Source organism: Carettochelys insculpta, chromosome 4 (genome assembly GCF_033958435.1).
Source record: "Carettochelys insculpta isolate YL-2023 chromosome 4, ASM3395843v1, whole genome shotgun sequence".
Classification (NCBI taxonomy): domain Eukaryota; kingdom Metazoa; phylum Chordata; order Testudines; family Carettochelyidae; genus Carettochelys; species Carettochelys insculpta.
In genome coordinates, this window is record NC_134140.1 from 129,241,018 (window position 1) to 129,529,375 (window position 288,358).

The following is a 288,358-nucleotide window of genomic DNA, read 5'->3' on the forward strand; positions in this document are numbered from 1 at the left end:
TGTAAGAGGCACATACATTTTACACTAAGGATACCCGTCTACATGAAGGGGACCCCAAGACCTTCCTTATTATGAAGAGACCCATCTAGTAAGAGAAGACTCAGTTATTGGAAATATAGGTGGTTGTGTTTGTGATGACTGAGAGAAGCGCGTGGTGAATTTCCTTTCTGGTGTGAAGACCGCAAACACTTCAAAAGCCCTAGATAGACTTATGCACAGTGTTAGGTAGGAACTGGTGGTCATAGTTCATGTAGATATAAGTTGAACGTCTCTCATCCAGCACTCTCAGGACCTGACCAGTGCCAGACAAGGCAATTTGCCAGACTATGGCTACGTCTACACGTGCCCCAAACTTCGAAATGGCCATGCAAATGGCCATTTCGAAGTTTACTAATGAAGCGCTGAAATGCATATTCAGCGCTTCATTAGCATGCGGGCGGCAGCGGTGCTTCAAAATTGACGTGCCTTGCCGCTGCGCGGCGCATCCAGATGGGGCTCCTTTTCGAAAGGATGCCACCTACTTCGAAGTCCCCTTATTCCCATGAGCTGATGGGAATAAGGGGACTTCGAAGTAGGCAGGGCCCTTTCGAAAAGGAGCCCCGTCTGGACGCGCTGCGCAGCGGCAAGGCGCGTCAATTTCGAAGTGCCACTGCCACCCGCATGCTAATGAAGCGCTGAATATGCATTTCAGTGCTTCATTAGTAAACTTCGAAATGGCCATTTGCATGGCCATTTCGAAGTTTGGGGCACGTGTAGACACGGCCTATGTGAGGTCAATATTATCTAGTAGCATTACCAACACTTCCACTGCTTACTGGGCTCTTAGAAGATATCTAGGGGTAAATGACAGCTAAATAACAGCACTGAACACTGAGAGCCTGGACTCGTGGCTGGAAGCAAACTTTATGGGACCATGGGAAACTTGGCCACACCCATGATAAGTGGTAGTCCTGCTAACTAAATCATGCTAGATTATGGATGTGGCCAAATGAGAGATTCCCAGATTCACCCTGTACCAGAGGCATAAGAGAAAGTAGGAGAGAGGTCCCAAAGGGCAAATTTTAGGTTGCAATGTAAGAGATCAAAGTCCAGAATCATCTCAGTAGCATTCTCTGAAGTGCTTCCTGGTCCAAAGACAGAGCCAGTTAGATGGGCAGAATGATGGTATAGAGGGAGTTTGAAAACATCAAGAAGTCCTGCGGCACCTTATAGCCTAACAGATTTTTTGGAGCATAAGCTTTCATGGGCAAAGACCCATTTCAGTGTTTTTTTTAGGAACTGGGGAAGCTTCTGGGAAGACAGTCTGTGCAGGAAGGATGAGTTCCACCTAAACCACACTGGAACCAGATTGCTGGCATGTGACTTTTACAAGGTTGTAAAGAAGATTTTAAACAATGATCTGAGGGAAGGCAGAAAGGTGCAGATGAGTGCATAGTTCTGACTGATATCCCTCCTAGTAAAGAGGAAAGTCAAATGAAAAAAGAAATCCATTTGTTTACATCACGTGAAGGCTGAATAGTAATTATTCATACAATTTATAATGCTTTCAGACAAACACTAGAAGTCTAAATGTTAAGTTGGGTAAACCTGAGTGCCTGATATGGAATGAGGATATTTGCACAACAGGCATTATAGAAACTTGGGCGAACAATGATAATTAACGCGACAGAGTATCACAGGGTCGCAATAGTCACGGAGAGGGAGCCATGCTAGTGTATATACTATCAAAACAAAAAGCAGTCAAGTAGCACTTTACAGACTAGCAAAATAATTTATTAGGTGAGCTTTCATGGGACAGACCCAATTCTTCAGACCATAGCCAGACCAGAACAGACTCAATATTTAAGGCACAGAAAACCAAAAACAGTAATCCAGGAGGACAAATCAGAAAAAAATGATCAAGGTGAGCAAATCAGAGAGTGGAGAGGTGGGGAGAATATATAGGAATAAAAGTGAGTTGGGGAAGGGCACTAAAGTTGGGGAGGGGCGGGTCAGCAACATTCAACATGTGGTCCATCAGGATAATGCTCCATTCCCATTGGGTGCTGCTGGGAAAGGGGAAGTGTGCCTGTAGACAGTCAATGTAAACTAAATGTCCCATGGCATGACAGCGGATGACCCTGATGGGTCACATGCCGAAGGTTGGTGACCTCTGGCACAGAGTTAAATATAGTGAAAATCTTAAATGAATCAAACTGCACCATAGAATCTTTAGGCTTAGAAATGCCATGCTTGAATAACAAGAGTACAGCAGTAGGAGTATACTGCCAACCATCTTTATGTGATGGTGAGCGCTGCCTCTCTAAATGAACGAAGCATTGCACAAACCAGAAAACACAGCAATAGCAGGGGCGGAAGTGGGGGCATGAGTGTCAACCAACCTCATATTGGCTGGGTACAGCCGCAGAATACCACTCATAACTGCTTCTTTAAGCAGATGCTTCTGGAGCCCACCAGAGACAGGAAGTTCTTGATTTGGTCCAAAGTGAAGCACAAGATCTGGGCCAATAGGTGGCTATGGCTCAACTGCTTGGTAATAGCGACCGTGATGTAATTTATACTGAACATCCATAAGGAAGTAAAATGACGAACAACCCTGCCAGAGTAACATTTAACTTTGAAAAGGGGACCGGTGCAAAAATGAAGAAGCTTGTTAAACAAAACATGGATTTTTTTTAATTCACCATAATAGAGGCTCATATGAAATGTATACCCCCAAATTTGAAAAAAGGACCGAAAATTACACCAGTAGCTAAACAAAGCATTAAAGAGGCAGAGAGAGTGAAAAAGGCATCCTTCAAAAATGCAAAGTCAAATCCTACTGTGTTAAACAGAGGAGCATGAACTATGGAAATTCAAGTCTAAAAGAAAGCTATGCAGGCCAAAATATAATTTGAAAAGCAACTAGCAAAAGACTCACAACCTAGAAGCAAATATTTTTAAATGTGAAGCTGAAGCAGGAACCCTGGCAAACCCCAGACCACTGTCGAGAAGTTGAACAAATTCATCATCTCCATCTCCACTGCAGAAGATGTGTGGGACAGTCCCATGCCTGAACAGTTGTTTGTTGGGATTTTGTTTTCCAGAAAAAGTGGGGTCCAATTTAGCTGCTACCACTCAAAGACTGTGGAGTCAGCGTGGGTAATTCTTTGAAGATATCCAGTCAACATTCAATGGTGGTGAGACAAGCGGACACAACGATAAGAGAGGAATCGATAAGATCATAAATAGAAAATATCATAATGCCACTATAGGAAGCCACGCGCCCACACCTTTTATGCTACATTCTGTTCTGCTCACTCCATCGCAAAGAAAGCTGTATTAGAATTGAGCAAAAAGGTTTAGAGGTTTGAAAGAGTTTACGTGTGAGGAGAAATTAGAGAGACTTGGACTGCTCAGCCTGGAAAAGTGATGACTAAAGGTGATATGACAGAGGCCTATAAAATCATAAGTGGTGTTGAGAAAGTGAATAGGGGAAAAGTTCCTTATGTCTTCTCATAACGGAAAACCCAGGGTCATCCAATCATACTAGTAGACAGCAGGTTTAGCACTGAGTTGTACTTCTTCACACAATGCACAATCAACCTGTGAAGCCGGGGGATATTGTGAAGGTCGTCATTGCAACTGGGTTCAAAAAAGAATTAAATGAGTTCCTGGAGGGACAGGTCCACCCAGGGCGATTAGCCGAGAAGGTCAGGAAGGCAAGCCCCTGCTTTGGGTTCCCTAAATCTCTGACAGAGGCTGGGACTGCAAGACAAGGGATGGATCACTTGATAACTGCCCGGTTTTCGTTCCTTCCTCTCTGAAGCATCTGGCACTAACCACTGTTGGGTGACAGGAGATTGGACTAGAAGGATCATTGTTCTGACCTAATCTGATTAGGGCCTTATCAAATTCATGGTCCATTTAAAATGATTTCATAGTCCAAGGGCTTCTAAATTGTTCTGCCCCTACTTGTAACTACTCACAGGTGGACTCAAACCTGGGTGCTCTGGATCTGAGGGCTGGAGCCTCTACAGCTAGTGCTAAAATTCAGCTGGCTCTTAGCAAAGGCCCTAGAAGAGGTTCATTCTTTCCCTCTGTAAGTGGTCTAAATGCCACTGCATGGGACAGGGAACCACGTCTAGGCGTTGGGGTTACAGTTGCATTTTGAAATTTCATGCTGTTGTAATCACGAAGATCCCACCTTACCCAGCAGTGGGTCTGATCTCCCTCACTTTCTTCCCCGAGAGTGTCTGTGCAGGAGAAGAGGAAGTCTTCCCTCCCCAGCCTGGCCAGGACTCACAGCTAGGAGACCCCAGCTGGGACATTCCCAGCAGCACAGGGGAGGTCAGATTGCATGGGGCAGGGCTTATTTCATAGTCTGGGACATGTTTTCAGGGCCCTAAATACAGCCATAACATTCTTATGTTGTTAACCTCTCCATTGTCTACAAATCCAGACAAATCAACTCTGAATCTGGGCTAGAGGTCCTTTGGTTATTGAAATCCTAAGGGTTTTACTAGACAAACATCAGCTTTCATATGAAAACTTCATATTCTATCGGACTCTAGGAGTTACGGTATCAAGCCACCTATATACATGTGATTTATGAGGCAGACCCCATAGCAAGGTGGCAGCTTCTGTGGCGCTTTATTCAAATTCACTGACACAAGCAGGTTTAGGGAGTGGTGGTGGAGAAAGGAGCTCGAGATGATTGCTGCGGATCTCATCATCACGGGTTGTCATGTACAAAGGCTGGGAGGAGTAAGCCCAGCTGCTCAGGCAGGGGCAGGGCTGCTGCTCCACACATATTCAGGTTAGCCCAGCTTTGGCTGTTTTAGTGCTTCATTGCAAGAGCAGCAGAGCTAGAGAATGACCCACTGGGATCATTCTCTGCTGTCAGGAAACAAAGCTGATGTGTGTCAACACCCACATTGCTTAAATCACACTTGAAACAACTGCTCTTTCCAACTCTTCAATTTTTGGGGGAATGGCAATACCTCAAGGTGGCCCTCTATTCTTCCACGTAGTCCTGCTTGTCCACATGTCTTTTCTTTCACTACAGTGGGCTTTGGGGTAGGTTACCAGGTGGGAGCCATAGACACTGTTGCACACAAATGTTGATTCCTCAGCAGGGTTGCAATTGTGCTTTTTAATTCTAGGACCTTTTCCTCAGCACATCTTTTAAGGAGCTGCTGGTCCACCACTTATGCAGATATAAACCAATGCTGACTTGTACATCTTTAGCAGGAGTTACAAACACTGTGAACTTTTTAAGGCCCACCAGCAGCTTGGCCAGAAGGTACTTGAGCTAGACTATTAGAAACTCACTGGTCATGCCAGTACAACTACTTCCAAAAACTGCATGCAAGATATGGAACAGTACTGGAAACACTGGAAGCCATTTCAGTTGAGGGTGCTGATGATGTTGGCCCATCAACTGTTGCCCCAAATAGCTTGATGGAAAGGCTGCAGACCTATTCCTTTCTGCTGAGGCTCTTTGGTTTTGGCAAGAATATTCAAGATGTTGAATAGAGCTTCAGAATTACCACAAAATGAAAATTAGAATCTACTGAGTGCCATGGAATTAGAAGCACGCAATGTTGCTGCTCCTCAAGAAATGAGAACACCTGAAAGCAAATGGGAGGAGCTAGGTGATGAAGCTAAAAGCATTGCCAGTAAATTTGAAATTGCTATTCAAGGTCAGGCAGTCACAGCTGCTGAGCATAATAACACAACAATGAGAAAAAGACCTAAAAATTAACCCCCAGTTTGGCCTTTTACTCTGGGTCAGCCCTCTGCATATGATGTTCCCAAGTGCACTCAAGAATCTATAAAATCTGATTTCTACTGTCCTTTTTCTGGACAGAATTCTTCTGAAGCAGGATAGATCATTCGCCTCCAATTTGTTTGTATTAACTGCTTGTGACTCAAAGAGCGGGAAATATTTTCTTGATCCAGCCTACTGATGCAGAGGCTGGAGCTTGTATGAAGCAAGGTGGGAGACAACTGGCGGTGTGAAATGGTGGAAGCTGCTTTCTTGAGTTTCTCTGGTGAGGTGCTGAAAGCCAGGAGAACAGAATATTGGGTTTAACAAAGACAAAAGGGAAGACAGTAGAAATGAGAGGCCAGATTCCCAGCTGGTGATTTCAGTGGTTAGGCTGACATTTCAGGAGAGAATCTGGCCCACTACTAGAGTGACCATCCATCCCGTATTAGGTGGGATGGTCCTATATTTAGGACACCAAAAAGTCATCCCTACTTGTTTTTTAAAAGGGACTAATTGTCCAGATGTGGGGCCTCCCCCCACTGACATTTTCACTTCTCTAAGCCTTCAGGAAATGGGGGAGCATGGGTGGCTGCTGCATCCCTGACACTTCCCCAGGGTTCTCAGATACTGTTGGCAGCTGCCGCTTCCCTGGGGCTCCTGGGAAGTGCTGGGGGATTCTGTTTCCCTGGGCTCCAGGGGAGGGCCAGCAGCTGCCACCTCCTTCCCAGCTCCCCAGGGCTTAGTGGAGCCGGGAGGAGTCGCCCCTACCCCCATATCTCCCTGTCCCATATTTGAGACAGGGATATATGGTCGCCCTGCCCACTACATCCTCCAGCTGCCCCTTTTCAGATGGGCCTAAATAGATACCTTAGGAGCACGCAGTTCTTTTGAGGTTAAATGTCGAGGTGTGTTCGACGTGCTCTTCCACACTTCATTTAGGAATCAAAGGTAGAATTTTCCTCATAATCCTTGGCTTTCTGTTCCTCAGAGAGGAAAACAGCATAACATTACTTTTTCTAAATTACTTATCCCAGTCCAATCCATCATCTTGTTCATCTAGTCTCTCTAATCCATCAAATTGCTAACGTGCCTGTGACTTTGGCATTGAAAATGGTAAGGTTTATATTTTATTCCAGTATCATACACACCTTCCCTCATTCGAGATGACACAACCAATGTTCATCATGAACTTGAGAGAGTCCAAATTAGAGAGTGAGGCTTCCTTGTGTTTCAAGGATGACTGTCAAAGTATGGATGTTTTCCTTTGTAGATATGGATCCATCACAGGAATTTAATAATGGTCTTGTCTACCAGCAGTATGGCTCTCCCCATCCCTTGAGATTTATGTTAAGTTAGAGCACTTCTTGCTTAGAAGCTGGTCTTGCTTGAATGGTATTGAGTGCTAGCAAGGAAGAAAGATGAATGACAGTGGTTAAATTGGCAATAAACAGCTGGAGATATATCGACACAAGTGTTGGAAAGTTCTTTCTGAAACCTTGGGAGCCAGTTATTTTCTTAAACATGAACCACTAAAACAACTGATAGATCCTAAATAGTGGTATCCATTTCCAAAGCAGTGTTAACACTATAGTTCTCAGAGTAGACTGTCTTCTCAGATGGGCTTTCCTATACCGTGTCAACACATAGCATTTGAGAAGAAATGTCTTGGTTAATTTTCAAACGTAAAAGCAATGACCTCTATTTGTGCTAAACTGATCTTGTAATGAATTCTCCAATGTATTCTAAGTTAGATACAAAATGAGTTAGATTGTTCATTATTGTTGGATGTCTCATTATACAAGAACACTAATATAAAAATAATAAAACTGAAAAGCAGCAAATTTAAAACCCAGGAAGTGATTTACCATGCCAAAATCATCAGCCTGTGAAATTCATTGCCACAGGATATTCTTGAAGCCATGGAGTTTAGCAGGATTTGGAAACTGACGTTAGGGGTCATGAACTTGCAGATTTACACTGCTATGGATGTTTTAATCCTGTAAAGAACATTAAGCGCTTTTTTTTAAACCCCAAAATTTAGGTTTTGTGACAATATTTTAAGTAACAACTAAGGCCATTTTTTTTATTGGCTGGAATCTTTACCCAAGATCGCTTGGGTCATTAACTCAATGAAGTGTTCCTGTATTATGGGAGACAGTGACCAATAATGAACAATCTAACTCTTTACCTTGGTTTGAGGTGCTGTTGTCCTCTCTGACATGTGGATTGTGAGTTCTGAGGCTCAGACTGTCCCCTCATTGCCCCTTGAACAGTCTCTGGAATAGTGGTGCCTCTGTCCATGACAGGTAGCACTGAGTCACTTCCCTAGTAGTTTCTGTTCCTACTGATAATAATCCAAAACTTTGGCTTCAGGTGGTGTTTCAAGAAAAGAAAAAGCTCACCAACTGTCTCCGCTATGTGACCTTGCTTGGGGATGGGTGCGAAAGTTATGTCTTGGGAGACCCCGGTTTTCCTGATTCCTCGAAATGTGGTTTGAGAGGCAGTATTGTCTAGTAGGTAGGGCACTTGATCACTACTTGGGAACAGAGCTCTGTTCCCAGCTTTCTCATTGGTCTGCTCTGCAATCTCTCATGAATCACTTTACTTCTCTCAGTATCTCTATTTTAACATTTTATCTGTTTTGCTTATTTAAAGGTGGTGGGTAAGCTCTTCAGAACAGGCATGGGCTCTTACTATGTGTTTGTTCAGCCCTTGACACAATGTGACCCACTCTTGGTGTGGGCTTCTAGTGAAATTCAAATAAAATATGTTTCTAATAATTTACTACTTTGCTATGGTACTGGGCAATTGGTACCAAATAAGGGGACAGTTGTTCGTAATATCAGGGCTAGAAATAGCAGATTATTCACCAAGCTCCAGTCCTGAGATATTGGACTCCAGGACCATGATCTCATTATAGACCTAGTTTAAGCTGTGCTAAACTATTTTAGGGCATATTCATTGTTCTTTTCCTTCACTCTTTGAAGAAATATAGCCAATCAAACTCATGCATAAAAATACATGACAGTGGCAAATATTGCTATCCACAGATATCATACATAATCCAATATGCTACATACGGTTTTTGATTATTCATGGGAATTTATAATGCAGTAAAACATATTGGCTACATCTACACTAGCCCAAATCTTCGAATACATATTCAGCACCTCATTAGCATGTGGGAGGCCGCAGCTCTTTGAAATTGCCACGTCTCACTGCTGCGCAGCTCATCCAGACGGGGCTCCTTTTCGAAAGGACCCAGGGAACTTTGAAATCCCCTTATTTAGACCTTCAGTGGCTCAGACCTCCTGCCAAGTCACACAATCAAAAATGTATAAACCTTTTCCAGGATGGAAAGAATCCAACGCGCTGCCTGTCCTCACCAGGGTCTTTAGCTCTGCACTCAGGCACCTAGACAAGTCTTGTCTCCTCAGGGCATAGGACACTTTCTAATGGCTGGTGGGGGAATCTGAGCTCAGCCACTACTCTGGTTCCCAATGGGGGGCACCATAAACAGCAATCATGTCCTGCTTCCCCCAGACTGCCACTGCGATTCCCTGGGCTTTTTCCTATGTTGTTCTGTATTCCTCACCCTGATTTTAGGACTGAAATTCTCAGGTCCTTCTCTGCACACACACACACACACACAAATGCCTGCTTACAAGCTTGAGGTTGTATTAGCACTTTGGGGACTCCAGCAATGGCTCATGAAGGGACAGGTGCGCCCTGTCACAAAAAAAGGCTACCATATAAAACCAACACAAAGCCCAGGCCCTCCTTCATACCAGGATCCCTGTGCCTGAATAAATATTTAAATCTAACTGCCATTAAATTTTTCTGCATGTTTTACTACTTTAATTAAAAAGTGAGAGGAAGGTTAATGCATAAATGTGCTTGTATTTCAGCTATGCTAGAAGGCTCCGCTCCAGTAAAGCGCACATGTAAAACTTTCAATATATGACCTATGTATGAAAGTCAATGAGACTACTGACGGCCTGAAAAATAGTCATGGGCTTAAGTGCTTTCTAGATCAATGCATAGATTAAGATGACATGTCTCACAATGTGTTTTTTAAAAGAATAATCTGAAAGCTTTTAAATTAGCAACATGCGTACAGATGACAAAATAATCCAGATTCTTCAGCAACTGTGCAGAGTGTGTGTGTGTGTGTGCGCGCGCGTGCGCGCGCATATAGAATAAGAACATAAGAATGGCCATAGTGGGTCAGGCCAAAGGGTCATCTAGCCCAGTGTCCTGTCTTCTGACAGAGGCCAATGCCTGATGCCCCATAGGTAATCACCAAAAGCAATCCCTCTCCTGACAGCCATTTCCAATCTCTGACCAACAGAGGGTAGGGATGCCATTCCTATGCATCCTGGTTAATAGCCATGGATGGACCTAACCACCATGAATTTATCTAGCTCTTTTTGAACCCTGTTAAAGTCTTGGTTTTCACAACCTCCTCTGGCAAGGCGTTCCACAGGTTAACTATGCGCTGAGTGAAGAAAAACTTCCTTTATTAGTTTTACCCCTGCTGCCCATTAAGTTCATTTGGTGACTCCCTAGTTCTTTTGTTATGGGAACAATAACTTTTCCTGATGCACTTTTCCCACATCAGTCATATCTGTTGTAGTCTCCTTTCTTCGAAGCTGAAAAGTCCCAGTCTTTTTAATATTTCTTCATATGGCACCTGATCCAAACTGCAGCTCATGGTTGTTGCCCTTTTCTGGACCTTGTCCATTGCCAATATATATGTTTTGAGATGAGGCAACCATACTGCAAGTAGTGCTTTTTTTCTAGGTGGCAGAACTCAAGCTCCAGACTGCCCCACCCAATGGCTTAACCCCCCCGCCACTCATGTGGCCTCAAGCCACCCCCCCCCACTTGAGGTTCAACCCTCCCCGTGTAGCTCCAAACTACCCTCCCACCCCCCGCCCCCGTGGCCTCAAACAGCACCCAGGCTTAACACCCTCCCACCTGTATCACCCCTTCCACCCTAGGCTTAACCCCCTACTCTCCCATGTGGCCCCAAACTGCCCATAGGCTTAATCCCACCCCCCCCATGTGGCCCCTCCCACACCTAATCTTAACGCCCCACCAACCTGCACAGCTCCAAACTGCCCCCGCAAACCCAGGCATCACTTACCCGCTGGCACATGAACTCCACCTGCTGCTGTTGCTGCTTTCCAGCCAAGCCCTCCGGCAGCACATCAGGGGCCGCTCTCAGCACCCTCAAACACAAGCACTAAGTTTAATAGCCAGATCCCTTCTGCATGGCAAGCAGGGCAGGGAGCCTGAAATGTGAGCATCGGGAGCTGCAAATGGCTCCTTTAGGAATCACTTGCGGCTTAGAGCCAGCCCCACCCAGACGGCTTCCAATATGGAGGCACTGGGTTAAAAAAGTGGCAGAATGCAGTTCAGCTTTGTTCTGCTAGAAAAAAAACCCTTTCTGCATGCAATAGTCAAGATGTGGGCATACCATGGACTTATATAAAGGCAATAAGATATTCTCTGTCTTATTCTCTATCCCTTTTTAACGATTCCTAGCATTCAGTTTGCCTTTTCTGCTTCTGCAGCACACTGAGTGGATGTTTTCAGAGAACTATCCACAATGACGCCAAGATCTCTTTCTAGAGGGTTATAGCTAAATTAGTCCTCATCATTTTGTATGTATAGTTTTGTGTGTGTGTATCTATGATGCAATGCTAAACTGTGTATGTCAGAAGGATTCATTCTCCTTATAAACTCAATACATCACTTGGCCCCTGCTATAATTTGGGTTTATATGGAAATAGTTATTGTATCCAATGCAGCCATCAAGTGGCTAACTGGCCCCAAAATACTTTTCCTTTTCAACTGCATGCAGATTGACAGGAACAGTAAATGAGAAGGATCTCACAGCGTGACCAAAGCAGTTTAGAGCACAGTCCATTAACCGTAAAGCAATTTATACCCAAGCATTATGACTAGACGAGATAGGCGTTGAGAAGTGACATGGAAACCTTTTACACACTACAGTTGCATAGATTCAGCCGTTTCAAGGATTTTCTTCCCTCCAAACCAGGAAGGAATGCGTCAGAAGGGCTGATGGTTCTGGCTACATTTATATCACATCAGGGTCCTATCCCACCCCACCTTTGTTATTGTTTTGGTTTTCGCTTTTCATCAGCTGGATACGTAGAGACTGTCAGTTAAGGAGGCTGTAGATGGATATGTACACTAAGGCTTTGTCTTCGAGATAAATTTGAATTTAATTCAACTAGCTAAATTTTAACCACATGACCATGTTCACTGTGAAGCCCATTAGCTTGATTTTGGGTGCACTAAGCTTGAGATTACAAAATTGCAGTTACCTGAGGGGTATAGCGGCAAGCTCGAAGCTGAAGTTCGATTAAAGGCTTGTGTGGAAATGCCACATCTTAAAATGGAATTTATTCGCCTCCAGAGATGTTTCATTTGTAAGCCATAATGCCCCTCTCAGTGCTCCGCTCTGGCCCCTGCTCTCCAGTAACAGGAAGAGCCTGGATTTCCAAGCAGGACCAGCAAGCCTTTAGCTGTGGGCTCGTGTTAGTTTGTGACAGCTTGCGCAATGGCGTCTTTCTTTCTATGCTATGAGTGGGGGTGCATGCATCTACCCATTCAACTAGCCCTTGGAAGACGTTTGCAACTGTCTGTACGCTTGGTAATTTTTCTGCTCTGCCTGGCAACAGCCCGTGCCCTGTCGTACCAGGCGTCAACAAGGCTGTGCTGGGCGTCGTACTTGCATAACAGAAACTTCTTTTCAGCAGTTTAAATTTGTGTATGACCACTCTCCCCCGCCCCCCCACAGGTGCCACACAGTCTGAGTCGTCTCCGCACTCAGGCACATCATGTGGGTAGCCCCCCAATCCAACCCAATAAAAGGCAGTGCCAGCTGTTCAGTATTGGCAATGCTGCCAGTCATGAGGGAAAGAGAGGGTTTTGCTGCTGCCATGGGGAAATCTCCCCCGGTGTTTAAGATACTGGGGGCTTTGGGGAAGGAACAGCTCAACTGGTCATCCAGCTACACTCCACCCCTCCCTTGACTCATACCTGGGCTCACTGCTGCCACTGGGGAAAAGGAGGACCCCCGCAGGCTGTGCCTCTGCATGTGTAATTTGGAGTCCTGAAGAGCTTCTTCCAGACTCCGAACCACATGCCAATATGCTAATGAGGCATGGCAAAGTTGCATCTGTGCCTCGCTGGCATTTTCTGGGTAGCTCATTAGCATGCTGCTCCTGGAAGAAGCAGCCCATGTAGACACAGCCTAAATATATGAAGACAGTAACCGTAGTAATCTATAGGGTGGCTTCCCCAGCCTGCCTCTGAGCACCAGCGTCAGTGTGTGGAGGTCAGGGAAATGGACAGAAATATTGTTAGAAACAACTACATATAAACACAGCTTAAGACAAGGGTGGCTGTGTGGTCTTAATCTCAGTGCTCTCAAGCCCATCCTGATGCATTATTGCTTTGTACCCTATGCATCTCCAAGAACTGGAGGGGACCTCATGAGGTCATCTAGTCCAGTCCCCTGCCCTCTTGGCAAGAGCACATCTCAGCCCTGACATCTATTTGCCCCAATCGGCCTTCTCAAGAGTTGAACTTACAACCCTTGGTTTAGCAGGCTACTGCCCAAACCACTGAGCTGTCCCTTCCCCTTGTTCAGCTTTGCTTCACTCACTTCTTTCATGGAGGATTCATGCTTCAGGGAGCTGGGGGAAATGACTGCTTCACTATGATGGGAAAGCTGTGACTTCCTGTAATGTGTTCACTTGAAAGAGGAAAAATCTGCCCAAGCGCTTGCATGCCTGTCAACACTATACCACTCATAAATGCTCTTATGAATAGGAGCTGCCAAGGAAAATCCAAACTTATGTGGAGAGCTAGGAAAGGGTTAAGCTAACCTATCTCTGAAGGAAGAGGGCTTGGGGGAAGGGCACAAAAAACCAATAGGAGCCAGTGAAAAAATTCATATCTGAAATTAAATCACAGCAGCATCGACTTTGTTAGAAAAAAGAGCTAGAGAAGTGATGGGCGCTCTCTCCACGGATGCTAGGAAAGAAATGAACTCTTTTCCAGAATTGAGCTACTGGGCTCATCGGAATGTGAGCATAGGGAAACATTTAAGTAGTTGGATATGTTTTATTGTTTTCATTGTTGGAGTGGGGATAGAAATCATGTCTAAGCTGGTTATTTGTTCTTTTTGTTCATTCCTGTAACCAAAAATCTGACCCAGGGAAAAATCCCTGTGTTTTGCTTCAATTCATGTTTCATTTTGTTTTTTTTTTTAACACCAAGCCATTTACAATGCTTGCAAAGATAGTCTTGTTTTAAAAATGTGTTTTCCCCTTTGTCAACAAGTACTGGTTGATTCTTTGTGTCCTACAGGGGCTTGAAACTATGTGCCTGTCTGCAGACATGTTACCAGAGAGCTCACAGCTCCCTGAATGGTTGTTTTGTGGGGTGTTCTTACTTCTTTCCAGCTCCTTGGGAAAAGGAGTTCGGGGGGTTTGCCCTCAGGGAAGAGATTCCAAGTGATTTCTTTCCTAGAAAGGGATTTTGTACACTTGGTGGTGGCAGCTCCTGGTTGATTTTAGGGAAAACTGAAAGCAGGAAGACTTTTCTGTCTCTGGGAACTGCAGGGAGAGGGTCTATCAGTATTTTATTTGGCTAATTGTCCCCCATTACCTGCACTCAAAGTGCCAGGGTGGAGACTCAGCCATGACAAATGCTCATGAATTTCATTGTCTCAACACCCCTGTAAAGTAGGAAACTACTATCCTTTTCACCCACGGGGAACTGAGGCACAGGGTAGACTGAGCTACTTATCCAAAGTCTCACATCAGAACTGTGGCATATACAGGAGCACAGATGAAGTCTCCTGAGACCCAGTACAGTGCTCTTGCCACTGCAACAGCCATCCTACTGCAAATGCAGCTGGCTGTTCTTACAAAAACACACAGCTTCTCTGAAGGCTATGGTTCCTTTGCTGACAAGGAAGTGTTCACTCACCATGTTTGACCCCAGTCCGGAATTGCTGCATCATGGCCTGGACGGTGTCAAATACGAAACAAACTACATGGACAGAGATAGTCACTTTATTTTCTAAGTACAGGGGAAGGCCAAATCAGTCCTGATTGAGAGCCTGAAAGATGCTACACTCCTATCAATATGTTCAGACAAAGTTTATGGGATCCAAAAATCCTTAAGGGGGTTAATATTCTCTTGCAGCACTGCGAGAATTATAGGTCTGCCCAGAAATATAAGAGCAAACCCAGCTATCAGAATCCCTCCTGACAATCTGGGTGGTATGATAGTCATGGCTTGATACTGTTCACCGGTGCTTCTTGAACTGTGACTTTTCCTAAGTGAGAACTCAAATTTTTACTTGCAAATATTCCTGTTCAGTGCTGGAGTGCAGAAAAAAATATCAATTTGCTTTCAGCCAATCACACTCCAGAAAGCTCTTCTCCTGATAATATAATGCTCCTTCCGCTGGAGCCTCTTGCCTGCTGAAATCTAGACAGCACAGTTAGGGGAGAGCTCCACGTCCCAGCAGGCTGATGTTTTTACACAGATGCTTTCTGATAATGCTTGTCTGTCCTTAAATTACAGCTCGATCCAGCCAGCTGATGAAAGGAGGGTGGGAAGCCAAAGCACTCAGGGGTCAGTGTTCACTCACAGAGTGGCTTTGGCAGAGTGCGGGGAAATGTACGCAGAGCTCAGCAGCAGGTGCACACCTGTATGGGGATGAATTTAGCAGTGGAGAAGAGCGGCAGGAAGAAGGGCAGGGGCAAAAGGACAAGAGACGGTGAGTTTCAGAGCAATCCAGTGAGTGGAAGTGAGGTACATGCAAGCTGTTCGGCTACCTGCCCTGCTGAGTGAAGTCCTGAACACTGCTGGAAAAGCTTCTCCCATCCTATAAGACAGGGCTGTTAAGAGGATGCTGACACACCTGCCTGCAATAGCCACACCCTTCAGTTTAAGTAACAGCATGTAACCAAATCCACATTCAGAAGATGTACAAGGATCACACCACTGTGGGGTTCCAGCCCTGCAACATGGAGCCTTAAATGATCAGAGCTGGCTGATCACTCAGGAGAAAAGCCACAGTGACTCCACTGGTCAGTGGCGTCACCCTGGAGTTGTATGGCTGTAAGGGAAACCAGTGCTCGTTGTCTCTGCAGCTCGTCTTGTGCTTTGTTCTGTGTTTTTACAGCTTGACGAAGACATTAAATTTCATCAACATTTGGTGCCTTCCCAATCCATAGGCACCACTGGGTATGACCCTGCACTTCGTCATTGTAAGAGTCTTTGAACGCAGCTTTGTGGTCCAGCTAAAAAAGCAGTGATTTTTTTTCCCTTTTACTGTGGGCCAAATTGTGAGACTAGTGTTAGGAAAATATGAACTGTGATATAGTGGGGAATTACCCCCTGCAGCATTTCGAGAGGGTGAGGCGCCAGCTGCCCCCCACCATCCCTGGCCAGCTTGCAGCAGATCCAATGGCATTTGGCCCTGGTCTCCAGCTGCGCCCCCCCACACACTGGTCTACAGTCTGTATCTGGGGGATGGGATGAAGCTCTGCAGCCCAGGTCTCCAGATGCACTCCCAGCCTCTACCTGGTCAGAGATGAGGCAAGCCTCTGAGGGACAAGCCTGGACCTCCAGCTGCACCTGCTCCCCCTCCCCTTCCAGTGCCCCAGCCCCCAGCCTGTTGCCGGGCCAGTGGGACAAGTCTCTGGGGGCTAGCCCTGGCCTCCACCAAGCCTGCAGATGGTGGAAGGTATGAGGGATCTGTGGGGGTGGTGGGGAAGAGAACTGGGCTGCATCTCCCAGGCCATGGGGTTGGTACCCAGGACGTCCAGGGGGCTCTTGTCTCCCCCCAGCAGAACTGTTTCATCCTGGGTGGACACCTCTTACCAGGTCTGCTGGCCTGCCATGTGGCGCTCTGTCTCCAGCTAACCACATTTCTGGTGGGGTGGCTGCCCCCAGTAGTCACACCTCAGTATTACTGCCCCCTCACAGATAACTGTGCAGTCTTGCATCCCTCCTCATGGTGTCCCCTCCCTTTCCATGCTCCTGAAGACCATCCCAGGGCACAACCAAGCATCATTTGTTTTATGATAAAAGGAAGCTGCATACCAAATTCAGGGGCCCTAGCACCTATGGGTTAAAAGGAGGGGGACTTGACCAAATGGGCTCAGCGGCACAGCTGGATGGCTTCCCAGCCCCTCTAAACCATATCAAGCCCAGGAAAAAACTGCCTCTTGTCCTGCTTGAACTTAGACACTTTGACAACCTGTCGGGTAAAGTCTTGTGCTTGCCAGAGACATGTTACAAGTTATATTTTTCAATTGAGCAAGGTGACAATTTCCAGGGGTGACCGTTATGCATGAAAATATTACAGTTTTACCACCCCAGTTATTGCTAATTGCAGGTAATTTAGCCTAACAGAGTGAATGCTGGAGTTCAGTTGCTCATGCTTTTTAACATTCAGGGAATGGTTCAATGGTTGGTGCATTGGCCTTGTAAACCCAGGGTTGAGCTCAGCCCTTGGGGTGGGGGAGCAGGTTACATTTAAAGAGATGAGTCTGGGATGGTAAGAAGCCCTGCTGTGAGAGCAGAGGGCTGGACTTGGTGACCTCACAACAGCCTTTGCAGCTCTCTGATATGTGATCAAAACCAAATCCTTAGTTATATAATTGTGAATTCAGAACCCTCTGCAGCAGTTCAAGTCCAAAGAGCTGTTAAGTTCAGACTTATTTGCATGTCTCAAAATAGGCTCATATTTAACAAATATTCAGGGCTGAATACAGTAGCAAATGGCGTAAGCAGGTGATTGTTGAATTTATGTATTTAGTAGTCACGTTGCCATTCAGTTTTAAGACTAAACCATTGTTTGTAGATAACTAATTCAATAACTAAGAGAGAGGGCCTCGACAATGGGGTTTTGGGGTTCTTTTTCATCATGGCTTTCAATTAAAAAAATTCAGAATAAATTATTACAATCCAAAAAATTCACAAGTAGAGCCAGTAAAATCAGGTGGAGCTCAGCAAAGGCTCTTACTATCTTTCATATGTTTACAACAGCCACTTAAGAGGCTTACCAGCTGAGTTCAATGCTTATGCGTAATCTTGCACCAGTAAGGTGCTGGCTGCAGGGCTTTGGTATGCTGGTCAAGGCATTAGCATCTGACCAGGCTTGTCGTTGTAGCCTGTCTCACAACCTTGGCTGCCCAATACAGGCTGGCTTCAGAGCATGCTGCAGAAGAAACTCAGGGAAGTATCCCAGAGTGCTCAGTAGGGGGGTGTAAGGGACACTTGTGGCACACGTGGTAATTGCTCTTTGGGAAAATGTATATGTTCAATGAGATGCTGATTAGATGTCTGCCTAGTACTGGCTTTTGATGTGAAGCTGTGAAGGCTCATCAGCACTTTACAGGACCCTGTGGAAGGGCATAATTTTAGGACAGCCCAGGCCTAACTGCAAAGGCTGAACTCGTAATCTTTACCTCTGCAGTACTGCAGGGTGCATCCAGCAGTGACTACTGAAGTTTACAGCTACAGCTTCCACCTTATATTAAAGCCCCCACTGTACAAACTGAACACCTCACTGTCACTAACAAATATAGCCCCACAAGCATGCTGTGAAGCAGGGACTTATAATCCCAATTTTAAAGGCGAAGACATGAGCGGCACAGAGACATTATGGATGAGCTTCACTAGGTAGCCAGAAATGCCAAGCCAACTCTTTCACCACCTGTCTCCTGCACCTTGGTGCGTCTCCATTCATAAAACCGCTGTTCACCTGCTATCTAAAGTTCCCATTAATTTCTACCAGTAGATGTGCGCAAAGGCTCCTCAGTTCGACACTGGTGAGCTGTTTGGTGCCCCAGTGATGCCTGAACTCTGGGGGCTTAACAAATGAGGTGTATCTCACATGGGGGAAGAAGAGAGGGGGCCTGATCCAGCAGGCAGACACCACATGAGAGCAAGTTTATTGGATTAGGCCCAGGTCCAGACTGTGGTGCAGTCACTCTCTTTCTACCCTGTTGAAGCTGTTCCAATGTGTACTTAAACATCCAGAGATCACAGGTGAGAGACCCATCCTAGAACAGCCAGTAGGTCAGGGATTAGTGTGCTCACTTGGGAGGTGAGAGTCTTGAATCCAAGTTGCTGCTCTGACTCATCGAGTGCTCACCTGGGCTGCGAGTGACCCAGCTCAAATCGGGCTATTGTTTATCGTGGGTCCAAGTCCACTATTTTAACCCTGAATCGCCCTCTCTCCATAGAAAATGACCTGGGCCAATGATTCTTCCTCAGTGCAGTATAGTATTGACCCAGTGATGGACCAGATGCAGTGAATAGTGGTCGACTGTTGTTGAAGCAAAAGACTTCTCTGTGGTTAGGCGGCTAACATTCAGCTGTAGTGAATTCAATAAGGCAACAGATGAGCCAAACTGGACACTAGTAAAACCAGGTCCAGCAAGGCTGCTTGATGCAGCTAACTCTAGTATTTTATACCCTTCCTCAAACAAGTCCAGTGCCAGAGGCAATTAGTTACAGAAACATAAATCATGTTCAGAGAGAAAACTGTTACCAGCAAGGAGGAAGAGGTGTCAGGGAGCAGAAGCCCCACATCCAAACAGTTCCTTAACATGCTCCATAGTACTCACCCTCCCTGCCATGCCCAAACAGGTGAGGAAAAGTTCAAGCTCTTGTGTACATGAAGAAATAAGAAATGTGAAATGGCTTCTATATAAGATGGCTTCCACACTGTGTCTCAGTGCATGGGAGGCTTTTCATCTATTTTTTCAAATCTCTGAAAATAGCTATTAAAAATGCCAGAATGCTCACTAGAGTGAGTAACACAGTGCACGACTGAGTCTGGAGCTTAGTGCTTGCTCCATTTCCAAAGAAACAGACATTACGTCAGTATGCCAAGTTGTCTGGTTGAGGTCCGGCGGGACCATCGACCACCCTGGCCTCTAGTCGAAGGGGGATCGTGTTTGCTATCTGTGGGTTCCAGTGAATGGCCCAATTGACTTGATAGCAATGACTGACTCATTTATCCTGCTCCATAACAGGGAAAGATCTCCTTGGAGCATATCCAATTTGAAATCTTAAGTATTACCGAAGGATAGGAAGGTCGAGTGTTCAGGAATTAATTTGGTAGGCAGCAAAGTGATGGAAAGGCAGCCCTTCTGACAGCTCATTGTCCTCTGACACTAAAAGCAATTCAGTATTACATGCTACCTAGCAAATCGTCTGCTCAATGTTAAACAACACGCTGGCTGTTATTTGGGAACCTGTTTTCATCGTTCTTGGGTTGGTTTTATGATACTGAGAGAGAGAGGTTGAAAGAGAGAATAGTTTTATTGCCCACCAACAGAAGTGGGGCCAAGACAAGCTACTGAACTCTTCAGAACTTCTGTGTAGTTCAAGCTTGTCTTCCACTACCAGATGTTTGTCCAGCAGAAGACAGTGGAAGTCTCACATTTAAATCCCTAACTTTATCAGCTTGGGAAAGCTTGTGCACCCACAGCACAGGGCATTCTGACTTGCATGTAACTCAACTGTACTTTTTAAAAAAATGTTAGCAATGGCCACTGGACCTGCATTCACTTTCGCTTTTGGGCAACTTTTTCTTTAAATAGCAAGTATATAGAGGAACCACCTCCAGTCTCTGTTATGTTGTTACACTCGGTTATTCCCAGTAAACGTGTTTGGTTTAGGGAAGCACCAAATTGCACTTATAAATCTTGACCTGTCAGCTGAAAAACCTGGGGATTATAACATCAACTAGACTCCAATCATAACCCTTGTGCATTGAAAGTATTAAAAAGGGAGAAGTGCCAGAACGATGAAACCCACAAATGCACTTGGCAAAATTTCTTGTGGAGGGGCTTGATCCAGTGCTTGAGTGGTGCACACTCAGAAGCCATCCCTGGCCAGCTGAGAATTGTTTTGGCAGGAGGGGTGTGTGTGTAGGGGGTGGAGTAAGTTTAGATGGGCTGTCGAAGGGGTAGAGGCTGGTACACAAGTGTTTTCTACATTGTCTCAGCTGGTGTATGGCTTAGGTTGTGCCCATGGTGCAAACAAAAAATAAAATGGCGTCAGTGAGTCTCAGAACCCAGATTCACATGACGGGGCTAAAAGCGGCAGATGTTGAGAATCAGACTGGTGTTTGGGCTCTGAAACGCCGCATACAGGGGATAGGTCTCCAGACTGCGCCTCCACTCTACACTGCTACTTTTAGCCCTGTAGCACAAACCCATCTCCTCTGATCCCAGGTACTGAGGCTTGCTGCCATGATCTTTCTACCTGCTCTGCAGACATACCCTTATAGACAAGACCTAGCTGTTGTAAGACCAAGTCAACTTACACAGGGGCTGGTACCTGTCGGCCTATAGTGTCAAGACCTCACTCCCTTCTGTGCTGAGCAGATCTTGGGACTAGAGAACATATGGCCCTATCTCTTTTGTGATGTTCCCTTGGTCTCTCCAGGACTGTTGTCTATCTCAAAGTAGCCCAGGAGGTTGGCTGTGTTTTTGAATTGTTTTAAATAAAATAAGTTCAAATTCACATTTTTTGAGAAGTCCAAAAACTGGATAAGGAAATAAATCTGCCTCTGCTTAAGCTTAAGCCAAAAACCAAACCCACAGTAGAGTGGCATTTATGTTAAAGTTTTTTATTGCTACGTGCTCCCCAATAACAACAAACAGTATCAGTAGTGTACACTTTAATGAAGGAGAAATTAGCTTGGTAAAAGAAAAAGGTACCAGGAATATCTACATCCATATTGCATATATGTGCAAGACAGAGAAAGAATTTGGTTTCTGGGGAATTCCAAGGAAGCAAACATATCCTAATGGTCTGTTTGAGGCTCAGGGATTGTCTGTACGCAATCTATATAATGCTAATTTCTTTAGACCTTCAAAAGCCTTGCATAGAAGTAGCAGCAATTCTTTACAGGCATCAAGTGAACACTTCAGTGGATTAGATTACACACATCATAATGCAAGACAGACCTTGCATAGTGTGAGCCTATTATCTTCTGAGGGTTACTTTACCTATATTCTAGTTTACACTAGGGTCTCCTGAAAGAGATTTGCATTCTACCATCATTTCAGCAACCCTGCAAAATGACTGTATACATTTTTGTTTCCAGAATGTGATCCACAGAGTCCTCAGATATTTCATAGCGTTCTTAGTACTACAAACTCACTGTTTTACTAAACAGTTGTGCTAAGGCAGAACAAATCTTTCTTTGTGCAGAAAAACAAAAATTGCACATCAAACTTGAGTAAACTATGTGAAAACCTAAAGATGCTTGCAATAGAAAAAAACATTGCCATCAATTTTTTAAAAAGAAATCAGACCAACAATTCTACAGTAGTTAGCTTAAATTTCTGTTCTACGCATATGACGTACCATGTACATGTACCTAATTACATCTCCCTATTTCATCCTGGCAAAAAAGTCACTGCTATTAGTGTAAATACTTAGTACATAAAATACTATCAAGAGTTCAACTTTTAATAAATATCTTTAGTTCTCAATCCTATATACAAGTACTTTACAGCAACACACAGGAGAGAGCATGACTGGATGAACTGAGAAAGATGGTTATTGACATAAATTACTAGCAAATTATTGCAGTCAGATGCATTGTGGTTATGGAGATTTGAGGTGAACCATGCTGAAAAATAAATATCTCTCACCCTTACACCCATGCTTTAAACAGGAAAAACATCCATTTTAAGTCTTGCCACAGCTACTTCTTGTTAATGCCTATTCTAGCTCTTAATGCTCTTTCAGCTTCAGAAACAAACAGCTCATCCAGAGAACACAACTCACATTTGTCATGTGAACAGTACAGTACTTATATACACAGTTACTTTTCTCACGTACTGCGCTAGTCTGCCCCTCTTCGGCAACAGGAGAATGCAAAGAAGGCACTGCTGGTTGTAGACCTAAGCAATGCCGGCTAAGTATAGCGTAGGGGTATTAGCGTTGATTTCACTAGCACAGTTGCTGAACAGACATTTTATTTGGTAGACGACAAGTAGGGTTGGGTCAGTAAGATGGCAGTTCCACCCCCACCCCCAAAAAAAATCACATTGGTGATATTACAAACAAATCTTCCCAAGGTCAGTAGCTGTAATCCATATTAAAATGGAGCTTCTCTCTTTATTAAAATGCTGCTTTGAAAATCAACTCCCGGAATGTAAGGAAGGCAGTACTCAATGGCAGGCACCTAGGAAATGTCCAGAAATGTAACATAGGTAAACAATCGCTTGACAGCACAACACTTTTAAAAATAATACTGAATTTTCTGCAATATACAGTATATACACACACACACACACACAAAACAGCTGAAATGTTGCTCATACAATATTGGTTTATATAGATAAATTAGCAATACAAGTCTTATGGACTCTGTTGTTCCACTGCAAAAATGTTCTTGTAGAAGTGTAAACTTTTGATACTGGTTGTGGTAGTGTGTTTTTTCCCGCCCTACATGTGATCTTAAAAAATACAAGTAATTAGCTGATGTGCAAAGTAGGCTGTAGACACTTTTCTTGTACTAGAGAATGACCACCATGCTAGACAACTTTCTTTCGCTGATGTGATGATTCTTTGGTGCTTTCTTCCGAGGCATTCAAGCTCACCAGAAGAACAAAGTGTAGGAGGATGGCAGCAACTAGAAAGTGAACCAGCACTTACTCTTTTTTTATTTACAACTAGAATGAGCTGATGATCTGTCATGAGTCGTGCTTTTAGAAAGCAGCATGCACCATGGTGTCCTGAACAAAAGATTTCAGTTACTATTCTCCTCTTCTCCTTCGCTTTCATCTTTCTACTGTGGGTGAGCTCAAAGCACGTCTCTGTTCAACATGCTTCTCGTTTCTCCTTGAGGTTCTAGCTGAAGAAAGAGCACTTGCAGATGTGTTGTTGACTGCTACCATGGGAACCAGGGCTGCCAGAGCTGATGCATTATGGGGACTGAGCCTGCCCATCTTGGCAGATGACTGATTTGGCATCTGGACTGGCACAGAAGTCTGACTTCCTGCTTGGTAAGCTCTCTTCTGAGGTAACTCACCACCTTTGGACTTGCTATTTGATGTCGACACACGTACATCTGTGCCCTCTTGCACAGGAGGCCTCCTGCCTACAGAACTTCTGCCCTCATCAGCAGCCTCTGCATGCTGAGGTATTAAAGATGTCGGCAAGGGCAAGACCCTAGGTAGGCCGCTGGGGTGGAACATCACTTCCTCTTTGGTTTCAGCAGCTTCAGGAAGGTAAGGAGGTGGGAGGGTGGGGCTGCGCTCGCTGCAAGATTCGCAGCACAGCTTGTGATAGCCAGGGATGGAGCAATAGCGAGCAAGCACTTCCATCTGGCAGAATATTGACTTGTCTCCCAGGCAGGGCTCATCTGCAAAACAAGCACAAAGGGGGTTGTACACCTGGGGAAAGCAAACAGGCTGGCACTTCGAAAGTTTAGAGGCCCAAGTGACTGATGACCAGGTGCCAAACCTGAGATACTGGAAAGAGACCTGATTTTTCAGACAGTGTTCAGCACCTGTCTTCTGAGAATCAGGCCCTTTATGGGGTCTCTGGTCCTGCACCAATTATTTCACCATTTCTTGTTCAGTATATAGATTGTTGTCTTCTTTTGGTTAAATGGTAAAAATTCTCCTTTTCCTATTTTGTTATTCGTTTCAGGGTCACTAGGGTGGGAGTATGTGAGAAAGCAACTGGTTCTTTAAAGAATCTTTATTGCTACTAGAAGGTACTTTTAGCAGAGGCTAACAATTACCATAGAAGTTACTGGGGATGCTAAGATCGGTGAAAAGGCACCAGTGTCCCAGTAAATATGGAAATTAACTAAACCTAGAAATAAGCCAGAGGTTATTTGGAGACCATGGAAGGAGAAAGCTGATGGCAGACAACTTTCGTTATGAAATATGGGGGGAGAGAAAAAAATGCTACACGTTTTCATGCTGTAGTGCTACAGAATGGTTAGTTTTCAGTGAAGAGAACCACCTGAAACTACATGGTAACAGTTTAATGCTCCAAAAGGGGTGACTGCTCCAATTTAAATCATGGTGGAATGACCTGATATTTACCTAAAAAGTACCTAATGCTTTAGGATGCTCAAATGCTTGCAAGCCATAATTAAGCGAAGAGCAAGTGACGTGAAAATTGAAACAAAAAATAATTACAGAGCAGTCTGAATATAAAAGCTTACAGAACATCCTATAATAACTGGAGTGCACAAAAACATAGCAATATACTTATTTCCAAACCCTATTTAGAACCACACTGGAAAGCAGAGATTCTATTTGAATACATGACCCTCAGAAATAATGAGAACCACCTACCATTATGATTAAATGAAAATTAATAGACATTGGGCACTTGATTCTATTTTGACCCCTTGAAAGGCTTCGCTCTAGTAAAAATCATGGCCCAAATCTTTGAACTGGGCATACAGGGAGAATATGTTCCCAGGCACTCAGAAGAATGTCGAATAAGAAGGGTCAATAATAGAATCAATGCCACATACTGCCCTATTGCAACAGAAGGGCATGATTCGGATGCATGTATTTATGTTTGCCTCACCACTGTACAATATCCTCCTATAGCTCTGTGCTCATGGTACATCTGTTATTTAAAACTGTAGTATTACCATACAGGTTTCCTTGCCCGTTGTTTTAATAGATGTTTTGTCTTAATGCATTTTCCATCTATTTTGCCTAAAGCCTCATCGTACACATTTATAAACTCCTGGGCTATGGTTACACTACAGTCATCTATGTCAGGGACTTTTATCCCTTGGGCATTATCGTCCCCGTGGGCCAGGGGAAACAAGCCTTTGGCCATTAAACATCAATGCAGGTACAGGTAGAATCTAAAGATACATAGGCTGCCATTTAGCAGCCCCCTGCAACGGTCACTCTGTGTCAACTGGTTTGCCCGGTAACGTGAACTCATGAATAATTCATGATCATGGATTTGAATTCCAGGCTCCTGATTGGGCACAGGTGGGCAGTTTCTGGAAACTTCCCCAGCCCGGAGGACCTGTTTGAGAACAGGTGCTCAGAACTTTCATATGATAATTACCTCATGAATGATGCATGAACTCTGTCTATATAAGTCAGGCTGGTCCTGGCATTCAGGGCCCTTGGGTACTGAGGGCAAGGATTCTGCAGACCCTATACGGGAGAGCGTGGCCAACAGGAGTCCGCTGATCCCGAGGCCAGCTCAAGAAGCGAGCAAAGAGCTGAAATCACAGCGGTGTCTGCCCCTTGGGCGGCGTTGCCTAGAGCTGAACACCGCAGCGCAGCCTGCCTCAAGAGCAGCTGAGCTGTGAAGCGGCATCATCGTGCCAGTGCGCCTCACTGCTCGCTAGCTCACGCTTGCATCTAGGAGCGGCAAGCAGACTCTTCGGCCAGGCCGCTGGGTGGCGAACTGGCCCCCCACTCCAGTGGGAGGTACTGCATATCCGGGGGCGCAAGCAAGGGTCTGCCAACACCACCGTCGTCGCTCCGGCCTTAACATCGCCCACGCCGCTCTATACATCGAGACATTCCACCTGACACATCACTACTGGATTGGACTCACACACCGGACTGGACATCGAGAAACGTATAATTCCGCTCAGGCCCATGGCATAAGCCCGGTGCCTCGTTATAGATACAGACATACTACATAGTAACAGAGAGTAAGCCGTGCTAGTCTATACACTATCAAAACAAAAAGCAGTCAAGTAGCACTTTAAAGACTAGCAAAATAGACATACTACACAAATCTTAAGGAAAACCCACAGACCTAGGGTGCTGGGACCCCTCGTAGGGGGGTGAGGGTCATACCCTCACTGTACCCTCTTCTGACGGGGGTGGGGAGGGTAGTGCCTGGGGGCTCAACCCCATAGGGCCGGGCCTTAACACCCATATTCAAGTAGCCAACTGGGCACACACTTAATTAATAGTTAATTGTTAGCCTAAGTAATTAGTATTAGTAGTATAGAGTTTTTAGATAATAGTAATTGAATATTTACCATTCGTTGCAGTATTATACCTGTTAAATTGTATAGGGGTGGAGGCATTACCTCCCTTTACCTTCCCTTACTTACCTACATCCTCCCATAGCCAGGTAGTCTGGCCTTGCCAATTACTGGCCTCCTGGCTTCCCACTCAACCCTGGAGTGAGTGTAAGGGCTCCTGGGCAATTAGGCTGGGCTTTTGGCGGAGAGCTGCGGCCTCCCCAGCACCAGCCGCATTTTGGGCCAGAGTAGCGACCCGGCCCCAGGTAGGAGGCGAGGAGTAGCGCCCTCACCCCACCTCTTAAGGGAAACAATACGGGACTTCAAGGACCTACTCCCACTTCACCAACTCATCTCTAACTAATTCACCTTTTGCCTTCTGGAACAATAAACTTTTCAATACGGGTCTCTTGCAATGGAGTTAATGTTATTTGTAAGTGCTTAGCTACTTCAAACAATATATAGTTACATAGTTATAGTTGATGTTAGATACATAATTGGTTACAGTTAGTATTTGTTAGTGTTTGTTGTCCTTAAATAAATTGTTATCTTGTTGCACCTTTAAATTAGTACCCAGCCTCTGTTTTCCCGGGCCAGCCACTGCCTGCCAGGGGACTCAGGTGGAGTCCACGTGCACAACCCCAGTCTCCTCACTTCGGCGGGAGCGGGGCAGGTCTTGCCTAACGTCCATCCTTGAGGGTAGTTTCCTGGGAACCCCTTTGGTAGGACAGGGTCTCGCCTTTCGGTCGGCTACCCAGGGCCGGACGGGAGCTGCCCAGACAGGTGGAGAGGCACCTAGTTCTGACAATCTATAGACAGAAATCACTGTCGGAAAAGATTTCCTCACAAAACTTCTGTCAACAGAGTGTGGCCACACACAAAAGCCAATCGGGAGAGCGCTCGGCTCTGTCTACAAAATAGCCGGACTGCCTTCTGGTCTCTTGACAAATCAGGCACTTGGAAACACATCAGATAGGTCTGCCCATTGTTCTGGTTGTCTTCTCTGTTGAGAGAAGCCCCCCTGCCCGCCCCCCCCAGCATCCACACAGCTCTTTTTCAACAAAAGCGCTCCTCCTCATCTGGGAGAGGCAGAAGGTTGTCAGTGGGCATGCCAGGTTTTGTCGAGACGCAGGCGACAAATCCTATTCTGTGTCTGGGCGTTCCACTAGTTTTGTCAACAAAACTGGGGTTTTGATGGCAAAACTTGCTAGTGTAACCATAACCCCAGGGACTAATACACACCTCATGTACTCAGGCACTTCAGCAATGGGTGTGTTTTATAAAGTTATAAAATAAAAACAAACAATTTGTAGTGGGGGTGAATTTCAGCCCTGCACTGATGGTCACCACAAGGGCCATCCATCACTTAAGTCCCATGGAAACTTTGTGCTTGGGATCTATACAGAAGTGAACTCCATCTGGGATTCAGTTCTGCCAAACAGCAAACTCCTATTCATCCATGAGGATATAATACTGCAGGGGAGGTTCAGTAATTTATAAGGCTGTGACAATTAACTCTCCAGTAGAACAAATTTAATGATGGAGATGAACCATGACATTACAAATAAGTAATCCTCTAGCATGGAATCTTTACTGCCTAGAAATGTTCTACCCTCATATTACTGGTCAGGGGATTTAACTCAGAAGTTCCTATGGCTTCACCTTACATAATATTTTGAGAAGGAATATTTGGATCATATGACTTTCTTGGTCTGGTATCTCCTCTGGGATTTTGTGGACTAGGTTGGGGAAAATGTAGGTGTCGATCCTCTTTCTGCTGCCATTGGTTACAATGTTGGCTGTATATGAAATAGAGGGCTAGGCTGTTCAAAAGAAGTGAGCTGCCCAGATCTCACTGCTACCTTCCATACTTTAGCACTTCTGAAAATCCCAGCCTCCATTACAGAAATGTGTACGCACAAATCCAAGCAAGCCCTCCCCCCATGGTAACACATTAATATCAGCCTCCCCTGAGAATAAAAAGCTTTCTCCCTCCACTTTGAATGTCTAACTTGCACTCAAATCATTTGAGGCAGAAGCTCAGGCCCTGACTCCACACTTACCCACCTGGTTAAGAAGTGACGAGGATTACTCTTGAGCAAAGCTGAGCACGTGCAAATAATCTGCAGGATCAACACTTCAGTCTCTTATTGTGGAAGTCTAGTCTTTAAGGCAGAAAAGGTCCCTTCACAAGGAAACAGCTTTCCCTTGATGCAGAAGAATTTTAATGTTGTTTCTCTGCACAATAGCTAAAGCTCTGCTTCCCCCTAGCGTTTACAGCAGGATTCTTTCTGGGTTAGCAGCAGCGATAAAGCTTCTGTAAATAGAACTTAAGTCATTTCAAACAGTCCTTATGCACCCTCAGAGAGGAGCCTGATTTTCAGAAGTACTGAACGCCTGTAACTGCCTTTGAAGTTAACAGGAGATGAGAGTGAGGAACAGCTTTGAAAATGAGACCAAACTTGTTTAGATGCCTACAGGTGGATTTCAGACACAGGTTACTGAAGATCTCAGCCATGTTTTCCACATGGTCAGTGTCATGCTTCAGCTGTTCTTATGTAAATTATATGTGCAAAATTAAAAGGTGAAAGCAGGATCCCTTTCAGTGGGAAGAAAATTCCAGTTTAAAACAAAAGATGTATTTTGTAGCATGGCAGTCCAAAAGTACAGCATGCTTATCTGTGTGTAGCATCACAACACTGCAGCAAGCTTGGTATTCACAAAATTATTAGCATCTGCTTAAACTGCATCTTGTCTCTCAGATGGCCCAGAAAACAAAGCTGTTGGTACACGATAGCCCAGAAAACAAAGCTGTTAAAAGCTAAAATTAAAGTTCTATAGCAGGGTCGGATTAACCATTAGGCTAATAAGGACACAATCTTAGGTCCTCCTATTATTTAGGCCTGACTGGTCTGGCAGGGTTGGGGCTGGGGAGGGAGGGGAGCAAACTTGCTCATGTAGCCCTGCTGGAGGCCTCTGCCAGCAGGAAAGGCCAAGCAGCCCCCTGTGGCTGGGAAGGAGATCAGCTGTCTGCCAGCAGCAGCCTGTTGCTTCTGTTCCCTTCAGTCTCTCTCCCTGGCCAAGCTGCAGGAGCACTGTGGTGACTGGTCACTAAATGTCCAGTTACTATGGGAACTGTGCCAGCTGGAGCAGGTTCTGTTTCCCCCTACCCCCAGTTTCTCCAGAGCTTGTCCAGCTGCCACGGAGGCACGAGGCTCCCTGGTAGTGCCTGGGGTCCTCCCAGACCAATGCTGTCTGGCAGCTCCAGGAGGCTGCCTCCTGGGCTTAGGGCCTGTGGCATGTGTGTGTGTGTGGGGGGGGGGGGTTGAAGGGGGGTAATGGTGCAAGGCAAAGAAGCAGCATGTACGAGAGCAGAGCTAGCAGCCTCCTAGACTGCAGTCAGAGTGAGATGGGTATGTGGTGGAGAGTGCAGAGTTTGAGGGAAACACCCGCAGTGAGTGGACCTGACAGCCACCAGGGGCAAAATGTGTGGGGCAGGGGCCGGGCTCCAAGCCCCTTGAAGGGGTGGAGCCTTGGGCAGAAGGGGTGTGGCCAAGGGCAGTCAGCCCTTAGCACTGCCTGGAGCTCAGCGCTGCCCCCCTGCTGTGCCCTCAGAAGCTGCACTGAGCAGCAGAGTGACGCTCCTGCAGCATTTCCAAGGGGTCCAGGGCTCCCAGGTGCTGCCCCTGCTGCAGTGAACAAAGCTGTGGTGTGTGGGAGCTCCAGGCCACCTCGAAATGCTAGGTCCCTATGCAGTTGCCTGCCAGGTCTTTCCCCTTCCTGTCAGCGGGCTCGCCTACAGCAGGGCTTGGCTTTGCAGCGTGGACCAGGTGGGGAGCTGAGAGGAGAAGCACAGGGTTTAAAAGTGAGCAGGATGGGGAATTTCACAATGGTCCTCCTCACAGGTGAGCACACCACTGCCTAGAAGAAAAGAGGTATAAGGGAAGGAGAGTCACATCCATCAGTTGTGACTGGGCCATGTGAACTGCCTGTAGCAAGAGCAGAATAAACTTATTTTTCATAAATACTGTGAAAAGATAGATGGGTAGGTAGGTAGGTAGGTAGATAGATGTTTGACTTCTTTTTTTTTTTTTTTTTTTTTTTTGCAATGTGTAATTCACACTTAAGCCAATCAGAACCAGCTCTGCTTTGAAGTAGTAGTTGTTCCAGTTATTCAAGGAGTTTACTTACCATTACAGGGAGCGAGCTTACAAACCCTCGTGGATTCAGGTTTTTCTCCATCACACTGGTCCCCAGCACGGCACGTAACCTGCCTGGACTCAGTTCCTTCCCCGCAGGTCACAGAACACTTCAGAACAGAAACATGTATTTCACTTTCCCAGAAACAGGCAGTAGCAACCTGGTATGTCACAAAGCCTACGCAGCCTGATAGAAATGACCTTCAGGGTGTGCTGTAAATTCTCTCCTTTGATAGGGTGGTTTTGTAGGCTGCCTCAGGGGGCATAAATTAGGCTGCAAGACCCTGCTGTGATGCTCAGTGTGGGTAGCGCACAAAGCAAGCCTTTCCCAGGCATCTGTCTCCAGCAGAAATGTAACTTCTGTTCTTACAAAGTATGAAGGGAATATTAATGCTGTGACATGAGCAGAGATAAAAAAAATCACCAAAACAAATCAAAACCCTGCAAAAAATTCCCATAGCTTTGCTGCAGGTACCAACAAAAGACGTTGGTGAACATTTTTTGCCTATGGGAATTTTTTTTTTTTTACTTAGTTTTGCAGAATTGGACACTGCGATTTCCGGGGTGTATCAGAGCGCTTTCCCCAGAATCACAGAGATGTCACAGCCTGTGGTTGCTTTAATTCTTTGAAATTCAAAAAAGTTGCAGCCAGAGAGCCCTTAACTCCAAAGCAGTTTTGACACTACAGGCAGGTGGTGCTGACAAAGGTAAAGCTGTTATTGCTGAGAAAAGCTCTGTCAGCTACAAAGCTGTAGAATCTGTAGTAGAATGCGGCTTGCCCACCTCAGCCCAGGGCCCGGCTTTCCACTGTGCAGGGCAGGGTGTCCTGTTGCATGGCTGGCGGCTCCCAGGACGATCCCCACTGCAGTACTTGATGTGGACTGAGCGGTTTGTGCCATCGTGACGAGGCTGAATGCAGCGCACAGCCCGGATCTGGTAACCGGAGCCTCCGCAGGTTTTTGTGCAGTGTTCCCATTCATCTGCTATCCAGCTGGGAGGGTTGAAAATGAAAATGCCCATCACACACTTAATCTATTTATCTATCCCACTGGACAGTAGCTGATTAGGGACCGTTTAAATTCTGCTTGGTTTGATGTGCAAGTCATCTTGACTCAAGGGCTTATCTTGGAATACTAAAGCATCCCGTAAGGAAAATCCAATGGAATCTCACAGAGAGCGAGAATTTTTACAGAAAGTTGTTAAAAACCCAACCTTTAGAATTCTACAGCAGACGCTTACCTCTCTTCCACATCCCGCTGCTTCCCACAGGGCGCTTCATTTTTAAATTGGTTTTGCCCCTGCTAAATTCAATGGGGGTTTTACATTAGGGTTTACACACATCCATGGTTGTGCTCTGAGCAACAGAGAAGTGAGGGCTGTCAAGATTACTTTCATTTTTTCAAGTGCTCATGAAAGAAATGAAACTGGCAGCCATAGAGAGAGCATGTATCTTGCCTACGTACAGAGGATGCAATCCATCCATTGTCAGCCATCCACTACAATTAAATCCCAGTTTAGCTTCAGGAGTGCACCTCTAAATGGAAGAGGGCTGTTTAAAAATGTGGTGCCTAGTCATCCTTTGGCCTCCGTCCTGAATGTGCTGTCAAGAGTGCCAGGTATCTATTAAGAACTGAAATGATACAACCATCGCATTCTTTTCAGACAGGCGCAAAACTGCCATGAGATGGGAACAACGTCCTGTATTTAACAGCAATGCCCTGAGCCAGGCTTGGTGTGGCTTCCAACTCCATTGTTTATTTTTCAACCCACAGAATTGCAGAAATTTAGGGCTGGAAGGGACCCTGATAGGTCATCCGGTCCACTCCTCTTCACTGAAGCAGGACTAAGCATTATCTCAATCTCACCAACAGGTGTTCGTCTAACCATTACCTACAAACCTCCAATGATGAAGATCCAATAAGCTCCCTAAATAATTTGTTCCAGAACTTAACTAACAGAACTTAACTTGCAACACCTCCCAGCTTGATATCATCTGTAATCTTTATAAGTATACTCCTATGCCATTATCAAAGTCATTTGAGCACACTGAACAGAACCAGAGCACCCTGTGTAACCCCACTCAATATGATGTTTCAGCTTCACTGTGAACCACAGATAACTACCTTCTGAGTGCAGTTTTCCATTCATTTGTGCACCCACCTTGAAAGAAGGTCTGCCCAGGCTATATTTCTCTAGTTTGCTTGTGAGATGGTCATAGCAGAAAATATCAAGAGGCTTTCTAAATTCGAGATCTGTCACAACTACTGTCTTCCTCCCATCCACAAGGCTCGTTACCTTGTCAAAGTAGTATATTACATTAGTTTCACATGATTTGTTCTTGAGAAATCCTTGTTGACTGTTACTTATCACATTAGTTTCTTTTAAGTTCTTGTAAATTGATTGCTTGATTATTTGCTCCATTTTCTTTACCAGTACTGAAGTTAAACCGACTGGTCTATAATTCCCTGGGTTTTCCTTATTCCCCTCCCCCCCACGCCGCCTTTTTTTATTTTTCTTTTACAAATAGGCACTATATTTCCCCCTTTATTAGTAGTCTGAGATCTCTTCTGTCCCACAAGTGCTAGTGGTCCAGAAATCTCTTCAGGCAGTTCCTTAAGTAGTCTAATACATATTTTGTCAGATCTTGACAAACTGGAGCCATCTAGTAGTGTAGTAAGCCTTTTCCACTCCAACATTTTGGAGCATAGGCTATTGACAATCTAAGTAAATCTTCTATTTTGGCCTCAAATACTCAAAACAACTGCCAACTCTCTTGAACTTTTTTTCCCTTAGACTTGTATCTCGTGAGATCTTACCTACCAATTTTCCAAGTTTACTGAAATCTGCCTTCTTGACTTCATGAAAGCTATTCACCACTTTCCTCTCCTATGATTCCTTACAGGCACGACTTCTGTCACTTGAGACTCACATCTTGTTCACCAATACTTACAGTGGCTGTGTGCATTCCTGCAGATTGCACATTCGACGAATAGGCTTTGGTTTTTTGCTGGCTTCGCAGAAGTTGCGATGAACCATTTTGTTATCACTTTTCCTGCGGCACCCATATTTTGTGTATTGGAAACCTTGAAAATATTTCAGAAAGTAATTTTGTGTGAAAATTCGTAAAAATGTCCTGGCCCTTCTAAAATACTTTTGTTTAAATGAGGCGTTTGTGAATTAGTTTATGATTATCTATATGACAGTTAGACTATATTTGAATACTATTGCTGTTCATTAAAAATGTCAAGCACAAAATGGTTTGGGGATAGAAAATTCTGAAGTATGTGAAGTAACTCTACAGTATATTATATCATGATTTTAATGGCACTGTTGCTGTTTTTAATAGATTTAAGGCCAGAAGAAACCATTATAATAATCAAAATCCAACCACCTGGGGATCGCTCAAGCAATACAATTTTACCCAAGGGGAACAGAAAAGAGAAATGAGTTACCCAGATTCACACAGCAAGTGAGTGGCTGATCTGCAAGCAGTACCCATGTTTCTTAGTCTCAGTCTCAGTCTGGGGACCTATCCATTAGGAAACACCGCCTATGCACGTTCTGTTTGGAGTAATTCAAGTTACGGTGGCACTATGATAATTCCCTTTCTAACTGTAAAGAGTACTGCACATGTCACCGAAAGTTCATACCACAGAGAAAAAACACAATACATGAAGATCTAAGTTTCGAAAAGTGACTAGCTGATTTTGGAATCCAGCAGTTTTTTGCTGCCCAATTTGGACACCTTCATGAGATAGGAGACATTTTATAGTATCTCATCTTGGGCAACCCAGAAACCACAGCACCAGATGCGTAAAGAACACCTTTGAAAATGCAGGCCCACGGTTTCGCAGCCACTCATTGCACCCCTATCTTCCATCGTTTTTCTTCCTCCTCTTTTACCATAACCACTAGATGGTGCTTCATCTCTCTTTACCTCCAGCACAAGGTTTGGAGCACTGGGACCAGCTCTTCAAAGCCCACTCAAAAGTATCTATTTCATCCTGAAGAACGTTGTTACTGTTGATGGTGGGAACTGAATCCTCATGAATGATGTATTTGTAAGTCAAGCTAGATCTTGTGTCGTTCTCCTGCGGAATGACCTATCAAAGATCCAATACAAATGGAGCGCACATTTACTCTTTTCCCTGTCACAGATGTTTTGTGCTGGATGTCAACAAAACTCTTCTATGAACTTCTTTCTCTTACTGCTAGTGTGGACTTCAGCCCATCAGTCCTCTCTTGCTCAAAAAACCCTCCCAAACCAAAAAAAACCCCAAACCCTTTATATACATATTTTCCCATCAAGAATACACATTTATCTCAGTATAACATTTAACATTTTTTTAATAAAAATAAAGTAGCTTGGTCACACAAATGTAACAATAAAAACAACTCATTAGCATAACCTACCAATACAACAACAGCATCATGCAAGGGTCCATCGGTATGAAGAGTTTCTATGTCGTCTTCTATGTTGTACTCCCACTCCACACCAAGATCAATGAAGGACCGTGACCTGGCTTCTTCCCCTTTCCCATTCAGAATATAGTGTCCTGTAGCCTGGTTCTTAATGGCTTAAAGGGAGCGAAAACAATAATTGTGCTTCTTGTTATATAATCTGTAGTCATTGGAGTTAGCATGACATTTGACAAGTAGCATGACACAAATCTCTTTTTGCTTACTATCTCAAATGTTGTGTTTCACAGGGTGTCCTCAGGAACTGAGGAGATTTTGCTATTACTAATCCAAAAAAATACTCCATTTCTCCTGTCTCTTCCATTCCAGATGCAGAGTTTTCCCTTTAACACCCTTGAACCATCTCTCTTTAGTATGCCTCCTACTACAACCTAAAGCATAGAACGTTTTGGCAAAAAAACTCACAAAAAATCTGTGCTTGGGGAATGGATGATACTCCTTCCAAGGATATAAAGCAAGTCGTCTTTGACAAGTGCTGCAGCTCCACCAACTCAGGGCCTGCGGGCTGCAATTCCTACATTTAAGCCCAGCCTGGCACCAGAGGACCATCTGAGGAGAGGGGTACTGACAACGTCTATGTTGCCAATACCATGTGGCTCAGATACATGTAGATATACATATGAAAGATACACACATTTTCTTTTACACGAGATTAATTCAGCTTCATGATCAAAGCACGGAGCCAAGCCAAAACTTTCTAATGGTCAATTCTATTAATTTTCATAGAAAGTTTTGTAGGTGGCCTAAAGTATTGTGGGTATTGTAGGGTATGCCAGCCGAATGGAATAGTTACACAGTAATAGTATGCATCTTTATATTGGCTAGATTGTGAAACCCCCAGGTTTTGCAGCTCAGAGATTACTACGGGTTGAACCTCTCTAGTCCAGCACTCTCTGGTCCCACAGCATCCATCATCCAGAATGATTTTAGTTAGCTGGATAGTCACTTACTATGGGCGTGGCCAAGTTTTCCATAGTCCCATAAAGTTTGTTTAGAGGCACCAGGCCTGGCTCTCAGTGTTCTGTGCTGTTATTTAATTTACTCAAATGTTTCCTAAGAGCCCAATGCGCAGTGGAAGTGTTGTGCTAGACAACATTGGCCACCAGTAGTTCAGTTAATTATCTGGTTTGGCACTGGTCAGGTCCCAAGGGTGCCAGACTTTTTTTCCTTTTAATACTTTCTGAAAAAAGCGATTTCCTTTTGTATACTTATATCCTACCCATACTTGCTGACTTTGCAAATACTCTCCATCTACTTGTAGGATTCAAGGATTAGAAAACAGGTGCAACAAATGAACAATGTAAGAGAGAAAAGAAGACACAACAAAAATGTCTAGTAGAATAACAACAAACAGCTAAGATGCTCATGCACTTTGGGAGACACATGTTGCTAGTTTCCTGTAGTGAGACAGGAAAGAAATCACAACAATGTGGCTATTACTGTTACCCTGGAAGTGTAAAGTTTACAAATCATTAATGTAAAAATTATTTTTAAAAACAATCACCAAGAGAAAAAGAGAAATCATTCTTCTAAACACACAACAAAACTATAATATAAAACTAGAGCAATCTTGTAAACTATGACTACAGTAAATAATATGCAAAGGCATGTATTTATTAGCTCTATGAAGCCTACTTATTATCAAAGCAGACTAGCTTTGCATTGAAAAGGTGCATGGTCAGGTTACATGTGAACCAAAATGGAGGTTTTCTACAAATAACCTTCCACAAGCCCTAAAACCAACAGAAATATTTCCTGATTTTTGCTTTATTTTAGTGGAATTTCTTTTTTAACAAATAAAATCTTCCCTGCAGCGTTTGCAACACAGATGCTCCAGCAACATTTTAGGAAACAATCCAGAAACCACTGGAATCAATAGAAAATTCTACCACTGACCTCCCTGGGCCTTTGGAGCAGGTCCCTAGAACGTAAGAAATGTGGAAGTGATGAGACTACTGTGACTAGAAAGAAGAGTGAAACTGGTTTTCTCTTTCATTGTCTGGGAGAAACTATTTTTTTTTTGCATTTACAAATTAAAAAGATTTTTTAGCTTCTTTCCATGTCAATGATATAAGGTATTGCTTACAATTTACCATACGTAAGAAATTGAAGTATACTAAATAATGTAGTAATAGCATATATACTTTTTAATTGGACAGTGTTCCTTTAAGTTGACTAAATCTACTTTCAGCATGATCAGCAATAGCTCCTTCTTAAAGTCCTGATCAGCGTCAGTTTGAGTTTCTAGAAAATTCAGATGAGAAACCAGCGTATTTACTTACTTTGTAAAGTCGGATTCAGCCTTGTGAATGCAGTTTTAAATACACAAGGAAATCAGCTAAGCCTTTCGCTTGTAATGTCTTACAGTAAAATAAATACAATTATGTTGATAGTTATCTCATTTCTCAGGTCCTCCAGCACATGCCTGATTGACTGAGGTTAGCTTTCATGCACAAGGGCCAAGCCTGAGGCAAGAGACACTTACCAAGAATGTGAGGGGAAGCCTCATCTTCTCGGATAAACACATGTCTAGCACCAGGGGGGATATCAAACATCTTAAGGTACCCTTTGGCATGTGTAGTGGTCATTGGAGAAAGCAAAGAAGAAAACAAAAGTAATAGCAATGGTTAGTAGCGCACTACCTTATCCAGCTTCTAGTTGCAGAAGAGGGTATCCATGAACCTACAGGCAGTTTCAGATAGGTTTGTAATGGATGTGATTAGGCTGTTTTGCACTTTTTTTCTCTCTTAGGGGGAAAAAAAGACATTACAAACCTATTAACCACTTACTTTGTTATGTTTACTCCATAACAATTCAGGCAAAATTTTGTTTCCTATGTTTCTTAGAATTTAAAGAGTTCTTTCCGAAAGCTTTTCTCTGTCATCTTTCAGCCCTACAATTTAATGGGCTATGGGGTATTCAAATCTCAAAGCGTCTGGCCACTTGCCACGCAAAAGTGCACCAGAGAGGTGTGACTTGTAAAGTGCTCTCACTGCCCCACTGCAGAGCCTGCTAGCACACTCTAAAGGTGTCGAAAGGTGTCTACTTCATGTTACCATAGCTCTGTTTCAAACAGGAAGAGAGACAGAATTTAAACTTTATGAGATATGCATAAATTAAAGTACATTAATCCCACTGTAGACATTCTCATACAGAAGCAAAGTGGCCTTAGTTCAATTTAAAAAACAAGCGAACAGTAACACCTTAAGTTAAACGGGGGCAACTCCTCCCTTACAGGGACGACACCTGATACGTAGAGTTAAAAATTCTCCAGAATGACCATTCATGCGCTGTGCTATAACCAGTGCCTTTTTTGTAAAAAAAACAAACAAACAAAGAAAAAATGAGGCACCAGTATTCAGCCAATACCATGGCTGGGGCTGCTGATGAGGTAAAATAAAAGCACTGGCTATAACTGCTAATTACCCTACACTACCCCCAGAACAATGGTTTAGGACAGTTGTTGAGCAGCACAATAATATTCTCAGCTTCCCACACGGGGAAGAAAAATAACAAGAGTTAAGGACAATTTTTCTCTGTCCACGGCCACCAAGTTATGTTGTCGCAGGGTTCAAATGAGAACATGTTTATAAGAACTGAATGTAGACACATTTTATCACGTTTACCAATGTCAGCATGGAAATGTTTTAATACACAGCATTTTCATTTTTCTTTGCTCATACTTTGACTGAGGGTCTGTACATGTTTATATGGTGCATTTGTCTTGACGTATGTGCATTTAACTGAGAAAATCTTCTTAGCATTAATATACTGCATATCACTCAAAGGTGTCCATGCTTATAAAATATGATATAGAAATAAATACCTGTTGCTCACTGATCTGCTGTGCTTCCAAATAAACTCTATGAACTCCAGTCCTAATATAGGATTCATTGTAAACAGATGGATCGAGATTTGATTTCTTATTTGCACTTAGCACATAAACACTTAACAATGCAAATTTAACTATGGGGACTTTTGAACCAAAGTTCTACCTGTACTCTTGGCTGCTGTATCTGCAGCATACTACTGAAACGTGGAAAACTGATGAAGAAAATTAAGAGCTTTGAATAGATAAATTAACACTAGGGGGTGACGGATGACTGGTCTATACCAGTCTGCGCAGATGGGGCACACCAAGCCTTTTATTGATGAGTGATCAAACATAGGAAACAAACGTTTTGCCTGTTCTTGCAATACCTGTAAGTGAGTAGCTGGAAGTGAGAACTGTAGCAAGCATACTGCAGTTGTCATGGATGCCCGTCTTTCTGCAACCAGGTGAAACTTACCCAAAATATTTTTAGACTCCCTTGTTTCAGAGAGGGAAATATTGCGAGCTCCTTTGGGCAACGTGAATGCTCCTCTTGTCTTCCCTTAAATAGAATGTCTTTAATTAGTGTTCTGGAAACTGAGTCTTGTGGTTTCATTGACTATAATGTCAGCCAGCTGTGTTTTACACATGTAGCCTATAAATTACATGGTTACAATATGTGCTGAAGTTCAAAATGCATTCTAAAATATTGTTAGAAATATCCAGCAAATTTTAATAGTCAATGAAAGGAAGACTAAGTGTGAATGAAAAATCAGGTAGGTGATTTTAAGTCAGATACTTGCAGATTTCATTTTCCAGAAACTTGAACTCTCTTTGGCACCTCTTGCTTAAGTGTTTTCCTGTTGGAAGAGTTTGATTAGTCTTTTAATGACTATCTTTCCAAAGTTACTGCAAAGCAATAGATGTTATGCTAGTACTAATACATCTGTTTGGTACTGAATGATTAATGGCTGCCTTTTCCAAACAGCCCCAAAACAATATCAATCATACCCCCAGACTTTTGAGTTGCAGATATTTGGAAGACAGTTGATGCTTTCTTACAGTGATACCCACATAATCTATCTTGCCTTGATTTATCCCTTTATGAATCTTGATTCAGCAAAAGATGTAGAGCAAACAATCTCATTTTTATATGGCATGAGTTTTGCAAGGAGTTTATAAACTGAATCTTTTGTTTTTAAAATAACATCTTTTCTTTCAACTTGTCTGGAGAACATGTAGCAGTGAAAATATTAAAAATAAATGGCAATATGCTGCAATGGAATCCTTGTCACATTTTACTGCAATATATGGTACCTTAATTTCATCTAACTTTAATTGGGTGTGACTATCAGAGGAGGACTGAATTTTGGCTCATCTTTATTAAGGGAAGCGTGTTAAGTATAATATTCCATTAACTCAAGAGCTAAACTGACACAGTTGAAATTTCTACGGTAGGCCAGGGGATTTGAAGCTGTCATTAACATGAATGGAAAATGCATGGCAAGGTCCTAAAACTTCTCTGTAAAATCTCAGCCTTGACCTCTTTTCCATTCAGCCAACTGATCCTTATCATACATGCACTCCACTTCATCTTAAGCAGCTGCCTTTAAACAATGTGCAAAAAGATGAAGATTCCATTAAAAACTACTTGCAAACTGAAGTCAGAATTACGCCAAATACTCTGCTTCACACACAAAAATGGATATGGGAATTGTGGTTGTGTTCATTTTTTTCCCCTTGGTCAAGACACCATAATTCAGGAGTTTACACAAAGCCAACTTGACACCAAACACACATGTACTGACAGACATCTAGATGTTTATATATGCTTTTTGCCCATCGATTTAAATTTCAGTAGAGAAGCTTGTAAAAAAAAATACACGCCCGCCCTATTTTTTAAATATTTTAGAAATCTTTTTAAAGTATTTTTTTAAAGTTTTTCTTTAGAGCGGCTAGAGGGAAATGTGTATAATGCACAATGTTGTGAAAGAAAGCAGGAAACAAGTGCAAATGCCACACTGAATGAAATAAATTAATCGTTGAACAGTGTTTTATGCTGGGATGAATGCTCAGACTTGGCTTGCTAAAACATATGTTGTGTTAAGCTCCCAGTCCGTTGCCACTTTATTTAGCTGGGCCTGCTTCTCACATACACTACTGACAGGGGGCTGGAAAAATTTGTCTAGTGGAGATGCTGAGAGCCATTGAACCAAAACGTAAGCCCTCTGTATGGGGGATATCACTTGAAATCAGGAGGCGTGGCAGTTCCCAAAGGCCCCCTAGTTACAGCATCTATGTACACAAAGACCTCTAAGAGGGTAAATTAAGAGTAGCCATGCTAGTTTGTATCCTCAAAAGCAACAAGAAGTCCTGTGGCACCTTATAGACCAATAGAATTTTTTGGATCATAAGCTTTCATGGGTAAAGACTCACTTTGTCAATCTGACAAAGCAGGAAAGCTTATGCTCCAAAAATTCTGATAGTCTACAAGGTGACACAGGACTTCTTGCTGTTTTAAGAGGGTAAAGAGGTGCTGAATCAGAGAGAATTATAACGTCCTTTTTATGCTGCCAGGCAGTGTAGAGGGGCATTCATGTAACTGAGAATTACACTGGTGGTAATGATACAGGATCTGGTCTGCTAGCCAGAAATGAAAAGGAAAGAAAAAAAATATATAGGCACAGGGACTGGCTCTTGTTTTCATGTTTCACTATTAGCCTTAAAGGTCACTTCTGTTTAGTAAAGATCATATCTTTACCAGATCACAGCCATCTGATGACTGAATGAGAACTGAATATGCTCTACACAGGGATATTAGATATTCTGTTTTAGTCAACTTGTCTTAACAGGTCTTTCAAAATACAGAAATAATTAACATTTAATATTTTTAAAATATAGGCATTTTGCACTCAAAGATCTAAGTATTTCTGCATATCGTTTTGCGAAGTTATGTGAGCAGGTGAAGGTGCACTCTTTTTAGCAGTCTATATTAATAAACACAATGACATAGGAAATAGTTGGGTGCACTGAAGTGCTCATCCTACCAGACTTTTTGGGAGTTCGGGTAAAAGTCCCTTTGACAGTTCGGCAATGAGAGTTATCTCCGCCACAGACCCCGCACTTATCTTCAACTTTGTTGGAACCAATTTCCTTGTCACAGCCCACTTTCTGCAGAGAGAACAGTAAGAGGAGTGTTGAGTTTTTCTTCCCTGTTAATATTACTGTGGAATTGAAAGTTCACCCAACAATTAATGTTATTAAATATAAAAATACTTGAAAGACTGCAATCAAATAGTATGGTCAAAACTATGAACTGATTCCTGTATTAAACCTATTACTAAACTACACTTAGGAACTGTAAATAAAGGGACCAGCAACAGAGAAATTCAGGAAGAATTTCTTATCACTTAGAATCATAGAAATGCAGGTCTGGGGAAAGGACTCTCAAGAGGTCATCAAGTCCAGCCCTCCGCACTGTGACATGACCAAGTAAACCTAAATTGTCCTTAATAGATGGTTAATAGACTCACAGAATACTAGAACTTGTAGGGACCCCGAGAAGCCATCAAGTGTAGTCCCCTGCCCTCACAGCGGAACCAAGCACCATTGAGACCAGGGGTCAGCAACCTTTCTAAGGCAGAGTGCAAAAATCTGACCTTTTGGCCTCTATGTGCAGTCCAAGCGCTGGTGATACTTTTGAAAGTCACTGATAGTTCTACTTACAACAGCTTCATTAATACATAAGCTAAGATGCAGAGCTTTACTGTTTAGGTGGTGGTTGGGAGTCTTTTGTTAATCCACAGGCAACATGGCTTTGATCAAGCTCCTAGCTGCATGGAAGAGAAGGGGCAGAGCTTAGCTTCCACTTCACATGCCGATGACAATTGGCTCGTGTGCCACTCATGGCACCCAGTTGCTGACACCTGGTTTAGACCATACCTGACCATGTTTGTCTAACCAGCTCTTACCTATCTCCAATGATGGAAATCGCACAAATTCCACAGGCAATTTATTCCAGTATTTAAACTCCCTGACAGCTAGGATGTTTTTCCTACTGTCCATTCTAAATCTCCCTTGCTGTAACGTAAGCCCATTGCTTTTTCTCCCGCCTCCTTGTAACAGCCTTTTAGGTACTTGAAAAAGGTTATGTCTTCTCTCAGTCTTCTTTTTTCCAAACTAAACAAAACACAGTTATTTCATTCTTCCCTCACAGGTCATATTTTCCAGGCCTTTAATCATTTTTGTTGCTCATGTCTTTGGTCCAACATGGTCTTAGAAACCTACAGTGATAGGGATTCCACAACCTCCCTTGGAAACCTATTCCAGAGCTCAAATACCCTTAGAGTTAGAAAGGTTTTCTTAATATCTAACCTAACCCTTTCTTGTTGCAGATTAAGCCCATTACTTCTTGTCCTACCTTCAGCAGCCCTGGGAAACAATTAATCATTGTCCTCCTCATCAGAGGCCTTAACATATCTGAAGCAGACTAGGATCAATTGAGCTGTTAATACACACACAATTTGTCAAAAAAGCAGAAGGAACAACTAGCTTAAGAAGAATTATTTAGACAATCACAAGAGTTGTAAAAAACAAACCTGTAGCATAGCTATGATTTTGATTAAAATTGGGGCAGGAGAGATCCTGGAAAATATTTCATATTCACAAAATTCATCTCAGACGCTACCGTCTTTGACCAGATCTAACTATGACTATCTGACCCTGCTGCATGATTAGCCTAATGACCAGATGTAAATTTCACTCACCACACACTCTCCACGCACGCAAATGCTGTATGGATCTTTATAAGAACAGCGAGTCCCATCATGCGCCAGCTGTTTCATATATGCAACATTTCCAGTTTCTTTGGATTGGCAGTATAAGTGGCATCTTTTGTTGGCTGAACAACAAGAAAAGAGCGTTAACTGTGCATTTCTCAGCTACCCAAATATGGCTTAAAAAACAAGGCCCCACAATGTTGCAAATCAGTAACAGGAATATTAAAGGGTATAAATAAAAAGATGCCTTAAGCGGACAGCCGTGACACCTTTTGCTTGAATTCAGATGGTTTTTGCTCAATTGCTCACTGGATGTCCACAGGTGAATATTATTGGCTTCCATATGTGTGATGCCCTAGTCTTGTGAGAGGCTACGCACCCTCAGTTCTCATGAAATCGACTCCTTGTGAAAAGATTTGAGAGGCCTGGGCTTGTACCCCCCTCAAAAGCAGCTATCTGCATTGCTCCCCTAAAATCTTGGGTTACGGTTACACTAGAAGCATCTGTCAACAGGTGTTTCTGTCAGAAGAGATTGTCAGACAAAATGTCTCTCGACAGAATGTGGCCAGACACCAAAGGGGACTGAAAGAAAGATCCATTCTGTTGACAGAGAGTGGCCAGACTGCTCGGCCCTCTCTGGACAGAATGGTGGACTGGAAACTAAGCAAACAGGGCTGCCTGGTGAATTTTAAGCCCTGTCTGTTGACAGAAGGCCTCCCCAAAGCATGTACACAGCTCTTTTGTTGACAGAACCTGTCGACGAAGGCGCTTTCTCTCATCTGGGAGAGGCAGAAGGTTGCTGGTAAAAGTGCCGACTTTTGTTGACAAAACACATTTGGTGTGTGGACACTCCACCAGCTTTGTTGACAAAAAATGGGGCTTTGGTGACAAAACTCTCTAGTGTTAGCAACAGCCATAGACTCCTAGGGCCGGAAGAGACCTGAGGAGGTCATCGACTCCAGCCCCCTGCCCAAAGCTGGACCAACCCTAACTAAATCATCCCAGCCAGGACTTTGTCAAGCTGGGATGTAAAAACTTCTAGGGATGGAGATTTCACCACCTCTCTCGTTATTTTATCCAGTGCTTCACCACCCTCCTTGTGAAATACTTTTTCCTAATATCCAACCTAAACCTCCTCTGAAAGCCAGGCTCAGTGTGGGATATTGCTGAGTGGCCTAATAATGTAGGCCAGGATTTTCAAAAGAGCCTATGGGAATTAGGCTTTCAAACCCACCAACGTACAGTAAGAGTAGGCACCTAACCCCCTCAGGCTGCCTTGAAAATCCCAGCCCTAACCTTACTTCTAGATAGCTCCATTTACGTTCACATTAAAAGTCCTCTAAATCTGTACTCGATGAGAAAAAGCCTACAGAACTCAGAACAAGATAACCAGCAATGCCGACAGCAACCCAGAGAGTTCTGTGGTCTGACAAGCCTGTGTTTATATTTGCCTCTCCCCTAGTTCATTAAAATTAGCCCAAAGGGAATGATTAACTGGTGTTAATAATAGACAAGGTCTGCTAAACACCAGCTGGTGCAGATGGGAGTATTAGAAAAAAAAACAGGAAAAATACTAAACAGATTTTAAGGCAATGCCATCTGGACGGCACACTTGTCACTGTCAGCTGCAGTGGGCAAGAGCAGCAGCAATGACTAGGAAATAGCGTGTCCCTCTCAAGAGCGGCACTCCAGTGTGAGGCGAGCCTTCCGGCACCTTGGCAAAGCCTCGTCACACGCCCTTACCCAGTCCAGGCTTCACTCTGCCCTGTGCTGAGCACCGTGGATTCACACTGGCTCCCACAGCAGGAGCTCAGAGCCTTCAAGCACTCTGCAGAATCATAGCCAGACCCCAGGAAAGGGTGTGGGCATAGGATAGACTTGGAGGTAACAGCAGCATCCCTATGATTGCACCCACTTTATTCTGGTCCATCCCTTTTCCTGCTTCTTATTTTCGCCTACTTGCATGTTAACTCTTATTATTTCTGGCTCGGCAGCGTCTCAAAGACACCTTCAAATCCCCATGTGCTGCACTGCAGAGCAAGATCCCCCCAGGCAATCTTTTTTTGACAACGATGTTTAAATGGGAAAGCGTAACACACATACAGTCAGGGTGCTCGTACGGCAGCCAGTGGTGCTTGCTCTTCTGATATTCGAAATGGGAATTACGCTGCTGACACTGCTGCGCTCGGAAGTCCTCAAAGTGCTTTGGACATTCTTCCATATTGCAAAGCTGGTACTCAAAACTGACACTGGCGCAATCTTGGCCACCATTGACAGGCCTAAGAGGGAAAGAAGCAGGCGCAGGAGGTGAGCTTGCAAAAAAAGGTGGTAGAACACGGAAACTGCAAAGCAGCATCTGTCTGTGTAACCAGACATGCAGATACCCCGTGTCCATGCCCATGCGCATGCCCAGAGGGCAGTTTCTGCAGCTGCAGTGGTGTGTGAGCACTGATAATTGTTAATGTGTAGTCAGATAGTATAATTGGAACACCTGCAAATTCTTGCATTTGTTGTCACCTAACAATAAGTCTTGCAGGTTGCAGTTTCCATACTCCACATCTGTGCCACACCTTTAGAGTTCCCAATATCATATAGGTGTTCTGTCAGAGATTGGGTTCGGGAGGTTTTTCACAGAATGTCCCACTTACCCAGCCCCTGCAGAGAGTCAGTTGACGGAAGAAAAAGTCCCTTTGTCTGTACGTGGCATGCGGTAGCTTTTTAGCCTGTCTCTGGTGCTCCTGGAAACTACTGGAATAGCAGTAGAGCCTCTGTGCACCCTCTGTACAAAGCTTACAACATTGGCTCTGAGTAATCTAATCTCAAACCTCGTAGCCACAACCTTGTCACTCCCTCTGCCCTCCCCACAGATGCTGAATCCACTGTCTTGCGTGAAGAACTGGCATGGAGCCCAGCTGCACTGAGTTCAGGTGTATGGTGTCCCTGTATGTCCGATCTGCTGCTATTCCAGTGGTTTGCATGGGCACAAGAGAGAAACGTACAGTAAAATCATTGCCCCCTAGCTGCACTGCAGGACTGTGGCCATCCCATTGCTCAGGTGTGAAATCTCACTCACACTTGCCTCCTGCACCTGGAACTCTGGACCAGCAGGAAATGCCAGCTCATCAGAGACTTCCAGACTTACATTGGATTGTTGCATTGGCGTGTTCTGAAGCGAACGCCAGTGCCACAGGTCCGTGAACAGGAGCCAAACTTGGTCCAGGATCCCCAGTTGCCATCCTGTTTCAGCTGATTAGCATTCTTCCACATGCAGTGTCCTTTATAGCACCACTGAGGACAGCCAGGGACAAAATAAAGAAGTCACATTTCAGTAATTTTACAAACAATGCGGATACAAGCACCCGGCTGGATTTCACTGTAACCATCACCCATAATAAGGGACAGCTGGTAGATGAATTGCCCTAGCCAAAGGCAAGGCCCCTTCCCTTGTGCTGTGACCCACAACACAATTATGCAGTGCAGGGCAGTCTGAGTGCCCTGTATACCTACTTCCTCCCTGGTTGCAGCACATAAAGCTGGATACAACCCAGCCTTTACTTAACCCAATAGGAATCGCTGTTCCTTTTTGGCTCAATCCCATCCTGACTCCACTCAGCATCAGAATTTTGTTTCAAATTACAGAGCCAAGGACCAGTGTAGAACATTTTTGCTCTAACTGTAGTGTTTCTAACATCCATCAGCACTGAGATAAAGGGTTAGTCATCTAGCAGTGCACTTTTTACTGTTGGGTCTGGCATGTTTGGATGGCATAAACAGCTTCTCTGTATCTCAGAGCACACAGAATTTGCTAAGCAAACATTTATCTGAGCGTAAGCATCTAATTAAAAAGGAGAGTAAAAAGCAGGGACCCACTGCTGGAGATATTAAAAGAAAAACAGTCAGTCCCAGGCAGTAGCACTCCATTAGCCACAGGATGTCTGGACCACAAGCACCAAGCGCATAAGAGTGACTATTTCAATCCCACAGTCAGAGCAAAGTCTGCCACTGTGGCTTCTCACAGCTAATTCCTGGGTAGTTTTCAGATGAAACAAGACCCCAAAATGTAACGCAAAGCCCTCAAGAAAACTCTGATGCAAGATGAGCCCTAAGACTCAGCTTCAATCTTCTGGCTCCTAACGCCGTTTTATAAAGCACACTGTGCTCTAAATGGATCCTAAACTGAGCCTTGAATAGTGCATATTGTAGTACAGCTCCTCCTTTTTCATGATTTATTATCCTCATTCCTCCCACTGAAGACAAGAACTTCCGGGATTAAGCCCCCAAGTGAAATCTGTTCCTTATATTGTCAAATTAAACAATACCAAAAACATCATGTACTCACTTTCCCAGGGGCGCATTCTGTGCCATCCAGTGGAGGCCCTTTCTTAGTCTTACAGAAGTATGGATTATCTGGATGGCTGCACCACAGCTGCTTGCATGGGTCAAAGGTTCGAAACTGAAATGTATTCAGAAGCCCAAGGCATTCATTAAATGAAATTAACAATCATGTTCTTGATACTGTCCATATCAGCAAACTGGGACAACATTTGCTATCATCACATCTATTAAACCATTTCACTGGTTAAAACTAAATTGACTAGAATACTACCACTATTTAACCTCAGCACTCTGACATCCCTCCATGAGAATTATTATCAATTTTTGTAAATACATGCACTATGGGCTCCTACATTTTCATGAAACCTCTTGTATGGTCCATGAGCTTGCACACGTTTTCCTGGCACTTCACACTTTCATGCTGTTTCAATACACTCTGCCTCTTGCAACACTCAAAAAATGGCTACTGAAACAGTTCAAAAGCAACTAGATAACATGATTTTAATCTTTAGCACAAACACTCTGGACGTACCGCTGTGCACATTTTGTAGCCAACCCCAAAATCAAAGCGGCATTGCTCGTCCATGGAGTAATTGATTCCTGGTAGTTCGGGAAGTTTGGGCCAATCATGTTCAAAGGGGTCATCAAGGAGACAGTCATAGGAGCTGTTGGAAGAGAAGCACAGAAAGCCCATAAGAATATGCAGTGATGTTTTTCCACCAACATAGTTACTCTCAGGCTGTCTCTACACTACAAAAATAACTTCGAAGTTCAACTTCGAAGCAAGCAACTTTGAAGTACAACGTCTACACACACCCTACTTCGAAGTTCAACTTTGAAGTCGGGCACTATTCCATTCCCGGGAATGGAGTAGGGACTTTGAAGTTGGGCTTCCTACTTCAAAGTCAACTTTGAAGTCAGGGAAAATGTGTGTAGACTCTCTGCTGGCTACTTCAATGTAGTGCCTAATTTTCAAGTTAGTTCTTAGTGTAGACGCACCCTCAGAAGCGTAGCTGTGTTAGTCTGTGGCTTCACAAAAAACAAGCAGACTTGGAGCACCTTAAAGATGAACAAATTTACTTACTGGGTAATGAGCTTTTGGGGCCAAGACTGACTTTTTACCCACAAATGCTCATTATCTAATAAAATGCTGCTGACTTTGCTTTTCTTAAAACACGTCAAGATGGAAGTGATGGGACTCCCACAAAGAAGATTTGGAAAGTGATTTCTGGTGAGAGATTGTACCTCAAAATGCAACCGTTGGTTTGGTTGCTGGTGTTCTGTTAAAGTGCAGGCGTATTCATTTGGGGCAGTGCCTTTTAAGACTGAATTCCTATTTAAGTTTACAAATCAGGAGCATGAATTCATCCCAGATCCACTGATACACAAATGTAGGCCTGTGACCCTCTCTTCAGCACAGAAAGGATCAGAAGTGCAGAAAATGTTCTGAATTGAGGACAAAAGTCAGCAGAGAGGACGCAGGATGATTGTTCAACAGCCATGCCGCCACTACCCATGTGCTCCCAGGCCCTCTAGGCCATGTACAAAGGGGGTGAATGCCCCCCGGAGGGGAAGATGGCATTGCTGTATGCATATCAGCTGCACAGAGTGCCTCCATCCTTCCATTAGCCTGACAGAGCTCTCCAAAACCTCTTGTGCTTGCAAAAAGGAGCTTTGACAGCTCACAGAGGTTGGGGGATCAGCAGAAGGAACCGTGTGAGCGGATACCCCAAAGTGCTATTTCATGTGCAATGACAGACACTGGCAGGTTCTTACTGTATGTATCTTTTGAGTTCCTGGCCACTGCATCGGGACCAATGGTAGCGATGAAAGGCAGCCTGCACCAAAGGAGCCATGACACTCCCCATAGCGGTCTCATCCCCACATCTGTTTCCTTGCCCATCGTGCTCCATTCCCAGCCTGAAACAAAGAGCTGCAGTCAGATGCAACGAAACCCGTGTTATTCTTACCAAAAAACGGGAGGGCACAAACAATTCCCATTTTGCATGCCATTTTGTGAAAAAGGGATTGAGTTTTTGCATCGTACAAATACCATTAAATGGGTTCTTACTATCGATGACAAAATAAACCTGGATGGAAATTAAAGAGCTCCCGAAAGATTATTTCTTAAATGAGTCTCCTCATTGATGTTATTTTTAATTAACTGAACAGGGCTTATTTATACTTGAAAGTTAATTCAGATTAAAGCAGAACATATAGTTCTCAGTAACCTGTGTGTGGACACACTTATTCCAGAATAAGCATATTTTGTTCCAGTTTAGGTAACCCACAATAGAATAGTTAATTCTCAATAACTCTGGTTATAGCCACACAGCCAAGTTACTTCGAGATAACAGCTATAATTTTGACATAACTTTGCTGTCATCTACACTACAGGTGCGTTATTTCGAAATCTCTAAACCTCACTGCTATTTCAAAATTGTTATTCCGGAATAGCTAGTTTTGAAATAGGACTGCTGTGTAGCCTCTATGTGCTGACAAGCCCTACACTTAGGATGATCCATGCTTATATTGTTTGTATATAAGTAAATAGTGATATACCTCCATTTAACACAAACAGAAGCCCACTTGTTCACAAATTTGTATGTCCACTTTTGCACACTCATTTACCATATGAATGAGGAACCTGGAATCTTAATCTTAAAAACCAGATCCTCAGTGACATTAATTCACCTAGGTAGCTAAAGGAAATACTTCACTGAATAAACCATTCCAGACTTAATTCTCTGAAACGTGACACATCTTGTTCCCAAGTCTTCCATTTTCGATTTAGCTGTAAAAATCCACACGAATTTTGCAAGATAGGATTTTCCCCCCATATTAACTTTCATTGTTTCAAGCTCCTGTGTCTGCCAAAGGAATAAGAAGTATAAAGAGAATTGCCATGTACGTAGCCTCTAAGGAGAATACAATTGTTTTGTGCAAGCAGGAGAATGAACTCCATGCTTTCTGTTGCTAGGTTGTAATAGTAAGACTTACACATGACCAGTTTCATGGGCAACTACAAAAGCGGAAGAAAACCCATCCTCGTGATTGAGAGTGCAGCTTCTTACGGGGTGACACATCCCAGTGACAGGAGCATATCCTGTTGAGAACAATACAGTTTGGGTTTGTTTCCTGTAATTTTTTTATTATTATTATTACTATTATTATTTGTAACCCACAAGATTTACTGTTTTTGCCTATAAAATCCTCTTGCTTCTCTTCTGCAAGATGAGTCTGCAAACGCCTGCCTCTATCTGAGTGGGAGAGGAGGTTGACGAACATCATCTGGAATGCAATGGTCTTGGATTCCATCATAGTTATTGTCTTAATGTCCTATTTCTCCATCCACTTCAAAGCAGTTTTTCCTCATTAAAATGATTACCAAGTAGATTAAAGAGCTGTGACAAGCATAAAAGCCTCAGACAGTTTATTAAGGGTCTACATTGTTTTGACACTTACAGTTTTACCACCAAAATGCATGAAACACGGTTCCAATCTAACTGGAAGAAAAACCTTTCAATAATAGTTGATTTTTTTTTTAAATTTCTTTGTTTGTTTTTGTGTCATGCCAGTATTAGTAAGGATTTTGGTAAGTATCCTTTTTTGTGTTGTCTCTCTTCTCTTCAGCAACATCAGAAGTCTTCCTATTAGGACAAGTGTATGTACTTAGAGCAGTATTTTTCAAAAGCACCTACTAGTTTTGGGTCTCACAGCTGAGATTCTTTAGTCTTGGCTGGGAGAAGTGGTGAGCACGCCACTCCAACTAAGGAGAAGAGCAGATGTTCAGCCCCTTTGAAAATAAAGCCCAGAGTGTCTCAAGATGGACATTCCAAAACTTGGCACATTCTTCATGAACAGCTACTGGAATCAGAAGTGTATTTTAACTCACCTGGGCATGTGCGAGCTGATAATATGAATTTCACAAAGGAATGAATGGCCACTACAGCTGTCAGTTATATAAATCACATGAAGTTGTTGCTCCATGACTAGTTAACAAATGTAACTAAAACTGCATCTCCAAAGAGAAAGCTGCACTATTAAACTGAGGAGCAATTTTAAACAGATTTAGTGGAATGGATGCAAACCCCGTTATGCAAAATCTTATTTCTATTTAAGGCCATGTCTACACGTGCCCCAAACTTCGAAATGGCCATGCAAATGGCCATTTCGAAGTTTACTAATGAAGCGCTGAAATGCATATTCAGCGCTTCATTAGCATGCGGGCGGCAGCAGCACTTCGAAATTGACGCGGATTGCCGGCGCGCGTCTCGTCCAGACGGGGCTTCTTTTTGAAAAGGACCCTGCCTACTTCGAAGTCCCCTTATTCCCATGAGCTCGAAAAGGAGCCCCGTCTGGACGAGACGCGCGCCGGCAATCCGCGTCAATTTCGAAGTGCCGCTGCCGCCTGCATCCTAATGAAGCGCTGAATATGCATTTCAGCGCTTCATTAGTAAACTTCGAAATGGCCATTTGCGTGGCCATTTCGAAGTTTGGGGCACGTGTAGATGTAGCCTAAGTGTGGTTTGTCGCCATGTGGCTTAAGTCAGTGTTTATGTTAAACTGGAATACGAATGTCTTACTGGGGTTTGCACTGTTTGAACTAAATGAGTTCAAACCCCAATTTAAATTAAACAAATGTCAATTTCTCACCCAATAGGGCAACGGGGCAATTGTTCCACAGCCCAGCAATTTAAAGTGGCCCAGGATGAGAGCTCTCCTGGCTGATGCAGCAGCAGTGCCTTGAGCCTGTTAAGGCTGTTGCTGGAGCACCACTGTGCTCCAGGCAGGACCGGGGGTTGAGTGCTGCAGTTTGCAAGGTGCTGAGGACTGGGTGCCTTCAGCACGCGGCCTTTTGGAAGCATGGAGCCCCCCCACCACACACACACCTTGCTCAGGGGCCTGGCATGTCTGTCAGCTCCCCTGCACATGCACAAGGCCTAACATCAGTCAGAGCACGTCTACATTACCCGGAAGATCAACCACATCAGGGTCGATCTTCCGGGGTTTAATTTTGTGCACCGGGTAGGGATGTGCAAAACTGAACTATTAGGAGTAACAGTCAACCCCTGTACTCCTCACTCTCACAAGGAGTAAGGGAGGTGGATGGGAGATTTTCTCCCATCCACCTCCCTGTGTGTGGATGGCTAGGTAAATCGGCTGCAGATAAGTCAATTCTAGCTATGCAATTGCTGTAGCTAGAACTGTGTATCTGCAATCAACTTAACTCTTTAGTGTAGAGCAAGCCTCAGTTAAGTGAGTCAAACAACTGGAGAACAGAAACACTGCCAGGTGACTTAAGAACAGTAGGTAACTGAGGTGATGCACACTGCGTACCTGATTGCAAAATTCACAATATTACCATTCAAACAGTCTGCAAAGCAAGAATTGGAGCTCACTGGGAATTCGCCAATGGAACATTCTTCTGACAGACAAGGTCAAACAGGTGAAATGGAAACATTCTGTGGAGGTAGTTGTGACAAAACCCAGGCTGGTTCTGTTGTTACCCTGCCTGAAAGACCCTGATTTCCAGCCAGCTTCTCTGCCTGGCTCCTCAGCAGCTCACTGAGGCTCTGGTTCTTTGGACAGGCAGGAACCTGGAAGCACCAAGGCTGCCCGAATCAGAGCCAAGTCCCGGAGCATTTCAAAATGTGCGGTTTTCTTTCCACAGCTGAATGAAGCCAAATTTTGAGTCATTAACATCCTCCATGATATGGAATTACCCCTCTTTGCACTGCTCTTTCAGGCGTTACAAAATGAAAAATACAATGAAATAGCACCAGCAAGCAGCGTACTTGAAAATTTCAAAATCTGTCTGCAGACAATTTTTTTAAAGGAAGAATTCACTGCCAGCTACTCTGTGGCTTCCAAGCCACTCGCCAGCATAGACTGTTCTGAGGAGATGTCCCATCCCAGGAAAGGCATTAGAGAGAATGTGCCTCTGGAATACAGCAGACTGCTCCTCTCCTTTGCTGGTGTGTTGCTCCATAGGCCAGCACAACACAATGACCCCGCCCCTGTCATCTCCACACCCTTTTTGAGCACTTCAGTTCCTCGGTGGAAAGCAGAAAAAAGCAGAACACGTATGCCCCATAGCACAAGAACTGCTACTGTGAGCGGTCCTTGAGCAGCAAGCCAAGGGGATGAGAAACTTCTTGCCTGCCTCATGCAGCCAGCCCAGGACCACTCATATTCTGACCATGAATGAATTTATTCTGCTACATACTCTTCACCCTGCTCTAGTGCAGACTACAGGTGCAAGAGGTGGGTCTACACAGCAAAGTTGTCTTGGAATAATGGCTGCTGTTCCAAAATAACTGTGTGACCATCTACACAATGCAACTGGTACTTCCAAATAATTTCAAAATAGACAGATTCTTTTAAATTTTGTAAACCTCATTCTATGAGGAATAGCACCTATTCTTACATAGGTATTTTGGAATAGGGGCTGTACAGACAGGGAGGTTACATCTACACTTAGAGGAATGCAAATGAGGGAAATTGAAAATGCAAATGAGGCACTGATCTATGTAGCTTGTGCTTCATTTGTATAATCTCTTTTCAAAACAGATGCTTTCAAAAGAAAGAAAGCAGTGTAGATGGGGCTATTTTGAAAATAAACCCCATCTTCAAAAGAACCTCTCTTCCTATTTTGTTTCAAAAGAAGAACGCAAGTGTAGACGTAGCTGGAATATGGGGTATTTCGAAATACGCTATTCCAGAACAGCTTATTCTGAAATAAAGCTGCTGTGTAGACACAGTTTTTCAGATTACAGCCCCGGGGAGCAGTGCTTCCAGAGGCTATAATCCAAAATAGGCTCTTTTGTGTGTGGATACACTATTTCAGAGTAAGTTTTGCTTATTTTGGGGGCATCTCTGTAGTATGGACATGTTATTTTGGAATAGTAACTCTGGAATAAATTATTCTGGAATAACTCTGTATTGTAAACACACCCAATGACTGCTTTTGCTGGATAGAAAGCTCAAGAAAAGATTCTGCATTATAAATACATTATGGATTGAGGGAAGAAGAGAGAAATTCACCACAGTTATACACGGTAACACATTTTCAGGCCTTCTTATAGAGACTTGTAGTTACTGGCAGTCATGTGGATTAAATCCTATACCATAATTTTATTGCCCATTACCTCAACAGTTAGCTCCTAGCATAAAAATGCTAACCTGCACATGCATTAACACAGTGATAGGTTGCCAAGAAAGAGGCTTCTACAGTAAAAGACGTGACAACAAAAACCAAAGCTAACTGCAAAGCATGTTGAGATTTGTTTTTCACATCAAAGAAATGGATTGCTGCTTACTAGAAATTGAAAACTTGTTGGAAAGTAACTTTATGACCCAGTTTGGCTAAAATGACAAGGGCTATCGTTCCTCATTTTTCAGGACACAGACTGCTGCAATGAAACCGGGAAGTAATTTCTCCCCAGGGTACAGTAACATACACCCAGCAGTTTGAGGGTTTTACACCGTCACCTGAAGAATTTATCTTTGGCATTATTGGAGACTGGATGAACAACTGGCTGGCTCCACAACAGTGTATGCTCACACTTACATATGTGCTTTTCTGTACAGGGATTGATTTGGTGTATCATTGCTTTGATGAATCATGACCCACAATCCCCAATTTTTAAACTCAATTAATACAATTTTCAAATCTTTCCCCTTTCTTTCAGGCATTATTAAAGCACAAATAATTCTGCAACGGACTGGGGGCTTTACCTTGCATACCGGCAGGCCCAAAATCTTGCCTGGTTAAAAAAATGGCGTGATCATGGTGTTCAGAATGACTGGGATCTGACTTCTGTTGCTGGTATGCCCAGCGGCAAACATTCTCCAGGCTTCTTGATGGATTTCCCCTTTCAATCAAGCTGATGGACTAGAAAAGAGCAATAAATTAGAATCAAGAGCTTAGTTGTGTGTTCCCTGACTTTAGAGTTAGGGCATTTAAAACAATTATTTTCTCCTAAGGTTTGCATCCCAGGTGAGTTGGTGAACACCAAGTGAGGGTGCAAATCAGTACACTAGCTTGTTATTCACTATCTGAGAAACTGGACACTGCTACAGTACACTTGAATTTCTGTAGTGTATCAAAGCACTCCTGGGGGCTTTTAGTGTGCTATGGCATGGTCCAGCCACCAGAGGTGGAAAAAGTATCCAAAAAGTTACCTGAGTAAAAGTGCAGCTGCTGGGGGGCGCGGTGCAGAGTGGGGGAAATGTACTTAAGTACAAGTCACTGGTGTCCTTCTGGAAAACTACTTGAGTAAAAGCATACAATGTACACACACATCGCATCTTTATTGTGCTCAAGAACCCAGAAGTGAACGTAGCTGCACTTTTACTCACGTAACTTTTTGGCTACTTTTTCCACCTCTGCCAGCCACCAAAGCAGTATGCGGCAAACTTGTGCATTGTAGATTCACAGCCTGGCATTGCTTCGACAAGCCCTCATGGAGCTCCTCTCCAAGCACCGAGGAATCACTCCTTGCCAGCTCAGGCCAGCCCTTGGCACCATCCTCTTGCTCCACAACTTGTGCATGACATTCCCCATGGGCTTGATTCATCACTGTTGGTCCTCTTGTGCAGTCATTAACCCCTGAGCAAGTGGGTGCAAAAAAAGCCACCCCATCATAACATAGCCGTTTTACAAGGACTCTGCACAAGTGTTAATGGCTAGGCAGACGGCAAGGTCCGTGGGGAACCAGGAGAGCCAGAGAGAATCATTAAGGTGTTTCTCCCTGTGTGCCTGTGTGGCTTCTGCTACTCTACATATACAAGCTCCGTGTGTTCCAAGTAATAATATTTTACCATTAAACATTAAAATGCCCTTTTCACCTACTTAAGTTTAATGGCCTATTCAAATGGAAGGATGTGAACATAACCAAACATACAGCAGACCAGGATGTTTCCTCTGGGCCTTTGAATAATGTCACGAACATTTATTACGAAGCCCTGTAAGTGTTTTTAAGAGGAAAATCAATGCAACGTATATCAAGATTACTCAGGGCAGAGCACTGGGGGTGCTCAGCATGACCCTGTGGGGAGACCTAATACTATTCTTGGAAAAAGGAAATAACTTCCTCGCTACCAGCCTGGCAGGGATATGCTGGCATGCCCTAATGGGCAAAGAGCACATGGCTTTCTTTGACAACAACTGGCTGGATTCATTCAGATCTTCTGCTGTCAGAAACTCGCAAGTGTTTTGGGTCAAGTGTGTCTGCTGTCGTCAAACAACCCCAGCCTCGCATCTGGTCATCTCCCTAAGGCTTCCTATAGGCCTGTTCTGGCCCCAGCTCTGCATCTGGGTCTCTCAGCAGTTTAATTCCCTCTCTGGAGGTTTATTGCTCTCTGATTATAAGCCACTTCTCCCAGGGACCCGGGACTACACACTACTCTGGATCCCAGCCAAGGGACCCTAAGAAGAGCAGCCATATGCCACTCCCTGCAGCCTCTCTGACTGGCTAGCCCTTTGCAGACTCTCCCATCTCTCAAGGCTGCTCAAAGGACTTTGCTCCACTGCTCCTTTTCCTGAGACGGGTGTGACAGGTCTCTGAGGCCTCCAGCAGTGGGCCTCTGAGACTGCTCCACCCAATCACACTCAGGCTGAGGGCTCTGATGGATCAAAGCTTGTTGATGTGAGGAGGTGTGGAGCCGGGGGGGGCGGGCGCATGGCAATGGTTTGCGTCAAAGGGGATCTTCTGCCCACCCATAAAAGGAATGGGACACAGAATACGTGGATTAGAAGAATCTCAGAAGCAGCCGGGCCCCTGTGAAGACTGTTTTCTCCAGGGGGTGTAATTTCCTCAGTCACAACTGCCACCCACATATTAAGGAGGATACAGACTGAAAACACCGGCACCACGTAGGCCAAATCAAGCCCAGCATATGCAGTGTGAAGCACAATTTAAACAAACCGGATTGGTGTGCTAGGGGAAGGTTATAGTGCACAAAGAGCCTTTGGCTGGCCTATAGTGACCCAGCTTGGTAGAGTCTAAAAGTTACTATTGTCTTCCAGCTACTGGTTTTTGATGAGAGATGAGTCAGGAAGGGGCACCAAGGAGAGCCGGTGCTGTTGTATGCGGCCTCTCAGAAGATTCTTGGGAGGACGTGGAGGAGTCTGGAACCGCATTCACCAGATTTGGGCTGAGCCTCAGGCAAACAGGTGAGCAGCTCTCAGAAGCTGCCCAGTGACTGCGTGCAGTGCAGGACCTCAGGCTCAGCCACGGCCAGTGCAATAGCATCCACCAGCTCCAAATTAACTGACAGAGAAATATAATTGTTAAGAAGCTTAATGACGCAAAATGCATTCAAAAGCCTTTTCACCTTTGCATATCCAAGCATGATCATTCGCACCAGCACCACATTTATGTGGACGCCAAGGGATTCATCGTGATAAATTTCGTTCACCTAAGAATGAGAGAAAAATTTTTAAACAAGCTAAAACAAATTGTACAGAGAGAATATTAAAGTGCACATATAATTATATACCTCAGATGCTTGTACAGTATAGCTGTACTTTGTTCAGAAGGAAATCGAAGTCTGAAAGTGTTTCCATGCACAGTACAATTCCAGTTGTAAAAAACCTCCCCACAAACGTCCTCATCAAAACCAAATGATGTCAATGAACGCCGAAAGGGACTGTAATGGACTTTGGATCATGCTCACAGTGAAACTGTTCTTTGGGGAAAAAAATGACTCTACTAAGTTCCAAACTTGCTAACTTTTAAGCACGTGCTTAACTTTACTCATGAGAGCAGCCCCATTGTAGACCTACAATTAGTTATGTGAGGAAAGTTAGGCACGTGCTTTAATGTTTGCAGGGTTGGAGACTAGCAGAGAGTAGAACAGAGGATCATTTTTACTTTATTTATTTAAATTTAAACCCAGTGAGAAATTTTAAGAAGTAAAGATTTCAATAATATAAAACAATTACAATCCACAGTCATAAAAACTGTTCAACTGGCTCATCACCTTCCTGTAAAAAAACAACAAAAAAATCCATATCCTTACCTTATCTTCCACAACCACTTGGTTCTCAAGCAACTTCGGGAATAGACTGTATATAATTTATATGGCACAAAACATTCCTAGGGATATTTATTATTATTTCCCGGGGCTTTCCATCATTGTTAGAGTGGCTCTTGGGGCAGCAGAAGACTTTTTCCCCCCACCCAGTCCACAATGGGCTTGCAAGCATGCCATCTCACCCCAGATACTGCAGGTGAGTTCTGGCACCTGTCCCCAGTTGCTTTGTCTAGTCTAGAGACTGCCTAACATTAATTATTTCAAATGCTTAGGGTTATTATGTGATTTTGGATAAAGCTTGTATGTTTTCTGCTTATTTTAAAAAATACAACTGTATTAAAATTCTATGCCCAAAGGGCCAAACCCTGCAAACCTCACTCAGCAAATCCTGCTGATGTCTGTGTGAAGTTTTGCCTCAGGAAATACTTCTGGATTTAGATATCTACTTCTGTCTGGGGAAAGACATGGATGTTTAGGCAGCAACCCGATATATATTCAGGCATGTGCTTAGTTTTAAGGGTCTGAGTTCACTGACCTCAAACTTAGCTTAAGTTCAATGGGAAAAGGACTTCCAAATCCCCCATGTGGCTTTGCAATTCTCAGCTGGAAGTTTTGAAGTCAACACTATGGCCATAAGAGAGAGACATAAGCACTGTATTCCAGCAGGCGTCTCGCTGAAACCCTCACATATACATTTCACCAAGTCAATGTGTGCCATCTAAAAATCTTTTAACTGTATGAAAAGACACAACTTCTACACATTTTGGAAGAGGACTTCCTATTCAAAAACAGCTTCCAGCAATCTACATGAAGACCCTCCTAAAAGAGAATCTCATAATACCACAAGACTCCAGTTACACAGGACAGTAAAAAGTACACAGGGAAGAAGAAGTCGTTGTACTGCTCTTGAGTACCCTTTGCAACACAATTTAGAAACCTGAACAAAATGCCGTTTTTTGCCCTTGTATGACTCTAGAAGGCACTGGGCTCAAAGGCAGAATTTCACCCTAGGTACTTCTTTAGAAGAAATTAACACCCTTGTCCCAAGGTTAAAGGTAAAAAGAGGGCAAAAATTTGAGGTTGTGGTATGAAAGGGATCAATAATTATACAGAGGGCTCAGAATCTTTTTTCTGAACCAAAGGTATGTCTGGGATGGTGGCAGAAGACAGTCAAGGAACATCTTCCCACACAGGTAAAAATTATGGGTTAGAACATCTGCAGATCATAAATAAAGTTACTCATCCTCCTCAAATGAAATAATATGTTATGGAGTAATTGATGCAAAATAAACAGCAGTGGTTAGAAGGAGATTTGGATATTTGTACATAATTATGGAGTTATTTTTTAGTCAGGGTAGGAAGAGACATACCTTGCATGAGAGGAGGGAGGGAGTGCCGTTCAGCTTTGTCTAGTCTGCAGGACCGGACTGAAATATATACTTTATGATTCTAAAAAGCAAGATCTTTCAGGATCAGTGTAGAATGAATTGTTAGCCACACACGTAATTCACACTGCCTGCCTTGTGAAGCAGCTACTGAGAGGTTAAACACTATATCTCTCTCTCCTGACAATGTGCATTATCACACACCACAATTGATTTTTGTAGTAAAATGAAGAAAATGTCCTAGTTTCACAATCACTGACAAATGCACCAGCTGAGGAACACTCAAGGAGCCAATTAACAAAAAGGGACACATGGCCTTATGCCTCCCTTTGCTGTCTTCGTGCTGGTGAAAGGTTCTGGATTGACTTGGAGATGCAAGACCAAGATGTTAATCTACAACGTAGACTTAGCACGGCCCGTGGCAATGCAAGGTCTCTTCCACATGTCCCATTAATGTACTGTAGGCAGTGTGGGTTACAGTACATTAATCTTACCTGAAGACGCATCTGAAAGGCTGAGGCATATGTTTGAGTGCCTGATCTATCTGCAGAGATGGTCAAGAAGAGGAGTAATTAATGCCAAGTATGGCAGTGGTGTTGATCACGTAAATCCAGTTCTCTAGAAAATGTATTTTTCTTACAGGCCACCAAACACCCCTGGCACTTTCTAACATCACTGTCAGAGGGTGTGAGATAGACTACAAACCTACAGATCAAAGGCTCCTGTGCCCCAGCAAACATTCCTGGATGAAACAAAAAAGCAGTTCTGTAGCCATCTCTGTCTAAGGGAATACTTCCAACACACCAATAAACATCAAGCTGCCCTGCTAAATTCGCCCCCATCTACACCAAAAAAAAGAGAAGAATTCTAAGTGGACTCCTCCCCTAACGGTCGTTGTGACAGTCTGGATTTCTATATTCAATGCTTGCGCAACCGTGCACAGTCTGATGTGCACAAACACCACCAAGGGACACACAATCTCAGCCGTATTGAATGCAACACTGTCCAGAGTCTCAAAACAAAACTCTGATGTTATAAACAAGCTGGCTGACAAACGGGGTGCTGCAGTCATCATGAATAAGTCAGACTATGAACAGGAGATGGCTAGACAACTCTCCAACATCACCTTTAACTGAGCTCTTTCCTCTGATCTCACTTTAGAATACCAAAAGAAACTATATCATCTTAAGGAACCTCTTGCTTCCCCTTGAGACCAAATTCACAAAGAGTATCAGAGAGGTAGCCGTGTTAGTCTGTATCTTTGAGAAGAACAAGAAGTCCTGTGGCACCTTATAGACTGACAGATATTTTGGAGCATAAGCTTTCATGGGCAAAGACCCGCTTCATCAGATGCGTGAGTGGGGGCGGGGTGTTGTCCAGAGGAGTATTTAAAGAGTGGGGTCCCAGTAAAAGGGAGGGCCAAAGCAGATAAGGTCTATTCAGCTAGGTGGAAATGGCCCATTATCAGTAGTATGTATCAAAAGAGGAAAAAACAACTGAGATCAGACAAGCCCATTGTCAGAATCTAATGGGGAGATATTAAGACCCAGGGCGGAGAATCTGTTTTTGTAAGGGGCGAGCCACTCCCAGTCTCTGTTTAATCCTTGGTTGATGGAGTCCAGTTTGGCCAGCGTAAATTGCCGTGGGGCATTGCCGGCACATGATGGCATATATTATATTAGTAGATGTGCAGGTAAAGGAGCCCCTGATGGTATGGTTGATGTGAGGTCCTGTGATGATATCACTGGTGTAGATATGTGAACAGAGTTGGCAGCAAGGTTTGTTGCAGGGCTTGGTTCCAGGTTTAGAGTTCCTGTGTTGTGATATATAGTTGCTGATGAGAATTTTTTTGAGGTTGGCAGGCTGTCTGTCGGCGAGGACAGGCCTGCCTCTCAAGGTCTGTGAGAGTGAAGGATCGTTGTCCAGGATGGGTTGCAGATCACTGATGATGTGTTGGAGAGGCCATAGTTAGGGGCTGTATGTCATGGCCTCTGGGTACCCATCTGGCTCTGTCAATCTGTTTCCTCACTTCCTTAGGAGGGTATTATAGTTTGAAGAAAGCTTGGTAAAGGTCTTGTAGATGTTTGTCTCTGTCGGATTTGCTCTGATCCATCAGACAGTGCACGGATGCCGTTTGGAGCAATGGAGGGTGACATAGGCTGACACCCACTATCGGCTAATAGGAGAATGTGGCCTCCTGGCCCATTGTTAACCCTGACACTGAAACGCTCAACAGATCTCTTGCTGCCACAGGCGTCTCTGGTGCAGTCAGTCCCAAGATGGCCTGTTAGGCTCTGGACTCACTGGCACCTCCCTTGGTGCCAGGGTCAATAATACCCACTTCTGTGGTGCCACAGGAGAGGAGTGCTTAAGTCCTGGCTGTCCTCAACTCTTATCCCCATGCCTAAATCCCCTAAATAAGTGCTGGTGACCTTCACACCCTGGTCATCTGCCTTATGCCCCATCTGAGGTACTGAGGGTGAGTGGTACTCCTAATGGATAGCAAGGCACTAGGTGCTGAGTCTGACCAGGCAAGCTCTAATGGAGGTCTTGGGTCCACCTCCATAAGCAGAACTTTGGCCTGGGTTCTCTGTCTTTCTTCAACTGAAGTTTGAAGTCCTTGCAGATCTGGCAACAATCCTGAATAGGAACTTCCCCTAAACACTTCATGCAGCTTCAGCCTAAGTTGCTTACAGGCAGCAGCCTAGGGAAAGAGATGCAGTGGTTGAAGCATGTTGAAGAGGCATCTCTTGGTACTGAGTAACCATAAACCTCCACAACTGGGTCCAAAAAAGAACACTCTCGCTAACTACATTATTAACTAAGTGCTAACCCTGTACACCTAGAAAACTAGTTTACAACAAACAAACAAAGAGCACTTGATAAGGCACGACAAACAATTCCAAGACAATCACTGGTGGTAAGAAAGTACTGAGGGAGCTCAGAGTGACTAGGTCTTTTAAACCAGAGTGCAGCTTACATGGAAAGACCCCTGTAGAGGCTCAGGCTGCCCTGACAGATACCACTAAGGGGAAAATTTCAGCAACTGCATGTAGGGTGTGTGCACACAGCTGAGAGGAATGCACGTCTGCAATCACTTGAAGAAGGCTGCATTAACACAACACCATAGCAACACAAAAGGGAAACTTAACAAATATCACATACAGAGCACACTAGGATCCAGGCTTGGGAATCAAAAGGCATTCTCTCACCCACATCCCTCTCCATCAAAGAAAGGACTCTGAATTCCCCCCTAACAGCGCTCTGCTTTCTAGCTGCCTAGCCATCAATGCTATTAAGGAAACCCAAGGTTAATGACTTTCAGTTCGTGAACTGCTGAGGTAATTAGCATTTCCTTTGTATCCTTAGATGCCTTTGAGATAAAACACTGATGTTCTTACACAGAAAGGTACAGTTATTCATTAACAGGGTTAACTGAAGACTAGTTGGTGATTCATAAATTGATTGATACCATCATTTATCTGCCTCAGTACAGCTCATGGCACTTTGCCATTTTTAAGAGGGTTTGACTTAACATTCCTCTCCCACCATCCCTTCCTGACAGCCGTTAATCACTGAATTAATACAAAAGGCCAAAGGTGACCCTTGGTTACACCCATTCAAGGTCACTGGCTTCCAGGAGTATGACTGGATGAAACTGCTGGCAGAAATAGGCCCACAGATTTTCAACCCAAGAGCTTCCACAGTTGTGGTAGCTCATGTAACATACATGGGTGAAAAAAAAGTGTGAAATGGCCCTTGGACTCACACGTCCATAACCATTCTGGTCCAGCACTTGAACAGAACAACTCTGCCCATATTTAGAAAGCTAGCTCCAAACCTAGAGAGCCACACAATATAAGCCAGTACACTAGTCAAGCCCCCTGCATCATCAGAAGGGATGAAGTTATGATTATGATGATTGATAAAATTTTGCACCTATTAAGCAGTGTGGAGATTAGCCCTGAATTTTGAAGGGGAATTTCAAAATCTCCCCTGCGACAACTTTAAAGTGCTGGCTTGTGTGTAGCTGCGTGTCAGCTGCGGGTACTTTGAAGGGCCTGTGCTACTCCGAAGTCCCTTTACTCCTCAAAATTCGAAGTACCCACAGCTGACCTGCAACCACACGCAAGCCAGCATTTCGAAGTTTCACACTTCATTAGTCAAAATCACCCACGCAACGACTTTGAAGTACTGCATATGCACCACAGCACTTCATTAGTAATCTCCTGACACCCTTATTACCATGCCCCCTTTGAAGTTCGAGGCTAGTTGATGCAGCCAAAGACATTCCACTTGCTTGTAAGTCTGCTCCCATGAGAGGATCAGAGTAAGATACGCCCCGGCAATGATCAAAATGTGGAACTATGAGAAGCAAATACAAGAGATATTTTTCAAAAACATTTCATAATATGTATCCATACCAAAAACCCAGCAGAGACACCGTATTTCCAGGACCATTAGCTAAGGGACCCTAGTAACTAAATGTTGAGTGTAAAAAAAAAAAAAAGATTTTTGGGCTATTAAAAATTACAGAAAGCTACACTGGTGCCTTATGTGCATTATTTTCAACACTAGACTATATCATAAGGAAAGTTTTTACTGCAATTTTCAGTTTAACCAGCAAGTTGAATAAAAGGTTCTTATGGTACTTCTGTATCTTCACATTTCAAAATCTTGACTCTGAAGACAAGACTATTTCACAACTATGTACTGCATCATAATAAAAAAAAAGTCTCGAACTTTTAGATTATTTACATAAAACTTTAACATAATGGTAAACATTTTACTTTAGACGTATTCTGTACTAAAAGTTTATTACCAGCAGACAGAGCAATCTACATTTTAGAAAACATGAAACTTGAAACTGTTTTGGGATATTAAATCTATTTTCAAAATATGTTGGTTTTAAAACTAAAAAAGCCAATCAAAATTCTGAGGGCATTTCAAATTAAGGTTTGTTATGGAAAACAATAGAGCAGAGATGATTTTCGGGACTTCATCTGCGCCAATAATGCACTGCTATGATTGCTGCTGTGAGCAAAGAAAGAATAACAAAAAGAGATCCCTTCAAACATTTCATATTTAATAATGAACTTCACAATATCATCTAACTGGCAGCTGAAATTAAGATGCAGTAGAGATGCTGAGGTTTAAACATGCAACACACCATGTTGCTTGTTTCAAGAATCCACATCTGATAACATAACCAGAATAAAATTTAATCACCCATCAGGTAATTTCACATTAAGACTCCCTGAAATACTTGATGGCAGAAAAAGAAGCCCAGGCAAGTACTATACATTCTGCTAAATTAAGGAAACTTTGTTACTCACTGGACTAATGCACTAGTGTTTAATCTCAGGAGACCAAAATCCTAACTTGGTCATACAGTTTGCAAATTCTTCCCAGTTCTTGCAGCGCATTTTTCTGCATCACAAAGTACCTACGTTCTTCAGCATGACTGGACTCACTCCTCATGAGAAGTCTGGGATTGCAATTTCAGAATAGTTTCAGCTCTGAATAACTGAGGTACCTTGGCAGAGCTGTGAGGAAAAGCTTGGCTTGTATGTGCCTGCCTTATGTCTGGCTTTACCCATTCACTACCACTAACCCTTACTTTCTCAGCCAGCACATTTATACAGAATTCCATATAAAACAAAGAGCCTCGGATGGACTACTGCCATTTAACTCAGGAGCAAGTGGGTAAGAGAATATCTGGAGAACACTTGTGCACTATGCTGGGATGCTGAATTAAAGAGGGAAAGGTAGAACTCAAATCGTTTATTGGGCAGAGGCTACAAGTACTGGGCAGTAACTAAGGGTGAGATGCCTTAGGTTGGGGAACCCCTTCTGCCTCCTAAGCGTCACTGGTAAACTGTTCGCTCGCGTCATCCTTGGCAAACTCCAGAAGATTGCTGAGAGGGTGTACCCCGAATCGCAGTGCGGATTCCGCGCAGAGAGGTCTACCGTTGACATGGTCTTCTCTCTAAGGCAGCTGCAGGAGAAGTGCAGGGAGCAGAGAAAGCCACTCTACATAGCCTTCATCAACCTGACCAAGGCCTTTGACTTGATCAGCAGGGATGGTCTGTTCAAACTGCTCCACAAGACAGGCTGTCCTCCACAGTTACTCAAGATGATCCAGTCGTTCCATGAAGACATGAGAGGAACCATCCAATATGACGGCGCATTATCGGATGCTTTCAGAATCAGGAGTGGCGTCAAACAAGGATGCGTGCTTGCTCCGACATTGTTCGGGATCTTCTTCGCACTCCTCCTGAAGCATGCCTTTGGATCTTCAACAGAGGGCATCTTGCTGCACGCAAGATCTGATGGGAAACTGTTTAACCTTGCAAGGCTGAAAGCTAAGTCTAAGGTGCGAGAAGTCGTCATCAGAGACATGCTGTTCGCAGACGATGCTGCTGTAGTGTCTCACACAGAAGACCAGCTTCATAAACTACTGGATCAGTTCTCCAAAGCGTGCAAGGACTTTGGGCTTACCATCAGCCTAAAGAAGACCAATGTACTCGGTCAGGATGTTGCTGAATCCCCATCAATCAGCATTGACAACTATACGTTAGAGGTCGTCCACAAGTTCGTTTACCTCAGGTCCACCATCACTGACACCCTGTCGTTGGACACTGAGCTAAACAGGAGGATCGCAAAAGCGGCCACAACTCTGTCCAGACTCAGCAAGAGAGTGTGGAATAACAACAAGCTGTACACTCACACCAAAATGCAAGTCTACAGAGCCTGCATCCTCAGCACCCTCATTTATGGCAGCGAGACTTGGACCCTGTATGCCCGCCAGGAAAAGAGGCTGAACGTCTTCCACTTGCGCTGCCTCAGGCGCATCCTTGGAATATCATGGAAGGACAGAGTGACCAACACCGCCGTCCTTGAGCAAGCTGGAATCCCAACCATGCACACCCTCCTCAGGCAGCGTCGACTCCGCTGGCTTGGCCACGTCCACAGGATGAATGATGGAAGGATTCCAAAAGACATCCTGTATGATGAGCTAGCATCTGGCAAAAGACCTCCCGGACGCCCCCAGTTGCGCTACAAAGATGTCTGCAAGAGAGACTTCAGAGAGGTAGACATCGAGCTGGACAACTGGGAAGAACTAGCAGATGACAGCAGCAGATGGAGGCAGGGGTTACACAAGGGCCTTCAGAAGGGCGAGATGAAGATCAGACAGCTAGCAGAGGAGAAGCGAGCGCACAGAAAGCACAATAAGGACTTGCCAGACACCCACTACATCTGCAAGAGATGCAGCAAGGACTGTCACTCTCGTGTGGGTCTTTATAGTCACAATAGACGCTGTAAATGAAGTCCTCAATTGAAACTTTAAAGGGCGCGATCCATAGTCTATGCAGACTGAAGGATGCCTACTGCCTACTCTGCAAGAATTACTAGCACCAAAAGAACACAGGCTACACTATCTCAGTCCAGATTGAGTTACATGGGTTCCTGCTATATTTTGCTATTCCGCAGAACACAAGGTAGTCACAGTTTCCCCGACCACTGGTACGTGTGTACAAACTTAGAGAGCTAACTGACCTACCTGACAAATAAAAAGGGCAGAAAAGTTACAAGTATGAATGCCTGTCTCACTACAAAGCAGGCACATTGCAGAAATCAAATACGTCTGATAATCCAAATATTACTTACTCTTTAAAATCTAGGTATTGAAATGGGGGAAACTGTCCCATGAGGTTTCACAAGGCTTAAATAACCTTTTAGGCCTGATTTTAAGGATGTCTATATTATCTCTCTGTTTTTCAAAAAAGAGCATATTAAATTGAAGTCTCAGAGGGGTACCCATGTTAGACTGTAACCGTAACAATGAGTCCTGTGGCATCTTAAAGACTAACAGGTTTATTTGGGCCTAAGCTTTCATGGATAAAAACACTTTGTCACATACACTGAGTGGAAGTCACACAAGTGGGGATGTATTTATGTAGTAGTACCAGTGTTAAAAAGGCCAATTCACACAAACCAGACATCAAGAAAGATAACATACAAAACCAGTGGGGGGGACACTTTAATCTCCTTAAGTATCAGAGGGGTAGCCGTGTTAGTCTGGATCTGTAGAGCAACGAAGGGTCCTGTGGCACCTTATAGACTAACAGAAAAGTTTAGAGCATGAGCTTTCATGAGTTAACTCACTTCTTCAGATGCTGGTCCTGGAAATCTGCAAGGCCAGGTATAAATAGGCCAGAGCAAGGCTGGGGATAACGAGGTTAGCTCAGTCAGGCAGGCTGAGTTGTATTGTCATCAGTAGATCTGGAGGTGTGAACTCCAAGAGAGGGGAAGCTGCTTTTGTATTTAGCCAGCCATTCACAGTCTTTGTTTAATCCTGAGCTGAGGGTATTGAATTTGCAGATGAATTGTAGCTCAGCAATTTCTCTTTGGAGTCTGTTCTTGAAATTTCTTTGCTGCAGGATAGCTACTTTTAAATCTGCTACTGTGTGTCCTGGGAGATTGAAGTGCTCTCCTATGGGTTTTTGTATATTGCCATATACAGCACATCTGGCAGCTGAGCTCTGCAACTTTATACTCACACACAACTATTTCAGATTCGGTGACAATATATACCTTCAAATCAGCGGCACAGCTATGGGTACCCGCATGGCCCCTCAATATGCCAATATTTTCATGGCTGACCTAGAACAACGCTTCCTCAACTCTCGTCCACTAACACCCCGGCTCTATTTACGCTACATTGACGACATCTTCATCATCTGGACCCATGGGAAGGAGACTCTGGAGGAATTCCACCGGGACTTCAACAACTTCCACCCCAACATCAAGCTCAGCCTGGACCAATCTACACAGGAGATCCACTTCCTTGACACTACCGTGCTTATACACAATGGACACATCAGTACCACCCTGTACCGTAAACCCACTGACCACTACTTCTACCTCCATGCCTCCAGCTTCCATCCCAGACACACCACACGATCCATTGTTTACAGCCAAGCACTTAGATATAACCGCATTTGTTCCAACCCCCCGACAGAGACAAACACCTACAGGATCTGCACCAAGCATTCCTGAGACTGCAATACCCACCTGAGGAAGTGAAAAAACAAATCAACAGAGCCAGACGTGTGCCACGAAGCCTCCTACTACAGGACAAGCCCAAGAGAGAAACCAACAGAACACCACTAGCCATCACCTACAGTCCTCAGCTAAAACCTCTACAGCGCATCATCAGGGATCTACAACCCATCCTGGACAATGATCCCCCACTTTCACAGGCCTTGGGAGGCAGACCAGTCCTTGCCCACAGACAACCTGCCAACCTAAAACAAATCCTAACAAGCAACTGTACACCGCACCACAGTCACTCTATCTCAGGGACCCATCCATGCAACAACCTCGTTGCCAGCTCTGCCCACATATACACACCAGCAACATCATTACAGGACCTAACCGGATCAGCCACACCATTGTGGGCTCATTCAGCTGCACATCTACCAATGTAATTTATGCCATCATGTGCCAGCAATGCCCCTCTGCCATATACATCGGACAAACTGGACAGTCCCTACGTAAAAGAATAAATGCACACAAATCAGACATCAGAAATGGCAATATACAAAAACCCATAGGAGAGCACTTCAATCTCCCAGGACACACAGTAGCAGATTTAAAAGTAGCTATCCTGCAGCAAAGAAATTTCAAGAACAGACTCCAAAGAGAAATTGCTGAGCTACAATTCATCTGCAAATTCAATACCCTCAGCTCAGGATTAAACAAAGACTGTGAATGGCTGGCTAAATACAAAAGCAGCTTCCCCTCTCTTGGAGTTCACACCTCCAGATCTACTGATGACAATACAACTCAGCCTGCCTGACTGAGCTAACCTCGTTATCCCCAGCCTTGCTCTGGCCTATTTATACCTGGCCTTGCAGATTTCCAGGACCAGCATCTGAAGAAGTGAGTTAACTCATGAAAGCTCATGCTCTAAACTTTTCTGTTAGTCTATAAGGTGCCACAGGACCCTTCGTTTAATCTCCTTGACACTCAGTAACAGATTTAAAAACCAAAACACCCTTCAAAACGAGACTGCAGAGCTGCATTTCATTTGCAAAATTAACACGATCAGATTAGGATGGAACAAGGATTTAGAATGGTAATCTCACTACAAAGGCAATTTTCCCTCTCAACCGCTGGGAGAGAACCACATCCACCCTCAATGAATTGGCCTCGTTAACACTGGTCCTACACTTGATGAGCAACTCCTTTTTTTTTTTTTTTTTTTTTGCTATACTGGGGGCGGGGTGTTGTGATTTCCACTCCATACATGTGACAAGATGTTTTTTATTAAATTCAAGACTGTCTCTTTGTTCCTTTTCCGCTGTAACACTAAACACTGTGGTGAAACTTGACAGTGAAGAAAGGAATCATTACTAAAGGCAAAATTACAAGACAAACCTCTCAGGATGGATTTACACAACACTGAGCTGTAACCAGTTCTTACTAAAGTCAATGATCAAACTCACTCTGACTTTGTGAGGAACAGAGGTGACCGACACTGAACATTTTTGACAATCCCCACTCTAGAGATGAAATAGTTAGGCAGCAGATTCAATTTTACTTAGCACAAAAAAGTCCTCGCTAACATGTCTATGTAACAATTACCAACACAGTTATTCAGTAGAAAGGACCTACTCTGAAAGCAGCAAAGCTAATAAGGACCCACATTTGATAATGACCACTAAAATGGAAACAAATTCACACTGCTGACTAAGGAATTGCAAGTGTAAAAATGGTATTGAAATGTGGTAAATCCAGACAAGTCAAAATCTACTTGAAGGTTACTCATTACAATTTGGAACCCTGCATGTATATTTTTTCTGAGTGAGTTACTTTAATACAGAGAAACCTGCCCTACATAACTATCCACAGGAGTAGCAAGAGGAGGCCTCTAATTACCTAAGAGAAGAGGCTTCTAATTACAGATCAAACAAAACTATTGAAAACCTTAAGTTAATTCAAAATGCTTCCTTAAGATAACTATATTTGCCTCTTGTTGGACACGATCATTAAAAAAGGTTTCACTGTTCTGTATTTGATTAACTACAACATGAAGTCTTACTCATTTCAGAATCTAAAATATGCCTGATGCCTTGAAGATCTCTTTCCTGTTACTGGGTTCTTCCCTGTGTTGTATGAGAGAGTTCAGCAATACAAACATGAGCTCCCTGCTTCAAAATATACTATATATCAAAGCAGAATTAATTGTGAAGTATCTGGTGGCACTGACCAAAGCACAAAGTCCTGTCATACCGTATTAAACAAGTGAGAACAGCTAGTATGGAACAGGCTTCTCCCTTTTTCAAAAAGTACCACAGAGCTGTCAAAGAGTTAATTTGGCCACTTCCTAGAGTATGTGCAACATCATGACGTCCATGAAGTTCAATCAGCTTCAATCGGTTGGCAGAACATCTACTAGAAGCCGTCAAACCATATATCCTTCAGCACAGCTTCAAGTCACCTTGCTTTTCACGCCAGGCTCATGTTTATATGCAGCAGTCCCCCAGCAGGTGCTGTGCAAAGCCTGGATGCAATGGGCCTTGAATAACCACCTACTGCATGAGTGCCCTAGGAGGGAAGATGTGTAACAAGCTGTTTCTCCACACTCCAAAAAAACAAGGCAGTACAACACCATGAACTCTCTGAGGGACAACAGGAGCAGTAAATTCACTCATGTCCTCTGGAAAAAGAGCCAATAGGGTTTTATTTTCTTTTAAAGGTAATGTACTCCGATGGTATGGAAGATAGAAATGATCCTGTATAAGTCTATGCAATATCTTGCACAGCAACTTGGAATTCTAGGTGCTACAGCAATATAAGGAATAAATGAACAAACATCAAATAAATACTTTAAGGCTAATATTACATTTCAGAGGAAACAATGTGGACCTGGAATAGCTACTCACTATGTTCATAAGGGTGAGGAGGTAGTTTTGAACATGTTCTTTGCCATGGAATCGGACTACAGAGTCGTCCACTCCGAGAAGCACTTCAATGTTGTAATCATTGTCTCCTGCATGCCTGCGCCGTCTCAGCGTTTCATTTAGCTGCTGCTCTGCGTTGCTGTACATGAAATCCAGACCATCCAGGCTGCTGAGAAGAGACCCTATAGAAGAACAATCAGTTTTAAAATTCTTTCCTTTACAAGCATCCTCCCACAACATGGATGTACACAAATGCCACATCTCTGATTAGACTAGGAAGGTGTACTTTCCAGCTCAGGTAGAGGTATGCTATTTTTACTGCAGTAGCTTGATCAAAGCTAGCACAGGTATGTCTACTCATGCTGGAAATTATACCTCCAATTCCAGTGTCTCCTAAACCCCAGGGGAGACGGATCAGTGGGCAAGGGAATCGGTGAAGTGGTCAAAGGTACATGACAAAAATCATCTGTTGTGCGGTTCTGCAGTTTATCACCTAAATCTCACCTCCTCCATCACCCCGGTATCTGAGTGTGTGGTGGACGAGAAAGGACATTCAGGCCAAATGCTTTTTAAAAGTTTGTAACGTGGAATATTTCTTCCAAAACATGAAAGCAACTGTTAGCACACGTGATGGTGCTGAAGTGGTTGCAAGGGTTTTGTTGGTTTTGGTCAGGGGTCATTGGTGCAACTCGCTGGCAGCTTCCTCAAAAATTAATCACTCCGTTTTGTATTTCCTTACACACACATGCCCCAAAGCATGAGACTGAACCTGCCACAGGAGCAGCACTGACTATTACCTGTCCTGAATTTCAGAACTATAAAACTAGAGCATGGGGAAAGAAGGGAACATTTCTCTACCAAGTTTTTGTGGTTTTCCCTTTTCAAAGGGCAGCTCTTTGAAACTGCCCAGAAGAACAGAGCACTGAAAGTATTTCTGCAAAGAAGGGATTCATGGGCAGAGTTCAGGGGACGCAGACAGAAATGCAGGTGTTTACTATATGGGCAGAACCACCACACATGCTATTAAGTGCATATGCAACTATGCATGTGGGAACAGATGATCAAACGCACCCAGCACCAGTAGCATCCAACATGAGAGCTGCTTCCAAAGCACGGGCTCTTTTGAAAATCCAACCCAGTAACAATTTTTTTTTTAAAAAGCCAAGGAGTATGAAGACAATAGCACTCAAGACCTCTACAAATGCTGGCCACATAATCTAGTATCCAATGATGGATGACTGGGACATTTCTAAAAGGTTAAAAAACACTGACGCTACTTTTTGTAGAGAAGTTATATTTGCCAAGGTTTAATCTTTTTAATGCTATTGTTTAAGGTACCTACTTGTGTGTTAGCCTTCCAAAAAGAACAAAAGCTTCTACTTGATTTCTGAAGGAAGTCTTGGTCTGAGCCCAGGTTTACAAACTCCTATTGACTCAGGTCTTACAGAGGACATTATACAGCTTACCAGGGCTTGCAGCTGCTCCAGCTAATGTCTGAAATCAACCCAACCGTATTAAATACCCCAATGGTACTAAATTGCAGCAAGGGAGGTTCAGGTTGGATATTAGGGAAAATGTCCTAACTGTCAGGGTGGTTGAGCACTGGAATAAATTGCCAAGGGTTTTTGTAGAATCCCCATCATTGGAGATATTTAAGAACAATTTGGATAAATATCTAACAGAGATAATATAGATGGTGCTTAGTCCTGCTGTGAGGGGAGCGGACTAGACTTCATGACCTCTTGAGGTCCCTTCCAGTTCTAGGATTCTATGATTTCTGCCCCTGCTTTATCGTAAAAAGAAAAACACCTGATTTTAGAAACTTGCAGGAAGAATATGGCTTGGCCAGCAACAAAAAACATCAATTGTTTGTCATATGGCTCCAACAAAATCAACCCCAACAAATCGCTAAGTAAGAAACAGAACTATAGCAACTTATCTGACCTCTTACAGTGCAAGTTCTGAACCAAGTCTTGCAGTTCATACTCGAGATGGTTCCTTACTCTGTGGCTCTGCAGAATATCTCTCCTGCCCTCATCCCTGCATATATGCATCGCCAAAAATCAGAGCCCCTATGCTCTGGAGACTGCAGGGAAGGACTACTTCCAGAGTGGATGGAGAGAAGGGAAGGGTCATGTCCCCTCAATTCTGGCCTGAATATGCCAGGCAAAGCAGAAGAGCCCTGGTTGCACTACCCCAGAAATGGTAAAGCTAGCAAGACATACCTGAGTGGAAGGGAGCAGAAAAAAAGATTGTTTCCCTCCCCGCATTAGGCAAAAAAGCTGGCCTCTCATGTACTATTCAGGCAAGGCTTCCAGTGAAGATGATGGGAGGTGTGCCTGAGTAAGGACTGTGGGATTCAGACTGCTGTTGCTAAATGTGCTGGACAACTAATGCAATTCGTCTTGAGCAGATTCAACTACTGGCTCATTAGCTAGGAATTCTCTCCCTCCTTAGCATCACTGTGGTTCAAACAACACATATATAAAAACTTTCCTCACACTAAACAGCAAAGTTTCCCCTGGGCTGTTTTCAGAAGCTGTAAACCAGCCCTGTGGGCAAGAGACCAGACCTGCAAACAGCTTTACAATTCAACCTCAGGGCCGTTCACACTTAAGAATGAGAACACTGTGATAGCACACAAGTGAGAAATTCATACACGAGCGCCAGTTCTAAAAATTGCTTCTGCTGGCAAAGCTGCCAGTGAAAGGTCCAATGGAAACATACTCATCGTGTCATCATACCATCACGCTGCCTGTATGAATGGAATAGTCGGAATAATCATTTCAGAAAGAAAGAACTTTCTGCCGTGTGCTGCAACCTTCGGTTTGGCCACCACTTCCCTCCTTAAATAGGTGGTTTGGTGGTTAGCAGAAGGAAGAGAATCCCTTTTGTGTGTGTATGCGAGCAAACGGGCTGCTTCCCCACACCCTCCTAACAGGCAGCTACCCTCTGTACAGTGGATAACCAGTACTTGCCATTATTGTCCCCATGGAGAATTTTCTTCCAACCTTCTCCAAAGCAAGAACAAATACCTCCCAGTCTAGAGAGATGTACAGACATCGTCTTTGACAAAAACTGCAGAAGTGACTAATGATTTTGGGTTCCCAATTTGAGACACTTACAGGGCCCGATTCTCACAAAATGCTGAGCCTGCTACTTTCTGCAACAAAACAGCGTACACTGTCTTTCTACAAGCCTCCCTGCGCTTTTTTTTTTTTTTTTTTTTTTTTGGTTTGTTTTTGTCCTATCCAAGTATTTTTTCAGTTTTTCCATCTGCTTCATTTCTGTCTCTTGATTCCCTCTCAGGTCAAGTCTACATTGCCTGGAAAGTTGATCTGCTCAGGATCAATCTTCCAGGGTTTGATTTCATGCGCCTGGTAGGGACATGAGAAATTGACCTCTCAGGAGAGATTGGCAGTCAACCCCTGTAGTCCTTGATATTGCAAGAAGTAAAGGAGGTTGATGGAAGAAACTCTCTCGTCAACCTTCCTCAGTGAGGATGGCCAAGTAAGTCAATTGCACATAAGCCAATTCTATCTATGGTGCAAGTTGACTGATTTGTGTAATGGATGTTTGTGGGGTTTGGAAGAATTCTGGAGTCACCCTTTTAGGCATTGCACGTGCAGTCTGACTTGTTTGAATAAAAATGTGATTGTAGACATATGCCCAAGCAGCAACATTGTCTTGTTGCAACATATACATGTTGTCATTATTAGTTTGGTTAGGGCATAAAAACATGGTTGAGGAAGCTTTGCTCTGGCTTTTATGCAGTTGAGATGACCCCCATAAATTTTAGCTGTTGGGTTGGGGTGAGATGAGAATTTTGGTAATTTATCTGGAAATCTAAAGTAGTGAGTAATCTGACTGTGATGTTACTGGCTTTTATTGCCTCCTTGGCTACGTCTACATGTGAAGCCAACATCGAAATAGCTTATTTCGATGTAGCAACGCTATTTCGATGAGTAACATCTACACGTCCTCCAGGGCTGGTAATGTCGATGTTCAACTTCGACGTTGCGCGGCACCACATTGAAATAGGCGCTGCGAGGGAACGTCTACACGCCAAAGTAGTACACATCGAAATAAGGGTGCCAGGCACAGCTGCAGACAGGGTCACAGGGCGGACTCAACAGCAAGCTGCTCCCTTAAAGGGCCCCTCCCAGACACACTTGCACTAAACAACACAAAATACACAGAGCCTACAACTGGTTGCAGACCCTGTGCCTGCAGCATGGATCCCCCGCTGCAGCAGCAGCAGCCAGAAGCCCTGGGCTAAGGGCTGCTGCACACGGTGACCATAGAGCCCCGCAGGGGCTGGAGAGAGAGCGTCTCTCAACCCCTCAGCTGATGGCCGCCATGGCGGACCCCGCTATTTCGAAGTTGCGGGACGCGCAACGACTACACGGTCCCTACTTCGACGTTGAACGTCGAAGTAGGGCGCTATTCCTATCCCCTCATGGGGTTAGCAACTTTGACGTCTCGCCGCCTAACGTCGAAGTTAACTTTGAAATAGCGCCCGGCGCGTGTAGCCGTGACGGGCGCTATTTCGAAGTTAGTGCCGCTACTTTGAAGTAGCGTGCACGTGTAGACACGGCTCTTTAGGGATGATGGTTTTGTTAGGGAATCATCCAGGGACAGAAAAATTCTGACCCTGCATTTGTAGAGATGGGCTGCAGCAAGCAGTAAGACTTTTGAGATGACTTTTGGTTCTGTGGCTAGACCAAAGGACAGTACCCAGTTTTGGTAGTGTCGACTGCCTAGTTCGAAATGTAGAAAACTCCTTTGGGCCAGGTGGATCACAATATGAAATATGCATCCTGAAGGTTGAGGTACAACAGCCTATCTCCCTTTTGTAAAGCTGGAATTACAGTTGCCAATATTACCATTTTGAAGTGTTGCTTGTTGCAGAAATTGTTTGAGCTGGTGCAAGTACAGAACAGATCTTCAGACCCCACTTTTCCTTGGTGCGAGAAAGTAGTGGGAATAGAACCCTGTTCCACTATGTTGGGAAGGTGCTTTCTCTACTTAGTCTCATTGTAACAGGTGATCTACCTTCTGTTGTAAGAGTCCTTGACGTGGGACAGGGAAGGGGGATGAGTAGGTGTGGTAGAAGTAAAAGGGTGTATCCTTTGTGGATTATTTCCAGGACCCATCTGTTTGTGGTGATATTTCCACAATTGGGGTAGTATGCTAATAGGCGGTACCTGAGTGTGTTCTGGAGCACTGGGATGACGGAAGAGGTGTCAAACCCTCGACCAATGTTTCAAAATGACTGTTGTGAAGTTGATGGTTGAGACAATGATTGCTGGTTATGAATAGGGATGTTAAAGAGCAAGTAATCTGGTAAACAACTAGCTACCGAAATTTCTGTCAGTTACTTGGTCAACCGTCTCCCTCTCCTCCACTGCACTGCATTTACAAGGCTGAGCTGGCACACAGGCTAGCACAGCTTCTGTCCCCACTGTGGGGATTTAAATGCAGAGTGGCAGAAGCGGGAGGCGGGACAGAAGCTGCGCCAGTGAGGCAGCATTTGAATCCGGAGGAGCCTGGCATGTTGCTTGGAGTCGGCCCCAAAGGGATTTAGGGCCAGATTCAAAATAAAAGATTTGGTTTTAAGGGTAATACAGAGAGAGACCTGAACGAAATAACAACGGGAAAAGCCAAGGTAGATAAATTGCAAAGGAAACTTCTCCAGAGGTTAGTTAAGGAGTTGAGGTTGTGGAGCTGTTGTGTTCTGATTTAAGCCTAAGGCAGTAGAGAAGGAACTGAGGAATGGCTTCCAGTGCATGACAGTTAATTGCTCATATGCATGCACCACCCCTACACTATTGCTGCTACAAATCCCTGACTATACTTCCCAGGCACAGACACACACAATGCAGAGCACCCACAGGGCACTCCTTGAAGAAGAGCATGAATAATTCAAAGCCATGGAGAGCAAGTGAGTAGGAATCTAGGTCTGAGGGAAGGAGGAAAGTTAGGTCAGTTTTCTGGTTTCATGAGGGAGTAACGCTGGAGCTCTGTGGCATGTGAAGTTTGATTACTCTATGCCTGTCTTAAGGAAGGTGTGGTTGGAGTGCAATTGAGTGTGGATGGAAATTATAAAACAGAAATTATCCTGAGCAGGGAAAATGGCAGCTGAGCTGAGTGCTGGCCTCGACTCCAGCACTGAACAGCATTTCAGAAAACGTCTCCTCTGTTGCCTATTTGGCACCTTTCCCGCCTAAAGCCCTAAAGCTGATTGTTGAAAAGGAGTTAGCCACAAATTTCAGATTTTCTAACTGGTGGCTGAAGTCACTGGGTCAGTTGTAAACCCAGGATTTCTCCTGGGCAGCAGATTGTACTCCATTTGCAAATTTAGGAGAATAAAATATCCATTTGTAACTTTAAGGGGGAAAAAAGGACTAATCCTTTCTCTGAAAACAGAACTTGTTCATCATCAGAATCTAAGGATGCTTCACAGTCTCATTATCATAAGATAAGTAAGGATAATGGGAATCTCAATTTCGAGAAGAGCTTAATCAGTTATTAGAATTTTAGTACATAACATACATAACAGCAGTTCAAAGAAAAGATTCAGGCCAATTCATGATGTCACTTCTAAATCACCACTAAGTAATTGCTATGTTTTTCTTCTTGTTACCCTTAAGTGATTAGGAGTTTCCATGATCATTTTCTGCCTGTTATGGTTCTGTGAAACTTTAGATTTTTTTTTTTTTAATTTCATGTCACCAGCAGGAGAGGGGCAGGGGGAAGAAAGGAGGGACTGCATGGCATTTCCATTAAAGTTATCCTCTGCTTTCTTCGTGGTGTGAATTCTAGAATGTTTAATGCTAGCTTAGGACCTATCCACACAAATTCTTTTTTGTCGGCAGTCTGAGCGTCTGAATTTGTTCTTAGGGAAAAGCAAAAGAGAGGAACTCACTGAAGGCAGAAAAACGAGTTGCAAGTTACTCCAGCCATCAAATGCTAGGAAAAAGATGAGGGGAAGGGAGATGACTCATTTAGGAAAGGTACACGTCAGTGCCAGTGCTTATGATATTACATCCTGCAGATACTATATTAACACTCCTTGCAGATACACCAGACGTCGGCATGCTTTGAGCATTCAGCATGGCACAAGGCCAATGGCCAAGTGCATTCATCAAGTTCAACAGTGAATGTTCCTAGAAAAATCGCATTTTATTTTTATAACATCTTTTTCTGTGTCATACACTTAGATACCTACATCATCATGAGTCATCATGGAAAAAGACACCTAAAATATACCGTACCTATTAATGCTTCAAGGAAAGACATTGGATTAGAGTCTTTTAATCTCCAATTTCTATGCTCATTGATAAATTGGGTTTTCTTCTTTATATAATGTTCGTTTTCAAATGAGACCTAATTTTCAGAAGATGGTCTGCACTCTGTTTCCAGATGACTCTAGGGGAAACAGCACCGATGGGAGAAACAAACAAACTTTGAGTATCGGGTCAAAGTGGATATGGTAAAAGGCAGCAAAATGATTCAGGATGATTAGAGAAATCAGGTGGACAAGTCCTTCTAGATTAGTGAGGCTATGGAATCAGATCAGTTAGCTACAGACTTACTATCAACCACACACATTTTATCTGCCCCACATTACACCTATTCCTAGTTTTTCTACAGTCCTTATCCCAACTACCTTCCTGCATCGATTAGATAAAAAACCTCAAACAGAAACAATTGAGCTAAATGGAGACTCAGAAAAAGGTGAAACACAAGTATTCCAGATTTCATTTATGTTAAACATGGGGTCAGCTTTTCTGAAGTGCTCCACTCCCACCATTTAACCCTGATTCTCACATAAAGGTACCACACCACAAGTTTTCAAGAGCTCTGCTCCCCGCTACTCCCATAGAGAACAAACATGAGAATCTGAAGGGATTGAGCCGATGTAAAAAATATCAATTCATGTGCCGGAATAAATCTGTGAAATGACAGTATTTTTTATGAGACTTATATAGACCCTTGAATCTCAAGGAAGGCAAGAGATGATGATGATGATGATGATGATGATGATAATAATTTGGGCCTTATCTTGATCCCCTGGTGAACTGCAGGGAAACTTGTGCTCCTACACCTTTTAGGTGCTTTCAAAAATCTTCTCTAGGAGTTAAGCTTTCTCCTGTTGTACTTTCCTGGTGATTTGTATATTACTAAAATGTACCATAATGAGTCTGTAACAGCGTTTCCACTGTTGGCTGCTTAATTAAAATGTATTCATTTATTGATAACTGTTAGAGCACTGATAATGCAATAGGTATCAGAGGGGTAGCCGTGTTAGTCTGTATCCACAAAAACTATGAGAAGTCCTGTGGCACCTAAAAGACTAAGAGATTTATCAGAGCATAAGCTTTGTCAGATGCTTAAGGGTGTGAGCCGCTTCGTCAGACACAATAGTGTCTTTCATAGATCTGACATTACTTCTTTCATACCACTGGTGTTTCCCCTCAGAAACATGCAGGTGAAAGCCAGTTCGTTGCTGGACATGTTATTTTCCTTAATGGCCTGTGTTTACATGTTAATTGTTGTTGTTTTTCACTAAACTACTGACAACCTGATGTGGAAGTGGGGCTTTTTTGGTTTGTTTTACGAACAAAGAAAAAGGGCTTGTTCTGGAATTCCAGCCACCTAAGGAAGAGATATCAAAAGAGTGTGGTATGAATTCATCATGAGATATTGTTACACACGAAAGGCATGAAGGTACAAGCCAAGAACCAAAGGGGCAACACATGATATGATATCACCACACATAAAACCCATCTAGTAAAAAGACTAGTTAGAGCTTAAACGATTTGGAGATTTTTCTTTATAAAAATATATTGCAGATCTCTCCAGTTCTTTCCTCTCTCGAAAGACAGGGAGAGCAACTTAGCTGAGTACAACGTGGCTGACAGAGAGGAAGCAGCACTCTCTCCACCTCCAGAAATGTGCCACAGACTGACTTTGTGAGGGCCATTATAGGCATGGCGGGGTGTGCGGGGGGGCAAAAGAAGCTCTGAAGCCAGTGCCAGGCACGACTGCACTAACCTGTACTTTTTGTAAGCCTGGCCCAGAGCTCCAAGAAAAACTGCTACTGACTTCAATGGACTCCCCTTCTGAAAATCTCAGAAAGGTGGAATTTTCAAAAGTGCCTACACAGCTTGTTTTAGGAGCTGGGCACCCTACTCACCAAGATGCTTTTAAAAATCCTGCCCCAAATGAGTATGTGTTTCTATCCATTAGTCACAGTGTCAAAAACTGCTAGTAAATTCTAGCATTCAGCCAAAGCCAGAGACATCATGGAGGTTCCAGTTTCCTGCATACCAGTTTTTCGTTGTCCCTCTCAGAACTCCATAAATTGGGAGGTCTGTTGTTTTTGAAATGCTTTAAAAAAAGAATATTTTTCCCTACCAGAGACTTTTGTCTGAGTGGCAGATAAGGTATTTCAGAGTCACCAAGAGGATAAGCAAAAGCTAACACTGAAACTTAAAATGCTGTGGGGCCATATTTTAAAAAACAGAAAACGCTCAGCTGTTGCAGACACCTTTTCTCAGCCAAGTTTTTGCATTCCTAAGAACTCAAGTTTGGGTGCGCAAATTGAATTTATGCCCACATTCCCAAGCTGTTAAGACAAACGAATTGCAGGTTTTGCATAGGAATATGCAGATTTGTCTACAAAAGAAATGTGTTTCAGGCAAAGCCGCCTCAAACAAACCAGTGAAAAAAACTGTTACTTGCTATTAAAAGGCCAGGAGGAAGACCCTTAGAAAATTTATCTGTGGATGTTTAACCTTGTAGGACCTCCCGTGCTTTTCATTCATTTCTATTTAAATTATATTAATTGCTATGAAAATCAAACAGCAGAAAACGTCATGCAGAGCTTACTCAGAAGACTATTTCGGGAGTCTTGCCTGAGTAAGAACAGCAGAATTTGGCTTCGTATTTTTTAGATAAAAGTGGATAATTGTTTTGACTGAGGTACCCTAATTTGTTCAAGAATACAGACTAAAGCTTTTAAAAGTTAATCAGAGTGCTACCTTTTCTCCAGGGCTTTTATTAAAATAATGATATAGATAAAAGTTGTATCTATCTACTCTCATAGAATCCCTTGCAGAAAGCACATTTTTTTATTTAAGGAGAAGTATTAAAATTGTCTGCCTGCATCCTTTAAGTAGTATATGTCAAAGAGCAATTTAGAGTTAAGCGGTTGCTCATAAACCCCAAAATGAAATGTATTTACATGTATCTCACTAAAAATCTGAACTTACTGAAACGCAAAAGTAAACAGAGCCAAAATGTAATGTGTGTTGACAGAAAGGAACCTACACTCAAGAGCAGCCAAAATAAATAAATAAATGAATACATTAATTTAGGAGCAGCTTGTCACATATATGGAAATAGCTCATAAATATTTAAAACCTAAACAAACACAGGTATCACTTTACAGTCTAAATAAAAGTGGTTAAAATATGAACTGAAACCATTTTACAGTTGATGTAATTTGAAAACATAAAAAATGGAAATCAATAACGTTCCTTAAAACTTTACTAGAAAACGGGACAAAACAAGAAAAACCAAAGAGAGATTTCCATATACTAGAATGCTATTCGTTATGAAACATTGTAAAACAGCGTGAGCCAATGCTTTTTGTGCATTAGGAAGTCTTACTGAATACAGTAGCGTCTCAACATTTTTGAGGGCTCAGTGTTGCAAACCCCTGTGAATGTTAAATTTTGCAAATGTGGGGAAGCTGCAGCTGCCAGCGTTCCCTGGCTGGAGCCCTGGCTGCGGGAGCTCCTGCCCTGAGTCCCAACCCGGGACCCTGGCCTCCGGCACTCCCCGCCCCAGGGAAGGGCAGGCCTCAGGCGCTCCGGGGTGGCCACCAGCATTCCCCACCCCAGAGCCCCAGGGAAGCAGCAGCTGCCAGTGCTCCCTGCCCTGGAGCCCCAGACTTGCGAATAATTGAAGTCTGCGAATGTGAGAACTTTACTGTACACTTAAGGACCTCTAAGGAGGATGCAGCAAATGTAGCCCAGAGACGCTTATTGATGTAGAATCACAATGTGAGATAATATTATTTTAATGTATCTTTGAGGTTGTTTTGTTGAAAAAACTCTTGGAGTATCCACGTTACAAATGTGTTCTCTCGACTGTAAATCGACAGCATTTCTGTCAACAGCGTTCTGCACTTCCCCCAGGAGGCACAACGCTTTTCTTGACAGAAACTGTTGACAGAAAGCCAGTGTGGATGCCCCGTGGAGCCTTCTGTCAATAGGGCTTCCAGGACACCAGGCAGCCCTGTCTGCTGTGCTTCTGGTTGGCCATTCTGTTGAGACAGCAGCCGGCCACTCTGGCTGCTCTCTGTTGACAGAGCAGATCGATAGAGTGATCCGCTTTTGTGTCTGGCCACAATCTGTCAACAGAAGTTTTGTAGGAATCTCTCTTCCAACAGTAACTTCTGTCGACAGATCGCTGTAGTTTAGACGTAGCCTCTGTGGGACTGGATAAATCAGTCTCTCTCTATAACTCATTTCATCATCTCTAAAACTCTGATATTAAGACTTTCTTACACTCTTTGGCTACGTCTGCACTAGAAGCATCTGTCGACAGAAGTTACTCTCACAAGAGATGTTCTGACAAAACTTCTGTCGACAGATCACATCTATATACAAAAGTGGATTGACCTTTTGATCTGCTCTGTCCATAAAAGCCTCACCCTCTCACCAGCGCGTCTACACAGGTCTTTTTTTGGTTAACAGTTTCTGTCGACAAAATGCATTTTGTGTGTAGACACTCCATGAGTTTGGTCTGCAAAACTCTCGAGTGTAGATGCAACTTTTGATTACTGAGACTGGCAGTTCCTCAGAGAAGGGTCTTGTAGCTTACTCTGCATGTATCATACCTAGAATAGTGATGTGCTAAAACACGGACTCAAGCAATAACACACATAGCAAGTCATTTCTCATTCCAGAGGTAAGGACATTATACAGTATTAGAGATGGTTAGCATGTTAGTGTGTGCATGTACATACACTGAAAGAGAAATCAGTGGGAGGCTAGAAGGAGCCATCAATAATGATGTCTACTGTTATAAGAACTGATGGATGGGATGTAGAGTCACTTGGATCTTGTTACATACACAAGACAAGGCAAAAGTAGCAGGTCTTTGAGGTATGGAGCACCCAGCTCCCTACTTACTCCACTCTACCGAAGGTGTAAGGGTAATATTTAGTGATATGGTGGAGAAAGGAGAACAGCAGATCAGAGTGGTGAGGCTTGAACTCACATTTGTACATCTAATCTTTTCAAATTAGAGATTACAGAGAGTGAACAGAGAAAACCAGAGTCCACAATACAGTTTTAGTTTCCTTTATCATGTACATAAAGGAACAATCATATATTAGACCAAAGATGATGGGTCTGATGCAGTAGCTGTTATAAAACCTGGGACAAAACACACAGTAAGAACACAATGAAGAAAACATGTTGATTGAATGCTGGAAGAAAGACAGAAGAGAGCAGTGAAAGTGAGCAAGTTCATCACAATATAGAGCAGGATACCTGAGTTTGTTAGGAAGAATTTGCTAGGGAGGTCCGACTGCATCTAGTAGTCTGAGAAACAAAAAAATGATGTCTGAGAGGCCTGGACACACAACTCCACTTTGGCAGTATAATAAAAACAGATTGGGAATTCAAGGGAAAGAGGAATTTTCCTGAAGATAACTCCAGATAAACTTAAGATCATATTGCAGCTCTTTCATCTTATCTGGAGAATTAGTTAGCTAGTTACTGCTTAGAAACTTATCTCTGTTGTTAGCCGGGCTCCAGTAGACCTGCTGCAGTTGTCAAATTTCAAAGCTGACTTATATACGTGATTAAAAGAGAGCCTGAAGTGAGGTTTGCGGAAGTAAAAGGCCAGTGGGCCATCTAAACAGAAGTATTAAGTAGATGTAAAAGGGGTGTTTGGGGCCACCATGCAACACCAGTCACCACACGCTCTCCGTGACTTGTACTGACACAAGTCATCGCACGCTGTCCAGGACTGGCATTAATACAAGTTGCAAAAAAGTATCTGCTGTTTGGGGCCACCTTGCAACACCAGCGCCAGCGCGCACTCAACCGCTGGTGTTGGGGGCTGCCCAGGGACAGCCCCCGCTCAGAAGACCAGGGACAGCCCACCTGCCTCGCCTGGCCATTGTTTAAAGCAGCGGGGTTCTGAGACTTGTATTCACGGTACTCAAAGGATTCGATGTTTTCATCAATGGGCACCGGTTCCCCGATGTCCAGCATGTCACTTCTGACACTAGTCGTTGCCATTGTGCTCCGTTGTCATGCAAAAGCAGCATTCTCTACTATGCTAGCACGCTGTTCCCATAGTTCAGACTGTGACAGTATGGCACCAAACACGGGGATGTTGTTGAAGGGACTGTTGGGCCCTAGGATTAGACCTTTCACATGGTGCGCAGAATGAAGGGTTTTGAATCCAGCACCTGCTATCTGGCTGTTGGTATTGGGTAGTGTCGCTGTTCTGGCGGGGGCGATGGGGCCAGCCGCCTCGGCAGAGCGTGTGAGCTGCTTCAGGAACTCAAGGCTCTTTTCTCTGAGCGCCTTTTCCAGGGGAACCGGGAGTGCTGTAGCCTTCTTCGCTGTTCCAGCAATTGTGACCGTGGCTCTTTTCACCCTTACCACGTCAACAACCTGATTGACCTCAGATGCTGTAGTGGCGCCAGCCTTGGCAATGTTTCCGACAACATCAGCCACGTTTTTGATTGTGTCCTTGTTCACGCTGACGAAGTTACTGGCTGAACCGAGGGCATGCGAAACACCAGTCAGGCTTGGTATCCAGTCAAAGAGCCCGCTGCCAATCACATAGCGCTGCTGCCTCTTGGCAAATTGGTGGGCGTTTCCTGCGAAGATGAACATGTTTACAGGCTCCATATGTGGAAGCATATAGTAAAAGTTTCCCCATGCAGGTTCAATTGCTTACAATCCTGGTCTGTTAGCCACACGTGCATGCGCTGTACATTACCGGCCTGTGACACCGGCAGAAAGACCAGGTTGTTGGGGCTCTCAACAATTTTGTAGACCGGCAACATGTTTGGGAAGAAACTGTATACAACTGGAAGCTGGCTTCCATTCAGGAAAGAGCCGTTGCTGATGTCGCAGTTGACCAGGATGCTGTTGATGGTCAGGATGTCGACCAGGTTTTCACCCTCATGGTAACCGCTGCTCAGTGTTTGTGGGTTGAAGCTGAGCACAGTCCTTATTGATGACAAAGCCATATCAACCTGGTAGGTCGGTCTTGTGATCTCTATGAAGGCGCGCAGCGTTGAGGTGTTGGCCCCAACGGTTGTGTAGTGAGTTTGGGCGCCAGCATTCCAGTCACCGTTGGCCTACAGCTGCCTCTGAACCTCTGTGTTGATCTGTGTGATTTCAAACGAACCCTCTGGCAGCGTGACGGTCTTCCACGTCATGCCATTATTGGGGCTGTACATGAAGATGTTGTTTGCTGCCGAGATGTTGGGGATGCTGTTGTATGTTTTGAGGTTCACCAGCACCAGTTCGTACTTCCACTTGGGGCCAAGGTACAGCAGCGGGGAGAAGAACGTGGTCCAGTCGGTGGTATCTGAGAAGACTACTATGCTGAGGTTCTCCCTTGGCAGTGACAGGTCCCGAATTCCCTCGAGCAATTGCTCCATCCGCTCCATGTTGATGACTGTGTTCACAGAAGCCATTGTGCTATGCGACCAGCATGCTTCTGTTCAACTGGATAGCCATCTCTTTGGGGATCGTGCCAGTGCGCATGAGCTCATCTAGGACCGCAGAGATCTCGCTGTCCAGGCCTGTGTTGCCGGCCTGTTTGGAGGCCACCAGCAGCTGCAGATGCTCAACCAAGGCATCTGGTCGTTATAGAACTGGATTACACCGCCTGCTCGGATAAGCTTGTGCTTCTTGCTTTTCCGCCCATGAACCGGCAGGCTGGCCAGTTCAACCAGCTTCTTGAAGGTGTCGACCGCCTGTGGCATGTACTGCTTTGTCTTGACATAGCGTTTTGTCAGAAGGCTGTGTAGTGACTCGTCTACGGGGGCTTCGAGCATGAGATTGCCACCGTGGAACACCCTCACTTTGCCAGCCATCAGCGCCACTGGATCAATGGTGAGGTCGCCGAACTGGTTGCCTTGTAGTTTTAGCACTGGCGCGGGCAACCCCATGCCTTTGTGGGCGAGCTTGTGGCCCTCCGACAACAGGCGGAGTTGCTCCCTGTGTTTCCTCAGGCCCTCAATTTCAGCGGTCAGCGCTTCCTTCTCGTCCTGTGTGGCAGCCGCTCTCTTCCTCGCACCTAGAGTATACCAATTGCAATACAAAGCTTCTTCCATGATCTCTTTCACGTGGGTTAGGTCTGACAGGTCGAGCCGACTTGGTGGTATGAAGTTGTGTCGCTGAATGAGGTCGGTGTCGAGACCCTGGTCTGGGTCCACAACCAGGGCTGGATTGGCTGGTGGCGCTGGAAGTGCTTTAGCTGGAACTGCGGCCATGGCCGCATCCTCTCCAAATAACGCAGCCATTGGATTGTAGCTAGCCTCAGCTGCGATCTGTGCCGGCAGACGTTCCAAGGCGGCTGTGACTTTCTCGAGCTCCTTGGCCTGGGCCTCTGCTTGTTTTGTTACCTCCGTGGTGATGGGCTTGAAAAGCTTTGCCGCCTCCTCCTGCAAAGACACCTCACCTAGCTTTTCATCCTCAAACCGCTGCCGTAGGTGAGCCCTGCATGCTAGGTAATCCTGGGTCAGCGCATTGTGTTTATCTCTGCTTGTCACCTCAGTCCAGATGGTGTGTGTACGCGATTTTCATAGTGTCTTCAAATCTTTGATGTCAGGGTGTAGAACTGATTGAACCCACATCAATACTTGCCATCGTATGCTTTGCTCGTCAGGTCTACGCCGCAGAAACCATATGGCTGGGCCCAACACTCGCCGCAGAATGCGCGGAACTCGTCGAATGGCATATCACCCCCACAAAGGTATCGTGAATCGCCCGCATGTTCTTGGCATCCTGGCTGAAGAGAATAAGCATGTTGGTGTTGTCGTGAATGGCTTGCTTGGGGATTCTGAAATAGTTCTGGGTCAGATAGAAGCAATCAACCCCACCACGGAGCCCCTGGCAGAAATACTTCTCAGTGGGGGTTTGCTTTTCTAGCATCACATCATCAAAAACCATGATGCTTCGCTCCTTCTTGTCCAGACTCTCCACTGGAATGATGTCATCCGACGATGAATGGAATGACGCGACCCCCCTGCTACCGGAGACTTGTTCAAGCACTGCAAACCAGTCGCGCAAGAACTGGTACTTTTCCTGCCCCAGCGACTTCCAATATAGGTGGAGGCGATCGAAGTTGAGGTACCCCTCCTTCATAATCAGATTGAGAAGCAAGTTGGTCTTCCCTCATCCCGACAGGCCGCAAATGACACAGCGTATGCTGCTGGGGAGCAGCCAGCGGTGGTGGGGCTTGCCTTTAACCTCTAGGTCGAAGTTGGTGATCTCTATTAGAGTCGTGTATTTAGAGACAATTAGCTTATTCTAAAATGTATTGCCTGCGCTGCAAGAAGCACACAGAAACTCTAAACGAGAAGACTGCGGTGCTGCGCAACGAATGGCCGGCCAAGAAGGGAACCTGCGCCATTTGTGGGGCTAAGAAGAGCCAGATTGTTGCTTTGAGCTCCAGGGCTTCGAAGACGGGGGGGTTCATTGCTCAACAGTGCGCTAAATGCTCTGCCACTACCAGAGATGCACATGCGCCTACCTAGTGGCGTTCCGTCCGAGGATGTTCCGGGAGGCACTTTCCAGAACACGGGCACATACTCCTACTGCGGGCCATTCACCAAGCTGGACGAGCGCCTCTCGCAGGGCTATAAGGGTGTGAACACCTTGGATAGAGCATGCCTTAATCACGACGTCGCATACGCGTTCCACAAGGACACCGCAGGACGCAACCATGCTGATGACATCCTCGCCACGTCACTGTCAAGGATTGCTCTCTCTGATGATGCCCCCCAGTACGAGAAAGACGCTTGGACTGTAGTGGCCACCATGTCAGCAAAGAGCTGCCTGGGAATGGGTGTGGGCCGGCGACGCACGGGAAAAGGCGTGATTCTTGGCCCAAACAGCCCCTTCAAGGACATCCCAGTTCTGGGTGCCATACTGTAATAATTAGCGGCACATTTTTGTGCACTTGGTGTAACAATGGACTCTGCGCCAGGCATTCCACTCGTCTATGAGGAGCTCGTCAGTGAAGAGCTTGTGAAGGCCATGTGGCTAGCGGTGTGGGACTTCCAGACTTTCGCCGCCCGGGACGGGGTTCCGGGGTCCCTGAGGGGCTTCGGCAAAATGGCTAACCGTGACCTTGAAACTTGGTTCACACGCCCCGGTGCATTACGGGCGTTTGCTGCGGGGTGCCTGAAGGGACCAACAGACATCTGGGCAATGACTGGCCAGCTTCCCGAGGACACTAGGGATGCGTGCTGGAGACTGATTGCTTTCCTGGAAGGTATCCTAGATGGACGATTCGAACGATAAGCTAGCATCTATATATTATAGCCCCAGGGGTTACTGGCACGGACTCGCAGCCATCAAAAAGCTAGAGACCGCGGCTAAGGTTACCGAGAATCATGCTCGCGACTGGCTCAAACGCCAGGCCGGATGGCAGATCTATCTTCCCCAACCGCGTCACATACTGCAGCCTATGTTTGATGAAGACCGCCCGAATGCAGTCCACCAGGCTGACTCGCTTTTCTTGCCCCATGATCGTGTGGGGCGCCGCACCTACAAGTATGCGTTGACGGTTGTCGATGTTGCTAGTCGCTACAAGGCAGCCGAGCCATTGACGGACAAAAGTGCCAGTGAGGTTGCCGCGGCTCTGGGCCGCATCTACAGGCGTGGCCCTCTGACATGGCCAAATATGCTGCAGGTAGACCCTGGACGCGAGTTCATGGGTTCCCTCTCACAGCTACTGGCCAAACATAACGTTCATGTGTGGCGCGGCGAAGCAGGGAATCACCACCAGCAGGGCATTGTAGAACGGTTCAACCGCACTCTCGCCAAGTGCCTGTTTGGGGCGCAATACACCCAGGAGTTGTTGCTTGCTGCTCGTGGGTCATCTGAGTGCTTGGCTGAGTGGGTGCGGGCACTGCCTGAGGTTGTGGCAGTGCTGAACGATGAGCCGACACGGCTGACCGGCAAGAAGCCAGTTGACGCAATCAAAGTGTCTTCAGTTGCGCAAAAGCTCTCCCTACCAGTTGGCTGCACTGTCGGCCTCGAGGAGCCTTTGCTCCCATCCGATACGCTCATTCGCTATCTGTACGCACCCGGCGAACGAGAAGGTGGGCGCTGGTGTGCCGCTGATCCTGTATGGTCGCTTACGGTGCATGCTGGCAGCAACGCTGTGTGGCAGACTGGTCAGCCCGCGCTATATTACCTCACAGACAGGCCCGTTCGTGGTTTTGTGTGTGAGGAGCTGTTGAACTTTCCTTATGGCACCGACCTGCCACCTGATCGGATTCTAATTCGGCGAGGAGCTCATTGAGACACTCCTCTCCTAGTGCCGCGGCTTCCCGTGCTGTGAGGTAGTGCCCATATGCCCGCGTTCTTATGCCGTCTGCCACAATCCACTTTTTCGTGTCCAGGGGGCTCAGGCTAGTTTTGTTCTGCTTGTATACTCCCATCTGGTGCCCACAGCTGCGTATTACCACTTGTTTGTGCTTCAACTCCTTTCGTTTGTCCAAACACTGCTTGTACTTCTCATGTCGCAGATCCTTTTTCACAACCGTTTGCGTGATGCCTTTTGCTTTCCTGATCTCTGACGCGTCCGCCTTAAGAATTGAGTACATCTTAGGTCGCAGTCCCACGAACTCTGCAATGGGGAGGCCGGCACATTTGCCCTTGAAATTTCGGACGACCTTTTTGTTTTGCGTGCTGTAGCACGGATGGTCCTTGGGATAGTCACTGAAGTCATAGAGGACTTCCCAGGCTTTCATGTCGGCGTAGGCATCCTCCGTCTCCAGCAGCATCAGCAGGCTGTCAGTGTCTGTGTACAAGAGCTGGGCCTTATCACTGTAATGTGCCTTGATCTGGTTGTACCAGAAGTCGTACATCAGGTGCTTGGAGAGGGCGAGCACTGCCTGCCTGACATATACCAGCCGATTTAGCTTCAGACTGCTCTTGGCGCTGTATATGGCCACCAGATCCCCATTGACGATCTTGTGTGACAAGTACGCAGGATCGGCAACCAGCCAGCACATACTATCCTCCTCGGCACTGCGGACAAGGTCCACCCAGATTCGCTTGAGCAGATTCTCCATCGTCTTGCCAAATACCGAGTTGTTCATGAGCTTGAAGAAGTCCTTTTCAAACTCTGACATTGCCTTGGCCCACAGATTGGCGTTCAGCTGAATGTACGGGGCCATCCATGCTTCTTGTCTGAACTTGAGGGCCCGATGGATCTTAGTCACATGCATGCCCAGTGACTGGTACAACTTGAAGATGCGGTAGTGGACCATGTATCACGCCTTTTTAGACAGGTTTGGGACCAACTTCGTACACTCGGTGAACTTGCCCCCCAACTCATTCACCAAGTTGCGCTGGTAGTCACTCATCCACACTTCTGGAACAGACATGGCCTCCAGCGCTAGTGGATAGTCGCTGTAGCTATCATGCAGACGCTCAGTATAGTCTAGGTCAATTTCTAGGGTGTAGCCTTCTGGCACATCGTCTGTTGTTGATAATACCCGGTCTATGCTCGTGTCAACCCACTGGCAGCTGCTGCATCATCGCCCAGCCATACAGGTTATTGGCATCTAGGTATGTGATCCAGCTGTTGGGCTTTGTGCCATCATAATCCGGGCATTGTGGGTTGTTTGCCTTGGCATAGCGTTTCGACACCATTGATATGCCTCCACGCAGGCCTTTTTCCACAAAGAGGTGCTGGTCGATGTCGGTCAGTAGTTCGAGCTGAACCTTTGTCTTTTTCAGGAGGGCATCCCAAGACATTCCAGGTGTGCCAGGTCGAGGCCGTAGTGCTCCATAGATGTGTTCCTGAACTTCTCAAAGACGTTGGTGAGGAGCAGCATGTCAGTCCGAAGGTATAGGTCATGGTAGTCACCTAGCATCTTACACCCGAATTTCTCCCAGACTCACTGTGCGTGCTCATAATCCTTGTCACTGATATGATCCCTCAAGAGGCTGCTATAGAACACCTCCTTCGAAGGTAGCTGCAGCTCTTTGAATCGCTCATAGTTGTTGATGTACTCGTGCGGGTACACTCCTTTGCATAGTAATAGGTATGCCTGATCGAGGGCCGCAGCTGCTCCAGCAACTGTGTGACGAAATCTAGCAGCTAGCATGACCCAGGACGCTCGCTTCGTAAAGTCCGCTTTACAGTCCTTGCATTGGCCTGATGTTACTACTTTGTCACCTTCACGGGCTATGGCCACATCTTTAAGCTCTACTGTCTTGTCACAGGTACCACAGGGTGCTGTCCAGAGTTCTGAAGTGTTGCTCAGTAGCTTGTCCAGAGAGCTGTTCGTGAACTGTAGACTGTCGATAAACTGTAGCTGGCCAACACCAAAGGTCATGTACCTTTCCATGTTGTTCGGGATGCAGCTGATTTTCTGGTCCTCGGCTGCTGTGGCTGTCCCTAGTGCCGACATAATCAAGTGCCCATCATAGTCTCTGAGGTTATGGAAGACCACTGGCACCTTCATCTTGTCCGGATATATACGCAGCTTGAGGTTGCATGCCCTGTGGGCTGCCCCGTGATACTTCCCCATGATGTGACAGTGGTCATGCACCTTGTCGTCACGTAGCGCCTCGCCACAGATGTGGCTCTCTACTGCACCAGCAAAGGCTTTACGATCGTCACCACTCATCAGCATGTCTGTTGGGCGGCTGAAGACCTCTCGGATCTCTTCCAGTTCAGTTTGGAGGTTCTCCAGGAAGTGTTCCACAGCATTCTCACTACGGTACAGGACTGGATCCTTGGCCTTGCCATCGCTACGGACCACCACATAACAGTAGCTGCATGGGACCTGCTTCGCAACCAGACAAGTGTGGCTTTTCTCTGGGTCATCTGCGTAGCCTTCCATGGGGATGTTCAGTGCCTCGAAGTCAGCGTAGATGATGAACGGCGCGCGCATGTGCTTGTGGTAGTTTTGGAACTTCAGGATGTTGTCTTTACCTTCCTCCAGCATGACAATGCGCTGCGGCTTCTTGCCGATGCCTACACAGTTGGGGATGTGTGCCTCCAACAAGTCTCTGGATGAGTATACGTGAAGGCAGCAACAGCACGGATGCTTGCACTCATTATGCTTGTTGTTATGGTGCACCATGCGAGCCAGGTCCTTAATCCAGATGTAGTGTTTCTTTCCAGGATCCTTTGAGTCAGCCAGCAGCAATAGGTCTATTTGGTGGCCTACCTGTTGTGACACATGGAGAGGACACAACCCATCCTTCCAGCCGAAGACGTTAACAGAGAGCTTAGGGTTATGATATTCGAACTTGTCAACGTCGGTGACCTTCACCAGAAAGTCAATCTCTGTGAAGTTGACTTCGCCCAGATGAGCTCGGTAGCTCGCTGGATGGTCCGGGTGTTGCCCATGTGCTACTGGATATAACGCCGAGAGGATGGCCCACTTGAAGCAGCGGTTGTCGATGTTGTGTCATTAACAACTGTTCACAGTGGAATATATGCCGGCATCTTGATGTAGCTCCGCCCATGGAATGGACGGTACTGCGCAATTCCCAGGTCTAGGCGAGCCTTCATTCATGAACTCTTCTAGGCCCTTGATAACATCGGCTCTAGCCTCGTTGAGCTTCTGTGCAATCTCGCCCGGGTTTAGAATCGGCGCAGCCTTGCTTCGGAAGAAGGCCGTAGTCATTATCGTGTTGGGCACGGTGTTCACGTCATACACCTGTGCAACATTGGCTGACAGTTTCTCCAGCTCGGCCATCAGAACCAGAGTGAACTTCACACCTCCCAGTCGGCCGAGCTCTTTTTCTACCAGTGCTGTGGTGTTTGATGTCATGGCAGTTGTGAAAGCTAGAGTGTCGGCCTCGAGGTGATGGCCTACTTGCACAAAAGCACTGTAGTCTCTCACTGCGCCAGCCTCCTTCAGCAGTATGAATTGTGGCGAAACTGTCAAATTCTGATAGGACACCACAGGTAGCAGCTCTCTTTGGTTCACCCGCAGCTTGAGCCTGGTTACAGCATGCAGCGGGTCAAATTCCTGCAACACTGTCTTCCGCTTTTCCAGCTTGCGCTTGCGCATTGGAGAAACCGGTTGAGGAAGCAGCAGCTGAAGCAACCGTTTCTTCACTGCTTCCGGAATAGGCTCATCCAGAATGTTCTGTGTCCAGAGAGTCGATGAATCTTGACACTCGGTGAGTAGTTGCTCAAGATATTCATCCATAGTAACCATGTTGTGCGATGGGTATACCAATTCTGAGACCTGCCTCTAAATGGGTGGCCGGACCTCCTTGAGCTGGGCTAGGACCACAGCAAATTTTATTTGAGCACGGCGCCCAGTGTACAGCAGCTTTTGCTGGATGCACTCGGCACCACAAGGGTTACACAGCCGACTCTCGCTCTAAGTCCCTACACCGCACTTTTGACACGGTACAGGTTCGATAGAGCCCTTCCTCAGCCGGGTGTGATGCTGTTTACAGTGCTCGAAGATGCAGCTCTTGCCACATTAATTGTGGCTGCTGATAAGTAACCAGCAACACCGATTGCATCCTTGGGGCATTGCGATGTACTATGAGTACTGCCTATGTGAAGCTTGGGTATGCCCGGAATGAGAAAAATTTCTAAAAGGTAGGTTGCAGCCAAGAGCCCTCAGGGCCGGCGAGGGGGGTGGGTCGTCCCTGGTTGTCTGAGCGGGGGCTCTCCCTGTGCAGCCCCCAACACCAGCGGTTGAGAGCGTGCCGGTGCTGGTGTTGCAGTGGGGGGTGGCCCAACACCAGCGGTTGAGTGCGCACCGGTGCTGGTGTTGCAAGGTGGCCCCAAACAGCAGATACTTTTTTGCGACTTGTATTAATGCAAGTCCTGGAGAGCATGTGACGACTTGTGTCAACACAAGTCGCGGAGAGCGCATGGTGACTGGTGTTGCAAGGTGGCCCCAAACACCCCTTTTACATCTACTTATTATGTTACTCTACAACAGTGAAGTTTACTCTGAAAATTACTAACTACAACATGTGAAAATGGATCCTTCTTCCCCAAGAGATTTGCTCCCTGTTTATGTTCCCTATTACTGTAGACTTCAGTAACTGTTAAGAGGTTACTATTTTATACCCCCATACAGGTCTGCAGAGCCAATATAACTCAACTAATGCTATTTTTCTCTGTGATCAGCAAAATTGTTTAATACCTTTCATGACATAGCCAGTTGGTAATAACTCTGCAACCCCAATTAATGTAATATTGCCACAGGTATAACTGAAGGCATGACAGTGCATAAACCTTTGATTGCTAGTAACGATGGAAAAAGTGCAGCTTGAATTTCAGGTCTCATGTTGCATTTGTAGACCTGGTAGTTAGAAGAATATTAAAGTGTGATGTTAATATGTTAATAATTAAATCAATGAGAAACAACTAACACGGCAACTCTCAAAGCCACTTTCACAGTTTTTTTTTTCCTTTTTTTTTTTTTTTTCCAGAACAGAACTTTTGGAGAGTAAAGGCACTTTGAAGTAGCACAGGCAATTCGAAGTGTCCGCAGCTACACAGCACGCCAGCACTTTGAAGATTGACACTTCTAAGTTGCCATGGGGAGAATTAGCCTAATGAAGTGCTGCATGTTCATCGCAGCACTTCATTAGTATTCTTCGATCAGGCTAATTACCATGTGCAGGGGAAGCCATACAGTCTTGTATGACCTTCTCATTAACAAAATAAGGAAACACAACCTGGATGGAGCTTTTAGGTGGGTACATAACTGGTTGATAACCATTCCCAAAGAGTAGTTATGAATGGTCACAATCAGGCTGGAATGGAGTTTTTCAGGGACTGGTTCTGTTCAAAATCTCCACCAGTGATTTAGAAAATGGCAGAGGGAGTACACTTATAAAGTTGTTGGATCATACCAAGCTGAGAAGGGTTGCACGTGGTTTGGAGGATAAGATGAAAATTCAAAAGGATCAAGACAAACTATCGAAATGGTCTTTGGTAAACAGGATGACATTCAATAAGGACAAGTGCAAAGTATCAGAGAGGTAGCCATGTTAGTCTGTATCTTCGAGAACAACAAGAAGTCCTGTGGCACCTTATAGACTAACAGATATTTTGGAGCATAAGCTTTCGTGGGCGAAGACCTGCTTTGTCAGATGAATGAGTGGGGGTGGGGGAGGTTCAGAGGAGGATTTAAAGAGGGGTATCTCAGTAAAAGGGAGGGCCAGAGCTGATAAGGTCTATTCAGTCAGGGTGGAAACAGCCCATTATTGGCAGTTAATGTGGAGTAGCAAACATCAAGGGAGGAGAAAACAAGTCAGTTTGCTTGGGGGATGTGGCCCATTGTCAGAGGCTAATGTGGAGGTGTGAACATCAAGAGCAGAGAAACTGCTTTTGTAATGGGCCAACCACTCCCAGTCTCCGTTCAATCCTTGGTTGATGGAGTCAGATTTGCAAATGAATTGCAGCTCTGAAATTTCTCTCTCCGTTTTATTTTTGTTTTTGGACTGCCACATTTAAATCTGTCACTGAGTGTCCAGGGAGACTGAAGTGTTCTCCTACAGGCTTTTGTACGTTACCGTTCCTGATGTCTGATTTATGTCCATTTATTCTTCCACATAGAGACTGTCCAGTTTGGCCAATGTAAATTGCAGTGGGGCCCTGCTGGCACATGATGTCATAAATTATATTAGGAGATGTGCTGGTGAAAGACCCCCTGATGGCATGTTTGATGGTAGGTCCTATGATGATATCGCAGTTGTAGATATGTCAGCAGAGTTGGCAGCAAAGTTTGTTGCAGGGATTGGTTCCAGGTTTAGAGTTACTGTGTTGTGGTCTGTAGCTGCTGGTGAGAATTTTTTTGAGGTTGGCAGGCTGTCTGTAGGCGAGGACAGGCCTGCCTCCCAAGGTCAGTGAGAGTGAAGGAACGTTTTCCACAATGGGTTGCAGACAACTGATGATGTGCTGGAGAGGCTTAACTGCAAAGTACTGCACTTAGGAAGACACCATCTATTACACACATACAAAATGGAATACAAAAGGACTCCCTAGGAAGAAATACCGAGGAAGAGATCCCTGGGCCACTGTGGACCACATGACAACTATCAATCAACAGTGCAACACTTGCAAAAAAAGAAAAGAAAAAAGCAAACAAACAGTGTCCTGGGATGTATTAGCAGAAGTGTCCTAGCAAGACACAAGGAGCAATTCTGCTCTGCACTGATTAGGTCTCAACTGGAGCACGGAGTCCAGTTCTGGGTGCCACATTTCAGGAAAGGTGTGGACAAACTAAAGAAAGTCCAGAGGACAGCAACACAAATGATTAAAGGTCTAGAAAACACGGCCTATGAGGGAAGACTGCATGAACTGGGTTTGTTTAGTCTGAAAAGGAGAAGACAGATGGGACAGGATAACACTTTTCAAGTATCTAAAAGATTGTTACCAGAAGGCAGGAGATAAATTCTTCCCCTTAACCCCCTAAAGATAGGACAAGAAGCAATGGGTTTAAATTGAAGAAAGGGAGGTTTATGTTGCATGTTAGGAAAAACTTCCTAACTGTCCGGGTGGTTAAGCACGGGAATTAATTGCATAAGGAGCTTGAAGAATCCCCATCATTTGAGATTTTTAAGAGTAGCTTAGACAAATACCTGTTACAGATGGCCTGGCCTGGGGGGTGCTTGGTCCTGCCTGGAGTGTTGGGGACTGGACTTGATGACCTCTCGAGACTTCTTCCAGTTCTATGATTATCCAGAGTGGATGGCTAAAGTTATGCCCCATGACCTACGTTTACTCACCTAAAAAGCTGATTTGCATCTTTAAAAGTGCAGCTCACCCACAGCTTCCACTGGCGAGTTAAGCACACTTGAAAAAAAAAAAAAGTCAGTGCGGTCATTATGATGACTAAATATGGACTTGGGGACTTCACTTTAACGAGCAATGATTGATCAGTTCACCCATGTATTTATGGTTAAATTCTGAATGTTGCTTTTCCTTACTCTACTCAGACTGGCAATACAAGAAGCCAAAAAAAAAAAAAAGAAAAAACCAAAACCCCAGCATACCCATAATTACAGATAGGGGATGCACCAGAACGCACGCGTAGGAAAGAGACGGCATTTATACTTAATGTGCAAAGTTACTTGTTACATCCTCCCATGGTGATGCTAGAGTCAAACAAGTCATAGTAAAAGACATTTTAGATTTGCCTATAACATAGAAATGCCCATATTCTAGCATGATTCTCTAAACTGTGTGACAGACTCTTGGAAGTGTGAAAGCCAAAGGGAAGCACAATAGGCAAAGATCAAAGCTAAAAGTGGAAACTTCATGTAAGATTTGTGGGTGGGAGGATTATGAGGCACAATAGCCTGGTAAATCAGTGGATATAAAAGTCACTAAATAAATTTGCAGCCTTTACCATCTAAATGCAGTGTGGGTCTGGTTAATGTAGACCTAGCAGGAGGAGTGTGCGTGAGACATGCCAACATTAAAGACAGGAGCTGTTTTTAGAAAAGAATGAAGCACAGACTATGTGGCAGATATGCGCCAAAGAATGCCTATGAGATCATTTCTCAAAAGACCTTCCTTCCATCCCCCTGACATGATATAAACCCGGTTTGTTATTTATGCCTGCTGGAAACGTCTTCAGGACATTTTATAGCTGTAAGTAAAAACAGCTGTCACCACCGTCAACCTGCAACCAGAAATACAATCAAGATTCACTTAAGGCACTTTTCGGGTTCTCTCTCTCTCTCTTAAAAACACACAATGCTCTAGATGAATTCTGAATTAAAATACCAGTAGTCTCAGCTACTTCGGGTTTAGTTAATAGCAGTCAGAAGCATGACAAATGAGAAATGGGATTTAAAAAGCTTGCTTGCCTGTATGTCGTCATCTTTTATTCCAAGTGTACAGGCCTCTTCTCTGGCAGCCGGGTGGAGACTCCAAAATCACAAGAGTACAATAAGCAAACCCTTCTGAGCCAACACTTCAGAAAAAAGGGAAGTAATGGACAGTAAAAGTGAAACCGTCCATTCCCCACCTGGTGGAAAAGTGTGTACGATATATACAAAGCCTACGGCTGTGCTAGCCAGTTTTGTTGAAGAAAACTGAGTTTTGCTGACAAAACTCGCCCCACGTCCGCACACAAAATGTGTTCTGTTGACAGTCTGTCGACAAAACTCGACGCTTCCGCTGACAACTTTCTGCCTCTCCCAGATGAGGAAGAGCGTCTTTGTCAGCAGATTCTGTCAATAAAAAAGCTGCGTGGACACTCTGGGGGGCATTCTGCCGATAGACGAGGAGTCCAGAACACTGGGCAGCCCTGTCCGCTGTGCTTCTGGTTGGCTGTTTTGTCAGGAGAGCGGCCAGGAAGTGCAGCCACGCTGTTGACAGAGTGCTCTTTCGATCTGCTTTAGTGTATGGCCACTCTCTGACAACAGGCGTTTTGTTGGAAAATCTCTTCCGACCGAAATGTCTGTCAGCTGATGCTTCTAGGGTAGCCAAAGCCCAAGCGTCTGTACCACCAAGTCCAAAGCTTCTACTTGACCGATTGTGTCTGCTGATGGTGAATGACCATCTCCGCCGACAACAAGATCCTTGCACACCCCTCCATCCCCACAAAAAGCAGCTTTGTAACAGGAATCTTTCCACACAGGACCATTCTCTCCTCCTGCTTTTAGACACCAAGCTTCACTACAAAAGGGCAGCTTCGCTCATAGACATCCACCACAACTGTGCTTTGGCTTACTGGCAAGCACCTGTTGGTTTCATGTGTCGGAAGAGAGACTTTCTCTGATGTAAAGAAGTTGAGTCTCCCTTTGAATGGCAGGGATTTACATGTAAGTGAAAGATGTATTCGCCATCAAGACAAATGTAATTTGTTATTCCCATGTACAATACAGAATCCAGTAATAGGAGAAGGACTGTTGTTGGTTTTTTATTTATTTTACAAGATGACTTTTGCTTGGAATAGGTGAAAGGACCCCAGGATAGAGCACACAGCATCAGCATCACACTGTGACTCACAATAGCACTGATTTCACTGTGACAGAACAGAGCCTACAAGGACCAGACTGTTTCACTTGGGTAGCTAGATATCCTGTAGAAACTTGGAGATGACATGTTCAACTTGCAGTGGTAACACTAAGACAGTGGACACAGATGGCAAACAAGACAGAACCGAATACAAAACACTTTCTTTGACTGGTGCCATCAATTCCTGTTCTAACCCTTGTATAGTAAATTGGTATAATAGTTAATCTCTTGATTAGATTTTAATGACCCCAAACAATAAATGTAATGGCTTTATCAGCTTAGAGCAATGAACTGGATTTATTACATTTAGTAACTAGTACATTGTACGCAGTAGGGGACAACAACATTTAACAGCTGGCCAGGTCCAGGCTCCTAAATTTCATATGCCCAAAATGAAAGAGATTACTTAAAATTTCTTTGTATTTTTCAAGTGATAGAACTACAAAATATTCACCACGTTGTGTTGTGAAATCTCATCAGAGGAACTTACACAAATCCAAGCTTTGGGTTTGTTACTTATAGGCTGTGTCTACAGTAGCCCCCAACTTCAAAGGGGGCAGGGTAATTAGGGTTTTGGCAGATTACTAATGAAGTGCTGTGGTGCACAGGCAGCACTTCATTAGTCAAAATCTCCCCTGCGGCAACTTCCAAGTGTGAACATTTTGAGGAATAACTGGACTTCGGAGTAGCACGGGCACGTTGAAGTACCCACGGCTGACCTGCGGCTACACGCAAGCCGGCACTTCGAAGTTTCACACTTCAAAGTTGCCACGGGGGGAGATTTAGCCAAACGAACTGCTGCATATGCACCACAGCACTTCTTTAGTAACCTCCCAGCACCCTAATTACCATGCCCCCTTCGAAGCTGCGGGGCTAGTCTAGACACAGACACAGACATCAAAGCACTGAATTTGCAAGGTCTTGGTTCTCCAAATCTTGGAGTGCTCTACATGTCCGACTACTCTCTCAGCAGGTCACACACTAACACAGTAAAGGTCAGCGTGGCAGTACTGTGGAGGCTTGCAGGCTGTACATTATTTTCTGTGTGTGCATATGAACATTTTTTTTCTTCATACAACACTATAACTATCATTTAGAAGTTAATAAATTACATTATACTTTAGCACAACTTCCAATAATTAAAAGAACAGTTGCACACAATCACTGCACGTGTAAAACAAGCTGCTGTTGGCACAGTTGCTCTTTGTGTTTAAATAATTCCTAGCCCTTTGCTTGGTTGGTAACCCCACATGGACCTATAATAAGAACATAAGAATAAAACAAGAGGAAAAATAACAATAAACCCCCACATGCTGCACACCAATCAGGGGAGTGCATGGCCAAAAGGACATTTACATGCACAGTTATCTGATGTGTACAGGTATGCACAAAATCATGAGTCAGTAATGTTTTGTGTGTCTTGATCCGTGTTGTAACTTGTAACAAACTGTGTTGGAGTGTGCGTTGGATGTGCTAATCTGTTTTCACAGTACAAAGAGGTTAACTTTGAATACAAAAGTGTTTGAATATTGAAAACAGAGGGGGAAGTGCACAACTTTAGAAGTGAGACACCCTCACAGGAATTCTGAGAAGCTATCATTAACAATAAGAATATATATAAGAATATATATAAGAATATAAGAATGGCCATACTGGGTCAGAACAAAGGTCCATCAGCCCAGCATCCCATCTGCCGACGGTGGCCAATGCCAGGTGCCCCAGAGAAGGAGAACAGAAGACAATGATCAAGTGATTTATCTCCTGCCATCCATCTCCTGCCCTTGTTATGAAGGCTAGGGCACCATACTTTATCCCTGGCTAATAGCCATTTATGGACTTAACCTGCAAAAATTTATCAAGCTCTTTTTTAAACCCTAATAGAGTCCTGGCCTTCACAGCCTCCTCGGGCAAGGAGTTCCACAGGTTGACTGTGCGCTGTGTGAAGAAAAATTTCCTTTTATTAGTTTTGAACCTACTACCCATCAATTTCATTTGGTGTCCCCTAGTTCTTGTATTATGGGAAAAGGTAAATAATTTTTCTATATTCACTTTCTCCACACCATTCATGATTTTATATACCTCTATCATATCGCCCCTCAATCGCCTCTTTTCCAAACTGAAAAGTCCCAGTCTCTCTAGCCTCTCCCCATATGGGACCCTTTCCAAGCCCCTAATCATCTTAGTTGCCCTTTTCTGAACCTTTTCTAATGCCAATATATCTTTTTTGAGGTGAGGAGACCACATCTGCACGCAGTACTCGAGATGTGGGCGTACCATAGTTTTATATAGGGGAAGTATGATATCTTTTGTCTTATTATCGATCCCTTTTTTAATAATTCCTAACATCCTATTTGCCTTACTAACTGCCGCTGCACACTGCGTGGATGTCTTCAGAGAACTATCCACTATAACTCCAAGATCCCTTTCCTGATCTGTCGTAGCTAAATTTGACCCCATCATGTAGTACGTGTAATTTGGGTTATTTTTTCCAACATGCATTACCTTACACTTACCCACATTAAATTTCATTTGCCATTTTGCTGCCCAATCACTCAGTTTGCTGAGATCTTTTTGTAGTTCTTCACAATCCCTTTTGCTTTTGACTGTCCTGAACAACTTGGTGTCATCTGCAAACTTTGCCACCTCACTGCTTACCTCATTTTCTAGATCATTGATGAACAAGTTGAACAGGATTGGTCCCAGGACTGAGCCCTGGGGAACACCACTAGTTACCCCCCTCCATTGTGAAAATTTACCATTTATTCCAACCCTTTGTTTTCTGTCTTTTAACCAATTCCCGATCCATGAAAGGACCTTTCCTCCTATCCCATGACCACCTAATTTACATAAAAGCCTTTGGTGTGGGACCGTGTCAAAGGCTTTCTGGAAATCTAGGTATATTATGTCCACTGGGTGCCCCTTGTCCGCATGTTTATTAACCCCTTCAAAGAATTCTAATAGATTAGACAGACACGACTTCCCTCTGCAGAAACCATGCTGACTTTTGCCCAACAATTCGTGCTCTTCTATGTGCCTTGCAATTTTACTCTTTACTAGTGTTTCTACTAATTTGCCTGGTACTGATGTTAAACTTATCGGTCTATAATTGCCAGGATCTCCTCTAGAGCCTTTTTTAAATATTGGTGTTATATTGGCCGTCTTCCAGTCATTTGGTACCAAAGTGGATTTAAAGGATAGGTTACAAACCACTGTTAATAACTCCGCAATTTCACATTTGAGTTCTTTCAGAACCCTTGGGTGAATGCCATCTGGTCCTGGAGACTTGTTACTATTCAGCTTATCAATTAATTCCAAAACCTCCTCTAATGTCACTTCAATCTGAGTGAGTTCCTCAGATTTGTTGCCTAAAAAGGCTGGCTCAGATTTAGGAACCTCTGTAACTTCTTCAGCCGTGAAGACTGAAGCAAAGAAATCATTTAATCGCTCTGCAATGGCACTGTCTTCCTTGATCGCTCCTTTTATATCTTTATCATCCAAGGGCCCCACTGCTTTTTTAGCAGGCTTCCTGCTTCTAATGTATTTAAAAAATATTTTACTATTGTTTTTTGAATTTTTGGCTAGCTGTTCCTCAAACTCTTTTTTGGCTTTTCTTACTACATTATGACAGTTAATTTGGGAGTGTTTATGTTCCTTTCTATTTTCCTCACTAGGATTTGACTTCCACTTTTTAAAAGCTGCCCTTTTCTCTCTCACTGCCTTTTTAACATGGCTGTTTAGACATGGTGGTTCTTTGTTAGGTCTCTTACTGTGTTTTTTTATTTGGGGTATACATTTTAGTTGGGCCTCTAGTATGGTGTCTTTAAACAGTTTCCATGCAGCTTCCAGGGATTTTAGTTTAATTACTCTACCTTTTAGTTTCTGTTTAACTAGCTTCCTCATTTTAGTGTAATTCCCCTTTTTGAAATTAAATGCCAGAGTGTTTGACCGCTGCGGTGTTCTTCCCAACACAGGAATATTAAAAGTTATTATATTGTGGTCACTATTTCCAAGCGGTCCAGTAACAGTTACCTCTTGGACCAGATCCTGCGTTCCAGTCAAGACTAGATCGAGAATCGACTCTCCCCTTGTGGGTTCCTGTACTAGCTGCTCCAAGAAGCAGTCATTTAAGGCATCAAGAAATTTAATCTCTGAATCCCGTCCTGAGGTGACATGCACCCAATCAATATGGGGATAATTGAAATCTCCTATTATTACTGTGTTTTTTATTTTGATAGCCTCTCTAATCTCCCTCATCATTTCAGCATCACTATCACTGTCCTGGTTAGGTGGTCGGTAATATATTCCTAATGCCATATTCATATTAGAGGAATGAATTGTTATCCATAATGATTCTATGGAACATTTTGATTCCTTTAGGATTTTTACTTCATTTGATTCTATATTATCCTTCACATATAGTACCACTCCGCCACCCGCACGACCTGTTCTGTCTTTCCGATATAATTTATATCCCGGTATGATAGTGTCCCACTGATTGTCCTCATTCCACCATGTTTCTGAGATGCCTATTATGTCAACTTCCTCCTTTGATATGAGGTACTCCAGTTCACCCATCTTATTAGACAGACTCCTAGCATTAGTGTAAAAGCACTTTAAAAAACTACCACTATTTATATGTCCGCCTTTCACAGACGCGTTGGATTTTTTTATGCACGATTGTTTCACATCTGATCTTGCCCATATATTATTTCCCACGTTCCCTATCTGACTAACTTCTAGGGAATCCCTGTCTATGGAGCCTCGTGTAAGAGAAGTCTCCGTCCGATCCAGGTGCTCCCCCGCACCAATCGGCTTTCCCCCACCTCTTAGTTTAAAAACTGCTCTATGACCTTTTTCATGTTTAATGCCAGCAGTCTGGATCCACCTTGATTTAGGTGGAGCCCATCATTCCTGTATAGGCTCCCCCTACCCCAAAAGTGTCCCCAGTTCCTAATAAATCTAAACCCCTCTTCCCTACACCATCGTCTCATCCACGCATTGAGACTCTGAAGTTCTGCCTGTCTATCTGGCCCTGCGCGTGGAACTGGAAGCATTTCAGAGAATGCCACCAAAGATGTTCTGGATTTCAGTCTCTTTCCTAGTAACCTAAATTTGGCCTCCAGAACATCTCTTCTACCCTTCCCTATGTCATTGGTACCAACATGTACCACGACGACCGGCTCCTCCCCAGCACTGCCCATAAGTCTGTCTAGATGCCTCGAGAGATCCGCAACCTTCGCACCAGGCAGGCAAGTCACCATACGGTTCTCCCGGTCATCACAAACCCAACTATCTATATTTCTAATGATCGAATCCCCCACTACTAAAACCTGCTTCTTCCTAACAGCTGGCGCTCCCTCCCCCGGAGAAGTATCCTCGGCACGAGAGGATACAACATCACCCTCTGGAAGGAGGGTCCCAACTACGGGATGGTTTCCCTCTGCTCCCCTTGACTGCTCTCCTTCCCTGAGCCTTTCATCCTCCGTAACAGCCTCAGGACTGTCAGATTGGAGGTGGGACAGCCCTACTATGTCCCGGAAAGTCTCATCCACAAACACCTCTGCCTTCCTTAGCTCCTCCAGTTCAGCCACCCTGGCCTCCAAAGCACGCACTCGGTCTCTGAGGGCCAGGAGCTCCTTGCATCGCGCGCACACATACGCCACCCGCCCACAGGGTAGGTAGTCATACATACTGCACTCGACACAATAAACAGGATAGCCCCCACTCTGCTGCTGGGCTTCTGCCTCCATTTCCTACTCTAGTTATATATGAGGGTTAATTAAATGTTTCAGATAGAGGTTGTTATAAAGGATTTAGTTTAAGGGCAACAGAAGTCACTGGCTCCCTCCAAGCTCCCCCTCTCAACTCCCCTCTCCAAACTCCCTCCTGTTAGCACGCACCCTGTTCGCCAGCACCCGGTCGCAAAGCTCCCTGGTCGCTTACTAGTGATGGAATGTACAATGATGGAAGTACTCCTAGCTTCCTGTATCACTGAAGCCATTTAAACCTTTATTTTGTTTAAAAAGATTATATTTGAACAAAGACATAGGAGGGATTGGATGTACATTTTAATAATAGAAGAGGTTTCTAAAAAGGACAGTGCATCTCCTAGTGTTGGCTCCCTTTAAGACTGACACATTTTTAAGAGCTGGTGCACTACAAATGTAATTCATGAAATCTACCGTGTTCACATCTGTTCACTATTTTGGGTGCTCTTCATTTTTGTACTCCTATCTTGAGATATCCAGTCCCAGGGACTCTGGGATCTCAAGTTGGCCACTCAAACTCTCAAGCACAGGACATCAGCCTCTACTTCTGAAAGTCTGGTTTCATGACAATAATTGTGTCTTCAACAACAAGCAAATGGGATGGCAGCCAGTACAAATCATTGTTCCTTAACTTTAAAGTTGCTGCCTGGGTCTATATGGAGCTGCTCTCGAGGCAGCTCCATGCTAATGAGCAGCCTCGCAATTGCAAATGGCTGCTCATTAGCATATTCCCATGGCTCATAAGCATAGCGATGCAAGATCTTGCTCTCGGGAGACGGGGGTGCTGGCAGTAAACAGTCCGTGTGGATGTGCCTCTGCTGGCAAAAAGCCCATCTGTTGCCAGCCCCTTATGCTGTAACCATTGTCTGGGGGAGCTACTCTTCAGCACCCAATACTCTCTCTGCTAGCTGTTAAAAATGCAGATAAACAAGATCTCAAATATCAGAAAAGACAAATTTGTACAACCAATTAGCTATTTACCTTAAATTGGCTGGAAGACCTGCTATTCCTCTGGTGCACCGATCTGGGCCATGAATAGCCCAACATATGTCAAGGTTTACTACAAGGTTTATTATCTGGTTCATCAGCTTGATATCAGCATTTCTTTTATGGTCACACTTGTTTGTTCTTAAGCACCTGTGTCCTGGCAGATGATGGGTGTCTCAGCCCAATCCAAGTTGCTATTAAATCCAAGTCAGTATTAAACTTCTGTTTGCTAGGTGGTTGTTTTAAGGAAACTACCATCAAATGTCTTTACACTAAACAAGTGGTTTCCACTTTTTTTTTTTTTCCAAAAAGGACACTTCTTTCATTAGCTGTATGCCTCAGAGAATTCTCCAAGCAGGTTACATGTAGCATCTCTGAAGCAATGACATTTGGCTTTTTTCCATTCAACGGTTTAAACCTATCTCCAAAAAGTCAGTCCTTTGACTATGAGGTACGATTAGTGTCCCTTGAGATCTAAACTTCACTCACTGATTCCACACCCTCCCCTAGATGGATATATATAGCTGCACATCTTGCACACCTGGAAGAGACAATTAACACCACACTATTCAGTTACTGGATGTACCCTGCCCAAGGTGCTTTATAATCATAATAGTGGAAGGACACAATGGCTAAGTCAAAATGTTCCAAAATATGTCAAAATGGATATTTTGACATATCTTATCTTGAAATAACAAAACCACATGCAAAATGCATTCCGAAACAGCACCCAGCTCCTTGGCATGGAGCTGCTGGGAAAGCGACTCTGGGTAGACCCAGCCCAAATGGTTATATTCTCAGATATGACAGAGGTAGTGAGCACGTGTAATACAAGAAAATTCCCTATCGGAGAATAACTGAAATGCTAAGCAGCACTGAAAAGTGGATAACTCTCAGTGACAAGAGAAAGGAGAAAGCTAAAGTTAGGAAATGAGACTTTGTAAATGTTAAGCTTAAAAAAAATCTTAGCATGGATGTTCCTTGTGTTTCTGACTTGTACATCATTTTCTCCAGCAGGTGTATTTCTTGTTTTCCTGCACTCTTTGCAAGTCTTCAGTCATTTGCTTTGCTCAAATGAGGTGACTGATATATTTATGTAAAATTGTTTAAAGTGCCACGAAAGGAGTTTGTTTCTGAACATGTGGAACCGGTTACTACAATATTAAACTTATTACAGTAGTATGGGATGGAAGGACTATCTTTATCTGTGCTACTTAACCACAGTCATTATCTTTACAGAGGCTCACTGTCTACTGTCAAAGGCAATTACTTCCTAATAATCTCTTTATCTGACCTAAGCTTCTAAGAGGCTGCATAGCCAGCTAAACTGTCCAGATGTAACAGCAAGTCATCAAGATAAAATGCAACTAGACTAGACTTTTAAACTTTTAGAACAGGGAGAATTATTTGGACAAAAGCAGAAGAGTAATAAATAAGGCAAAAGGCTGTTTAGGTCTTGTTCTGCAAGAACTTGTGGTTTGGTACTCACCTTTCAGGAGTTTTGTAGTGTATAATTTTGATATTTAGCTTTCCCTTTAGAAATAAACACCTTAAAATTTGTAGCTGTATCCACAAATGGTGTATATTTACTTCAAAGGAAATTCACAGATCTAAAGCAGCTTAGGATCTGGCTTCTGATGTGCAATTAGTGCACCATTAGTGCAGGAAAGACTGAGGTCCTTTTATAGCACAGTTTATACAATAACCTTCCAGATTTGGAGAAACAGAAGCAATAGTTTTCCCCAATGTACTTTTGTTGTGGCAGCATCGGGGTATATACTTCTGTCACAGATTGATCCAAAATCCTGCACTTTGCTACCTAGCTGGACAGAGGAGTTGTGAAAAGCTGAAGATGACATGACCAAGTTTTCCCATTGATATAATAGTGAATAGTAAAAACACCTAAACAGAATCCAAGGGGCGGGGTGGGGAGGGGGTTCGATGGGAAATGTCAAATTGTGAAAAAGTGAAACAAGGCACTGTACAGGAAAATCTACATTTCTGAGAATTGCAAAACACAAGGACATTTAACTCAACCACATATGGGAAACCCAGTACAGTACCTGTGTATTGAGAGGAAAGAAACATACATGAACATACTTAGTCATTTATACTATTTTTGCTGAAACAGACTAACATGGCTACCCTTCTGAAACCTTGAGCCAGACAAGCTCTGAAAAGACAGTTACAGCAATTCAGAAAACGCTAGGCTTTAAACATGTGAGTATAGTTAATATTGGTTGTTCTATATGTCTTCATTTCTTACAAGGCTTCCCCCGATGGCTGTTGTTGAACAAAGAATCTAGATCCTTTGCCAGTTAAATCAATGTCAGAACTGCTACTGACTTCTCAGAGCACAGGTTCAGACCCACATTTTGTCCTAAATTTTCAAAATGATTTAGGTTCCTAACTCCATTGAACTCAGTGGAGCCTAAACACCTTTGAAGACCTGGGCCTTTCATCTTAATCGTATCCTAAGAAAGAGATCCGGTTTAGGTCTTGTCTACATAACCAAGTTCTGTTACCGAAAACCGCCTGTTGGTGACAAAACAATGAGCATGTACACAGTGCCATGGGACTTTGGTAGGAAAAAATGTCCAATTTCTGCAACAAAAACATTTCCACCTTTATGAGACACTTTTTTCTTTCCCGCTCCCTTTATTGTTAACAAAGATTTAGTGTAGACATTGCTGTTTATTTTATCAATAGAACTGGCTTCCACCAGTATCCCACAATGCTCTGCTTTGATCACTCACTCAGAGTTTTGATCTCTGCTGCCCTACAGGCATGTGCCTCTCCCCTTTCAAAGCTCAGGGAAGCATCTGACAGCTGGGTGAGCTGCTCCATTTGGGGGACAAAGACCAAATCATTGGAATGCTCCTGTTTTGCCCTATATTAGGAACACAGCAGCAGGCAGACTGCTTTCTTGGTGTGTGTGGTGGGGGAGGGAGGAGCCGGCTGCATTGCTTTGACATTCCTAAGCACGGAGAGCTCACAGAGCTACTCACGATGCCACTCTTGGCAGCTGAGCTGGCTGTGAAAGAATTTGGAGGGAATCCCAAGATTCACAGCAATCAACTCGGTCTTCCTACAACACTGCACTGTGGTATGCATACTCACAGTGCGCTGCTCACACTGTCTAGCATAGTGCCCCTAAAGTGGATGTGATTTGTTGATAGAAGGAGCAAATGTGAACAGCCTCTGGCTATTCTTGTTTTGTCAAGCTTGTCAGCCTGAGAATCAACAAGGAGTATGAGAATAAAAGGGGACATTCCACCAGGAATACATACATAATAGTGAGGCTCACAGCTCTAATTGCAGTGAAGAAACTCAGATGCCTCTCTTGCAGGAACAGTATGACACACAGGAAGAATTCTGAGACCAATGACTGATGCATCTGCTTGGACGGACAGGCCACATGCAGGACATAAAAAAAAAAAGAACTTAACCTGAGAAAAACTCTGACACTCCATGCTAGTGAGACACAATTATTATCACACACTGAAAACAAGAAGAAATATTTTATAGGCCCAAAATTAACAGGAACTTGCTTAGGAACATGTCTTGCTGCATACACACAATGCCAGTTACCATTTTTTTCCCCTCTACGTGGACACCTGCTTCTAGGAAGCAGCAGAAAAATTAAAGCAATTAGAAAGGAAAGAATGTAGCACGTTATGGCAGTCCATTGGCCTTAAAACATAGCAATGACGGCCTCAGACTTTAGTTACTACTATCCATGATTTTGGCCGACATGTTTCCTGTCATGCCATCAGAAAACGGGAAAAAACATCAGTCAAGAAGTGAGTGCTAAAAGTTCTGCAGACATCGAAGAAAAGAACCCGCCTTAAGCATTCTCCAGATCTGTTTTTATTCTCACAGATTTGTTCATTCATCTATTGAATAACTATGATGGGCAGTGACTGGGTAAGCTTCCCTGCAATGCTCTGATAATGTGCATCAGTCCTATGCTGAGAGATTCCTCCCTAGCGGTAAGAGAGGAACTTACTCTTCAAGGGCCATCCTGGGCCTCCCTTCTGACCTTGCGGTAATTGGTTACCATCATAACAGGTTTTCTGGCCAAGACCTGCCTACTATCCAGCCATGCACAGTTGTGATTACATGGCAGTCTACCTACATTATTCAAGAAAGAACCCCTGGTTCTCCAAGCAAAGTCTCTATGTATACGGCAAACAACTGTAGTGGATGCATTGCAGGTGCATGCTGCCGTGATACATTTTATTTCTTACGTTACAGACTGAACCCCAATGTTCGTATTATCTTGAATAATAATATCACTACAGAAAGTATTTATAGAAGTGAGGGAGCTTCAAGAATTAGCATTTTCACTGGTAATACATATGGCAGTGATGGTTATTCACAATGACATGTCACAAACGCTCCTGAAACACAGCAAGTTCAGTATACCGGTCGTTCAGTCAAAGCTATTTCTAATAGTGAATTTTCTGTTTAGATAGTATTTTTTTCACAAATAACTAGTTGAATGTAGAGTTCACAGTCTAATCTGAGCCACATCTGCCTTACTACAGGATTTAATGTAACCAGTGAAGTCTGTTCAAACTGCTCCACAAGATAGGCTGTCCTCCACGGTTACTCAAGATGATCCAGTCGTTCCACGGAGACATGAGAGGAACCATCCAGTATGACGGCGCATTATCGGATGCTTTCAGAATCAGGAGCGGCATCAAACAAAGATGCGTGCTTGCTCCAACATTGTTCGGGATCTTCTTCGCACTCCTCCTGAAGCATGCCTTTGGATCTTCAACAGAGGGCATCTTGCTGCACGCAAGATCTGATGGGAAACTGTTTAACCTTGCAAGGCTGAAAGCTAAGTCTAAGGTGCGAGAAGTCCTCATCAGAGACATGCTGTTCGCAGACGATGCTGCTGTAGTGTCTCACACAGAAGACCAGCTTCAAAAACTGCTGGATCAGTTCTCCAAAGCATGCAAGGACTTTGGGCTTACCATCAGCCTAAAGAAGACCAACGTACTCAGTCAGGATGTTGCTGAATCCCCATCAATCAGCATTGACAACTATACATTAGAGGTTGTCCACGAGTTCATTTACCTCAGGTCCACCATCACTGACACCCTGTCGTTGGACACTGAGCTAAATAGGAGGATCACAAAAGCAGCCACAACTCTATCCAGACTCAGCAAGAGAGTGTGGAATAACAACAAGCTGTACACTCACACCAAAATGCAAGTCTACAGAGCCTGCGTCCTCAGCACCCTCCTTTATGGCAGCAAGACTTGGACCCTGTATGCCCATCAGGAAAAGAGGCTGAACGTCTTCCACTTGCACTGCCTCAGGCGCATCCTTGGAATATCATGGAAGGACAGAGTGACCAACACAGCCATCCTCGAGCAAGCTGGAATCCCAACCATGCACACCCTCCTCAGGCAGCGTCGACTCCGCTGGCTTGGCCATGTCCACAGGATGAACGATGGAAGGATTCCAAAAGACATCCTGTATGGTGAGCTAGCCTCTGGCAAAAGACCTCTCGGACGCCCCCAGTTGCGCTACAAAGATGTCTGCAAGAGAGACCTCAGAGAGGTAGACATCGAGCTGGACAACTGGGAAGAACTAGCAGACGACCGCAGCAGATGGAGGCAGGGGTTCCACAAGGGCCTTCAGAAGGGCGAGATGAGGATCAGACAGCTAGCAGAGGAGAAGCGAGTGCACAGAAAGCACAATAAGGACTTGCCAGACACCCACCACATCTGCAAGAGATGCAGCAAGGACTGTCACTCTCGTGTGGGTCTTCATAGTCACAGTAGACGCTGTAAATGAAGTCCTCAATTGAAACTTTAAAGGACACGATCCATAGTCTATGCAGACTGAATGATGCCTACTGAAGTTCCATTTCTTAGCAAAATTCTGTTTTAAAAAATGCAAAAAACCACACAGCCTTGGTTGACAGACCTGTCCTTTCCTACCGACAGCCACCCAACCTCAAGAAAATACTCACCAACAGCCACACACCACACCACAGAAACACTAACCCAGGAACCTATCCCTGCAACAAACCCCATTGCCAACTCTGTCCACATATCTATACAAGTGACACCATCACTGGTCTCAACCACATAAGCCACTCACTCCATCAGGGGCTCGTACACTTGCACATCCACTAACGTGATATATGCAATCATGTTCCAGCAATGCCCCTTGCTGTACATTGGACAAATGGATATAAACCTGATATCAGGAACTGGAGTACACATAAACTTACAGTGGAACACTTTCATCTCCCATGACATTCAATAAAGAATTTGAAAGTAGCCATTCTGCTACAAAAGGATTTTACCACAAGATTACACAGAGACACATCTGAATTGGAATTCATTTTCAATTTTTACACATTTAACCTGGGACTTAACAGAGACCTGAATTGTCTTATGCCTTACAAAGGCAATTTCCCCACCTTTGACATTCACAGGAATGGCCCCCATCCCACTTGATTTATTTCTTCCACTGGTCCTATTAATGACAGCTGACTCTCCCCTCACTTTTTCCCCTTCTCCTCCTCTTTCCTTCTCCCCTTCCCTGCTATATAAACCCTGGATTCTTCTTATCTGCTCCAAGCTGTAGAAGTGGGTCTTACCCAGAAAAGTTCATTATGTAATACATTGCTTAGTCTTTAAGATGCGTAAGGTGCTACAGGACTGCTTTTTTTTTTTTTTTTTTACTTTAATTTGCTTCATCTATTGGTCCTAGTACTGACAAATAGCCCTTTTCCCCCTATTCTTCCTCTGCCCCTCATGTATAAGCCCTACATTTTAATTGTTTATTCCAATAATCCAAAGAAGTGGATTTTACCCACAAAAGCTCATTCCCTAATGAATCTGTTAGTCTTTAAGGTGCTACAGGACTGCTTGTTATTAGAGAAGAAAACATTTAACTTAAACAAGTTATCAACAATCATTCTACAGTACTACTATATTGTCTCGTCATAAAGGTTTCCATACAAGTCATTCCTGAACCTTTTTAATGGGACCTTCATCTGATCACCAATATACTTGTAAAAAAATGCCACTGCTTCATTACAGCCACCGTGAGTGAAAAATAAGATGAGTATAAGAAAGTAGCTAATCTAAGAAAGTTCTGTCTGTGAAGGAGTTAAAATAAAGATCCATTTATCATTCCACTTGAAATATTCAATAGCACATTAGTATTAAAAAAAGAAAATACAAAAGAAAATAAATCTTGTAAGACACACCAAGGCTGTATCTGCACTGGCACAAAACTTCGAAATGGCCATGCAAATGGCCAAACTGAAGATTACTAATGAGGCACTGAAATGCATATTCAGTGCCTCATCAGCATGCCATCAGCCACGGCTCTTCGAAATTGCCACTTTTCACTTCTGCGTGGCTCATCCAGATGGGGGTCCTTTTCGAAAGGACCCTGCCAACTTTGAAATCTCCTTATTCCTATTGGCTGTATATATATACATCAGCTGATAGAAATAAGGGGATTTCGAAGTTGGCAGAGTCCTTTTGAAAAGGATCCCCGTCTGGACGAGACATGAGGGAGCAAAAAGCGGCAATTTCGAAGAGCCGCGGCTGGTGGCATGCTAATGAGGCACTGAATATGCATGTCAGCACCTCATTAGTAATCTTCAATTTGACCATTTGCATGGCCCTTTCGAAGTTTTGTGCCAGTGCAGATGTAACCCAAAGTCAGTCATGAAATTCTGCCACGGAATGTTCCTTAAAGGGTTTTATTAAAAACCCATCATGTCCAATATTTTTTCACTTTCTCCTTGTATTTCACTTAATGACAAATTATTTTGGGGAAAAAAGTTGTGTGGAAAGTAACTTTGTTCAAAAAATCCAGGATGTATTTTTGGAATTCAGACCTTGGTGCATGTTACCTCATTAAGCGTGATTTGCTACTTTATTACCAATCACATTTCCATCACAAAAATACACTTCCAAAGTAGATTTCACATAAACTGGTATTTTCACTCCATGACTCCAAGCACGGATTCCTAGCACGGCCATGGGGATAGCCTAAAGCCAAAAAAAGTGAATAAAATAAGAGTCCTGTTTTGCCCTGATTGGAATGAAATGTTTCAATTTTATTTTTAAAAAGTGTTGGTCTGCCCAATCAACAACATTTTCTAAAAGTTCTTTTGTGAAGAATTTTTAACATTTTGTTCTTAATTGAAGTGAAAATTAATTCAAGCCTCCACACAGCTCAAATCTACATAAAATGGCAGAAAAACAAAATTACGAAAAATATAATCAAATTTACACAAACTCAGAGGCATATTAATAAAGCAAAATAATGAATGAGGAAACAGAATAAATGTGTATTGTAATCTGGGTTAAAACATGAAAGCATATCTGTAATGTATCATCACAGAAGAAACCATCTGTCTAGATTGCAGAGTCATGGAACTGACAGAAACTATAGTAAAGAATAGAATTATCAGACATGTAGATGAACATATTTAGTCAACACAGTTTTTGTAAATGGAAATCGTGCCTCACCAAGCTACTAGAGTTCTTTGAAGGGGTCAACAAATATGTGAACAAGGGGATTTTCAGAAAGTCCTGCAAAGGGTCTTAACCAAAGCAAAATGTCTTAGGATAAAAGACAGGATCCTCTTGTGGATCAGTAACTGGTCAAAAGATAGCAAAGAGTATAAATAGTGAGCTTTTAGGTGGAGAGAGGTAAACAGTGGTTTTTTCAGGGGTCTGTATTGGTACCAATGATGTTCAATATATTCAGAAATGATCTGGAGAGGGGCAAACAGTGAGGTGGCAAAATTTCCAAATGATACAAAATTACACAATACAATTGAGTCCCAGGCAAAGTGCAAAGAGTTACAAAAGGATCTCACAAAACTGGTTGACTGGGCAATAAAATATCACATGAAATTCAATGTTGATAAATGCAAAGTTATACACATTGGAAAACATAATTTCAACTATACATATAAAATGATGGGATCTAAATTAGCTTTTACTGCTCAATAAAGAGATCTTGTGGTCATTGTAGATAGATATGTTGCCTCTGTATAAATCTATGATATGCCCACATCTTGAATACTGCATGTAGACTTAGTTGTCCTGCCTTCAGAAAAAAATATTTTAGAGTTGAAATGGTGCAGGAAATGGTAACAAAAATTATTAGGGGTATGGAACTGTGGCCATATGAGAAGCAATTAAGAAAAAGTAGGGGGAGGAATAGCTCAGTGGTTTGAGTATTGGCCTGCTACACCCAGGGTTGTAAGCTCAATTCTTGAGGAAGCCATTTAGGGATAGGGACAAATAAAAGTCAGGAATGGTGCTTGGTCTTGCCAAGAGGGCAGAGGATTGGACTAGATGACCTCCAAAAGGTCCCTTCCAGTCCTAGGAGATGTGTATCTCTATTACACTTATTATTTTATTTATCAACTTGGAAAAGAGACAACAAAAGGAAGGAGGGAGGAATAAGCTAGAGGGCTATAAAATCATGATAGGTGTGGAGACAGTAAATAATGAAATGTTAATGTGCCTCCTCATAACACAAGAACCAAATGACATTAATGGACTCCAGGTTTAAAACAAGCAGAAGGAAGTATTTCTTCCCACAACACACAGTCAGCCCATGGAACTCCTTGCAAGAAGATGTTGTGAAGGCCAAGACTATAACATGTTCACAATGAATTAAGGAAGCGCCTAGAGGATAGTTTCCATCAATGGCTACTAGCCAGAATGAGCAGGGATACATCTCTAGCCTCTGGTTGCCAGAAACTGGGAATAGGTGACTGGGGATGGATCACTGCATGATCATATGTTCTGTTCGTTCTCTCTGAAGCAGCTGGCATTGGCCACTGTTGGAAGACAGGATGCTGGGCTAAACAGACCACTGGACTGACACATTACAGCTTATAACAACTCCACAGGGAGCAAAAGTGTAAACAAATTAATTCTCTACAAGTCTAAGTACTTTCTGGGAAGTCACGGTGTGGCCGGGGGCGGGGTCAAGATAATACACTAAAGGCTCAACATCCCATGACTCACAGTGCATACAGAAGGAATTACTTAAAATATAGGTTCATTACAAAGTGTTTATTTTCTCATCCATGATGGGCCTTTACACAAGAAAAACACTTTCTGCCAACTCACCAAATTCCTACAAGTGAGTCAACCTTGACTGAGCCCTGAATAGACGTGTTATGAATATAAATCAGTGTTTCACACAAGAGATTTTGATGAAACCAGTTCCCCATCCCCCCCACCAAATGCACAACATACAGTAATAAGTTCTCCTATTTCAACGTCCACATTTTGCCCTGAAAGATGGAACCATTATGGCTTGCTTGACAAAACAATGCAAAAGCAGACAGACAATCTATTTTATATGCCTGTATTACAGCCAGGTTGGCCAAATTTACAGACCCTCCAAGTGCATATGACAATATTCAGAAGTTCAAGCCCTGGAAGGTGAACCCCAGCTTTTGAGACCTTGATTCCACTGGAGGTATCTGGCAGGCCTTGGGGCTTCAGCCTCATTCTGGCTGAAACCTCATGTCCTGGAAGGTACTCCACCACCCATTGCAAAGCAGAGGTCCTGAGCTCCCCTAAATCTGGCAAGTGGAGGGGTTTGGGGGGGCTCTGGAAGCTGCACTTTGTAAAAGAACCACATGGAGCACAAAAGCCATAATTTGTCCACCCCATTATGGTCTGTATGTTGTCTCTTTAGGGCTACGTCTACACGTGAAGCCTACATCGAAGTAGCTTATTTCGATGTGGCAACATCGAAATAGGCTATTTCGATGAATAACGTCTACACGTCCTCCAGGGCTGGCAACGTCGATGTTCAACATCGATGTTGTGCAGCACCACATCGAAATAGGCGCTGCGAGGGAACGTCTACACGCCAAAGTAGTACACATCGAAATAAGGGTGCCAGGCACAGCTGCAGACAGGGTCATAGGGTGGACTCAACAGCAAGCCGCTCCCTTAAAGGGCCCCTCCCAGACACAGTTGCACTAAACAACACAAGATCCACAGAGCCGACAACTGGTTGCAGACCCTGTGCATGCAGCATGGATCCCCAGCTGCAGCAGCAGCAGCCAGAAGCCCTGGGCTAAGGGCTGCTGCACACGGTGACCATAGAGCCCTGCAGGGGCTGGAGAGAGAGCGTCTCTCAACCCCTCAGCTGATGGCCGCCATGGCGGACCCCACTATTTCGATGTTGCGGGACGCGCAACGACTACACGGTCCCTACTTCGACGTTCAACTTCGAAGTAGGGCGCTATTCCCATCCCCTCATGGGGTTAGCAGCTTCGACGTCTCGCCGCCTAACGTCGATGTTAACATCGAAATAGCGCTCAACACGTGTAGCCATGACGGGCGCTATTTCAAAGTTAGTGCCACTACTTCGAAGTAGCGTGCACGTGTAGACATGGCTTAGGAGGCATAAACTGCAGCTTCTCAGCTGCAAAGAAATCTGTTGAGAACATTTCTTTTAATACTGCATGCAAGGATAGATCCTTTGCCCCAGTATAAGTTTTCTCCTCTTTCACTCGTCAACTATTTTCCAACAATTTAATTTTAAGCACATTCAAAATTGCCTATTTTAAACCAACTGGTGTATTCAACCTAACGGCTGGAAATCCTGCCAAAGCATGTGACTATCTGCTGTCCAAGTGGAATTTTGCTCATTTATGGACAACAATTTTAAAATGTTACTTGCCTTACAAGACTCTGTAATAGCTCTTGCTCACTATGAGGAATTTCTCTATTCGAAGACGAGTGCCAACTTGCCCTATTTGGCCAGGGAGGTCCCATTCTTGAGACTCTCTCTTGATTTGCTGTATGGTGTGTTTTAATGAGACCTCTAATCTGGTGGAAAGCTGACAACTAAAAAATCAAAACAAAATAGCATATCCTGGGAAGGAGGAGACGGCAGGAAATTTCCATGGAACATACAGTGGACACATTTATAAATACAACAGGTATCCTCCCACTTACCCACCCCCTCCCGCCTCCAGCGATGAAAAGGAACATTAATGCCAGAGGGAAACCCCCTCTAAAACACACACACTTGGGGGGATGAGGGGAATGTTGGCAAGCATACTAGAGAAACATGGGTTTTATTTTTTCAAAATGTTCATTAAAAAGCTGACCTCAGGAACCAAATATACAGTAGCTTTAAAAAAAACAAAAAAAAACAAAACAAAACAAAAAAACAAAGGCAGCCACGGAAGGAAATCCTTTAGTGAGTGTGAACCGTAAAACTTACAACTATATGTTTTCTAAAAGACATAGTATAATAATTATTTTGGCACTATTCCCTGGCCCCCATTATATAGAAGATTAGATCACATAATCACAGTAGTCCCTTTTCACCTTGGAATCTAGGAATATTAAAATTTAGAGATCACCTACCACTCAAAAAACTGCAGGTCCAATTTGTGCATCATTTTAACAACCACCATCTAATCTTCTGGCTTTTTGTTACATTATTATGTGAAGTATTAGACATCTTGAAGAGTTTGTTATATTATTGTTAACTGACAATTTATTATTGATGAAAGTTTGTCACCAGTAAACTCCAGAACAAAATTATAGAGAAAAAATATTAATTGGACATTATTTATTTGCATTACAGTAACACTTATAGCCCCAATAGGTGATCAAAGCTTATTACTGTTCTGGAAGCCTTGGGGTCCCAAACTGAAGAACTTACATGCTTGCATAAGGCTGACAGAGCAGGGTCTTCAGCAGGATGGAATGAACCTATGACCTTAGGGGCTACGGTCATGTACTCTACTGCATGAGCTAAAAGCCACGTCTGTCTCAGCCAAGGCTGCAGAGCAGAGACTTCACTCCCCCTTGTCAGTGGTCTCAGTGCCCTGGTGTTACACTTGGTTAATGAAAGATGAAACAGGTGAAAGAAACAAATAAGAAAGTGAGGAAGAGGTTACTGTGAAGTGAGCAAGACTGGCAAAGCCAAGTGTAGTCAGAGCTTGCTGCATTCCTAGCTGCATTACATACTCTAGAGCAGTGGTATCCAAAAGAAATGCAATGTTCATTGCGTCATCCCCCACCCTTGAAGCCAGGCCCCCACCCCACCCCCTCAGAGCCCCACTGTGCAAACGGCTGGTGACTCACCAGACTGCTGGCACCACCACTGGAGCTGACCCCACACGAGCTACTCCTGGAGACACGCCGCGAGTGGCTGCTAGAGCTGCAGGAGGAGCCGCCTCTGCCGCTGCCACCAGGCGCCTGTTCCACCAAGTGGTGGGGTGTGTGCGCGGAGCAGGAAGTGGGCACTCCACATATGCGGCTCTGATGAGCCACTTCACCACACCACCATGTCCAGTTTGCCACATGGGGCAAACAGAAAGCGTTGGACACTGTGGTTCTAGAGTGAGTCCTACATAGTCGTCTACCAGCTTTTTCAGCAACAATGCAAGGAAAAATCAAACTACAAATGCAGCCTCGGCTCAGCTGTCTAGAAAACAGTAAAACAGGATGTGCCACATACAGGCTCTGACTTTGGGAACAGGTCTCCCAAGCTAGAATGAACCTGGGAGTGGTGAGGATGGGAGTACTTAGTCTCTTATGGACACTGTCAAATAGCTTTAAAACTGGCTAGGACCGTACGTAATGAGAAATGGCAATGAACTGACACATCAGTATAAGAGTAGTATTGGCTGGGGGTAGCAGAGTGATAAAAGTTGGATCTTCTTTAATATCCATGTGATCTGTAGTCTCTGTGTACCCCTCATGCTTAAGTAAAGAGCAATAATGTGTTAGAACGTTGTGCAAAATCTGTTTGTGTAAGATCAGCCATATTGAGTCAAACCAAGGATCTATCTAGCACATTATTTTGTCTTCTGACAGTGGTTAATGCCAAGTGCCCCAGAGGGAATGAACAGAACACGTAATCATGAAGGCCGTTTCTACACAGGTCACTTTCTTCGAAAGTGGCATGGTAATACATGGCCCAAAATATGCTAATGAGGCACAGATGCAAATTCCCTGCACCTCATTAGCATGTGGTCACGTGATTTGGAGTCCAGAAGACCATTCTTCCGGACTCCAAAATGCTGTGTAGAAGCGCGGCCCTGGGGGAGCTTCCAGAAGGAAGTCCTTCTTCCGGAGGCCCCTTCTTCCAGAAAATTTTTGGGAACGGGACTCCGGAAGAAGGACTTCTGGAATGAAGACCCCCCAGGGGCCGCACTTCTAAATGGAGTGTTGTGTCTTTCCCAAGCTGAAAAGTCCCAATCTTACTAATCTTTCCTCATGTGTCAGCTGTTCCATACGCTTCATCATTGTGGTTGCTCCCTTGCAAAATTTTTCCAATTCAAATATATCATTTTTGAGATGAGGCAACCACAGCTGCACACAGTATACAAGATGTGGGCACATACCATGGATATATAAAGAGGCTATGTGATATTTTCTGTCTTATATCTCTTTCCTTATGATTTCCAACATGCTCTTTGCTTTTTCAATTCCCATCATTTTATACATATAGTTTGGAATAGGTTTTCCAATATACACTACTTCGCATTTACCAACATTGACTTTCATCTGTCATTTTGTTGCCCAGTCACCCAGTTTTGTGAAATCCTTTTGAAGCTCCTTGCAGTGTGTATCTGACTTAACTATCTTGAGTAATTATATATCATGTGCAATTTTTGCCAGCTCACTTATGACTTTTTTCTCCAGATCATTTATGAATACACTGAACACTACCGGTCCCAGTTTAGATCCATGGGGAACACCACTAGCTAACTCTCTCCATTCAGAAAACTGAAAGATGCTATGTCCTATACTGACCAGGTATCTCCTGTAGAGGTAACCCAGCAGTGCTCACACCTTCGGGTGCAATTCTAGAGAATGGCATGTGTCCATGGCTGGGAAGTCTGAGGTTCTAGAAGCTGGGCAGGTGACAGCATGGGCTAAGCCCTCTGGAAGGGCAGCTAGACAGAGGAGCTGAACCCTGAGAGCATGCTGAGGCAGAGACAGCGCCTGTGTTTTGTTCAGACTCCAGCAGCTTAAAACGTATGAGATTCAGTGGCTGGGTTCCCTTGCAGTTGTCTGGGAGCAGGGGGAGCCCGCCTGGACCTATGACAAGGGCAGAGATAATGTTAGTATAACTGAAAGACTGTAATACATTGGAAGCATTTGAAAAGACAAGTGAGGACTGAGAAATAAAGAGACATGAGAGAAACTTGACAAAGGGGCAGGAAATAAAATGACATTTGTGCTAGAAAAATATAGGCTAATATATCAGCAGAAATATAATTTGAAGCATTTGTACTCAATGCTTTCACTCAAAGGGTGAAAGAAACCAAGAGGTGAGAGTGGAAAAAAAAATTTCCTAGTCCACAAAATAATTACTATAAGTTTTTAAGAATTTAGAAAACCAATTTCCTTCAAAACCTTTAAATAGATTTTGGACAGCAGCTGGATTACAGCATCGATAGCTTTGTTCAGCACCTTTAATGATAGACTGAAATGATCTCTAGTGCCTCATTGCTAACTATAATAGAGTGCGTTAAGAAATGTTTCTGATGAATACACAAACAGAATATTCCTCACTCAGCCATTCATGATTCACTTGTAGTTCAAGGCTATAGGATGTGGAAGATTTCAACATCAGTGACTTCTGTTAACATCTTTGAACTCATCACTGAAGCTACAAAACTGAGGGTTGACCGTGGGCAAGACACCTTGAGTCTGTTCTGGGATGGCTACGATCTGAAGAAGTGGGTCTGTCCCACGAAAGCTCATCACCTAATAAATTACTTTGTTAGTCTTTAAAGTGCTACTTGACTGCTTTTTTGTTTTCATGTAATACCCTGTGACTCTCTTTCCCCTCCTTCCCTTTCCCTGTCTTGGCTATTTCAATGGGAAGGTCCTTGTGACAGACTGTTTCTCAGTTTGGGTTGCTACAACCCTCACCCAGCACAATAAGGCCATACATCTGGTTTGAGGCCTGTAGGTGATACTGCAATACCAACAACGTTTATTTAAATAAGGCTACATCTACACTAGCCCAAAACTTCGAAATGGCCGTGCAAATGGCCATTTCGAAGTTTACTGATGAAGCACTGAAATACATATTCAGCGCCTCATTAGCACGCGGGCGGCCGCGGCACTTCGAAACTGACGCGGCTCGCCGCCACGTGGCTCATCCCGATGGGGCTCCTTTTAGAAAGGACCCCGCCTACTTCGAAGTCCCCTTATTCCCATCAGCTCATAGTTTTCAGCACTCCCAACTTCAAGCTCAGGTCCTAGGCCCGATTCACCAGCAAATTAAAACCCCAGCCTCATTTTAATTTCATCTGGATTTGAACATCTGTCCAATTTCACCAAAGCAAGCTGCAAAAAATTTGAATAATGGAATAGCGAGAGCCATTGGCCCACTACAAGGGCTGGCAACCTGTGGCTCTGGAACCGCGTGCAGCTCTCGGGCTGCTTCCTTACAGGAAGCCATTTTGGGGTGGAGAATGAATTTTTGAAAAATGTAAAAGCCCAGTGGTGCACAGCAGAACTCAGGCAGGCTGCCCACTGTGGCCCCACCACTGCTCCCAGTTCCCAGACAATTGGAACTACAAGAGTGGTGTTTGCTGGAATGGGCAGTGCATAGGGCAGGCAGAGACGTGTCCACAGCCAGCTGCTTCCTGGAATGTTATGGGACCTCAGCAGCCTGATCACTGCTGAGCCATTGGCCAGGAGCCTCCTGTGACAAACAACTTCTGGACTGAGGCTGTACCTTCCACGCTTTCCCACCCCCATCCACCCGCCCTGGGTCACAATTCCTTGCTGCATCCAAATTCCATCCAAGAGCCCACATTCCTCACCCCCTCCTGCACCCCAATACCCTGCACCAGCCCAGAGCTCTGCATGCAATACAGCTCTCAAAATACTTTGGACAAAGACAAACACACACACACGCACACACACAAAAGCCTTTTCTTCTTTGAAAGGTTGCTGACGTCTGGGCTAGAAGAAAAGCCAATTTAATTTGACCAAAGTGATGGAAGTAATCAAAGGAGGAAAAAGTGGGGGGAAAAAAATGTCTGCACCAGAGAATACTTGGTGGGGGCAGGGAGAGCCCTCACATAGGTGCTAGTCATGATATATAATAAGCTTCCCTCCCACTCTGTCTCACTCATACCCACCCAATCTAAGCCAAATTTTGTTTTTAAGAATTCCATTGGCATAAATCTAAAGGAAAACCTCCAGCTATGAACTACGACTGAGGGCTGCTGAATTCTAGTCCCTGGTTTTTTCCTACAACTGGAATGTTAACTGTAAGTGAGCATTCCAAGACCAACAAAAGTCTCCAAAGCCCAGTGGTTTCCCAATCATGTATTCACCATGCTATCATCCAAGATAATGGCAAAAATATGTAAAAAGCCCTTTGTCTTGACACTGCATATGACGAAAAAGTCAGTGCTCCAACAAAACATGCTGTTCTATTTAAATATAGTCTTGGTTTGAACAAATAAAGAAACAACAGACCCAGTAAAATGACTAAGCAATAAGTAGATTAGACATTTTATCTGAAAAATACACACTGAGATTCACTTTCTGGTCTCAAGTTTAACAGTGTACACATAAAGTAACTCTATTAACTCTAATTAATCACACAGCAAGGTGCAGGAAATTACTCACTGGCTCTTAAAAGATGCCCTTTCCTTCATTTTCTCAACAATGTGATGAACTTTCCATGGGTTTCCTCATTTCATTGCGTTTCATTGAATGAAAAACTGGCTGGAATCTTCTGTCCTCTGAATGGAAAGGTGACATTTTTTTCCAAAGATCTGCACTAATTTCTTCTAGAGTGAACTCCTTCATGGCGCAATACTTTTAAACAAACAACTACCTGATTTCTGGTATCTCAGTGGTGAAAATATTAATAAACAAAAATCAGCTCCAACTGCTCTTCACACATAGAGACCCAATATGAAACTATTATGGTAGAGGATTTTGGAGTGCATAGTACATGGGATGTACACAATTTATAACTATGTCAATAGGTACTCGTCACTGGCTTTGTTTCCCTCCAGAGGAAACCATATTGCTATTATTATACGAATTACAGCAGCATTTAGTGACTGCAATCTGGGCCAGTAAAAGACAAGACTGGGTTTAGTCATAGTAGGGCAATTTTAGCCCTGGTGCGACTCTACTGGCACAAAACTACAGCACACTCTCAAAGTTTGATGTATTACAGTATTTGAAAAAACTCAGCAGAGGGAAGCAATAAAAATGGTTGGGTACAGAAGTAAAACCCCAATGGAATCAAACCCGATCCTTTAGAAATTCTTGCAACGGACTGCAGGTTTGTCCTTACAGCATCCATCAGAGATTCCAAACACAGCAGCAAAGTACCATTAGCCTAGAGCTGAGATTTTCAACCAGTGTGCTGCAAGAACTATCCAAATGTGCCATGAAATGTCTTCAATTTCCCCTTGTCGCGGCTCTTTGCAGAGCTAATCTGGAGGGGAAATGGACCAACCCCAATCCAGCTGGGGCTCAGGCTGCTGGTGTGTGTGGTCGATCAATCCCCTCTGCATCCCCCATGGTGGCTCTATGCTCTCTGGAGCCACCTCCCAACCTTGTGAGTAACAACATAAGAAGAGCCATACTGGGTCAGATTATAGGTCCATCCAGCCCAGTATCCTGTCCTCCGACAGTGGCCCAGAGGGAATGAACAGAACAGGTCATCATCCAGTGATCAATTAATTCCCTGTCGCCCATTTCCAGCCTCTTTCAAACAGAGGCTAAGGACACCGTCCACACCCATCCTGGCTAATAGCCACTGATGGACCTATCCCCCATGAATTTATCTTGTTCTTTTTTAAACTTTACTAGAGTCTTGGCCTCCACAACATTCTCCAGCAAGGAGTTCCACAGGTTAACTTTGCCTTGTGTGAAAAAATATTTCCTATTGTTTGTTTTAAACCTGCTGCCTAGTAATTTCATTTGGTGACCCCTAGTTCTTGTGTTGTGAGGAGTAAATAACAATTCCTTATCTATTTTCTCCACATAAGTCATGATTTTATATACCTCTCTCATATCCTCCCTTAATCGTCTTTTTTACAAATTAAAAAGTCCCAGTTTCATTAATCTCTCCTCATATGGCAGAACAACAAGAAGTCTTGTGGCACCTTATAGACTAACCAATATTTTGGAGCATAAGCTTTCATGGGCAAAGACCTGCTTTGCCCACGAAAGCTTATGCTCTAAAATAGCTGTTAGCCTACAAAGTGCCATAAGACTTCTTGTTCTCGAAGCTACAGACTAACACGGCTACCTCTCTGACACTTGTCCTTATATGGCGGACGCGCCATACCCCTAATCATTTTTGTTGCCCTTTTCTGAACCTTTTCCAATTCTAATATATCTTTTTTGAGATAGGGTGTCCACATCTGTACACAGAATTCCAGATGTGGACGTACCATGGATTTATATACGGTAATATGACATTTTAGCTGCGTCTACACGTGCACGCTACTTCGAAGTAGCGGCACCAACTTCGAAATAGCACCCGTCGCGTCTACACGCGTCGGGCGCTATTTCGAAGTTAACTTCGACGTTAGGCGGCGAGACGTCGAAGTCGCTAACCTCATGAGGAGATAGGAATAGCGCCCTACTTCGACGTTCAACGTCGAAGTAGGGACTGTGTAGACGATCCGCGTCCCGCAACGTCGAAATTGCTGGGTCCTCCATGGCGGCCATCAGCTGGGGGGTTGAGAGATGCTCTCTATCCAGCCCCTGCGGGGCTCTATGGTCACCGTGGGCAGCAGCCCTTAGCCCAGGGCTTCTGGCTGCTTCTGCGGCAGCTGGGGATCTATGCTGCAGGCACAGGGTCTGCAACCAGTTGTCAGCTCTGTGGATCTTGTGTTGTTTAGTGCAACTGTGTCTGGGAGGGGCCCTTTAAGGGAGCGGCTGGCTGTTGAGTCCGCCCTGTGACCCTGTCTGCAGCTGTGCCTGGCATCCCTATTTCGATGTGTGCTACTTTGACGTGTAGACGTTCCCTCGCTGCGCCTATTTCGATGTTGGGCTGAGCAACGTCGAAGTTGAACATCGACGTTGCCGGCCCTGGAGGACGTGTAGACGTTATTCATCGAAATAGACTATTTCGATGTTGGCTGCACGTGTAGACGTAGCCTTTCTGTCTTATCTATTCCTTTGTTAATCATTGCCATCATTTTGTTAGTTTTTTTTTTTACTGCCACTGCACACTGAGTAGATGTCTTCAGAGAACTATCCACAATGACTCCAAGATCTCTTTCTTGAGTGGTAACAGCTAAATCAGACCCCATCATTTTATATGTATAGTTGGGATTATATTTTCCGAAGTGCATTACTTTGCATTTATCAACATTGAATTTAATCTGCCATTTTGTTGCCCAATCACACAATTTATTAAGATCCTTTTATAGCTCTTCACAGTCTGCTTGGGACTTAACTATTTGGAATTGGCTGAGTAATTGAACATTTCAGAGGTTACTCGATTTTTCAACATCTCATCTAATCCTTGTTTAGTTTGTTGTAGGCACTACTATGTTGCAAACCTCTCTAGAGCCGTGTCTACACGTGCACGCTAGTTTGAAGTAGCGGCACTAACTTCGAAATAGCGCCTGTCACGGCTACACATGTTGGGCGCTATTTCGATGTTAACATCAACGTTAGGCGGCGAGACGTCGAAGCCGCTAACCCCATGAGGGGATGGGAATAGCGCCCTACTTTGAAGTTGAACGTCGAAGTAGGGCACGTGTAGACGAGCCGTGTCCCGCAACATCGAAATAGTGGGGTCCGTCATGGCGGCCATCAGCTGAGGGGTTGAGAGACGCTCTCTCTCCAGCCCCTGCGGGGCTCTATGGTCACCGTGTGCAGCAGCCCTTAGCCCAGGGCTTCTGGCTGCTGCTGCTGCAGCTGGGGATCCATGCTGCATGCACAGGGACTGCAACCAGCTGTCGGCTCTGTGGATCTTGTGTTGTTTAGTGCAACTGTGTCTGGGAGGGGCCCTTTAAGGGAGCGGCTTGCTGTTGAGTCCACCCTATGACCCTGTCTGCAGCTGTTCCTGGCACCCTTATTTCGATGTGTGCTACTTTGGCGTGTAGACGTTCCCTCACAGCACCTATTTCGATGTGGTGCTGCGCAACGTCAACGTTGCATGTCGACGTTGCCAGCCCTGGAGGACGTGTAGATGTTATTAATCGAAATAGCCTATTTCGATGTCGCTACATCGAAATAAGCTACTTCGATGTAGGCTTCACGTGTAGACGTAGTTTAGGAGAGTAAACTTAATAAATGGAAGTAAACGTGACATGAGATTAAGCTGAAAAAAGTGGGCGTGCTGTGAAATTGTTTGTCTCACTGAAGCATGCCGTGTACCTGCAAAGGTTGGGAACCACTGGCCTAGAGCAGGGGTCAGCAACATTTTCAAGGTGGAATGCCAAAATTTGACCTCAGATCTTGATACGATCCGAGTGCTGGTGATACTTTTTAAAGTCACTAATAGTCCTAATTACAACAGCATCATTAAAAATAAATTAAGATGCAGAGCTTGACTGTTTAGGTGGTGGTTGTAGCATTAGTTGGTCTTTTGTTAATCCACAGGTGGCACGCCTTTGAGCAAGCTTCGGACCTTGCCACCTGTGCTGGGGATTGCTGACCCCTGGCCTAGAGCAACAAGGTGGAATCAGGAGTCCTTCAAACTGCAGACAAACCACTTTACAGCATGATATGAATACCCATGAACAGGTCTCAGATTCTATGAGCAAGGTGGCAAAGAATCTTCAGAAAGTTGGTGAGGTTATGGGAAATCATATGGGATCTTACGGAACAGCACCCATGACATACCAGGGTACAGTCCGGACCAGTGGAGGCTGTGTCACCCCTGTCCTGCAATCCCTTACAATGCCTTGATGAAGAAGCTCCCACCTGGGCCTCTCAGTCTCCCAGCATGCAAACCACATCCTGAGTGTCTGTCTGTGACTGCATCCTGCCAACCACACATGGGTTACATTCCATCTCTCACCAGTCTTGGTTATATTACAAGAGGATCCCAACACATACCCGACCTCAGATTCCCCTCCCAAGAAACAGATGTCCTGTTCTGCTCAACCCTCTCCCGGATGGCACAAATATTTTAAGTCTGTTGTTCCTGTAAGGGAATAATATGACAGATTAGTACCTCGCTTATTCAGACACATGTAGTTACACACACTGGTTTAGCTGAGACAGTAAAATAAGTTTATATGCAAAGAGTAAGATTTTAAGTGATTACAGGTAATGAAGCATAAAATGGTTATAAGCAGGGCCTTTTTTGTAAAAATGAGGTGCCAGTACTCAGCCTGCTCCCTACTCCCTCCCCGCAAGCCAATCCCATGGCTGGGGCTACCGAGGTGCCTATACTCAGTGCCAGAAAGTACTGCCACACAAAAAAGCACTGATTATAAGAAAAATAAAAATAAAATGTTTACCAGTGCCTAACAAACTTTGCAGGATTCAAGCAAAGTTTTGCACTCCTACCACTTCCAACCAAATTACTAACCAAATTCTCGGGTCATATTCCCTCCACCGGAGTCCAACAATTGCTCCCTTTCTCCTACAGATGCAATAAATGTGATAGGCAGAGGAGAGGGCCCCCTGGGGCATTTGTCACTCATATGTATAATTTCAGCCCCCTCCCTTTGAAAAACATTTCTAGTTGAGGACAAAGAACCCATATGGAAGAATGCTCCCTGATAACTTTTTCTTACTGAATACACTTTGTTTGTTTGTTTACCTCCCTGTTTGATGACTCTGTTTACTACCCACAGGCAAATTAAGAAAACTAGACATTCCTTTGTTGAGGACAGACTTTCTGACAGTTTTATCTGGGAACATGTGTTACCACACACACTCACACACAGAGACACAAACGCGGGATTCTTACAACTTCACATGCTGCAAGTGCTTTGGAGGATAGGGTTATAATTCAAAATCATCAGGACAAACTAGAGAAATGGTTTGACGTGAGAAGAATAAAGTTCAATAAGGGCAAATGCAAAGTATCACTTGGGAAAGAATTAGTTCCACGCATACAAAATGGTAAGTGACTGTCTAGGAAGGAGTACCATAGTAAGGGATTTAGGGGTCATACCGGATCACAAGCTAAATAGGAGTCAACAGTGTGACACTGTTGCAAAAAATAAAATGTCATTCTGGGATGCATTAACAGTAATCTCATAGACAGGAAAGGAGAATTCTTCTGCTGTACCGGACTATAGTATTCAGTTTGGGGCACCGCATTTCAAAAAAGATGTGAAGGTCCAGAGAAGAGCAACAAAAATGATTAAAGGTCAAGAAAACATGACCTATGAAGGATGATTGAAAGGATTTGACTTGTTTAGTTTGGAAAAGAGAAGAATGAGAAGGGAAATTGAACAGCCTTCAAATACCTAAAAGGTTGTTATACGGAGGAGGGAGAGAAATTATTCTCCTCAACCTCTGTGAGTAGGACAAGCAGCAATGGGCTTAAACTGCAGCAAGGAAGATATGGGTTGAACATTAGGGAAAACTTCATGCGAGGGTAGTTAAGCACCAGAATAAATTGCTTAGGAAGGTTATGGAATCTCCATCATTGGAGACATTTAAGAGAAGGTTAGATAAACGTCTGTCAAGGATGGTCTAGATAGTGCTTGATCCTGCTGTGACAGGGGGGCAGAACTGGACTGGACTGGACTTGATGACCTCTTGAGGTCCCTTCCAGTTCTAACATTCTATGTTTCTATGTTGCCTTACATATTTGATCAAGGCAACACTGACCAGCAAATTATGACTTTTTAAATGACATCTTACAAGATATACTTTGTTACAATGTTTATTACAATAATGTGCACGGCATGGATGCAGGGTATATTCTGTTCCAGCAACTTCTTAGATCCTTTGGTTTATATTCTGGTACCCTCAGCACAGGTGCATTAGAAAGAGAGGCAAACGAGGCAGGCCATCTCTCCCAGCTGACTCACCAAGGAGGTGAACATAATCAAGCTCCCCCTGCTAGTGCGGAAGGTTATTCAATATTGCTAGCAGCACTGTTTCTTTTCCAGATGAGAGTGGGTGTAGCCGTTTTCTGATCTGCCTATGGTCTGAGACTCCTGTGCTGGGCATAGCGATGGCCAGACACATTCAGTACAAGTGATGCAAGGAGGCATTTCACAGCACACACACACCCTCCCCGCAGCATCCAGAGAGCCTTATCCCATTCCACGTTATAGCGAGAAAATATCTCCAGTGCCAAAGAACCCCAACTCTCACTCAAAGTGACCAGGATTTGAGTTCCTAAGTCACCAAGTGTTTTTGAAAATTCTACACATAATCCCTCCAGGCCCTGCAGTCACCTCTTCTGTCTCCCCAGTAGAGCTGAACCTCAAAAGAAGCAAAACTGACTTTGCCATCCTATGGAAGACCATGTGACTGTCTCTGCACAGGCTACTGGTTGGCATACCAATTATCAGACATACCAAGGCAACACACTACACAATGACTGTGTTGCATGTATTCATACATATGGCCAAAGCCTGCAGCCCTTCTTAAGCGAAACTTTCACTAAAGTCAAAAGGGTTATGTCTGTGTCAGGATATTAGATGGTTGCCTGGCTCTACTCAGACTAAATGTGACCCTGTTTTACCTGCGGTTTTTCCAACTGTATTATTCCCAGTATAGCCCAATGTAACTACAAGAAGCAACAGAACCAGTATGCCTCTAACATATATAAGTGAACTATGCTTGATCTGATTGCAACCCAAAATACAAGGTTAAAGGACTCAACATTTCCCCAGACAAGCTCCCCTGTGATTAAAGGGCCCTTCTTGTCCAACATTACTGTTCTGAGGAAAAGTGAAGAACTGAGTTTCCCTTCCTAGAGAAAGGGGAAAAAAAGACTGGACATGGAACAGGCAAACGTTGCAAAGAGGAAAATGATTAACATGTTCTCCTTCAGAGTGGTTTCTCTCCAACAGCAAAGAAACTGGCTCCCTGTCTAGGAACTTAGCTTTTCTTCCCAAAGAAAGCCAATCGCTGCCTCAGTGTCCCTACATTTGGGCCAGTGGGAAATAAGAGTCACTTTCCACCCAGGGACTTTAAAATAGATCAATGAGCAAACAGCTCACCCTGAGATAAGCAAAACTGAACAGGTTTGCACAGCTTCACGTGGCAATTTATACAAATTTTGAATGGGCTAATTTGCATGGTTCTGGAAGAGATTTTACATGTCCTCAAAGTTATTTTGTTTATAAAAAAGAGAACAGAAGGCACCTATCTCTGGAGGTAACAGGCACTGGCTAAGAACAATGGTTAAGAATTGTAATAACATTTTAATACTAGTTAGAAGAGATGAGACCGGACTACATGGTTTCCCATCTTGTCACTATGAACACCTTTCCTTAGGTTAATGGGTATTCAGTAGAGACGGCTCTCTTCTTCTTCTCCCTCACTTTACAAGGATATGAGCATGCCTTCAGCTTGAGAGACTTCATTCATTCAAGTCCCAAAGTCACCTACATGCCACAAAAAATATTAATGGGTTGGTGCTTCTATTGTTGAAAACTGACATCAGGACTAAAGAACCATCAAATTAGAGATTATAAAAGTGATTTACATTAACAGAATGACTTTCAGAATATTTTGAACTGGCTCTTCTTTGGGCCTTTGTTAGATATGGTGTCTGAGACTTGTACCTTGATGGGATGTGACATGTGAACAGATGTGACAGGGTTTCCAAACGCAGATATGTGAAAAAGGTGGAATGCCTGTGAGGTGTAGAGATAGAGAGTGGTATGCAGAGTCATCACAGATATCCTCTGGTCAAGTGTTGTCTACATGTAACCACGGAGTTTAATATTTCTCATGGTGATTCAGAGGGAAAACTTATCATACTCAAACAACCAGAGAATCTCAGATTCAAACATTTATAAATCAGTCACGGCCATATGGTATAGTCAAATTATGGCATATGAGTAAGATTTCATTCTTTGGAGCTGAAAAAAAAACCCTGCAGCCATTATTCACTTTATGATATGAAGAAATAGTTAATGATAAACAGCAAAAGAAAAAAAAAAGACATAGGATGGCTGCCCCTTTCAGGAAAATGGGGCCAGCCCTGCCTGGCTGTGATTAACTGCATCCCAGCATGAAGAGACTGGACTAATGGGGTGTGATGCTAATACCTGAGTTTCATGATAAAAAGGTTTATGGGAGCATATCCAGGGGAAGCCATGATAGCAAGACAGGGAGGTACTTAAGCTCCTGTGGGAATCCCTGAAACCAAACTATTAAGAAACCAGAGATTTCTGGGAGAAACTGCTGGCATTCCTGGAAAGGAAAGCCACAGGAAACCTGCTAGGGAGAAAACAAAATTGTCTCCAGGAAGAAGGCTCTGGGAGCAATGCTCAGTTAAAGAAGCAAGGAAGAACTCTGCAGGCCCACAGCAGCAGGGACAAAGTTCAGGAAACTTTGGTGAAATAGAGGTTATGATAAGGACTCCAGGGAAGGCACTTTGAGAGTCTGAAACAGATCTAGATGGATGTAAAAGGCAGCCCAGAAGTGGCAAGAGCTGATCCCTGGAGGCGAGTTGACAGACAATCCAAGAGAAACAGAGGCATGGTTTGTCTGTGTGTTTTGTTTGCCATTTAGGTGGACTTTTAGTTTTCTCGAAAAGGGAATGAACTTTCAGTGGGTATGTCCACACAGTCTAGGGCAGCAAGCCTCCAAGCTTGGGTGGACAAACTCTTAAGATCTGGGTTTGCATCAGCACTCAAAAATAGCTACACAGTGTTTTGAATTTGCAGCTAAAACTGAAGCTTCCAATCTGAAGCCTAGGGACAGGGTATTACCAGCATGCCCTGCACAGAGGGCTAAGTCTCCCAGAAGAGGACAGCTATGGAACCACCTCGGCCAACAAAAGGGACCTCTAGAGCAGGAAGAATTTCTGCAGCATTGCATTCTGGCACAAAGGTTCTCCAGTGGCGAGTCACCCCAGAACTCTGATTGGCAGATCACTTAAATTAGCAGGAAATAAAAGTTCTAATGAAAAGTTCAAAGCCACTTTTGGAACAGATTCTCTTTGTGAGAGGGAACGACAACAGAACTCTTTGCATGATTCAAATCAAAGGCCAACCCCTGCACTATTTAGCCAACAGGAGAGCTCCCCTGATAGAGAAGTGTGATCCTACAATAATAGGAATTGATACTAAACAACACCAAAGTAAACACTGAATTAAGAAATACTTATTACGTTTGATTTTCAAGTCGATTATTGTATTGTTGTTCTGAAATATTAATGCTGGAAACAAAACACCAAAACCAAATAACTTAATCTTATACTTAATTATTTATGGATCAGTCACTCTTAAAAAAACAAAACAAAGAAAAACAAAACACTTACAGCAAATGAAGTTAAAACTGAGTGTTCACACAAGAAATTCAGGATGGAATCCTAAATTGTACAACACCAAAATTCATCAATTTTTATTTCAGTCAAGTTACCTTTTTCCCCACTTGCAATGTAAAAATCACTGTCTTATATAAGTTGATAAAAATTAATTCTCTATAAAGCAAACAGAAGAGATGCTGTTGTGAAAAAACAAAAAAACAGAGCCAGGAGAAAACCAAAAATAAAGTAGCAGAGATTTAAAAACTTCATCCAAATAGCAAATGAAGATCTAATTCTGTACAGTTAGCAGAAATCTACTTCCACATTTAAGGCTACGTCTACACTACCACTTAGGCTGATATAACTTATGTCCCTCAAGGGTATGAATAAGTCATCCCCCTAATGACATAAATTACACTGACCTAAGCACTGGGGTGGGTAGCATTATCGGAAGCGGAATATTTAAGGTGATGAGAGTGCTTACAAAAGCTTACACTAGACAAGAGCTTACAGCTGCATTAGGTTTGCTGTGCCACTGTAAGCTCTAAGAGCAGACACCAGTGCAAGGATTTAATATCCTTGAGAACTGTACAAAGAAAGTTTGGAAATCCATTCTCTCAGACAGGAATGACTAGCAGGTCCCAATGCAGTGTTGCTGAAATGCTGGCCATGTTCAGTGCAACAGGAGCCGAGAAAATCCCATCCCTACTACATAGCCCATGTATTTTTTACCACACATAAAATACTGATGGGAAGAATTCATGGCTATTCTCAGGCTCCTAGATTTTCATATGATCATATGAAGATCCACAGTAAAGAAGGAATAAAAACTACTTCAGGTGAAACAGAGTAATATAAATGTCTGCCTGGAAGAGACCTTGATAGGTCATCTAGTTCAGCCTCCTACACTGAGACAAGACCAAGTACACCAGATCATCCCTGATAGGTGTTTGTCTAACCTGGTCTTAAAGACCTTCAGTAATGGTAATTCAACAGCCTCCAGCATTTAAATAATCCTTTTAGTTAGAATGTTCTTCCTAACAGCTAACTTAAATCTCCCTTGTTACAAATTAAGCTGATTACTCTGGAACAAGTCACATTAAACAATCTTGAGTCTTGAATCTCCAAGACTGAAAATCTTTTTACAGGCCTAAGATGACAGAATTATACACGATAACCTGACTTGGCTTGATACTTATTCCTGACTTGTGGCTCTGAGCTCGAGTCTGTCTCCAGCTTCTGATCTCCTGGGTCCTGCCCAGTCGACTCCTGATTGTGGATGCCAACTCCAATCACAGGATTTGGCTGCCCGTGATTCACACCTGTCTACTACAGGCCCCCTAGCCAGGCAGAAGAGGTGGATGAGGCTTTCTTTAAACAGCTAACAAAATCATCCAGGGCCCAGAATTTGGTGGTGATGGGGGACTTCAACTATCCAGGTATATGTTGGGAAACTAATACAGCGGGGGACAGACTGTCCAATAAATTCTTGGATTGCATTGCAGACAACTTTTTATTCCAAAAGGTTGAAAAAGCTACCAGAGGGGAAGCTGTTGTAGATTTAATTTTAACAAATAGGGAGGAAATTATTGAGAATCTGAAAGTGGAAGGATGCTTGGGTGAAAGTGATCATGAAATCATAGAGTTCACAATTCTAAGGAAGAGTAGAAGGGAAAACAGTACAATAGAGATAATGGATTTCAGGAAGGCACATTTTGGTAAACTCAGACAGCTGGTAGGTGAGGTCCCATGGGAAGCTAAACTGAGGGGAAAAACGGCTGAGGAGAGTTGGCAGTTCTTCAAAGGGACATTATTAAGGGCCCAAAAGCAAGCTATCCCGCTGCGTACGAAAGACAGAAAACATGGCAAAAGACTGCCTTGACTTAACCAGGAGATCTTGCATGATCTCAAAATAAAAAAGGAATCTTATAAGAAATGGAAACTAGGACAAATTACAAAGGACGAATATAGGCAAACAACACAAGCATGCAGGAGCAAGATTAGAAAGGCTAAGGCACAAAATGAGCTCAAACTAGCTACAAGCATAAAGGGAAACAAGAAGGCTTTTTACAAATACATTGGTAACAAGAGGAAGACTAAGGAGAGGGTACGGCCATTGGTCAGTGAGGAGGGAGGAACAGTAACAGGGAATTTGGAAATGGCAGAGATGTTTAATGTTTTCTTTGTTTCGGTCTTCACTGAGAAATCTGAAGGAATGCCTGACATAGAGAATGCTAGTGAAAAAGTGGTAGGCTTAGAAGTTGAAATAAGAAAAGAACAAATTAAAATTTACTTAGAAAAATTAGATGTCTGCAAATCACCAGGGCCTGATGAAATGCATCCTAGAACCCTCAAGGAGCTGATAGAAGAGGTATCTGAGCCTTTAGCAATCATTTTTGGTAAATCGTGGGAGATGGGAGAGATTCCAGAAGACTGGAAAAGGGCAAATATAGTACCCATTTATAAAAAGGGGAACAAGAATAACCCAGGAAACTACAGGCCAGTCAGCTTAACTTCTGGGCCAGGAAAGATAATGGAGCAGGTCATTAAAGAAATCATCTGCAAGCATTTGGAAGGTGGTAAGGTGCTAGGGAACAGCCAGCATGGCTTTGTTAAAAACAGATCATGTCAAACCAATCTAATAGCTTTCTTTGATAGAATAACGAGTCTTGTGGATAAGGGAGAAGCGGTGGATGTGGTATGCCTAGACTTCAGTAAAGTATTTGACATGGTCTCACATAATATACTTATCAATAAACTATGCAAATACAACTTAGATGGGGCTACTATAAGGTGGGTGAACAACTGGCTGGATAACCATACCCAGAGAGTAGTTATTAACGGTTTTCAATCCGGCTGGAAAAGTATAACTAGTGGGGTTCCGCAGGGGTCTGTTTTAGGACGGGTTCTGTTCAATATCTTCATTAATGATTTAGATATTGACATAGAAAGTACACTTATTAAGTTTGCAGATAATACCAAGCTGGGAGGGGTTGCAACTTCTTTGGAGGATAGGGTCATAATTCAAAAGGATCTGGATAAACTGGAGAAATGGGCTGAGGTAAACAGGATGAAGTTTAATAAGGACAAATGCAAAGTGCTCCACTTAGGAAGAAACAATCAGTGTCACACATACAGAATGGGAAAGGACTGCCTAGGAATGAGTACAGCAGGAAGGGATCTGGGGGTTATAGTGGACCACAAGCTAAATATGAGTCAACAGTGTGATGCTGTTGCGAAAAAGGCAAACATGATTCTAGGATGCATTAACAGGTGTGTTGTGAACAAGACACGAGAAGTCATTCTCCCGCTCTACTCTGCGCTGGTTAGGCTGCAGCTAGAGTATTGTGTCCAGTTCTGGGCACCGCAGTTCAGGAAGGATGTGGAAAAATTGGACAGGGTCCAGAGGAGAGCAACAAGAATGATCAAAGGTCTAGAGAACATGACCTATGAAGAAAGCCTGAAAGAATTGGGCTTGTTTAGTTTGGAAAAGAGAAGATTGAGGGGGGACATGATAGCAGTTTTCAGGTATTTAAAAGGGTGTCATAAGGCAGAGGGAGGGAACTTGTTCTTCCTTGCCTCTGAGGATAGAACAAGAGGCAATGGACTGAAATTGCAGCAGGGGAGGTTCAGGTTGGACATTAGGAAAAAGTTCCTAACTGTCAGGGTGATCAAACACTGGAACGAATTGCCAAGGGAGGTGGTAGAATCTCCATCACTGGAGCTATTTAAGAAGAGGTTAGATAGATGGCTTTCAGGGATGGTCTAGAAAATGCTTGGTTCTGCCATGAGGGCAGGGGGCTGGACTTGATGGCCTCTCGAGGTCCCTTCCAGTCCTACTCTTCTATGATTCTATGAAACCAGTTATCTTTTCACTTTTATTGTTTTTTTGGATGACAAAGAGAAGAGAGACTATGGAACCAATTCTGATCTCAGTTTTGCATTGTTGTGAGTGGAGCTGACCTGAGTGGAATTACTCCCAGTTTCCAATGCTAAAAGGTAAGAACCAGGCCCATACTGTTTAATGTGCAGTTCTGTGCTCAAAAATAAACACAGCTTTTATGAAGTTCTCTCTCTTTCAGTGACTTCCAGACACCGTCTGCATCTCTTTGACTTGCAGAAACTGAGAGCTTTTTCCGAGGGACGGCCCTGCAAACTCACCCTGGATTTTTTCTGGTTCAAGCAGCATTAGCACTAACGAGTCTGAAATCTGAACTGGGCTAACAATTCTGTTGACGATGTAGAAAGCAGGACAGAATCCTGCTCACTCTCTCATTGCTGTGCTGGCTCCAAAGAGCTAATAGGAGCAAAAAGTAATGAAAACCTATTTTAGCCAGTAGAATAAGCAGCTCAGATTTTGAACATACGCAAGGAATGGATTCACTAAGTTAAGAAATTTTCATTTGTAGACAGTCACTTTTCTAGTCAGAACCACTCTTGAAGCTTTCAATGGAACAGAAAAGTACCACCAAAAAAGGGAACAGAATTGTGCTACCTAGAAGTGAACCCAGTTAACTCAGGGCAGAAGAGAAGCCAAACACTTCCATAAAGGATAATACTGATGAGGTTCTTTGTTGTACTTTGAAAATTTGGAGAATAATTACTTGGAGAAGTCTTATAATGAGATGAAACAAAACAAAAAAAGCAGTCAAGTAGCACTTTAAAGACTAACAAAATAATTAGGTGAGCTTTTGTGGGACAGACCCACTTCTTCAGACCATAGCCATACCAGAACAGACTCAATATTTAAGGAATAGAGAACCAAAAACAGTAATCAAAGTTGACAAATCAGAAAAAAATTATCAAGGTGAGCAAATCAGAGAGCAGAGGGGCGGGCGGGGGGGAGTCAAGAATTAGATTAAGCCAAGTTTGAGATGAAACAGTGCACACAATGTTTATAAAATAAGGGTACATCTACACTTACTGGGAAATTGACCTGGTCAGGGTTAACTTTCCAGGGTTCAATTTCACGCTCCTAATAGGAACACATGAAATCAAAATATTGGGTTGACAGTCAACTCCTGTACTCCTCATCCTTGCAAGGAGTCAGGGAAGTCAATGGGACAGTTTCTCCTGTCGAACTCACTCAGTGAGGCCAGCCAGATAAGCCGATCTGTCGATCAGCCAGATATGTCGATTCCAGCTACGCAATTTAAGGTCTAGTGTAGACCTGCCCTAAATAAGGACAGGCAAATCGCTGGAAGAGGGAGTGAGTGAAGAGTAAGGTAGGTTACTGGAGGCCATGTAACTGGCAGAACAAACAACACTGAACCATTTTCTCTTGATTTAAATAGGCCTTCAGACCTGTAGCCCAAGAGTACTTAGCTTATTTAGGGTGTGATCCTACAAATCAATGCCCAGAGGAGCAGTCCCATTGAAGCATATGGCTGGGGGAGGGGCACTGTTCATCTGCAAAAAGCCCATTTCCCAGTAATACAGGTATTCATGGTGTAGCACTGAGGCCTCAGTTCTGCTCCTACCATAAGTATAGGTGTGTGCCCACACAGTTCAATGGGAAAAATATCGGCCTTTTTGTTTGACACGCACCATGTAACTACAGGATGCTAAGAAAGAGACTAATAATAAAACAACTATCTATACTGTTAACCGCATTTTGCTTTTCTAAAGTTAAACTGACTTTTATCAATATCTTCTTGTTGGTTTCGAAGCTCAATTCAGAAGCTTCAACCTCGTCCTTTTTTTAAGAAGAAAAAGGATCTGATTCATTGTGTCATACTTTGGAGATCAATGATGATTTCTTTAGCTAGTGAGTGCCAGTCTCCTGCTTCTGCAGTGAAGGAGCTACGGCATGAGACAGAGAACAAATAATGAGTTTGAGACAGGGCTTCACATCTGAAGAACAATTCTGAACCAACATGAGTGGCAAAGAGTCGAGAATGAAAGTGGTTTGCTTTGTAAGTATACCATGCTTTCTGGGTGAGGTAATACAAATTCTGGAAAGCCAGTTCATGCTAATTAAGATAAAGATGACCAATTACCTGATGAAGAATGATGGCTTCATTCTACTTTAAATTATTTAATGAAAAAATACCAAACAAGTTATTATCTCACAAGAGGATAAACTCTAAGAACATTATAGATATGTGGCAGCAAAAACGCTAAAAGGACATAATCACAAACAGATATTTGACCCGCAACATATCTAGAATTTCCTTTACCACCAGTGATTAAAACTGAGCTCCCCCATCTCCGGGGGATGGGGAGAAAGAGTCAGAGGAAAGCGTGTGCCTGCACATTTCAGAACTTGTAAGAGATTCCTAAAAATGATGTAGATGTTTCCAAACAAAAAACTGATTGCAAGTCCAGATGTGTTTCACTGTCATATTTTTCCAAGAAGCTTGACACATTTCAGTTTTTAAAAACGAATATAAATAATGATTCTGCTATGCCAGCAGAAATCAGACACATGTTTGACCAAATACCAAACAGCATATCTGTAGAGATAAGAGTTTTTCAGCCTTTGTTTAGCTAAGCTAGCACATAAGCAATCCTCCAACTACATTTAATGGAACTATAAGGAGTTTCCAGGGAATTTAAATGCCATTCTAATTAAATATTAGCCTGTTTTAAGTGATTTATTCTACCCCCTTCTCTCCATTAAAAAAAACATTTTTAACTAAACATAAACAAAATTAGTTCCAATAATTAATGTGTTGGGTACTATCAACTTGGATTCACAGAAGCATTGGAAGCAATGCAAGTTTATGTTACCATGATACTTGTCGTGTAGTCTTGCCAGGGTAAACTTTGCAATATGATTAGGACATGGACAGAGGCTCTTATATGAGTCAAAATCCATCTGAGTGGGAGCAACTGAGGATTCAAGTTAAAAAAACAAAAAGCAAATAGAAATATAGACACTTGAGTGGCTGTGTGTAAGAAAGAGAGGGAGATGGAACAGGACTGAGTTATGTGGGACACCACATATAAGGTCTTTTGAGGACAAACTGTCCATCATAATTGCGAATGAATTCTCATGGCAGAGTATTTTTGAATGCTCACAAACCGTGGCTCGGATAACTGGGTTTCAGTTTCCATCATCATCTTTTACAAAGACAACAAGACTTTACAATGAAAACTAGCAGAATCTCCACTACAGTGCCAATATACAGTAAACTCTGTCATACCCAGCATTCTATCATCCGGAACGCACAAGTAACTGGCATTTTAACCACAAGTCATATCACATTTAATTACTTCATCTACTGGTGCCTAAAGAGAGCTCACGTTAAAGAAAATTTTAGTTAAGTTTCATATAACCACAGTACATGTATAGTGAAAGTTAAAATAAATAAAGTACAAATATCGTTTAAGTTAAAGATCAAGTAAATTTTAGCTATGTTTTCCATAAGTACACTATAGTGAAAATAAATTCAAATAAATACAGCAAATACGATATGGCTGGGTCTACACGTGCCCCTTCCTTTTGAAAGGGGCACGTTAATGAGCAGGTTCAAAAGATACTAATGAGGTGCTGCAATGAATATGCAGCACCTCATTAGCATAATGGCAGCTGCGGTGATTCAAAAGTGCAGCTTTTTGAATCATGCGTCGCCCATGGATATGGGTCCTTCTGAAAGGATCCCCCCAGTTTTTGAAAGCCTTCTTCCTATCTGGTGATTGGAAGAAGGGCTTTCGAAAACTGGGGGGGTCCTTTCGGAAGGTCCTGTCTCCACGGGCGGCGCATGATTCGAAAAACCGCACTTTCGAATCACTGCGGCCACCATTATGCTAATGAGGTGCTGCATATTCATTGCAGTGCCTCATTAGCATCTTTCAAACCTGCTAATTAACATGCCTCTTTCGAAAGGAAGGGGCACGTGTAGACACAGGGTATAAGTTTATAATGTACAATATTACTGCTGTTGGTACGTAAAGTACTCTGCGTACATTTTTGTTCGTTTCTTAATATCTAATCTTGTTTTTCTTTAGTGTAATGCATTGCTAAGTATACCTCTCTATTATCCAGAATATTTGAATATCCGGCAACCTCCTGATCCCGGGACTGTCAGATATGAAAGAGTTTACCGTAATATTCTAAATGAAAGATGTGTCATTCATGCTGCATTATCATTTTCTTACTTAATCAATTACACTGCTTATTTCAAGTCTACAAAGTGCATAGCTTCTAAAGTTGAATAAAAGTAACAAATTTGCTTTAAAATTAGTCTAAGTTTGAATGTAGCAACTGGATCAAGCACACAGCAGGTAAACAAAAAAGAGAAAACAATCTGCAGCAGAAAGAAAAAATATATAAACAAATGCTGCAGACATAGTGCACATGGCTCTATGTGTACCTGATCCTTCAACAAAAACTGATTCAACAAGGTTAAAGGTAAGACGCTGACATGTAAGCCAGCCTACTAAATTCTGCAAAGATGGCAAAACCAGTAAATATAAGAATTATCAAGCCAGAAGTGTATTTCAGTACCCAAACAGTAGCACAACTTCAATTAAGGGGTTTTGAAGCTGGAGCATCAAGAAAACCCTAAAAATGTTACGAATTTTGAAGTGATGAAGTTTAAAACATTTCAGAATAGATTTAGACAAAGACCTAACTTGGTCTAAGATATAAAACCATAAAGAACTATTTAGTTGGACAAAGCAACAGCATTCCCATACTGGGGTCATGCAATGATGGCATAATTATAGTGAGTAAATAACTAGGACAATTCACTATATGGGAGCCCCTGTAAGTCCAACAATAGAAAATAGTTCCATACTGTGACATGCTGCACATCCCCATTCCCAGAGCCGAGAATGTCATATTTATGACGTTCAACTCCAATGATGGCACTGGGCATGAAAGACCAAGGGCCTCAGACTCATTGCTTAATAGGAAACATGTAACCATAACATGAGCCTTTGTAGACTCATCTTGGCCAATTCCTTCGGTGCTAGAGAAAATCTTTAAGACGTTAGGAGTAGGACAAAATTATATCTAAGATTAAAATTGTTCTGAACAGGTATCACAAGATATCTGAGTGCAAAAATGGCATGTGTACTTGTAAGACTAACATGTAATAATCCTATTCTGCTCAAGTAATTAAACCCTGAATTAGGAGCTGATATTCCAAAAAAGAGATTTTCAAACCAAAGTAATCTCTTCTACTCTGGTCCCTTTTGCTGTAGGAAGCAAGGCAGAATCCTTAAAGCACAATGCCTCAAACTATAGCAACCAGAAACACCCTTTTTGTAGATGAACTCAGTGAGTCAGAGATCAAACTGATAGACAAAAAAAAAGAAAAGACTTTTTTTTAAAAAAAGAAACAAAATATCATTCACCTCATTGGAAAGGTAAATTGTGAAACAGTTTGAAAGAGAGATGACAAAATGCTTCAAGGAATCATGAGATTCACGAGTCAAACAAAGTAATCAAAACCAGCACAAAGGCATGAATTAATAAAAGGCAACAAAGTGTTACCTTCACAACTTTCCTCTATAAACTAAAAGCACATTGTCAAAGAACAGCTTACACTAAGGATGTTAAATTTCATCTTATTGGTTAACTGGTTAAACATTAGGTTAAATGTGTTGTTATGCCCTTCCAGCATGACTGCGAACCATTAATAACCACTCTTTGAGAATGGTTATCCAGCTAGTTATGGACCCACCTTATAGTAGCCCCATCTATGTTGCATTTCCCTAGTTTTTTTTAAGAAGGGCACACAAGACCATATCATATGTTTTACTGAAGTCTAAGTACACACTGTCTGTCACTTCCCTTATATCCAGAAGACTTGCTATCCTGTCAAAGAAAGGTATCAGATTGGTTTCACTTGATTTGTTCTTTACAGATCTATGCTGTTACCTATCATCTTACCATCCAGATGTTTGCAGATGAACTCCTTAATTATTTGCTCCATTATCTTTCCTGGCACAGAAGTTAAGCTCACTGGCCTCTCGTTCCCTGGGTTGTTTTTATTACACTTTTATAGATAGGCACTATATTTGCCCTTTTCCAGTCTTGTGGAATCTCTCCTGACTTCCATGACTGTTCAAATATGATCACTAACGGCTCAGATACCTCCTCTATCAGCTCGAGTATCCTAGGATGCACTTCATCAGGCTCTGGTCTTCCTGAGTGCATCACCTGAGATATCAGACCTGATGTTTTACCTTTCCTGAGGTGGCATTACACTATACTCCCAATCTTAGAGCAGGACCCTAAGCTACAATGACTGGTGTATTCCTAACTCTGCTTACCCAGAAAGTAAGTCTGGGGACCTGCGGCTCTTTCCTTTGGGAGTTTGCAGCCAGCGGTATGCCAGGACCAGACAGCCTTCTTAAAACAAAGTATTGGTTATTTTGCAGTAAGAACAAAGCATTAGAGATAAAACCACTCTAAAGCAACAGTCTACACGCATATCTATCTTACCTAACGGCTGTTGCCTCCTAATGGTAATCTAGTCAGGCCTACCTATCTTCTTCAAGCACCCTGAGTGCGTGTCCGTGACTTAGTCTCATTTCCCAGAACAACTTTCATGCCTCTTAGGAGAGACAACCCCATTCTGAACTTGCTAAAGTTCTTTGGAATTTTTTGTGTGTGTGTGTGTGTGTGTGTGTGTGTGTGTGTAACCCACATGCCTAAGAGGGAGCTATCTCTTTAAGTGCCCCACTGAGGAGAGGTAAGAGTGAGTTGTGTCTAGGTCAGGGGTGGGCAATACTTCTTCATGGGGGGCACTCCAACATTTTGGTAAGTAGTCAGGACCACACTTTTCTAAGGAGGAGGTAGGTGTGGGGTCTGGGGGATGGAAGTTGGATGCAGAAGGGAGCTTGGTGTATAGAACTGAGGTGCAGCCTGGGATGTGGGGTTTGAGAGGGAGTTTGGTTGAACGAAGGAGTTGTGACCTGGGGTGGAGTTTGGGGCACAGGGTTCAGGAGGGAGAACGGGGGCAGGACAGGATTCAGGACTAGGGAAGGGGCATAGGAGTAGGTACAAGTTCTGAGAAGGACGTATGATCTGGGGTTGTGGGGTGTGCACAGAGGATTTGTGTGTGACCTGGCGCAGGGGATTGGGATGCAGGGTCCATGAGGGAGAGCGGCAGCAGGAGAGGATTCAGGCCAGGGGAAGGGGTGTAGGCACGGGTGAAAAGTCTGGGAGGGAGTTGGGGTACGGTGCCAGAAGCAGGCTCTGAGGCTTACCTAAGCAGTTCCTGGGCAGCAGCGTTCTCAGGCTGACTTCCCTGCCTCCCAGCAGCCCCAGGCCACTGGCTCTACGCTGGGGAAAGGGCTTCACTTGATGTCTCCCCCCTGCCCCAGCAAAAACTCTCAGCTTCTATTTCCCTGTTTCATACACTGCCTCCACCCCCAGAAAAACATCTCATCCCCCATTGGCTGGTTTCTGGACAATCGGAGCGGAGAAATTTTGGTGGAGGGCGGGGGCAGGGGTTGGAACTGGCCAATGGGAGCTGAGAGATTTTGCTGGCGGCAGAGGCAGCAGCTGACGCTCCCCCACCCCACCGACTAGGGGCCAGCCGCCAGCCAGATTACAAGGCGTGGTGGGCCAGATCCAGCCTGTGAGCCACGTCTTCCCTGCCAGTCTAGGTCTCTGCTGCTACGCAGATTTAGCACTTCACATACAGAAGCTTCTGCGAGTGCATGTGGTAGCTTTGGATCTCCTCCCTGTTGCTGGGGTGAGACACCATGAGGGCAAGCGGCCAGGGTAGCTGGGCGGGAGAAGCTGAGCCAGGAGCCGGAAGCAGGCTCTTGGCCCTAACTCTGAGGTATTTTGCAGCGGGGTTTAATTTCAAAAAAAAGTTTTTACTCTTAACTGACTGGTTAATCGGTTACCTGGCTGGCTAGCAGGGACTCCAGCAGAGGTGTGTACGTGGAGGTTCCAAGGGACGATTCCTACGGGTTGGCGGAGTGAAGATGTTTCGGATACAGCAGGCAACAGATTTGGTGATAAATTTTTTATGAGCTGCGTGTTTTCCTCCTCCATAGGATATTTTTTAAAGCAAAAAGTTTTAAAAGGAAACTCCGAGAGAGCCTACTAGCTTGCAACGTTAGCTCAGTCCTGAGCAGGGGTTCGTATGCAAACTGCAGCATCCCAGCAGCAGCCCTGACTCACAAACTGCATCAGAGGGACATGTCTGAGTCGCCGTTTCTCTCCCCTCCTTGTGCCCACCCAGCTCTTTGTGGCAGAGGAATAATGCATATCTAGGCTGAACCAGCAGGAAATTGTTCCCCTTGTTCTGGCTCAGATGGGCGCCCGCCTTAGGGGAGTATAGGGACATGCAAACCCCGTTTGCTCCTATGTGACTATGCAATCTAAAGCATAATCCAGTCCAGCAGAAGCAGTAACAGCAGACAGCCCTGTTCAGCTCTTCCCTACCTTCTCACATCCTTATCCTTCAAGGCCATGGATGGTGGGCAAGACTGTTGCACCCCAGCACAAGGGAAACCCCAGCTGGCTGTTTAATTCAGTGCTGGCAGTGCCAAGGAGGTAGACAGACTGGAGATCTGGTCCAAGGACTATCCCTTATTTTCCCATAGGAAATAGCATATCCAAAGGAAGATTTTTTTTTTCCAGTCACAAAGGCCTCCAGACTGGGCTGCGGTTTACATGGGAAACATTCACATAAATAAGAGTGTAAAACCACGAAAGGACAAGAAAGATAAACACAACCAGACACCCAATCAGAAAGTCCTCTCGCAGCTCTCCAAAAACTCTCCCAGGGAATTTTTTTATATGCACTGTTGATCATCTTACAGAAAGGAAAACAAGCAAAAAAAGCCACCTCACAGTTGTTTAATTTCAAAAAATGAAGTGGTTAATCTTCTGCCAGTCTGTTTGGAAAAAAAAAAGGTAAAAGCCACAAACCTCTCCATAACTCAACAGGGAGCAGCTAGTGTCTTCCTGATCGCTTCAAATTTGACAAAGACAGACATGAAGTTATCACATTTCAGCTTTCCTTCTGCATGTTGAAGTAAGCAAAATGGCCCTGACACCCGTGAAGCTGCAAAACCTACTCCCTGAGACAATGAGTCTCTCCTCCCCTCCGACTGTAGACTCAAAAGCCTTCTAATAATCCTCTGAATGCTCATGGTCTCGACATGATTAGCCCTCATTACTAGAACACTTGAAAGAATTATCCAGTAAGACATGCTGACAAAAATCAGTGTTTTCAAAGCAAACAACAGCTGGATCATGCTGTTATGCTGTCGTGTCTCACCATTGTATTTCAGAAAGATTTATGCACTTCTGTAACCTACCAGATGGCACTGCAGAAAAAGCCCACTGGGTGCAAAATAAACTGTACAGATGACGTTCTCCCATTAAGCCATTTCCATATGGATTCCTACCGGCTGGCATTGCCCAATACTGTGATAGCTCACGTAAGACAAGCAAGATACACTTACCACTATTTGTTATCAATACACAGCTTACAAAGCAAATGGAAATGTCACAATAAATCCAGGAGATAGCTTTGTGAAAATATGCGGATTACGGTAAGCAGTATCGTACAATTCTGTGTGGCCTATCCAGCAATCAAAACTAGATTAGAGCTTCAGGGCCAGTCCTTTAAAACCCCTGAATTGCTCACCTGCCAAGCATGAATAAATCTGAAGAACTGAGGTACAAAGCTGCAAAAGACTATAGGGAAAAACAGAACAAAAATGATTTTTCTAACGACAGATGTTAAATGCAGATTTTTGAAAATACACGTGAAAAGTAAAGTGTCCACTAGAACGTGGTGACTTTATAAATCTCTCTCATCTATATTGTTAGTTGCATTGTGAAGTTATGTAGACAATAGCGCTGCATTGTGGGGAAAAAAAAATGCTACTCACAACTCCAAGAGTTAAACTCCATGCTACAGCAAACCCTCGATTTAATGGACCCTGATATAATGGGCTTTGGAAACAACGGATGCTGTCTGTCAGCCCGTCCCCGTATCCCCCTCCAAATAAATGCTGGAGACTCATCAGAGCCACCACCGGGGCTGTAGGAACTGCCAGAGTGTCTGGGGCCGCTGGGGCTAGTCGGGGAGGGGGGGGTGCTGTGGTGGGGCACAGGAGCTCTCCTCCCCCAGCCTGGCCGCCACTGCCTGCAATGGCGCTGAGCAGCAGCCATGGGGTCAGGGGCTGCTGCCCACTGGTGGGCTGGGGGCAGCTATGCTCTAGCTTCGCATGGGCATCTCAGAGCCGGGGGCTGGAGGAGCCGCAGCACTGAGAGCTGCAGAAGGTGGAAGGAGCCACCTGGCATTCAGCTCCCCTCCTGGTAATGAGGAGAGGGAGATGGAGGTGTGAGGGGAAGAATGGGGCAGGAGGTGGGAAGGGAAGTAGGGAACAGGAAAGAGTGATGGGCTGGGAAGGTCCATGCATCATCATACAGTATAACCATTCAACTATAACGAACTTTTGGCACGAATGGACCCCTTTTCCCCCTATTAGTCCATTAAATTGAGTGTTTACTGTATTGTCGTTTCTATCAGGACTTCATGCCAGGACAAACAGCTACACCTTGTATAAATTTTCCACAAAAATTCTGCTTACATGAAAACACCTGAACTGTAAAGTAGAGAGTTTGACCAGAAGATTGTTTTGTCTGTCTGGTATACATGTATGAAGGGCATGTATAGTACTGCATTTTAAATATTAACGCATATGATGCCTTGTAAAGGTATGAACAATTAGCCTTCATCCACAGTCTCTCTGAGGCTTATTACCCTATGTATCGGTTCGTTGGTTTAAAAGCATTTGTTTTATAAAGAGGTTTTTCTGCTCTTTTAATTTTGTTTTCCCAGAGAGGCTCCACATTGGCACATGGTTTGGTTTTCAGCAAAGTCCTGCTTTTTGTCTTGAGGTGACTGAGCCAAATAGGAGGTCAAATGACTGGCCTGAGGTTAAGGAGTGAATCATTCCTTTGAGCCTGACTGGAAGCCAGACTCCCCCTGACTCCCAGGCCTTTTGGTCTCACAGTTACTACTTTATCACCCAGCAAACTTCAAAGCATCTTCCACCTATAAAGCTCAGAGAAGAGAGGAGATTTTCTGACTTACAAAATGAGGTGCTGATTTCTGTCCAGAACCTTTTAATCTGCCAGTATACTTGCATTAATATCATCCCTCCACAAATGGCACATTAAAATAAAGTAGCAATTCTGCCTCTCTCTCTGTGTACATATTTACACAATTAGAGTTGCATAGCACTGTTAACCAGAATTGTTCAAAAATTGTAGCTAGACACCCCCAAACATAAGAGATTGGCTTAAAAAAAAGTCAGGAGATTTTTAAAACATAACCAAATTATTTGCTTCCTGGTGTCTGAACAGTCAAGGTATGCGTAGGCCACATTTTCAAGCCTCTCTTTATAATTACAAGGACAACAGAGAGCATTGTAGTTCTGGCAAACGCTTGCTAGAAGACAGTTTCAATCATAGGTTCTGCTACCTCACTGCAACTGGGGTGCACATCACCACAAAAGAAACTGGAATGACGTAGAGCATTGAGCTCTACTCCCTTGCACAGAATAGAGAAGGGGTGTGCTAGATATCGCCTGCAAATCAAATCCAGCCCACGCGCCGCCCAGGCAGAGAGCAGCCTGACAGTGCTTTAAGCATCTTCCTGCCCCTTGTACCTAGTCTGCTCGAGACTCTGGGACGGAAGCAGAGGCTTGGCACATTGCTCCCTCCCTCTTTCAAAATACCTCAGCTCCCCTCGGTCAGTTTACAGATTCTGCCCTGTGACCCCACATAATCCTAACCCTGTTCCCCCTCTAATCCATACACCACATAACCCAAACCCTTTACCCCTCCTCTTGCACCCATACCACCACCCAGACCCTGCGCCCAAATCCCCTGCTCTAGGTTACAAACCAAACCTCTGCACCTGAGTCCCCAGGCCATACCCACAGCTCCTTCACCAAACACCCTCCCACACCCCACACCTCCTCCTGCAACCTAATCCCTCACCCTTGGGCTCCCTGCTGGGCCCAGCGTCTATCCCAGACGCCACACCTCGTCCAGTAATATCACAGAAGAATGCAGCCCTTGACCAATTCCCAAGTTCTTGCAGTGCCCCCTCATCAAAACTTATTGCCCATTCCTGGCATAGAAGGACACCTGGAAAGCAAATACAGTTTCTCCCCTTATCAATCCACCTACCAGGACTTAAAAATGATCATTTGAGTATCACATTGGGAATTAAGCATTAATTTCTATACAGTCCCCTCAGTAACTATTAGCTATTGAGAACTTGCACAGGTGAGGTATTTGGCACATTGTGTGGGTTGCGGGGGGTGGAAGGATAGCAAGAATCACAGTTAAGCATAATGTGAGCCAGACACACCTACTGTGTGTCCTGTGTCCTTAGCACTTGAAGGAAAAAGGAAGTCAGCTGTGACCACACGGAATTCACCAGTCACTGTAGTCATGCTGTGGGACTATCAGGGTACAACTAAGAGGTATCCCATAACTTCGCATTCCCTTCCTTATTAGGGTTTGCATCAGAGAGGTGTCATATTTAAATCAAGTGTATTTCCTTTCAATAAGAAATCTTTGTGTATGGAATATTTTAACCATCTCCAATTCTTTAAATACCTTCTTCCTTCCTTCCTCTCCGCTTTGGGAGGTTCCGAGACTTTATCAGAAACAATATTAACCCAGGAATTGCTGTAACTTTACCTCCTGATTTCTTTGCCTTTTCGCTTTTCACCTCATACAGATTTCTCCTTTAAACTTTTCTGCTCTGGCTGTGGGTACCTGGGGCGGAGATCATGTCTTTATCCTTGATCTTATTTAAGAATAATTTTCCTTTGTTATTGCCAAAAATTAAAGATGACTTAAACAGACGGGACTCCCTATTTGTATCCTGGGGAGGTAGGATTAACTTATTTGAGGTAGAAATGGCATCACAGTCTCCTTCCAATACCTCTTGACTCCTATCCATGCAACAGCCTTTCTGTGGTTTTTTGTTTTGTTTTGTAAATACTGTTTTATTCTGGCATAAAGTCTGGCTTTTCTGAGACTACCGTTGTCTTGAGTAGAAGCAGGACCAGGCAGACACAGAAGAAGGCAGAGGTCTTATTGGAAGTTTTATTACTGGGCTGCCCACAGGTTTCTTCTTATTAGTGCTCAGCAGTGACTTAACCAAATGCCTTATCATCACTGTAGGGAAACTAGACCTGTCATTATGATGGATTGCATCTGATTAATCTGATCCTTTTGGAGGAATATGGTATAATTGGACATGTCTTTGTGTGTATTATAGAGCTGGAAAAAAACAGTGATGCATTCTCTGTACTGAACAGGAGTCAATTACCACCTCTGCCACAGATCTCCTAAATGACCCAGGGCAAGTCACTTTTTCTGGGCTTTGCAACAATATGTGAGCATTTTTCAGTTCTTCTTCCAAACAATGGACATTTACTCCTTCATGCATACTTTACAGGATTACTAATTGTTGCCTTTCAATGCACACTCTTTCCGCCTTGCAAATTGTTACACTACATTATTTTTAAAATACATATGCTGGGGTCTAGACTGTTTAGCCCTGCACACGTGTGCAAGGTAGTGGCAAAAGAGGGGAGAGGATGCTAAGCGTTTACCCACTTTGTGCGTCCATGAGGGGATCAACAAAATCCTGAGTCTTATGCAAGAATGGGAGATACTCACACCAAGAGTGATGTCAGCCTCCGCATAAGGGCTGAGGAGGGACAGGTCGGGAAGCATGTGCAGAACCCTTTCCAAGTAGGAAGGGGAGCCAGGAAGGAGAGCATCCAATTCAAGAACTACAGAAGTGTGCCTACAAGCTTTTATCCGTGTCACAAACCAAGGCTTATAAAAGTAGGGACTGGATTTTTATACCTCAATGTGAGGCCACAATTACAGTCATAGAGAACATGTGAAAAACCATTTAATTGCCCATTACGCTGTGTTGTGTGTCCCTGTAAGAATCAGGTACCACTTTCTATTTGCTGTGATTCACTATCAAGTGGTGTACGGTACTGTACCCAATATAAGTGTATTCGCAAGACATTGACCATGAAACATTCTGCATACAAAGAGTTAAGCAACCTACTGGCCTGGTTATTCCTTCAAGGAACACTGGGGTGTGCCTGAGAAGATTGGAGGTTCTCAGAAGTAGGCAATAGTCTTCCCATTCTTTCTGCTCTGTTCCACAATTTCATTCCCCAGCAACCAGGAGCAACTCCCAAATCATTTCTTACTCCTACATGTTTCCCACCTGGGACAAAGACCCTCAACCCTACTGCCATGGCAACCACAACCACCACACAAGCACTTTTGTTTTTTAGGGAAAATGAAAATCCTGAAAGGAAGCTGGGAGATAAAAGCTCCCTATTCCTTGTATCTCACTGGTAGGAAGTAATTACAAAAATTACTTTAAAGCAAAGCGCTTTGTGTGTGAATAGGTTGTGCTTTAACGAAAGAGAAAAAACTGCAGATGAGGATAAGACATGGAAAAATCTTTGACAGTGTTAACATGAGTTTCCAAGTAAGGGTCAGAACCACCACCAGGTATTAATATCATTATTATTAAAAAGACTCTGCATCTAAAATGAATAAAAATAAATATAAAGCAAACGCTCTCTGAGCAGCTCAAGACAAGGATGGCTCAATGCTCACCTCCATAAGCTTCTGATTCAAAGCCCACTGAAATAAATGTGAGTCTTACCAACTGTCTTCAACAAGCAATGGGACACATCCTTAATTCCCGAAATATATTACTTTGATTTTATATTGTGGGACTACTGGATTAGGTTTGGAAGAACTTTTAAAAAGGTCTTTGTGTCTAATCACCATGAATATTTCTCCTTCCTGAATTGGTCTGAGGCATTCTAAACCTTTGATTCTTGGGTCTTCCTCTATTGTTCGGGAAATGGAAAAGAAATAATACCCAACGAGTCTGAAAGAAAACAAATCTGCATATGACAGAGTAGATTAAACTTGCACTGAAATCTAAAATATGGATCTGGGAGAGCCAGAAGCCACAGTTAAATGTTTCCAAAAAGAGAGGTGAATAAGTTCACATACCATGGCCATGTCTGTTTGTTTTTCAGTGAAGAAGGGGCTAATCATTTCACAAGATTCTGGCAGAGTGTGATAGTATCATTATTCTTTCAAACCTGACAGTTTGTAGACATTACTTTCTGTTCTCAGCTGCAATGCTATTTTGCTGTCAAAATATTAAAGATTAATAATTTGAGGTTTAAGTTTTTTTCTTAAAATGCAGCAGCATTATACATTTTTGTCAGCTGCTTTCTTATTCTTTTCGGCTATGGTTACACTAGCAAGTTTTGCTGGAAAAACCCTGGTTTTGTCTACAAAACTCATGGCGCATGCACACACAAAATGCATTTTGTCAACAATATCTGGACAAAAACAAAGCACTTTTGCCAGCAGCGTTCTCCCTCAAAGCTTTAAGGCACATTGCTGCTGTGGACAGAGTCTGTCAACAAAAAAGCTGTAAAAACACCCCCGGGGGGCTCTCTTGACAGACAGATCATCCACAACAATGGGCAGCTCTGTCTACTTTGTTTCTGGGTGCCTGTTTTGTCAAGAGAGCAGCCAGACAGTCCGGCTGCTCTGTCAAAGGAACAGAACAGAGCACTCTCCCGATTTGCTTTTGTGTGTGGCCGTATTCTATTGACAGAAGTTTTGTCGGGAAATCTCTTCAGACAGTGACTTCTGCCGACAGACTGCTGTAGTGTAACTGTAGCCTTTGTGCATAGATTATGAAAACAACTTATATTCTCTCTCTCTCTCCTTAGTTTCACATATTTTATATATTTGGCATTTTTTTAAAAGTATCATTCAGGAATACCTCTCCTGACATAAAACTATAGGCCTGACTTTGGGAGGTGCTGAGTGTTCACAAACACTGACCCTAAATAAAACCTTAAAATAGTCAGGAATCTGTTAGGATGAAGCCCTGAATTGCCAAGAAAGTGCACCATGCCTATTCCAGGTTATCCTTGAACCCCTGCCATGGAAATGCCCATAGGAGTAAAACAATCCTTTCTGGAACCTTCGCATGGAGTTTCCACCACATATCGCCAACTGGAGAATAGCTGGTCTCCTGTTAGTGAGGACCCACACAGCAAACAACTTAATGGCACAGATTCTCCAGCAGCTCCACTGTGTTAAACGCAGGGTCCCTTCTCCCTCCCCACAGCCCAGCATGCACTCAGTGCCCCCTGGCCCACTCACTCACCTGTCCTGTTAAGGGAGAAGTTAAAGTTAGTCTTTAGCAGCATTCATTCTGACACAGGTTTCGCAGCAGAAATCTGCCAGGGGAAGCTTGTCACCTTCCTGCCTCATCCATCTCTTAGGTCTTGCAACCCTAACCTAAGAGAATGGTGCATGCTTCCTTACCAACACACCCTGTAAGGTAAATAAAGACTACCCTCCAATTCACACATGGGGAAACCAACATCCTCAAAAGTACACTGATATCAAGTGCTTCTGGTTTTGGCCATTAAGGGGTAAAGACTGACTGTCAGAACGCACCAAGCATTCACAGCTCCTGTTGATTTTTTGAGGCTTTGATTGAAAAATCATGTTCAGCTCCTCAAGTGAAAGATCCTGTAGAAGTGAGATGTATAAACTAGGCTAGGAGAATATACACAAAATAAACTGCTTCTGTAGTTATTAATTGACTAGACTTTGATTCACCATGTAACAATCTTTAAAAACAGTCCAGAGCCTTGTTAAACTCTACTGTGAATAATATCCCCTGTGTTTGTATCAACTTCTAAAGTCATTATCATTCTCTAAGTGATTCCTCTCTCATTTCAACCTACCAATATGTACTGGTTGGGTTAGTAACAGAGAGAAAGCCGTGCTAGTCTATATACTATCAAAACAAAAAAAGCAGTCAAGTAGCACTTTAAAGACTAACAAAATAAGTTATTAGGTGGTGAGCTTTCATGGGACAGACCCACTTCTTCAGACCATAGCCATGCTGTTCTGGTATGGCTATGGTCTGAAGAAGTGGGTCTGTCCCACAAAAGCTCACCACCTAATAAACTATTTTTTTAGTGTTTAAAGTGTTATTTAAAGTGTTATTTGACTATTTTTTTGTTTTGGTTGGGTTATCTGTAGCAACTCAACATTGCATGATTAGTAAGTCTAGCAGTTGGTAAAGCTAGAAAATGGAAATTGTGCTTCTGAGAATAGAAATAATTGAAAGGCGAAGAGATTGTCACACTGCCAGAGAAGCTGACAATCAGAGGAGAATGGTTGTAGAGCCAATACCTACTTCCTTCTGTTCCCAGATCACCTTTTCTAAAACTAAAAAGGCCCATTAAGAGCTCTGGGCATTTCTGAGACTGGTGCTGAATGTTGGGCCCTATCTCTTCCAAAAGATGTCAAGGAAATGAGCCTGTCCTTATCTACCAACTGAAACATTCACAAGTGTCTCTATGTTTTGTGCTAACCTAATTACAGGGTTCTACGTGGTCTCAGCAATTTACCTAATTTAGTTGTCTATAAGATGTATGCACACACTGTTTAATACTACCAGATTGATCATTTACTACAGCTGAAGTTTGTGGTTCAATGGCATAAGCATGCATTCCAATCATGTGAAATAAACACGGAATTCAGGTCAGTTACATTTCCATTTTTTGCAGGTGTAGCATGATGGCATTTACAGCAGGTAATAACGACAGTGGGACATTAAACTAAAGCTGATGCTATCAAGTATGCCAGCATGTGTGTTGTGCCATTTACAGTAGGGTCACAACATTCGTGAGGGTTTGGTTTTTAGAACCCTCATAAATGATTTTTCATGAATACGGCCCTGGGGAAGCAGCGGCTGCCTGCGGACCCCACCTGCGGACCCGGGGAAGCAGCGGCTGATGGCACTCCCTGCCCGGAGCCCTGGGTAAGTGGCAGCTGCCGGCACTCCAGGCCTGGCACCATGGGGAACCCGAGTCAGTCGCTGGTGCTCCCAGCTCTGGAGCCCCGGGAAAGCAAGGACACTCACGAATAATTGAATTCGTGACTGTGGCACTCATGAATGTCGCAACCTTGCTGTATTAAACTCATATCTTTTGAAATCAGCAAGAAACAAGGCTGCTCCCACCAGGAAGCACTTCACCATTGCTGGTGCCTCACCTTGCTGCAATAATGTGTTTTAACTAGGGCCCTCCCAAATTGATGGTCCATTTTGGTCAGTTTCCCTGTCCCAGTACTTTAAAAATGATAAATTTCATGAATTCAGCTATTCAAATCTGAAATTTTACAGCATTATAACAATAGGGATCCTGACCCAAAAAGGAATCGTGGGGGTGAGGGGTGTCACAAGGTTATCGTCATGAGGATCACTGCTGGTGGTAGCAGCGCTGCCTTAAGAGCTGGGCAGCTGCAGAGCAGTGGCTGCTGGCTGGAATCCCAACTCTGAAGACAGATTCACCACCAGCAGCAGCACAGAAATAAGGATGGGATGGCATGACATGACCATCCTTACTTCTGCGCTGCTGCCTACAGACAGAGCCAAGTGCTCAGTCAGCAGCTTTCCCTGGCCACCCAGTTCTGACAGCAGCAGTGAAGAACCAACAGTGGCATGGTATGGTATAGCCACCTTCACTTTTGTGCTGCTGCTGGCAGGGCACTGCCTTCAGAGCTGGGTGCCCAAACAACAGCCACTGTTCTCCAGCCCCGAGCTCTGAAGGAAGCGCAGAAGTAAAGGTGGCAATAGTGTAACAACCACCCGACACCCAAAATAATCTTGTGACCCCCTGAAACTCCTTTTTGCATCAGGATCTCCAGTCTGTGAAACTCTGATCTCCCATGTGAAATCTGCACACAAAAGGCTAGATGTCACAGCAGGTTGACAGAGTTTCACAGTCCAGAGTGTATTTTTCATGGCCATGAATTTGCTAGGGCCCTGGTTTTAACCAGCTGCTCATCTGTGTGAAACAAATGCCATTTTTGTTTTTGTTTTTGTTTTAAATGCAGTGTTCTAAAGCTGTGGTTATCCTAGGATGTTAACAAGACTAGGTAGGTGAGGCAATATCTTTTCTTGGACCTGTTTCTGTTGGGGATAGAATTCTGGAACCTTCACAGAGTTCTTCCTCAGGTCTTTCTTATTAACTTAATTATTAATCACTTTCATTACCAAGATTTAATTTTTCACCCTCGTTTCTTTTTTCCTCACCATAATTTTGTCAGCTGATTTTTCCTCCCTTTCCTTTGTATTGTTCCGATAATTTATATAGTCTGTTGTTTTTACTTTTACAGCGGGGTCAGAAATTTAAGGTGAACAACAGCTGGGCTGTGGCCACACTAGCCCCTCCTTTTGGGATGAATATGCAGCATGTCACTAGCATGATGGCAGCCATGCCCTATTCGAAAGTGCTGGTTTCAAAACACACACCGCTCGTGCAGCCAGGGGCCTTTTGAAATGGCCTCCTGATTTTGAAAGCCCCTTCTTCCCAAAACCAAATGGAAAGAAGGGGCTTTCGAAATCAGGGGATCATTTCAAAAGACTGACAGCTACACGGGTGATGTGCGTTTTGAAACCGGCACTTTTCAAGCACGTGCAGCTGCAATTATGCTAATGAGGCACTGCATATTCATGGCAGCAGCTCATTAGCATCTTCCTAAGGGGAGCACTTTCCATTTGTTCCTATTAAACTTCATCCTATCAGACCATTTCTCCAGTCGGTCCAGATCATTCTGAATTACGACCCTATCCTCCAAAGCATTTGCAACCCTCTCACCTTGATATCTTCTGCAATCTTGATCAGCATACTGTCTATGCCATTATCTAAATCATTGATGAAACTATTGAACAGAACCAGTCCCAAAACTGATCGCTGTAGAATCCCATTTGTTATACCCTTCCAGCATGACTGTGAACCGTTAATAACTACTTCCTGGCTATGTCTAGATTCGAGAGCTCTGTTGGGAGATGCTCTCCTGACATTTTGCCTATCTACACAGGGACAAATGTTGGGAAAACCCCCTCTGCTGACACATTCCTTCTTCTTCATAGAATGAGGATGACGGGGATGTCGGCAGAAGGCTCCCAGAGCAGCAGACTTCTGTCTGGAGACCTTCAGGCTCCCAACAGAAGCCTGCAATCTGGACATAGCCTCTGAAATAATTTGTAATTGGTTTTGTTTTTTCTGTAATCCCTAGCTGTGATTGGTCCTACGAAGACATGTGACCATGCCCCCTGTTGCTGGAATCCATCTAGAATTTGAAATTTTTTCCATGGGGATGGAGAGAGATGAACAAAGGACTCCTGCCTTGGGGAGATTTTATTTAACGGAGGGGGAGCAAACAAGGGCTGCTTCAGTTGCCTTTTGAAATTGCCTCCACACCATAACAGGTTACACAAGGGCATCTGGGGCGAAAAAAGAGAACTGTAATGAGATGGGGAGAGGAGCATTGCTGGGCCCAGGTCAGAGGCAAAAAGTTAGATCTGACTTGAAGAATTTTACTTGAAATAAGGACTAGGTAAAGAGTTATGTTTTGTACCAATGTCTCTTAGTATATTAGGCTTAGATGGCATGTTTTGTTTGTTTTAGTTTAGTAACTAACTTTGATCTGTCTGTCACCACTTACAATCACAAAACCCCTACTTTTTAATGTTTAATTAATGTTTATTATCAAACCTAGTATAAATAATTGTTACCAGAGGCAGGGGATCAACAGCTGCACATATCTCTCTTTCACTGACAGGGCAAACTCTATGAGCTTTCTCTGTGCTCCTGGATGCTGAGCAGTGACTGTAGCTGAGTTTGCCCAGAGCTGAGCTGTTAACAACACCTGTGTTAGTCTGCTGGGGAGAGGGGCTGTTACCCCCTGTGGGGAGACCACAGCATTAGGAGGACTGGGGTGGGGTGGGGGGTGCTCCAGAGGGCAGGTAGATGGGCACAGTGGTACAATCATTACATGATTTGACAGTCTCATAGGGTCTCTGTGATTCAATCCATCATAAGTGCAACCTACAAATGTCTCTTTCAACTGCAGGATATATCATCCAAATATAGGATGCTTCTTCTTTTAAAATATTACACTTCAGCTATGTCATCCTTTTTCATGTTAAAGGAGAGGTTGTTATGTGAAAACATATCACAAAAAGTAAACTATGCTAAAGTTTCCTATTGCATGATTTTAAGTTAAGAAAATAATGTTTAGTACCAAAAAGGTTATCCTCACATGTCAGTAATGGCCACAAGATCAAAAAGCAAAGCAAAGTTTTCACCCATCAATAGCTGCAGAACTCTTCTGGAAGTTCCTTGCTTGACTACTCCCAGTAGACAGATGACTGACTTTTTATCACTACTTTATACAGCAGGGTGATTAGATTCTTTACTGCAGATGTGGAGTCTTGACCTGGTTTGAATTTAATACCAACACTACCTGCTGGTTGGTTGGACTTACCCATGAGATTTTATCCTCTCCCTCTCAAATATATTCCCATCATGCTATACAGGGCTATAACAACGTGACTTCCGTTGAGAATCAAGGCCTTGTCTATTGCATACATTTCACCCACTTATTTTAATGAGGTTGTGGTTGATTCCACAAATGGTCAATATAATCCTTTACTGTGTGGCTTTGCGTTTCTACCCCGTTTATGCACGTGCTAAAGTGCTGTTAAGTGGTCACGTTCTATGTCCCAGTCCTCTGGAACAACATTCAAATATGTATCAATCTACTACTCATAGCTTCAGTTGTGGAGGCAGTATGGGAAAGCTAGCTGCCTAGGTTTCCCAGAATGCAATGACATGCAAACGTGGTTGTGCAGCAGGTGAGTGTCAACGTGCAACCATAGCTAACAACTGGACGAAGTGAATGTTGTTCACCTCAGCTTTGACCCATCCCGGTTATACTTGGCATAGTTCTCTCTCTAGAATAGCAGAGGCTCGAAGAGATTAACTTACCACACACTGTGGTGAAAATCCCCTGCCCCATTTAGAATCCTTATTCTGAAGCATGTTAGTCAATGCGAGCCTGTGAGGTTGTAAGGAAACTGCATTCTGGGTTGGCAGTGAAACACAAATCACAATTCACACATAGTAAATTCACTTTCACCACAGGACAGACCAAAATGACACATTTCAAATTCCGGCACTCACCACCCATCACTTTATCTGATGACTTTTGTGTACATGCTCTACAAAGCGTCATTAATCATTCTCCCAGGAAGTCTCAACACTGTGAAAGTCAAAGCTACCATTCCCCCGAAGCTTCACATATGGTGTTACAGACCCCACTTTTCCTTGAGACACAATCAGCCACATGAAGACATTTTTCTTCAGGCCATTTCTATGTGGATCCAAAACTTTTTACAAAATAGGACTTTCCAGTTCTTCAGCCTTAGCTACTATCCTACAGCTAAGGAAATTTCCTTCAAGGATCGTGTTTCCTTTCATGTGGAGGACAGAGTTCTTGCCACCATGTTCTCTTCCTAAACAGATAGCTTCCCTGGGAGGCAGCCTAACCTAATACAAAGGAGAATTTGTGCAGAGGGTAATCTTAACTGATGCTTAATCAGACTATTCGGAGAAATAGCTCCATTGGCACATTGGGGCTATTTCTCTGAATAGTCTCATTAAGCCTTGGTTAAGGATTCCCTCTGCACAAATTAATTTTAAAATTTAATCAAAAAAGTAGGGTCTCCTTTTGTATTGGTTTAGGCTATTCCCCTGGAAACTAATCTGTTTTGAAAAAGAGTCGAGGTTGCCTGTTACCCACACTGGCCAGATTTGAGTGAGGCAATCAGGTGATTTTTTTTTTTTCTTTTTTGTGACAGAGAAATAGAGGAAGGAAACACACTGTGGAAAAAACTCCATCAACGGTAGTAAATCAATATGTAGACAACAGAGAATGGCTGGCCAGCTAAAGCAGTGTTTCTTAAACTACGTTCCACGGAACACTGGTGTTCCCTGAACAACTTGCAGGTGTGACGTAAGCGTTTGGAAAAATATAGATGGTCTATAATTTCTGTTATTAAAACCAGATACAATGTTACTTCTTCATTATTAAGACACCTGATTAAATTACTTCATTTTGTTTTTGCTGTATATGTTGCTGTTTGTTTGTTTTTGTTTTTTATCTGACAATTTTTGAACAAATTTTGCATAAAAATATTGTTTGGTGTTCCTTGGTCTCAAAAGTTTAAGAAATGCTATGCTAAAGGACACAAAACAAAGCCAAAACATAAATAGGATTCTCCATAAGGTATCTATGACCACACATGAACCCACAGGTAAAGAACAATGCTTTACATTGTATATTTAAGGAGCTCAAAGCACTTTTTAAACAATAAACCTCTCAATACCCAGACAATACCACAGCAAATGTCCTTCTCCTTTTACAAGTGGGCAAATGGAGGCACACAGAAGTCAAATCACTCACTGAAGGTCACAGAGTTTGTAAGCAGCAGAGTTGGGGGTGGAATCCTAGAGTACCAACTCTCAGCTGCCTACTTTATCCAATGCTCATTCTTGCCTTACTGCATTCAGAGGTTTTATGTTTTACATTAAGTTACTAATTGGAAAGCATAAAAATAAAGTATTCAGGTTGCTTCCTGAAAACATATAGCGAGGAAGACATGTCTATTGAATGAACATTGGTATTTTATTACACTATCTTAGAAGTGAGAATCCAGAGCATAAAAAAAAAAAAAACCACTGCAATGATCCACCAATATTTTTATAGCTCTTACAAACACTAACTTCATAAACATACAGATATTGTTCTACATCTCTAACTGTTATTCCTGAGTTTAGAGGTAGGAGACTATCTACCAAGTATAATCAACTTTCAGATGAGTAAACAGCTTTTCAAAATGCTCAGTATGAAACTCCCACTCATTCCTCCTCAGGTGACTTGGCTGCCTTAATTACAATGTCTATTAGTGTAACCCAAAGCTGGACCAATCACTCGTCACTCAAGCTAATAAATAAAAATCTGCTTATAATGGATTTACCTGGCAGACATGTCATAAGACTAAGGTAAATGCTAGTACAAGTTCCACCTCCCTCATCCGGTACCCTCAGAACCTGACTGGTTCCGGATGAGGGAATTTGCTGGATGAAGGGACGGTCCCTGCTCTGGCCACCCAGTCTGCTGCTAGCTTCTCCTTTGTCCCCTCCCCTCACTCCAACTCCAGGGCCCCTTTACCTCCTGCCTGGACCTTGGCCCCGTCCTCTGAAGTCAATAGGAGTTTTGCTATTGACTTCAGTTGGGTGAGCGTTTTATCTTTGGTCTCTTGAAAGGATTCAGTGGCATAATATTCTAAATGGAAATCTTAAAGCTATTATCGTAACAGCTGCTTTATGTTTAACCATCAGCACCTTAATCATCCTGAATCTCATTGAAAGCATTCACCAATCAGTTGGATAGTCTTCAACACTGGAGCAGTAAGGGAGAATTCAGAGGGCTTTCATAAATAAATAAATAAAAAATTGTTTTCAGTCTATGATATTTAAAGCAGATTTTCTATTTCTTTTCTTATAGTCTCTTAACCAAAAAGGTTTTTAAAAATATCCATTACTTTTCCAAAACGGGAAATTTCCAATTTTGGAGCACAGGTTTGGGGATGAGGCGGGGCAGGGGTTGGCAATCAGAACAGCAAGAGCAGCCTTTTTTTTGGCATTTGGTAAGAAAGCTCAAGAATTCAAGAGCCAGGATGAATGTGAATATGAAAGGGTCCTTAATAAATAACATCAAACTGCACTTTTTGTAACCCCTATTTTAAGCACAGCGCACACACTGATTTGTTATGTAATACATGTTTACTGCAGGGTGTTCACAAACTTTTTACATGTTCTATTTGCTCACTCTTCACATGCGCGTGTTTATACCATTGTCTTCCCAGCTTTCATTCCTGAACCCATTTTAATTATTCCAGTTTCACTTCACATTTAATTTCAGTTTTCTTTCTTAAAATGCATGTTGCCCTTCACAGCAGGAATGCCATAAGCTTCCTTTTCCTTTTCAAAACCAAGACTTTATTAACAACATGATCAAAACACAGATACAGTATCATAGCCCCTAATGCACTGCACAAATTAAAGTGGGCATTATCCAAAGTTTTGAGATAATATAGCATTTGATATTTAGGTATCATTTGTTCATTGTTGAGTTTTAGATGTTCAATAACAGCAACAAAGGGTCCTGTGGCACCTTATAGACTAACAGAAAAGTTTTGAGCATGAGAAAGCTCATGCTCAAAACTTTTCTGTTAGTCTATAAGGTGCCACAGGACCCTTCCTTGCTGTTACAGATCCAGACTAATACGGCTACCCCTCCGATACTAGATGTTCAATGTTTATCAAAAATTATCAGGAGAGGTTTTTTTTTTTTATTTTGCAATTATAACATTGGAAGCCACGAAGAAGGGCAGCTCCAGAAGGGCAGGTTACAGATCCCTGGTGTGGGGTAAGAGGTCCGACTGAAGAAGATCTAAAATGAAAAGTTCTGAAGTCTTTAAAATTAGAAAAATTTTGATCAGCCCTACTAGTATGTTTCTTTTTTAAAACTGAAGAATTCCATCTTTTAATAAGAACATATTACATGATTGCTTAGCATCATTTATTCTGCCCTTTTTATATATTTAGGCAAGCTGTATCATCTGCTTTTAAAAACATTCTTTGAATTGTCATGGTACATTCCATATTCTTTATGCAAATATGCTTATGATATGACCATGTCATAAAAGATGTGCTTTATGCAAGATGGCCCTTGTAAGATATCTTTGGATACGTTATGATTTATCGAATTTCATTATCCAATTTAAAAACAACCAGGAGTCCTGTGGTACCTTAAAGACTAAAAAATTTATTTGGGCATAAGCTTCCATGGGCTGGAACCTACTTCATCAAATAAAGTGGGTCCCTGGCTACAAAAGCTTATGCCCAAATATATTTGTTAGTTTTTAAAGTGCCATAGGGCTCCTCGTTGTTTTTACTGAAACAGACAAACTTGAATACCCTCCTCTGAAACTTATTATCCAATATGTATGCCTTTATCATTTCTGTATCTGAAGTTAGAAATACTGACTATGTACTTGTGCCTATACCAGGTGTGTTAATTTGGGTGTCACCCGCATCTAGCCCTTCAGGTATAACGATGGAAAAACCCAGACTGGGCTAATGGCCCATTAGCCAAGACAATGGACTGTAAGAGATTTTAGTCTTCCTAGGGAAACTCTAGTCAGCCTGTGAGTAATGACTGCCACAGCCCTGCATAGACATGGGTCCTGTCACCTCGTACTAAACACCATCTTGGATTTCTAGTTATTTATCATTAAAAGGAGGAGAGGTCAAGAATGGGCAGCAAAAAGATTCCCACCCTATGTAAATCTTATTTAAGCCTGGGAAGTAAGCTGAGCAGGGTTGCTCATCACAAAATCCCTGTCCAAGATGGTTGCTAGAAACACCAACTGACGAGAACAAAAGGAAAGGGGACGGACTACTGAACACAGGCAAGAAAAGGAATCGGCCCATGAAAAAGACACTTAAAGAATTAAGATGCAAGCATGGTTGCTAGCCTTCAGAAACATTGCGATCTGCCTAAAATAACATATAGGGCATGAAATTATATTTTATAACTTGTTTCTTGAGTGCATGGAGTGGAGCTTGCACATTTGTGGGAGAGATAGGTGACTGTGGTGTTCCCTGGTTAACAGACAGGCGGCTAGAGGAATCTTAAATTAGGTAACCCCATCACCACCACCTGGCCGTGAGAAAGGAGGAGACTGCAACACCCCACCTCCCAAGAGTCCCTCATTGCTTCCAAGTGAAGCAACCAATTTAAGTAACCAAGTGAAGCAATCAAGTGAAGCAGATTTATTTAAAGCAGGGGGACCCCAGTCTCTCTCCACATTTCCCCTGCTCTGGTAGCAGCCGCACAGAGTGGAGTTTATTGCTCTCCTAAAGTTGCTATAATCCAAGCTGGTACAGGACTTGTATGCATCAAGTCTAGCATCCTTGGAGGGCTTATTATGAATGCAATGTTCAGCTTGCTTCCCCAAGCTCATCGCACCAGATCCAGCTGCTCTGCACCTTGTTCCTTAACCACCAAGTGTGGATCAGCTCTGACCCTGTTCAAATTCAGTCAGGCTAGTTTACAAACAGCTGACAATATAATAAGGTGGTGCTGAGCCCATGACATCTTTGTTCATAGCCTGAGATGCTTGCCAAGAGGTAGGGTTCTATTCAATTTAGAAAGATAAGCAGAAGCTAAGAAAGAAGATAAGTAGAAACTACAAGGAATCCCCTGTACAGAGGTACAGAGTTACTGTCCTTTGGAGAGAAGCTGTCAAACCACAACAAACAATTTAACTCAGTGACAATTGGCTGTGTGGCAGTGTTTGTTTTCTGCCTGCCAAAGGATTTTACCTACCTGGGTTCTTCCATTTCTGGAAACATGACTGATCAAGACTTGGTTAGTTGCCAGCACAAATGTATGCCTTGATTTTTGGGACATGGGTGCAGTGAGAATTTGGGAGAAGTAGGGAGCAAACACGGTGGGGAGAAAAGTAAGAGAACTGAAGGGGAACAATTTTTCCCTTCCCTTTTAAAGGAAAACTGTGGTATCAAAATAAAAAAAATGAGACTTTGAAGTTTTCAACTGCGTCAGGTTGAGATCACCACTATCCTGCTATTCTGTCCACGAACATGCCAATGAGTGTATACCACTGCTGAATATTTCAACAATCAACAGCTTAGAGTACTGTGTCTCACACTTTCTGTGCCGTACCATCCAGCTAAAAACACGGAACTCTTTGCCCTCCGTCCCTTCTCTAAACATTAAGGTTACGGTTACACTACAGCACTCTGTTGACAGAAGTCACTGTCGGAAGAGATGCCCTGACAAAACTTCTGTCAACGGAGTGCAGTCACACACAAAAGCCAATTGGAAGAGCACTGCACTCTGTCGACAGAGTGGTCAGACTGCCTGGCCGCTATCTTGATAAAACAGGCACCCGGAAGCACAGCAGATAGAGCTGGATTCCCTGTCTGTTGAGAGAAGGACCCCCCAGAGCATCCACATGGCCTTTTTGTTGACAGTATCTGTCAACAGCAGCATTATGCCTCATGGCTGAGAGGCAGAATGCTGCTGGTGAAAGTGCTGGGTTTTGTCAATAAACTGTTGACAAACCGCATTTTGTGTGTGGATGTTCCAGTTTTTTTCAACAAACTGGGGTTCTCTCAGCAAAACGCACTTGTGTAACCATAGCCTAAGAGAAAGAGTGGGGTCAGAACCCCTTGAAACTTGTTCTTTTCCCTGCCCACATATTGAAAACCCCTGGATCAGACAGCACATTAATACCAAAAGCTGTGCTCTGATACATATGAAAAACAAAAACCTTTTTAAATCTCCCAGCCTATGCACCACCTCCACATTTCCAGCTCTATTTGAAAGAAGCTGCAGTTTGCTCCTTTAAGTCTTGATCCCTCAAAGCATTTGCAAAAAGTTAGAGAAAGAGAGCCTAGCAGATCAGACTGAACAATAATTATTTTCAGATGGACCAACCACATTGGCTTTAAAACTGATGGCACGTCTTAGTTATGGCAAAACAAATCCTATCAGGCCAATTATTATGAAATTGCATTAATCACGTTCAGCAGAAGGTTTTAAAAAAAATCACAGCAATTTGTACAATTATTGGGAAAAGGAATAAAACCCAAAGAGTTTAAACAAAGCTGTGTAAACTGGGTGATATTAAATTCATGTGTGCGAGCATTTCTGTTTACACGAAATATCCCTTAGGATCTTCACAGGTTACGTAGAAATCAATTCTGCGTCTAATGAAGTCAATAGGAATTTTGTCATCGACTTTAATGAGAGCAGGATCAAGCTTATTTTGCAACATTTCTTTAAAAAAAATGCACGGTCAAATTCTGCTCTCATGAACAATGGGTGTGGTCACCAGGCAACACCATGTACTTGAGGAAAGATTTCAGCGACATTTTATCTTTCATGGAATCTACATCTATCTGGAAGAGATTTCTAAGTAACCACGCACATCTGCTGTACCTTCCGTATGGAAGTCTAGGAGCATGTCGGCAGGATCTTGTGTTACAGCTGATCTCCTGTAGACCACGTGAATTCTTCCCCTTTCTTCTTCTGTTTGTTTGCCTCTTTCCAAAGGTTCAATGAAATATTCATCCTCATCAGTTCTTATCATTCCAGCCTGTTGAGGTGGGAAGAGAGGAAGAGTACAAAGTATGTCAAAAATCCGTTAACCTGACTTGATACATTGATAAGCTCCTACCAACATTTTAAAGATCTGTGAAAAGTACAACAGCCAGCAACTGAATGCAACACCAACAGACTACTGCACAGTAAAATACAATTGTGGTTGGGTTTTTTTATTATTTGGATTTTACACTGGGTCCAGAATGTTTCTAGCTCTTGAACATTTTGCACAGACTTTCTCTCACAGCCGTTAATGGAAGTTACAGGTTTGTAAACATACACCACCCAGAAAAAAAAACATGCCCTAGGGACAAATCTGATAGGAATTTTAGCATTTGCGTGTAAGGAGTAAGACTGATATTTTAATTCAGTATTAATACAGATGTTTAATCACTTGAAGAATGCTGTCCCAAGTGTCTTCCTCTCATCTGTGTTCAGCACCCTCAGTAAATGCCCAACATCGCACACGACTGGACCTTAATTTCACTTGACTACAGTCACTTGGACACTTCCCTTAAACAACTGCATGGTATTCAGCCCCCTAATTATTGATCCCATGGACGAACAACTCACTCAAACCTTTCCTCTCTGTGCCTGTCGCTTGTGAGGGCCATGAACTGGATTTAGAGATGTAAGGCTTAACTCTGCTTTCACAGACATGGGTATTAACTAGGATTAAACTCAACAGAATGAGTTACATCAGTGTAAAACAGGTGGGTGGGGAGCGAAAGCAGAATCAGGTTCATGACCATTGTGGTAAAAAGTCATCTTTTGATAACTTGAATGCAACCACAGCAACCAAATGGGAAGAGAATTAAGCAGTCTAATCAAGGGGAAAGAGTCTTAAAAAATCCTTTCAGGAAACAAAAGAAGTCCTAAGTTTCCAAACTTCCTTTAGCTCAGACAGCAGCTGCCTATATTCCATTCGGCAGAGCAAGTAGGCACATTAAACATGTGGGAAAAGCACATATGCAGACTATTTGGAGATAGCAGTGAAAAAACAATGGACTATTATACTTGAAGCAACCTGCCACCTACTTTCAAAGGTATAATGCAAACCATTAACACTGACAGAAGAACTTTGGGATAAAAGAAAGAAAGTGACTAGAAACTATCATTGTGCTACCAATCTTTCTGAAATGTTGATGTTCAATAACCTTCCCCCTCCACTGTGGTATGATTTAGTCACTTTGCGTCCAAGTATCTGAGTTACACAGAGACATCCCAATGTGTGAATACTGGGCAGGCTATGCACCCATCCTTCCAAATGCAGAAGAGTTCTCTGCACCGGGATCACAGTGCTTCCTTGGGGACTGACAGGTGGAGGAGCAAACCTGCCACCTCCACAACACCATCTGCCTGCACCAGATTAACTCAGCCTAGTCCCTTCTCTGTGTGGGCTGCATTACTTGTGGGAGATGGGCTTCAGTCCAGGCAGGGTTCAGGAGGCAAGATCAGATGGTTGCAATAAGAATACAAGGAAAACAGCCCTGAGTACAACCTTTTCTTGGGAGCCAGGCCACCATCCCTGGGAGCTGCTATGGATGTGACAGGCAATCCCCTAATAGCCTAGCTGCATTCCTGAGAGCTCCCCTCTACAAGAGTTGCCTACTGCTAGGCTTGCACAGATATGTACAGCTAAGTACAGAAGCAAACAGGCACCTCAGCAATCCTCTAAATCAACTCCGGATACCAGGGATGAAACGTAACCTGGTATATAAAGTGCGATGTGACTGTGACCCAACCATAAAGTCACAGATTTATGCATTGCAGCTGTCACATCAGCGCACCAAAGCAAAGGCACACTCTGAAACTAACTCTGAACATGGCTTCCCCCAGCAAGAAAAAATACCGTCTAGCATGCATTTGTGTCAACATACAGCTCGCACCTCCCTAGCCCAGCACCCTCGGGACCTGAGCAGTCCTGGACCTGGGGAGACCAATGCACTCTGGGCTCCTCTCCCAGCTGCCAGCCCCAGCCACTTCTCCGAAACCACCTGCTGCTTCTCAGCCCCACCGGCTTCCTGACAATTCCATGTCCCTGCCGCTCCAGCCGCTGCTCCCTGGCGCCGCTCCCCCCTGGCCGTGGCTCTCCAGCTTCCTCTCCCCAGAGACTCCCCTACGGCTCCACTTCCCTGGTTGGTCCCCCAGTCACTTGCTGTAGCTGCCTGGCCACACTAAGGCTCCCTGCCGCCAGACTCTGAGCTGACTCCTACTCCAGGCTGCTGGGGCTGTCTGGTCCAGAAACATTTGTAGTCCTGCCAGACCATACAATTGCCGGACCAGAGGGACCTGGTTTTCAGAGGGTCAACCTGTATTATCCTTGGACTGGCATATATATATTTCCCCTCTGTTCAGAAACCAAAGAAAGTCACTGGAAAAGAGCTTTTCAATGTAACTTTCTGGCAGAGGATTGAAGCGTATGTAAGCCATGAATTTCAAAGCTACAGCCCTGTCTGGATCCATGCTACACATGTACAGTGTGGGATAAGATGAGATTTAGGTCCAGACTTTCAAACGTGCTCAACACCCACAATTGGATCCATATGTTCAACGTATGCTGGTGCGGTGAATGGGAGTTGGTGGATGATGAACTCGTAATCTGAGCTGACAGCCTCCCCACAGGTCCAAGCTGGGTAAAAGGGACAAAGCTGCATCAAGAGGCTACAAAAGCCCTGGTTCTCGTCAGGGATCTGCTTATATGACCTGGTGTAAAGAGTGTGCTGGGGCTGGAAAGTGCATGAAAGATTTTGGGCCCCAGGAAGCTTTCAGTAAGACAAGGGAGATTTACAGGGCACCTCCTCAGATACTGGAGCAGCCCAGGATCGGGAAGGCGCAAAGGCAGCCCCTCCACAGGAGTCATTTTGCCAACATGCCTGGAGAAAGAGTTCCAACGCACACCCAACCTTTGCCTTGCAACTCCGCTTCATAATGATGCCATGTGCTTCTTGTACAGAACAGAAAAATTATTTCAGGTCAGTCTTGATATGCTAAATGCAAACGAATTGAGAAGGTCTGAAATGCAAAAACTGTAAAATTACAAATTTGATAAGATGAGTAATTTTAAAAAAATCCCTCTAATTATCATGAACTGTGTCACGTGACCACTATTTTTTTTCTGCCTCAGAATTTGAAGAATAGGAAATGTGCTGAAAAGTTGTAGCATTCTTACACCTATGCTGGATCTTCTGTTTGGTCATCACTGCTGTGCCTTGAAATCACTGAGTCTCCCTTTAGAAAGCCAGCAAAATACTACACACATGCTAAACTAACTATTTTTGAAGTTTCATAATCTTGATTAGAACAAAGTCTGTTGAATAAAGCCCAGCAATCGATTTCCAACTACCAATAAGTACTGTGTCCACTAGGGATCCCAACTCTCCAGGAAGGTCCTGAAGTCTCAGGAACTGAAGATTAATTAAAGATTATGTCATGGATTGAAACCTTCAGGTGTATGGCCAATCAGAATTGGCAGTACTCATGTCCAGTGATATCAGGATTGGACCCTACCTTATAAATTACTGGAAGAAAATGAAAGCTGACATCAATTGCCATCATCACCTATGGTATCCAGTAACATCCATACTAAGGACCAAAGTCACTGTGATTTTATTACATCTTATAGACAGCTTTAGTTTCCAAAATGCTATAGTGTATGAGGAATATTAACTTCAGTGTATTAGGGGCAGGAGCCAAACCACATTTTGCCTGCATCATTCGTTCAGGATTTTTTGGAAATGAAATATCCTAACAGTTCGACTGAATTCACTTAAATGGAGTCATCTGTTCCCATCATTTGTTCATTTTTATGGTTAATAGATTTCTTAAATATTAAGTAATTTTGCTAACTATAAATACCACTGTTTCTTCCCCCCCACCTTTATTTTTATTATGCGGGTGACAGTAATAACTGTGAATTTTAGGTTGGAAGAGGTCAACTAACATCACACAGTTTTTGTTCCCTTTCATGTGGATAACCAGCATTATTAGACTGGGGAATGAACAAGTCCCTTTGCATGTTAATAATTTATTTTCTTGCCATTTTTCTGGCCAAAAGTGAATTTGTGCCTACAGTTGCTATGCTACTGGCGTAAGACCTGATCCTGGCCCATGGATTTTGTTTGAATAACCCATTTTCTACAAAGCTGTTTGCCTACAGCTTGAACATAGCTGTTTCCAAGGCAGGGTGAAGTCCAAAAGCTGATTCTGGCTTCCCTTCCCAGGTTTAATTTGTGGGGTTTTTTCTCCTTTTCTGTCTTAAGTCTGCAAAAAAGAAAGGCGCTCGTAATTACATTATTCATAATAGCTGTGCCTTTTTGTACAAAGAATACCAAAGTAAATTGCAAGAATTAATGGCAGTTTCAACTTTTTTTATGCTTAGAATATAAACCAAGTTTTTATGAGAGATCTACCACAAAAAGAATCTCCAACTCATTTATTATACCTACTAACTCCATTTAGCTTAATCTTCTGCCTTCCCAGCATTCCAGTCTTGACATACTTCTGGACTGAATGCAAATAGTTAATGTAATGTCCTTGACTTAGGACTTATTAATGCAATCTTCAGCTGTGAGAATACATTTTAGTATTAACATTTCCTGTCATTGAATGGTATTCTAGGATGCACTCCTGATTTAATAGTTAATATTGATGCACAAAGTCACTGAACAACTGAAATGGGTGATAATGAACACAGAAGCCGATAAGCCTTACATGCATCCCCACCTCAGCAGGTTCAGTATCCGGTTGTCATAACTTGACACCATGTCAGTCTGTGATTATGTCACAATACTAGTAATGGAATACTGAACCTTTCAGCACTGAATCATCGTTTCACACCCCTCCTGGGTCAGTAGTGGCCGAAAGCCACTACCATCTAGTTACCTATGAGAAATGAGGCCACAGGCTCAGTCCAGTTCCACTTCAAAAATAACTTTGCAATCAGCCCCTTAGCTGACAACCTCAGCAAAGAGGGGAAGTGAAGAGCCAGCCACTCGCCCAGTCAGGGTGATCCTTCCAAACAGGATTGAGGCACACTGATGGGGCTTATGCAGCTGCATTTAGTCTCTGGATGAAAAAGGACTTCATTCTCCAGCGTTTTCACATGATTTAAATTCACATTTACATTTGTAAGTGGAGGTAGACCCTTCCCATGCCAAACCACTTCACTCATCACTATGCTAGGCTGCGAGCCTCTGCCCTGCTTGTTGTCACATACTTGTGCCCACATACAAAAGGGTGTGGACCTGTGTACAAGTGTTCTGAATCACAGATGCCCACAGATGCATTGTAATGGCATTTCAGATTACCTGCTGCTCTGGGGGCAGAAGCAGACCAGTCATCACTGGTGGTGCACGGAAAGCCTCCCACCTCTGATATAGAAAGACACTGAGTATTTGCAGATATCCACTTTATATCTGCAGGTATATGCATCCATGAATATGGATGGAGATAGCTACAGCTCAATTTTGTGCATGCAGGGCTCTGCTGACAGGGCTCCACCGTAGAAATCAGGCTCAATTTGACCTCTTTGTGGCAGAGCCTCTTCTGAGAGAAAGTCTACTATTTTGCTTTCAGCTTCGAAGAAGGCATTTGAATAATCTATCCACTTCATTCCCAGTCACAGAATCAGGACATTCTAGGACCAAATGGGACATCTGATCCTCATAAAAAGAAAACAAATGTAGACCAGGGAAAACATATGAGGCTCTATTCTGTGGTAATTTAAGAAGCTAATTATAAAAGGGGCCAAGTGTACAAAGACCATTTGCACCACTAACATATGCAGTGGAGATTTTACTGCAGTGCAAAAGGCAACAAAGTTCAGTTGTATCCTGAAGGTGTGCAAGGAGCAGGGCAAAGGGCACCTGGCCAAGTCAAAAAGAAGCAGGTTTTAGTCATCTGTCCCAGGAACATTTTCTGATGGGTACAGTACAGTAGCATCCTGAGCACTGATCACAAACTCTGATGTGTGGTTCCTTTTTCTTTATGCTATTCTATCAAGTCCTTTTGTCTATCTTCTCCATTTTCCTAGTGATTTTCCTTTCTAGGCTAATCTCTCTGCCTCTATTGTAGTCTATTTTTTACCTAAGCTTTTTGGCACTCTTGGGTGCTCTGCAGCTGACTCTGCACTGCAAATGAGGAAGTATTGCATATAGAAACACAGGGTTGATCCATTTGTCTGCTTCTTTTTCACATATCATTCTCCAACTATCCTTTCATGACACACCTCCCCAAAAGACTACCAGTATCCTACAAACTGCATGTGCATGAAAAGTGCATTACTGCACAAGCCAGGCATCAAAAATCCAAAGATTCATTGTTGCACATTAAAAATTAGATTCTTAAAAGAATCCATGAGGTGTGTCAACTTTTCAAACTGCAATGCAAAGGAGGAGGGCTCAGAGTCCTCTTATTTTGAAGCACTTCACTAATTCGTGATCTTCTCTTTTCATACTGTTCTCTGCACACAACTCCCTTTTCTAAGGGATGCTCTGAGTGGTCAGCCTTCCAGGCAGAATGAATTGCCAACCATGCAAGCAGTACAGTTACAGGAGCTCCACAAAAGACAGACCCACCCACCCCCCATACCAGATCTGCTTGAACAAGTGTAGTATTTTTCTGAATTATTTCACTTCTCATGCAGATCCTGTGGTTCAGCCAGTTTTACACAGACTAACATGTAATATATGAAACTCAACTATTAAGGTTCAGAGTTAGTAGGGTGTTGGATTTAAGGGGTATTTGCATCTTAAGAATTCCTAAGGACGAATTTGTAAATGCACAGGGTCTCTCCCTCTAGTGGAAAGCATGTATAGATCATCAACGCTTGTGTTTTGGCTACATTATTGCAGTCTACTCCCTGTGCACATGTAGAATCCAACTTTTGTTCCCAAGGAACCATTTCCAACACAGGATCAATAAAAGATATTTAAGCAGATGGAGATAGGGGGTTGGATTTATACAGTCTCTCTCTCTCACAACCATTCCATATTCAGGTGATCACCCCTGAAATCTCTGCATTCCAATACAGAACATTTCACAAATCCCTGGCCCCTACAGAAAAGCAAACAGGTCTTTACAGCACCTCCTGTAAAAGGAGCATTTGAAGAAAAAGAGTGCAGTAGAGTTTCAAGAAAGAAGTATGTAGCGGAAAACATTCTCTCCATTAAAGCATATTTATGAGGAAACACAGGAAAGTATAGTCTGAAGTCCCAAAATATTGGTTAACTTTACTCCTTTGCTATAAATAAAATACCTTAGTGTTTAAAATGGTTCTGTCAAATTAATTCCAAGGTAGTTTAAAGTTTGTGGTTCTAGGAAGTTTATTTTAGATAGTAGTAAGTGGAAGGTGGACAAACAAAAACACAAGATTATTATAGAAAAATGAGCAACCTTTATAATCCTTAGCAATTCTGAGAGTAAAGCCTGGAAAAAAGTAGCACTCTCTTACCACCACTGTTTCATACTGAACTGAGGTCTGAGTCAGCACTTTCCCATGCATATTTCCCAAGCAACCATATATGTCTAAGCCAGTTACTCACGTGTGCCTCAGTTCCCCATCCATAAAATGGAGATAACGGTTCTCTATCAAAGGGCTGCTGCAATTAAAAATCTTGTTAGTGACTGTGAGGCACTCACGATACCCATCACTGTGGTATCTAAAACCTAGGGAGATAATACAAAATAGAGCTACTCTTCCATGTGGCTCTTCTATCACATGTCAAGCCAAACTAGACTGTGAGTGTGTAGTCTTGAGAAAAGAAGACTGAGGGGGTCCTCATAACAGCCGTCAAAAAGTACTTGAAGGGCTGTTATAAAAAGGACAATGATCAATGATTCTCTACAACCACTGAAGGTAGAACAAAAAAACTTCATTTGCAGCGAAGGAAATGTAGCAAGTTCTTCTAATATCTAACCTAACTCTAAGGGTATTTAAGTTCTGCAGTAGGTATCCAAGGGAGTCTGGAATCCCCATGTGTAGAGGTCTTTAAGAAGAGGTTGGATAAACACCTGTCAGGGAAGATCTAGGTTTGTTTGGCCCTGCCACAGCACAGGGGATAGGTTCAGCTGACAGCCCTGTATTTCTAAAATCTAGAGGTAACGAGGGAATATAAACTGAAAACAAAACTCCCTATTGACTAAAATGGAATCTGAATGGGGTGCTGAGTTCAAAATAAGAAGTCACTGAGAAGGTGGTCAGCTTTACTCTGTTACATATAGAACACAGAGGGATCACTCACAGGCCGGGAGCATGTGACCTACTATCTTATGTTTTGCTGGTAAAGTCAGACCCAGAATCTTGTGCACGTCAAAGCTGCTTGAACTCAATTCAATCCAATGCATGAAGACTTTAGCAAACACAGCACGAAAAAAGGTGATAGGAAGGATCAAACATGACCACTATTCCTCCTGGCGCTGCATGACCCTTTTTTATTCACATCATTTTCCTATCACTATGACAAACAGCTGGAGTGCTCCAGAATATACTTACATGTACAGTATCATAAAATCAGACAAACTACTTTTGGCAACTCTTTTTCTCCTCCATCAAGAAAATAAAATACCCCCAGCCCCCATGGGTGTGTGATCTTGAAGATTATCTTCTGTGAAAACAGCTAGATAGGAACCTATATAAAAATACTAGTAACAGTAATCCAGATGATAGCTGTTTGGATTCCCAACAATGCCAGTCTTTGTTTTTCTTTTTTTAACCAATTGAACATTATTCAGGTCTCTTGGTATCATCTGCACTCTTGTGGGTTTTGATGAACCTGTCACAAAACCAGTGGTAAAGCCAAGAAAGCTGCATGTCAGCTGTGTTCTTAAACTAACCCCGTTCCTAGATCATTGTGTAGAAGCATGCTTTGAGTTTAAAAGTCCTCAGTGTCAAGTTCTATGGAATTGACATGTTCTTAATTAACAGCCATTCATTACTATTCTGTTGCTATTCAAAGTTGGCTCAGAAGTACAGGACCTGTTTATGTACAAACCTGAAAGAAATATTTTATACATGGTGACATGGTAGGTCCCCAGTATATATGGCTTGCCTTAGCAGCAGCTGCAAAGACAAAGACTAATGTCATTTCTATTGCCAAGATGATGTTACCTCCAATTCAGGTAAGGCCTCTTCTTTTTCCTAAATCCCTTCATTCCCTTCCATTTTAAAAACACAGAAAAATATGGTCTTGATGGCAAGAAATCATGTTTCTGCTCCCATCACTGCTTTCCAACACTCCTGCTTGCTGTGTTCCAAAGGGTTTGTCAGAAAGAGGCCGCAGTGATCTCCTTCCCATGCCAGACTTTGGACTTGTTACTTACTGCCTTGTGTGCTTCTCCAGGGATGAATACCAAGCTCCCCCCCGGCACGCACTTGATGGGAAAAGTGTGCCTATAGACTACACTACATGCTTGTGAAATGCCACTGGAGTTGGGTCGTCAGCAAGAGGGAGTGAACCTGCACCACTGGGGACTAAAGCCCTGTGCCCTACTACACGAGCTAATGACCACCTGACCCTCAGCCAATGCTGTACAGCAGAGACTTCCCTCTCCCTAGTACATGGCCTCAGTGCTTTTGGGGTTACATCTGTTACCTCTACATTACATGATTCAATGCCAGCTCGTGCTTTTAGACCACAAACCCTCCGGGACATCACCACCATTTGGTTGCATTTAGACACCACTAAAGAACACAGATCCCTTGTGAAAGGGAATATACAATAAATAGCAAGACAACGTCCCTGACTTGTTATTTCTATGGGATGGAGTGAATTTTTAGATGTCACGATCACCTAATATGCACTGCGCTCATCCTGGGTCTGTGCTGGTGGATACGAATGGAGAGATGTGGCCTTCTGGTAAATGTACAATATGCCCCCACATCTCTCAAGAGAATCTCTAAGGCATAGGGTTTCTCACACAGATGTCCACAGCAAAGCTGACAGGGTTGACAGCAACTCTGCAATCCAAAAAGGTAATTTTAGGGCACCATATACAGTGTTTTTGCTATAAGCAACCGAAATACGAAATGACACACCTAACAAAAGTAACTAGAAGTTAAGAGTGCTGACCCTTACCTCCACTAACCTTAAAGTGGAACTGATTCTTTCTATTGATACACTGAGAACAGAGTAACAAAGGTATAGTACGAAAGAGGCTAGAGTCAGTCTGGAAAGTTACGTAAACACAGTGCGTAACAGATAAGGTTGAAGTGCAGGGTTGGAAAAGGAGAGGTTTAAATTTGGAGCCCTGTCTCCCTGGGTCCTATTCCTCACAGGAGCAAACTCCTTGGACCTGTCCAACTAATTCTGTGATGTGTCAGGTATCCAGGGAATGCCACCACCCCTCATGATCCTCATTCACTAGAGTCGGGGGAGACAAACTGGATAAAACACACACTTCAAGGGTCTCAAAATCGAGTGACTTTAGGCCAGTGCCAGTCCACAAATCCTCCTAAAAGGCCAGGGGGCCGGGCTCCAAGGGAGGGGCAGGACGTCTCCGCACATTCCCTGCTGGCCCCACAAGCCGGCCCACATGCTCCTCTCCACGCTTCTACTGGTCCCAAGAGCCATCCCCAGGCTATTTAAAGCATCCCAGGGCCCCAGTCACTACCACTAACAGTGCAGTGGGGCTACAGCTGCTTCTGGCTGCTAGTTCCACTGCCGGCACTTTCCTGTGTCCTGGGGAGGTGTGTGCAGAGCCATTCTGCCCATTAGGATGGTTCAGAGCAGTCATTCTAGGCCCTGGGCTTTGTGGGAGGGAGGCAGCAGCCACCCCAGTCGTCCTATGGATGGGATGATCCTTCATACTCAGGTTTGCCCATGGAGCCCTGGGCAGGCTAGAGCTGCCAGCAGAGGTTGTCCTCTCCATCCCCACACCCTACTCTCACCACGGCAGCAGGACTCACAGGGAAGCGGATCAATCCTCCACTGCCATCTCCCAGGCCCCTTCCCTCAGAGGAGAGGGCTTGAGGGAAGGGATGCAATGGGGAAGAGGAGGAAAAAGGCAAAGCAAGGACAAGAAGAGGCAGTAGAGGAGCTGGGCTGGCAGAAGGGTAATGGACATGCAGCTGCATGCGGGCCAGCTTGTGGAACTTCTCAGGCTCGGAGTTTGAGAACCTTGACCTAACTGATGTCACAGGTCACCATTTGGGGAAGCCTCCTACTTAAGACAATGACTATTAAGGAAAAATGTTTGAGTTAAAATTTCTAAAAGCACTCAAGTGACCTAGGTCCAACAAAACATTCAATGACATTTATGTGCCTAAAACTTCTTTGAAAATGGGGACTTCAGTGCTTTGAAATGTTTACATGAAGGTCCTTTTCTTCCTCCTCTCTCACTGTCTGCCTCTAATGGATATACTCTGCCAGAAATTCCCAATCTTTCGATTGAATGACAGCCTTAGGAAGTTTACATGACAAATCTTTATGCTGTCAGATTAACACCTAACTGCCTTTGTGAGATCACACTGACAAGCTTAGGATGTCTCTGCTGCCTGTCTATGGAAAGCTGAGTCTACAAGCTAGCACAATCGGAACATAAGATCTGGTGGGTGGAATGTGTGAGGTCAGGGAACCACAGTTACTTCAGACCACATAACCATCAGTGAGTTGCCTGGAAAACCAGCAATTAGCAGCATGCCAGCATGCCTTGATGTTCAAAGAGATGGCAAACAGGCTGGTGGAGGAGCACTGCTCCCATCTTGATTTCAGGGCCTGGAACATGGAGAAAAGAGCTCTGTCCCCTCCAAGAAATGTACTATGACTCAGACCATTCATTAGCTGACTTTTCCACCTCTTTGTGAGAGGACTGGTAACAAAGCAACAGTCTCTGACCAAGACAATAGAGGCAAACGACCCCACAGGATTTTTGGGATCTTGTTGCTGAGTTTACTGACCCATTTGTTTTTCAGGAAGGGAAGAAGAATTGGCTGTTTGCAAGTGATCATCCAACCTGAGACAAAGCATGATGTTGCATTTAAACTTGCGATACTAGCACTACATTGTTCTAAGAGATATTTTTTCCAGAGGGTCCTCCAAGTCCCTCTATTTCTCCCATTGGCATCCCCTTTGCCCCACAATACACACACTGTTAGAAATTCTTGCTTTTGTGTCTGACAGGGCTGGACTGAATTCTATCTGGAGAACATCCATTTTGGTCATAAGGGTCATTAGATGATGAAGACATCACAGAGACAGATGTGTTAGTCTGTATCTTTAAGAACAACAAGAAGTCCTGTGGCACCTTGTAGACAAACAGATATTTTGGAGCATTTTGGAGATATTTTGCCCCCAAAAGCTTATGCTCCTAAATATCTGTTAGTCTATAAGTTGCCAGAGTACTTCTTCTTGTTCTAGATGACAAAGGAAGGCAATCCTAAAGCCTGTACTGCCCACTCACTCTCTGCCAAAACAGAGAAACCAAACCTGACTGATATTCCAATATGGCAATAAATGTTGGTACAATAAGACCACTGCACCTGTCTTGAAAATGAAACAGAGATGGAGATTATACATATTTTACTGCATAAGCCTCGGAGTTGGGAAATGTAGTAATTAGTCTCACTTCAACAAACTGCTTAACTACTCTGCATCGCAGCCTGAGTTCCTATAAAACAGGCTTAGTGATAAAAGGAGGCTGAAATCTCATACTGAGGTATACAAAGGGCTTTGAGATCTGGAGATGTATGGAACTACCTAGCTACAAAGCTTGTTTTACAGAAGCACTCTCAATACAGCTTTATTCTGTATAAAGGATGTCTATTTTGGAGCAGCATATTTCACCTACCTTCCTTCCCAATACAGTATACAACAAGATAGAACTACAAAGCCAGGCAGTCTGAACTTAAGCAGTTACACCCAGTGCAGTCATTTATTTCACCTTTTGCAGACATTGGGTGGAGCCAGAATACAGGCAAACAGATACCACAATAACACAGACAGTCCAACTTTTTAACAAAAATGTTGCTGTTTCCCCAAAAGTGCATCCCTTGGCCATCATTTATGAAACTGGAAATACTCTCGGGAGGGCAAAGTCCTATTTCTCCCCTTTCTCTCCACTGGACAATTGCAGGTGGCTAACAGAAGGCTATCCCACTTCTCACTAAATAGAAGCCCCAATGAAAAGCATCAAGAGCTCTGTGTTCCATCAATTTAATATCCCAGCACCAGCCAAGCAGACACTGCAGTCCTGCCAAGACAAACATATGGGATTTGGCAAAAGGGGGGGGGGGGAGTTTTTGGAGACAGCCCTCCAGTCTAAACTTCTTAAGGAGTCGGTATAAACGGGCTTTTATAGAAAAGGTGCTGCCTCGTCTAATAACACAGATTCAGCTCCGAACACTACCACCTTTCACCCTCTGTTAGTTTAAGGTGTGTTCAGTGCAGGGACTGTGCAGAACCTGCGTCACAGCTACCTGCTGCTCGCTTTTTTTAATCCAAAGATGAAAACCTTCTGGAGCCACGCTGAACACTGGCTGATTTATTGAAAGAAAAAATAAAAGCAAAAGAAGGATGCTTTCCTATCCCACATTCCCCTCTGCTTGCTCCCCCCGAATAGAGCTCCGGTAAGTAAAAAAAAAAATGGATTACCAGTTTCCTAAATTTGTACCTTGAGGGACATAACTTAAATTCACTGTGCGGATATTATTTTTCACTCCAAATGGACACATTCGGTCAAGAGTCAACAACTTCTACTAATTCCTTCTTCGAAGACATAGGACTTAAAGAAGAGCAAAGTATTCTGGAAAAGTGTTAAACTGTATAGTTTGCATCATCAGTTAATAATTAACAAAAAAGTTACATTTAAAGAGGTACTTTCCTGTAACGAGTGACTATAAAAAAAATCTCCAATTAATTTAGTAGGGCACCCATTTAAAGAAGAACGTGTTTTTTACCTTTATACCTCACATATATTTATGATCTTTCGAGGACTCCATCCTCTCCGCTGTGAGGCACAGACAGGAGGGCCGCAGTGCACATCCTGCATATTAAATGTATACCATAAATTGTTGTGAGGTTTACATTAACAAGGAGAAAAGCAGTAAAAGGGTATGTGAGCCTGAGCCAACCTCTAGTGATGTCAATGAAATGCCTACAATTGAGAGAAATGGACCTGGGATCAGATCCTTTGCGTGCAATGTGGTCTGATGAAGCAGCTTTACATTTCGCTATGTCCTGTCTTTTGATCATTTACTGCAGTATTAAGGCTATGATGGCAACTCTTTCTTTTCCATTTACCTTTGTAGTTTCTGTTTTATGTGCTGGGGGGAGGATGAGATTAGAAGCCATAAGCATGTGCCGTTAACAAGTACCACTGACTTGAGTAGCAGACCCTTTAAGTTCTTTCACTCAACATATGCAGACCTACACCTGATCTGCGTAAGGAGCCACCTCATGCTGAATTGTAGACCCCTATACTACTAGAGCAATGTGTCTCCCACCAATGAAAGAGCCCTGTTACACCAGCACAGCAACACCACCCCCCTGAGCAGCGCTGAGCCATGGGTACAAAGTGCAGTCCATATGGTGCAAGCACAGACAATGTGTTACCCCTGCTGACCCCCAGAAGCTCTCCCACATTGCCTTTTTCTGGCCAGGTGGATCCCCGTTGTTAACTCCTCTCACCAGGAGGTCACAGAAAATGGACCCATCCCCTTTATTAAAACTCCACAAATTTCTGAAAAGCCTTTTCCTGAGTAGTCCAGCTTGGTGAGCTCAATTTCTAGCAATTCTCTGTTGTGGTGCACAGCTGCCCACGTGTTCCAGTAATGCTCTGGCTGGAGCAGGCAGGAGATACAAGCTCTCCTGGGCCTGTGGAGGAAATGAGGCTATGCACTCACAGTTGCAGGCCGTCCACTGGAACAAGCAGATTGCATGGGGCTATCGGAGGAAGGGGCAGAGCAGTGCTGAATGAACATGAAGGAAGTACAGCAGCAGCAGAATTTCAGCAGGCCAGGGCAGCCACAACCAAGCTGGTGCCAGGACTCAAAGCTACTCTTTTTTAAAAAAGCTGCCTGCCACACCTGGTGGAGACCCCAACCCCCCATACACCACCATCAATACCTCCATGGTTCCTAAGCCACAAACCCCTGGCATGAAAAGTAAGGATGAGGAAGGAAGGACAGACGTGTGATGACAGGGTCCAGCTCTGACTTGAGCCAGGACTTCTTTGAGACTTCAGTCAGTCCTGACAATCAAGCATGGATGACCCCCATAGAGACAACGGATCCTCAAAATATCGATCTCCCTCAGCTTAGCCAGACCCAACTGCTGATTTCTCATGCAGTTACTTGTACTAGAAGAGGCACAGCAAAGTGAAGTAGAGCTGGTAGCTGGTTTTCACTCCTCTCTACAGTTAGGCCGGGGAGGCCCTGTGAGCCAGTTTGTTTATGCACAGGAGGATGTGTCTTGCATCCTCCAGAAACATCTTGATGAAATCTTCCATGGAAATACTCTGCAGTCATCTCCTGCAGGTTTCTAGGGATGGGAAATCTTATTTTTTCTGCTTCTCTAGGATGTTTTCCCCACACAAAAATAACTCTTCTGGCGGGCACTGCTGCAGTGCAGGACCTAACAGTGCATGGGCCTACATTCAACTGTTGTCTTCTCCGTGCCTTTGTTACTGTAAGATCACTGTCGCCGGATCGAATGGTGCCAGTGTCCAATGCCATTGCCCTAAACACTCACAGGCTACGTCTACACGTGCATACTACATCGAAATAGTCTATTTCGATGAATAACGTCTACACATCCTCCAGGGCTGGCAACGTCGACGTTCAACTTCGACGTTGGGCAGCACCACATCGAAATAGGCGCTGCGAGTGAACGTCTACACGCCAAAGTAGCACACATCGAAATAAGGGTGCCAGGAACAGCTGCAGACAGGGTCACAGGGTGGACTCAACAGCAAGCCGCTCCCTTAAAGGGCCCCTCCCAGACACAGTTGCACTAAACAACACAAGATCCACAGAGCCGACAACTGGTTGCACACGCTGTGCATGCAGCATGGATCCCCAGCTGCAGCAGCAGCAGCCAGAAGCCCTGGGCTAAGGGCTGCTGCACACGGTGACCATAGAGCCCCGCAGGGGCTGGAGGGAGAGCGTCTCTCAACCGCTCAGCTGATGGCTGCCATGGCGGACCCCGCAATTTCAATGTTGCGGGACGCGGATCATCTACACGTGCCCTACTTCGACGTTCAACTTCGAAGTAGGGCGCTATTCCCATCCCCTCATGGGGTTAGCAACTTCGACGTCTTGCTGCCTAACATCAATTTCACTTCGAAATAGCGCCCAACACGTGTAGCCGTGACGGGCGCTATTTCGAAGTTGGCGCCGCTACTTCAAAGTAGTGTGCACGTGTAGACGCAGCCACAGAGTTTCATACTACTAAGCAATTCCCTTCTCATTTCCCTCCCCTGGTGGCAGGCCACACTCCCTAAGGATGGTGCTTTGAGTGGCACCAGGAACAAATCACTGCAAAGCAGAAGAGTCAATGAGGAAGCCTTGTTTAAAACTTCTGAGGAGCAATGGAAGGGAGACATGAATTTTAAATTCTGATTTCCATTGTAACTATGCTGACAGTAGTATCTTTGTTCTTCTGTAGCTGCAGGTGTTGCAATTGTGAAGGGTTCCCAGTCCACAGCCACTGATTACCTGAGCCGGGCAAGGAGGAGAGAAAAAGGTGACTTGGAGTGTCCTGTTCAATGAGATCCTGGTGCATCAGATGGCAAATGGCGAGCCTGAGAGATGAATATTGCAAACTGCATGAAAAGGGAAAGAGCAGGCACGAGGAAGGCAAAGGAGAGTAAGAATGGAAAGGAGATGGAAGTGCACCAGGACACAGCAAGGCTTTTGCAGCAGCAAACTCACAGGCTGCTGACTCTTGAGGACCTACAGGTTCAACAATTGTGGGCTCATCTCCTTTCGCAGTCCACAGAAAACTGCAGCTCCTTATATCCCCACCTAGCACACCACATGGTACCCAGAGTTACATCCCTAACCCCACCACTCTACCCAGAGGGACAGCAAGGACAACTACAGCTTCACATACTCTGACTTGAGAACCACAGTTAATGTAGGCATAGTTAGAATGAACATGACTGTTTCTTCCTCTTTTTTACACTCTTCTCCTAAATTTATTAAGATTTTAATGTATTTATCTTATCTTGCACTGGTTTTTTTCTAGATGTGTTTTCAACACTCAAAAAACCTCTTTTGTTTGGAAAATAATCTTTATTCATTCCCAACAGGTGCCGCATCATGCACAGTAGCAATGGACGTAATTGTGACATAACTTATAAGACCAATGAAAAACACAGGGAAATGATGAAAAATGTGCAGCAAAAACCTCAACGATATGTATTATATTCACAGGTGTGCAGCAAGCACCACCCACGTCCCAATAGGTCCCAAACTGCAGCCCCAGGTTCAGGTGCATTACTGTGGTTCAACGTTGAAGTGATTTTCGAAAAGATTCTCTGAGCCATACTGCTATGTCTTAAGCTCTTCTAATAGCACTTGTGTCTGGCTGTTCAAACTCAGCTGAGAGCAGCTCCACCTCAGACCTCCATTCTGGGAATTCCCCACTTCTCCCAAGGATTCAGATTGTGCAAGGCACAGTAGGAAGCTATAATCATTGGGATGTTTTTCTCACTGAGATCCAGTCTGATGAGTAAACAGAGATCCTTCAATCTACCAAAAGCATATTCAGTTGTCATTCTGAACTTGCTGTGCTGGAAGCTGAGTCTGTGCCTGGTGCTGTCAGGCTATGATTTCATACACACACCATGGGTGCGTCTACACTAGCTGGCTACTTCAAAGTAGCCGGCACAATGTCAAAATAGCACGCATCGCGTCTACACATGCCCTGTGCTATTTCGACATTGAAATTGATGTTAGGCAGCTGGACATAGAAATCGCTATTCCCATGCAAAGCTATCATCACCACTGCGTTCCCTACGCAAACAGCCATCTGTCCACTCTTAATCTCACCCTGGCACACATGACTCTCTCATTCTGACGTCCCATTCTGGGTGTCCCGTGGCCCACTCAGACAAGACACACTGTAAAATAAATCTGTCTGGATATCTATCTCACCATAAGGCATGTGCATCCAAGCTTCCAATCACCTATGTGCATTTTTCCATCAATGAGTATACAAAGATGACACTAATATTTGCTTTATTCCAGACAAATGTACTTGTGTGCAATGCGATGTTACAAATTGATGCAGGCAGCAGTACAATAAGTGTTGCTGTTTTAGACCAGCCCCAAGTGTAGACATGCCAAGTCTGTTTTAAAAAAAAAAAGTCCCTCTTTTGTTATTAAACAGATCAGGAGTAAAGGGCATGGATAGCCGGACTTTCCAGAGCAGCAATGCAATCTAATTCTTCTCCCAAAAATTAAAGAAAGGGAGGGCCCCACAAAAATCAAATGACCAACAATTCAGTTTTGAAAAGTGGTTCCCATCCAGCCAGGCATGTAAGTGCTGGAAGTTAAGCATGTGCCTCCAAATGCTTTGTTCAGTCAGGGAGAGAGGGCTCAGCATCCTCCAGGATCAAGCTTTAAAAAGGATTACAGCTCAGGAACAAGCAAAAGTCCAGCACTAACATAAAGAACTCACTAGACCTAGAGGTTAAAGGACATAGCCTTTAACAAACAAAAACACTGCCATCACCTCAAAGTGATAAAAATAAAAAAAAAAGGGGGGGGGGATAAAAAAATATATAGGAAAACGTTCAATATTTCTGAATTACTTACAGATAGCAGTACAATTGTGCAAATGAAGGTATGGTTGCCTATTTGTTGCTTTGGCTCACTGAGATGGCACCCATACCTCCGGTACAAACAATACAGTCTTCTGTCTTTGTAATGCATACCAAGGATACATTGTTCAGGCAGGTCCACACTGTATTAATTTCATCTATGTACAGATAAATTCAATAAAGATATTATAAAAATGAGAATTATGTAGCAAATACTGTAAAATTGCAAAAAAAAAAACTGAATACAGTAGCATGATGAGTTTAAACCACTTCTGTAAAATGACTTTTGTCTGAAAGGGCAAGGAATTAGACAGGCAAAACTCTAAATGCTGAAAATGGATGTAAAATCTCAATTCCTTAAAAATAGCAGCTGGTGTAATTCCCTTTCCTCCTGGAGAGAAGCCACAAATCTCAACGAAAGCAAACATTCTATTTAATAGAGATAACTCATTCTTTTTGTTCTCAGAATTCCAATTCAGGCAGTATAGCTTATCATTTATACTATTGTCGTAGAGATTACTGACCTGTAGCAGCTACTATGCGGTCACTGGCATTACCAGAACTGAGTTTGGAGGGGCAAAGATATGATGAAGTCTCTGTGAAAACAATCCCAGGAGGAATTCTACACTCTATATGAGTTTCAGTAGCCAAAACTAACTAAATAAAATCAATCTGTCAATAAATTAAAAGAACGAACAACTCAACAAAAACAGAGGGGACGAAGTAGCTGAAAAGATTATTACAATTACGAAGCCCATACAAAAAGCTAAGTTACACAATGTAAAGACACACAGATACCAACAATACTGACCCCTGCTCCACAGGAGCTCTTCCTCTTCCCACAAGCATTGGCTTGTTCAGCTAAAAATCCTGCGTGTTCAGTTTTCCATGATGCTGACAGAACAGTGTTCCCAGCGTGTTTTTTGAATGGTCCAAGGTACCTACTGAATAAATCAAGTTCCAACTAAAGTCCCCCCCCCCACTGAAAAAGCTGATTGCACAGGCCCAAATCCACAGCAATGGCACACTGTTAAACACGGGTGCTGCTCAGAGACACAGGGAGGAAAAGTAAAGATGGTTTCATCTGATTTCTAAAATTCTACAGAATCAGAACGTTAGTGGTGTTAGCCTCCACTGCATGGCAGTGGGGACTTGGTGCTGTTCCTCCAAGGTCTCAGCTCAGGGTCTTCTGGCTGGTGGAAAGTTTGATAATACAGCTTCATCCAAAATGGGTTGTGCTTTGAATTATGACCAACTGCCTCTTCAGTTCCTATTTTATTGTGAACAGACAGTAAAGGCTCCAAAGCAGAAAGGAAGGAAACAACAATTAAAACTCCTCCAAGCCAGTGCTTCACTGGGGCTGACGGTATTAAGGCACATCCATTCCACAGCCATTGGTGAATCAGAGATTAATGCAAACAGCATCACATCTGCCCACCTTTGACTGCTGTCACCAAATGAATCAGGTACCACTTTTTGCAGCTGGGTGATTTAGAGATGGAATTTCAATGTGTTATGAAGTGAGGCTTAAACCTACAATCTTCAGAATTGGATGTACTCAAGCAACTTAACCAGCCACTTTACTTATGAAGGAGAGCAAGAAAGTGGAAGAAGGGTGAATCATTAAATATTCATAAAGACTGCACATTCGAAGAATTCCAGTTACCATAAAGTAACATGTATTTTCCTCTTTGAATTAGGGTTGCTACAGGTGACTTACATGAATTGCTCATTGAGTAGAGTGTAAGGAACTATAGCATACCATGGATCAGAGGACTGCAGTTCTGAAAGAACCATCTGTAAATAAAACTTACAGAAGGACATAATACCCTACCAGAGATTTCTAAACAGTTATTCCTCGCAGAGAAGCGACTGGCATAGTCTGTGCTCTGCTCAAGATGGCCCTCACATCTTTTGGGAGAGGGGTTTCCATTCTTCCGTAGCAAAGAGCAATACAGCCTCAAATTTAGTTTGTGTCTGTGACAAGACTGATTCTCTTCTCTTTCATTCAACATGCAAATTGTTTCAGCAACTTGTTTACAGACTCTGTTCTTTGCAAATAGAAAGTCAGATCTCAGAGGCTACCAAGTAGAACTCTCTGTCATCCCGGTTCTTGAGATGTTTTGGACAGAGGACAGGTAAATATATGGTTTGATTCAAGTGGAATTCAGAACTGACTTCTGGGATGAGCTTGAGATGAAATCTCAAAGCATCACACTGGGAAAGCCACTGCATGGGCTCTAAATTCACCCACTCTACTGGCAGAAGTGGCAGTCATTGGGAGGGCCGCTTTCATGGATAAGTGCAAAAAGGCGCGGGGGGTTAAAGGCTCAAGTGATGGAATTATAACTGCGGATACTACCATGGTTGGTGGAAGGGATCACCAAATAACACTCCAACGATGTAAATGCAGCTATGACACAACAGCTCAACAAGAGCAGCAAATAACAAGGTGTTGGTGTCAAGAGTCAGGTAGGTATTGGTCTTCATACCTGGGCAAAGATTCTAGTGATGCTCTTGAAGATCCCCATTGTTACCGAGTGGATAAAAACAGAGCAGTTCCCACAGAAATGTAGAAGGTATTAATTGCTGCTGTTGGGCAGAGCCAACATCTTTAGAGATATAAGACATTCCAAAGATAAGGATCCCAGTGTTCTGCGGATGTATGTCAGGGTGCTGGCACTGAAGTGAGAGCCACTTTCCATCTGGCAGCAAAACATTTCCTTTGAGAGGTTTTACTGACATTCCTGAGCAGGGTTAGACCATTCCTAAATAGCCTTCCTTCCTGTAAGCTAGTTGTCTACCCAAAAATCAGGCTGAGACATGCTGGGGCACCAGAATTGTATGGTTGGTTCTGTCCCTGTTCTGAGCCAGCTGGGTAATAGTTTGAGAAAGTGACTATTCTATCTCCATTGACAGCACAGTTACTTTTCCCTCCATCCTCTTCAAAGTCAGAGAGCATTTTGCCATGATATGCCAAAGTGCCTTGGCAAGTTCTAATACAGTCTCACTTATTGGGGGTGGTCTCTTACTAGGACCTGCTCTGGAGGATATCAGAAGTTCTCAGGCAGGGCCCAGAAGTTCCTCACAGGGAATCTGAACAGCCTCTTCAGCAGGTCCTGAAATGGTCTGTAATCATCCGCCAGTGACAGCAAAGATGGTACAACTGCTTCACAGGAAATGAAGAAAAAAAGTCAAAAGAACATAATGATCATACTGGATCAGGCCAAAGGTCCATCAAGCCCAGTATCCTGTATACAGACAGTGACCAATACCAGACAGCCCAAAACGAATGAGCAGATCAGGTAATCATCAAGTGATCCATCTCCTGTCACCCATTCCCAGCTTCTGACAAAAGTCTTGCAGGTTCATTAGCTGGTCTGCTGCCTCATAGCCCTCTATGGATCTGAGGTCCTTCCCAGAAAGGTGGTCTCTGTCTAAACTCCTGCTCCAAGATTTTGCAGCCAGGAGGCCTAACATATGGATCCCAGGAGCCCCAACACAGCTAGAGGTGGGGTCCCACAGGTATAGCTTGGGTGCCCCTGGAGGACACCTGGCACGGTAATGGTAATGTACACTGTGGGAGTGACAGGATACCTAGGAAACTCTGGAAGTTTTTGGGTCTCATCTCATGCTTCAGGGCCATCAGATAAATACAACTGTTCCGAGTCCACAAGCAGAGCTAGTGGTACAGGTTGAACCTCTCAAATCCAGTACTCTCTCATCTGGCAACATTTGTAATCTGGCATGATTTTAGTTAGCTGGATGCCCACTTATGGGTGTGGTCCAATAAAGTTTTTTACAGCCACCAGTTGGGGCTCTCAGTGTTCTGTGCTGTTATTTAGCTGTAATTTACCCCCTAAGTGTCTAAGGCCCAATAAACAGTGGAAGTGTTGGTAATGCTTGCAGTTGGAAAGGTCCAGGTTGAACATTAGGAAAAACTTTTTCACTAGGAGGGTGGTGAAGCACTGGAATGGTCTACCCAGGGAAGTAGTGGAGTCTCCATCCCTGGAGGTGTTTAAGTCTCGCCTCGACAAAGCCCTGGAGGGGCTGATCTGATGGGTTTGGTCCTGTTTAGAGCAGGGGGATGGACTCGACGGCTTTTTTATGTCTCTTCCAGCTCTATTGTTCTACGATTCTATGAATGTTGCTAGATCAGCAGTTCCCAATCTTTCACCAATGCAGACCCTTAATCACCCCCAAACTCTTTGCAGACCCCCCCATCAAAGCCAATTCTAGCTGCTATGTACACTTAATTAAACGAAAAAGGAAACTACAACATAGATTTTCGGACAACAATTAATAACATTATTGGAAAATATTTAATTTAAAAATAATAATTGATTGTAACTTGGCAATTTATTTTCAATGATTATTTTTATTTATCTTTCTTTTTCTCACAGAGCCCCTGCGATATCCTTGTGGACCACAGGCTGGGAACCATGTGCTAGACAATATTGACCAATGATTAAGGGTCTAGAGAATATGAGCGATGAGGGAAGACTGAAAGAACTGGGCTTGTTTAGTTTAGAATACAGAAGACTTAGAGGGGACACGGTAGTGGTTTTCAAGTACCTCAAAGAGAGTTACAAGGAGCAGGGAGAAAAATTGTTCCCCTTGGCCTCTGAGGATAGGACAAGGAGCTATGGGCTTAAACTGTAGCAAGCAGGGTTTAGATTAGACATTAGGTAAAACTTCCTAATTGTCAGGGTGGTTAAACATTGGAATAAGTTACCGACAGAGGTTGTGGAATCTCCGTCACTGGAGATATTTAAGAGCAGGTTAGATAGACACCTATCGGGGATGATCTAGATGGTGTTTGGTCCTGCTGGGAGGGCAGGGAACAGGACTCACTGGCCTCTTGAGGTCCCTTCCAGTTCTAGTGTTCTATGATTCTATAATTCTGAGTCAGTGCAAATCTCCAGGTCCTCAAAGATGGTATATTCAGGTCTAGCCAGACGGACAGCAGGAAGGGGTGGTGCAGATGATGCAGGTTTGGGTTGGACAGGGAGCTCTGGTACTTCCACATCAACCTTCTTCCAGTATAGTACTGTTGATATATAAGGAGATTGTTCCCTTCTCTACCCTGGTGCAGAAGCTGGTCATGCTTCTTGTGAAGACAGTTTTAGAGTACCCTTATATTTGGCACCTATGTTGTGGACCCACACTTCCATTGAGTTGCAGAGAAACACGTACTGGGACTGGACTGCCTCTAGATCCTGAGTGTGTAAGAAAGGTCATCCTTACATTAAAGGACTGAAGAGCTTGCTCTTATAATTCTCACATCTGTTTGGACAAGTCCTTCAGCCTGATCTCATATGATACAGAGCTAGACCACCCCAGGGCTGGAGGGGCAGTATCTGGTAGCACAGTCTGAGGTGTTGAAGAGTCAGAAGGCTAGGATGTGATTGGAGCCTCATTGAAAGCTTCACTGCATGTCTACAAATTTGGAGCTCATGAGATTGTTGGCACTGAGGAGAGAAGGACAGATCTTGCATCAAAAGAAAAGTGCAACTGCCTGAGACACCACAAAAAGCTCTCCTTAGGATCACTGACATGGAAGACTCAAGGGCAACTCAGGTACCATTTGAAGCCGCAGATATTGAACACCCTAGGTTCCCCTAATGTTGGGAATAAAATGTGTGAGAAATGCCAACACTAATACTAAAACCTGACTATGTAAACAGAAATTACTTATAGCAAAAATACCTGACTTCAAGAAGGAACACTAAACAAAGCTTCTACCTCCAAGAAATTATGTCTCAGATTGCAAGCAATGGTAAGAAGCTGGGGAGATGCTCTGCACCGTCCTTATGTTATCAGTTCAGAGCACAAAAAAACAGACTGCAGGTACAAAGCAACAGAGGCTGCCTGTGAAAAATCTCCCAGTCACAAAAACGAAAAGCACATTTGAACCCAGAGTGAATATCCACTAGAACCATTTTCAAGTGGCTATTCCCTAAATCATCTCAGCTCCAATACAGGAAAGCACTCACGCAGAAGCTAAGGTCCATTCACATTCAGGAAAACATAGAAGCATGTGTCTAACTCTAAGTATGTTTTTGTATCCCACAGACTTCAAAGCAATCACATACCAAATGCTTCACTGAAGTGGGGCACAGGAAGATAAATTAAAAAGTGATTAATTAATAATTAATATAATTAAAAATATTTTTCATGCAGTTCTAATGGTGACACTTTTTAGTTTTTAATTTAGTTTTATAGATATATAAATAAAGAGGACCCAGAAGTGTATCAGTGCTTTTGAAAATTAAGGCAAGTCATTTTATATGCATATGGGATGGGTCACACATTTACAAAGGGTCACTAACTTGAAGACAGTGACTTTGAAAAGGACATACTGGTCATGGGAGCAACTAATTGAACATGTGATCCCAGTGCTATAGAGTTGTTAACAGAACACGTCTTCTTTGGATGCGTATGGAGTATGGAAGTGGTATTATCTACGTATATGGCATTAGTGAGTCCATTGCTGGAACACTGTGTTCACTTCTAGTGTTTGCACTTTAGGAAGGATGCTGACAAACTGGAAAATGTTCACAAAAGAGCCACACATTATGTGAGGTCTGGAAAAGCTGTATTACATAGACTTGAGATGATTAAGAGGTAACTTGATCTGCTATTTAACAGATTCAGACACTAGATCCAGTGGCTGCAAGCTGAAGCTAGACAAAAGCAGACCAAAAATAACGTGAATTTATTTTTAAGTGAGGCAATTAACCAATAGATGTAGGGATATAGCAGACTTTTCAGCACTTTTACTCCATAAATGTAGACAGGATGTCAACCAGAAACTTGACAAAGGAATCGTTTTATGAAATTCTGTGGCCTGTGTCTCAAGGGAGATTAGACTCAATGATCAGAACAGTAACCTCCGCCCTTACAAATCTATTAATCTATTTGGAATGTAGGAGGATTTAGAATTTTGAAACATTTGTAATTAGGAGGATTATGTTTGAGATGGGATGCTGTAAATTAGAAAGACACTTTTTAAATTTCTTCTTCACATTTGAGAAGCCTTATGGATCAAAACAAAAGTTTTGCCAACTCATGATTTTAGTCAAGAATTTCACTGAATTTGGCATTTTCACAGACCCTGGACTCATGGGAGTGTTAGAGAATCATAAATTCCATTTCAAGTAAAGGCCCTCATGGAAAACATGTTCTTATTTATTTTGTTAGGCAATGATGCCCTCCCCAAATAGTAATTAGATGCACCCTTGTGATAAAAATACTAATAAAAAGTAAAACACTCTTATTCTAACACATGGAGTTAAACACTTTGCTATGTGTGATTAAGAAAAAAAAAGAAAACAAAATTGCAGCATATTTGTGTCACCCTGCAAGACTAAAAGATAACCATCTTGTTCTAACCTCCAACTGGGGACATGTGTAACCTTTATAGCATGCGTACAGCCACACAATTCTTTAGGCTGCAATTTCTTATACTTGGCCTCAATCTGTATAGGATTCTTTTTTCCTTTTGGAAACTGAGAGAAAAATCCATTGACTAAGTGTTAAGTAGTGTGAGAAAAAAATAAAAGGAGAGAGGGGAGAAGAACTTTTGTTTTCATGAAGGATTATTTTTGTGCTTCAGTAACCCAAATGGATTAATTTAAAGCTACTAGTAGGACACACACACATTGTCCTTATAGCAGGGACTAGGTTTTCAGAATTCAGAGTTATGAAAAACTGAAAACTGTGTACTAATCATGTTCCCTCAAGTCAGATACTGAGCTCAGTAAGAAAACGCTCTTTATAGAAGCACACTGGCTTAAATATATCTAACAAGCAGAGAAACTCTATGACAGATATGGCAATTACCTGCAATATCTTGGGCAAACTTCACTGAAACTGAGGTCAGGTCCACACTACAAAGTTGAGTTATGCCCTATGAGATATAATTAAGCCATCCTAATGTTCGGCACAGATAGCACAGGTCTAGTGAAGAGATACTGTGTCTCACAGAAGTGGACTTTCTACAGGGAGGGGATGCACCACTTCTTTTGCTGTAGTAAGCATCTACACTACAAAAGTGCAGCCACACATCCTATGTATCCTAAAAGTGCAAGTGCTCATACATAACTTCTTTACAGGACAGATGGGACGAATGTAAACCTTTGCAAATTATCATGACAGCCAAGGGATTCTCTAAAACAACTGGCCAGACAAGACTCACTATTGGTTGAGTGGGTGTCCTAGGAAACCGAGGAGAAGAATCCAAATTACCTACCTCTGGACTCACTCTTTTGAAGCTGTGCCCCCAGGAGAAATCTGCTGCTGATCACCTGCTACATGAGGAAAATAGAGGCCCAAAAGAGCAACTCTCAGGTTCATGGATTCCTTTGTTCTGAGCTAACAGCAGAGGTGAACTTGTCACTACAGAAAATCCCATTGGTGGGGTTTGAAGCCCTGTTCACCAGCCAAAGGATGGGGGTGATTTCTGATAAGCTTATTTAACCATGCTTGTAAGTTCTCCTATAGATCTCTATAACGGTTTAATAGTAAAAATTAACATGATTCTGCTCAGAAACAGATGGACGCTGATTTATAACACTGGCAACTACACTATATATAGCCTTTGCAGAGACAGGCAGAGCAGGACTGCTTTGGAGTCTGACTTTGCTGGTGAAAATTTACAGTGTAGGCGGGGAACTGTGAAGCCTAAACTACACTGTGGGCAGAAGGGAGAGAGCTGTGTGTCCATCCAAGAGAGATGATGGATGGAGAGCCAGAAGACAGCACGAGTGCTCTGGCCTTACTCTGAGGAGGAATACAGGCACAGTAACCCTCATACACTACATCACTAGATATTTACACATCTACAGGGAAATGACGCTCCATGCAGAAGGTCACTAAAAGGTATATACTGCACCCTGCCCCTCAATTGAACATGACCCTATACATTAACTGTCTGCATTCAGAGGGTTGCCAACTCATGATTTGATCAAGAGTCTTCCTGAATTTGGCACTTTCACAGCCACTGGACTCACGAGAGCGCGAGAGAATCACAAAGCTTTCATTTCAAGTAAAAAGATGTTTATAGCCCTCATGAAAGGTGAGCAAAATCTTGAAAACCTAAGCTTGAAAGGTTCCAAAACTAGGAAGTATCAACAAATCCAAAAAGATTATTTATTCCAATCTCAATTATTTGCCATCACGTGTGATCGCTCAGGGCTAGCAGTACCAGATGTGGGCCCTCGGCACAGGGATGAATTTAATCTCTTGGCAATATGCTGACAACCATTCCATCACTCTGACAATGGATCTGGATGTTCCATCATTTAGCCAAACATGAACGTACAACCTTTGAGCTTTAAAATTCCTCCTCTCCTGGGGGAACCCAATGCTATTCAGTGAACCGTAGGGCAGCAAATCTCATGCAAGATGGGAGGTAGAGTCAGACCCCAGGATTGTGCTGACATACTGCATTCCTTTACAACTTATAGCAAGGATTTTCTAAAGTTGGGTAACTCTTTCCTTTGGGGTCTATTTGAAAATCCAGCGTACAACTATTAATACACATTATTTTCCTACATTATAGGCATAAAAATTTTATTGGTATCATTTTCGCTGGCTGCCGAAGAGAGACTGTGGCACAGAGGTTGTACCCCGGCTTTGCCTTCTCCACAGCTGTCCACTATTGTCTCCCTCTACCCTGCCCCTTTGTTATGGAATATCTATTATTTGGCCACTTTCAGGTGACAAAGAACTGAATAGATCATTGAACGAATCAAGCATGAAAATTAGTAGTATAATTAGTTTTTGGATTACTGCAATACCTAGAAGCCTGTGTCACAGAGGCAGACCCCTTTGTGCAATGTGCTGTACAATCAGAAAAAAAATAGTAGCCCAGACCTCAAAGAAAAATTCTTATGATAGTAAAAGTGGAACAGTGGTTAATTTTGCTCAATGGTTTTAGCTGATCACTTCACTTCTGTCAAATTACAGCATTTGTAGCCTTTTGCTCTATATAAGTTGTCCCTGCAAATCATCTAGCCTTCGGAGAATATAGGAAATTAAATCCAGGGGGAGGGGGTGTCTTCAAAAATGTAGCTTCTTTGCCATATAGAACTTAATGTTATCAGTCAGCTATTGGGCTCAGCTAACAGATTCAGTCTTAAAATACCAGACTTTCAAAGATACAGGTTCATTCAAAAGTGGGGGTGAAAAAACTGATCCCATGAGACAGATTTTCTTACCAGACAGAAGACAGTAAAAATGCAAAGTATTTTACACTGAATGGAGGAATCCCAGCACTCAAGCAGACAGAATGCGAGGCATGAGCAATATTTATGCATCCACTAGTATTGTTTATTCTTCCATCTGCTCTTTCTTTTGGGGAGAAAGGTGTTGTTTTTATTTTACCCATCCCCAAAGGGACCAAGAGCAATGAACCCACATAGGTTTCTTCCTCCACCCCCTCTCCCCACAAAAATAAAATCTGTACATTATTTTATTAAATCTGATAGAAACTCGTAAAGTAGATTATCAAGACTGAAAAGAAAAATAAGGAGTGAGCAAAGCCAATAATTGAAAGAAGTTCTAGAAGACAAAGTTTGTTGTTGTTTTAAATTCACAAAAGTCTTTGGAATTTATCAAGTGGTATACAAAATTCCAAAGACACTTACCAAAAATAAATGGTGGATTAAAGTCCACAGTTGAAATTAAATTATCTCCCCCTATCAACAGGAACTTACTGCTTTCTTGCTTCCTCCCCAAGTAACCCAGGCATTACATTTCCTGACCATTTTAGTCTTGTTCTTGCTCCCTTCACATACCTCAAACCATGCAGCTCTGAGGTCAAATTCCAGATACAAGCAAGTACAGCACTGAATAAACAGGGAACATCAAAAAAAGCTATTACTGAATATGGCTTCTGTATCTCTACTCAGCAAAATGTAGTTTCAAATTCAGTACAAACACTACAGTCAATAAGAACTTTGAGAGAGGTTACAAGGATTAAGTTGTGAGAACATTGACTATTTCAGTATCTATTTACTTTCTTTGACTGAGAACCATACTTCACCACATGTGATATGTGAAGGAGGAACGTGAATGAGTGCCCAATTCATGTGCAGAGTGTGTGTATGCTATCAAAGGCCCTTAGAAATTACACAAGCTGTTATTTATTCCAAAAACTATTTAAGAAGTCGCCTTAGCTAATTTTAATAAGCCTATACCATTTTACATGCTGCTAGTGGGGAGTTTGGAAAAGGAGCATTTGAGATGCAAGATGCCACTTTTTGTAAAAACAGCAAAAATCCAAAAGGGAAATTTCATACTGCCCTAAAAGCAGTTTTCTGAAAACACGCGGCCAAGGATAAAAGATGTGATTCAATGATAGCTCCGAAATAAATGCCTAAAAAAGCATCCAGTTCCCTTTTTAAAGTCACCTGCACCAAAATCCATTCTCCTTCATGAGCTCAGATAAGGGATTACTCAACAACCATTTCAAAAATAGGCTATTTTGTTACATTCCAAGTGGAATGGTACATGTCAAATGCTGTACATGGAATTAGATTTTTCTCCTTTTGAGTTTCATGCGGATTTTGCTTTTTTTTTTTTTTTTAAAAGGCATGAATCAAAGTGGCGCTGCTCCACTGAGCCTGGAGCATAGATTTTATGGACATGGGTGACTGTGGGATTAGCAGTCTAATCCTTTGGTTTGACAGAACACTTTTCTTTGCTTTAATGCACCAGAGAGCGTTTCTCAGCATACTTTAATCCCTTCAAATATGATACCAGATTTGTGCATTAAACCGACCTGGAAGTAGCAAAATCTCCAAATCTAACCCTAAAAAGTTCTGAATGAGAAAGCAACCAACAGTCTAATCAGGTAAAATGGTCGGCCCTCCCATATGAAGATGAAATTCACAAAGACGTCAAACTAGATATAACCCTAATACTGACATTCAAAAGTTGCACATTTTATTTTTGTGGTGGATGTTTAAAATACGCCAGATAGTTTGTGCCGTCTCCAGTTCCATAAAGCTGGGAATATAATGCTCGTGACTGTTGACCTAAGTAGGTTAACTCCACCTTGTGGATTATCATAACCATGGCAGCCAGAGTTCACCTTTCTGTCTTTGTTCCTTGTCGCCAGCTACGCCATAGTACAGGGGTGGAGAACCTATGGCCTGCATGCTGCATCCAGCCCATGGCTTGCCTGAAGGCTCAGCCCTCCCCCTGCCCTTGGCAGGGATGTGAGCTCATGCTGGCGCACGAGCCACACAAGGGGTATCATGGCTGGTGTGCCAGTGCCAGCTGGCTTGCACCACTGCAGGGGGAGCCCTGAGCCTCACAGGCCCAATCCAAGCAAGACCAGGCCGAATCCAGCCTGCAACTCTGCCTCATGGGGGAGCTGGCTCCTGAGCTACAGGGAAGCATTTCGTGTCAGCTCCACCCCCACCGCTCCAATTGGCTGAATCATGACCAATGAAAAAGGCAGGGAGCAGTGCCAGCCAGGGCACTTTTCTAAGGCATGCAGAATACCATGGGGGCCCTTCCCCTCTCCCCCAGAGCTGCATCCATACCCCCTCTCCCACCCAGATCCCCCACCTCCAGCCTACTCCTGCACCCACCCTCTTGCCAAGACCTCCCCACCCTGAGCCCACTCCTGAACCGTCTCTTCCATCCAGCCCTTGCACCCTCAGCCTGCTCCTGTGCTTTCCCTCCCACTCAGATCACGCATCCCCTCCCATGCACGAACCCCTCATTTTGGCCCCATCTGAGAGCTGGGGCAGTGCCACAAAATTTACTCATCTGGCCCCGCCTAGGCTCTGGGATGGAGCTTGAGGGTAATGAGGTGGACATTCCCATTTCTGCTGGGGACCATATCTGAGAGGGGTGGATTCTGGTTTGTTTTTTCCTTTTGCTTCTCACCTGTCTGCGGCCCACCACTGATTTTGATGTGGGTTAGTGGCCTCTGACCCAAAAAGGGTTCCCCGTCCCTTCTGTAGCAAATTGCTGCCTATGCACCTTCATTAAGCTATATTTTTTTGTCCAATACTAGATCCAAAGAAATGCACTGAGGAGCTGGTGCAACATTATTACATATGCTCTTTTGCATGAAATAATCATGTATGTTTCTTAAACTGCACCCCATTCACCAAAAGCTCCAAATGGCATGCGGATTATTAGAAGCAGCACCTCGCTTCCCCAATCCAGACTGCAGCCTCCTTGTGCTAGATGAGTGCTTCTCAACTTGCAGACCAATCAGCACACAGCCACAGCTCAAGTGCCATTCTCAGGGCCATAGAGATAGTATTGGATGTGGCCCACCTGACATATTGTGTGACACATAGGCAGCCTGCAATGGCAAACAGGTTGAGAAGCACTCTACGAGATGCTGACTACATGCACTTAACGAACATGAAGCCCCCTCCCACAGTGATTTCCTTATTTTATAGCGAGATCAGGGGAAAGTCTAAATTGATGCAACTTCCACCTTCTTCCGAGCCATCTGTGTTCTGAGTTACACCAGCTTAGATTCATTTAGATGCAAACCCATGTATTGGCATATCCTGTATGGCATGAAGCACAAAGGAGGGGAGCCCAGATACCTGAGCTTTTTAGCAAATAGAGGAGCATGGCAGCAACTAATATGAAGCTGCAAGTAGGTGATCAACTTTCTTCTTTAAGCAGCAGCATCTTCAGACATGCAAAGTACAACAATTTTGACTGATTTATACCCAACAGCAAAATATGACTTGTACCATCTTATGCAGGAACTCTGAGTTCAGCCCTGTGCCTCTGGTGGGCTATTACTCAGTTAGACAAAAGATACACCAGTTATTTTAAGTACATGTCACTCACAGACACCCATTCTGAAATTTAAACTTTTTGCTATCGGATAAATTCTTATGCAAAGTTCATTTACGGCCTATCAATGCTCCTTTGTGACTTTCATATAGGACATCTGTTTTGCACGTTCCCAGCCACATGTTCTTATTTATGGTGCAAAAGTATTATTTTATTATTTTCTTCCAAACAGCCCTGCCAAGACAAGACATGATGTTTGCAGATACTTCTAAAGTAAAATGCTCTGAGAAACCCTGGTGGAACAAACCCATGCAAGTGAAATACTGCTCCGAAAGCAGTCATTTTATCTCCTCTTATCGAGGGATCAGGTCTTATGCAGAAGGGCTGTCCAGGGGAAGGGATCAGCATTACCCTCTTCCTTATTTTTAATTACTTAATATAATGTTGCCACCATCCTGAAAGGAGATCCTGTTTCAAGATGAACCTCACAGGCACAGCAAGCTTTTCTTTGGTTTTCCAATAAATGGCCTATAACCATCGCTAATGGAGTACACACTGAAAAATTAGATTACCGTAGCCTTTTACAAGAAAATGCAGGGCTGGTTATAAAGGTGGCACATAAAAATACTTGGAAATCGAAGTATTCTGTTGACCTACCAAACGGGTACAAGATAGGCAGTATCATGGCAAGCTTCCTCCAAATTCATCACCAAAGGGTTTCAATCCTGATCCAAAAGGCTTGTCTTCAGGCCTTTCAGTCTTTCATCTTGGACTCTCACCAACAGCAAAAATTTAGCATCAACAGTAGGAATGGGCCTAAATTAGGCCTTCTAAATCCAAACCCTTTTCTCCACTACGGTAAAGCAGGAGGAGAGCTAGATTAATAGTCTCGGAGAGGATTCCCTGGGCAACAAGAAACCCCCAGCAGAAGATACAATCCCCAGTTAGTGAAATAATTTCTGTGGGATCTTTACCAGCCAAGGCAACTTGGTGCATCCTCAGAACTGGTGGGCCAGACCCGCATTTCTTCCCCAGGCTGATGGGCAAAACCCCACTCCTCATAAAAAGATTCACAGGAAATGTAACAGGGGAAATCTTAGCATTCCTGCCCCAGCAGAAAAGGGGAAGGGTAGAATCTGTTCTCCAGTTCCCATAGCTATAGACATTGCAGAACGGTACAGTCTGGGCTTTAGTTTGCTGGAGGGCTGGCTTTAAGAATGGCCCATTTTTCCAGCAGAACAATCCTTCATTTAGTAAAAAAGGAAGGCTGGCTCACCTATTGGACACTCTTGGTGTTAACCAGGCAAGCAAGCTAACCAATCAGATTAGGGAGTAATTTTTGAAATCACGTTTCACACTTTAGAAAAACACCTCATCACAAAATAAAGCCTGTCTCATCAACAGCCCACAAAACCTCATTTCCAACCACGATTTTAAAAGCACTACTGTATCAAGACACACATCCTTTAAATATGTAAAAGATGTTCACCATGATGTACTATTTTCTAACTAGGCACATATTTGAGAAACTAAGGTAAACCATCTACTAGTGGGTGTTGAGCACCATCACCTCTAATTAAAGTCTGCAAAGATGCTCAGAACCTCCTAAGATCAGGCCTTGACACACTAACTAAAAGTACTGCACCTTTACACCACCCTAGCAATCAATATGAGGGCCTTGTATAGGTGTAAAGCAACCGATACCCATTTTAAGGATCTCTTCCACTGCCAGAGACCCTAATGTAAGTGAGAATCACTGCCCCATTTTATGTAAGATCTTTTTGCATTCCACCATAATTGTAAAATGCCCATTACAATAGCAACGTCAAAAGAAATCACAATATTGACATCTTAAATATATTTCCTGCAATGGTTTGAAAACTAGCTGAAAGGAGGCCATGATTTAAAGATGACAATCACAATCATGCTTGCAAAGCAAGGGAACTGAACTGGGTAAGAGGGGGCTTTTTCTTCCCTCCCGATAAATATATTTTTAAAATGTTACCCTATGCTATATAATGACATCACGATGCAAATGCGCCTGTCTGCTGCCTAGAAAAGCTTGAGAGGTGGTTTCAACCCTCTGGGAAGGCTGAGGCTGGCTGCGTATTTCTCCAACCAGACTGCGGATGGCCACGTGGCTCCCTGACCCGCTGGAAAGGCCAGACTGGCTGTACAGTTCCCACACTCCCCGGGAAGTGGGGTGAGGGGAGTAGGTGAGAGTAGTGAGCAGGGGTCGCAGCCCCTACTACTATTTTAAAACATTTTCTTCTGACAGCTTTCCTTTAAAATATTTTTTCAGTCTATCCAGCATCTCTGTTCCTTAAAAACGTTCTTTAAACCATCTTAGTTTCTAATCTTTTAATTACTTCTGCTCTCCCACCATCCATACAAAGTTCCACTGGCAAAAGTAACTTTCTGTGCAGCACAGGAGGAGAAGTAATCCTATTTGAAACTGGATCCAGGGGTACCACTCCATGAAGGCTTTTTAAGTACAAAAAGGGCTTTCTCTAGGGAAAGCTGAACTGAATACGGTTGTTTAAAGGATGAAACAATGCATTCTTGCCAGAGGCCTATACAAAGTAGATAGGGTTTAAGTGCTGCAGAATTAGAACTCAAAAGTTCACAAGTGTTTGCAGTTATAAGCATCTGTTAGAATGTGATCCCTTGACTACCCTTCATCTTCTTTGGTCCACACCACCGGGAGAGGCTTAATCTCCACGCTTGGATCTCCCTCTGCCTTCATGGAAAGGGGCAAGCGGACAGCAGTCACCTCCATGGCATGTTCCCCACCTCTCTGACCACAGGCAGAGCCTTCTCGTGGGCTAAGAGATATGTAAGAGGGGAGCAGGAAAGGAAAGCAACAGATGTACTATGTACATTCGGCCCACACTAGTGCTGTGTAGAATTTGCAAAGCCTGCACCCTGCCACACAACCATGCACCCCTCTCACAGTGGATTTCACCCTGGGGTAATGTGGGGAGTTCACAGGAGAAGGAGCAAGCAAAGGAATTTGCTCCCAACGGATCAGAATATGCTTCTGGAGATTTTCAAAGTGGTTCTGCCACTATCTTAAGAAGAGCTGGGAAAGCGAAAGTCAGACCGATAGGCCTTGTACATCTCTGTGTGCATTTCTGAGGAAGGAGGAGACTAGAAAACCATGAAGAATCCTGAAGAGACAGCAGAGTTTACCAAATAGTCTTTTTTGAACTGTTCTCAATGCCCAGAGTGAAATGGATTCTGCCCACAATCAGCAGTGAGCCTTGCTCCTGAGGCAGCCCAGGTCCCGCCTTACTGAAAGTATTCTGAGGAACCAAATGTCCAGACTAGTGCGTTCCTCTAGACATAAGCTGAAGTTTAGAGTGGTGGCCCCCAAATGATTTCCTCAGCCAAACTACTTACAAACTTATTTAAAGAGGCCCACCCAACCTCTCTGAGGAAATCCAAGACCTGCCAGTCCTTCCCCACTGGTGTGCACTCTCTTCCAAGTCTGAGTCTCGGCTCTGGCACCTCACACATGGACAAGTCTGGTGGCGGAGTCCCCCTGCATCTTGTGTGACTGAAGGATCATGCCTACTCCACAGTCACTGCAGCATCCTAAGAGTCCATCGCTACCTCTGCTATTGCAGGAGACCCTCACACTGAGGTTGTAAATGATAAAGAGTTAAAAAAAACAAGGGGCTACTGATAGGATGGACTCTACTAAGCCTGTGGTACATGCACCTGAAGGAATATAACTAACAGAAACCCTCCTTTCAGAAAAACTCTTTTACAGCCATTGGCTACACACAAGACAAACTTCTGCAGCAATTAGTGGTTATTTACTACACAGTAATGGAGGAATAATCATCTGCTGACTAATTTGTAGTGTTGAACTTGGCTTTGCTGTTACTGCAAAAAGTAACACCAATACTATGAGGGGACAAGGAGGAGAAGAGGAGGAAACCAGGCCATTTAAAGGAATGGCTCCATAGAAAAAGCAGGTACCAGTGTGAGGAAACCCAAAACTAGAGTGTTTTGGAATCAGCAGCTACTGGCATGTCGCTAAAACTGGACCTATTAATGCAAATTCCATCACTGCAACCTACTTACACTCACACAGGAGCATCTGAATGGTTCATTACTCACACAGATCTCTGTGTTCCACTGGTCTCTGAACAAACAGGGAAGGTTTGGATTCAAAATGGAGTTATTTCCATGTTTCGAGAGAACTGAGGGCCTCAGATGGGCTATATGCTCTTATGATAGTCAGGCAAGGAAAAATCCTGCCCCCTCTGCCACAGATCATCCAGACCGCAGCAACACCAGTACAGGTTCATTGCACAGGTGACGGGAGAGACTGCACAGGAGGTCTAAATCCCTCTTGCTGACCACAGAATTGAGCCCAGTAGGTGGTGTGGCAGTATTCCAATCACAGCCTGGGTCATGAGGGGAAAGGAGGAAGTTTCCCTGCCTCTCATCTCCCATTCCAAGCCTATCAGTTTGGGCTGGGACTATGGAGAAGGATTCACCATTTAGCATCTCTCACTCTCACAAGAGTGCATACAAACTGGAAGAGTAAGAGAAAAAAAAGTGCTCAGAAAAATCTCAAATCACTGTCCTCAAATTCCAAGCTATACTAATGCCTTCCGTCGTCTACAAATACATTACAAGCAATCATTTGAAAGAAACACATACCTAGAGATTTTAAATTAAAAAAGAAAAAAAAAATCACTCAATTGCCTAGGCACATAAGTCATTCATCCCATGGGGTTTATGTCCCTTTTCATTGGTTTCCTCTTTCCCACATTTTGACTATGTATTTCAAGTACAAGTAGAACAGCCATCTTTCATGCACCACACAAGAAACCTCTAAACAAGAATGTATAAAATGGGGAATAAGACTTGTACACTGAGGGTGTGTCTATATTTGCATTCCTCTCTTGAAAGAGGTATGCAAATGAGGGAAATTGAAAATGCAATTGAGGTGCATATTTGCATATTCTTATTTCGAAAGAGCTTCTTTTGAAAGAAGAAAACTAGTGTAGATGCTCCTCTTTCGAAAGTAAACCCCATCTTCGAAAGAACCCTTCTTCCTATTAAATAAAGGGAAGAAGGATTCTTTCGAAGATGGGGTTTACTTTCGAAAGAGGAGCATCTACAGTGGTTTTCGTCTTTCAAAAGAAGCTCTTTTGAAATAAGAATATGCAAATATGCACCTCATTTGCATTTTCAATTACCCTCATTTGCATGCCTCTTTCAAAAGAGGAATGCAAGTGTAGACACACCCTGAGATATCAAGTGAATAAATCAGATTAAACAGTATGAGATGAAAGTTCTAGACCATCTGAAACAGATAAATGTTATTTAGAAATTTATTTGCTACATGATATGTTAAAAACTTAGCAGACTAGACTGGATTAAAAAAATTGCTGGAGTGTGAAACTTGGAATGAGTAAAAACCTAAAAAAATATCCTATGGTTCTGCCCCAGATTTAATATCAAAATAAGACAAGGATGACATCAGGGAAAGAATGATAAATCAATGTAATTAATTGGAAGTGAGACTATATTGGGGGCGATACCTAAAGTAGGACATTCTGGACTGGATAGGAAATTTCTCAGTATGGTCATACTCCAAGTGGAATGTTCTCCAATAACAAAATCAAGACAGGACTCTCTCCCAGCAAGGAAATCTAGTGGACATATGTGTGGAGATGTTAAATCAGTTTTAAAACAGCATATAAAATGAAAACATACAATTTTCATAGCAGACACAATGATTTTTATAAACACCTGGCCTGGAAAGGTCTCTAAGTTAGAGAAATACTGTTGTACAACTTAGTCCTGTACGTTGCTTCTGATTAAAAATCTATATTACCCACAGGCTTGGATCTCTTTCCACAGAAAGAACTGTTTGTGCTGCCAAATGTATTAGCCTGAGTGCATAGTTCTACAAACCTCAAGTATTAATGTAGACATGCTAATAACAGCTTTTCTTCTTTTAATGGGATGTTAAAAGTGACATGAGTCAAAAATACAATACAAACAACCTCTGCTCATCAGATCAGACAAACTACTGGGACCATTCCTGAACAGAAGTCTGCTGTAAATAGGTGGTTAAAAACAATCAGAAAAGAATTATTTTTCCTGAACAAACAGCACTTCTGCCACTGACATAAATCAAGAAGGAACCTGAAATATCCATTAGAACAACTCATATAGGGAGGTAGTAGGTTTATTATCATACTGAAGTATCTTCTAAAAGAACTTCTGTGAGAGCTATAGCATATATTGGTTTATTACAAGAACTACTCAAGTGAGGTTTAATACAAGAATTACTCAAGTGTGTTATGCAGGCAGAATATATAATCATAACGATTAAAATCTACGAATAATGTCCCAATGCTTAATTCTACTCCTATTCAAGACAGCAGTTAAGAACACGCTTAAGTATCATCCCGAAAAAAAAAAATGCTTTCCTGAACTCCAGACCTAAAGTCTCTGCCATACAATTAAATACAATCTCAACTTCATTCACAGGGAAACCTGTTTTGGCCTTGTCTGATGCTTTCAGGCAGACTGTACTGATTTACTAGTGAATTATTCCAGTTGTCTAGTATAACCACCTTTCTACTGAGAGGGTAAGAAGTCTCTCAAAATGCTGAATAGCAGATGGGGACAATTTAATTCCAACTTTTTAGTATTAATACTACCACATTTCTAAACCACCCTATAACAGATATGCTTATTTTCCCAGTCTGTGGATTAGTTTTTTGATTGCAGAGCAGTCACAGAAATGTCTCTGAAGCACTAAGGTTTGTGTTAGCCTTTTAAAAATGTACCATTAAGTGGTAAGAGGCCAAGTAATTATGATAAGCATTCCCTGTAACCTGACTGCTTGGGTGGCTGCCCAGGAGAATTTCAGGTGCCACTCAGCTGACTACTAACGTACGCACCGCTGGCAGAATATGTTTCCATTGATGGTGCACATCCCCATATGCATTAGTGTATATAACAAATGTATTGTGCCCAGGGCTTGATATAACTAGAGGGAACAGAGAGTTCTATTTTAGAAGGCTGGCATCCTTTATGGGCCCTGACAAAAACTACCCTGATACATATAAGCCGTGTCTACACGTGCACGCTACTTCGAAGTAGCGGCACTAACTTCGAAATAGCACCTGTCACGGCTACACGCGTTGGGCGCTATTTCGAAGTTAACTTCGACGTTAGGCGGCGAGACGTCGAAGTCGCTATCCTCATCAGGAGATGGGGATAGCGCCCTACTTCGAAGTTGAACGTCGAAGTAGGGCACGTGTAGACGATCCGCGTCCCGCAACTTCGAAATAGCGGGGTCCGCCATGGCGGCCATCAGCTGAGGGGTTGAGAGATGCTCTCTCTCCAGCCCCTGTGGGGCTCTATGGTCACCGTGGGCAGCAGCCCTTAGCCCAGGGCTTCTGGCTGCTGCTGCGGCAGCTGGGGATCCATGCTGCAGGCACAGGGTCTGCAACCAGTTGTCGGCTCTGTGGATCTTGTGTTGTTTAGTGCAACTGTGTCTGGGAGGGGCTCTTTAAGGGAGTGGCTTGCTGTTGAGTCTGCCCTGTGACCCTGTCTGCAGCTGTGCCTGGCACCCTTATTTCGATGTGTGCTACTTTGGCGTGTAGACTTTCCCTCGCAGCGCCTATTTCGATGTGGTGCTGCGCAACGTCGAAGTTGAACATCGACGTTGCCAGCCCTGGAGGACGTGTAGACGTTATTCATCAAAATAGCCTATTTCGATGTTGCTACATCGAAATAAGCTACTTCGATGTAGGCTGCATGTGTAGACGTAGCCATAATGAATGAAGGCAACATACCTATAATGCATTCCATATTGCCGCTGCCTCTTGCAAGGGGCTGGGGAAAAGGCTGCGGAAAGAACAAAGACACCTAATCCTATTTTCCCTGGTTAATGTCTAAGGTGTAGCATCAATACTGGTTGTCAGAATTTATGCTCAAATCTTTCTTTGTCAGTTGCCAAGTAATCCCTATGACCACTGTTAATTCCAGGCCATTTAATTTCACGTACCTTGCCAGCCTACACATTCTTACATGCCCATGTGTTTCTGTTACCAGAAGACAGGAACACTGTACAGACCATTGTGAGTCAAACAGGAGAGAACTGTGTGTACATTTTTACAAGTCAGAAGGGGGCCACATCTGTTTTTGACTCTACCTCATTATCTAGAGAAGGGGTGTAGAAACTAAAGCCACCTGAGCTGGACTGTAAATTCCTCTGTGCCAAAATCCTGTCTCTGCATGCATTTTGTCAAGCACTGAGCAGTTTGGCATTCTATCCTATTTATTTATTTTTGGATTAGGACAAACCAAACATACTCCTCATATCACCTCCGCCCTGGTACATAAATGAAGCAAAAATCTACCACTGTTAGGATTTAAAAATACCATTTTTAGTCAGCAATGCCAACACAATCCCTACCCCGCCTCAAAAATCAGCCTGTGCTCACTTCTAAGCAATGGTATATTCAACCCTCACCCTTACAAACCAAAGCATGTGTAAGAAGTAAGTGGTAGTTTCAATGGTAATCTCGCATCGATTTCAACAGCAGCCGTTGGACAAGTGTTGAATGCTTTGGGAAATCTCACCCATGAGTTTTATCATGAGTGGTGATGGTTATAAACCCAGATTCCCTCAACCTGATGGTGGAAAAGGCTCTCCAGTGACTACGTCCTGCCCCCGCACAGGACAGTCATTCAAATCTAGATGCATTAGTTGATCAACTGCTGGAGCACTGCGACAGCAGGGAAGGGGTGTTTTTCAATTGTCAAGGCTTATAAGAGCAAGAACAACCATCTGATGATCAGCATCTGAGGGCCAAAGAGCCACTCTCTCGGCCAAACATTTTGACCATGAACAACAATAAATCCAGTGTGACAACTGATCATGTCTGCTTTACAGTGAATAATAACAGAGAGGTAGCCACGTTAGTCTGTATCCTTACGAAACAAAAATCTGCTTTTTTGCTTTACAGTGAGGCAACGACATCCCCTGCGCACAAGAGAATCGTCTTTGTCTTAACCACATAAGCTGGGCATCTCTTCTGCTCCTGAAGATGTTTATATATTAAACAAATATTCCGAAGAGTGAAAAGAAACACATTTTAAAAAACTGAATCATACTAATCACAGTTAACTCATTATCTGTCTGTATGCAGCTCAGAGGACACAGCCCATAGCTATTAAATTTCACAATTTCTTTCTATTTGCAAGAAACAATTAACAATCAACTGTGTATTTCAGTGCTGAGAGATATATACATACTTCCCTTATTCTCTAGCCTGAATTAATCCAGTGCAAGATCACAACGATACTACTGTATATTAATTCAGCTTGTCCTAGGACCACACAGCTCCTGGAACAGAGAAAGAATGGGAGCTCTTCCCCCTAGAAAACTATGTTAGAGGACAACTTGTCTGGTGAATAACCTTTGAAAACAAGAGGAACACATCTAGGTGGAAACTCTGAACAGCTTTCCTTTTTACAACACAATCCAGACGTTTCCCTAAATCAAGAACCAGGGAATTGCTAAAAATAGGCTTCTATACCTGCCTGTCACAATAAAAAGTCATTCCTTCATTTAATAATCACGGGCACTTTCTCATATTCCTCAACTAACATAATATATGCCATCAGGTGCCAACAATGCCCAGATGCTTTGTATATTGGACAGACTTCAAACTCTCTCAGACAGAGAGCTAATGGGCACAAAACAGACATCAAAACACTCCTGATCCACAAACCAGTTAGTCTACATTTTAATAGAGTGGGCCATTCTGTTTATCACTTAAGAGTTTGCATCTTATTGAAGAAGAATTTTCACACTACTTTGGAAAGAGACTGCTGAACTCTCTTTCATATTCAAATTTGACACATTAACACGTGGTTTGAACCGGGATGCAAATTTTCTGGGACACTATAGGGGCTCTGTTGCATATTTGGCTTAATCTAATTCTTGACTCCCACCACCCCCACCCCCACCCTCTCTGATTTGCTCACCTTGATATTTTTTTCTCTGATTTGTCAACCTTGATTACTATTTTTGGTTCTCTATGCCTTAAATATTGAGTTTGTTCTGTTGTGGCTATGGTCTGAAGAAGTGGGTCTGTCCCATGAAAGCTCACCTAATAAATTATGTTGTTAGTCTTTAAAGTGCTACTTTACTGCTTTTTTTTTCCCTTCATTTAAGTTTGGGGTTTAATTTTATTCCTAAGAAGGTATGTGGGATAATACTCAGATCAGGGGTCGGAAATATGCGGTACATGGACCACAGGCAGTGCACCAGGGTTAGCCCCTGGTGGGTCACCAGATGCTCTGATTACCTAAGTGTCTAGAGGTCTGACCACTCACAGCTCCCTTTGGCCATTGTTTGCCATTACCAATCAATGGCACCTGTGGGAAGCAGTGGCCTGGCCTACGCTGTTCCCCATTGGCCAGGAATGGCAGACCATGGCCAACAGGAGCTACAAGCAGCTGTAGCTGCAGACACATAGGTATATAAAGCAGCTGGCAGCCTGCCAAGAACTAACTCTGGCAAACTGCATCCAGCCTGTGGGGTGCTTATTGCCCACCCCTGACCTAGACAGTGCTGGTGACACGCACATCAGGTTAAAGACAGATATACAAGGCAGATCCTCTGATACAAAGAGTCCAACTCAGCATACACTCAGGTATGTCCAAAATTGCTCTTCAGTGGAAGTCTCAGTTGAGCAAAGAATACAGAATCAGACCACCTCAGCTGAAGATCTAACTCAACGTTCCCGCACCCCAGTAGCTTATAGTAAAACAGATGTGACTTCTGGTAATCATTCAAAAGAAAGGTCTAAGAACAGGACTGGGGGATAGAAGATGTGGATGGTTCCCAGGTTTTATATTTAACCTTACACAATTTCTCTACAAAAGCTGTACACTTACTACCTATTGTACCTACATCACTTGTGCATCACAGGTCTACAGTCCATAAAATGCTTTGATATCTTCCTCTGAAAGGGGTTGCTCATGTGTACATTATTGTTACATATGCTGATGTCACTGATAAAGAGGGTGAACATTGGATGGCTTCACAAAAATTCATTTTAGAGAGTGCTTTGGCTTTTGGCATCCTTTCTTCTACAGTCGGCACAACAAGTCACTTATCTATGGATCAAAGCTAGTTTGTGCTTTTCTGCTTTGTCCTTCTCCAAAGACAAAGATCACGGCCTTTGATTTCTCAGACCCACGCATTTGAGGGATATTGTTCTCTTTAGCCTTCTGCCAGGCTGACATTAATCAGCTGAACTGCTAGAAAGCAAATCAAATTTTCCATTAATAGTCTTCCAAGTTTACCCCTTTTCTTCTACTGCTCCTTCAAAATTTCTCCTTTAAGGTAACAGAATTTTAAGATATTGTCTTTCCAAATATTTTCTGATTACTAATGCTTGCCCCTGTAGAGGCAGACTACACTGATGATCTGCAGAAGGGCCAATTCTGAGTGGACTTATATTCCCAGGCAACCTCACTAAATTGAACAGGGTAGCATGAGGCTAAATCATGACAGAATGTGGCTCCATACAGCTGCACAAAATCTGGCGAGATTTACTTTGCACTGTGAAGTCCTGTGGAAAGTAAAACAAGTCGTAACCTTTGTTGTAAGTCTTACAACGGTACCTGACAAACTATGAACACCACCATTTGCTGTGATGATTGAAGCAACTATATACTGTCAAAACTTAAGGAAACTCTTGCCAAAAACAAGTCTTCAGCCCTGCCGTGCGTAGCAAAACTCAAGTTAGGCAATATCATGGTCGAATTTTCCTCCTGAATACATTAAGTAGTACATATTCTTGTCTTACAAAATGTAGTTCTGGTAAACACATCTCCTGGCCTTATCAAACCTCTGCAATAATGTACCCCCCCAAAAAAAAATTCACTCAGAAAAGCCATTTGCACATCAACTGGATTTATAAGTTACAGCTTCATCATTAACTGCTCATATGTCATAATTCTAGCCAGCCAGTCACAAAACTATAATTATAAAATATAACTTTAAAACATAAAAAGGTGACAGTTTCTACTTTATTACTCAGGTGTTTTTTTTCCAAGATTACTGATTAAGTATGCATTTTGGGGCACAAAAACACAGATAACCTTTAAGAAACACTACATGGATTTGTACATAAGAATTTGCCTTGAAATCTTGAAAACAAGCTGTTAATATCATACTTTTTATGCAACAAGAGCCAAGCAAACAGCTTTGTACCGAGAGAATTCTGATAATTTGGTTAAGTGTTTTTGAAATACTAATTCAGATGCAGGAAAAGTCCACAGGCAAAGGTTCTGCTTTCAGTTCACCAGTGTAAATCCAGGAGTTCTCTATATATTTATGTCAACATAACAGAGAACAATCTGGCCACTTAATTTTCTCGACAGCAACATAACCTCACTGCTAAGTGTGAAACCTGGTAATAAGCCAATATAAATTCTAGTAATATACAGACGAGTACAATATAATGAAATGCAGATCATGCCCAACCACCAGCAGGTAGCTTACACATTTATATTGAAATTTTTATTAAAAACCTCCTTATTTCAGATTACTTACTCACAAAACAAACATTTGCCAGGACTTTCATTGACTGGTACAAAGCCAAGTATTCCATTCTAGTTACTCAAGATATCAAAACTTACCTTATAAACTATACAGGCAGTGAATTGTTACCATAGTGACATTTGGAAAGAAAAAAAATTATATGACTCAACCGGAAAACTTCAAAATGCCTCTAAAGTTTGAAGTAACCTTTCCAATAGCCACATGGTCCTAATATTTCCTGCTCCCAGTCCAGTTTCTGTCTGCCATGCTCTGGAGCTGGTAACGGAGCAGACTCATCACAAGCATAAATGAAACTAACCTGCAGAATGCTTCTACACTGGTTGTCCATGGCCCCACCAGACGATTTCCGCAGCTAGGAAAAGCTGCAGTGAAGGAGTGGTCCAGAACACCTCTTTTCCCCTAAGTGACAACTCCTTTCTGGAGGCCAGGAACTGGGAGTGGCAAAGCAGCTACAGAAATTCCATTTATGCAGAGGGAGTCCCTTGGTAGCTAGTCAGGCCTGTTTTGTAGAGTGGAGCAAGACAGCTGGAGAGGAGGCTGGGATCCAGTCCCTGGTGGTTTTAATAGCACAAGCAAACGAGGGGAACTGGAGCCAACACTGACAATCAGGTTACAATGGGGTGAGGGTCTAAAAAAAGAAAGAAAAGAAAAAGAAAACACACGGAAACAGAGTAGAAATAGTTGCTGCACAGAAGGTGTGAAATTAAGTATCTCCCATTAGGGACAAAATTCCCCTACTCTATGATGAACTGGCCCTGCCTTGTATTTGGGAGAGGAGGAGAAGGGAGGGAGAGCTCAGTGGTTTGAACATTGGCCTGCTAAACCCAGGGTTGTGAACTCACCCCTTGAGGGGGCCATTTAGGGATCTGGGGCAAAGAGATTTAAAAAAAAAAAAAATCTATCAGGGATGGTGCTTGGTCCTGCTAAGAGGGCAGGGAACTGGACTCAATGATCTCCCAAGGTCCCTTCCAGTTCTATGAGATGTTCATTAGGCTTTAATATTGTTAGTTACTAGTAATTAAATCCAAACACAGATCTGTTTAATGAATTAATTCAAACTTCAATGCCCACTTTACCTGAATGCCTCAATGCAGGTCTTTGGGGCTTCATATTTCACCTCTGCATAAGACAGCTAACAACGACCTCCTCAGTCAGATGTCAAACATTGGTTGAGTGTTTGTAGGGCCAAATTTTAAATCCTATTAAATTCTATAGCAAAATTTTCTATTAATAACAAAGAGCAAACTGGGCCATCCAATAGACATACACATGGGAAGGGTTTTTCAGGGGGTCCAGTACAGGAATATTATAGAGTTCACTTGACTTTCCCCACTCCTATGGTCTGAGCTGGGAAGGAGGGGTACAGAAATATCAGAACTTGTGGACTCCCAAGTACACAGCTTTCCAGGATCCTGAAAAGTAGATACATAGGGCTGCTGATCAGTGCAGACCTCTGACCTTGCTTCAATGACAGGCCACTCACCCCTGTACAGGATCCTGATGGAGATGGAGGCCGGGGGGTGGGGAGGGGAAGAGATGCATGTGTGTGGCCTGACATGTTACTTCTCGAAGTGGTAGCAATTTGGGTGCAGTGATTCACACTCTTCTCCAGGACATCTAGGCTGAATACCATGCATTAATGGTCTAAAGCATTTCTTCTTGGACCATCCCCTTGAAACCATAAAAACCCTGGAGGAGGCACATTCCTGGGATCAGGGGTGGAATCATGCCACAAAACTATCAGATTCCCTTCCTTTAATTTAGGACAGTGCTGGGCAACCTGCAGCCCGTGGGCAGATCCCCAGGTGCCCATCTCTCCCATTTGTCTCTTGTCCACTGGGACACCAGAGCCCCTGCACTTCCTCAGCCTTCCCTCCCACGCAGCACTTTCAGAGGAGCTGCGACTCTCCTGATGTGTACTCAGTCCCCAAGCCTCCCTGAGTTGGAATGATGCGAATCAGCTGTTCATGATATTCCAGCTCAAGGAGGGCCAAGGAGGGGAGAAGTGGGAACAGAGTCCAGTGCTGGGAGGGAGGGGGATGAAAAACTAAGTGTGAGGCTCTCATGCACAAGAGAAATGGGCATGGCAAGGGGGGCATACAAGGGGGCTGCAGGTGGAACTCCAGTGGACCATGAGCTGCTGTGGTCCAATGAGGTGAAGGAGGCCCACTCATGTGGCCCACCCACTAGTCCTGGTTGCCAATCCCTGATTTAGGAGCCCGTGTTACCTGCTGTCCTTTGCTTGTGCCGGTGGAGGTTAGTGAGGACAACAACAACAACAACAACAACTACTCTATTCCAGCTAACTCAATCTGGGCAGCTTCTCAAGAACTTATCTTCTTTGCATAAGTGGCCGTACACCTACATCCAACTCTGTCTAATCCATGTATTGTCTTGAAGCATCGTCTCACTTAATGCAGGCACTTCATTCAGGATTGCTGATTACACACAGCTCCCAGCCTCGGCAGCACATTTAGAACGAGAGTTTTATAGCAGACACACACTTGGCTCAAAAATCTGCATGCATCTTTGTAAATTATGCATTCTGTTACCAAACGGGAATTTAAAAAACCCAGCGATTGAGCATGTTAGCTACAGACTACCAAATAATAAATAAACTAAAATAAACAAATAAATAATTAATCCCTTCCTTTAATTAAGGAAAAAGTGAGAGTTTTAACAGAGCATGGCCCCAAACTCTATATGATTCACATACTGTACATGGTTCAACAACCCATGCAGTGAGTAGCTCATGTGAAATAAATTATGCACAATTTCACATTGCATTCCAGAAACAAAGGAGCATAGCTGGCTAGTACCTATGGCAGAATAAGATCAAATCATTTATGTGTTTGGTATCCAAGCCGGGAAGACTTTTTTTTTTTTTTTTACAAAAAAAAAAAAAAAAGAGACACATCTGTCGTTGCAAGCCTGCACATACCATTTCTCTCTTGAAGAACAGTATATAAAAGCACGACATTAATCTTCCCAGAAGCTACATTTATGTTAATAAACTGCATATGCAGTCACTAAACATCTAACCAGGTCAAAAGTACCTTCAGGACACAACACCCATAAGTACCGTGATCCAACTGATGCTGCCAAAGAGTTAGATCAATATTAGGGATATTAACGGTTAACCAGTAAGCCTCACCCTAAACAGATGAGACTTACTGGTTACTTTTAACTGGTGAAGGCTGGAGGAGCCCTCAACCTCACTGAAGGTGGCGGGGCTCTCCAACCCCCACCAGTTAACCAGAGCCAGTAAGTCTCATGCATTTACTGTGAGGCTTACTGGCTAACCATTAACATCCTTAATATTGATCTAGCTCTTCAAAAGCATCAGCTGGATCACAGTCCAGGGTGCAGCTGCTCAGCCGAAGCAGCCCTTGTCCAGAGTGGGGCAGGTGGGACAGAGGCTGCTCTGGCTGGGCTGGTGTGCCCCCCCAGGAATGCTCCCCATTTAACTGGTTAAATATAATATTTAACCAATTAAACTGAATTTTACCTGTCTAATTAATATAAAATAAACGAGGGCCCATTTTTCTAAATAAACATGTCTGATTATTTTTCAAGTGTCATTGTTATTTTGGAGGTGATCAGCATATGAATTTGTTGTACCTCAAAATTATACATTTACTTATCTATTTATAACTTTTAAGCTCTCTAACTGTGAAACTGTTAATGATAACTTTGTAACACGTATGTTCCCTGTTTACAATGTACCACAAAAGCAAAAGACAATGCTAAGAGGTTTGATTTTTTTTCCACCTCTCCTACTGTGATATTATAAAGAATAAATTCAGCAGCGTAGGTATTCCAGCATGAGGCCCGGTGACTCCACATAAAACAAATGTGCAATTTCTAATGGATTTGGAAAAATAAATTAACCAAATCATACCATAACTGTTAGGTATTTAACAGTAACTATATCTTTGTGGAAAAGGAATAAAGATCCAAATACATATGCCATGGGATGAATCTTACCAGACCATCGCAGTTGCTAATGGCAACAGATGCTCCTGGGATATCAGTGATATCTCCAACATATGCACAATTGGTCCACAGAGGTTCCTTTTTCCATATCCGCTCTGTTGCGCTTTGAGTGTGACTTTTGTTACCAGCATCAGCTCCATTTCCAGTTTCCACAGAGTCTTCATACCACTCCACTACAGCCTCAGGAGCCACCAGACGGGTGTTAGGTCTCAGCCTGAGATGAAATTCCTTTCCAAAAGCTGTGATGTTAAAATACAGTTGTTTGGGGCTTTGGGACACATCCCTTGCTAATCTTCTCTGATGGCTTGCAGACAGAATATTGGAGATAAAGCTTCCATCCGCACTGGTGCTGATCGGAGTCACTAACCCATACTGCCTCGGTCTGATCTTTGGTAAATCTGCTCAAAAAAAAACAAAACAAAACAAAAACACACACAAAAATAAACTGAGATGAGTTACAAGAACAGATTTGAAAAACGGGGAACAGATACATGGCTACAGAATAAGAAGCTCCCAAAATAATAATAATGACCAAAGTAATTCACTTACATCTATGTTATCCATTGTATGTGAGTATTCCATATTCCTCCCAAACACAATTAGTAATATGCTGTGGACGCCAGAAAACAAAGGACAAAGAAGATGAATAATGCACATGGGACCTAAATTCAGAGGTGATGTAAGTTCGAGACTCACATGCGAATTTAAGACCCCTTACTTCCATTCACTCCACTGACATATAAAGGAGTCTACCAGTGGAGCCAGAAGATACAAATTAAAATAAGGTTGGAAGTGCTTTAATCTACACCTATAGAACGGATTGTGCTTCTCACACTGGCCTGGAGAGAGCTGCATTAGGCCAATTGGGCCCAATCAGCCAATTAAGCTACAAAAAGAGTGAGATTTAGCCTGGGTGGAAGGTGCTAATTAGATGGGAGTTTACCTGAGGGAGCAGCCTTTCCTTCTACAGAGCCAGGAGGCTGGCAACATGGTCAGAGGAGGCAGCAAGAGGAAAGCCTCCACTCAGTCTTGGCGTACACTGGACCTTACAGTTCACTGCAGATATGCGATTCTAGCTACGGCAATTGTGTAGCTAGAATCAACGTATCCATAATTGACTGCAAGGTTTGCCCTCACTGAGGGAGGTCGAGAGAAGAATCTTCCTACCAACCTCCATTACTCCTCACGAGAGCCAGCATATAGGAGGGTGGACTGTGGATCCCAGAAAGATCGATTTTGCGCGTCTTTACGACATACAATAAATCAAACTCCATGAGATTGACCCTGAACAAGTCAATCTCCTGGTAAGCACAGACATAACCTCACTCTCTCCATGAGGGAAGGAAAACTAGGAGCCCATGTGGAAGCATTTACCTAGTAGACCCTGGAGAAACAGGGATGACTAGCATGGCTAGTGAAGAAGCTTAAAGCAGGTAGGAAGTAGTTGGAGAAATAGAGCAGTTAAGTTTGGTGAAGTCTCAGACCTTAATTGTTCACTGTAGGTCAATGGACTAAAACTTGCCATAAGGGGTGGGCCTGGGTTCTGTGATTTCACTTTTTTGGGGGAACCTTTCAGAGTCCTTCCCCATCATCCAGTGAAGAGTGGTATTGCTCGAGGCAATGAACGGGAAGACTCCCGTCACTGCAAAATGACACAGACAGGTAGTGGGCATGAGGACTGCCTGATGCAGGACCCAGAAAGCCCCACCCCTAGGAAGCAAAATCACAGGGTGACCTGGCTAGAGGGCTGTGCTTGGAAGCAGCTGTATTGCAACAGAAGGTGCCACCCAATGGAGAGCAGAGCACCCAGTGACCGACTACTTACAGTATTTGAGTGATGTCAACTTAGTCTCCCTTCCATAAGGATAGAGTGCATCTAGTTAGATTCCCCAGCACTAGTTTAGAGATCACTCCTCTGTTTGACCTCAAAGTCAATCCTGAATTTCCTTTTTTTTTTCCTGTGCTACAGTCCTGTCTTTACAGTTACCCTAACACAGCAGTTTGTACCATAACATTGTTCTCTCTCCTCAGTGCTACACAAACATGCAGAGATAAAATCCATTTTCTGTTTTGGATTTTAACAAAACATTGCCCACCACATTACACAGCTAGAAAATAATTTCAGCTAAAGCCCAGTCTCGCAGATGTCATCCGTTGCCAGATCTCCACTGACTTCAAGACAATCATAAAGTTGTCCCTTCAAATACATCATATTTATTCAACTTATTACATCACTTCAATTCTAACCACAGACATATTATTACATTGATTGCATAAAAAGCCACAATGTTTTAGTACCTTCATGTGGTAGCAAGCATGTTTAAACTTAATAAAAAGAAAACAAAAATTGAACATGGGCCAGGTCTTCAAAGTTGGGTGAACCCATGATGATGTGCCTGGGTGGGCACCTTGATTGTAAGGCTCTAGGACTTAAGTGGTGTGCGCACAAACGTATCTATCCAATCACACTTGTCCCTCATATCTTTTCGGCTTCAAGCACATTACAGACCCAAGGACTGAACTCCTCCCATTTCAGAGTATTCAGGAGATTCCTTGCGCTTTCAGTGTAAGAGCCAAAACGAGCAAACCCTTTTGTTTGTATTCTCCTTTAAGATTGTTCCACATGGGCATTAAACAAAGCAGTTTGTAGCCCCACACCACAGCTTTCCAAAGTGCGACATTTGCAGAGTCACAATATATATTTCAGAAAACTGAATTATCATGTAAAAATTATATCAGATGGATTCTTAGCATCATCCCAGCAGAAGCCACTGTTAATAAATGTTAATAAATGTATGAACACACAGTCAAATAGACAGGAGTCAAAGTGACTCTGTCTCTTTCCTCTGCAGCTCTTCAATTAATGTCTTTTTTATCCGTTGACCTACTTTTTCCCTTCCTCCGGAAACTCAAAGTAGAATATAATCAAAAACAAAGGAGAAGGGAGAAAGTGTCTTAAAACCAACTGTGAGCAGAGCTGGGGAAGATCCTTGGCATGTTCGATATGCTGTGAGTTCTATCTCCAGGGGAGAGTTCTCGGGTGCTCTAGGATCCGCTTTTGTACCTGATCAGTGCTCCCTGACCTTGGCACAAAGGAGACGTGAGAAAGCCCAGCTGCCTAGCCATTGAGGCTGTGCAAGCCAGGGCAGTCTTGGGACAGATTTAACATAGCCCATGCACCAACCAGATAAACATGCCTAGACTGGGCAGAGATTAAAGATGGGCTAAAGGCACTTTTGCCTACCTGCTTTCCATCAATTCTCATCAGAACAGAGGACTTGACCATAAGTCCTGCCTGATAAATAGAAAAAGTAGCTGATCTGTAAGGTTTAAACTGGGTTCTAGATACACATTTCTGCACAAGTGAATATCAAGGGTACCAGGATGACAGCTGAGGAAATGCAAGGGGAGGGATAGCTCAGTGGCTGGAGCAGTAGCCTGCTAGACCCAGGGTGGTGAGCTCAATCTTTAGGTGGCAATTTAGGGATGTGGGGCAAATAGATTTAAAAATAAAGGTTTGGTGGCTGGTCCTGTCAAGAGGACTGGACTCAGTATCCTCCTGAGGTCCCTTCCAGCTCTTTGAGATGTGTATCTCTATATTTATTTTATGTTTACTGTATAACAGGTGTAACACAAGCAGCAGCAGCACATGTTACTGCATAGTCCCACATCAGTCTCCTGGAAGAACCACTTAGTTGGCAGAGGAAACTTTTTTTCTTCCATTTCCATTCAGTTCTTAGTCTTCTATGAGACTGGCAACAACATAGGAAGTTAAATGATAGCAATGACTTATTTCAATTCAGCCAGCGAATGATTAACCATCCTTAAACTTAAGCGTCAAGTGGAGCATGGTTAAGTTACTCAAGCGAGAGTCTCTGTGGCTGTGTCTACATGGGCACATATCTTCGAAATAGCCATACTTCGAAGATTACTAATGAGGCGCTGAATTGAATATTCAGTGCCTCGTTAGCATTAGGACGCTTCCAGCCGCGGATCTTCGAAAGCACAGCTTTTGAAAGCGCGCGGCTCGGCACAGCTACACAGGGATCCTTTTCGAAAAGACCCGCACCTTTTGAAATCCCTTTATTCCGATCAGTAGACAGGGTGTGTCTACACGGGCACATATCTTCGAAATAGCCATGCTAATGGCCATTTCAAAGATTACTAATGAGGCGCTGAATATTCATTAGCTAATGAATGCTAATGCTAATTCATTTGCGTCCTAATGCTAATGCGTCCTAATGCTAATGAGGCGCTGAATATTCAATTCAGCGCCTCATTAGTAATCTTCGAAATATGGCTATTTCAAAGATATGTGCCCGTGTAGACACAGCCTGTGTCTTTAATTCCCACCATATGTCCCCAACCAGGAGACACCGGGTCCTTTTATTCCTGCATTTTATACTGATTTTACACCAGTGAAACATCCATTAAATCAGTGATGGTAGCTCCTAATTTATATTAAGCAAAAAGTCCCCTAGTACCCCTCCTCTACTTTTGATATATTGATCACATCTTCATCACATGGACTAATAGGAAGGAGACCCTTGAAAAATGCCACCAGGATTTCAACAATTTCCACCCCACTATTAACTTCAGTGTGGACCAATTCATACAGGAGATCCATTCCCGGATATTTCAGTACTCATAAATGATTGTCATATGAATGCCACCCTATACTAGAAACCTCCTTACCATTATTCTTAACTACGTGACTTTGGCTTCCATCCGAAACACCTCACAAGCCCATTGTCCACAGCCAAGCCCTAAGATACAATCGTATCTGTCCCAATCCCTCAGACAGAGACAAACACAAGATCTTTATCAAGCATTCTTAAAAGTTGAACACCTCACCTGGAGAAGTGGAGAAACAGACTGACAGAGACAGACAAGTACCCAGGTGTCACCTCCTTCAATGCAGGCCCAACAAGGAAAACAACAGAACACCACTGGTTATCACCTAAAGCCCCCAGCTAAAGCTCCTCTCGCACATCTACAACCTATCCTGGAAAACAATCCATCACTCTCACAGACCTTGGGAGACTGGCCAGTCCTTGCCGATAGACAGCCCCCCAAAATGAAGGCAGCAGGCAGACACCACACCACAGAAATACTAATCCAGGTACCTACCCATCCAACAAAACTCAATGACAACTCTGTCCACATACCTATATAAGCAGCACCATCAAAGGACCTAACCATATCAGCCACACCATCAGGGACTCGTTCCACTTGTACATCCACCAACGTGAAATACAAGGGCCAGCAAGGTCCCTGTACCACAGAGGTTGGCAACCAAAATAGTTAGAAGAGCCATTTTTTCCAAATCAGTGAGAAACCTCAATAATTCAAGAGCCACAATGCATGTGAATACGAGACGGTCCTTAATAAATAACATCAAACCATGTTTCTGTAACACCTATTTTGAGAACAGCTCACACACAGTGATCTATAATGTGACACATATTTACTGCAACAGATTCACATACTCTTTACATATTCTATTTCCTCACACTTTGTTTGTACCACTGTCTTCTGGACTTTCACTCCCGAACATTCTCTCTCTCTGGAGGACACAAAGGGGAGTAATCCAACCTTTCACGATCACATATTGTTTGCTATTTAGATAGGAGTTGTTTGCTTTGTGCTTTTAGACATTCACAATCTACCAAAAATAACCAGAAAAGGTTTGTATTTTGTTTTAAACTTTACAATTATAGCACTGAGAACCACAAGGATGTCCTTAAAGAGCCTCATGCAGCTCTGGAGTCACAGGTTGCAGACTCCTGCTCTACCATGTTCAGCATAAGACTGGATAAGAATCTTAGGGGGTGAATTTACTACACAAGCAATTACCCCTCTTTTGATAGTCACATCTCTGCAAGGAATGCTGTGAATGTGGCACATGATAAGACTCATTAACCCTGGTCCAACACTTGACAAGCCCTTCTTTTGTGTTCTTACATATACCCCTGCCTCTGTAAGTTCCACACAAACTCATCTGATGGATTGGGTTTTACCCATGAAGGCTTATGCCCTAATAAATCTCTTACGCTATGTCTAGACTGTGGTTACTATTTCAGGATACAACTGTATCCCAAAATGGCAACAAACATATTCCGAAATAACAACTCCATCGCTAAACACTGTGCTCGAAAGAGCAGTGCCCTTGCAAGCGTGGTATTCCATTTCTGCTACCCCTTGTCACAAGAGGGGTAGTGGAAACTTTAAAATAGCCTCTTATTTTGAACTTCACTGCCGTATGGATGGCACCAAATTCAAAATAAGTTAACTTGAAATGATTTACGCAATTTGAATTGAGCAAATTGCAGAAGTTATTTTGAGTTATAGCTATACACCAGACGTAGCGTGAGCCTCTAATGTGCAGCAGAACTCCTTGTTTTTATAACGACCATTACTGAATAAAGCTATTAGGCTATCGGCTATCCATGACTCTTATTGTGATGGTAGAAGGAAGAGAATTCTCTATGCAAAGACAATAATTCTAAACCAAACTGATGCATAAATCTCTCCACCTACTGAGCATGTGTGAGGCACACCTGGCTCAAGGCAGAATTTCCTCAAACTATCATGCACAAAGACAGACAGTGCAAAAAGAATTAACCAGTCCCAATCCCTGCAAACTGGTGCAGGAAGGAGTAGAGGGCAGTCCTACCTTTTTGGTACCCTTTGATAAATCTTTACTATTCAGTTGCTAAGATACCAAGGAGTGCCACAGAAAGTTCTCCAAATAACCATACTTAATTAAATGAACTAAAACATATCCACTCTGAACCTGAAACAGATTCAAAGGAACAACAAGTAACAGTCTCTTGTACCCATTAGCAATCCAGTACCTATTTACACAAACCAACTACTGAGTACCGATAATGTAACTGGGAAATTCTCAATTGCTACATTGAACAATTTCTCCCAGCTATATAGTCTATTTCTTACCCTCCATGCACTCCAAAAAACCTCTGCTATAGTACAACACCATCATGGCTAGTTGTACAGGCTGCGATGTAAGGTTTGGCATCCTCATAGTGCCCCTTCCATGACATTTAAAGTCTCTGTATCAACTTCATATCTCCGATCACTAGCCAATTCTGCACAGTTAAAATTACCTGGTTTGGCAGCAAAGTTGATTCTGCATTAACATCCTTGATTTCCAACAGTTGCATTTGAGAAGTTATTTTGTACTTTTTATGGTAATATTTCCAGATTTCAGGTTGTGGGACCAAGCAAATTGCTGTCATTAACAATGAAAACAGCCAGCTGACCACAAGGAGGTAGGAAAAGACTATTAAAAGTTTTTGCCATCAGCAAATGAGTTTCCAAGGCCTGCAAATGGTGAATTGGAAAAAGGAAGTCTCTTTTGTTCAGTGGCAATTAAAATTAAATGTCACATATTTAAATACTGAAGAGATCCAAACCCTTCTGCTGACTTCAGTCAACCGTGTTTGTAGGCTGCAGTAGATGGAAATGTTCTTCCATCTGTAGGTGTTCTCTTTTTCCAATTCTTCATTTTCACAGCTGCACTGTTTCGTTAATTCCAAGTTTTACTAATAATCAGTGAAAATTATGAGGAGAAAGAGGTGCAGTTTAAGTTACATTTTTTTCCATTTTTCAACTGGTCTCAAAATTTCTGTGACAACTGTATAATGCTTATGTTATATGTATTAAAATCTAAATAATATTAAGACTTTAGCAAAGCTGAACCACATGCCATTAATTACCTTATTAGAACCAAAATTAAAATTCAAATGTCTTCACTTTCTTCACCTAACTACATTTGGAAGAAGGATTGTACAGGTTGCACCGCCCTGACCAGTCTCAAACAAGAAATTTTGCCTAATCCGAGGAGCCCCATGCATGGGCCCACAGCAGGCACCCTGCCTAACATCCCCCGCACCCCGCTCCCTCCCCGCCACACACTGGGCTATTTGTCCAGCTGCTGTGGGGCCATGCAAACTCCTGCCCTGGCCCCATGTTGCCCCCTGCTGCCAAAGGATGCCAGTTCCTCCAGCCCCGCACAGCTGCTGGGGGATGTTGGCTCCAGCTTGTCATCCTGCCCAGGCTCTCTGCTTCAGGACCATCCCTGTTCCTGATGAACAAGGGAGTGACAGTTTTAGGAGGTGCAACCTGTATCCTCATGGAAGGGGTTTTCTTTTCTTTCAATAGGATGTATTGGTCAAAATTTGGGAACCTGGACAAAGTAAGAGCACCGGATTCACAGACAGGCACCTAAATAAGTAGGCTTATTTTCTGAAATGCTGAATGTCTACAAATTCCACTCAAGGCAATGAGTACTTAGCACCTATAGAAATCATGACAAGTTAGGTAGGCATCTAATTAACGGGAAGCCAGTTTGTAAGTTTGGTTTAATATTTCAGAAGTTTTTCTTTGTTAATCATTAACAATGAAGAAGGGTTTAAACCAGAGTTTCTTTCCTCCAACTTGAATCTGTACTGAGCTTGTGAGGCCAACTTCTGCCATCTGCGTACAATCAGACTACTTCAGTCCCTTTACTGATTACTTTGAGCAGTTGTAGGGTGTATTCCATGCCAGACAGGGTGGCAGAATCTAGCTCAGACTGATTAATTTATCATAGCCCTACAACAAGTGATAGCATCTATGCAGGATGGAGTACAATAGCTACCACGTAATATTCAAAGGCAGAAGTAGCATCTTGGAAACCTGCAGGAATAGAATATGACATCCATAAGTGTTACTTTTACCACTAAGATCTGGCTCCTTGGTTTCTACCATAACATACTGTATGTTACACACTATCCAAGTTGACAATATACAATAGTGGAGAATGTATTTATTTGGTCATTTTAATCAGAAAACATGCTATGCCCACATCATATGGGAAGGACAGTTGTAACAAAAATTTGGATCCGTCTATGCATCAAGGTATATCTGGGGTTCGATTTAGCATGCCTAGCGGTGATGCGCTAAATAGAACCATCAGGGCTTGACAGTCTACCCTGGTACTCCTCATTCTCACGAGGAGTAAGGAAGGTTGATGAGACAGTTTCTCCTGTCGACCTCCTTGTGAGGACAGCCTGATAAATTGATCTTAGTACGTCGATTTTAGATACGCAACTGGTGTAGCAGGAATTGCGTACCTAAGATCGACTTTCAGATCAAGGGTCAACCTGCCCTAAGAGGTGGCCTTCAAGCTAAAACCACAAAAATAACAAATTATCAGCTTTTGGGGCATAAAGGGACATTGTGTTTTACCTACTGTGACATATCTAAGGTGGGAGCATCCAGAGCCTATTTTTCAAGGGAAAAACTGGGAAGAACTGTTTAGAATTCTTACATTTCTAGATAAATGGTTAGCATCTAGTACAGTTGCCACTTTATCACAGTAGTCTAGAGGCTGTGAAAAGCCAAAGGGCTGAGTTGAACAGGGTTGCTCCAGTAGTTCAGCAAAGTATTTCTCACCCCGGAGATGGGTGATGATACAATACATCATACAATAGAATAGAATATAATACATCTCCCCTTTGTTGAGACCGCTTTGAGGTTAAGAAGCAAGTTTGGTTGCTCTCTTCTGTCCATCCTAACCAGTTCAGAATTATCACACGCCAGACTCAGAGTTGGATCTGGCACTTTTTGGCCAAAAGCAAGGTCAGGGTAAGTGGAAACAGAAGATGGAATCAGAGTGATACCCTCCAGAGCCCCAGATAGGTCAGGCATCAATAGGAACTGCGTTTGTCCAGCACTTCTTTTAAAAAGAAAAAAACTTGAGCAGGGTAAACAAAAAAAAAAAAAAAAAAAAAAAAATATCGAGGCTCTCAAGTTTAATGGCTAGTGAAATATTTTCCTCAAATGGCCTCAAAATTGTATTGTGAGCTTGACACGGTGCAACTAGCATCTGAAGTACTCCCTTCCTGAATGGCCATACAGGAATCTTTCTGCTATTTTTCACAGTTTCTGTAGTGCTACAGACCCTTTGCATCATCCCAATAGAACTGTTTTATCCAGATGAGAAGACAAGATGTGCAATCTCTCCAAAGCGCCCTTCAAGTGGTAGGGCTAACAGCACTGTCAACTCCCAGCACGTACACACAGTGGGATTCTGAAGCACGCAGACTGGAGCTATTCCAACAAAGTTTCAAACTGTCTCTCAGTAATGCTTTTCTCATTCCAACATCTGAAATAGTCTTATACACAATAAGATTTCTGCCTGACAATTATTGTGCACCTATTCATTGCATTAAGTTACACACTAATGTAATACATTAATTTAGTGCAACTCACTGCATTTATACATGCTATATGTTTTTTTTAATTTATGTAATTAAACTCATCTTACATGATGATTCAGGGCACAAGCAAAGATCAGCTGCTGAACAGAGCAGCCACAGACTAAAGTTGAAAGAAGAGTACATAAGAAGCTGCAAGTAATACTTGAACATGCTGGTACATACTTAGAGGAGGTTCTAAGGCAAGTTTAACTGCATGTACGCAGCAGCAGAAAACACTTGAAACTGTGTAAACAACACATGTTCTTACAGAGGGAAATGCAATCAGATTTCACAGGACTAAAGACATTTTAAAAAATGATATAAAATGCCTTTCTGGTACAAATCAGGGCAAAAACTAGTGCTTATAAAACTGCCAGATATTTATTTTAAATGAAAACATGTTACTTCATCAAGATTCTTACCTGCTCAGGAAAACACAATGGGCAAAGCTAGTCACTTAGAATCCAAAGAAGAATGGATAAACTTATGGACCAAATTCACCAGCCCAAGAAACAGTCACTAAAGAGTTTGAAGGCAGTGAAAGTAAGTTGTAGTGAGCTCTTACAAGACATCAAATCCAGCTACGCTCAAAAGGAGCTGCAGACCGCAAAGGCTCCTATTACCACCTCAAGCTAAAAAAGGAGAAATCAGTCCAGTTATACCTAGGGATCCAGGTTTGCCCCACGTATGCAAGATCACATCCGTAGTCTTTGTGGGTGTTTCAAGAACACTCCCAGATTATGTCAACCAAGACATGAAAAAAGATTAAAAAAGAAAAATAAGAGAGAGGGAGAAAAGAGATGTATTTTCCAGGATAAGGATTTTTTTTCCCCTCAAGTATGATATAATTTCTAAGAGTAGTATTTCTGTATAGCTTACAGTTATTGAAACTCAAGAACAATTCAAATTACATGGAAAAAACAGAACACAAAACACAAAGTCAGCACACAGTTGGAAAAAAAAGGGTTTGCCAATTAAATGTAAACCCACATAAGTGCCTCATTTCCCATTACTCATAAGTAATAGTGGAAATTAACCGCAACACACTAAAATTCTGCCAGAACTGAAATGAAGAAAAAGACCTCCACAATTCAGGAAAGTGCTTGAGCTTGCTTTTGAAACACCTGGCAGATGCTGGAGGGTTAAAACTTCAACTGGGAAAAGTAGGTGTCCCATGTAGCTGATTCATCAGTGTTCATTTCATTTTTTTCTATCTTTCTGTTAAACCCTCTTTGCCTCAGTTTTCATTTATCAGAATTTTCACGATCTGAAGATGTATCTGCCCCACGAAAGCTCATCACCTAATCAATTATTTTCTTAGATGTTAAAGCGCTACAGGACTGCTTTTTTGCTTTGTGAGGATACAGACTAACACAGCTATCTCTCCGTGACAATTTGAGAAAGGTTAGTGGAGTGAGAGCAAGGCCTCCTATATAGCACCTTTATTACAGAATTTGAAAGCATTGTACACAAAACACTACACACACCTCAGAACATCCCGGTGAAGTACTGAAACAAGCTTTTCATAGATGGGCCCACTGAGTAATAACTAAGACTATACTCCCCAGGTCAAATACTAACTCAAGAACAGACTCCACGAGATAAGACACCTATTCCTATATTGTACTAGCTAAAACACATTCCTTTCCATAAAGATAGATGACCAAATTATCTGATGTAAATGGGCACAGCAGTAGCTAAACTGATGGAGCTGTGCCCACAGATTATTTGTTCCAGAATCACCAGACTCTTACTTTAACCACAATCCACTGAGAACTTTAGTATTTCAAAGAAAAAAGTGATTTAAATTCATAATGGCGATGATAAGGTTTTAAAGTGACCAATGGATATTGACGGAGAAACCATTTTTTCTGTTCCCTTATTCACCCCGTATTCTACACTCTCATCACAACAAAATATTTCCAGCTTTAAAAAAATGTTAAATGCTTAAACACAACATCAAGATGCTGTTCAAAAATGTTCTGTCCTGCCCATAACTGAGTAGGTATTCCTTCCTTCATTCAAAAAGTACTCACATAATAAGATTCCCTTGACCTGATTTGCCATGAGATGTGAATAGATGCTTTAAACATGCTTCATTTTTTTAATATCTGTTGGTTTTGTTCTTTTAAAACGGAAAGAGTAGATATTATTGAATAAGTGTGAGGGTGCTAATCAGAGGCCATAAAGATTAATTACATTATTGCAGAACTACACAATTCTACTGGGAAGAAAACTATAGTTAAAGTGTGAAAATGTTAGTTGCACATGCACTAATAGTGTCGTCTCCAAGAAAAAAATTAAATAAACAGATTTATTCGGCTTATTTATTTCACTGTACTTTCTGGAAAAAAGAGTACATGATGCTTACCTGTTTGGGTCATGCCTTCTTTACCAGCCTGCAGAGAGAGAGAAAAACAAAAACAACACACACAATACTGTTATTTTAGTTATTATGTGATGTGTTACTGCAAAATGTATCTTTCTGGAAGGTGGAAAATCACTTGGTACGTATTGCACTGTTGCTACATTTCTGCTTTTGGTTTTCTACAGTGGCATTTTCCCCTAACTGAATAACCAGCTGTTCCCACCAATATACTAAGAGATTCTATAATAAGTTTAACATAAATAGAGCAGCTAAGAAGTCCTAATTCTGAATGAACCATTCTATAAATTGTGACACTGTGCCAAAAAATAATTCCAGTGGCCTAAGAAAGGCCTTAAAATTAATTAGAGCTATGATTCCTGAAGAGTAGGACTGTGAATGAATAGTCGGGTATGTGTGCAGACAGTTTTGGTACTAGGAAAACCAAGGAAAGCAAACTACCCTTCCCTACCTATAGGCTGTTAGGCATCTGGCTGAATAACTCATGCAAAGAGATAGGAGAGCTATACACACACAAGTCAGAAGAGAGAGCAGCCTAGCCTGCTGAGTCAAGCACAAAACTCCCACTGACTTCAGCTGGCTGCAGGATGGGACACAGGGAAGCTGCTGCCAGACTAAGGACTCATTCAGGTTTGGTAGGGTTAACTTCCTGGGGAAAGAAGAGAGGACACTAAACTCTGCAAAAAGAAAAGGGGCAAAGAAAAGACAGCCCAGAAACAGAAAAGGGAGAAGCCAGGAAAAGCTCCCACCAGCCACCACCTCCTCCGATCTGTCAAACTTTGCAGCAAAAGGATGGGGCAAGCAATTCCCTTTTGACACATGCATAATAGATCTCTCTCCCCTCCAGCCAAATTATTTCCTCTTGGGCCGCCAGTTTCCTCACTGGCATGAAAGAGACCAGAAGACAATTACAAGCGCCTTGAAAAAAAAAATCTCTCTTTGAATGCATTTCTTAAGGGATCCCAATGAAATGGGGGGAGGCGGGAGACAAGCAAACCAGCTCCTAGCTTCCTTCAGGATTCTAGATGCCGCAGGAGAGAGGGAAGGTGACCGATAACAAAAAGAAGAGAGCCACTCTCCTGGTGGTGGTGGCAATATTCTTCTCTCTCTGCTGATACTAGGCATCACGGTGTAGACTAATAACTTCAAATTATAACAGAGAGGGAGCCGTGCTAGTCTATATACTATCAAAACAAAAAAGCAGTCAAGTAGTGCTACTTGACTGCTTTTTTGTTTAAATGATAGCTTTGGCAGCAATAATTCCTTTGAGGTCAAGCAATTAAACACGTGCATGAAAATGCCCTACATAAAACCCAGGGAAACATTACAGAGGGCGGTGGAGGTAGGTGAAAATAAATTATTGCTATTACACTGTCCAGCAATTTAACAGGAGGGAGCTCTTCGGCAGCAGTCGTCCCACCAAGATGGAGCAAGAGCAATCAGTCCCTAGAAATAAAGGCAGAAAACCCAAACCACCCCCACCCCCTGCCATAAAAGCCAAGCCAGGAAAGAAGTGCATGAACTCAAGGGGGGCAGAGGGGCGCGCACAGCTGCGTGCACATTGCATCCACTTACTTGGTGAGCCGCTGAAGTCCGAGCCTCTAGGAGAGAGGCTGCAACTACCAGCAGTGACAGGAGAACCATCCCGAGCCCAGCTGCCGCCGCCCCAGAAAAAGCACCCGGTGCGCGCGCGCGGGGACCCCGGACGGCTTTGCAAGGTCCGCCGGCGCGTGGGCGTGGGTTGCACCCAAGGGGAGCCGGGACCAGCGTGGCCGCGGCGCTGCGCCGCTTTCCTCCGCGGGCTGCTCGCCAGCCCACGTGTCCGCCGCTCAGAGCAGGAGCCCGGGCAGGGTGAGTAGCTGCGGGGCCGCCTGTTGCTCGCCGAGTCCTGCCTGCTCCCCGGGCAGCGCAGCGCAGCCCGACCTGCGGGGCTAATAAAGCTGCCTGCACCGGCCCCCGCCTGGGCTCCTCCTCCTCCCCCCGCGCCGCGCGCGCCACCGACGTCAGGGGCTCCCCTGGCGCGAGCCGGCCGCTTCCCCGGGCTGCCCCTCGCGGCGGCTTGGCTGTAGGTTCTGTCCGTGCAGCGCCCCGGCCGGGTTCTGGCGGGCAGCGCTTGCACGGGGTGCAGGCCGGAGCGGGCGGGCGGCCGGGCGCCTCTGGAGGGAGATGCTGGAGGGCCTCAGCCAGCCGGCGCTTGGAACAGGGTCCCGGCCACAGGAGCCGGGCCTGTTGTGCACCTTTCCTGGGCACACGCTGCCTGCGGCGTGGCTTGCAGGGGGGCGGGGGCTCCAGCCCGTTGTTTTACTGAGCCCACAGCCCAACCAGTACTGGGAAGGGAGGGTTTTTCTGAGCGGCAACAGAGCAGTAAATGAAATATACGGACAGCAGCTCCCTGACTATTTAATTACATGTATATATAAACAGGTCTGAGCAGTTATTTGAATTGGTCTGTCACTTTTTAAATCCTTACTTTAAAGTAACAAATCCACAAAGCAAACAGCTTTCATCATATTAATCATATGCCCACCTCGTCTACAAACTGCTTTTTTTTTATTGTCCTTGGATGGTCCGGATCCTTCAAATATTTATACACCCATTTAACTTCATGCACAGCATGTAGTCCTGTTAACTTTGATGGCAGTCTGCTATCTTGCGAATCTAAGGGAATGTGAATTCTTTGAACTCAATCTGTATAATTAGGCATGTGCCTGCATCTTTGCAGGATGAGAGTCTAGCTCCCAGTCACATGGATACAAAGGTCTGCCACACCTACACAGGATTGTAGGCTCTCTAACAACAATCCTGATTCTGCTTAATACACTTCTTGTCTTTTCTAGTTGCCTGGGAAAAGCCAAGGACATACACAAGATCACCTCACTGAGCTAATGAATATGTTCATCTATGTGTATCTCAGAATCAAAAGATTTATTTCATAGAGCTGACCAGGGGCCTTTCCAGCTGCAATGCTGTTGATGGCTGTCTTCAGTTCATCCACAGTCGGCTCTTGGTCCAGTTCGTCCATTACTGGTAGGAGCTCGAGGGTATCGAGGGCTGCGTCAACCACAATGTTCTCGCGTGAGTACAGCTCAGAGTAGTGCTCAACCCAGCGCTCCATCTGTTTGGCTTTGTCAGCGATGACTTCACCAGATTTGGATTTCAGAGGTGCCATCTTGTTCTGGGTGGGTCCTAATACCTTCTTCATACCCTCGTACATTCCTCTGAGATTACCAAAGTCGGCACAGGTCTGAATGCTGCTGCATAGCTGGAGCCAGTGGTTGTTGGCACAGCGCCTGGCTGTCTGCTGTACTGTTCTTCTGGCCTCTCTAAGTGCTTGCTGGGTATTCTGGCTCGGTGAGCGTTTGTACTCCAAGAGTGCAGCGCGCTTCTTTTCAATGACTGGAATCATCTCATCAGAGTTAGCTTCAAACCAGTCGGCTGGTCAGGATGGTATACCACCAGAGGTAATCAAATGTGCCGCGGATACACTCCTGGAACCCCTGCATGAGCTACTGTGCCTGTGCTGGAAAGAGGGTGAGGTTCCACAGGATATGCGTGACGCTAACATTGTAATGTTGTATAAGAACAAAGGAGACGGAAGCAACTGCAACAACTACCGTGGAATCTCCCTCCTAAGCGTCACTGGTAAACTGTTCGCTCGCGTCATCCTTGGCAGACTCCAGAAGATTGCTGAAAGGGTGTACCCCGAATCGCAGTGCGGATTCCGTGCAGAGTGGTCTACCGTTGATGTGGTCTTCTCTCTAAGGCAGCTGCAGGAGAAGTGCAGGGAGCAGAGAAAGCCACTCTACATAGCCTTCATCGACTTGACCAAGGCTTTTGACTTGGTCAGCAGGGATGGTCTGTTCAAACTGCTCCACAAGATAGGCTGTCCTCCAAGGTTACTCAAGATGATCCAGTCGTTCCATGAAAACATGAGAGGAACCATCCAATATGACGGCGCATTATCGGATGCTTTCAGAATCAGGAGCGGCGTCAAACAAGGATGCGTGCTTGCTCCGACATTGTTTGGGATCTTCTTCGTGCTCTTCCTGAAGCATGCCTTTGGATCTTCAACAGAGGGCATCTTGCTGCACACAAGATCTGATGGGAAACTGTTTAACCTTGCAAGGCTGAAAGCGAAGTCTAAGGTGCGAGAAGTCCTCATCAGAGACATGCTGTTCGCAGACGATGCTGCTGTAGTGTCTCACACAGAAGACCAGCTTCAAAAACTGCTGGATCGGTTCTCCAAAGCGTGCAAGGACTTTGGGCTTACCATCAGCCTAAAGAAGACAAACGTACTCGGTCAGGATGTTGCTGAATCCCCATCAATCAGCATTGACAACTATACGTTAGAGGTTGTCCACGAGTTCGTTTACCTCGGGTCCACCATCACTGACACCCTGTCGTTGGACACTGAGCTAAATAGGAGGATCGCAAAAGCGGCCACAACTCTGTCCAGACTCAGCAAGAGAGTGTGGAATAACAACAAGCTGTACACTCACACCAAAATGCAAGTCTACAGAGCCTGCATCCTCAGCACCCTCCTTTATGGCAGCGAGACTTGGACCCTATATGCCCGCCAGGAAAAGAGGCTGAACGTCTTCCACTTGTGCTGCCTCAGGCGCATCCTTAGAATATCATGGAAGGACAGAGTGACCAACACTACCGTCCTCGAGCAAGCTGGAATCCCAACCATGCACACCCTCCTCAGGCAGCGTCGACTCCGCTGGCTTGGCCACATCCACAGGATAAACGATGGAAGGATTCCAAAAGACATCCTGTATGGTGAGCTAGCCTCTGGCAAAAGACCTCCCGGACACCCCCAGCTGCATTACAAAGATGTCTGCAAGAGAGACTTCAGAGAGGTAGACATCGAACTGGACAACTGGGAAGATCTAGCAGACGACCGCAGCAGATGGAGGCAGGGGTTACACAAGGGCCTTCAGAAGGGCGAGTTGAAGATCAGACAGCTAGCAGAGGAGAAGCGAGCGCACAGAAAGCACAATAAGGACTTGCCAGACACCCACTACATCTGCAAGAGATGCAGCAAGGACTGTCACTCTCGTGTGGGTCTTTATAGTCACAGTAGATGCTGTAAATGAAGTCCTCAATTGAAACTTTAAAGGGCGCGATCCATAGTCTATGCAGACTGAAGGATGCCTACTATTTCAAAGAGCTATCTTTTAACAAGACAGGGATAGAAATAATTCCCTGCATAAATGGCTCAGCCAACGCCACAGCGAAGGATGAATTCCGCAAGTCAGGATTATTCAGCCTGGTCATCCACATTCTGCATTTTAAACATTCTGTGGATCGAGATGCTAAGGTGGTACGTTACAAGCAATTCTCAATCCTGCACACAGGGAAAAACTAAAATTTCCCTCTAATCAACAATTTTGTTTTTGTCTATGAACATTTTTGATGAAAATTTTCTTTTCATCAGTTTTTTTCTTCAAAAACGTTTGGGTTTTTGAATGAAACCTCCCCAGCCCTCAGAGTGGGGGAGGGAAAGAGGAGTTGTTGAAAAAAATTGCAAAGAAAATTAGACTGAAAAACATTTGGAAGTTTTGATGAAAACCAGAAAAAATGAATTGAAAATACAGAAATTTCCATTTTGACATGACATTTTTATCAAAGAACTATTTTGAATTAAATAATTCAGGCAGACCTATATCAACAACAGCAATGCGGAGGCAGCAGTGAGAACATGCGGGGAGTTGGAAAGCTGGTTTAGAACAAGTAGAGGTACAAGACAAGGAGATCCAATATCACCAGGTGTCTTCATCATTCACCTAGAGAGAGCAATGGACAAGATCAAGGACAAAGTAGAAGGGAAATCTGTGGATGGGATGAGAATCAACAACTTGAGGTTTGTAGATGACAGTTATCATTTAAGAAGATGAAGAGAAGTTAGCAAGAGCAGTGTAGGTGCTAAATGAGGGAGGGAAGCGGTACAGACTGATTATGAACATTGATAAAACAAAAACAACAGCATTTGGAGATAAGGAAATCGGAAGGAAGATCAGTATAGACAGGATCGAACTAGAGAAGTTCACGTGTCTGAGGAGCAACATGATGTATGATCTAGACTGTGAGAAGGAAATAGGGACTAGAATAGCAAAGGCAAGAATGAGTTTGAAGGCGATGGATAAGATCTGGAAAAGCAAAGCAATTAGCTTAGGAACAAAGCTGAGCATCTTGAAAACTCACAGAATCACGGGCACTTTCTCATGCTCCTCTACTAACATCATATATGCCATCATGTGCCAACAATGCCCAGATGCTTTGTATATTGGACAGACTTCTAACTCCCTTAGACAAAGGGTTAATAGGCACAAAACAGACATCAAAACACTCGAGATCCACAAACCAGTTAGTCAACATTTTAATGGAGTGGGGCATTCTGTTAATGACGTAAAGGTATGTGTGTTACTGAAAAAGAACTTTCGCACTGTTCTTCAAAGGGAAGCAGCCGAGCTGGCTTTTATATTCAAATTCGGCACATTAACACATGTTTTAAACCGGGAGGGGAACTTTCTGAGTCACTATAGGGGCTCATCTGCATACTTGGATTAATCTAATTCTTGACCTCCCCCTGCACCCCTCCACTCTCTGATTTGCTCACCTTGATTATCTTTTTCTGATTTGTCCTCCTTGCTTACTGTTTTTGGCTCTCTGTGCCTTAAATATTGAGTCTGTTCTGGTCTGGCTATGGTCTGAAGAAGTGGGTCTGTCCCACGAAAGCTCACCTAATAAACTATTTTGCTAGTCTTTAAAGTGCTACTGGACTGCTTTTTGTTTTGATCTTGAAAACGTGTGTTCAGCAGCATGTTGTGTGGATGTGAGACATGAGTGATAATGAAAGATTTGAAGAGAAGGATACTGGCATTCAAGAGGAGTTGTTAGAGAAAGGTCCTAAGAATAAGATGGATTCAGAAGGTCACCAATGGGGAATTATATAGGAAGATACAGCTGAAAGAGATCCTACTGCACAAGGTTATGCAATAGAAGTTACAGTTATTTGGGCATGTCTGCAGAATGAATGATGAACAAAAAATCAAGACCCTGGTATTTGGTATAATGGATGGTTTGAAAAGTAGAGGCAGACCCCCACAGAGAATGGGTAGATGATACAGTAGATTGGTGCAGAGCCGGTCTACAGAAATTAAGCCACTCTGCACTAGACAGGAAAAGATGGAAGGAAATAGCGAGAGAGGCATCAGACACTCATGAGCACCCAGTCCATGGTGGTGGTTGTTGATGATGATGATAATAGTCTTTTACTGTCTTTCAGGAATATGTGCTCAAAGGATGGGCTGAGTTTCTGTTTATCATCTGTTGTGGTGTGTATTTGTAAGAGCTGAAACAAATGTGTTAAGATTCCAAGTAGTTAATCTCATTATCACATTGTGTTAATATGAAAAATGTAAGTCCTGTTTACTACTCATAAGGTGGTTTCATGGTACAAACTATAACTGGTTACTACTGGCCTTTATTTAGCAATGAGTTGAGCTCCATGCTGATGGAGCCTCATGCCTGTTTAGAGATGCAGTGAAGTCAGTTCATGGATGTCCTGGCTACTCTGGAACCATGGTAAGTTTAACAAGTATCATGCAGGTGAACCCCTGCATGATTGGGGCATAACTCTATTAAGTCCCCAGATTCCCTTTAAAAATGAAATGTGGGTTGCAACATCAGTACTACTCAACCAGTGACCCTTTAACATCAGCAGTTAAGATATCCGAGGACTGCAGTAGTACCTCTCACATATGGAAGATCATACCTCTCAATTCCTGGTCCTTTATTTTAAGAGACATCGTTCTGTCACACTGTTCTGCAGAGTAGCAATGGCAGATTTTTGTTTCTTCAGGCAATTATTGCCTGAATATTGTAAAGCTGTAAATGAATGAGGCACACATGACCCATGACAATAGCAACAGAGAGATAGCCATGTTAGTCTATATTCTATCCAAACAAAAAAGCAGTCCAGTAGCACTTTAAAGACTAACAAAATAATTTATTAGGTGGTGAGCTTTTGTGGTCTGAAGAAGTGGGTCTATCCCACGAATGCTCACCACCTAGTCAATTATTTTGTTAGTCTTTAAAGTGCTACTGGACTGCTTTTTTGTTATGACCCATGACAAATTCAGATGGTAGCTTCCCCTATCCCCACCAAACTATCTTACTTTTTTAAATCAAAATAGTAAACAATGAGCTAGGTTTGTGGCTCAACAAATAATTTAGGATACATGGACTTTATACTGTTGCAATACTTATTATCTTTAGATATTGTCAATTGTACAAAACAAATACAATAGCAACTAATTACAGTCTATATATACCCATTCAAAACAATTATACATTGTGCAACTAGCATCTGCATGAGTGGTAGGGCAGAGGCAGTGGCAAGTAGTTTAGCTGAATTTTCCATATATTTTCTCTAAATATGCAGTACACCTGTGCAACCTTAATTCAACCTTCTTGTCTGCATTACGATACATCTTTATTTACACAATTATATACTATTTTCCACAGGATCCCTACCTTATTTAATGCACTGAAGGGACGGTACTCAGTTAATGACGTGTTATTCAATATTTTGTTCTTCAGTTGGTGGTCCTAGGTCTTACGTATTGCAGGCTACTCAAACCATACTCTGAAAGAAAAGAATTATTAAATTCTCCATATGCTTTTGTCTGGCATTCATGAATTTGTTATCCAAGAGCTTCAGAAACAATCAATTTTTACTGCATCCTGTGAGATGAGGGGTGTTATTAACTCCATTTTAAAATGGCAATCAACCCACAAAGAGATTATGGTCAAAAATATCCACGAATTTTGGAAACTTAACAGGCAGACCCTAGAACCTGATTTTTCACAGTACTTATTTAGCACTTTATATACTGGAAGTACAGTCCCCATTGACTTCAATAGCAGCTATCAGTGCTCGGCATCTCTTCCAATCAGATCCCTATCATCTCAATTCATGCACCCAGAAAGTGAGGTGCACACAATTAGTGACAATCCATGAAGAGTTTGGTTTAAATGACTTGCCCAGCATCACATAAGATGTCTGTGGCACAGGCAGGGATAGAATTCTGCTTCTCAGGCCAGCATTCAATTACCTAAACCATGAAACTCTCTCTCCTTTTCCTGCTATGTCCTGCTTCGTTCACTACACATGTTCCAACAGTGACCTGTGCTCTGAACATCCATCCACGCTGGTGTTCCATTCTCCTCTACTCCTCACCCTCATGTCCTGCCTCATCATCAAGTGGTAGGACCTGTTGTCTCCTAGACAAGGTGAGGAGCCCAGGAGGGCCAGTCTGTAGCCCACGTTGGTTCCATGTCTGCTCACCGACATTAGCTGGGAGCCATGTCCCTGGCACAATTCACAAACTCCCCATATCTGTCCTTTGTGCAGTGAAGGGAGACCCCAATGCACATCCACAGAGGGCGTATTAGGTTGCAGCCCCCTCTTCTGGCTGCTCCAGAGCCTCTCACTGAGATTCTGGCTGTACAAACCTCTGGCTCTATTCATGTGCTGTCTGTGGCTTCACAAAGCCACAGGAGTGCCTCATAGCCTCTTCTTGGCACTGGTTAAGATGGCCATGTATCACTCCAAGAAAAGGAAGCTGGGTGCAGGGGTGCTCTGTGGCTACGGTAGCTACTTCCGTTCTCTTGTCCGCTCACTTTTCCAGGCTGAGCTTCCCTGGGCAGAGTCGCTCATGCCTTGAATGCCTTTGAGGAGCAGCATGTGCTGTTTGTAGTTATTTGCTCACCGTACTGTCCTGGTTCCTTGATCTTGAGCTTTTAAGTTCACTCCCATTCCTATTTTGTCCACTGCTGCATCCCACCAATCAACTGGAGTCCAAACGTAGTGTCTCCTCCCCTTTTGATGAGGGGAAAGGCTTTAATTTTGGATGGGCACTTACTAGTACTTCAAAAAGTGCACTTTTCCCAGTGGTGAACTGTGCCCAGTGATCAGCTGCACATGCTAAAACTCCACACTATCCACTTCCTCACCCTCATGTCCGAATCCAACACCAAGCAGCGGGATGTGCTGCCACCTGCAGAGGGCAGGGACTCCCAGTAGAGCAGCTGTACTCCAACCTAGTCCCATGGGCCATTAGGGATGTCAGTGGGTAGCTCCTCAGTGGAGCGGTGACCATGGGCATGTTGTTGGTAGGGTTCATAGTCCCTCCCAACATTTGCTCCTTCTGTAACAAAAGGGAGGTCTTTGGCCCCTTGATGTGAACCAGCATATAACACAGATTTCCACACATTAATATTTTTCCAGACAACACACAAAATGCACTGGACTACACTCCATATGAGTAGATCTGTACTTTAACGCAGACACGTAGTATTTACCTTGTATCTTTCAGAGATGGCAGCTGCATATGTTGTGCAACAAATATTAAATTCTTCAGTGGCATTTCCTATGAAATACTGTATTGAGGAATCAGATTTGCCTTTTTAATGGAGCAACGCAGCATCCCTTGATGTTCTGACCACATGCTTCTTTCTCTCAGGATTGGTCAGTTTGAAAAAAGCAATAATTCCTTTGTTCTTAGATGCAAGTAAACTATTAAAGCAATGGACCATTAAAATAAGGACACATTTAAAACTATAACAGCAACGAAGGGTCCTGTGGCACCTCATAGACTAACAGAAAAGTTTTGAGCATGAGCTTTCATGAGCACAGACTCACTTCATCAGATGCTGGTCTTGGAAATCTGCAGGGCCAGGTATAAATAAGCCAGAGCAAGGGTGGGGATAACAAGGTTAGCTCAGTCAGCAAGGGTGAGGCTTACTAAGGTGCCACAGGACCCTTCGTTGCTGTTACAGATCCAGACTAACACGGCTACCCCTCCAATATTTAAAACGATGGCTCTCTTGTTGGCGGTCAGGTTTGGAAACGTGAGATGCTTTGTGATTACAGAGTGGATGGTTTCCTATTGCACAGGAATTGCAATAGCAGATCAAACCACTGGTCCAGTTAACCCAGTACAAGCTGCTAGCCAAAGGTGCAAGACACCCTGTAGAGAAGCACAGTTACAGATTGTCTTTCCGTATATTTCATGAGAGATGGGTTTGTGTTCTGAAGCAAGAGGGTTTATATCCCTTCCAAATCTGTGTCTCTTCATTACTGCTGTTGAATCACAACCTCTGTATCCAATTCCCTCCACTCATTAACAAATTACAGTCTTGTGCCTCCTTTCTTTGTGAAGCAGAGAGGTCCCCAAGGAAGTTTCAATGTTGAATTCTGCCAATTTACCTAAAACTATCACAAAATGGTTTTAAAACCCCCTAAGTTTGCACCAGAGAGGGAGACAAGCTCCTCGGCGTCGTTGAGAAACCTCAGCGTTTCTGAAACCAGATTTTAAGCTTAACAATCACACACCTCATTTGGAATTGGTTGTATGCAATCCAGTGAGCAGCAGAGACAAAAAAGAGGGAAATACAGTACTGTGTTCAACGTAAACTACTAAAAATAAAGGGAAAGTTTTTTAAAAAGTTTGATGCTGTTTCTGTGCTTGTTTCATTTAAATTAAGGTGGTAAAAAGCATCATTTTTCTCCTGCAGAGTAAAGTTTCAAAGCTGTATTAAGTCAATGTTCTGCTGTAAATTTTTGGAAGAACGGCCATAATAGTTTTGCTCAGAGTCACAAGTATTTCAGAGGTACAAGCAACCTCCCTCCCTGAGGCGTTCATAACTCAGAGACTCTACTGTGACCCCTCATTCCCAGGAACTCACAGACCTCCTCTGTGGTGGCTCCCTGTGGAGCACTTGTGGGGCCCAGGATGGCAAGCTGACAGCAAGGCCCGGCTATTTTGTCGACAAAACCATGCAATGTAGACTTAGCCCTAACACAGATGGGGCCCCACTGCATTAGGCATCATAAGAACATGCAATAAAAGCCCTTTGGGACGTAATCTAAACACTGCTCTACAGAGCTATAGTGGTACAAAAATCCTTCACCTGGAGAGGTGCTCATCACATGAATTGTTTAAAAGAAATGGTAGTTCTTTCTTTGTGTTTGCACAGCACTACCATATTGGGGCCCCAGTCTTAGCTGAGGCCTCTACACACTAAATCAAGAAGTACAAGGATTAAGGAGTCCAGGTTGAATCACAAAACATGCAGTTGCACTTCAACCTCGGAGGAAAAGTAAAGTTGTAAATATTTTACAAAATGTAAAAAATCCGGGAAAGTTAAGACAACTGAAGGGGCAGTGCACATGATCACTCTGGATAATAGTTGCATGTCATAAAATTATTTCCAAATAAACTCTCTGAAAAATCAGAACAAGTGCCAAATCAATGTTGCAATTAACACTGTCTAATCATTAAAATAAATGAATACGGCATGAAAGAGATTATACTAAGAATAAGATGGAACAGAGCCCCAGCAAATCAGCACCAGAAATTCTGATATACCAAAGCAGTGATTATTTTGTGTGGTATACAAAAAAGAAAGGACAACAAAAAGTACTATCCCCCTCTGAAAATTAAAGTGAATTGTAAAATGATATTTGCCACTGAGTCAAATTCAAGAAATGGATTACACATGGGGTAAACTCTATCCTCTAGGTGTAAGTTGTAAGTGCTACCACTAGAGTCAGCAGAAACTGATGCCCTATGATTTACAACTCTCCAGGGGTCTAACAAGGATACGGAATTTCACACTCTTCAGTGGGGTACGACTGGATGACTCTTGCAGTCCCTTCTAATCTTACAATTCTGACATTGTTTGCATAATGTGCAGACAGGCTGACAGCAACTGTACACCTGAGGCCTGGAAGGGGCAGAGCACGGCACTGGGTGCCCACCACCAGCCCACAGAAGCTTCAAGGAATGAAACTCCCAAAGCATTTCAAAGGGGCCTGGAAGTCCAGGCCACCACCACTGCTATTGTGGCAGTGGCCGAAGCTCTGGCCCCCTTTGAAACGCAAGGTCCCTATGCAGTTGTCCCCCACGTCGCCCTCCCCAGACATCACAAGGTGCAAGTATGCTAACTGGTTCCTGAACAGGAGGTTGCAGTGTTTGGGATGATCACAAGAAAGCAGTGGGGCCCACAGCCACTGTAGGCCCCACAGCAAGGCGGGGGGGGCAGCTCCATACTCCCAGAAGGGCAGAACAGTGGCAGAAGGGGCGGAGTTAAGGGCAGTCAGCTCTTAACGCCACCCGGACAGTGGCACTGGGCCCCACTTTCACAGCCACGCAGATGGGCAGTGCAGTGCTACTGCGGTAGTAGAAGCAGCAGCCAGAGCACCAGGCCCCTGTGAAAGGCTGGGCACCAGGGCAACTGCCCCCCCTTTGCCCCCACACTTCCCCCATCAACAGGCCTGCAATAGGCTGACCTTGTTTACTTCAGAGGTTCAGGGCGGGGGTGTGCATTATCAGAGTGCGCTTGTAGCATGAAATTCACCCCTGGTACAGAGGTACAGCATGAGGCTTATGCAGCGCTTAAGGCCCATAATAGATTTAGGTGGGCCAACAGGCTTTGAACTGACCCTCTTCACAGGGGGACTATCACCTATGCAGTCACCTTCTGTTCCCCGCATTAAGTGCCTGATATTGACTAGTGCATAGGAGCCCAGCTGCGTTATCTGTGCAGCACATCCAGTGGTGTGGGGATTGTGTTCAACAGAGTGAATACTCACATATTTCCTTGCAATTATTGTTACTACAAAATGCAGTCCAGTTATTACACCTGTGTGTTAGCTATGCCTCCTCTCTAGCACCGTATTTCTGGTCACCAGTCTGGATGTCTAATCCTCTTACTTTACAGGCTCCTCATTCAACAGAAAAACAGTGAAACCACCTGACAAGGGCTGCGTCTACACGTGCACGCTACTTCGAAGTAGCGGCAGTAACTTCGAAATAGCGCCCGTCACGTCTACACGTGTTGGGCGCTATTTCGAAGTTGAAATCGACGTTAGGCGGCGAGACGTCGAAGTCGCTAACCCCATGAGCGGATGGGAATAGCGCCCTACTTCGACGTTCAACATCGAAGTAGGGACGTGTAGACGATCCGCGTCCCGCAACATCGAAATAGCGGGGTCCTCCATGGCGGCCATCAGCTGGGGGGTTGAGAGATACTCTCTCTCCAGCCCTTGCGGGGCTCTGTGGTCACCGTGGGCAGCAGCCCTTAGCCCAGGGCTTCTGGCTGCTGCTGCTGCAGCTGGGGGTCCGTGCTGCATATACAGGGTCTGCAACTAGTTGTTGGCTCTGTGTATCTTGCACTGTTTAATGAAAGTGTGTCTGGGAGGGGCCCTTTAAGGGAGCGACTTGCTGTTGAGTCCGCCCCGTGACCCTGTCTGCAGCTGTGCCTGGCTCCCTTATTTCGATGTGTGCTACTTTGGCGTGTAGACGTTCCCTCGCTGTGCCTATTTCGATGTTGGGCTGAGCAACGTCGAAGTTGAACATCGACGTTGCCAGCCCTGGAGGACGTGTAGACGTTATTCATCGAAATAGCCTATTTCGATGTCGCAACATCGAAATAAGCTATTTCGAAGTTGGGTGCACGTGTAGACGTAGCCAAGTTGTCCAGCCCAGGGCAGATGTGGCCAACCAGTTAGAGATGAAGAGCCAAAATAGCTGTGGATATAGTGTAAAGAGCCACGTATTATATATTTATTTATATCTATATCCATAGATATAGATATTAGATATTATATCTGTAAATATGGCTAGTATATATCTATATCTATAGATATATAAAAATAAATATATGGGTCAATTCCACCGCCCCCGAACCAGGTACCCCCCAGCCCCCTGCTCTAACCCAATCCCCCTCCACTCCCCCAGAGCCAGGCACCCCCAGTCTCCCTCACCCCCACCCTAACCCAATGCTGTCAACTCACCAGAGCTGCTGCCACCACCACGCTCTTCTCCTTCCACGTGGAGTGACATATGCGCAGAATGGTGGTAAGCACTCCCAACATGTGGCTCCAGCAGGAGCCACATTTCATTGCTCCAAGAGCCGTGGGTTAGCCACCCCTGGCCTTGGAGAGTCTATCACCAACGATGTACAAATACAGAAATGCAAGTGCCTACGCAACTCTTTACCCTTGTTCCACAGACATGAGCCAGTCAGAAATTAGTCAGCTGTGTAGCTCATGCAGAGGTCTCAACATGAGTTGCATTTGCCAAGAGTATTTTGTCCTTAATTACCTGCGAAATTCCTGGGCAGCAGCCTGTTTACACGCCGATGATCTGACATGCTGAGAGAGTCTTGTTCAAACCCTGGTTCATTCCATCCAACTGGCAGCTGACGGGAGAAGGCTAAACCACCCTGACAGCTAGGAGGTTTTCCCTAATGTCTAATTTAAATCTCCCTTGCTGCAATTTGAGGCCATTGTTTCTTGTCCTATCACAAGGTTAAGAGCATATTTTCCCTCCTCCTTGTAACACCTTTTTAAGTACTTGAAAGCTGTTATAATGTGCCCCCTCAGTCTTCTCTTTTGCAAACTAAACAAATCCAGTTCTTTCAGTCTTCTTTCATGTTTTCTAGACCTTTAATCATTTTTGTTGCTCTTCTTTGGACCATACCCAATTTCTCCACCTCTTTCCTAAAATGTGGTGCCCAGAACTGGACACTATACTCCAGTTGAGGCCTGATCAGTGCAGAGTTAAGTTGAAGAATTACTTCTGGAGTCTTGTTCAATGACACACCTGTTATTGCATCCCAGAATGATGCTTATTTTTTTTTTTGCAACAGTGACACACTTGTGACTCATTTAGCTTGTGGACCACTATAACCCCTAGATCTCTTTGTGCAGTCTCCTTCCTAGACAGTCACTTCCCATTTTATGTGTGTGAAACTGTTTGTTCCTCTTAAGTGGAGCAGTTTCCATTCATTCTTATTGAATTTCATCCTATCAGACCATTTATCTAGTTTGTGCAGACCATTTTGAATTATAATTCTATCCTCCAAAGCACTTGCAACCCTTCCCAGCTTGGTGTTATCTGCAGACTTTATAAGCATACTTTCTATGCTTATGCTTTTGTGTGCCCTTTGTTGTACCTAGTTTCAAGTTCTCCTAGTTAGGTTAGCCAGTCCTTATTCAAATATTCTCTTCCCCTTCCTTGATAGGTAGAGCCCCACCTCTGGTTAGCAGTTTTTCTTCTTGGAAGAACATCCCATGGTCAAGGAAGCCAAAGCCCTCCTGGCAAGACCATCTTTGCAGCCATGCATTCACCCCCAGGTTGCATCTGTCTCTACCTCAGTCCCTGCCTTTGACCTGAAGAATCAAAGAAAACCCCACCTGGGTCCCAAACTCCCTCATCCATACACTCAGAACCCTGTACTCACTTTTGATCTGATCAAGGTCACACCTTCCAGTTTCACTATTGCCCATGTGGATGGCTAGTGTGGGGTAGTGGTCAGAGGGCTGGATGATCCTCGACAATCCTTCCGTAATGTCTTGGATGTCTCAGATATGGGCCCCTGGCTGGCAACATACCCCCTGGAATGTCATGTCAGGGTGACAGATGGGTGCCTCTGTCCCCCTCAGAGGAGAGTCTCCAACCACCCCTACCCCCTGTCTCTTTCTGGCAGTGGTGGCTGCAGACCTCCCAGCCTTAGGGTATATGGATTCTTCTCCTTCTCAGGGGATGATTTCTCATCTCTTATATCCAGGACAGCCTAATGGTTCTCCAGAACCATGGTGGGTGAGCTAGAAGCAGGGGTGGAGCACTGCCTCCTGCCAGAAGTAACCAGCTGCCAGAGACAGAGCCATCCCCTCTATCAGTGGTGTGCCAGCAATCCTTTGTAGCTGGATGGCTTCCTCAGCCCTAGACTTCTCCACATGAATACTCTCAAGGAATTCCTGTCCCTAGCTCCCCTTAGCCTACCCAGTACTGCTCTAACTGAGGTGTTTACTCATACTGGGAGCTGGTTCTGTACCTTCCTGGTCAGAATCTAACTGATCCAGCTCTGCAGGAGCAGCTTCTTATATGCAAGGCTGCTCCAGCAGGCTGCCCTCTGATTGGTTCCCGACAGGAGCCTTTCACCCATTGGCTGGGGGGTGCTGAGCAGACTCCCTCCAGCCTGTATTTACCCTTTCCTTGCAGTACAGGGGGGCTCACCTCACAACAGGGGGAACCTCTTTATCAAAATGAAAACTCCCCTAAGGCAGAATTTGCTGCTCAGTTACATTCATGACAAGATGTGATTTCCCCTTAAAAACTGAAATCCTAGCAAGGAAAAGAGAAAACATAAACTCTAGTAAAGAAAGTAGAAAAAGTACAGTTAGGCCAAAAAGAATTTGAAGAACAGCTAGTCAAAACGTAATAGCAGTTTTTTTAAAGTATATCAGAGGCCGGAAGTCTGCTAAATAACCAGTGGGGCCACGGTACAACTGAGATGCTAAAGAAGCACTTAAGGACAATAAAGTCATTGTGAAGAAATTAAATAAATTCTTCGCATTGGTCTTCACATCTGAGGGGGAATATCTGAGAGGGATTCCAAAACCTGAACCATCCTTTTTAGGGGACAAATCTGAGGCACCGTCCCAAATTGAGGTGTCAGAAGAGGAAGTTTTGGCACAAACTGATCAACAGCAATAAGTCACCAGGACCAGACAGTATCGATGCAAGAGTTCGGAAGGGTCACAAATGTGATATTGTAGAATACTAACTGTAGTTTGTAATCATTTAAAACATCTTCTGTAACAAATGACTGGAGGTCAGCTAATGCAACACCAATATTTTAAAAAGGGTCCAGAGGTGATCTCAGCATTTACAGGTTGGTACGCCTGATTTCAGTCTCTGGCCAACTGCCTGAAATGGTAATAAAGAACAAAACTGTCAGACTCTTAAGAAAAGTAAGTGGTCATGGGACAAGAGGGAAGGCTTTCTCATGGATGGGTAACTGGTTAAAAGACAGGAATCAAAGCATAGGTATAAATGGTAGGATGTTAGAAAGGAGAGAGATTAACAATGGTGTCACACGGGAGTCTGTACTGGAACAAGTCAATCCAACATATTCATAAATGATCTGGACAAAGGGATAAACAGTGAGTTGGCAAACTTTGCAGGTGATACAAAACTACTCAAGACAATGAAGTCAAAAGCAGACCAGGAAGAGCTACAAAAGGATCTCGCAAAACTGGGTAATGGCAAAAATGGCAGGTGAAAATCAATGACAATAAATGCAAAGCAATGTAGGCTGGAAAAAACTAATCCCTACACCACATGTAAAATGCTGGGGTCTAAATTACCTGCTACCTCTCAAGAAAGAGATCTCAGAGTCTTTGTGGACAGTTCTCTGAATACATCTACTCAAATATTCAGCAGCAGTCAAAAAGAGCAAATGAAAATGTTGGGAATCAATGGGAAAAGGATTGAGATGAGAAGACAGAAATTATTTTGCCTCTGTATAACGCTATGGTACACCCTCATCTTAAATACTGTGTGAGGATGCAGTCAACACCTTTGAAATAAAAAGGGTATATTGGGACTGGGAAAATGCTCAGAAAAAAAAATCCAAATGACTAAGGGTATGGAAATTTTCCCATCTGAGGAGAAATTAATAAGCCTGCAATTTTATAGCTTGAAAACGAGACAACTAAGGGGGGAATATGATCAAGATCTACAAAATCGTGACTGGTATGGAAAAAGTAAAGATGAAACTGCTATTTACTCTGTCTCATAACACAAGAAGTAGGGCTCCCCAAATGAAATTCATAGGCAGCCAGTTTAAAACATACACAATGAAGTACTTCTTTATACCCGCAGTGTCCAATACGCTCCCCGTTCACCACAGGTGGCGAACATGGAATCATACTGTGGCGCATGCGGGTCAGCTGGCTGGTGCAGTGGCTCGGGCGGTGGCTCCACAGGCACCACACGGTGGCGGCGGTGGCTCAGGAGCTTGGGCACCACGTGGATGGCTTAGGGACCACGTGGTGGTGTGGCTCCTCCTGGGGTGCTGCGCCGCCAGAGCTGCCCAGCCCCAAGCCACACAGCCCTGAAAGCCACACGAAGAGCCACCCACCACATGGCCCCTGAGCCAGCCACGCAGTGCCCAAGCCGCTGCAGCAAAGCGGCACCCAAGGAGCCACTGTACAAGGCCCCGGGGTCACTGCTAGAGCTGCCACACCAGCTCTCAGGGCTGCATGGCTAGGGGCTGGGTGGCTCAGCTCTGGTGAGTCACCAGGGCAGTGGGGTAAGGCTGCCTGGCTGTGGAGGAGCGGTGGGGAGATAGGGCACCTGGCCGGGGGTGGGGCACGTGGCAATTGGGTGTCTTCCTTTTGGACGCTGCTGCTTTACACAATACACAGTCAATGTGTGGAACTCATTGCCAAAGGATGTTGTGAAGGCCAAAATCATAAAGGGCTCAAAAATAATTAGGTAAGCTCATGGAAGATGGGTCCATCAATGGCTCTTAGCCCAACTGCTCAGGGATGTCCTTGTCCTTTGACAGACAGAAACCGGGAGTGGATGAAAGTGGGGTAGAACACTGGATGGTTGCGGATGGAAGTGGGGTAGAACACTGGATGGTTGCGGATGGAAGTGGGGTAGAACACTGGATGGTTACTTGTTCTTTACATTCCTTCTGAAGCACAGGACCACTGTCAGAAGACAGGTTACTGAGCTAGATGTACCATTGATCAGACCCAATATGGCTCTTCTTATGGGAACACTTCAAAGGGCTCAAGTGCTGGGGTACACCTAGTGTTAATCTGGAAGGTAAAGTAAAGGCTGGCAGAGCCAAGAGGAGATTGCTTGTCCATCTCACCATCTAGTGGGGTCAGAGATCTCACACCCAGTTCCCATGAGCCTGTTTCCCCTTTGCTGGAGGCCAGGGGAGGACAACGCAATTTACAATTCTGGGCACAGCAAGAAACATTACACATGAGAATTTTGATTCCGGCGTATGCAAAAATAGTAGGAGTGCTATCATTCTTCTGTCTACAAAGCAACTGTTCTTTCTGAACTATTTAATGTAAGTTAAGGAGAAGAATGATTGCACATATCTGAATTTCAGGAATTATCACAGTAAACCATTCTCTTAGGTCAGACAACCAGGCTTTCGGATCTTGATTTCAGCAACACTGAATTCCCAGGACTTCAGGTCACATAGTGATGAAAGTATTACAAATGTTGCAATATTGCTAAAGTCTTGAAATAACCATTAAAGATTAACATTTCTGGTTGTTACTGGAAGTAATTATTGCCAAATCAAAAAGTCTGAATATGTTTCAATATTCTATTTTTAAGCAAATTGAAGGAGGACTGCTTGCAAAAATTGAATATTTTACATAATTGTTGAAAGAATTACTGGAAGCTTTCTGAATATATAAATGTGAGAATTTGCACTGGACTGTAGATTCTAAAGAGTAATATTCATCCACTCAAGGAACAGAAGAACATCATTGCGAAACCCAAAGTCTAGCTTCTATATAGAATATTCACACCAATTGCTTTTAAATAAGCTGCAGACAAAGAATAAATGTGAAAAAGTAAAACAAGAAAAAAATCACACACATTTTCAAATAATTCATTAATAGATAAAGAAGTAAAACTCTGATGAATAATTGTTCACTCATCACCAGTCTAGGAAAGACTTCACATCTTGATGTAGAAGGGAAGCAGTTAATACATGACTCTTATGATAGGCCCTCTCTTATGAAACTTTAACATGTCCCAAAGACATAGATTCATGCCAGGAGTGTCTTCAGTTTTCCTTATGTCCCCAGTGCCAAATAAGAATTCAAAGATCAGCACACTTATGGTTGTCATCTTTCCATATGAACCACATTATATTATACAAAACTTTACAGAGCCAGGCTCTCCCAGCTGCTCCACTCCCACTCTAAATAAATGGCCTCACCCTCTGCCAGAGCCAGGCTCCCTCAGAGCCAGGCACTTCCAGGCCCTCCACTAAATAAATAACCTCCCACTCCCCCAGAGCCAAGCACCCCAGCCAGGCAATTTACCAGGGCTGACGGACCTGCCACTGGGACCGCCGCTGCTGCCGCACCCTTCTCCCAACAAGCATTGGGGCAAGCGTCCAAAGCGAGTGGATGGCACTTCCTATGGGTGGCAGTCAAGAGGAGCTGCACTTAAAGGCTCCAAGAGCCACATGTAGCTCAAGAGCCGCAGGCTGGCCACCCCCATATTCACCAGAACGTAGTGTTCTATTTGCCACATGTGGTGAGTGGTGAACATATCGTACACCCCTGCCTTATGTGATTGCTCAGTTGTGTACTGTAACTGCCTAGCAATTCTTCCAGGAAATACATTCTCCAGCCCACAGGGTGAACGAACACCCTGTGGCGGAAGTCAATACTGTGGTATTGAAAAATCAGAGTACAGCTGAACTTCTGGGTTCACAGCAAAATCACCCTTCCTTGCGCTGAGAATCCTGGGGATTCTCACAAGCAGACATCTATGCCACCTTGTTTGTCACTCCGGATTGGGCCTGCAATGAATGCCTGGACACGCACACTGGCTTGATGGGGACTGGACTGGTTCATGGACCTGGAGACAGAAATGTCTACACTGAACTCTCAGCTCATTCTCTGGAGATGTCCACAGGCGCACACTGGACCTGAAATGATTCCAGGTCCAGCGGTAGAAGTTTTCCTCTCGGAAGTAAAGAAACAGATGACCAGGAATGTCTAGACCTTGAAGATGAACAGCTAAATCATTGATATTGCTGCTCAGGAGGAATCTGAACACTACCATTCCATGTGTCCTTTCCCTCATGTGAGGGCTTTCTCCACTTTTCCTACCGTGTCTTCTCCAATCTATCTGCCCCTCTCCACTTCATGAAATTCTTGTACTGATTATAATAATGAAGCTTGCTGTCACTGGACATGATGATGAGGTTTGGATGAGTCACCCCAAATAACTCAGAAAAGAAAGGGCATAAGGGTTTTTAAAAGAGACCATTGTAACTCCACTCGTCCCTCCAGTTTCCCTTAATTTTTTGAGTGTTTAAAAATGCACTGCAAATTTAATTCAGCACAACTGAGAAGAGTTGTTAACTAACACAAAAGGGGAGAGGGAGAACAAGGATACGAATAATAATAAGTTCACAAGATTCCCCTGTAAGGGCCAAGTTCTAATGAAGTGTAATACTTCGCTTCATGAGTAATCCCATGTACATCAACAAGACTATCAAAGCTATACTGTGCCAGAGGCTATCAGGATTTGACCCTGAGAAACGTACACACCTTGCTCACTCCCATAATTGTACCTTTACATTTGCTCTTAAAGCCAACATTACTGTTTAAAGGTAATTAATCATATTTGCAACTGCATTTTGTAAGTGGTGTGGACAGGGAGTGTGGGGGAGGAGCTCTCTTTTTTTCATGAGTCTGATTTCTTTGAAGGCACTACAAATAAAAGGCCCAGTAAGGAGATGGTTTACATGAATCTAGGTGATCATTTGCCAGTCATGAACAGAAAGATCAACTGAGAAAAAGGAAAAAGAAGCAGCCCCCTTGAAATGAACTGTAACATTTTTCATTTCCATTGTAAAGTTTAAAATCAATTGTATCAGGCTAATTGGCTTCCTCCACATTCGGAAATGTCTTTCAGGACAATAAAAATGCAACCTCCCACTGACTTGTTCAGCTGCAATTTGAACTTCCTTATTCCCAAGGGTTAGGAATTTATCTGAAAAGATAGCTCACATAATATACTAGATGCAGGCACATCAATCATTCTTGTTTCTCCTATTTCCTTGACTTTTATTGCCAAAGGTCATGTCATAAGTATAAAAATAACCAAAGGCTGGGTGCCAGTAGTCTTTTATTTTGCTAGTATTTTAATATTGACCACAGCTGGAGCCCAAGAGACACAACTGTTCCTATAAATTGCTAATGACTCAAAGAGCATTTTGAACAAATGTGCAGGCTACACTCCATACTCAGAAGTCCTTCTTTATATGATGAGTGCATTGGTTCAAATAAGATTCAATCATTTTTTTCCCACTTAACACACTGTGCCTTCTGGCTTCAATCCAGCAAAGCATTTTCCCACATGCTCAACTTTGAGTACTTGAATGCTTTTACTGCTATCAACGGAGATTTCACCCACTTAATTGTAAAAATACAGAATAAAATTAAAAAAACCAGAATAAATTTAAATCAGTTTTTTATAATATTTTATGCTGAACCAAATCAACTCCAGTTGCCACTTAGTATTTCACCTCACTGTTAGAGGAGAAAGCACAAAACATATCAGTTGAAGTTTAAGGAAAGAATAAGAACCTTAGAACATCAATGAGGACTCAACTCTATAAACAAATGCTGAACTTCAAACTGATTAGCTGCTGTAAATCAGTCTCTCCTTGTACAAATTGAACCTCTCTAATCCAGAACTCTCTCATCTGGCAAAATCCAGCATGACTTTAGCTAGCAGGATGACCACTTATCATGGGTGTGGCCAAGTTTCCCATGGTCCCATGAAGTTTGTTTACAGCCACCAGTTCTGGATCTCAGTGGCTGTGCTGTTATTTAGCTGTAATTTACCCTTGAATGTCTTCTCAGGGCTCAGTAAGCAGTGAGAGGGTTGGTCAGGCTGCTAGACAATATGACCTCCTGTGGTCTGGCAAATTCTCTCACCTGGCACTGGTCAGGCCCCTAGGGTGCCAGATTAGAGAGGGTCAACCTGTATTGACAATAATGCTGGTCATAAACAGAGCCAATCAGGGCCACTGTGGTTTTGAATGGGTATTTCACTTTTCACTGCTTTTTCACTGCTATATGAGATTCAGCTACACATCTTTCATTGACATCCAGAGGAGTTGCATAGCTAAAAGCTGTTTAATCCTTGACAATTTGAAACTCTATATAACGTCATAGTTAGAGTGGAGATGGCTTTGCTTTCATTTGCTTAAAATACCACAGGATAGTCCCTGTTAAAGAGCAGATTTCTTCCCAAAATGCAACGTCTGAGCCACTTTGTTGCAAATGCAAGATTTCATGACACATTCATTTTAAAATCATGCTTATTTGTCAGGCATATTTGAAGTGTGATTCTCCATCACAAGTAATTTAAATAAATAATTAGTAAGCCTAATCAAATATTGCAGTGAAGATGTACATGTCAGCCAATATGTGTTAGTCAGCACTGAGCATATAACTCTGAATTGGGTCAATAAGACAGGTGTCTTCCTGAGTTTAGTGAAAGGGCACATTGCTGAATAACCCTGATTTCAGATGACAACGCGAAAGCTAGTCTCAGACACACAATGCATCATACGTGGAAGGAAGACTGGTAAACAAAGACCCAATACACAAAAATAGCAGTCATACAAAGGAGTCCTATCCAGTGTCACACAGTAGGGCCCTACCCACACTCCTCAACACCTTACCCAAACAAAATGGGAGGGAGAGGTTAGGTTTGAAATAAGAGGACAAAGATTACACTGGAATTTGCATAAGGAGAAATGAAAACTTCCAGAATTGTTCAATTGGGTTATCAGCAATATTTGCCAAATTAAAATCTTAGTTCCTAACTATGTCCAATCGTTGGCAATGGATAAGCTCATTTCAAACATCCCTGAGACGTGCACATTGTTTTAAAGTGAACACAATGTGAAAATTGATATTTGTAACCGGTAGCATAGCTTGGGCATATTGCACGCTTGGAAGAAATCACACCCCTTTAACACAGAGGGCAAAGAGAGTAAGACTATAGGAAAATGTTGGTGACATCAAAGACAATAAACATGCTAAATAATACAGGTTGAACCTCTCTAGTCTGGCACCTTTCACCAAACAAGAGAATCTGCTGAACAACAGGAGGTCAATATTGTCAAGCAGCATTACCAATACTTCCACTGCTTACAGGATTCTTAGAAGACATTTAGGGGTAAATTATAGTTAAATAACAGCACGGAACGCAGAGCCCGGACTGCTGGCTGTAACCAAACTTTATGGAACCTTGGGTAACTTGGCCACACCCATGATAATTTGTCATCCAGCTTTCATGAAGGATTATGGATGTTGCCAGCGGAGAGTGTGCCTGCCTGGAGAGGTTCAACCTGTACTACTTTCAGATGCAGAAGAGATACTTTGGGTCTATACAGATATGATCACTCTTCTTTCTAACCTTTTATGACATAAAAATTAATATCAACCAAATTTAAAATATTGCATGTGTGACTAAGTAAGCTGGAAGTAAATACTGTGTTTATTTATTTGTGTTGACCAGACATACTGGTGCAGTATTATTGGGAGTCACCAGATGCGGTTAATGCAGACTCTCTTATAATTTTTGGTTCACTGAATGGATAGTCACTTAGCTCTCGGAGAAATGCTAGTTGTGGTGCAGTTTGTGTTAGAAGATGAGCATATCATCAGGGAAGGTTCTTCTGCCTGAGTAACTGCCTAGACACAGCACACCTCTACAATCACTGGGAATAGGAATGTTAAAGTTTAACAGGTACAGCCCTGTCCATGGCAGACCCAGAAGCACAGCAAGTGAGGGGCTCTAACCCAGCCAGAGCAGCCTCCTTCCGTGCCCAGGGAAAGCAGGGGGAAGTCACTCCAGCTCAACTGGGCTGAAGCATGCCACCCCCTCACCCCAGCTGCTCATTTAATTGGTTAACTGGTTACATTTAACATTTAATTGGTTAACTAATTAAACAAGATTTTACATGCCCATGTATTTCTATTTATGTGGCCATGAAGTTTCATAACTACTAGTGCTGACAATAAATGCAAATTAATCTTTAACAGATGGAGTTCAGAAGAAATTCTTACTCTGCATCATGGTGCTTTTATCATTTATATCTCCAGGCTGATTTTCAAATTGGCATCTAAAGCCTTAAAATCTCACCCCCAGTTTGATCAGATATTTTCCCACTCATACAAGTATAATCCATTTCTTACCAGCTAAGGTGAGCATGTGACATCCCCACCAGAGCTCCCTGTGACTCCTCCCTGCACCCAGTCCAGGCCCCCACACTCTCCCCATCCCCTCCCATGATACATCCCATGTTACCTTGGTGGGCAGCCCTCTGTCCCTCTTCTGCTGGGCCAGAGATGTGGGACAGAAGGAAGGAGAAGATGCAGGCCACAGAAGGGCAGGGGGTAGGGCTGGGAACTCTGCTCTTTTCTCCTCTGGGCAGGGCAGCAGTGCCCCAGGAAAGGACCACTGGCAGTTCCTCCTGCCTCCCCTTTCCTCCCAGCTCTGTCCTTCTGCTGCTGCTACTGTAGTATGGAGAGACACCGCTCCATGGAAGGACAGGGAGCAGCACAGGAGGTTCTGCTTCTTTCCCTGCTGTGTTTCCCAGGACAGCTGGCCCTGAACCCAGGGCTCTCCTAGAAATCCCAGTGGGTGAAGCAGCAGAATCCCCAGTCCCGTTGTCTGCCCCTTATGGAGCTGCAGCTCCTTGGTCTGTGTACTACTATAGCGGCAGAATGAGAGGGCTGGGGGTAAGGCTGAAGGCAGTACAGCTGCTGAAGTTGCTGAGTGCAGCTGCCCCTCCCAGTGGGGAAGGAGCAGAACTCCCAGCCCCATCTCCTGCCCTTTCACAGATCTGGGTCTTCACCCTTCCTCATGCTCCAGGCAGCGTGGGGTGAGCCTGGGGGTGGTATGTACAGCTGAGTTGCAGGAGACGCTGTCAGTGTTTTGCTCCTATTTCTGCTGCCCCGAGCAGAACCGCAAGACCCACCCACCAACACTCCTCTCCTCCAGTGGAGCTACTGCCTCATCTTTTGGGAATGCTGCACTGGCCATGAATAGCTATAAAGAGCTGTGGAGTGGAGTGTACCAGCCTACCTGCACCACTGTTTATTCCTCCATTGGAGGCATTGCTTCCTGAGTCTAGCTCCTATCAGAATTTACTCATGCAGTAACAAAAATATAAACAAGCATAAATTAGACATAACAGCAAATATTCTTTTAACTCCACTCAGATATGGCAGATCCCCAGAAAGATCCACTGAGTACAGGATAAACTTGTTATCTTGTCAGGGTGAGAGTTGTCTACCTTGGCACTATTCACTGTGCAACACTTTAGCCTCAGATGGGGCAAAACTGGGTCATGTCTACACAAGAAAGATATGTTGACAGGCGATATCTTCTGACCAGACATCTGTTGACAGGTCACGAACAGACTGCCAAGCAGATCAACAAAATGACCAGCTGGAAGCACAGCAGACAGGGCCGCCCAGTGTCACAGAAGCCATCTGTTGACAGAGGCCCCCAATCCCACCCCACCCCGACCATCCAGACTAGCTTTCTGTCAACAGAGGCATTCTGCATCATGGGGTGGGGGGAGCAGCAGAACACTGTTGACAAAACGGCTGAGTTCTGTCTATTTACTGTTGACTGGGCACCTTGGGAATGTGGATGCTCCACAGGTTTTGTTGACAAAACACCAGCTTCGTCAATAAACGTCTCTAGTGTAGACATAGCCCTAGAATGAAACTCAAGAAGTCCTGAAAAATATTTGAGCTACCACCTGGGGATCCCATTCTAGATGGCAAAACGCAGCAAAAAACCATTGAGGCCATTGCTAGTGTAAATGATCATGATACTTTCAAAGGCCTTGCCTGTACTACTATGGGCCATCAACCTAGTTGACTCAACTCATCCATGTGAATAATGTGGCTGAAGATGACATACTTAGATTTGCTTACCGTGGTGAAGAACTAATGCTCTCCCATCAACTCTACTTTCTCCTCATATTCTCATGGAGTACTGGAATTGACAGGAGAGTGCTCGGTGCTTGATTTGTCATGTCTGTACTAGATGAGATAAATCAGCCTCCGCTGGATTGATCACTGCCTGTCAACTTAACCTGTAGAGGAGACATGCTCAAAGAAGTGACCTCACTAGCCTAACTGAAACATCAACATTCTTCCCAATCATGAGAAAATCAGCTGAGAGCATCCCCAGCTACTGCTCCATCTCCAGCATCCTAGACAAAAAAAACCCACTTCCTTCTCCATGTGACATCAGCCTATTATATTCTGAATACTTTGTAGGAGGTGAAGAGGAGGAAGAGACATGATTTAGAGCAGCTCTAGTACCAAAAGCCTTCTCATGGCAGTCATATCAGAGGCTTGTTCCACGTTCTTTCTACTCTGCCTCTCTCATTTTTTTCTTACTCTCTCTAGCTGCGTCTACACGTGCACGCTACTTCGAAGTAGCGGCAGTAACTTCGAAATAGCGCCCGTCACGTCTACACGTGTTGGGCGCTATTTCGAAGTTGAAATCGACGTTAGGCGGCGAGACGTCGAAGTCGCTAACCCCATGAGGGGATGGGAATAGCGCCCTACTTCGACGTTCAACATCGAAGTAGGGACGTGTAGACGATCCGCGTCCCGCAACATCGAAATAGCGGGGTCCTCCATGGCGGCCATCAGCTGGGGGGTTGAGAGATACTGTCTCTCCAGCCCTTGCGGGGCTCTGTGGTCACCGTGGGCAGCAGCCCTTAGCCCAGGGCTTCTGGCTGCTGCTGCTGCAGCTGGGGGTCCGTGCTGCATATACAGGGTCTGCAACTAGTTGTTGGCTCCGTGTATCTTGCACTGTTTAATGAAAGTGTGTCTGGGAGGGGCCCTTTAAGGGAGCGACTTGCTGTTGAGTCCGCCCCGTGACCCTGTCTGCAGCTGTGCCTGGCTCCCTTATTTCGATGTGTGCTACTTTGGCGTGTAGACGTTCCCTCGCTGTGCCTATTTCGATGTTGGGCTGAGCAACGTCGAAGATGAACATCGACGTTGCCAGCCCTGGAGGACGTGTAGACGTTATTCATCGAAATAGCCTATTTCGATGTCGCAACATCAAAATAAGCTATTTCGAAGTTGGGTGCACGTGTAGACGTAGCCTCTCTGATGCACATGTGCTGGTTTTACTCTGCCCACCCTCTGCACTGTTTTATCCCATTTTCCATTTTTTCCCCTCTTTCCCCATTCTTTATTGCTATCCTTACAAGGTTCTCAACTGGAATGGAAAAGCTCTGAGTCAAATTTTCAAGCACAGAAGTGTATTCAAAACAAGAGAAAATGGATTCCCTTGTCCTTACTTATTAGAATAGCCTCGCATTACAGAACTAAAGACAAATCAAACTTGTGTAAAAAGGTCAGTTGTGGCTTAGTTTTTAAAATGTTATGCAGGATACACACAAACCACCCATTATTTGTAGACTTAGTGTATAGACCTTTGGCATAGGGGGCCTCCTTGTTTTAAGCACAAAGAGCAAATATTTTACAACTTGTTTGCTTTAGAAATTTAGTTGGTGGAGTCTTGCAAACCTGTGCAGGATTTTGTGAGCTGGAGCTAGAGGTTTTGTGAAAACATTCTGCCACCAATGAACGTATCACAGAATTCACAGTTTATAGTGGCTGTGCATTTTGCTGTCCTCCTTTGCTATTCCTGCAAAGGATAACTGTCCCAGATTCTTCAATAAGTTTCTTTTGTCTGACTACTGTAGAAATAGTGAACCAGATAGAAGACAGATTGATATTCCTAATCTGTGTTGACCCAAATATGTGCTGTATTACTTAAAAGAATTTTAGCTAGCAGCAAATCTGAAGTTTTCGCCAGTATATAAATACTTTTCAGTCTTCTTACTGGTTCTAAAATGAAGTGCTGTAGTTTGCTTCCATGGTAAAAATGTTACCTGTGACTAATGTGTTAAAATGTGTGCAATACTTATTTCATTAAGATAATATTTTGCATTTGGCAAATACATGAAAAGGAAATTGTTTAATTTTAGACAATTTTTAATTTTTAATTAAATTTTAAATGTAAATGAAAATTAAAGGCAATTTCCTTTATTCTTTTGTTTTCATTTATCTTTGTGAAAATGAATATAGTAGTCTTGAAAAATTCCACATTACTCAAGCTGACCTGTGGATGGTGTCAGTCTAATTTGAAAGGAACTCTATTTGTGTCATCTAGGTTAACCTAAAATATATGATGTCTGGCTATTTCAGAGAGGTCAGAGGGAGTTAAGAACCAAACCCCTTCTGAACTTCAGACTCCACTGAAAACCCAAGATGATTTCATCAATAGGCCCCCAATCAGTGTGATACTTAAACATGGATAGTAAGTCAGGATCTAATCTTTTGTGGCCTTTTATAGCTATTTATGCTAGTGCAGAAGGGAAGCACTGAACTCATTTTCTATTTGCTTTGCATTGCATAAGTGTCTATACAGAATGCAGGGCAATGGAAAATCAGATCCATTCTGAGTGGGGCTGTTTTGTTTTTTCATAATAAGTATTTCTTAAGCCAGCACATCTTCTGTTCACTTGAATGAAAATCCTCACTTTCCTGACATAATCAACTACGGAACATTCAAGTACTGACTTCGAAGAACACTATTTATCTCCTGATCTTTGACTAACCTGAAATACTTACCCTGCTTCTTCCTTTTCTATTGTGTTTACATGGCGTGTGTTTATATGTCAGGCAGAATGCGGTTTAAAAATATATACACACTGTGTAAGGGATGGTAAAGAAAAAATAACCACTTTGGAAGAGTGTAACTTTGTATGAATGTATGTATTTATATATATAATAGCTACAGATGTGTTGATGACAGCTAACAAACACAACACCACATTACCTTTATAAATTTAATTTTGCACACTATGTGTTAATGATTAGTAAATTCTAATTTAAAGGAAAAAAATCCAGAGTCATCCTAAAAAGTACAGTATTTGGCCCTTCTGTTAAGATTAGTGACTACAATTTATAACTTTAAAAATAGTAGATAATGACATAGGGCCCGATGCGTTGCCCTGCAGTGGGTCAAGTAAAGTCTCTGGAGAGTCTTTGGGGTACACCTCATACAGTCCCCTCCATGTGTGGAGAGGCCAAGAGTGTAATTCTTTCAAACCTGTGCATCAGTGAGAAACTCTGTTCCCAACCATGTAGATCTCAAGGTTACCATCAAGAGGGCAGGACTCACCATAGTTTCTGGAACCCCTGCCATAGTCACACAGCTCCTGAAGGAGCTTGTTGACTTGTGCCTTGATGCGACAAACACTTCCGCCCATGCTAAAGTTGAAGCATGTTGAGTAGTCCTGTTGACTTCCGTTGGACTAACTATACTTGTAAAGTTAAGCATGTGAACAGCTGTTTGCAGGCTTGTGGCCTCAAGCATCCCTGCTATGCCTGCGTCCTACTCCACTTTGCTGGACGTTAATACTGCTTCTGACATCATTAACACCTGTCTGGAAATTCAGTGGAATACAGCTGCATAGGCAGTGGAACATACTGTATACAGTGACGGCTCCCTGGCCCCAGCCTTTGCTTGACTACTCAGCTCATCCAAAAAAATGTGGTGTTCCCCAGGAGAAGCTTCAGGGACTCCTAGCCAGGGGAAAATATGCAACAGAGCCACCCGTTCTTCCCTTTGCTCATTGCCGAGCTTATTGATGCTGTTGCATTCACTGTCTTCTGTATCTCACTAACAGGTGAAGGCCACAGCTTGCCCAGTGCCTGTCAATTTGCGCTGTTTTGTCTCAAGGCTCAGACCGATCATGAATTTAGGAGCTTGAATGAGGTGTATGAAGAGCTCTAGTGTTTGTCCTCCAACAGTGACATGAATGCCTTCACTCTGTATTTGCCCGATCTGGACTGAGGATGCCTTCCCTACCTACCCCCTAATTAGTTCACTCTGGGTTTACTGTACTTGTCTCACTACCCTCTCTATATAGGTTGACAGTCTCCTCTGACCCATAATGTTGGTTATTATCTTCCCTTGAAAAGTTCCTTGAAAGAAGTTGCTTCTCCCCAGGTAGTGTTATTGAACTGAGCTCTCACTGGGTTGACTAAGGCTCACAGGTTTAATTGCGTCCTCTGCTTTGGAAGAATTCCTTCCTGTGTTCTCCTGGAGCATAATGGCCAGAAACCTGAAGACATTTATTAATCTCCGTGGCCAAGCACAACTCAAGTGGCTGCATGGAAAGTGGTTGCTGCCTTAGAAACAACCCTGACCTTGTAAGATTACCCTCCTGGGGTCAGAAGTGGTTTTTAACCACTGTTGTGCATTGGTTTTAAAGTGAATGCATACTGATGGGGTAGAGACTTGCAAAGAGAAGCTCAGAAATCAAACCAAAGGTTTAGCTGCTCAACACTGCTACTCCATCTCACCTTATTGTTTTTACAGCTTGAACAGTTAACAGTCATTGGCTGTCATGCAAAGGCCTCAAGAAGTGGCAGGCTTTTAGTTTAAGCAGTTTTGCCAGGACAACACACTCACAGTAGTGCCTCCTGCCCATCATATCTATCACTCCCAAAAATTTCCCCTATTAAAGGGCCAGACATATGGCACCTTTTCCTTCCAGGTCTGCCTGCCTTTCTGTTTTGTGGTCAGATAGTTGGCTCTCACTCCCATGCAAGTCAAAGTACCCAGAGAAGCAGGGCATTCATCCATGAGTTACTGCTTACATCTACAAACACTAATGCACAAACCTGGTCTCACTGTCTTCAGTGATTACCTGCCCTATGGGCAGGTGACATATGTAGGCATTTGGTGCAAGATGCTCCAGGACCTCAGATATCATGTAGATGGAGCTGAGACAGCTATAATCTAGCAGCTGGAGTACCCACCATATTGAAATCACAGAAGCATATACTTCAGCGGGGGCCAGTTGAAAAAAAAAGTTTAAATTATGCACATACAGAACAGCAAGCTTAGCATGTTCTCCTCCTCTGGTTTTCCTTTGTCATCGCTTTCACTATTTCTCCAAACAAAAGGGAAGATGTTTGGGGTTTTATTTTTGGCTAAAAAGGTGGGAATTGTATTGGGTTCCGGAAAATAGCTGGGAAGGTTCGCATGAATCTGAAACTAATAGCAAATTCTGGGAAACTGCTCCAAATCTGCCAGGAAAAAAAAATCACTGAAATCCAGAGTACTCCTTCACAGAAGGTTTAAAAGAAAGTGTACGCACAGGCAGCAAAACACACCTGTTTTCACTTACATTGTGGGTTTCGCACACCTCAGCTTTTCATTGTATGGCTGATGTTGCCTAGGTACTCACCACCATCAATTCAGGCTTTTCAAAGACATTCCTTCTAAAAACAACCAAACCAAACAAACAAAACCGATACTCTGCTTTTGATGTGAGAGCTCAACCCATTCTTTTGCCTGTGGTGACAGAACACCAAGTACAGAATGTGCCCTATAATATGCATTAAACAAATTTGTGTCTCATTGACGAACTGAAAAGTATCCATTCATAATACAGTGAATCACCTTTTTCTCTTTGTTTTCCATTACCTGCCTGTAGATGTCCGTGGTTGACTAAAATCAGATGGCCATTTTTACAAACCCAATTAATTAAGCATGATGCCCTTTCCTATATGAAAACTGGAGAGACCACTGTGACAGATACTGCAATCACATACAATCATGCAATCTTTGGGGACCATATTGTCATTAAACCCATGATTGACGTATTTACTATTGTGTTCTAGTCCATGGGAAAGGTTATCACGTCTCCTACAGCAAATACAATCAGTGAGAGGTAATTAAGGGGAGTCACTGGGACTAGACAACTCTACAGATGTACCATCCCATGTAGTGGTTCGCTTATACTGGTTGAAGATGGGTTTACCAGAGCCTAAGACACAGAAAGGCTTTGGGTATAAAAAAGGGTTTTCAAACTATGCAATATGATCCCCTTCTGAGAACAAAAATTACTACCTGAACCAGGTGGGGAGACCAAAGCCTGAGCCTGCCTGAGTCCTGTCACCTGGGGGAAGGAGGGGGGCAAAGCCAAAGCTCTACTACCCTGGGCAGGGGATGGGGAACACAGGGGCTCCAGCCCTGTGCAGGGGGCCTGTAACCTAATCTCTGCTACCCAGGACTGAAGCCCTCAGGCTTTCTCCTCATGCCCTAGCAAGCCTCAACAGCCTCGGCAACCTCATTAAAATGAGGTCTCAACCCCCACCTTGAGAACTGCTGGTATGAAAAAATGAGGTTGAACGAAGAACCCTCCATCATAGCGTTTCCCAAAGTGCAGTCCATGGCCCAGTACCAGTCCTTGGAAAAAAATATATTGTGACTTAGAAAATATACACATGATCCTATTTGTTTGGTACATTTCATATTTTCCCACATAATTAATGTAATAACAAGTTATGCACTCAAATATTTTATATCAAGATTTATATTCTTATGTACTATTATTATTGCAAATAAATAATAAACAGTGCAAATTTATTCATTTTTCAATATGTGTTTATGTTTTGGCCACAAAAAAAGGTACTGATAAAAACCAGGTTCCAGCTATATAAAGTCTGGGAAACCATGCTCTATCAGATCAATCCAATGAACTGGACATTCTGTCCAAGGGGGAGGAACAACTCTCAGAGCAGGGCTAGAAAGACTTTGGTGTACCAGAGCTAAGACTCATGGATGACCTCTGATAAACGGTCAGCACGAATATATGAATATTTATTGTGTCATACATTTTCTTTGGAAGGATTTTACCTTAAGAGTAACAGTGCTTGCTTATAAAGAGCTGTGTGCTCACTTGTAATGGTGACCATGACGCTGGCCACTGCCCTTAGAACAAGCCAAGGGAAGATATGTGCTCTTAGGTGGTTGAAATTGCTGGCAATATCACAGTGTATGGAAAGGAGCTGCACAGCCTTAAACCGCAAGTCAGGAGGGAGAGAGACAGGTAGGTCATCATTTAAGAGAGAGAACAGCTGGGAGCCAGTTTAGATGGGTTCACTTTAGGGACTGTGGGTGGTGGGGTAAGAGAGTAGGAATGTAGGTGAAGATACCTTGAAACGAACAACCCAAGTTTAGAAAGAACACCACAGCTTTTTTGTTTTAAACCCTTGCAATTTTTTGGCAGATGCTATCTGAACATGTACATTACATACATTCTTGAGATGAAGACCAACCCATTCAAATAGTAATTTTCTTTATAAAGAAATAATTCTGGCTCTACTATGAACAGCAATTGCCCTAAATTCTGCTGTGAGCAGTGAATACCTTGAGAGAAAGGTGGAAGATTCACATAGCAAGAGATTTCTAGACATGGAAGGAACCATTTATTGTAGGTATTAAGAATAATAGGTTATTAAACAAAACCTTGTGCCTTACAAATCACTACAGTGCACAGAACTGATGTTTTTACTTTGTAAGGGATCATGAAAAGATTATTTGGGTTGGCATGCCTAAAATTTCACTTTGAGTTTCAGGATCCATGGAATCGGAAAATATAATGAAAGCCGAAAAATTTCAGCTTGTTTTACACTGAAAACATGCAAATCCACAGCTTTTATCTTATTTAAATTATTTAAACCGAGGTCACTTGAAAGATCCACAAACCCATGAACACATGGTTTGACATGATTTTAATTAGTCAGATGACCACCTATTATGCGTGTGGCCAACTTTCCTGGGGCCCCATAAAGTTTGTTTACAGCCATCAATCCTGGCTCTCAGTGTTCCATGTTATTATTGAGCTCTAACTTATCATTAAATATTTTCCAAAAGCCCAATAAGCAGTGGAAGTGTTGGTAATGCTGTTAGACAACATTGAACTCCCATGGTTCGACAAATTCTCTGGTTTGACACCAGTCATATCGTGGGGGTGCCAGACTAGAGAGGTTCAACCTGTGGTAAATTTTAAACTCCTCACTTCCACAATGCAGATTTCAATTAACATTTAAAACAATGACATTCTCACCACTATGCTTTGCAACAAAGAATACAACTTTTAGTACTCTTTCCACTAAACTATCAATATTTTATACAAATTACAGGAGACATTTTTATTATTTAAATTTGAACTAGGTAGCTGTAAAGTCATAATATTTAAATATCTGACAACTACAGAAAAATAGATTCATCTCATTTAAGTAGCACGTTTTAGGAAATTGGTGATAGCCACTGCATGTCACAGCATGTAGTTGATTTAGTAAGGCATAAGTCAATGTGATTGTATATTGGAAAATACTTCATGAAGAACATAAATTGTGCAATTTTAATTGGCACCTGTAACAACAAAATAATATAAGTGAAATTAAGGTCTGGTATAACTTCACTTTGAGATTGCAGATAGAAGAACATCTGGTGGACAAACAAGTGGGATTCAAGAAAGATAGAAATACCATACAGCAGATATTGACTATAAGATTGATAGCAGAGAAAGCTCAACGAAAGAACAAGAGCATCTGCAATAGCTTCATTGATATTCAGAAGGCATTTGATGGTATAGATTAGGAACTGACTTGGGTGGCTCTGGGGTTATACAGAGTGGGTAGCAGACTGATACAATTGTTGAAAGATATCAAAAACAATGTGGAGGCAGCAGTGAGAACATGCAGAGAGTTGGGAAGTTGGTTTAGAATGAGTAGAGTTATGAGACATGCAGATCCGATATCACCAAGTTATCTTCATCATACTCCTAGAGAGAGAGATGGACAAGATCATGGAAGAGGTAAAAGGGATAGCTGGGCATGGGATGAGAATCAACAACTTGAGGTTCATGGATAAGATAGTTATTGAAGAAAAAGAGAAGCTAGCGAGAATGGTGCAGACGCTAAATGAGGAAAGGAAGCAGTACGGACTGATTATGAACATTGATAAAACAAAACCAATGGTATTTGGAGATAAGGAAATAGGAAGGAAGATTAGTATAGACCGGATCGAACTAGAGAGCATAGAGAAGTTCACGTATCTGGAGAGTAACATGATGTATGATCTAGACTGTAAGAAGGAAATAGCAACTAGAGTAGCAAAGGCAAGAGCAAGTTTGAAGGTGATGGATAAGATCTGGAAAAGCAATGCAATTAGCTTAGCATCTTGAAAATGTGTGTATTCAACAGCATGTTGTACCCATGTGAGACATGGGTGATAGTGAAAGATTCAAAGAGAAGGATACTGGCATTCAAGAGGTGTTGTTAGAGAAAGATCATGACAATAGGATGGATTCAGAAAATCACCAGTGAGGAATTATATAGAAAGATACAGTCAAACGAGATCCTACTGCACAAGGTTATACAACAGAAGTTACAGCTCTTTGGACATATTTGCAGAATGAACAATGAACACAAAGTCAAGACTCTGGTGTTCGGCATAATGGACAGTTTGAATTGGAGAGGCAGACCCCACAAAGAATGGGTAGATGATATAGAAGATTGATGCAGAGCTAAACTAGAGAAAATAAGCCACTGCGCACTAGACAGTGAAAGATGGAAGGAAATAGTGCGGAAGGCATTGGATGCCAACGGGCACTGAGCCCATTGTTGATGATGACAATGATGATGATAACTTCACTTGGGTGGAGTTGCAGTTAGTTACTTACTCCAAGGCTGAATTTGTCTAATGTCTTGTCTCGTTAGTATTTTTATGCTAATGTATTTTCATAGACTCACAGAAGCATACACTCCTAGAACTGGAAGGGTCCTTGAGAGGTCATCAAGTGCACTTATGGCAGGACCAAGCACCTTTTAGGTCATCAGTGAGAGATATTTAACTGTTATAATTTTAAGGTAAAAGTGTTACATCCCTCTTACAGTTACCAAGAGGGCAATGCTCCAGGTGTAACTTAACATCTGAACTAATTTTGAGGACATTGTGGCTGCCACATACTGCCTACCAACTCATTGCGCTACATTTAGCACATTATTGCATAAAGCAATTAGCAAAAAACAATGAGAAGTCCTATGGCACCTTATAAACTAACAGACCATATAGTTGATTAGTCGATAAAGTGTCACAGGTGTTCTTATTGTTTTTGTAGATAAAGACTAACAGGGCTACTTCTCTGATACTTATAAAGCAATTAGGAAAGCCTCAGATATGGAGGTTCCATACACAATTAAATTCCAATGTCTGTCTTCCTGGAAATAAATCTCTTCATCCTACTCTTACAGATCTAATTTTCTCCTCTAACTAAATCTTCTAGTGAGAAAACCCCTTTTAGTGGATCATGAGAAAGTCCTGTGAGTCCATCCCTTGCACTGAGCACTTGACTGTGCCATTTTGCTTGGACATGTTCAGTCTCTACATACAGCTCACACTGCAATGGTGCTAGTCAAAAGCTCCATAAAAATGAAGTCATGATTTGAGATCAAGCCAAGTGGTAAATATAGATGTCTACAGAAACACTAATCTTTCAACTAGCAAAAGTGAAAGTGAAACCAACCCTGAACATATGCTGAACATTAACAATTACATTTGTCCAATAAACTATTTGTTCTCATGCTCAAAATATTTTCTAAAATATCTGAAGAATAAGAGCTTGTCTATAGTTACTGGAAGACCGACGCGCTACCACTCCTTCTTCTGGAGTTCAAATTTTGCATCTGGTAAAGATGTGGCGAAATCAATCTCTCTGGGCTCTGTAGTCAACCCCAGTACTCCACAGTCACATGGCATAAGGGAGGTCGATGCAAGAGTATAGAGGCTAGGTCTTCACTAGGGAAATAAGTCTATTTTGATACATCGATTCTAGCTACGCAAATGTTGCAGCTAGAACAGCGTGTCTGAAATAGATTTATTTCCCTAGTATAGACGTCCCTCAGAGATTGCCTGCCCCATTTATGAATCCCCATCACCATATCCAGGTGCTGACAGTACAATAGCATTTTAATCCTCTTTAGTTTTCTACACTACCATTCAGACTTTTCCACTGTCCTGACCCAGCATTCTCACACTCATTCATTTAAGTATTCCCTGATCTCATCCACCCTCATTTAATTTCTCTTCCACAAAAGTACTTTACACACTTTAGGGTTAGCTCAGATGAGTCAGTAATTCCTTGTTTGCATACAATTTGTATTTCATTAATTTTCCAAGAATCAATACAGTTATGGGGACCAAAGCTACAATATGAAAAACAAAACATTAAAGATTAGAATATACGAGAAGGTCAGCTCCTGAACTGATGTAATTTGGCTGAGCTATATTGAAACCAGCTGGCCTGTGGAAATCCACAAGATGTGACTTCCTATACTGAGGGAATTAATTAGAAGTCTTCAAGTCAAGCACAAAACCCTGATAAAAAAGCTATAATTCCTTCCAGGTTATTGACGCTATCAAAATAAAAAGAAAATGAGATGGAGGGAGAGAGCAGAAAAAGAACGGAAGAATCATACTCTAATCTCTCTCTCACACAGACTCATCCTCACTGGCCTGGAATGGTAAAGCAGTCTGGGCCCAGCCTAAAACCCACCAAATTTAATAGGAATCATTCCACTGATTTTAGAACATAGCATAGAACATAGAACATAATGGAAGGATGCAGCCTTCTGAGCATTAAAATGATTGCACATCTTATCAGCATTTTATATTATTTCAGAGTTATTTTCTTGACAGTAGGAGTCTTTCTAAGCAACTATGACATGGTAACATACTGTTTTCAAGCTACTGTGGGATAGGTTATGCCTTTTCCACTTTGATATTTGGCCTTTTTCCTATTAAAACTCATGTAGTTGTAGAATGCATTTGGTCTAAGAACAAATGTTGTAACACATGTAATTTTTTAAACAGCATATAAATGTTGAAAAAGTATTTTCCAGTATCTCTGTGTCCAGTATATAAGTGTTAGAGTCTCCTGAATGCCCAGCACTGGAGGTTCACCTTCAGCCATTTTTCTGAGTTAATGATTTTTACCATCAGCATCTTGAAAAGAAAAAGTAACTTCTGTTCATGATTTTGAACTGGAGCGGTCTCTGTCTCACATTAAGGGTGGCTGTTACTACATTCCTGTTAGCTTCTTTCCATAAACTACCACCAGTATAATTTTTCATTCCTTTTTCCAGGCTTCTCTTTCCCTGTGTTTAACATTCATGTGGGTTCGAACTTGGGCATAACATTTTGGATAAAATATAGACACACAAAACTGTTTCCTGTTTTTTCTTTTTTTTTTTTACTATACAGCGCCACCAAGCCTTTAGGGCAAACATGTCAGTTACAGAAAGCTTCAGGCCAGCTTGGGGAAGTCCAGTCAGTCAGTCAGTCTCCCCTTCCAAGGGAGGAGAATCTCAGACCTGGGCTCTAACCCAGTTGTCTACACCACAATTAAACAGCCCCTTAGTCCAAAACCACAAGCCGGAGTCAGCTGGCGTAGACCAGCCACAGTGTTTTAGCGGTACTGTGAACAGGGCTGTCCCAGTGGGAGGATGGGACCAAGGGCACCTCCCCCACAGGGCCCAAATGCAGGACCCGGACACTCCCCACCGCCCCTGCATGCTGCAGGCCCTGCCCCTTCCTTGTCCCCACCCTGCCTTCCTTTCCAACCAGCCTGGCCAGGGATTACCTGGGGCTGAGTGTGTGCAGCGGCAGATGGAGGCAGTAGCGGGGGTCGCCCACCCCGCCCTGTACTCACCCCATAGAGCGAGAGGCGGCCTGCTGTGCTCTGCTCCACCATGGCTTCCTAGCCTGTTGAGCCCTGCTTCTCCGCGGGTGGCTATGAGTGGTGGTCATGTCCCGCTGCTGCAGAGACGCAGAGCTCAACGGGCTGGGAGCCTTCAGTGAAGTGGACCAGGCTGTTGCTCATTCCACATGGTGAGTGCAGGGGGGGCGGGGAAGCAGGGCAAAGGGAGGGGAAGATGGGCAACCCCCTGCCACCACTAACCCCTGCTGCCCACACTCTGCCCTATTTAATCTGCTCCCCCGTCCCATCCATGGGGGGCAGCTGCTGCAGGGCCCCCAAAAGAATGATCTCGGGACAGCCACCCCACTTCATCCTGTGGATGGGATGGTTCTGAATGTGGAAATATCCTTACTACTGTGTCCTGGGCATTGCATAACCCTGCACTGTCCCAGTGGAGACACCGTGACTTCGGGGAGGAAATTGTCTCTGGGAGCTCCTGGGTGTGCCTGCTGTCTCACCACTAAGTCGGGCACAGCATGTGATTGCCCCACTTTTGGCTGGCCAGTGCGGGAGAGAGGGGAGTCCTTTGCCCAACGGTTCCCTGTCCCTTCCCACTGCTTTTGGATGGTTCTGTCAAGTTTTATAAACCAGGCCATTGGTGCCATTTTCATACACTGGTAAGAAGCCTTCCGTCTAAATATGGGAGAGGTATCTGGGTACACCAGACCCGTTATGACCCTTTAAAAACTCATCAGTGTACTGAGTGAAGTTCTTTGATTTTTTGCTTCATTTCATCTAAAGCTGATGTAATTTCCCCCTCACCGTCACTCTTTCTCTGAAGTGACACGTTCTTCCTGATGGCGTTTGCTTGCCTTGCACGTAACAGGAGAGTGGCTTTCAAACCAATGTCAGACAGACTGCATTTATGAGCCAAAGTTTCACTTACGTTGGCTTGTGTCGCCTTGGGTCATATTTTCAGGTACTCAACACCCACACTTGTGATCAAGGTTTCTGAAGTGTTGAATGTTGAGCTCTTTTAAAGTTTTGGCCATTATTTAGTTGCATAAATGAGAACTAACTTCTTACAAAAGCTGACTGCAATTCACTATATTCTTTGTTAGCTGGTAAAGTAACTGATGGGGCTTCCAGCTTGCACAGCAGATGAGCCAAACTTTTCTAAGTTCAGCACAGCATGTCATCACAGAGTTTTCTTCAAGCGTGTAGATAAGACCCATTGACTTCAATCGCAGTGAAGCCCTGCTACAAACATATATAACAGACTAGTTTCCCCTTAAGGGCTGGAAGCCTGGAGCCAGCCAAATCCAGGCCCTGAAGGAAGCATTTTAATGCACCTCTTCTACCTTAGAACAAAAAAAAAAAACAGTCCAGTAGCACTTTAAAGCCTAACAAAATAATTTATTAGGTGGTGAACTTTTGTGGGGCAGACCCACTTCTTCAGATCATAGCTATACCAGAACAGACTCAATATTTAAGGCACAGAGAACCAAAAGAGAAATCAAGGTTGATAAATCAGAAAAAACATTCAAGAGGTGCAAACCAGAGAGCTGAAATAGCTCAGTTGAGGGTGCATTAGACTGAAGACCTAAAGGTCCCTGCGTCAATCCTGGGTTTTGGCAGGGCAAGCTTCCTTTCCCACTGCTCTACTCTCTGATTTGCTCACCTTAACTTTTTTCTGACCTGTCAACCTTGATTTCTCTTTTGGTTCTCTGTGCCTTAAATATTGAGTCTGTTCTGGTATGGCTATGATCTGAAGAAGTGGGCCTGCCCCACAAAAGTTCACCACCTAATAAATTATTTTGTTAGGCTTTAAAGTGCTACTTGACTGCTTTTTTGTTTTGATAGTATATAGACTAGCACGGCTTTCTCTCTGGTACTCTTCCACCTTAGTTGGAGGATAGCAAGAAACTGCAGAGATAGGAAGCTCTAACCACAGACTGCAAAAACGCTCTTGCCAAGAAAATCCTGGAACCAGGTTATTTGAGAAAGCAAAGCTAAGAGGTGAACTGCAGCTAGGTATAGCCTGGGGTTAACTATTAAAGTAGGGCCAGCCTCCAGGAAGGGGGGCTGAGCACTCTTCACCTGAAAGGAAAAGAGACATCGCCCTTCCAGGCTCGAAACCCCATGCAAGATCCAGGTGAAGAAGTGAGACATTGAACTGGGACCAGCTTGGAGAAGAAAGGCAGAGGAATCCCCTTGAAGGGGAGAGAGAGATACTGAACTGAGAATGAGACCTGAAAGGCCAGTGTTTCAGAATAATGTGACTGAATAATGTGATTCCAGAAGCGGAGTGTTTTAATTACCTTTTGGACCAGCATGAGGAGTCCGAGCACAATCAAGAGGGTAAACAGAGGCATGGTGCTGCATTATCCTCTGGCCAGAAGAGAGTGCTGAAAAGTTGGCCAAATCTTGTTACAACATGGTAAGGTGCTAGGCTGACCTAAGGCTCTCTTCTCCACAGAGCTGCATAATGATTACACGTGTACCATTCTCTCTAAAAGGAAACTTCAATACAGTCTCCGCTCTGAGAAATAAAATACCCCTCTTTCAGCAAAAGGAATACCGGAACTAAAGAATAGCCTCACGGCTGCACTTTTTGTATGTAGATCCAGATTTGGAAACCTCCCAGAGAACTTCAGGAATGCAGGGACCTGGGGTTCTGGTTCAGGCCCATCAGTCACTAAAAGTACAACAGAAATGAATCTTTGCAAATTATATTCCCACCACCACCAGCAACATATACATGAACTATTCAACTAGAGCTGTCCCATCAATAGGAGGCAGTACCTCATCTGTTACCCAGCACCTGGAGGTCCACTGACAGATGTCTCAGACAGCTGGATTTCATCCAGATAGCTGAACATCAACAGAAGAAGTGCTTTTCACTTTGATTCAGCTCATCACATCTATGGAAAAAGGCTGTAAATGGGAACAAACACTCTGCAAGCCCACTCTCCATATATAGCTCCACAAAAGACTGCTTATTCACTTCTGTTCCCCAACCTCTCTTCTGCACTCACATTACACCCTTTGCTAACCACTCAAACCTTCAGATTAGGACAGTGAGAGGTTTCACAGCTATAGCGATGCATGGTGTATTGGAGGCCACCTAACAAAGAGAAAGCTTCTCCGTTGGCTTTTAGGCATGACTTGTGCATCAGATTCTGTTTCTTAGCATCAGAAATCTATTTTTGGGGCCATGTGCTACTAGCTGCTTGCATTTCCACATCACAGGCAACGAGGCAAAGATTTATTTGATTTTAAAGAGACAGATACCACAGGGCTGAAAAATAAGGGATTAAAACAACCATGCCTAGAAGGGATTCCATGCATAGATGTCTTTCTAGTTTGCCTAGACACCTCTGTCCTAAAGGATTCATGTTTTAGCAAAGGTCATATCAGCAGGGGTATTAGTAGTAATTGAGCTGAGATTGCTAAGTGAGTTACCTGATACATTACAATCAAATATTATTGCGCACACTTCCAAGCTCGTGCCCTGATTCCTGCACACACCCCCACACCCTGCCCTGAGCCCCACATATTCCAGCTCATATTTACATTTCTTGGCAGGTCTGTCCTATCATACACCTCCATCCCTCTGCTTTGAGTGCCCCTAACCAGAGAATGCAACATGAGAGTACCTCTAAGAAACTTAAGTTACTGCCTGACCATGACTGATGTTCTCTTCGCTTTGCAAACAAAACAAACTTTTTCTGACACATGAGCAGATCCCGCTTCTCCTCTCCCCTCACCCCACACACAGATATTTCAGATGTGCTCAGATGTAGTAAAGAAGAGAAAAGCCTGTTTACCGTAAGTCACTGAATCTACTGGTCTATACAGATTATGTTTTTGTATCAGGCATTTTATTCATTCTCAGGCATATGCCATCTCAGCAGTTCACCACAGACTAGACAGAAACATGAACTCCCCACCATCATGCTGTTGATATTGGCTGTCAGGCAACCGTGAAACCAGCTCCACAGGAAACTCTAATATTTGAACTTTTCACTCTTATTTCATTTTATTACACAGCAATGAACGTTAGCTTTGTAATACCAGTGGAGCTTTGAACGTCAAATGCTGGTGGTCAGACTTGGCATTCCTATCCCATTTCTCCTTAAAATGCAGTTCTTCCACATCAACCTTTCTTTATAGTACAGTAAAACCCCGAGTTACGCGGGGTTGCATTCCTCCCCTCCTCCTCTGAGCTCCTGGGAGCCTAGAGCCAGGCACAGCAGCACCTGGTCACTTTCCAGGCTCCCACTCAGCCGCGGGGAGCCAGGAGCCAGGCATAGCAGTGCCAGGTTAGTTTCCTGGCTCCCTGCTGCTCTCCCCGCTCCACCCAGCCGTGGCACTCCCTGCTACCCCCCAGCTGGGGGAAACCAGGGGAAGCCATGGGGCTGCGCCTTTCATCGCTCCACCACCAGTTCCAGCACTTGGAGCCGGCAGCAGAGCGCTAAAAGGTGAAGCAGAGCAGCTGCTCCTTTCAGCGCTCTGCCGCCCACTCCAAGCACTAGAGCCAGCCGCAGAGTGCTGAAAGGAGCATCCATGCAGCTTCCCCATGGAACTTGGGGATTTCGACATCTGCGTTGATGCAATTATTGCCTGTGTCGAATGGCGTAAAGCGGGGGTTTACTGTACATTTGCTTCTGATAGATCATTTAAAAACTTACTGGGTGAACAGGTGCAAAGCCTGGGAAAAGTTAGGAGTAAAACCCATAAGCTTCTGGACTTTCACTCACTTCTTTAGCCACATATTCATCTGGCAAATAGGATGACTCAAAGCCAGAGCTGGGATTTTAAGGAGGTGAGGAGGAGAGATTGGAGCCCAATCCTGTAGAATTTCAATGGGAGATGGACATCTAATTCCTGTCAACTCCTTTGAAAGTTCCAGTCCAAGTCCAGAAAAGACAGGTTACCATACTAGCCTTTAGTTATATCTCTGCCCAAAAGACAATGCCTGGGATTTTCCAAACCCCTTAGCAAAACTGTATATTCACTGTCACAATTTGAGATCACCACGTGGAGTGATTTCTCAGAGGACAGGTGGCACCTTGCTTTCTTTCTGGTGTCTCAACTCATACATCCCAAAATTGAGGGCCCCAAACTCCTGTCAGCTTTTGAAAGCTTGAAGAAGAGGCTATGCCTTTTTATGACCTCATTCTGTGGTATCCAACACACTAGCCACATATGACTATTTGGCCAGCTGAATGCAGCGAGTTGACTTGAACAATAAATCTGTTTTCAGCATAATGTGGCTAGTTTGCTATGGTGGCTACTGCTTCAGATCTGGTTGGACACCAGGGATCTAGTTCACGTAGGTTCAATATTATTCATCTTTTTCCCTAGAAGTATAAAGAGCACCACTGATTTCAATTACTACTGAAGGGAGAATAACAAACTGTAAAGACGATCCAGTCTTGATTATGCAAGTGTTACAGAGCACATTGAATAAGTGGTTAATCAAGGGGAATTTTCAGTATCATTAATAGACACTGGGGACATGACCCATATTTTACATAAATGGGATTGTGTCATAGCATTTGCCAGAAGTATTTCTTGCTGATGTGGGGCAGTAAAGAACTTTTAATATGTGCAGAATTTGAAGTATATTGGATTTGATGGGATGCTCCCATCCTTAAAGTGCTTACGTAGCTTGCCGAATTGGGGCCTCAATGATTATGCATACACATTTTAAAAATTCCATACCAGGCTGGAGCTTATGTGGAAAAATAAGGGGACAGAAAAAATGACTTATGTCATTTTTAAACTGGCTGAACTGCCTGCATCAAATTTTTAAAAAGTGCTTTTAGAAATATGAGAATTTCCTTTTGGGGAGGACAAGCTGTAGTAGAATTTGAGGCCTATATTTAATTGCGCCGCATGTACTTCCAAGCCCTCCTCAATGGCAGACAGAACCAGAAACTGCAGCAGCCCAAAAGGGAGCTATTAAATGCCCTAGTAATCTTCACAAAAAAATTGTTTCAGAGGGGTAACCGAGTTCGTCAGTGTCTTCAAAAACAACAAGAAGTCCTGTGGCACCTTCTCGACTAATAGATATTTTAGAGCATAAGCTTTTGTGGGTAAAGAACTGCTTCATCAGATGATGAAAGCTTATGCGCCAAAATATCTGTTAGTCTATAAGGTGCCACAGGACTTCTTGTTGTTCTTAAAAAGTTGTATGCGCAGATACCATTGCTGAGAGAGGAGACAAGACATTTCAGGTACGTGCCATGATATCGCCTCTCATTTATTTTTATTAAAATTAAAATTATAATTATTAAAATTAATCCTGAATTTCTTAAACACCCAAAACTCCTCAGAAGTTTAGAGCAGGATTCTCTGACTATTTATATGTTGTAAATGAGAGATATTTTCAATCTTATCATGCTTCTGAGACTTGAAAACATCCTCCAAAAATAAAATAAAAATCAGTTGATGCCCATGTTCAAAGCACCTCTGTTCTCACACACAGTGGGGCTAATAGCAACCAGGGACCCCAAGGCCAGTGTGGGGGTGGCTCTGTGTCCCTGGAAGGGGCGTGACCAAAGGTACAAGGGATGGGTCCAAGCGCAGTCAGCCCTTAGCGCCACCCAGACTGCAAGGCAGCACAGCGCACCCCACCACCCTCAGAGCAGCTCTCTGACAGCAAGTCAAGGGTTCAGTCAGGGCTTCAGCAGGTCCAGGCTTCCAGTTACTGCCCCAGCAGCACCAGTGGGGAGCTCTCTGCCCTTTGACTCTCCAGGTCCTGGTGTAATTATCCCTTGCCCCCACCCAATCAGTGGGCCTGCTCACACTCCTGCAACATGCATTGCAAGATACCCAGTGTTTTGGTTTTAAATCCAGCTACTGGATGTGTCAAAAAAATTCACTCTAGCTACTATTGCAGTTTGATTTTTTTTTCCTATTTTTTCCTAAAAGGACCTCCTTCTGCCACAGGCACACACACATTCTAAGGAATGGGTATTTAAAGAGGATAAACGGATGAAAAACATGCTAGCAAGCATTTCTAACCATTACTACTAGCTCTCAGGACAGCCAGTCTTCAAAATAAAAGGATTGAGTCACCATCAAACAAATTCTGCTCATCACAACTACTCCATTACATTGAGACCAAACAGCATTCCAATGACTTCACTGAGTCTGCATTACTATATTTAGCCCTTCTCTTTACCAGGGGAAATTGTATCATGGATAAAAAAACAGGTGGAAACATGAGGTTAATCACCTATATTTCTCTGGAAATTGACAGCATTTTGGCCCCTTCTTTCCAGAACAGAAAGGTTAAAGAAGTTTGGTAGGGAACCAATTTCCTCCAAGTCTAGTGAAGTCTCTGTAATTTAGAATTAATTGAAGTACCTGATGGCTAGGATGGGCTTAATATAGCCACTGGATCTATATTTTTTTCCTCAGGTAACAGGGCTTAAACATTTTCCCTCTATTTTTATATACTGTAGTTTAGCTATTCAGTGTTCAGGCTGAATCCAGCACCTAAGTTATATGATTGTTTAAGCATCAAAATATGCTATTCCTTTCCATAATGTCATTACCAGTAGACAGAACAAGGCCGGGCTTTCTATCAGCCTGCAGTGAGACTCTTGGGTAGTTTGTACCAACATACTGAACATTTCACCGTGCTTTTATTTGATTGTTGGCAGACAGTCTCTGATGCTCTCATTTCTACCAACAGAATGCACGCAACGCGTCTTTCAACTCAAGCTGGTCCTGCTTTGAGGGAGGACTATATGACATGTTGCCACACAGCAGGTGTGGTTAGGACTTTCAGTTCCCATTCTGGAAGTGTTTAAGGGTCTCTTGGGGAGGATGCTGAAGGATTCAAGATAGTTAAATAAACAGTAGACCGCAAAGAGTTGCAAAGGAATTCCACAGAACTAGTAGATTAGGCAACACAGCGGCAGGTGATACTCAATGTTGATAAGTGCGAAGTAATGCACAGTCTAAAATAATCCCATCTATGCATACAAAATAATGACTCCTAGATCATTATCTGCTGCCACTCAAGAATGATCTTCGGGTCACTGTGGATAGTTTTCTAAAAATCACCCACTCCTCTTTTAGAGGAAGTCAGGAAAGGTAACAAGGCTGGAAATCATTAAGAAAAGGAGAGACTAGAAGACAAAAATATCATATTGTCTCTATATAAATCCATGTTACACGCACATCTTGAATACTACATGCAGGTCTGGACATCCCATCTAAAAACAAAGATATATACTCAACCCTCACATAAGAACATAAGAACATAAGAACGGCCATACTGGGTCAGACCAAAGGTCCATCAAGCCCAGCATCCCATCTGCCGACGGTGGCCAATGCCAGGTGCCCCAGAGAAGGAGAACAGAAGACAAGTGATTTATCTCCTGCCATCCATCTCCTGCCCTTGTTATGAAGGCTAGGGCACCATACTTTATCCCTGGCTAATAGCCATTTATGGACCTGACCTGCAAAAATTTATCAAGCTCTTTTTTAAACCCTAATAGAGTCCTGGCCTTCACAGCCTCCTCGGGCAAGGAGTTCCACAGGTTGACTGTGCGCTGTGTGAAGAAAAATTTCCTTTTATTAGTTTTGAACCTACTACCCATCAATTTCATTTGGTGTCCCCTAGTTCTTGTATTATGGGAAAAGGTAAATAATTTTTCTGTATTCACATTCTCCACACCATTCATGATTTTATATACCTCTATCATATCGCCCCTCAATCGCCTCTTTTCCAAACTGAAAAGTCCCAGTCTCTCTAGCCTCTCCCCATATGGGACCCTTTCCAAGCCCCTAATCATCTTAGTCGCCCTTTTCTGAACCTTTTCTAATACCAATATATCTTTTTTGAGGTGAGGAGACCACATCTGCACGCAGTACTCGAGATGTGGGCGTACCATAGTTTTATATAGGGGAAGTATGATATCTTTTGTCTTATTATCGATCCCTTTTTTAATAATTCCTAACATCCTATTTGCCTTACTAACTGCCGCTGCACACTGCGTGGATGTCTTCAGAGAACTATCCACTATAACTCCAAGATCCCTTTCCTGATCTGTCGTAGCTAAATTTGACCCCATCATGTAGTACGTGTAATTTGGGTTATTTTTTCCAACATGCATTACCTTACACTTACCCACATTAAATTTCATTTGCCATTTTGCTGCCCAATCACTCAGTTTGCTGAGATCTTTTTGTAGTTCTTCACAATCCCTTTTGCTTTTGACTGTCCTGAACAACTTGGTGTCATCTGCAAACTTTGCCACCTCACTGCTTACCTCATTTTCTAGATCATTGATGAACAAGTTGAACAGGATCGGTCCCAGGACTGAGCCCTGGGGAACACCACTAGTTACCCCCCTCCATTGTGAAAATTTACCATTTATTCCCACCCTTTGTTTTCTGTCTTTTAACCAATTCCCGATCCATGAAAGGACCTTTCCTCCTATCCCATGACCACCTAATTTACATAAAAGCCTTTGCTGTGGGACCGTGTCAAAGGCTTTCTGGAAATCTAGGTATATTATGTCCACTGGGTGCCCCTTGTCCGCATGTTTATTAACCCCTTCAAAGAATTCTAATAGATTAGACAGACACGACTTCCCTCTGCAGAAACCATGCTGACTTTTGCCCAACAATTCGTGCTCTTCTATGTGCCTTGCAATTTTACTCTTTACTAGTGTTTCTACTAATTTACCTGGTACTGATGTTAAACTTATCGGTCTATAATTGCCAGGATCTCCTCTAGAGCCTTTTTTAAATATTGGTGTTATATTGGCCGTCTTCCAGTCATTTGGTACCAAAGTGGATTTAAAGGATAGGTTACAAACCACTGTTAATAACTCCGCAATTTCACATTTGAGTTCTTTCAGAACCCTTGGGTGAATGCCATCTGGTCCTGGAGACTTGTTACTATTCAGCTTATCAATTAATTCCAAAACCTCCTCTAATGTCACTTCAATCTGAGTGAGTTCCTCAGATTTGTCGCCTAAAAAGGCTGGCTCAGATTTAGGAACCTCTGTAACATCTTCAGCCGTGAAGACTGAAGCAAAGAAATCATTTAATCGCTCCGCAATGGCACTGTCTTCCTTGATTGCTCCTTTTATATCTTTATCATCCAAGGGCCCCACTGCTTTTTTAGCAGGCTTCCTGCTTCTAATGTATTTAAAAAAACATTTTACTATTGTTTTTTGAATTTTTGGCTAGCTGTTCCTCAAACTCTTTTTTGGCTTTTCTTACTACATTATGACAGTTAATTTGGGAGTGTTTATGTTCCTTTCTATTTTCCTCACTAGGATTTGACTTCCACTTTTTAAAAGCTGCCCTTTTCTCTCTCACTGCCTTTTTAACATGGCTGTTTAGCCATGGTGGTTCTTTGTTAGGTCTCTTACTGTGTTTTTTTATTTGGGGTATACATTTAAGTTGGGCCTCTAGTATGGTGTCTTTAAACAGTTTCCATGCAGCTTCCAGGGATTTTAGTTTAATTACTCTACCTTTTAGTTTCTGTTTAACTAGCTTCCTCATTTTAGTGTAATTCCCCTTTTTGAAATTAAATGCCAGAGTGTTTGACCGCTGCGGTGTTCTTCCCAACACAGGAATATTAAAAGTTATTATATTGTGGTCACTATTTCCAAGCGGTCCAGTAACAGTTACCTCTTGGACCAGATCCTGTGTTCCAGTCAAGACTAGATCGAGAATTGACTCTCCCCTTGTGGGTTCCTGTACTAGCTGCTCCAAGAAGCAGTCATTTAAGGCATCAAGAAATTTAATCTCTGAATCCTGTCCTGAGGTGACATGCACCCAATCAATATGGGGATAATTGAAATCTCCTATTATTACTGTGTTTTTTATTTTGATAGCCTCTCTAATCTCCCTTAACATTTCAGCATCACTATCACTGTCCTGGTTAGGTGGTCGGTAATATATTCCTAATGCCATATTCATATTAGAGGAATGAATTGTTATCCATAATGATTCTATGGAACATTTTGATTCCTTTAGGATTTTTACTTCATTTGATTCTATATTATCCTTCACATATAGTACCACTCCGCCACCCGCACGACCTGTTCTGTCTTTCCGATATAATTTATATCCCGGTATGATAGTGTCCCACTGATTGTCCTCATTCCACCATGTTTCTGAGATGCCTATTATGTCAACTTCCTCCTTTGATATGAGGTACTCCAGTTCACCCATCTTATTAGACAGACTCCTAGCATTAGTGTAAAAGCATGTTAGAAAACTACCACTATTTATATGTCCGCCTTTCACAGACGTGGTGGATTTTTTTATGCACGATTGTTTCACATCTGATCTTGCCCATATATTATTTCCCACGTTCCCTATCTGACTAACTTCTAGGGAATCCCTGTCTATGGAGCCTCGTGTAAGAGAAGTCTCCGTCCGATCCAGGTGCTCCCCCGCACCAATCGGCTTTCCCCCACCTCTTAGTTTAAAAACTGCTCTATGTCCTTTTTAATGTTTAATGCCAGCAGTCTGGATCCACCTTGATTTAGGTGGAGCCCATCCTTCCTGTATAGGCTCCCCCTACCCCAAAAGTGTCCCCAGTTCCTAATAAATCTAAACCCCTCTTCCCTACACCATCGTCTCATCCACGCATTGAGACTCTGAAGTTCTGCCTGTCTATCTGGCCCTGCGCGTGGAACCGGAAGCATTTCAGAGAATGCCACCAAAGATGTTCTGGATTTCAGTCTCTTTCCTAGTAACCTAAATTTGGCCTCCAGAACATCTCTTCTACCCTTCCCTATGTCATTGGTACCAACATGTACCACGACGACCGGCTCCTCCCCAGCACTGCCCATAAGTCTGTCTAGATGCCTCGAGAGATCCGCAACCTTCGCACCAGGCAGGCAAGTCACCATACGGTTCTCCCGGTCATCACAAACCCAACTATCTATATTTCTAATGATCGAATCCCCCACTACTAAAACCTGCTTCTTCCTAACAGCTGGCGCTCCCTCCCCCGGAGAAGTATCCTCGGCATGAGAGGATACAACATCACCCTCTGGAAGGAGGGTCCCAATTACGGGATGGTTTCCCTCTGCTCCCCTTGACTGCTCTCCTTCCCTGAGCCTTTCATCCTCCGTAACAGCCTCAGGACTGTCAGATTGGAGGTGGGACAGCCCTACTATGTCCCGGAAAGTCTCATCCACAAACACCTCTGCCTTCCTTAGCTCCTCCAGTTCAGCCACCCTGGCCTCCAAAGCACGCACTCGGTCTCTGAGGGCCAGGAGCTCCTTGCATCGAGCGCACACATACGCCACCCGCCCACAGGGTAGGTAGTCATACATACTGCACTCGACACAATAAACAGGATAGCCCCCACTCTGCTGCTGGGCTTCTGCCTCCATTTCCTACTCTAGTTATATATGAGGGTTAATTAAATGTTTCAGATAGAGGTTGTTATAAAGGATTTAGTTTAAGGGCAACAGAAGTCACTGGCTCCCTCCAAGCTCCCCCTCTCAACTCCCCTCTCCAAACTCCCTCCTGTTAGCACGCACCCTGTTTGCCAGCACCCGGTCGCAAAGCTCCCTGGTCGCTTACTAGCAGGGTTTAAGTGCTCGGCCTCCCTGATAGCTCCTCCCTCTGCCTACAGCTCAGCCAATCAGCACACGGTGTTTCAATTCAAACCTAATCAGCTTCCAACTGCCTGCCTGCCTGCCTGCCTGAGCACACGGCCTTTCAAACAAACAAACACACACACACTCAGCTCAGCACTCCAAACAAACAAACTCCAAACTCCAAACAAACACACAAGCCCAAAACCTCCAAATATAAGCAGCCACTTACCCCAAGGTGCTTTAGTTTGCTCCTTCCTTCTCCTCCTCCAGGAGAGCCTCTCCAAACTCCCTCCTGTTAGCACGCACCCTGTTTGCCAGCACCCGGTCGCAAAGCCTCACTAAACTCACTAAACAAGCACTTGACTTACGAGTACTTGCTAAAAAGAGGGACACATATACTTACCTTTGTTCACTAGACGAATAAACTCCCCCGCTAATACAAGCCTTACCCCTCTCCCCGTGGCTCCAACCAGCAGCAGCCTTAAACCCCCACCAGCCCCAGAGACCCCAACCTGCCGCAGCCTGATCCCCCCACCAGCCCTGCACACCCAAAACACCGCAGTCTTAACCCCACCACCGCAGACCCCAAACCACTGCAGCCTTAACCCCCTCCCCCACTGCCAGCCACACACACCCAACCTGCTGCAGTCTGAACCCCCACCCACGCACCCCATGGACCCAATCTGCAGCAGCCTGAACACCCCCTGCCCATCCTCCCGCTCGACCCACATACACAACCCACCACCAGGTTTTAAACCTCCCTCCCGCTCTTGGCCCCAAACTGCCCCCAGCTTTTAACCGCCACAACCACCCTCCGACCTGAGGTTCACTTACCTTTCAAAAGCAGCACCACCTGCTACCCCTCCTTCGCTGAGTTAGGGGCACTAGGAACCAATCAGAGACTTATAGGTGTATTTTAATAGTAATTTAGTGTCCCTCTTACGAGTTTTCACCTACAGGCAGAAAATTGGGAACACATTGTCCTTGTATAGCGAGGGATGAGTGCACTGGAATTGGAAAAGGTACAGAAAAGGGCACCCAAATGATTAGGGGAATAGAACAGATTCCATATGAGGAGGGTTTAATAAATATGGGATTTTTCAGCTTGGAAAAGAGATAATTAAAGGGGAAATACGATGGAGGTCTATAAAATCTTGACTGGGGAGGAGAAGGAGTAAACAGCTTCTCTCACAACCCAAGAACCAAGTGGTTACCAAAGGGAAGTATTTCTTCAAACAATGCACAGCCAACCTGTGGTCATCCTTGCTTGAGAATGTTGTGAAGGCCAAGACTATAACAGGGCTTGAAAACTGAACTAGATAAATGTATGTAGGATAAGTCCATCAATGGCTATTAGCCAGTATGGGCAGTGATGGTGTCCCTACTATCTGTTTGCCAGAAGCCAGGAAAGGGGGGCACAGAATGGATCACTTAGGCTGTGTCTAGACTTGAATTCCTCTTTCATAAGAGGCAAGCAAATAAGGGAAATCGAAAATGCAAATGAGGTGCAGATTTACATACCTGGTGCTGCATTTGTATATTCTTCTTTCAAAAGAAGAAAAACAGTGCAGATGTGTCTTTTTGCTACGTAAACCCCATCTTTGAAAGAAGCTCTTTTGAAATAATATGCAAATGAGGTGCTGGATATGTAACTCTGCTCTTCATTTGCATTTTCAATTTCTCTCATTTCCATGCCTCTTTTGTAAGAGGAATGCAAGTGTAGACACAGCCTTGATGATCACCTGTTCTGTTGATTTTCCCTGGGGCACCTGGCTTTGGCCACTCTCACAAGACAGGATGTTGGGCTAGATGGGCCATGGATCTGACTCGGCATGTCCATTCTTGTTCTGTTTTATGGTCTTTGAAGACAGCCTCACATCTATATGCCTGGATGGAAAGTAGATTGCACAGTGGTGGGCATCCACAATAGGACAGGCAAGAGTATCAGGGGTTGGTAGGGTGCCGAGTAGGATATGCAGTTTTGAGCTGCTGTGTCTCCCTGAAGCAGCGCAAAGAAAGAGGCCATGCTAGGAAGAAAGTATGGAGGGCCTCGCTCAAGGGATACATTTCAATATGGAATATTTCAGCACTTACTTGACTAGGCTACCCCAACTCCTGAACCTCCCATGCCCCCAGCCTCCTGCCCTGAGACTTGCTCCGACCCCAACCCTCTGCCCTGTACCCCTCCTCATACACCCTACCCTGACTCCTGTGTACCAGCTATGAATATTACTAACAAAATGATTATTGATTCTTAGTATTAACTTCTGGGTTCGATTGTTAGAAACATCTAAATGACTTAGGAGCCTAAATCCCATTCCCTTCTGTAAAGCTTAGGCACTAACGTGTCCAAGTCTGTTTTGAAAGTAGACAACCATCTATGCCTCTTAGGCACTTTTGAAAATTCTGTGCCATATCTCCAATCGTGTCTGGAGCTACACTGACACACTTTGAAGTGCTATAGCTCAACTAGAGAGAGCTAAAAAAAAGGGGGCAATCATAAGTCTGAACATCAAAAAGGAAGAGTTTTTATGTGCTATCTGGGATATTATGTGCAGAGTAACACTACACTAACTGCTACAGTCCTCAGAGTTTAATGTCCTCACAAGGTCTGCAATAGCTGAGCCAGTGTTATATCAGTGAGCTATTTCTTATGGCTAAATAATTCTCCAAACTTCTTCTATACCTATTTTTAACTTCGTAGACTCACACTACATGTGGCTGCAAAGGCAAAGCATCAGAGCGGCTATGTTAATTTTAACCCTTTATCCATTGTTCCCTCACATTTTTGCCCACCTATGTTCAGCAACATGGAGGTCTGGGCTGAGCAGATTCCCTGAGCACCTGTGTGGCATTTAATGAATTGCTGCACAGACATGCAGCTGGAAGGGAACATAGCTTCTATTGCCCTCAACTTGTGCGGTTTTCAAATCTCAACGTTAATAATGCATTCATGTGTGTTTAAAGTTGAGCCACTATGTCTAATTATGCACATAATTATACTACATAATCATATGAATATAATTATATTTTATATAGAAATTGTGTTCATTGTTTTTCAGAATTGAGGAAACAGCCACAAAACTCAGGAAAGTTGGAATAAAACAATGAAAAAGGTATGCCTAATTGAACTCTCCTTTTGTAATAAGCTAGTTTTGTTTAACTGTTGTCTTTGCTCACGAAAGCTGATGCTCCAAAATATCTGTTAGTCTATAAGGTGCCACAGGACTTCTTGTTGTTTTTGAACATACAGACTACCATGGTTACCTTGACAATGTTTTACTTAGGAGATTCAAAACCACATTCTTTTGATTTGGTTCACAGCATGATCTAAATATGGACTGTAGAGAGGCTCCTGAGCTGCAGGAAGTTGGCAACTGACCTCAGATCTAGGCCAGTTTACCCTTGATGAGGATTTGGCCTTATGTTGTTACATTATTTTGATGACAATAGCTGAAATGCATTTAATCTCCTAATGATGATTTCAGGTCGCATAAGTGTGCATTTACATGGAAGCAAAAAGCAGCCCCAGAATAAAGTCTGCTTCAAGAAAGAATGGGGTTAGTTGTCAGAGGGGGGGAAAATCCTTATGTAGCATGTCTAAAACCACGCGTCTGTTGGGTGGTTTCAGTCCAGTTCTCAGCAGATCCAGGTGTACCTTAGGAAAGCCATCACCACAAACAGAACTAACTAGCACCCTAGTTGGCAGTGTTAGGAAAAAAGCCAAGGACTGAAAAAGTATGGGGTCTGTGCTAATGCAAATTCATCACTGGAGGATTCAGGTGCCACTCCAGCTAGCCTAATTTGGCAAAGAGTTGAAACACAGCAAAAACAACCAATAAGCCCTCCATGCCGCCTGGAGCACACCACACAGTGCTCTGGCAGTCCTTTAAGGAGCCCCGTGCTCTGTCTGCTGCTGTGTCTGTGGTAGCGGTGGAAGGGAGCCTCGGCCCTTTTGAATCACCTGGCCCTGGGGCTACTGCTGCCTTCCCCACCCACTCACTCCTCTTGGTGGGACTGTATGAGGAGAAATGGTTTACATTAGAACAGTTCTTAATGAACAGGACAATATGACAGCTAGTGGCAAAATTCTCCCTTACTGTAGGAATATCATATTTCCTCACTAGTTTTACAATAAGGTGTACTTTTTCAGGCCTTACTCATATGCATCAATCCACTGGATTACCCAGATGAGTGAGGGCTGCAGAACTGAACATTATGCTTAAACGAAAAGGCAGAAAATGCTAATTTATATAATCTTAAGACTAATGTATGGAACAGAACATAGAGGGGAGTGTGTGTGTGTGTGTGTGTGTGTGTGTGTGTGTGTGGCTATGTCTACACGTGCCCCAAACTTCGAAATGGCCATGCAAATGGCCATTTCGAAGTTTACTAATGAAGCGCTGAAATGCATATTCAGCGCTTCATTAGCATGCGGGCGGCAGCGGCGCTTCGAAATTGACGAGCCTTGCCGCCGCGCGGCGCGTCCAGACGGGGCTCCTTTTCGAAAGGGCCCCGCCTACTTGGAAGTCCCCTTATTCCCATGAGCTCATGGGAATAAGGGAACTTCGAAGAAGGTGGCGTCCTTTCGAAAAGGAGCCCCGTCTGGATGCGCCGCGCGGCGGCAAGGCTCGTCAATTTCGAAGCGCCGCTGCCGCCCGCATGCTAATGAAGCGCTGAATATGCATTTCAGCGCTTCATTAGTAAACTTCGAAATGGCCATTTGCATGGCCATTTCGAAGTTTGGGGCACGTGTAGACACAGCCTGTGTGTGTGTGTGTGTGTGTGTGTGTGTGTGTGTGAAGTCAAAACTTAAATTAAACCTAGGCTACGTCTACACGTGCAGCCAACATCGAAATAGCTTATTTCGATGTTGCGACATCGAAATAGTCTATTTCGATGAATAACGTCTACACGTCCTCCAGGGCCAGCAACGTCGATGTTCAACTTCGACGTTGCTCAGCCCAACATCGAAATAGGCGCAGCGAGGGAACGTCTACACATCAAAGTAGCACACATCGAAATAGGGATGCCAGGCACAGCTGCAGACAGGGTCACAGGGCGGACTCAACAGCAAGCCGCTCCCTTAAAAGGCCCCTCCCAGACACAGTTGCACTAAACAACACAAGATACACAGAGCTGACAACTGGTTGCAGACCCTGTGCCTGCAGCATAGATCCCCAGCTGCCGCAGAAGAAGCCAGAAGCCCTGGGCTAAGGGCTGCTGCCCACGGT

At 43.6% G+C, this 288,358-nt stretch overlaps 1 protein-coding gene across 2 annotated transcripts; it reads right to left on the reverse strand.

The window, feature by feature from the left end:
• Positions 1-21,455: 21,455 nt before the first annotated feature.
• ADAMTS3 (ADAM metallopeptidase with thrombospondin type 1 motif 3) lies at positions 21,456-232,185 on the reverse strand. Of its 2 annotated transcripts, XM_074993798.1 has the most exons (22): positions 231,826-232,185; positions 230,236-230,263; positions 217,591-217,997; positions 168,267-168,423; positions 72,813-73,012; positions 58,772-58,855; positions 56,171-56,327; positions 51,431-51,536; positions 50,207-50,350; positions 48,963-49,095; positions 48,435-48,548; positions 47,238-47,383; positions 46,199-46,374; positions 44,084-44,217; positions 42,365-42,488; positions 37,992-38,072; positions 35,441-35,604; positions 34,965-35,130; positions 33,978-34,110; positions 31,811-32,018; positions 31,020-31,137; positions 21,456-24,215 (listed from the first exon to the last, which is right to left on the reverse strand). In XM_074993798.1, the coding sequence occupies exons 1-22, from the start codon at positions 231,892-231,894 to the stop codon at positions 23,632-23,634; spliced, it is 3,633 nt and encodes a 1,210-aa protein (XP_074849899.1). In that variant the 5' UTR covers positions 231,895-232,185; the 3' UTR covers positions 21,456-23,631. The 2 variants fall into 2 exon arrangements, with proteins under 2 accessions (XP_074849899.1, XP_074849900.1); XM_074993799.1 differs by lacking the exon at positions 217,591-217,997 and having other exon boundaries at positions 231,826-231,903.
• Positions 232,186-288,358: the final 56,173 nt, after the last annotated feature.

Coding starts and splice junctions, on each gene's coding strand:
- ADAMTS3 (XM_074993798.1), bottom strand. CDS start 231,894: ATGGTTCTCCTGTCACTGCTGGTAGTTGCAGCCTCTCTCCTAGAGGCT. Junction 44,218..46,198: donor GCCGTACGAGCACCCTGACT/GTATGTGTGTTA, acceptor CTTGTTGTTCAG/CCAACAAAAGATGCCACTTA. Junction 35,605..37,991: donor GGCTTCCCCTCACATTCTTG/GTAAGTGTCTCT, acceptor GCTCCCTTTAAG/CCATTAAGAACCAGGCTACA.